This window comes from Amblyomma maculatum, chromosome 10, assembly GCF_055883805.1.
Source record: "Amblyomma maculatum isolate TAMU_Amacu chromosome 10, ASM5588380v1, whole genome shotgun sequence".
In the NCBI taxonomy this organism is placed as follows: domain Eukaryota; kingdom Metazoa; phylum Arthropoda; class Arachnida; order Ixodida; family Ixodidae; genus Amblyomma; species Amblyomma maculatum.
This window is the reverse complement of record NC_139353.1, coordinates 172,952,781-173,241,138: the sequence shown is the minus strand read 5'-3', so window position 1 is coordinate 173,241,138 and position 288,358 is coordinate 172,952,781. Positions and strand designations below refer to the sequence as shown.

At 46.3% G+C, this 288,358-nt stretch overlaps 1 protein-coding gene across 3 annotated transcripts; it reads left to right on the top strand.

Moving 5' to 3' along the window:
- Window positions 1-80,878: 80,878 nt before the first annotated feature.
- LOC146177953 (uncharacterized) lies at window positions 80,879-284,785 on the top strand. Of its 3 annotated transcripts, none has more exons than XM_084580676.1 (10): window positions 80,879-80,995; window positions 83,686-83,794; window positions 106,435-106,612; window positions 188,733-188,884; window positions 221,886-222,141; window positions 226,785-226,948; window positions 234,535-234,626; window positions 248,790-248,948; window positions 259,644-259,713; window positions 284,520-284,785. In XM_084580676.1, exons 2-10 carry the CDS (start codon window positions 83,728-83,730, stop codon window positions 284,642-284,644), a joined length of 1,263 nt encoding a protein of 420 aa, XP_084436802.1. In that variant the 5' UTR covers window positions 80,879-80,995; window positions 83,686-83,727; the 3' UTR covers window positions 284,645-284,785. The 3 variants fall into 3 exon arrangements, with proteins under 3 accessions (XP_084436802.1, XP_084436800.1, XP_084436801.1); XM_084580674.1 differs by having other exon boundaries at window positions 248,790-249,019; XM_084580675.1 differs by having other exon boundaries at window positions 80,915-80,990; window positions 248,790-249,019.
- Window positions 284,786-288,358: the final 3,573 nt, after the last annotated feature.

Here is a 288,358-nt window from a genome sequence, read left to right as displayed (position 1 = left end):
CGCAGAACAAGTGGCTCTATTGAAAGCGCAAAATGAGGAGCTAAGAAGTGAGTCTGCGGTTGAAGCTTTTTTTTTTTTTTCTTTTTATTCCCGCGCGTGACCTAGACAATTGTGACCGTACAACAACCGCTCGGCTGCTGAAACCGTGAAGCCGAAACTGGTGAAGAAAGTAAAATTAATTATAAAAAACTTAGCGGTGGTAAGCGAGAAACCACGTGGAGAATTATACAGGAATATCTAGCGCATCATTAGCAAGTGAAAAAGAAATACCACCAAAAATTGGTATCAGACTACTTTAAAATTATTGCGGTGTCATATGTGCGGCCTTTCTCCAAGACCTTTAGCGGTGCATTTCTATATTTTTACGTGTTTATTGTTGCTGCGCCTTTTTGCTCAAATGTTACTATAAATTGTAGACTTTGTAAAAAAAAGAATCAATGATACAATCACCACTTTTGTTTCTTGCCTTTCCTTCTGTTACAAAAGAAAGCACACAACATAATGCTTTATGTATGAAGCAACAATTAAGTGACTTCTTAATAAAACAAATGAATAAAGAGTAAGAACAAAAACTGAAGTCAGATTCAGGCTGCTTGTGTTTATTGTCGCATGCGATCTTTGAATTAACATGCGCGCGTGCCATATATGTTACGAAAAAGCAAGATATGTGACGCTATAAAACGTCACTAACCTGATATATATCACCTTAGCAATAAGCATGACTGAATTGCAGAAACGTCGACGTAACCTATCCGAGAGCATGAGGCCCGTATAATTGACGTTCGTAGCACTTGACTGCGGCATCGCGATATACCATGGACCATAAGAATTCAAGACCGAAGAGTAAATAAAATTCAAATTTGGATTAATGAACAGTGTAAAATATTAAGGGTATTTTCTGATACCTGTGTCACACGGACAATAACAGTCGTCGTCGATCCGTTCCGGGTTAGATCGCGATTGAGAATATATAGTTCCCATAATTCGGGACAACCACCTGGGCTGACTGAGCGCTCACTCAGTAGGAAGATGCATACGATACCCTAGATCCGCAATCGCGATGCGTGGATCGCAATCGAGTGGCTCTAGATCAAATAAAATCGTCATCGAAATATTTCATAGCAATATATTGAATCCGGCCCGGACTCGATCGTTTAATCAAAGATTAACAAACTATTGCAACCAACGTGCACTTTTAGGTGGTGGTTTCAAATTTCTTCTCTCGCTGGATATCAGGAAGTCAATATGTGTTCTGCTTAAGACCTTATCCGGTTCAGCTGAATAAATAAAACAGATATATAGCAGACATGGACCAGACGTAAGTATTTGCTAAACGCTTCCTCGAGCGCTATTTGAGCGTATGATTTTCTCCGCACAGTACTAGGACGGTACGATTGTCTTCCACCAAGACTGCTTTTAGACAAAAAATGCGCTCAAACCGTCAAGAGACAGGTTTCGCAGTGAAAAGCGCAGCGCGCTATCCGGACCTATATGCCGCCTATGCCGCCAAGGCCGCGAACGCGGAGCGATAGCACGATGGATGGATGGAATATAGGAGCGTCCCCTTTGAAACGGGGTGGTAGCAGTAGCTATCATGCTCATTTTTCTCCCTATATCTTAATTATTGATTTAGAATGGTTAACTAAACCACCATTCTATTTATTAAATTTTGTTCCTACATTACTAACATTATGTCACTTCTCTGCTTTTAAGCCACCAATCTTCCAGTCGTTTTTTGCTAGTTTCCACCGCCGGTTTATTCACCCGGCCACGGTTATCTCTAAAGCCCAGAGCTTCAGGAACACTGATTGCGCCTGCACCAACTTCCGGATAGATACCATTACATTCGAGTATAATATGGTCAATTGTTTCACTGGAGTTTCCACATACAGCACATGTGTCATTTTCATTGTTAAATTTCTTTTTGTAGCTGCGTGTTCTAAGGCACCCTGATCTAGCTTCAAAAAGTAGGGCACTGCCTCTTGAGTTATCAAAGAAATCTTCCTTCCTGATCTGCATTTTCCACTTTCGGTATAATTCCACACTCTGTATCTTTTCCATCGAATTTATCCAATTTTCAGCTTCTGTGTTTTTCACCTGTTGCTTAATGCTCTTTATTTCTCCGTCCTTGTTACTAGCATACTTACTAGTTAGTTTCTTATCTTAGCTATTGGTAAGGTAAGAAATTGGTTACTTACCTTAGCTATTGGTAGCGCCGCCCCGCGGAGGCGGCGGGAAGGCATCACCGCGGCGGCCACGCCTGTGCGCGCCCTCGGCACACTAGCCAGTATATTCTAGGCACTATAGGTCCCACCTGAACTTGCAGAGAGCCGGCTCCATGAACTGCGCATGCGCGACCAGGACCAAAGTGAAAAGGAGGACATAGTGTTCTAGAGAGAGAGAGAGAGAGAGAGAGAGAAAACATTTATTGCTGTAAAAATTTCTGGTTTTAGCGGCGGGCCGATGTCTTCACATCTTCGGCCTCTTCACAAGGTCGGCGCCCCTATTCCAGGGCACCGCTGAGTCTTGCTGCTTCGCAGGCGTGCCGCACCAGTGCCCTTTGGGCCGTGAGCTCGCTGCTGGTCAGCAGATCCTCCCATTGTTCCGCACTTGGGTTATTTAGTTTGTGGAAGGCTCTGTTTCGTTCGCATTCCCATGTGATGTGGTATAGTGTGGGGGTTGCCCCGCACCACGGACATGTGTTCCTGTATTGTGTAGGGAACATCTTGTGTAGTATGTATAGATTGTGGAAAGTCCCTGCTTGCTGTCTCCGCCAGCAGACCGCCTCGTGCTGTGTTATGATGTGTGGGGTGGTGGGTATTTGAATCTCTGCCCTCTGTGGCAGTTTAGTATTTCTGTATACGTTGGTTCCACCGTTATGGGGTCCTCCAGGGCTTCTGACTGCCCTGCTCGGTTCGTGATCTCGCGAACTAGGCTGTCTACCCTCGAGTTACCCTCTATCCCGATGTGTGCCGGTATCCAGAAAATCCTGTGTCTTATGGTCTTATTTGGAAGCCCTGCTTCGAGGACGATGCTCAGCGCTTCCTTGCTTATTTTGCCCCGTGTGTAGTTCCTGCATGCTGCTTTGGAGTCTGTTAGGATTATCAGACTTGTTCCTACGGTAACCTTCGGCCGCCGCTAGAGCTACGGCAGCCTCCTCCCCCTCCGTTACCGTACAGTTTCTTAACGTCGCACTGCTGATTGGTACCCCCATGTGGTCTACCACTGCTGCCGCGACTCTGAACTTTCTGGTCCTGCGGTCCCATGGGTATAGGGCCGCGTCTGTGTATACTGTATTTTCCATTGTGGCTAGGCTCCGCTGCACATAGTCTGCCCTGGCCTGTCTTCTAGCGGCGTGGAGGTTGGGATCCATGTTTCTCGGCAGGGAGCTGACATCCATGTGTTTGACGGACCTCGTCTGGAATGGTGGCTGTTCTATCTACGATCGCTTCTACGTCGTGTCCTAATCTCTCCTGGAGCTTGCGGCCGGTGACTTGTTGGAGCCTGACTATTTACGCACTTAGCTGGGCGTCCGTTAGTTCTTCGAATGTGTTGTTTAGGCCCATTTGTAGCAGCTTTTCATTTGATGTGTTTTTTGGTAGGTGGAGTGCCGTCTTGTATGCTATTCTTAGCAGCGCCTCCATCTGTTCTTTGTCTTTCTTGGTCATGCGGTGGTATGGCAACGAGTACGTGCCTCTGCTGACTATCAAGCTTTTGACGAGCTTGATCGTGTCGCTTTCCTTAATCCCGCTTCTGTTCTGCGATACCCTCTTTATCATGCGGCTTACTTGTTCTGTTGACGTCTTGAGTAGACTGATTGTGTGGGTACATCTTCTGCTTCCTTGGATCCACATGCCTAGGATGCGTATCGTGTCCCTTTCCGGTATATTTTGGCCTTCTAACCTTACTGTCAGGTCCACCTTGGTAGGGTTGGACCCTACCCTAAGAAGTTCCGACTTCTCCGTGGAACAGGTTAGGCCTCTTTCTCTCACGTACGCTTCTACACATGTTGCTGCTTCCTGCAGTCTTTCTTGCTTTTGTCCTAGCGAGCCTCGATTCGTCCAGACCGTAATGTCGTCGGCGTACATTGCGTGCTGGATGCCATCGATCTTGCTGAGTTTTCTGGCCAGTCCGATCATCGCAATGTTGAAGAGCACTGGTGAGATTACGGATCCTTTCGGCGTGCCCTTTCGTGGGGTGGTGAAGGTGTCGCTTCGCAGGTCTCCCAACCCCACTGTCGCTGTGCGTTCTGATAGGAAGGATCTTACGTAGTCGTGGGTCCTCCTTCCGCAATTGGCGTTGTTTAGGCCTTCCATGATGGCTTCGTGGCTAACACTGTCGAAGGCCCCGTCCAGGGCCATGATAATGTTTTCGCCAGTTCTGGGTGCCGTGTCTATGATTTCTTCCTTGATCTGCAGTAGGACGTATTGCGTTGACAGGTTCGCCCGGAAGCCGAACATGCTGTGCGGGTACTGCTCCTCGTCCTCTAGATATTGTTGGATTCGCCTGGTGACGATTCTCTCGTACAATACTATACTATACTAAATGCCCTCATGGACCCAACCAAGACAAAAACAGAAAGTGGCAAGGCAATTCAGAAATTGGTCCACCAGTACGACGGAACAGACGAAGAACTGCATCAAGTGCTACGGAAAGGACAACCCCCAGGGCTAGTACCAAGGGGCGGACAATCCTGCAATGGACAGGCCGATCACGAGCGAGGAAGTCCAGGCGGCGATAAGAGCGACAACACGAAATACAGCAGCCAGCGCAAGCAAGATCAAGAACGCCTTGATTCGCAACCTCAGCGACGAGGCAATCGACCAGCTCACGGTGTACCTCAACGTGCTGTGGGCAGAGGGGATGGTCCCGAAGGAGTTGTTGTTGTTGTTGTTGTGGCTGTAGGAAGAAGGAAAAGAAAATGCACGGGCCTGCTACTGGATCTGTAGCTGAGCCACCTCCGCTGCCTCGTGCAGATAGAAGAGAATATAGAGAAGAAAGAAAAGCAAGAGAGAAAGAAAGACGCACGCCGCAATAACAGCCGTCGTCCACCACCAGCCGTGGCGTGTGCAATGACGGCCTACAACAGATAAAAATTCGGTGCCAGGCCAGCCCCCGCCGCAAGCAGCGGTGACCCACCTGCACCAGCCCCATCAGGGCAGAGCACATACCCAAACCCGGAAAGAAGCTTCAGATAGAGAACCTGAGTGCTCTAGAAGATTTGGCAGTGTGTCGACCGCGCCGCGAAATACATTGGAGCGAGGGGCCGCTTTTGCGATGACGGTGGCGCCGCAGCGCCGAGGGCGCCACCAGCAACTGGTGTGTCAGCCGTCCGGGCGCCCGCGTATGAGCGCTGTGCGGCGGGGCGGATACCGCGCGGACTGTACGTTCTTGTTTGCTTGTGCGTCGTCTCGAGCTGTTCGCGACAAGATTTTACAAATATGCCGGTTAACGGTGCTCAGTACTGTTAGCAACCACCTAATTTATTTTCCATTTTGGCCATCGGTAACACCTCGGGGAAGTAATATGACAGGAGTTGGCTCCGAAGAAAACAGCTTGGAGAGGGCCGGCGTACGACTCGCACAGCACGCTTCATTCGCCGTACAGCTTGCTTTAGCATTTCTAAAGCACCTAATTCACGTCCAGAAATGTAGTCGTTTTGAAAAGAGGGCTGTGTGGAGGCAGGATGTATGAAGAAGTGAAACATACAACACGTGCGTTCGAGCGCTGACTAAAACTGGTCACAGTAACCCCATTATCAAAACAGTCCAAAATGGTATATTCCGTTGTTTTTCACGCCAACTATACCGACTACAACGTCACTGAAGCCACAAAAGAAGTCGGCATTCAGTTGGAAGGAATTAAATGTGGACTACCCCGCATGGAGGTAGAGATATAGTGAAGTAAGGACATGAAAAACGAACGATACCACGCCAACTGGCCACTGAATAACGGAACACAGTGGGTCAGGAAGGTTGAAGAAGTGGGAGGTAAAGGTTTCACAGGAAAATAAAAAGAAACGTGTCGCCTACCAGGGAGGGAGAAAGGGGTTGGTGGAAGGCACGCAGCGCCGTGAAAAGAGCGACCGCGAATGTGAATAAAGGTTCAGAATTTTCGTGCGGCACGGCAAACGCATGACGAAGAAAGCAGGCAGCTAAAGACGAAGAAAAATGGAGATATATTAAAAACAATAAAAAAAAGAGGAAACAACCGAGCATAAGAACCAAATAAAGGCCCGGGAAGAGGAAAGCAGTGCACAAACAGGCTGCAATCGAACGCGTATAAAGATATAAGCGTCGAAATTTAAGAGACAACAATTTGTGAAACTGTACACTAATCTAAGAACACACCATTTTCTTTTCTCTCCATAAGCTGAAACATTGTTGTAAAGGGTAGCTTTATAAATACCCAGAGATGTGCGCTATACTTAAAACATTTAATCTCAATGCGTTATAGTTTAACAATGAGCTAATTGTTTCAGAAAATGTTTCCATTCTAGGGTGCGCAAGCCACCGGTAATATGCAAGTCATTGCCTCCAGAAGATCGCTCTAGTCCTGTTTTATGTACATACAAAATAAAAAAAAATTGAATAGCTTTGAAAAAGAAATAACGACGGAAAATAGAGGAAGCAGAGGCTATAGGGTACGCTTAATTCGCTTCCGCTAGATCATCCTTCTGCGAAAGAGAGGTTGTGAGGCCGGCACGGTTTCCCACCACGAACAAAAATAGCGCCATACGTTCGAAGCTAGATCGCAATTTACTCAAAAATTTGGCTCAGATGCGCGGTCCTTTTCGACTGCTTTGCACTTCAGATTTTGCAAACTTCCTGTAAAATGTGAAGATTCAAAAAGTTTACCTACTTGGAGCACCAGAAAAGCTCCCTCTTGAACCAATGAAATTTAATGTGTTTTTGCGGCTTCGCTCTTTGCGAAGTAAGCGAATCACGACAAGAGTTCCCAAAGGGAAAATAATTAAATTCCCTTGAAAGTATTTCACGTGTAATATCAACCTTGTTAACAATTATAGTCTGGTTAGTACTGCAAAGAGCACCCGCGGCAGGTAGCCCGATTATATATAGTTCGGTAAGCAGTAGTTGCAAGTATATCCAGTCGATTACTCATATTTCATACCACACACTCAAATAATAAACACGCATTATGTCCGCATTTGATTTCGGCATTATATTAATTGCTTGCGTATTAGGTGCTCGTCATCTTTTTCGCATTTTTCCGCTTTCTCTCGGTGCGCGCCAAGAACTGCATTTATACCTGCCAATTCGACGCGCAATTATCAGTGCTTTTATTTTTGTTTTTTGCTTGTTTGCTCTGTACCATTTGATGCCAGTAAAGCGTCCGCACTCAAGTGCCCACTATGAACGTATTACGTATGTGACGGGTTTAATTTTTCATATTTTATTTGAAGTAATGCCCTAGCTGTACTTGACATTTTTTTTTTGGTTCACCCTTTGGTTAGTGGCACGCAAAGAAATGTCCGCGATATACGTAATTGTTAATCACGAACAAAGAATAAATGCTTGAGTCGTGTATACCTTGTCTATTTTTTTTTCCGGTAAATACCACAGTGCTTTAAATTAGTACGGTAGTGAATAAATCTGTTTTGCTCGCACACTGTATAATTAATTTCTATAAGCGGTGATTAGGGCACATAAAGAACACCGATTAAAGAGATATATTACAGACTACTGACGATTAAGGATAAACGTTGTTATATATTAATAAGCGCCAGCTGCAAAATGTAAGCAGGTGTTCGTAAATAAGGTTTGTAAAAAATAGGTGTTCCTAAAGAGGTCTTACAAAGCACAAGCTTTGATTCGCATGTACACTGTTTTTGTCCGCGTGTTAATAGCGCTCCTAGGCAGAAGCCTTTATTCCCTTACGGGAAGAACGAATGCGAAACACCAGGCTTCATTGCAAACGTTAAGTACAAATTGCTCGTCTGGAACATCGCGCGCTGCTCCGAAGGACTATCCAAGCGTGCACGATGTCTCCCGATAGACGTAAAAGAATGGCAGGGATCAGTTTAAGCACCTGGAATAAGTAGCCTCTTTATTAAATATCACACTAATTGCGTAGCGTTGAAAATCGCTCGAAAGAGAACTGCAACCTTCCTCTGTACCCCTGCTATCCCGCGGCCGCTACGCGCCGAGCGGCGAACGTGGCACCCCTGTTGCACGTCGCGCCCTCTCGCGGGAGTCTGTTCTTGTCATCGCAAAAGCGGCCCGCTCTCCGCCGCCGGTCGTCACACCATCTATGCTCACACTGCCCAATAAATCTAGAGCACTATAAGGAGGATATGTTGCTCTTCTGGACGGATGTGACGTCAAATAGCTTTTAGTGCTTGTTTTTTTTCTAGAAGTAATACCTCTGTCACACGAGCAGATTTAATGCCATTCGATGCATCGAATGTCATTCGCAAATAGCAGCAATTACGATCAGCTACAAAAAATGCTGCACTTAAGGAGCATCAGTGCGCATAAAAGGCGTTTGAAATCACTGTGTAACGTTTTAAAGCTGATCAAAACATTTCTGTACGATAATTCAAGCGAAAAACATTACTTTTGGCTGTGCTGTAACACTTTAGCCATAAAAATCCAAGCCAAGTATCGAGTCACCCAGAAATCCGAAATATGTAAACAAACAATATGGCTGAACACAGCGGAGCGCGGATACACAGTGCGGAGACGCACGGAGACACGTAGAGCATGCAATTGGCGTCCAAACTGTCAGGCGCTCAGTCAAAACTTTAAATAGTTCCGAGATAAACATACGGGGAGATGCGGTTACCAAGGAACACAGAGCCCAAAATGATCGTGAGCCGCTGCCATTACTGGACCACTGCTGTGACCGAGAAAAATGCCGTTCCGCGAGAGCCTGCAGTGCTAATAATTTTATACCTAAATTAACAGGTTTTAAAACAGAACTTTAGAAATATAATTTTTAAATTTCAATGTACGCAGAATATGTTGTTGCGTTACTTGTTTCTGCTGCGTATCTGGCGTCAAGAGTACACATTCGGTTCGCGATCGAATGCGAATGAGCATGGAGGAAGAAAAAACTAGGAGGGGGCGCCGCGGCGGAAAAGTGAAGCCTAGTCATAAAAAATATAATGGAAAGAATCATGGGAAATTAGCCGTCACGTGATACGGCAAGCGGTCGCAGTAGCTGGTTTCGGCTGCGGTTTCGCACGCTTTCTCCGAAGGAATGCCTTCGCGTGGCCCTCGCTACGCGACGCCTGCACTAGAAACCTGATGCGCGCGCTGCGAGCAGGCGATGCATGGAACTTCGGACTTTTAGACGGGCTGATCCCGTGGGGGCTGCCGCCGCTGCGCAGTGCACCCGTGTGTTTCGCGAAGTATGGATGGGTCCCATCTGCAGCTGCGCCATATGAAATGCTTGCGGGGCTCGACGCACAAAGACGAATTTTGAACTCAGGTTCCTGATGGCCCTTCATAGGTCTTGCCACAATCAAGTTTAGTTCTAGGATATTCCATACATGTGATATATGCTGAAGTAAAAGTAAAGTAAACATTGCACATTAGGAAAAGGATATCAATAAAACAAATGAATGATTTTCCAGATATATCCACACATCACCTCGTCAAATGAAGCATAAATAACCCATGTGAATAAGTGAAAGTGAATGCAGATTGGCCATACAAACTAATGTACACAACCTTCCTTGCATATACGTAGAGTGTGCTTTCTTGGACACCTGACAATCAATTGCAAGAAATGATTTGCGGCTACTTTAAAAGCTGTTTCATAAAACAGATGTCAAGAGGAGCTTTATCAGCTGTACAAGCAAGCCAACGCATTCATTAGTTTTTCATGTTTGATGACACACTATTAAAGGAGATGGCTTTCTCGACAGCAACTAGTATTTGTACTTAATTCTACAACTTCTTGAATGTTTTTCTGCATATGCAGTGCACAAGAGTATTGCAAGTGTGCATAAGCACTCACCAGAATGAGGGGAAGATGTATACACGTAGTATCAAAGAAAACCAAACAAGGGTTGAGCACGAGCCTGTTTACAAGCAAACATTTCAACAAGATGATCGGTCTTCACCTGGACGAAGAGAAGTCCTCTTGTTGAAATGTTTGCTTGCTAACTGAGGCTTCCCCTCAAATCTTGTTTTTCTTTGATACTAGATGTCCAACGCTTCCATTTGTCACTTTTATAATGCTCTATTTTCGTACTGCTAAATACAAGGTTAAAGGCACAAGCAGTAATTGCCGTGTGCCTCCAGCACCTGATATCAGATTGCTTGTTCTCTCTACAGCAAAGCATTTTCAACATTTACACCCAGCCGCACATTCCGCTGCAATATCCCGCTAAGCGCTAAATAAGCCACAGTCTCGACAACAAGTTAGCTCTGAAAGGTGTCACAAACTGCTTTCAGTAAACTAGCACACTTGTTTTAACAAAGCATTATTGCATCAATGTCTAAATAGTAGCAACATACTGTACATGACTGTCTGCGCTCGACATAGTTCTCTTGAAACGTATTGCTTTCTGCACCATTCTCACTTTTCCAGTTTACATCTTTTGAAGCTATGTAGGCAACAGCAGCAAGCGTGGCATTTTTTGAGTTGTGTGAAACTATAAATGAGCATCAGGTAAAGAAAGAACATGAGATATGGCAGCTATGTACCATAAATCAGAAGTACACATTATTAGTTGCTCTACCGTGCAGCTTATATGAAAGGCAAAACTACTTACCGCATATAGACAACATAATCAGCACAGCCCTTGGCTGGAACATGGTGTTTCCACTGTCACTGAAGCCACACTTCATGCTTTCACTTGGGGTTGACACATGAGTATTATCTATCAATGTTTAATTTTTAGAGCAGTATTTTCCTGCTACAACTCCATCATTGCTGCGATCAGCTTGCAGTGAGCAGGAACTATGTTGTTTTCTCATGAGAACGCACACTCAAGACATTATACATGAAATATTTTCATTACAAACCAGGGAATGATAAACTAGTTTTCTCCATGACAGTTGCACTGTTCTTCTGTGTCCTGATCTTTGAACAGCTATGACAAACACATTAAGTGGCCCTGTCCTCACTTTTAGCAAGGAGCACAGTGCCATTCAGTGCCAAAGACATCTTCAACAAACACCAGAATACATATCAGTCGTGTAGTTCGACACGGAAGACCAGGAGGCATGCTTGAAGATGATGGTAGCAGAGCATATATTTAGAGCATAATATATATTCAGAGTAAGACTGGAAGGACCAAAAATGAATTAACAAAAACAACTACTTTTTGCAACTTAAGTGGTTAGGGCCTAAGCACCTAAATGGTTACAACCTAACCATGTTGCATGACTAAGCATGGAGTCCAAGCTCAGAATGGAGTGAACTACCCTTCCTTCAATCACTTGGTTAACAAAGAAATAAGGGCAGTAATTTCCAGTGGCCAGGCCTCCAAGTCAATTCATATTGCTAGTCTGGCCCTACCCAGGGCCACACTATATTAACTACATCAAAAACAAATACGGTAGCACTTTCTACGGTAAGCTATAGAACCCCTATCGTGAGGCTGTCTTCCCACTTGCCTCCTGCACCCTGTCACCCCATAGACACACGTGTTGCTATTCAAATTCAATTCCAATTTTATTTCCCAGAGTGTTTTATTTATTATTTTGTTTATTTATTTTATTTACAGATACTGCTAATCCCATTCGGGATTGTTGCAGGTGGGCATATGTTAGTACAGAGAAGTGTATATAGAGCATTAAGGAACACACAATGACATGATCATATGTACAAAGCAAATCAAGAATGTAAAATGCATAGGGTACAAAAATGGTGAAACATATTATACAAACAAAAACAAACATGAGGCAGATATGAACCGGAATTATACATGTATTACGACACTACACTAAGAGAAGAAAAAAAAGATAAACGTACTGTTTTCACATGTATACGCGTAAATGACAAGGAACAGAACAAGAACAGAATCGAACGGGCGGCATACCGAAAATATGAGCATAAAAGAACTTTTTGCTAATATGTTAAATATCCTTCCACTGCGGTTTCAAACTTAGTAAACGAAGATAAATTTGTAATAGATGAACTCAAGCTGTTCCATTCTCTTGTGGCTAAAGGGAAGAATGAGTATTTGAAGCAGTTAGTGTGGAAGTGATATTCAGTTAACGTATTTGAATGCTTATTACGTGTCGGTCTAGTTCCAGAGAAAGCGATGTATTTAGCAGGATCAACTTTTAAGTGTCGATGAAGTAGTTGGTACAGGAGTTTGAGGCATCCAATTTTAGCTCGGGTTTGAAGTGTTTTTATTCCCTGTCTTTTTATTATTTCAGTTGGTGAGTCAGTTATTCTGTATTTATTGAATATGAACCTTACTGCCTTCCTTTGTACTGCTTCAATTTTATTTATGTCTTGATTGGTAAAAGGAAACCATACGACATTTGCATATTCGAGGACAGAGCGAATCAGTGTATTGTAGGCTAGTAATTTAGTTTTATAGGGAGCTATTTTGAGGCGCCGCCTGATAAAGAATAGTCGTTTTAGTGCAGTTGAGGTTATATAATTGATATGGGCGTTCCATCTGAGGTCACAGGTTAATAATAGGCCTAAGTATTTATGTTCATTAACTGCAGCGATAGGGGTGCCACTTATAGTGTACTGACATCTTGATGTATGCTTCTTTCTAGTTATTGACATGACAGCAGATTTTGTTGCATTAAGTGTCATCTGCCAGTCAGTGCACCAGTTGCTAATAGTTTCTAGTGCGCTGTTCAGAGCTCTGTGGTCATCGAATGAGTTGATTTCTCGATATATAATGCAATCATCGGCGAAAAGCCGTATGTCAACGTTAAGATTAGTCACTATATCATTGATGAAGATTAAGAATAATACAGATGCCAAGACGCAGCCTTGGGGTACGCCTGATGCAACGGGAACTATATTAGACGTTTGATCATTGATTTGTACAAACTGTGTCCTGTCGGTTAAGTAGTTGCTAATCCAGTTAACTATAGTGCCTTGGCCTAGCGTCGATTGTAATTTGTTAACAAGCTTAGTGTGCGACACCCGATCAAACGCCTTTGAAAAGTCTAATAGTATTATAAGCTGTGCACTAATTCTAATAGCTGAGTTACGGTTGAAAACCCCTGACGGAAGCCATGTTGGAATGAAGACAATATGTTTTTAGTTTCGAGAAAAACATTTATGTGCTTAAGGATTAAATGCTCGAGGAGTTTAGACGCGGTGCAGGTGATGGAGATGGGCCTGTAATTAGTAACATCTGATCTGTTTCCTGATTTGTGTACCGGTATTATTTTGGCTATTTTCCATTCATTTGGCAGAGCACAAGTTGAAAGGGATTTAATAAATATTACATGTAAGTATTTGGATACCCACTCGGCATACCTATGGTCGGCTGCCTGGGCTAAAAGCTGTGAGTAAACAGCTTGACGAGACCCACGCAGCCGTTATAAGGCAGGCCAGCATACAGTAAAATAATATACATATCAAGAAGCGAATACATTTTTTTAATGTTTTAAACGCAGCTAACCGGATCACTAATGTAAGTAATGCAATGGAAACATAGGTATATCACAACAGCATCTAAATATCAGTTCTGCAAGCAAAACAAACTAGCAGGATATATTCACAGAATCACTGAAAAAAAAATGACCGCAGATAGTGCATACTTTAACAACATTTTAAGTGCGAAATTATAACAGAGGCCATGAATTAAAATAAGAGAGAACTTTATAACTGTGGAAGATACCATCGGGTTACATAACTACAAGACACTGATGCAGTGCGGCTTTAGTAGACTGATTTATGTCTTTTAATTTATTTAAAATTGAGGGAAGAGTATATTCTAATGTCTGCAGCCTATAGTCCGTGCAAAAAAAATGGTACCAGCCACTTGTCTGTGTTGCGTGGTTCACTAGATGTCTATTTACTTTCAGCAGGAAGGCATCTTTAATCATAGTTATGAAGCTGGAAGGAAAATAATATAACAACAGACCTCGAAATTCATACATATTTTGAATCCTTACTACATTATATGTCTAGAGAGCTTGTCGAGTATGGGCTGAGTAACCAAGATTTGCTATATGACGAATGGTTTTCTTTTGAAGGAGATAAATTTTCTCCATGTTTGTTTTAGTAGTTGTGAGCCAAACTACAGAACAGTAATTCATACACGAAACGAATAATGCATTATATATCTGAAGTTTTATTTTAGAAGGAAGAAAAGTATGGCAACGAGAAATTGCACTTGTCACTCATCATCATCAGCCTGACTATACCCACTGCAGGGCAAAGGCCTCTCCCTTATTTCTCCAATTAACCCGGTTCTATGTTAGCTGCATCCACTTGACCCCTGCGAACTGATGAGAGCTTATTAACTCCTGAACATACGAATCCCAGGTCCACTGATTCTTTCCACTGATGTGCTTCCACGTGCCATTTATGATTGTATTCTGCCAAGAACAACATAAAAAGGGCTGCAAAGCCTCTATGCCCAATGCGATTGAGGGCTCGGAGCAGGAGAGGATGGGAGATTCTAGTTCCCATGCTTTGTACTATGCCAGAGTGATGTTTCAACTGCTTCCTCAGGCACTCTGTCGCCCCATCAGAGAAGGTAAGGAGAATGTGCATTTCCCATGGCACTCGGTTGTATCGTTACAAAGTGCTGTTACATATCCCTGAATGGCTAGTTCATGCAGCAGCATGGGTGGCTGAACGCCTTCCCAAAATTGGGGGGGGGGGGGGGGGGGGCGTTGCCCATAGTAGAGGAAGTTGCCTAGGCGGGTAATGGAGGCATGCATTTGTATGTGAGTGCAGACCTGCAGAATTACTACTGCACAACAATAACATATTAACTGGCAATGTATTATTGCACTCACCAAAGTAATGTTTTACAAATGAACACCAATCTTCATCAGCAGTAGCCATGGAATAGGTTTGTGGGGTTTAACGTCCCAAAGTGACTAAGGCTATGAGAGACACCGTAGTAGAGGACTCTGGAAATTTCGACCACCTGGGGTTCTTTAACATGCACCGACATCGCACAGCACACGGACGCCACTCCATTTTGCGTAGCCGTGCGGCACTCGTGAAAATCCAAGCACAAATAAATGTCAAGATGACGAACTACAGTGTAAGAACTTCAATCAAGCGAACCCTTGCTCAGCTTATCAAAGCCAACAACAGAAGGTTTGAAGGAATTGAGCTAATTATATGAACGACACATGAAATGCAGAAGAGGTTGGCAATAAACTGATGGGCTTGTATAAAGACGCATGAAGCCTGCTCGTCTTCATAAATCATTTTTAAGTTAAGAAACCATGCTTAAGACCATAAGCTACAATGTGTGGGGTACGTGAGGTACCAGAAAATGTTTAATTGAAAATTTGTCACTGTATGTCCTACAGATTTAAACTTTATGTGGAGTGGGGCTTTAATTTACAAAGTTGTGAAGTATTTGCAATCATAGATAAGCACAATACGGAGCTCCAGGGAGACTAGTTTGGCAGTCTAACAGTTTGTGAACTACCTTACTGAAGATCCGGTGCCCAAATAAATATTTTCACCTCCTCCCAGCGTCGACTAGGGATGCCCGACAGCCTTTGTGAAGGAACTGTGATGAATTTTGCTCAGTACTCTTTTACAAACAAGTCTTTACCCAGTTGTCGCGACGCCGGACGCACAGGACCGGAGCCGAGGGTAGCGTTGACCGGCGAGGCGCCGAGGAACCGCGGAGACGTGGAGCTTTCATTAGAGCTGAGTACAAGTAGTTTATTTACATGTTTACACTTTGGAGATTTCAGAAGGAAGCCCTCTCCAGATGTCGGACACCAGGTTTTTTTCTCTTGGGTCTCCCTAGATCCGTAGGCAGGGAATTAGTTCATGCTCGGCACGAGCCAATTGCAAAGCGCGAGGTGACAGTTTGCGCATCACTAGCCCTGCCCCGCACATTCTTGCACGTGTGCCACTACACTTTAACAAACACGTCGCCAGTTCACAAGCGACCCCCCATCGTTCTATTCTCACGGCTTGCCTCTGTTTTTGTCCGTTCGGTCCGGCGCCTTGTGGGTCTCCCCCTCAGCGGCAAACACTTCAGCCAGCAGGCCAGAGCTCGCGCGAAGCCGACGATGGCTTCTCCCTCCGCTTTTGTCCAATGTCGAGTACCGTAACCCGACACCGCGCGGCTCCGGCGACGGTCGCTTGCTCCGCCGCCTCCCCTGTGTAGGTCATTAACAGGCCAGGCTCTTCTTGGGAAGTCAGGCCGTTTCTTCACAAAGCGACCAAATCGGTGCTTCGAAATGGCCATGGGTGAGGACAGCGGCTGTTGAGGCGTGTGTGCAGACCGAGTGGACATCTGCAGACGAAGCTTGCTGAGATGCCCGTTGAGCGAACGCAGACACACCGACGCCTTCTGAGCAATAAATTAACTCGGACACAACAGCTCCTCCGCCGACGGGAAGATCTCGGACGGCGAGGAGTTTCCGCTGCTTGACGTTAGAGATCAGCTTCTTCGTACAGTGGTTGGGTCACTCCTAAATCGCAGAGTGGCGCCACAAACCAAGCAAGCGCCAGCAAAAGCTCTCAAGCTCCCAGGCTATTGAATGACAAACAAAAATCTCTGCCCAGTATCATATTTGCGGACCCTGTCACACTACTGCCATTCTGTTTTCTGTCTCACTCCCTCTCTTCGGTTCACAAAAAGCTAAATTCACTCACTTAGGAAAACTGCTAAGAAACATTCAGTGCAACAATACCTAACTTAAACACATTTGTATCTTCCTCGTTCACTGAAGCGGTAAAAAAAGTATTATGCACGGCTCAAGCGATCGACTTTAGCATTTGTCTTTCCCTTTTTGTACCGCTCACTGAAGCTCAAATCTTGGAGCGCAAGGCTCCCTCTCAATAGTCGAAAATTTTTCCCCGACATCTGCGAGAGCCATGTTAGTGGGCAGTGGTCCGTCACAATTAAAGACGAACGGTGTTCCTTAGAGGTAGCATGCCAATTTTTGGGATGCCCAAACCAGGCAACCACTTCTTTTTCGCATGCGCTATAGGACTCCTCTCTTCTTTAGAGCTGCCCAGCTGAGTAATCTCGGTGGTTAATTCCTCACGGACGTTAAAAGCCATGCTGACTGCCTGAAACTCGCCCTCATATCGTTTCAAGAGGTGGTGGTGATAGATCGTGACATCTAGGCGCCTTCGCTTCCGCTCGATTTTGTAGTTCGTCTCTGAAAGGTTTTTCACCACTCGGAACGGCCCTTCCCATTGATCTGTGAGCTTATTCGCTCGCGATGGGCGCAGGACAAGGACTTGATCGTCTTCTTGATACGACTGCAACTTTGCATTTCGTTCGTAGTATCTTTGCTCCCTAGTCTGTGCCTCCTCCATGTTGGCTGCGTCCCACACATCTTTTAGACTTTCGGCATCTTGCTGCTCCTTAATGAGCGTTTCTCTGTTCACCTTTCCGAGTCCTCGATCGAGCGACACTATCGACGGAAGCGTAGACAACCCCTTACAATCGCTTCCCTCACTTTCCGATTGTCCTGTATTGTCTGAATTGTCCCGTTTCTCTCTCATCGAAGTGTGATGGGGCCTGCTTGTTTTTCATTTCATTGAACTGCCTGTTTGGCACCCCCTCACTCGCTCCTCTCGCTCCTCTGCGATGTCGGAGACTGTGCACCCGCGACATCGCTCTCCTCCTGCCCTGAGTCAGCCTCATTCCTCTCTAGCTTGGCAGCAAGGGAACGCGCCTCAGCTCTTGTGAGCGCCTGAACGACTCCCTCTGTCAAGCTTTTCCCTTCAGCTCTCAGAAGCTGGTCCATTCGGTTAGAAAACAAGTAGGGGTACTGCGGTGGCAGCTTGTTTGAAACTGCAGCCTCACTACGAACTTCATCGAAATGTCCAGTGATTGCGACTTCCGCTACCGGAAGGCAAACTCTAGATTCCTCCAGAATCGGCTTTATCCACGCACATTTCCCGCTGAACTGCTCTTCTTCCACGTAATCAGGATGTACAAGGTCAATTGTTGCCCCACTGTCCCTGAGCACACGGCATTTGTTTCCGTTGACAGTCAAATCAAACAAATAAGGATTGAGTAGTTCCCCATCCGTCACCTAATCGCAAGTGTATGCGAACGTAACTTTCGGTTTTCGACATCCCGCTGCAATGTGCCGAGATTCTTGGCAGTTATAGCAGACAGGCGGTTTGCGCGCTTCAAAAATCTTCCTCTGTAACCGATCGTGCGCCCCCTTTTTTTCAGGCTCACTTTCTGACTTTTCAACACTAAGCGTTTTCGTAGTGTCCGTTGTCACATTTCCCAGCTTAGATCTTGAACTCCACTGGCGCTTTTTCAGTCCTGACCCTGTCACGCTATTTCCCTTATCAGTCGGCATAGCGGAAGAAAGCTCCTCTCGCACCCCTCGGCGGGAGACGTATTCGTCCGCAAGTACTGCCGCTGCCTGCACCGAGCTGACAGTCGTCTTGTCCTGAATCCAAATTCTCATCGCCTCAGGAAGTTTAGAAAGAAATTGCTCGATAGCAATGATTTCTAAGGCCTTGAGCGTACTCATTATTGGCTTTGGAGCCTGCCATCCATTCCGTTAGGTTTGCCTTCAACTCATAGGCAAACTCTCCACAGCTAGCACCTTGCCTTTTTGTAATGCTCCGAAATCTCTGTCTGAAAGCCTCTGACGACAGACGAAATCTCTTGAGAAGGCTCTCCTTAACTTTATCGTAGTCGTCAGAGTCCTTTGCAGAGAGTCGAGAAATTACATCCGCTGCCTCGCAAGGCAACAAACTTAACAAACGCCGCTGCCAAGAGCTGCGACCAAACTGTGCCTTTTCGCACGTTCTCTCGAAGTTCACAAGATAGAGCCCTATGTCCTGCCCAACCTTGAATGGTTGCAGTAACTTTGATAGATCATAAAGATCTTGTCGGACCGCTACCTCTACTCCTTGAACAACGCTCGTCTTTCTGAGTTCAACTTGCAGGCGGAGTTTCTCTACTTCAAGCTCTAATTGCTTTTTCTCTTCCGCCTGGGCTCTGAATATCCAACCATGTCTCTTCTACTTGCTCACTCTCGGCATCCGAACTTCGTATTGCCACCATGACCTCATTCTTTGTCATTTCAGGGCCATCCTTGATGCCTAGCTCCTCCCCCAGACTCACGAGTTGAGACTTGAGCAGTTTTTTCAAATCCATGACAGCAGTGTGACAATGCCCTGGCCTCCACCCAGAAGTACTTTAATTTACGCTTCTGCGGCTGGCCTCCCCAGAAATAAGATTACACCTCTATTTCATTAGCCTGGGAACTCAAAAGCAATGCCAACCCTCACCAGTCCGCAACTGCCAGTCTCCGTGATCTCGGTGTGCTCTTCTCCATCAGTCAGCCAGGTTCGATCCCACCACGCTGGTGCTGCCTAGAATGCAGCACCATCATAGCATAGATTCACAATATACAGTAATCATCACTGGAAAAGACTAAGTCGACTATTTTAGATGGCGTTCAGGCAAATTGTGTCACCCACCTACCATTCAAGTGCTCCATAATTGAATTTAATTTACCAGCTTCATGGGCACAAAGAGCCCAGTGATAGGAAACTGGAGTGACGTGATGCCTATCTTGTGTATCACAACTCAGACAACTCAGTGCGTACCTACTACAAAATGTTCTTTTGGCATTCAAGCAATCGTTGCTAGAGTACAGACAGGTTTACTTTTAAGATTCGAGTAAGCAATGGATAAATGTCTGATGAGAATTTTGCATGAAATGTGTTTGCACAGACTGCAGATGCATAGTTTGTAAATATTGACAAAGCATCAAATTTTATTTCTTAGTCATGCAATACAGCACCATGCTACCTCCAATCTCAAAACTTCTACAAGGTAAAGAGCACCCTTTTCCTCAAATTATAAGGTGTTCTAGTCTTTGGAGGTGTTATTTGGCATACACTAAGTGGCTGAGAAGCAAGCCTTGTTGAAGATGGTATGTGCGATACAATCCTTTTGATATCTGAGTCACTCAAGAGAATGTTCAGTGCCATTGACTCGACTTTTCTTGTCGCCCTCTGCGCCGCATGTTCCACACACACGCATCCGCCGGTCCTCTTCAACGCAATAGATTGATGTGGACGGCAGGCCTTTTCAGCTGCATTGTTAAAAAACGCAATTAGAACAATGAAAATTACTAGCAGTAAATGAAACGAGCACTATGGTTCATAGAAAACGTATAAACATAAAGAATATGGTGAAGAAAGCCTCTGCAAACTGAGTACAAATAAAATAACTTCACAAAGGAGTCGGCAACTAAAACTGGAGAAAACATTGTTCAATTCCTTTGCCAAAGATATGTAGCATCTTAAGAAACATGTTTAAAACAACAGATTAAAATAACAATCATATGCTGTTTCACAGTCTAGTAAAAATGTCTACCTTATTAAAAGAAGGACAAGTCGCTCTTCTTATACCATGCTCGTGTTATTAGCACCGAAAATGCGTAGAAGCGTATTCTTCCTCAAGCAGAACCTAATTTTTCTCTCCTGAAATATCTTCCTAGTAGTACTTGCAGCCTATAGAGAACCGGTTATTTATCATGTAACCAGAAAAGTTCCAAACTCCGAAGCTGGTGTTATATATATATATTGTCACGTAGTGGTGACGAGGTCGACGACACGAATGAAGGGGTCGAGGATTGCACTAAAGAAACTCTTTATTTGGGCTGACTTGCGCCCGAAAAAGAACTAAGCAACTCGGCGGCGGCGATAGAAACAAACGTGCCCGTCGATCGTCGAACAGTGGGCACGGCGGAGGCGTTGGAACCATACGCTTAAAAATCCGTTCCTGTTTTTTGTCCAGGCCGTGTTTTTCGTGAACGTGGAACCCGCATCAAAGGGGGCGTACCACGACAGCACTGGAAATTGGACCGACCATCGTTTTTCCGGCGTGATTTCTTCATCGGAATGCATCGCGAAGACCAAACTGATAGGACTGCGCAACTGGACACCACTACTGCATGCGCATCGCACGCCACCATCGACTACGTCACCAGTCACAGCACATAAAAGAGAAGCTTCTGCCCGGTTCGCGACCAGTGGGCACGGCGGAGGCGTTGGAACCATGCGGCTAACAAATCCGTTCCTGTTTTTTGTCCAGGCCGTGTTTTTCGTGAACGTGGAACCCGCATCACAGGGGGCGTACCACGACAGCACTGGAAATTGGACCGACCATCGTGTTTCCGGCGTGATTTCTTCATCGGAATGCATCGCGAAGACCAAACTGATAGGACTGCGCAACTGGACACCACTACTGCATGCGCATCGCACGCCACCATCGACTACGTCACCAGTCACAGCACATAAAAGAGAAGCTTCTGCCCGGTTCGCGACCAGTGGGCACGGCGGAGGCGTTGGAACCATGCGGCTAACAAATCCGTTCCTGTTTTTTGTCCAGGTAAGAGACAAACAGCCTGTTTACTCTTACCGCAGTGACAATGTGTGCCTACTGCTTCTGCCGTGCCACGGCCGTTAGTTACGCTCCTTACAGCAATGTATCATTGTTTTGTTGACGTGCTTGCTATGTGTGGTGACGTTGAACCAAACCCAGGTCCTTCGACACAGGAAATGCTGCAAATAATAATGGAAGATCTTAAACAGCTGAAACAAAATACAAGCTCTACTAACACGAGACTGTCTGCTATCGAAAAAAAGCTAGACGATATTTCCTCAACGGTTACTGACTACACCTCTAAAGTCGAATCACTGGAAAAAACTGTCGGCAGTCTACTTATGAAAGTAGACGACCTGGAGAATAGAAGCAGGCGGAACAACCTAATTGTGTTTGGCGTTAAGGAAACCGAGGACGAAACGCCCCAAGACCTTGAGAACACTGTCTGCAAGGATGTTCTTCTGGACCGGTTGAATATTTCGGACGTGGCTATTGAGCGTATCCACAGAATAGGGAACCCAGCAGAGGACAAATGCAGACCAGTTATCTTTAAGCTAGTTGACGGGAGGGTCAAAGAGAGAATTCTCAAAAGCTGTAGAAATCTGAAAAACTCAGGCTATAGTATGTCCGCGGACTTCTCCCCTCGCGTTCAGTCAATACGAAAGAAGCTTTGGGAAAGTGCGAAAGAGCAAAGGCTGAAAGAAGAGAAGGTCATGCTCAAGTTTTACAAAATTAAAATAAACGGCAAACTGTATCGATGGGACGACGCCCGCAATGAAAGAGTTCCCTGCGCTCCAAAGTGACGGTCTGTTTCCAAACTCGTGTCCGCACAAAGTAACACACAGAGCTCAGGAGCACTAAGAACACAGCCATCCTTGAATTCCTTTTCCGTGCTTAATATTAATGCTAGAAGCATAGTAAATAAATTCGACGAACTTGAAAGCCTCCTCTTCACACACGATCCTGACGCTGCTGTTCTGACAGAAACATGGCTTCATGATGCAATTCCGAATGATGCAGTTATCACATCCGATCAATACGAAATCGTTCGTCGCGACCGCACTTCAAGAGGGGGCGGTGTCGCTATTCTGATAAAGAAAGGCATTGACTATATACGCTGATACCGCATCACACCAACACTGAAATGGTTTGGGTTGTTCTCCGTCTTCTTCAGCTTAGTCTTTTAATAGGTGTTATTTATCGACCACCGAATGCTGATACTTCTGTACTGGACAACTTGCACGACTTTTTAAATGAATATACAAAGCGCTATAGCCATGTTGTCGTTTGCGGCGATTTTAACTTGCCAAACATCAACTGGGATTCTCTGTGCGATCAAAATTTGTGTGCTAACTCGGATGCTTTGCTCACCATTGCTTTCAACTATAACTTACACCAGGTTGTTCAGAAACCTACGCGCATTACAGAAAATACCAGTTCTCTTCTTGACCTAGTATTTATATCGGACCCTGTTAGTCAATTGGGCTTTTCGACAGATGTCTTTCCCGTAATATCAGACCATGAAGCGGTGCTCTTTAAAAGCGAATTGCTGCGACCAGTAATTGTTCATCAGGCAGGAAAAGTGTTTCGCGACTTTAACAATGCTCAGGATGAAAGCGTTCTAGACCAGCTTGAACTTACTTATGAATCCTTTGCAAAAAAATACACTGATGGGCGTACAAGTACGTGAACGACTTGTGGTTAGAATTCAAAAGTACGGTTCATCGATGTATCAACAAGTACGTGCCGCTTAAACATAAGAAGCTGAAAATGGCATGTCCCTGGATAACACGCGAGATCATGCAGTTAAAACGTCGCGTGAAGCGCTTATCAAGGTCAAGCAATAAAGTTGGTGGTGCTTTGCCGGCTCTTCGGGCTGAACTGCGTTCAAAAATAAAATCTTCACGGTACCACTTTTTTAATGTCAAGATGCACAATTTTCTAAAAACTGACCCCCAAAAGTTCTGGAGGCATCTGTCACAGAAAAAAGACCCGGTTAACAAACTTCTCCTTAACAACACAGTTGTTACCGACTCCCTCTGCTTAGCGACTGCCTTCAATGAGCACTTTTCTTCTGTATTCCTGAGTAACAGCAACTCAGTCTCCGAATCTCGAACTAGCCATTTCAATCTGCCAGACCTAATTATTAACGAGGAGGGTATTGTTTCGGTTCTATTGGAGTTGAACACAAAAAAATCCTCTGGACCAGACGATATCCCTAACGCTTTTCTGTACAGATATGCTGAGTGGTGCGCTAAATACCTTTTCATTATTTTTACTGAAAGTCTCAGGACAGGAGAAATTCCAAACGATTGGAAAACAGCAAAGGTGATACCCATTCACAAATCAGCAGACAAGCTTTGCGTGAAGAATTACAGGCCAATTTCTTTGTTATGTACGTCCAGTAAGGTATTAGAACATTTTATTTTCAAGCACATAAGTTCATTCCTAGAGGGAAGCGGTTTTTTTATTGAAAGCCAGCACGGGTTTCGGCAAGGCTTGTCGACAGTGACGCAGCTTATTCATATTACAAATGAAATTATGATGTCACTAGACAATAATGGACAGGTAGATTTAATTTTCATTGACTTCGAAAAAGCGTTTGACCGGGTTTCGCATGGCAATCTTTTGTTAAAAATAAGGTGGTGGTTAAATAATCGGCAAGTAGTACAATGGTTAGATTCCTACCTTACACAGCGGCATCAGTTTGTTCAGATATCCGAATCTCATTCCACAAAAGCGCCAGTACTTTCAGGAGTTCCCCAGGGCTCAGTCCTTGGGCCGCTTCTCTTCCTTATTTATTTGAACGACCTGTCCTTCAACTCACGCAAACGCTGTCGGTTCTTCGCCGACGACTGTGTTATATACCATAGTGTCACATCAGTCGAAGACCAGGCACTCCTCGCTGACTACTTAACAGCAGTTTCTAGGTGGTGTTGTACTTGGCAAATGGGTATAAACAGTTCAAAATGCGGGAAAATGACAGTAACACGAAAGAAACAACCGCTCCAATGCACATACAAAATCATTGGCCTTCCGATCAACTCAGTGACTCAGGTGAAATATCTTGGGGTAACCATAACATCCAACCTGAACTGGAGCGCACACATCCAGTCCATTGTCTCAGCAGCGTCCAAAAAACTTCAGTTTTAAAGCACCGCCTAAAGCATTGCACGAGCAAAACTAAACTGACAGCATACACATCACTTGTGCGTCCAGTGCTCGAATACGCCGACGCTGTATGGGATCCGCACACAAAAACGGATATAAAAATTCTTGAAGGCGTCCAGAGGAAAGCACTCCGGTTTATTTACCACGCTTATGGTCGGCAGGTCTCGGTATCTGATTTGCTCAACAGATCTGGGCTTCCCACGCTTGAATCCCGTCGAAAGCAGCACCGACTAAAAATGTTGTTCAATATCATACATAATAAAACAAAACTGAATTTTCAGAGTTACATGCAATACAACACAACACGCCCCACCCGTAACAAACACGAACGGACTATCTTGATGCCACGATGCCGAACAAAAGCATATTCTTGTTCCTTCTTTCCACGCACCATTTCCGAATGGAACCGACTGCCAAGCGATATCACCAACCTGGTATCTTCAGAATCTTTCTTGTCTGCTGTTTCGGCTCATGTATCGCAGTAGCGCGTCTAGTACACAGTGTATTTCGATTTCCTTGTTTTTATTCTGTTCACTTAGTCTCTTTGACGTCGGATGATTTGCCTGTACTTTTTTGCTTCCCGTTGGTCTTATTGAATTTTGTTCTCGTACTGTAATCGCCCTGTGTTGCTGTTATTTGGTTGTTACTACTTTGTAATTTTTTTTTTCTTTGTGCACTCCTGCCTTGACCGCCAAAGGGCAGTCGGCAGTATTTATGAAATAAAATAAAATAAATAAATAAATAAAGAATGCCCGTCACACTCGTCAACGCTCAATTTAAAGGCTGCACAGAACAATCTAGATAACGTCGCAAACAGCTACCAGCACGGACTGGAACATTGCCGAAAGACACCCGAGTGGCCGGAACCTTCGAGACAGATCTCGGTGCATCTTGCGCTACAACAAAACTGATAAAGGTGTGAATCGCGACATCGAGCATTAACAAACAAAGATTACGGAACTGATACGCGGTCCAGAATCAGAGTGATAAGCCTGTATGCCGGCGGCGGTTAAAAAACAACAGTGTTTTGAAGGTTTCGCCATGGCTTCGCGGCATTACTCCCCCCTTAAAAAAACATCGCCCCGATGTTCCAAAACAAAGAAACTTAAACATAAACACTGCAAAGTTTAAACACCACAGATTCTTTAATGCGCGTAATATGGCTTTAGTCGTACAACATGTACAATTTCTGGGCGTGCGCATCGCCGTTGTGAGGCTGACGTTCCGTCGGGAATGACTTCATAGTCCAGTGGTCCGACGCGGCGAAGGATTTTGTATGGCCCAAAGTATCGACGCAACAACTTTTCACCTAATCCGCGACGGCAAATTGGTGTCCAAACCCACAGTTGGTCTCCTGGATTGTACTCTGCGTGGCGTCGTCGTAAATTGTACGAAGTGTCTAAAGGTACATCCGACGTATCCATTCGATTCTCGTAAAGATACGGCGGACGTCGATATACAGGCTCATGGCTATATGCACGTCGAACGCGGCCACATTCCGCTTGCTACGCGTGGATGAATCTTATCCTCTATGATATCAGCTAGCCGCTACTCTCGATGAGGTGCTACGAAGAGTGCATCCGTTCTAACATAGATCACGGTCTTCACTTAGGGTTGTATACGGCAAGCATCGCTGTCACGCACATAGCTGCAGGCGATGCTACGTACTGCACCAGCTCCACCAGCTGGCATCGAGATACGCACATTCACGAGCAGCTTTCGCTTCGCACTAAACTATCACCTCGATCTGCCCGTAATGTGAGCGAGCTATTCCTAGCATTTACGCTGTCCTAGGTCCTGCATCGACCTCCGAAGATCTAGCGCCGGCACAACACACACACACACACACCCCGCCGTGCAGAACATTCGGCAGTCCAAAGTACGTATGTGAAATGGCATTATGCTCGTTCCTTAAATGCAGACCGAGGAAACAGGATGTTTCTAGCTAAATTCTTCGTTTAAATTCTACCTCAGAGCCGTGGCAAAAGACATGCCGAATCTACTAGAGGCCTGCACATCGACTCGTCGAGGCGGAGACCTACTGCACCGCACCGCAAGAGTATAGGGGGCATTCACGTGACGTCACAGCTGACGTCAGTATGCAGTCGACGCCATATTTGCGTCCTGTTGTGACTAGTACTAGTACGTGGCGGCGGTTAGCTTAGCTGTTCGCGCGCGTCCGTTTGCTCTGCCACTCTGCCTCATGCCAGCACCGTTAGTCGGTATTATGAGTGACAGTTTGATTTATCGGCAAAGTGTGCGCGATGCGGACAGAGACCTGTACGAAACAAAACTTTGGTATCAACCCGTGTGCAGTCGATATGCGCCACTGCACGGTAAGCGTCGGCCTGTGCCCACGCATAGATACATTCATGAATTCCTTGTCCTACGGACGAGCTTCGTCAAAAGAAACCAATCGCAATCGACCACTCGAAAAATGCAACTACGTTACAAGCGGCTCGGTTGAAGCAGACGAACTCGCTCTTTGTGCAATTACGTTCGTGCCGTTTATACCAACTAAACCGCTGAGTGTTTGTAGCTGATATTCTGCATAGAAATGGCGTTTGGTAGTCAGCATCTTTTATAAAAAATTTGTTTCGTGTACTTGCCTCAATCGATCAGAAGAAGTCGGATGTTTGCATCGTCTGTGGCGGTAAGGAAGCAAAAGAAACCGCTGCCACAGGCCACAGCGATGACACCGGTGGCGCCACCTTGTTGCCTTGCGGGCTCGAAATAACTTTTTGCAACAAAACTCTTGAAATACAGCGCAGTTTTGGCCAAGCTAAACTTGATTTGTTATTAGAGATAAATAAGTTTGTAAAGTTCTTCAAATCTTCTGCAAAACAACTCTGCCCGCCTACGTTCCTTCGCCGAATCTGCATGCGGTCTGCTTTGATTAGCAGCCGACACAGACGATGCGAACATCCGAATTCTTCTGATCGAACGAGGCAAGTACGACAAACACAAAGTTTAGCGAGCCCTCTATGAAGGATTTTATTGCAGCAAAGCACGACGAGGAGGTGTTGGCGGCACGCTGCATGCATGCGCATAACTTGAAGCGATACCGCGCTGCTTTTTTACCGGGAATGTGTCTTCCGAATGCGTGAAGGACAGTCGTGCACGGATAGTGACAGGAGCTGGCTGCTAAGGCACATCCGGAAGATTCCAGTCCAGCCCATTTTGACATACATTTCTCATATTCCATGATACTTGTGCGGTTGAGCCGTGCCAGCCATACGTGACGTCGCGTCTCGGTGAGCTAGGTATCTCGTTCGAGTGTAGTTGTTCGTGTGTGCTTCCGGAACCTTAAAATGCCGAGGTCGTTCGCGCAGCTCTTCAGCTTCCGTTGTTTACACTGTGCACGCGTCTATTACAGTCTACGATAACTCAGTGAACAACATATAGCTGCGGATGCCGCTGCTTGTAGAACCGCACGACAGCACTTGATACGTACGTTCGCCCTGTTCGTTCCGTGGACACGAAAATGGCCGACTGTGCCTCAATTACCCACAATGCAGCGCGTCAGTGAATGCCCCCTATAGTACCTAGAAATATATTTCTAGGCGCTTTAGCAAGAGTGCACTACCGGAAAGCCGGAAGCGCGAATGATCCGAATTCCCCGTGAACAGCAATGTTCTTTGGTATTTAGGGAAAGACTAGACTAAAGTGCTTAGCCTTCATCTTTTTCTCGTCGTTGAATTTTGCGTACATGTAGTTCAAACCCCTGCATGCTCGAGGTTAGCGTGACCCGACTGAACGGCCGCGCAGCTTTGAAACGATCGGGATCGATATGCATGCATCGCCGGACTTAGGTACGCGGTAGAAAATGTGCGCTGCACATTTCGTTGCAGAAGCTGACTCTTGGAATTTTGCAGAGTGTGCCATGCAAGTGATCGTTGCTACAACCACGCATCCATGTTCCCACGGCTGGCCTACCCCGAGCTCGCGCATAAATGTTCAACCGTGGACGTATCAATGATCGAAGAGAGGACAGATTTTCACAATATTGGACGCGAAATCGATAACTACCAGTGCTCAGTGTTAGAGAAATTCTGCCTTGATCATGCGCAATTCAGTGTTTCAGGTGTGGTCAGTAGCTATAAGTTTGAACAGTTCGCCTGTCAAGTCAGCGGCGCCAGCGATGGACCGGCGGAGCGATTTTCCACGCTACACTGCTGTCTTGCTAGAAAGCCTACCTAGGCGGCGTTTGACATTCAGCTGCTTTTTGTGGGCCCCGTAATTGAAAGCAACGCCTTCAGAAACGCGTTAAATGTTCAAAAATGTATTGTCTTCAACAGTTTCACTCCAGGCTGTCAAAGCAGGCGGACGTTGATAAAACAGTCTAGCACTCCAGTCTTTAGAAATCTGTAGAATCGCCTTCAGTTTGTAAAATTATTGGAATAGGTCACTTTCCGATCGCTGGGACATAGACCCTCATGAGAGCGCTGTCACGTGAATAAGGACCACACCAGACCGAAAGCTTGTCTTATATAACATAGCTAACCAAGGTATACCTTGCAGCATTCTGTTGATTTTTATGGTGCATAAGCGACTAATGCTGCCATGCACCAAGCACAAGGTTTAACGTATTTATTTTGTGTGTAATGACTAAAATGTTCTTTAGGATGTAGCTTGTTTAGGAAAATTTTAGGAAACCAAAAATGCAGGAAATTTGCATGTCTCTCCTAGGATCATGCTGGGATGGAAAGGGGATCTGTTGCAAAATTGTACAAAACGTTTCCTCTTATTTTCTCGACTCTTGCGCACGTGTAAGATATGGTTTATTGTTAGTTCATCTCCACACTCCTTGCATATTGGTTTGTCCTCTTTCATAAGTATGAAGCTGTGTGTGAGGTGTGGGTATGTGTTTTGTGAAGATGACCTAAAATGTCCTCCATGTTGTGTTTTTGATTACTGCATGATTTCCATTCCTTAATGACAGGTTTGACAAGTATAGTTTGTAGTTTATTTCAATATTTCAAAAATCCTGCCATTTCACTCTCACTTTTCTTTGTAAAAGCTTCTTGGTATCTTCATGCAGTACATTCACCCTCTGTAATTTAGCATTGCATCAAGGTAACCTGGTTATTTCTTTTCATCACCTTTCAAGACAACTGTCCCGATTTAATAAAGTGTAGGGTTTCTGACGACAGGAACTCCTTGGAAGTCATAGAAATAAATGAGATCCACAATCATGAGCTATCTAGGGTATGCGTATACATGTCCATCGTTCAGTGGAATGGTGTCAGTACACTGTTAGAACAGGTCTTGTGGTAGCAACAACCATTGTCTGAGGTGGTCCTTTAATGGGCATTGAAATGCTATGTAACTGATAGAACTCTTGATCGTGCTATGTGATGATGCGATCCTTGCATGCATATAGGCATACATTTCAGAATCTGCAGTGCACCACTTGACCATTTGCCACCAAATCGTGTGAAAATGTATTTGTCATGCATGTTAACCAGTATTTAACAGATGACCCCTGTGCACAAGCCAAAAGTGCCACGAGCCAAATGTCACGAGGCCACACGACATGGCAGGAGCTGTTAAGTCAAGCTTACTAAGTTATATTTGAAATATGTTCTGGGACGTTTCAGCTCCAATTAAGAAAGGTTGAGGCTTACAGAGGTCTATGCCAGGTTGTCTATCACCTAACAGGGCAGCCTACGACCGTATGCTAATGAGTATATCTGAGATAAGAGACATGAATTAAGGAATTAGTAATTATGTTTGTAGCGAAGGCCATGTAAATAAACGGAAATCCACAGTGGGATCTGCAGACAAGAACCATTAATGCTGGCACACCATACCCTTACAGGTGGAGATAAGGAGTCTCCCTAATTTTTTGTCTGCTCAAAGCTTGTCATTTCCTTCGTTCTTCCAGATGAGGAAGATGTGAAAATGATAGCATCGAAAATGCCAGAGACCATCGTTAACAAGGATGCTTATCCCAAAAGCGTAAAAAGGACTTTCAGAAAAGATGGGTGACTAGTAATGCTGTCAACAGTTGAAGCTAAGTGGAAAGGCATGAAATTGAAATGCAACATATGCAGATATATGTTGCGAGATGACCAGTCTGTAGTGTGCGACATCTGTCTTCGTTAGTTTCATCAAGTGATTGGCAAAGCAGATGGGGATTGTGGTTTTGTGATAAGTGCAGTGTAGTAGCATAGATGCAACCTTGCCCATTAATAATTGGAGTGGAGTAAGTGCATTGTTTTGTTTTTGTAAGATGTTCATGGTTTCCATGCAAACATTTTGAGAAATTTTTTCCTAGAGAATGTTTGCTGAAATGTGAATATAATGTGCAATAAAACAAGTGTTTTCTTGCTATTTACTTTTCCTTGTATACATTAGCTTTGTGAAGAAAACCACTGGCTAGAAGGAAATGTAATGGCATGCATTTTGATAGTTGGCCCCGTTGTGCTGGCTCAGTAGTTAGAGTGCTTGGCTGCTGAACCCAAAGATGCAGATTTGGTTCCAGCCACAGCAGGGGCATTTCAATAGAGGCGAAACAATAGGCCGTCATGCACCGTGCGGTGTCAGTGCATGTAAAAGAACCCCAGGTGGTCGAAATTATACCGGAGCCCTCAACTATTGTGTTCCTCATAGCCGTAGTTATTTTGGGATGCTAAACCAGATATATTCATGGTCAGTTAATCATACACTAAATGATCAATTCTTTTCTGCGTGGTACAGCAGCTGTTGTACAATTTGACTTTAGCCTTCATGAAGAATATCACATTGGCTCCACATGGCCTTCTGTTGACCCTTGATATGCGTCACAATCACACACCCGAGTATGTATTTGTCTAAGGGCACCTATGCATGCAAGGAGGGGACCGTTACTTTCCATTTGTCAGAACAGAAATGCATGATCCACATCATTTCTGTAATTCAACTGCCTGCTATTTGAACTGTCCAGTATTGATGCAAGTTTCAAAGAACTGCAATTAGCAAATTAATCCAAGCAGGAAACCATGCCAAGAACTGCTTCGGTTTCATCTTTAACAACTGTTTGAGAACTAAAATTAGCCAAATGTTGAAAAACATAGATGAGAGGTTACAAAATCCAAAAAGCAATGCAGCCTACCTGCGGCATGTAGGGTTTCATATCCTAAAGTGACATATGTAGCTATAAAGAATACTGTAGTGGAGAGCTCCATACTAATTTGACTTCCCGGGCTTTGTACTTTGCGTTGACATCTTGCAGGAAACAGAAGCATTTGCCTTTCACCTGCACCAAAGTGCGACTGCCATCACTGGCATTAAACATCACGACCTTGGGGCAAATACGTTGTTGGGCTAGTCGGTCATACATACTTAAAAAAGGGAATTGCGCTAAAAAAGACACGGACGAGAAGAGGACATGTCCTCTTCTCGTCCGTGTCTTTTTTAGCGCAATTCCCTTTTTAAAGTATGTTTGGGGCAAGTAGCCGAACGTACCACTAAGATGTAGCAGCGTGTACGTACATGCTATACACGTGAACCTTTCTAGCATTAAAGCTGTCACATGCATGGCAGATATTCATGTTCATCTTTGGACTGACAAGTTTAAAAGTGTACTACTTGTGTTTGTCTAGCATGAAAAACAAAGGAAACTAAGGAAAAACGAAAAAAAATGAACATATGTTGAAAAAGCACTAGTCATTAACACATAAAGCATATTCGTTCCTTTATTAATGATAAAGTGGTCTTCAACAATAGTACAAAGCCTGAACATTTAGGAAGGTGCTGTGCCAAGCAGCTATTTTACAGAAACCTGAACCATTTCACCTGTAGTAATGCGCATCCCGGCGGTGTGGGCTGGGCACATATTTTTCGGTCCACTCCAACATGCGAAAACTGCATCATGTGCATTCCATTTTTCGAGCTTTGAGCTCTGTAGTGCAGGCTAACAAATTGTCGATGACTTATTTTCGTCTGATTGTTGCACAGCGCGTGTATTACCGCTGCACCTAATAAACACTGTCATGCACGTGCAACATCGCTGATCATAAACGGACACATGATGTCCATCCGGACATCGGCGCACTCATCACAGCACTCTTCGTAGTCTCACACAGCACTCTAGTAGGACGTAATTCGTACATCACAGTATCTCACGGTAAGCACAAACCACACCTCCAACAAACACGAATGACGCGATGCTTGGGCTAGAGACACGCCGGCGGTACCCAGCTTTTTCAGCGCCGCTTGTATATGCACTACGTAGAAATTGCAGCACCAAACCTCAATGCGAGCAGAAAGCGATGCGTTACGTGACGCATCTCAACCTCATCACAGATGGAAGTGAGGAAACTTTGAAGAATCAAAATTACATAACTACATAACTACATAACGACCGTCGTAGACGTTAATCCACATGATAACGAAGACCAAATGAGAGGGCGTGCGGGCCGTGGGCTGGCCGTCAACACCGCGATTACATGCGCTTGCGCTCTGGTCGTGCTTGCCACCCTGCCGCGGTCCAACTCACGTAAACCTATCATCTGCCATCACGTAGTATATCACCCATTCTAGGCACTATTCTTGCCACAGTACTATTCTTTGTAATTTCACATTACACGCATGCAGTATGTAGTATATACTTCTTGCACCTCGCACGTACACCTCATACCAACTTCGATTTGGCTACATATGGCTACCATGTTGTTGCTACAACCACATCTGGGGGTCTCGGATCCGTCCGGCTTTCCAGACGGATCCCAAGGCCCATATCGGAGAAAAATGCGTTGGGTCCGTCGGAAGAACCGTACCGATCGGGTCCGTCCGCCGTACCTCTGAAAAATATTTCCCGGATCCGTCCGACGTATCCCGAAGAAAAACGCACCGGGTCCGTCGGACGTACCTTTAAGACCATTGATCGGGTCCGTCCGACGTACCTTTAGCGCTGTCGGTGCGCTGTTGGTCTTTAATACGCAGCCGTGTGAGTCGTCGGGCTTCCTCTGCACGCTGCAGGTAGGCGGCGACGTCAAGGTTGTCTTCGCTGGTTACGTGCGGCAGCATTGCGTCGAGCGTCGTCGTGGGCTCCCTGCCGTACACAAGCTTAAACGGGGTCGCTCTGGTCGTCTCCTGGACTGCCGTGTTATATGCGAAGATCACGTACGGCAAGATGGCGTCCCTGGTCTTGTGTTCAGCGTCGACGTACATAGCGATCATGTCCGCGATCGTTTTGTTCAGGCGCTCCGTAAGGCCATTGGTCTGGGGATGGTACGCAGTTGTTCGTCGATGGCTTGTGTGACTGTACTCCAGGATGGCTTGCGTCAACTCTGCCGTAAACGCCGTTCCCCTGTCCGTGATGAGCTCTTCTGGGGCGCCGTGTCGCAAGAGAATTTGTTCGACAAAAAATTTGGCGGCTTCTGCCGCGGTACCATTTGGTAGTGCTCTTGCTTCGGCGTAACGGGTAAGGTAGTCAGTGGCCACGATGATCCACTTGTTACCCATAGACGAAGATGGAAAGGGGCCGAGGAGATCCATCCCAATTTGTTGAAAGGGCAGGATTGGGGGCGGAATCGGGTTTAGTAGTCCTGCTGGTCTGATCGGCGGCGTCTTGCGTCATTAGCACTCACGACACGTCTTCACGTAGTGGGCAACTTCGGCAGGCAGTCGCGGCCAGTAATACTTCTCCTGGATTCGACGCAACGTGCGCTCAAATCCGAGGTGGCCTGCTGTGGGCTCACGTGCAACGCCTGCAGAATTTCTTGCCGAAGGGTTTTAGGCACTACGAGAAGCTGCGCGGTCTTGTTGGTTGCGAAGTTCTTCTTCACGAGGAGGCCATTGCTTAACGTGAAGGATGATAAATGTCGCCTGAACACACGAGGAGGGGAAGCGGTCTTTCTTTCCAAGTAATCGGCTAGCGCTTTCAGCTCAGGGTCTGATCGCTATTGTTCTGCGAAACAGCTGGCGCTTACCGGTCCCCAAAAGGCGTCGTCGTCGTCGTCCTTCGGGCGAGCATCGACGGGAGCGCGGGATAAGCAGTCTGCGTCGGAATGCTTCCGGCCCGACTTATAGACTACAGTCACGTCAAATTCTTAAAGTCGTAGGCTCCATCTGGCAAGGCGGCCGGAAGGATCTTTCAAATTAGCCAGCCAGCAGAGCGCGTGATGGTCGCTTACCACCTTGAATGGTCGGCCGTACAGGTATGGACGAAACTTAGAAGTGGCCCAGATGATTGCAAGGCACTCCTTCTCGGTCGTCGAGTAATTGACTTCGGCTTTTGTGAGGGACCTGCTAGCGTAGGCGATTACTTTCTCCGGTCCGGCACTCTTCTGGACGAGAACGGCTCCTAGGCCCACACTGCTCGCGTCGGTGTGAATTTCGGACTCGGCGTTTTCATCAAAGTGGCCAAGTACAGGAGGGCATTGCAGGCGGCGCTTGAGTTCGTCGAAGGCTTCTCCTTGCGGCGCTTCCCATTTAAAATGTACGTCAGCCTTTGTAAGCTGCGTCAACGGTACGGCGATCCGCGAAAAGTTTCTGACAAATTGTCGATAATAAGCGCACAGCCCAAGGAATCAGCGCACAGCTTTCTTGTCGGCTGGCGGTGGGAATTGTGCGATTGCAGATGTTTTCTCCGGGTCCGGGCGAATACCGTCCTTGCTAACGATGTGACCTAGGAACCGGAGTTCTTCGTAGGCAAAGTGACACTTCTCTGCTTTTAGCGTTAGTCCCGATGACTTGATGGCTTCCAGCACTGTCTGTAGTCGTTTTAGGTGGTCTTCAAAGTTTGACGAGAAGACAACAACGTCGTCCAAATATACCAAACAAATTTGCCGCTTCAAGCCTGCCAGGACTGTGCCCATGACTCGTTGAAACGTGGCTTGTGCGGAGCAGAGGCCAAATGGCATCACCTTGAACTCATAAAGGCCGTCCGATGTGATGAATGCGGTCTTCTCGCGATCTCTTTCGTCAACCTCAATTTGCCAATATCCGCTCTTCAGGTCCATCGATGAGAAGTACGTTGCATTGCAGAGCCGGTCGAGAGTGTCGTCGATGGGGGTAGACATTCTTCTTCGTTATGCTATTCAAGCGGCGGTAATCAACGCAGAAGCGAAGTGTGCTGTCTTTCTTCTTGACCAAAACTACTGGTGCCGCCCAGGGGCTGTTCGATGGCTAGATTACGTCATCACGCAGCATTTCCTCAACTTGATCGCGAATTGCCTGCCGTTCTCGCGGCGATACACGATAAGGGCTTTGGCGCACAGGTCGGTCGTGTTCGTCCGTTATAATGCGGTGCTTGGCCAGTGGTGTTTGTCGTACCTTCGATGATGACGAGAAGCACTCCCTGTAGTTTCGAAGATGACTGCGAATCTGGTTTTTCCTGCTCTGGGTCAATACAGGGTTGATGTCAAATGTGGGCTGACGGAATTGGTCCGGTGCGTCTTCCAGTGGTTGGTCGTGGAGGGCGAATACGTCTTTGAGGTCCGCTAATTCGTCGAGAAAAGCGATGGTCGTGCCCTAGTTGAGATGCCGGTATTCTTCAGTGAAGTGTGTTACCAGCACCTGAGCTTGTCCTCTCCGGATTTTCGCGATGCCTCTTGCGATGCCGATACCTCGTTCCAAGAGCAATTGGATATTTCCTTCGACGATGCCTTCAGCGGTTTCGATGTCTGTGCTACCTACGCTGACGGCGATGCCTGATCGGGGCGGCACGATCAATTCTCCGTCGAGGACGTTTAGAGCGACGTGTTGCGTCGAAGTCGTCGTAGCAGGTATGGCTTTGTCTGCAGAGAGCTTGATGAGCTTGGATCGGAGGTCGATGATAGCCCTATTTTCATTTAGGAAGTCCATGCCTAAAATCACGCCGCGGGAACACGGCTGCAAGACCACAAAGCTGGTGGGGTAAGTACGCCCATTTACGGTTATTCTTGCAGTACATCGTCCCGATGGAGTAATCAGGTTGCCACCTGCGGTGCGAATCATCGGGCCATCCCAAGCGGTTGTAACTTTCCTGAGATGGGAGGCTAACGGTCCACTGATGACTGAATAGTGAGCTCCGGTGTCTACAAGGGCAGTGACTCTGCGACCGTCGATATCAACTTCAAGGTCACTTGTTCGCGTCCTCGCATTGCACGTGGGCCTTAGTGTCCGATCTCGGCTCCGTCGTTTCTTCAGGTCATGGCCGGAGCATACCGTTGTTACTTCGCTGGGCGGCGGTGTCTGCTTGCACTCTGGTCGTGTTGTCGTCGATGACGTCGTGTGGAGCGGCGGTGAAATGGCTGCGTCGTCGTTAGTGGTCGTCTGCGGCGGAGGATGTTCGTCTTTTCGCCGTTGAGCAACCTCACCTCCAAAGGTTGCTCTATTTAGTTTCCCATGCGCGGGCTTGGAGACCTTCCGCGCACACTTTCATCGTAGTTACGGCCTGGCGACGCAAAGCGGGCTCTGTACGGCGATGGAGATCTGAACCGACGGCTTGGCGGCGCAGTCTCACGGAGTTGTCAATTTCCTGTGGTCGTTCACCTGGGCGTGGTCGTGGAGCGTCGACTGCAAATCCGCGGAGACCGATTCGTCGGTACGGGCAGTGGCGCAGAATGTGGCCGGCCTCACCGCAGTGGAAGCATAATGGCCGGTTGTTTGCAGTCCTCCTGGCGTCGCACTTCCTGGGGTTTGGGGGTCGTTGGTAGGCTTGGCGGGCGTGGGCCAAGGGGCGGTTTTCAGGAAAAGGATGGTAGCGGCGAGGGCTCGGAAAGTCATCACGTCGGGGCGGAGGGCGACGTAATGCACCAGCGTAGTTCATCGCTGTTGCCTCTTGTGCTGGAACAGTCGCAGCCGTCGCTTGAGGAATGCCCAGCGCCTGCTGGACTTCCGAGATCGAATGGGGTCAGGCAGCAGACCGTGTTCGGGTTGTAGGCCTTGAAGTCGGTGACTGGCTCGGTGACCTGTAGGCTGGTCGTCCAGGGCGACAGGAACACGGCTTGGGCCTTCGCTTGAAGGATCAAAGGCAGCACCTCCCCCAGATGTCACGTAGTGGTGACGAGGTCGACGACACAAATGAAGGGGTCGATGATTGCACTAAAGAAACTCTTTATTTGGGCTGACTTGCGCCCGCAAAATAACTACGCAACTCGGCGGCGGCGATAGAAACAAACGTGCCCGTCGATCGTCGAACAAAGAATGCCCGTCACACTCGTCAACGCTCAATTTAAAGGCTGCACAGAACCATCTAGATAACGTCGCAAACAGCTACCAGCACGGGCTGGAACACTGTGGAAAGACACCCGAGTGGCCGGAACCTTCGAGACAGATCTCGGTGCATCTTGCGCTACAACAAAACTGATAAAGGTGTGACTCGCGACATCGAGCATTAACAAAGATTACGGAACTGATACGCGTTCCAGAATCATAGTGATAAGCCTGTATGCCGGCGGCTGTTAAAAAACAACAAATAGTTATGGTCCGAATGATTTAGGCACACCGCTTTAGGCACCCGAATGAGAAAGGCACACACATCCAGGGCGTGTGCCTTGCAACAACTGGTAACTACTATGTAGAGTGCACAGTAGGGGAGCCAAAGTTGCCATAATAATTTCACTTTCACTTCAGTTGTTCAATCACTTTACTGGTTCAAGCATCAAAGGAGCAAGACGAAATTGAGGGTGACAAACCATGCAGGCACAGAAAGCATAGTTTTATGGTTTACTTTCCTGTCTGCCCTTATAACAACTTTCTTAGCAACTTTCTTTTTTTTTTTTGCCCTGTAACTGGGTTGGAAGTACATTATCGACAGGTAGACACAAGCCAGGCGGGCCGAGCAGCGTGTGGATACGTCACAATACGGAATTTATACTAACAAGCTTCTCGATCACAGATTGCCTGAGGGAGCGAAAATTTCCGAGGGCCTCGCTAGAGAACGAGTTTATAATATCCGGCAGCCTAGATGTAAATACTCACGCGAAAGAGGCGATGCAGCACGCACGCACGCACGCACGCTTTTCGAAGGCATCACTTATCACGCTCGCCCTCTCGAAGAACGCAAATGCACACGTGCACGTCACACAGACAGTCGGCGTAGCGACATAACACGCAAACGCAAGACACCTGCGTCCTCAAATTGACACCTAGCAATGCAAGCGGCACCATCAATCACGAAAGAATTGTTGCACTAGTTCAGTGAAATGCGCTGTTAATTTAAACTGCACTATCGTGCAAAAGCTAAATCTCATCAAAAACAAAATTCGTTTAAAATCATGATGACCCTTCTCGTCACTAATAGCTTCATATATTATTCTTGGAAACGAAAACATACCGCTGACTGGGAAAAAACCCAGCGGCAACAAGCTCGACGACCGGAGGCTCGTAAGATGAGCGTGGCGCCTTTCTATTCATGCTGAATAATTGCGAAATCGTTGAGGTCCTTACCTGTAGTAATATGTAAACACAGTGAAGTGCGCATCGGCGATGCAGTAACACGTCGCTTTTTCTCCGCGGCAGATTTCATAAACACGTTCGTCAGCTGATCACTATTTCCTGAGGATCTCCAGCGACGCCGGCGCCTGAACTTTGGTCTGATAGTCCCTGGGGCACTTGGGGCATCTCAGAATTAAGCGTGAACCGTCACAAACGCGACCACTCTTCTCAAAACACCACAAATTTCGTCAAAAGCTAGGAACAGCAATACATTTTAAAGGGACGAGTTGCGCGCAGACCTCGACACAGCCGCCATCTTGCCCAGTGTGGCCAGACTTCGCAGCGCCCCTTGTCGTTCATTAGAGTTGCGAATGGCCCAAAAAAGGAAGGTTGGCGCGCTTTTCAGACAACGAGCATTTGCGCTTTGCGAGCCCTAGGCACCCTGGTTGTCTTTCATTCGTCGGTCTGCTGCAGTTTGCGGGCCATCATCCCGGTAAATGCAAACTCGGTGATATGCGAATTCAGTTCGTGAATTATAGCCTTAAATTCAAGGGCGCAGCCTTCGGTGCAGTCCTATTTGCAGCCTTCTGACTGCGGTGAGTCGTACATACATGCCCGCGAACTCTAAGTAAAGTATTTGTCGTCTTTCTGCCATCGCCTTCCTTGCAGCTTCTTTAACGAGTTTTTGCACGGCAGCTCAAGCATGCGTTAGCCTCAATTATTGACGCGGCGTAATCGCGCGACAGTCTCCGGGCGAAGGCGTGAGGAGACTGCGTAATGGCGTCCACGATCTCGTTTCATTGCGCTTGGAACAACTTCCATACCTGCTGCTGTGCACCGATCGGTCGCCGGTTGCTGTTGTCTTCCGGATGCACTGGAGTATTGGGACATATGAGGCGACTAAAAGATAACGTAAAACTATTTCTGAGTTCGCTTATATTTGTTTGGGCAGTATAAGGCATTTTTGCATGCACCAGCGTGAACGCGCTGGTTTACAATCAGGAGGTTTTATTGCCTTCCTCGCAGCTTCAACCGATGGAGCGGCTCGGCCCATAGAAAATGTCGGGCTTCTTTCGGAAAACTGTTGGAAGGTAAGTGGCACTCATCTGTACAGACCATACGTGGTAGTGCTGCAATACATGAGTAATATCTGCGGACTGCTAAAAGGGGGGTTGCTGGCCAGCTGAGAGATGGTTTAAACGTAAGTTGGCCCTGTGTGGAATGAGCCTCGAAGTACAACAAGCCTACTGCACAGCATGAAATCGCTACAAAAGTTTGGTTATATACATGACCGAATTCATGTGCTTATTTGCTCAGACCTTCCACTGTCAAGTACTCACTTATTTCGGTGTATGCAGCAATGAGGGTGACTTCATTACTCCTCAGCTAGCATAGGTTCATGCCTGTGACAATATCTGTCCTTTTACTGCCGAAATAACTGCATTGGTGGAACTCAGTGAGCTTGTTTATATAGATTTAACACTTTGGATGCATGTTGCTACCGCAGAGTTCCCTAATATATATATCTTTTGCCTGCTCCAACATAAATAGTTGGCAGTGCTTGGCTTCAAGCTGCTGCCAAGGCCATTGACAGCTTATTTGAAAATAGAGCAATAATTAATCTGAGCTGGCATGTTTTGTGGGAGAGTGAGGCACCATTGCTAGTACCTCATAATCCTGTCATAAAGCTTGGCAGTTGCTGCTATAAGCACTCTCCATTGCAGTTCCATGCAAGCCGCAGCATATTGGGCACTTACTGCACAAGTGATTTAACTTAGATTCTCTTTGTTGCTATTTCAGTGTTTTGTAAATGTGCTAAATATTTGTATTTGTGCTAGCATTGACAGCCAGTCTCGTTGCTATCTTTTTCCTTCTGCAGCAGGCACTCTCACTTGCTTTACTCAAACCAAATTCTACTGTGAGTGAGTTTGCTGAATTTATGCAAACTAAATGTAATTGCAACATTCCTCTCATTTATTTACATTTGCAGAGGCAACGAATTTTTGGTGCCGACGAACGAGTTCCCTCCGCCAGTTCGATTACACCGCCACCTCGGTAGTGCAGTGAGCTGCGACTGGTGTGACCAAATGGACACTCTCACGGCTTCCACAGGTTTAGAGCGTGTTCCCAGTTAAGTTTAAAACACCTTGCTTGCAATGTATTTAATCTTGTTGTATATTGTCACCCTTGCATTTGCTGATATGCTATTATTTGAAAATCATTCTGGGTGGTTTGAAACACATGATTTGCAGTGGGGGGAGGTGGGAAGCACAAATGTGTGACTGCAATGTTTTGCCAGTCTAGCTTCTAGCGTTGCGAATTAAAGTAACAGATTAATACCTGTACAGGCCTGACATTTATTGGAGAGTTTGTCATATAGAAGAAAACTTGATCCCTTGTGGAGGTAACACAGCTGTGGTTCTCCGAGAAGAAGTTATCCGTGTGTGACAGTGTCTAAAACATGGCATTGTCTTAGGTAACATAACAGATTCCACGATCATCTACACAGATGCATCACGAACTAACGTCGGAGCGGCTGCTTACTCAATTCAGAGCTGTAGCGATGTAGTGACGCATACCCTCGGTCTTTACATAGATCCTCCTTCTACAGCGACTTTCGAGACCCTACCAATAGTTACCAGTATTCAAGACCTCGCAAAAGCACCCCTAACCCTTCAGGATATACCATATACACTGATTCAATACAAGCTATACGCGCCATTCACACGGGTCGCATTCCTGAAGAACTACACGATGATCTACACAGAGCTCTTACCAAACTACGTCCCCACACTGTAACACTGAGGTGGATTCCTGGTCACGCTGGAATCCCAGGCAATGAGGTAGTGCAAGATCAAAAAACAGCGCGGCTACTTGGGACAAACAGAGAGGAGAATAACGGACAAGCGCTGACTAACAACTGAAGTTTATTCGAAAAAAGCACAGGTAATATACACTTTTTTTCTCAAGAACCAGGACGCATGCGCTCCCAAACAAGCCTCAGTCTAATCATGGGAATCTAAATATACAATCTCAGTGTCATGCAGAAGAACCGATGGCGTGCTCACGCAACTATCCCCTTTTCTATGGATGTGATAGGCTTCCGATAACTCCCTGGTTAGTTGATCCTTATGCCTGTAGATTACATTAGTGTTGTTAAAAAGAGGTGTGCATAGTTTTTTATCAGGATATCTCGGATCATTATTTAAAGGGCAGTCCCTGTAGTGCAGGGCAAGGTTCGAAGATGGGGCATTTTTCAAAGATGCCTTATGTTGGCGTAGACGGGTGTTGATACATTTACCTGTTTGGCCTATATACCTCTTTCCGCAAGAAAATTCAATGTCATACACCACGCCTTCAGCACATGGTACGAACTTAACCTGGTGATTTATTTTACACGACCTCCTCTCGCTTATTTTTTGTTGATCCTTCATTCTTCTGTCCACTATGGCACATATCTTGGCAAGTTTTTTTGGGGCTGAAAATACTACATCAACACCACATCTTGATCCTATGTTCCTTAACCTATGTGGTAGTGCATCGCCTCGCTCGCGAACTTCAACACCGGGCGCCTGGGATTCCCTGGCCTTATCCACCAACGTGGGACACTACTCTTCACTACAAAAAAGAAATCAACGTTCACTACGACAACATTAGAGAAACTCTCCGTACACTTCCTCTTCCTGATAAATCTCTCACTACCACGCAAATCCGCATTCTTAGACGCATACAACTAAATACACTGCTTACTCCTGCCCGATCTTTTCTATACAGAATCATACATTCTCCTGCATGCCCAAATTGCCCAGAACACTATGCAAACTTGGAGCATTGCATTTTTTCATGCCCTGTCGCCCTCCAATCTCCTCACTTTCCACACCCTCCTCCCCCAACGTGGCGGGCTTGGTTAGCCTCTGACCAGCTGCAAGATCAGTCGGCCTTGGTGACCCTGGCCCAGGACATTCTTAACGCTTAATGTAATGCGTTAAATAAAGTTGTTTCCTCCTCTCTCCTGACATGGAATCGGCCACTTCTTGTACTCTCTTGACAGCATCTATTGTACTATGTGCTAGGTGACATGCCTTCAGGGATAAGGGTAGATGGAGAATACCTCAGTAATCTGCAATTTGCTGATGACATTGCCCTGAAGCAGTCACAGCAGCAGCTGAAGCAGTCAGGATGACGGGCAGTAATGTGAGCAGGTTGTACGTCATGCTGGTCATGGAGGAAGTAAAAAAGCCTTAGAAGCAATGCAAAGGGGGAAATCGGCTGGTATGGATAGGCAACTGCAGATCTTTGAAGAGTGGTAGGGAGATTGTGCTAGAAAAACTGCTTGCTTTGTGTGTGTAGTGCCTCACGACCTCAAGCGTATTGAAATCTTGGAAGGATCCTAACAGTACCATAATCTATAAGAAAGGGGCTGTCAAGCACATGCAAACTTAAACTGATCGGGTTACTGTCCATTGCCTACAAGATAATAGAACTGGGAAAATCTTGGACTTTCTATCAGCTGAAGGAGCAGCTGGCTTTCGTAAGGGCTGCCATGTTTTTTAATGTGTCTGCCCTGCCGCTGTTGTGTGCTGGATTGTAGCCTACATCCACATCGGATAGGAGGCTGTGCAAACAAACTGCTCTTTACAGAAGGGACATAATTTGAACTGCCCATATCATACAATGCAGCAGCAGTAGTGAAAAGTGCTCCACAAGAACTGACTTATTGTTGAATGGTTGCTTTATTGCGGTAGCGTAAAAGGCGTCCCCCTTGAGAAAAATCACAACCATATGCCTTTGGCAGGTGACATTGTTGTCTGGTTCTGCGATGTCATGAGGCCACATGATATGGCCGAACTGGCTGGAGCTCATATTGTGGAAAAGCGCAAAAGAGACAAAGGATCGAGAAAAGAGAGGACGACGCTATCTGGAGCTGCTAACTCAGGCAGCTCCTTTGAGGTGAGAGGGTGAGGTGGAATAGAACCCTCCGAGGCCCTTGAATCTAGTATCAGACATGCTACTCCACATTCATATAGCTTGGTTAAAAAAGAGCTTTATACCCATGTTGGGTGGTCTTGGGCACAATGTGGTAGATTATGGTTGTATGCTGATGATTATGTGGGAGATAATACGGGCACAAATTAAGGGATTAGGGCTTATACCTTTCAGGACTGCTTTAAGCCAATCGTTCATATATGAATGATGGTTCTCACACACTGGCAGACGTAAATATTCGTGTTTGGAACATGTAGCCCCATTTAGGCAGATAGTATGACAAAAGTAATTATAGTAACTAGTTCACAGGAATGGAAAGGCACAGAATGTGTCACTTGTTCTTGTGGGCACCTGAACTGTGCCGTAAGGGAAGGGAGGAGAGAGTCAAAGTGGAAAGACAGAAATGGGTGCCGTAGTGGAGGTCTATGGAGTAATTTTGACCACCTAGGGATCTTTAACGCGCGCTGACATCACACAGCACATGGGTGCCACTTCGTTTGCATCGAAAGCAGCCGCCAGCGATCGGGTTCGGACATGGGTACTCCGGCACAGTAATCTAGCATCTTAACCACTGCACTACCGCAGTGGGGCTATTGTGACAACCATAGTTTCTGTTTGTGTGCAGCTTGTTTATTTTTTTATTATTTTTTGTTCTTTCTGGCACAGTGCGACATTTAAAAAAAATATTCGAAATAAAGAGGCCTTTGGCGCCATTCACACGATTCTGCTGCTTCTACTATAGTTTTCTTTTTATGAGAGCAGTAGCGAAGTCTCTTGAAGACAATTTTACTAGCTCTCAGTTCAGCTCAGATGATGAATCAGTCAAATGTCAGGCTCGAACTTCAGCTAGTGGCCAAGAAAAGCTTAGTTTCGATTTCTTATCACTCTTGGTCAGTTACACATGCTCATTTTGTGTTCCCACTGTTCTGTTTCCATTCGCTGGGTTTCAGCAGCAATGAAAGCTTGGTACTACTTGATATGGCTTCTCCAGAACTTCAAGTGTGGAACTTCTTCAAGCAAATCGAGTGGAGCTTGAACACCGAGCTCCTATTGCAGATTTTCAAATTTGATGGCAAACTCTCCCACCTTCTGGAAAACATGTCACCAAATAGTCCAGTCATAAATCCTGAAAGGTTTGGAAATGCAAATGCTATAAACTGTAAAATGAGTAAAAGCCGAGCTTAAAAATGGGTGTTTTCAGCAACTTAGCTATATTTCTGAGAGAACAGCACACCTTCAAAATGAACTTCAGAACGTAAAATATTACTTCCTTGGCAGTTGGGCTTCGCTGCATTTTGTTAGTGTGATTTGGAGAATAGGTACATGAGACTCAACAACTGCTGCAGGAAGTCAAGAATGACCACTGCTTCCGAACAGCACTACGAAAAAAAGAAATCTGCCGATAGGTGCACTATATCTTTACTAGTAATAAAAGAGGCAGTGTAGCATATTTTTAGAATTCTGAATTATTTTTCTTGCTGTCTTATTTTGATATTCATGCCCCCTTTTCTTTCACTCTTTGGACTTTTTCTGCACATTTCGGAGAAATCTTTTTTTTATGTTATGTATAAAGCCAAGACAAAAACATGGGCATTTATTTATTTGAGCATCTAAATACCTGCTTGCATTTTAGTATTGTCACGGAGAACAGGGCTAGAGAGTATTATCTAATAGCAAGATTGTGTAAATATTTCGTTTAATAAACAAATTACATGGTGGAGAAGGAGTTGAGGCAAAAAAAAAAACTTCATTTGCAAGCTGTAGTTTAAGAAATGGGCATTTTTCTGCCTTTTGTATATCCTCAAGATTTTATTACAATTTCTTGTTTTTATACTCATGTTTGACATTACTTTGTGAATATTTTACCCAGTGCTGAGAATTTATCTTATGTATTATGCTTATATTCATAATATTCACGTGTTTAGAGGGCATTTAAATAGCTGTATTTTAATTGGCTCATGTGCATCATGTACAGAAAGTGTGATCAGAAATTGTCATCAAGAAACGTCCTTCATACTGGAACTTGCGTATGAAGAGCTCTGGCAGGTGCGTGCTCTGTTGCCGCGTTGCAGAGAGGAGGAGAGGAGGCATCCTGGCTGTGCAAACCGCCGCGGAGAGGTGACAAAGAGGGTAATGGCAACCCCATGCATACTCGGGCCACTTATGCGCTTATTCACAGGACCTCGGAGTATGGGCGTGTGGTATTCGATCTGCCATTTGACGCGCGTAACATTAAGGCTGCATTCCCAGCACCGTACCTATTAGTCACATATTCTAATTCTGGTGCCGGGTGGTGTTCGCCTTAGCGATCTTAGAGCTCTTAAGCACTTCCTACATTTTTTTTGTAGGTTGCAGCAAAGTTCTTTAAACACTTCATTTATAAAATAGCAAGGTACATGTATGCGATCAACGATTCACAAGGGAAGCTGCAGATGAGAGCTGTTGACGCTGCCATGCTATACTCTTAAAGACAGATCTCAAGTGTCTCCTAAATTTTTATAACAAAACGAACATCCGCACAGTGTTTGCTGGAGATGCTTACAACCCTGCTGTCCTGTCCGAAGACAGGGGTACATGCATTACTGCCCGCCATATGCAAGGCCAGCCACAATTAAACATTCGTTACCAGAGTAGCATGATTGCCTGGCTTTTTTGTGTGTTCACTTCCTTAGCATACTGTAGCATAATCATAGTAGTGTGCACCTTTCCAATAAGTGGTCACGGGGTGTCACCATATTACCTGCTGGACAGCTTTGTGCATTTGGCGCTAGCCCAGTGGAAGCAGAGCCGGTTTGCAGCAGTCCAGAGAGGAAGAGCGAACAATATGGTGGCACCGAGTAACACTTATTGAAAAGGTGTATATAGACTGCTTGTTCCTGCAAGATGCGAGTTAAACCGCTCTCATACGAACAGTTTCGATCCTCATTGAACTGGATCTACATTCAACTCATTGTAGATCGAGGTTGTCACACGGCAACTGTCAAGTGCAGTCGAGCTCGAGCCTGCTTGGCTCAAGGTTGCTTCCTCAATCGCTCTCGAGATTTCAAGCACACTCAAAAGCGGTCATTGACACCCTCGTCATCAACGAGCTCTAAAACTTGAAAACGAATGAATGCAATGGAACTGCACATAATAACACATACATGCATTAAAAGGCATGATAGAACATTGGTAGAACGGCTAATTTTATAATATTGACACCGTAGTCCACCGCCAGTGGAAGCTAAGGTGGCGTTCTCTTCGACTGCGTCAGCGTGGAAACTGTGGAGCGGAAGAGAAACTGCACTGTAGCACTTTACCGCTGGGACGATAGGTTAGGTGACCTGAGGCGCCAAAAGCGGAATGCTGCTGTGTACACTGAAATCGTGCAATTATTACCCCAATCCTAAATTTCCTTTTGAGACTCATTGCGACTGACAGCAGACGACGGACCACGCAGAAAATTTCTCAATGCTCACTGAAAACGCCCGTGTAGCACCGGATGCTTCAACCCTTCTTGAAAGCCTGAATGCAGATTGAGTTCAATGAGGATCGGAAGTGTTTGTGTGACAGAGGGATTAGTGTAGCACAGCTAAAGCTTTGTGTTAGCTGGTGTGCACAAGTTGGGTGGCCAAGCTGTGTTAAATGGTCTTACAATGCATATTTAGAAAACAAAACAGGACACCCCAAACGGTTTATTCAACTTCTCATGTTATTTGGCATCACACACATTGTCTTGAAAGCAGTCCACAATATGACCAGCACAACTTATGTCCTTGCTTATTTCAGATTGTTCATTTAAGACAGCTAACATATTCAAGGGCTACTGGCCAGGCTGACATTTTAACCAAGCCCGATAAGGTGTTGGACATGATCTCTGCGAAATACTGCAGCGGTGCACACACTGGAAATCAACAAAACGCAAACCAAAGCTCTCATGGTCCTTTTCAGACAGCCAAACCTCCTCATCCTTCGCGCTGGCCATCGAACTTTGTCGATGAGGTACCAACAGATACTGCATCCATTGGTGTCTCTCTGACTGATGGGCGAGGGGTGTCACTTGGTCTGCTGATGTCACGCACTTTTTTGTCTTGCATTTCGTTTTCACTCATGCATACACTCACACAAGAAAGAAGGCTTTTAGTTTCTTGCCCTTGTCTATGCATGCTTCAGAGTGTTCTGTGCACTGTGCTATTCATACAACGGCTGGACTCAAGTGGCAGCAGCGCGCGCTTTCATACAGCCTGTGCATTCGCCGCAGATATAATGGCAGCTCTTCTAGGCAAGCAGTGCTCTCTTCCCCGTGAAGGGTGTGCAGGATTTACCCAACCCTGGTCACTCGCTTCTGTGGCGGCGCCCGGAGCGCACCTGCGTTCGCGCCTTCAAGCAATCAAGTGTTAAGTTTAGAGAGTGAGCGAAATACTTAGAGAAATTATGTAGTCTCAATTTTGTGTGTGCAAAAGCGGTGGAGTGTAGGCTCAGGCAACAGTATTATTTAGCACCTTTTGATCGTAGTAATACTTACTTTGTCATATTTCTTACAGTGCGCAACATGTGCTAATTACCATCTGAATACAACAGTAATTTGGATTATCAGTCTGCAGTAAGGCAAGTAGTAGCATACTATTGTTAGGTCAGTCCCATTATGCTGCACAAAAGCTGATTTTTTTCTTCCTGCTGTAGCTGTTTCCTTCATGATATGAGGGGAACTGTCAAAAATGCATTGACATGGCTACAGAAGCACAGAATTTATCACATGCGCATTTTTGGCCTCTAGGACCTGTTCTGCCAGGTCTGTGGTCGAGCAAGGAGGAGTACCTGTTTTGCCTACATGCATTATTTCAAATGATATGCCAGTGTGACGGCATCTTTTCGCTTTTGGGCGCATTTCTGTCTGCTTCTGCACATGTACCGAAATTTCGAGCGCCTTCACGTGTCTGCAAGTCAGGCTGGTCGTTGACCTGTTTTAAGTTGTTAGTGCAAATTAAAAAAAAGGTAACCTGCTCTTATTGCACTTTTTGTGCACTTTGAACAGCGCATTCACTGTAACTGCTTTTCCTGTTCTGAGGCGTGCGCAACATCGCCTCGAAATAACAGGAGACATTCATCACCATCCTCATATAAAGATAGTAGGAAAGCCTTCCGGCCCTTGTCTTTGCCTGCCACCTATGTTGCTAAACTCTGCGGCTAGTTTGTAACGAAGATAACTTCATGAGAATAGTTGAGCTTCTCGGCCGCAGTGTGTTTTTGGTATTTCCTTCGGTCCGGACCCATACGTATAATTTCTGCCACACATTTGAACTTTATTTCCTCTGAATGACGTGCACACGCCTGCAAGTTTGAAAAACTTGCGGAGAGCTCAGCCTCTCCCCCACCTCCTCCTTATTGGCATTGTAGCTGGATGAGCCAAAGCTCACTTCTCAACCTTCAAACAAAGGTTAGCTTGTTTAGCAGAAAGCAAGAAAAAAAAAAAGCTGCGGCGGTAGCGTTTTGATGGAAGGCAAAAAGCAAGGCACCCGTGTTTGTGCAATGTCAGTGCACCTTAAAGAAAGAACTCCAGGTGGTCGGAATTGTCGGGGCCCTTCACTTTGTCATCTTTCATACCTGAGTCGCTTTTGGACGTCAAACCCCACAAACCAACCAGCAAGAAAAAAAAGAATACCTGTAAAAGTCGGGGCCATAATGGCTGCATTTGATGCGTTCTTGTAGTTATTTTTACCCAGCACAGGGCAGCGTTTTCATTTTGTTGACCGAACCAACATGGCGGGCATAGTTTCTCAAAGCACTAAGAGATGGCGCTTTGCATTTCCCGTATTTAAAGCAAATCAGGGAAGCTATTGAACAACGACGGGCTGCTTCAAGGGAACACCGAATGGCAAAGAAAGCACAGGCTTCTCAGGAGGAAATCGACCAAAAATGGGAATCATATAGACAAAAGAAACTTCAAGTGCAAACCCTCGTCCAAAGTAAAATAAGACAGTCCACCGATCGCTGGATGGCTGATATACACGATGCCTCCAGAGGCGGAGCAAGAAAATTCTGGAACCATATAAGCTTGCTAGGGAAGAAGAATCAAAGAAAGCAAGATCGGATTCAAGATAACGAGGGAAATTGCTTAAAGGGAGACAACGCAGTCAACTACATTACATCAGTTATAGCCGAGTCATTTAAGAACGACGATAGGGTAATCTCCGCAAATCAGGAAGCAACACAAGGTAGCAGAATACAAAGCACCTTAGAACTGACCAATCTAAACTGGAAAAAGGCAGAAAAAAATATTCCTAAAAACACATCTACAGGAATAGATGGAATTCCGATCAAGCTGATTAATGAACTCGGTCCAAAAAGTAAGGAAACGTTGTTAAAAGCTTTGGAAACAGTCATAACGAATAAGCAAATTCCGGACAGCTGGCGGCAGAGTAAAATGAATTTGATTTATAAAGGGAAAGGAGAAAGGATGCACATAAAATCCTACAGGCCGATTACCATAACATCTGTAATGCACAGGTTAGCCATGCAGGCAGTGAAATTAAAGGTGCAAGCATGGGTTGAAAGTAACAAGATACTCGGAGAACTTCAGAACGGCTTTAGAAATGGTAGGCGCTTAGATGATAGCCTGGTCGTGCTTACCCAATGCATCGAAATATCTAGAGTGGAAAATAGACCTTTGTATTTGGCCTTCCTGGACATAAACGGGGCGTACGACAACGTAAGGAGGGAACTCCTGTGGAACATATTAAAAGAAGAAGGTATCGGTTATGAGATAATAGAGTTCCTACAGGAAATATACCGGGATAACAAAGTAGAAATTACGTGGGAAGGGATTAGAAGTACAGAGGATGTCAAAGTATGCAAAGGATTAAGACAAGGCTGTCCTCTGTCACCGGTGCTGTTCATGCTTTATATGATAAACCTGGAACGGAGGGTACAAGACAGTAACCTATGTTTTAACCTGTCATATAGATTAGGTGTAAAGGCGGTAGAGCAGCGCCTCCCCGGTTTGATGTATGCAGACGATATTGTGCTGCTAGCTGAGAGTCTGGAAGAATTGTAAACTCTGGTTAAGTATTGCGGAGACGAAGGGGACGCTCTAGGCTTCATTTCAGCGCAGTTAGGTCGGGTCTGATGATTTTCAACGGTTCAACTGATCAGGGTCTTAAAATACAAGGCCTTGAAATACCTAGAGTAGCAGAATATAAATATCTGGGGGTATGGGTAAACGAAGGATTGGCATACATTGGAGAGCATGAGCAATCACTTAAGGCCAAAGGGCGAAGGAAAGCCGGGATAATGAAGCATAAGGCATTGTGGGGATACAATAGGTATGAGGTATTGAGGGGTATTTGGAAAGGAATTATGGTGCCCGGACTTACTTTCGGAAATGCGGTTTTGTGCCTAAAATCAGAGGTACAGTCGACATTAGAAACAAATCAGAGATCCGTTGGACGATTAGCACTAGGTGCCCACGGCAAAACTACATATGAGGCGGTACAGGGAGATATGGGCTGGGCATCTTTCGAAGTACGGGAAGCTCAGAGTAAAATATTATATGAGGAACGCCTGAGGAAATTGGACAGTAACAGATGGGCAGCTAAGGTATTTAAATACCTGTACCTAAAAAGCGTTGACTCACAATGGAGGAAAAGAACTAGGAAACTAACTAGTAAGTATGCTAGTAACAAGGACGGAGAAATAAAGAGCATTAAGCAACAAGTGAAAAACACAGAAGGTAAAAATTGGATAAATTCGATGGAAAAAAAAACAGAGTGTGTCATTATACCGAAAGTGGAAAATGCAGATCAGGAAGGAAGATTTCTATAGTAACTCAAGAGGCAGTGGCCTACGTTTTGAAGCTAGATCAGGGTGCCTTAGAACACGAAGCTACAAAAAAAAGTATAACAATGGAGATGACGCATGTGCTGTATGTGGAAACTCCAGTGAAACAATTGACCATATTATACTCGAATGCAATGGTATCCATCCGGAAGTTGATGCAGGCGCGATCACTGTTCCTGAAGCTCTGGGGTTTAGAGATAACAGTGGCCGGGTGAATAAACCGGCGGTGGAAACTAGCAAAAAACGGCTGGAAGATTGGTGGCTTAAAAGCAGAGAAGTGACATAATGTTAGTAATGTAGGAGCAAAATTTAATAAATAGAATGATGGTTTAGTTAACCATTCTAAATCAATAATTAAGATATATGGAGAAACATGAGCATGATAGCTACTGCTACCACCCCGTTTCAAAGGGGACGCTCCTATATTCCATCCATCCATCCATTTAAATCCCCTCTATCTGGAAAGTAGCGAAACTCTCCTTCCTTCGGCTGCTTTCCTCCTCAATTCTTCTCTGATTTCACTCTCCCACCGGCGGGAGCACTGCGCACGGCACGCTGAACCTGCCTGCGCTCGAGGGGCGCCGCGGAAGGGTCAATGGTAGTGAATGGCGGGGGCTTGTTGTGCTGCCTTTTCAAGCATTCTTTTAAATCTGCTTTGCACAGGTATATAATAAATATATAATTGATTTTAAAATGTTATGTTTGGTTTTAGCGGCACATATTGCTCGCAACAACAAAGAAGGAAGGAGAAGACACGCTCAAAACGGCAAGAAATGTTTGCACTCAGCATCGCGCTCGGCTACTCTGAAGCATCAAGAACGGAAAATAAACGGAGCAGGCAATTACGATGTCATCTGTGTTGGGTGACAGATAGATGACCCTGAATGAGGGTCAATGGCCCCTTCAGAAATCTTCTGCATCTTTGCGCGTGAGCGGCAAACCGGCGACTTCTGACATCGATCGCTTCTGGCTAATCTATAAGCAAAAGCGTCGATTGTTGTATGCTTTCATTTTCAAATCGCATCTGTAAGAAAACTATGAAGCATGTTCCTACGGCTGCTAATCAGAAGCAGTGTAGGTGCAAAAAGTGCCTTTTATTTCTTCGCAATATCAATTGATCAGCAATGTGACTCAGGCAAAATAGCATCTTATTTAATTGGCACAATACTGGTTTGCTTTAAAGGTCGCAAGATGTGGCGCATACAAAATGCACAGTTCCAAATACAGAAGAAATGTTGCGATAAACACTGTTGCACATTGGAACCAAGTAGCATCTTTGATTTTACTGACACAGCACTGGTCGCTTTGAAAAGGATCGCAAGACTGGAGCAGGCACATTAATTCAAAGCAGACATTTTCAAATAAAAATAAATGCACAGAAAAACACTGTTAGACAATTGGAGGATGCTGAGAACTCTTAACGAAATGAAAAGATATGAAAACGAAGCACAAGCAAATAATTTTCGTACAAACATTTTTCACACATGCTGCAATCCAATTTTAATTTCGATGATAATATGCTTCAGATATGCACGAGAATATCTTCAAAAGATGCAAGCAGTTACCAGAAATTTTGAAGTATTTACAGATTCATTCAGGCGACAGGCAAAATAATAATTGTATACTGATTTTCAAACCACAACTTTCACAAATGTTTCAAATTAATAAAACATGAAATTACCAATGCATACTGTCCCCGAATCTGAGCTGCAGCGACCCGCATGCCTACGCTTTTGCTACCGCATTTACTGCTAGTCACTGGAGATATTTTGAAGGCTTCATCTCGGACAAGGATCTGGATCCGAACTTTCGCGAAAACACTCACAATCTCTTTTACAACATCGTGGCAGGCTGGGAAGCAAGATACCAATGAAATGCTATCTTTTATCCGGGCCTGCAGTTGTGCAGTGCTGATTGAATTTTTGAGGAGAGCGTCTCTGTTACTGCGGAAAAAGTTCTCAGCAATTTTTACAGTTTCGATGACGGCTGGTGATGGGTTCAGCAGTGACATGTGAGACTGTGATAAGTTCTTCAACTCAATTAACCTTGCCGGTGCCGTGTTGGTTATCAGCGAAGCGCGGCAGTCGTTCTGTTCTACTTGAACACTGAAACGCGCAGCAGCACGACATCGCGCGCACGAAACTGCACGCGCGCAAGTCACAGGAACGGCAGGACGAGGCGTTTAATGGCGGCAGTGAGAAAATAAAAAAACAAGCCAAACAAAATTTTGCGTGCACTGATGACGTATGGTGACGTGCTGGCCACGTGAGGGGGCCCGGCAGCCAACGACAAACCAGAAAAACTGCCCTCACTCTCTCTTTGGAGAGTGGAGCGTAGAAGAGCGAGGAAGAAAGCGCCGGGAGAGGGAAACGGCGACAAAGATCTTACAATTTCGCTACTTTCCAAGATAGAGGGGGTTTACCCGTATTTAGGGAGCCTACATGTACCAGCCCTATGCGTATTGTCTCTTGTGGAGGCTAGTCAACCAGGGAGGAGGGAGAGACTCTTTGGTGACGGAAGGGAAGGAGAGAAACATACCGGTTTTGATGGCTGTAGCTCTGTTATTAACGAGTCTGCTGCAAAAGTATTTTTGGCCATCGCGCATTCTGAAGGCGCTGCCTCATAAGGAAAACGTTTGGGCTGGTTGGTTCATCGTCAACACAGCGAAGCGCTCAAAATCACAAAGGACGAGGAGGGGACAGGACATAGACAGCAGGTTTGAACACATTTTCGAATGTAGGGTGGTTCATAAACAAGTTCAGTTTATGGAATCGCACCTGAAAACGAAAGGAATGATTGAAGCAGGAGAAATGATAGCACCTTAAAATAGAAACAAAAGGTGGATGGGTTTTAAGATGCTTTGCAGCTGTTTTCCACTTGCCCAAAGGCAGTGCAGAGTTTTGGCCGGTGTGCAATGAGCAGTTGGGCGCATGGTTTTGCTGATGGCATGGCAGGTGCGTGCTGGTTGGTGACATTTTATACACAAGGTCTTGTAGACTTTGTGTCTAGTTGGAAAAAAAAGAGGATTGTAGCAAATGAGCATTTATGCTGAAATAATTTTGTGAGTAGCTTCAAAGAGCAGCCTTTTTTGAAAAATGGCTGCTTTCCATGAAAACGTGGCATTAGATTTTTGCTTTTCTAGATGGGGTTTTAAATTTTGTTTTGATGGTTTCTTGCAATCTTTTGCTTGTTCTTCACGACAGATGTATTTACTTCATAGCTTGCAATAAAATGCTTGCATTGCGAATAAGCATTCCTGGTGTGTCGTGCTCTTTGGTCTCATTATTTTGAGCTGTAGTAGCCATGACAATCGGAAAACATTTTGGAGAACAGCATTGCATCATGTCTACATTATATTCCTGTAGAAAAAGAGAACGGGCATTGCAGTTGATGTCGATGAGACTGAAATCGACATTTGTTTCAGCTAAACTGTTTCCTCGATTTCGAATCTGGTTTGGGCTATTGCATGTCTAAGGCCCCAGCCAAATATTGCCCACTGCCTCAATAACAGCACATGCTCAAGGACCTAAAGAAACTACTAGATGAAAGTTTATTTTTCAACCCTTTGTGATGAGAGCAACTTTACAACAGGTAGAGGTATTGACATGGCACACAGGGATCGGGAATGCCAAAACCTAATGCGGTCTATGAAAGACAGCAAGCATGGGAAAGAGCTAATTAATTTTGACTGCTTGGTGTCTATTAATATGCACTGACATTGTATAGCCCACAGGTGTCTTTACATCTTCCCTCTGCCAAAATGTAATTTAACCTTAAAACCTTAGGAGTAGCAGTCGAATGCATAGCCACGAAGTCAGTGCTGCACATAGGTAGGAAGGTTTCGGACGTAGGAAGGGAGTAATGTTTTTAAGCCAGGTAGTCACTCTGAACCTGAACCATGAGAAACATTTCCCCAAGAGCAAGAAGAGGTGAAAGTAAATTTGGAAGGTGCTGTACATATAATGAAATAAAAGGCAGCTTGCTATCATGTAATCATTTGAAAGGCTGAAAAGTGGATATTAAAGCATAGGTTTAAAATACCTAAGCAAAGGACAGTGCAGCAGGTTATAGAAAGTAAACTAATTTGGAAAACCTTCACAAACACAGACGTGGATTAAAGTACAGTTTAAAGGTAATAACAAGGAAGTAGTAATAAGCTATTATTGAAATGAGCAGGCCCTATTTGCCCTAGGCAGGTGGCGTCCTTTGTCCAAAAAGGTGAGGGCATAAGCAGGTCCTCATCTTATGGTTTGTGTGGGTGGTACTTCTATGCTGTCCCAACACCATACCATATGACACAGAGTGCTGGGCATCTTGCAGTAGAGTACCTGCAGTTGAGATTGCAGCACATGGTGCACATCTTTGAGTATGAAGATGCAGAAAACTGAAAAGAAGCATTAGAGTGGGACATGTAATCCAGGAAATAGGGCATTTCAGCTAATCGATTGGATTTCGAGGGAGTGAAACAAGCAAGGGATACCAGACACTGGGATGAAGAGATAATGTCGGCAAATGAGCCAAGGTTGGCGGCTGCAGCTAACGCATGAAGCAGCGATGATTGCAGACCATTAATTCCCTTCAGCATACCTAGTGCAGGCAGTGATGATGATGAATCAAAACTCTGTTGCCAATTTGTGAAATAACTATAGATATGTAACTGCACTGTGGGAAGCGCACTTAGCCACTTCATTTTTCTGCCAAGTTTTTGTTATGAATGGACAGAGTGAAAATGCGCAAAGGAAATAAATGCCAGACTAGGAATAAGTGTAGTCCTTCATTGAATGGCTCTAGTGTCGCATTGCTTAACTGTGGTTTAAACGTTATTTGTGGCGAGATAAATGAGTCATATAGCCTCTGGGTGGCTTGCAGAGAGAGCTGCACCAGGAAGAGAACTCGAGAGAACTGCGGAGACTTGTGCGAGCACCTTACAACCAGCCGGTTCAAATGGCGCGCCGTTGCAACGGTTTAGTGACAGCGCTGCAGGTGGCGAAAACGTCCAATACCAACAAAAATTAATTCAGTAAAAGGAAACCTTTAGATAATTAAAATTCGCACTTGTATTTTATGCGTCACCACCTCCTTTGTTTAACTGAAACTGTATAGTTTCATTTGCAACAATTTTAGATACGATGGTGCGTGCGTGCGCCATTATCATCATCATCGCCCCCTCCGCTAAATTATTTTGAGTTGCCGAGGGTTTGCGGCGCGTTACATGAAACGTTTTAAAAAAATGTTTGTCGCGTTATTGACTCTGGTTATTCTCCTTCCAGTGCTTTGCGGAGCCTGTGTTGCGCTTTATCTATTTGTTGCTAATGCTAACGAACCATAAAATGGCTGTGGTCTGTGTTTATACAGCACAGGCGACGCACTTTTCGACGCACGACGCGCTTCTGTCCTTTTATGTCTCTCTTCCTGTGGTATTTCTTCAGAGCTATAAAAATCAAGATCATGTGCCAACTAACCCGTCAAAAAGTCCTACTTCGCACGGTGAGCATCACTTTGGTAAGTCGAATAGAAAGCCAGCTGATTGCTTTTTGGAAGGAAATGTGCTAATTTATTGATTTGTGGAACATTAACGTACTCGAGTGCCATGTTGGTAAGCACGGTGCCTGCGCTAGAACCGCGATTTTTCCGCGAATCGCTGTGTGAAATTAGCTGGGAACGATTTGTTTCGGGACGTTTAACTGTGTATAACTTGCCCAACATTGCAGCAAGGTTACTTTCTTGCTGCACTTCAGGTTGTCTGAGCGAAGTTCTGAGCTTGCCTGCGCAGAATTAAATAAAGCGCTCCGTTGAAAGTGTTTAGGCATTGTGACTACAGAGACATCGAAGGCTTACGTTTGTGTCATAAGTGCTTTGAATTAATTTTTAGTGTGAATGTGAGGCATGTAGCTTTCCCCTAGCAGTCGTAAGATCATCGAAGCCAACGTCAGTTTTGCACTTGCATCGGATGCGCCTTTTCAGCACATGCTGCATGTATGCGCCTGTTGTTGCTTTTATGCATGAAGACTGTGGTAATAGTTTGCAGACTGCAAACTATAACTGAATATGTGTTGACCGCTTCCTAATAGTGTGTAATGTTGGTTTACTGGAAATTAAGCTTCGCATTTTTTTGGCAAATGACAAGGGCCTGACACGATGCCCGTCAGTCCCGAGACGAGTGGTGCGCTGTCCAGCAAAGTAAATGTACTTCATTACCGAACGGGGTCACCTACTCGTTAGCTAGGATTTTTATTTTTATAACTGTAGTGCACAACGTAGATGTAATGTGGGATCGCTTGGTTCTTTCCTAGTGTATTCTTGTAAAAAAAATTAACTGGTCAGAACAGCATAGAGATGTGGCTTTAGGGAATGCATCGAAACAGGCTGCCAAATGGCTTGCCTCTGTTCTCATTCTTGCTCAGATTCAAAGGCAGTACATTTCATTTATCAACTTAATTTTTTTTTTGTAAATTCAGTGTTTGACTTTACAGTAGTTGTCTGCATGTAAGGTAATCTGCCCAAGTATAGATGACTTGCAGCACTGTCACATTGTTGGTGGACCAGAGCCATGGACGAACCCTGTTTGCCTGCCTAGCCTGTTACTAGCTACCTGCCCCATGGAAGATACCTATACCTGATTTACTATCAAGGTGACAGCCACTTGATAGCTCGCAGCTGCAGCCATGTTGTTTTTATGGAATTGCATAGTGTTGATGCGCAGGAAAATAAGAGCGAGGTGGCAAGGTGCTTGGGAAATGAAGAAAACAACACCTTTTTTATTCAAAGGGTAAACCAGCAAAAACACGAGAGAGAACTTCACAGGGCTGGACTAACTGAATTGTTATGGAAGAAACCTATCGCCGAGCAATTTCCACAAATGCGCCAAGCCAAGACGCTCTTGTGATTGCGTCTTTTTTTGTGTGTGGCTGGTGTACCCTTTAAATATGAATTACCAACAGGCCCACCATTCAGCCTTGCTTCAGTACCTTCTATCACGGCCGGTCTCGGGGGAGAGCGCGCGCTCTTTCTTACGGCCTTCTCAATTGCCGCGGGAACAATGGGAACGTTTCTCCTTGAGTTACGCTCTCCGCCGCCGCAAGGGGCGCGACCTGCTCACTGTTCGCTCCGTGTCTGCTTCAGTGGCGGCGGGTGGCTTTTGCTTGGTGAGTGCAGCCCGAAATGAAAGAACACAGAAGGTAGATGCTGCAGCGGCATGTCGTCAACGTAGTACGCACGTGAACGGATATAAAAAGCACTGTCGTTCAGCAAACGTTCGACAAGCATGACATACATTGCAGCATGGTAGCTACTTTTGTCCATTATAACACGAATTTTTCCCAAGCCTGTACAAGAAAGGAACAAAAAAAAAACTGAATGAGCAGTGATCCCATCGAAGCTTCTTCAAGGCTAACATGACAGCAACTCGTCTGCAATAGCAAACTCGTCTTTCAGCGCTAGATGCGAAACCATTCATGTACCACCGAAGATGAAAATAATTTCGTAAAAATGTAACGTGAATTGCAAAATGCTTGCATGATATAAAGTATTAGTATAACAGTCAAAGTAAACGTTGTAGGGTTGAGTTATAAATGCTATTACAATTCATATATGAGCCAATGTATTGTATTATAAGAATTATTTTAATTTTGCAAATAAACGTTGTTTTGCTGAAATGTTTACATGATTTTAAGCTTATTATGAAAACAATCAAAAAATGGTTTGATATTGATGATGCCACTTGTGCTGGAAGTGGTAAAAAGAGACCAATAAATGATGAAGGTGATTGCAGTGACTTAAAATGAGTTCACCTGCTATATCGAAAGTATGCAAGAAACTTCTAATGCGTTAAAGAAGGACACTCTCACTGAAGACATATGTAAAGCCCTATATATCGACCCACTGAGGCTCTCTTCGGGAAAGTAAGGCTAATGTGCGGAAGGAAACGACATCCTAGATGCGAGGGCTACAACAGCTAGCGGCACTTGACTACATCGTCAAGACGGACGTTTCATCTGAGAGCAAAATCAAGGCACCTTGCGTCGATGCCAAAAAAAAAGTATCATTTCTGCTGCGCCGCAATCAGTAACAGAGGAATTGAAGGAAGTGATGGCATCTTCTGACATCCCATTTCCCACTGTCACATATTCCGGTTTATCTTACGTCGATGGATATATCGTTAAGTTAATCAACTTCGGGTGTGACGCTTGCGCTATTCTTCTTGAATCTAGCGAAAGAAGTAGCCCCATGTAAGTGCACTCTTCTACGAGGACAATACTCTAGTGGATTGCATTATTTGAATCCAGAGCTTGTTGCCCTATTGGATAAGCGTTTTTTCCCTTTTTTCTTGAAAAAACTGCCGTGCACCTACTACACACAAATGTTCTCGAATCTGCCTAACTGCTTATGCCCATTTCCTTGATTAAAAGTAGTCGTGAGACTACATATACAGCTTCCGTATTTCAACATTTGTTTTCAACGAAGCTAGAATAGCCCACTCCACTAGACAAGTGAAAGTTTAACTATATGACTGAATATTTGTTCTTTACTCTGAATCTGAGACGCGCCATGAATTTTCGCCGTTGCCTCTTTTGATCCAAACGAAAACGGTAGCGGTTGACAGAATCTCCACCCAACAATTCACCACGCACTGACGTCAAGTCGCGCTATATCTGCTTACAGCTTTCAAATGCACATTGCATAGCCTAGTAAATTTATTTTCCTACAAAACTTAGGGGAAAAAATGTTGAAGTGTACCCGAAGCGTCATTCGACCGTGCACGGCCGCACTAACGAAGGCGCGCGCGCGTGAGCGGATTGTTGACTGTATATTATTCCTTGTACCCGATAAATGTTCGTACTGATTACGGCCTTTGTATAAACCATACGGGGCGAAATGTCAGGACCTACCGTTTGAAACTGACGCTGGCGGAGCTAAGAGCGAGCGCGCGTTTCCCTTGCGCGTGAACGGCTGTAGCGGAGGAGCAGCAGTGGGGCGGTGGCGACCCCACCGAGGCGCGGCGGGCGGTGGAAACAGACCCCATTGGAGAGGCCGTAAGAGAAGAGAAGCGCGCTCTCCCTCGAGACCGGCCGTGCTTCTATAGAGCCCTTTTTAGGGGTATCGAAATAGTGCCGACATCTAGAACGTTTTATCGAAGTTATTTTATGTCGTCTACGCATAGGACACACACACATCTCATATAATTTCCTCTTGACAAAAAAAAAAGACAAACCCGTTTATGAAATGTGTGATGATGAGCTCACAATCACATTTTAGTCTCATGCCCGCAACTTGAGGATCTTTGCAAAATATATTTTACAGTATTTTATAATGAACACATTCCATTTCACTCTGCATTGCTTTTAGGCGAACAAGCATTCCTCGATTTTTCTCTTGTTTGTACATTTGTTAAGAATTCCAAGGTTTTAAATCAAATATGAGTAACACGTAACAACTCATCTAACCTTGTGTTTGGCGCATCATAGCCACAGCCCTATATAACTAAGTAAACTACGTTTTCATCAGAAATGTGAGGAACTAAACATACTGGATTCACTTGAATATACTGCTCAAAGACCAAGCATTCTGCCGCTATGGTACCATTTTTCTTCTGTGTGCGACATCATATTGGCACATTTTCGCAAGAAACAAACATCACACAAGCGCAGTAGATGAAAATGATAAAGATTATACAGATGGTTCTAAAACAGCGCTTCACGTTAGAAGTGTTGTAATACAAGAGAAACCGGAGATTGTAGTCCGAATGCATGCCATTTTCACAGGTGAGTGTCATGCCATTTCTGTCAAAAACATTACAGAGAATTATTGAAACCGCATCATTTATACCGATTACACAAGCATGATCACAGCACTAGGTCACAGAAATTCTACGGAATTTATTTATTTATTGGAAGTACCTACAGCGCCCATGAGGCATTATTGTAGGGGGGATACAACTACATACAATAACACATGCAAAGAAGGTATCGGGAAAATTGTTAGCAAGGTAACACAACGCACTGATACAACACTAAATGAATTCACAAGTAGTATACGTGATAACATAAAATACATAAACACAGCGCTGGCAAACGCACGAGATCTGGAAGAAATATATCACAACAGCATTTCAACAGCACTTTGGAAGTCAGGTGCACAAACTAGATCATTCGGAAGCTCATTCCAGTCCAGAACTGTGTTAGGGAGAAACGAATACTTAAATACATTAATGCGGCATTGATAACTCTTAATCTTTTTCGTGTTGTCTAGTCTCTCCGAAATGTAATATGGCTGCTTTAGATAAGTGTTTTTATTAATACCGGTACAATCATTGTAAATGCTGTACAAGAACTTCAGCCTGCACATTTTTCTTCGAGTTGCTAAAGTCTACCACCCAATACGGTCGCGAAGTTCAGAGCTCTTGATTCGAAAATTATAATTGCCAGTCACAAACCTTGCAGCGCCTTTCTGTACCCTTTCTAACTTGTTCAATATTCAATTAAAGACCTCACACATGACTAGATATCTGCGGAAGCACAGAAACGTACAATTAAGTTCTGGATATAAAGCCGCGTTGAAATCGCAGGCAATGAGATAACTGATACATGTGCCGCAGCAACCCGTAATGCTAGTTAACATACCACATAAAGTTATAAAATTCGTTAACAAAAAACTGATAGTCAAATCGCAGGCTTTATGGAACAACAAAATAAGCGACAAATTAAACACTGGGGACTCGATCTAGAAGCACGCCGTCCACGTACAAGCAGGTTCAGCGCACGGAATCTTCACATTTGCACATCTCCATCTTTACAAGGGCCCCCGGGGAGAAGAGGAGCCACCCTGGCGACGTACGGCATAATGGCAGGGTCGTATAGTATCGCGGCCGCGTAGGCGAAGATCAGGTGAGGGCGTCAGGGGTTCCATAATGTAATCTACAGGAGAGATGCGCTCCAGTACATGACAGGGACAGGTTTCGTGACCCTGGCTGCGTGTTCAAGGCCCGGGTGGTTCATCGGGACAGGAGCAAAGACGAGGAATCCGGACTTTGAAGTGAGATGAGAAAACTTGTATGTACAAAATTTACTTGGCAGCGTTTTAGTAGGAGACTGATTGGAGCAACAGTCTCAGTTTTACCGATCCCCGAAACACACTTGTCGTCCGTTTTATAGGGCTGTGTCCCCCAGATGGAAAGGCAGGACAGTTTGTGAGGGAGGGTCTCTGTCACCTCTCACACACACGCACAATCACTGTTCGCCCCCGTTGACACGTCCCTCTGTCTGGCTTTGGCTTCAGGGTGAGGAGGTGGCCGTCTAGATGGCGTCAGCCGCTTGGTTGCATCTGGGGTGTCTCATCGGTGTCGCTGGGCTGCATTCAGCTAGACCAATCAGCCGAAAGCTATTCCTGTGGCGAGCCACAGGAAGAAGGAAAAAAATGCGCGCTCGCTCTCTGTGGCGAGGCTCAGCAATTGAACGGACGGGAATTTGGTCGCTTCCACTCCATTGCGCGATCGTCGACTTGTTGGCGGGACGCCTAATTGCCGCCGCGTGACGAACTTTTACCGCCGGCCGACCGAGCGTCTCACCGGCGCCGAGGTTGTCGCCAGACGATTTCCCGCTCTGGCTTGGGAGGGCAGCTCGCACGATCACAATAGAGTGGCGCCTGCTTCCCGTCTCGATCTTTTGTCGCCGCTCGTCCGATCACAACAGCTCGTCCGCCGCCAGGTAGAGGCCTCGAAAGGGGCTACACCTGATCGGTGTCCTCTGAAGAGGCCGAATCAGCTGGGCTGGTCTCCGGTTTCCTCTTTTTTTTTTCAGAAGTGAGATGCCTGCAGGCCAAAGGTCTCAAGTAGGGCATTAGTGGTGATGTCTGCACAACATCCCGGCAAGGCAAGAGCACCGCCATCTCCTGAGTCGTGCCAGGCAACCAAAGAACGAGCCTTAAACAAGGCTGTAAGAGTTCCCCCTCTTTCTGGTCACTCTACGGGCGTCCGGAGGAGAGAGCTGCTGACCAACCCTACGCGGCGATTTATTCACGCCACTCTTTGGAATTTTGAATCAAATTGTGGTAATAAATGAAGGCCGCAGCTGCCGTCGCGATCTCCGGACAACGGCTGAAAACATGAACATCGAGAGGTAAACCTACATCATAAACCACACTGGGCATATACTAACATCAAACGATCAAGTGCTGTTGAAGAAACACAATTATGAAAGTGATATGGCCGAGAAAATTCGACCTCTTTGAGCATAAAAGGGTACACTCAGAGGAGCGCCTGGAAGGTATCACTTGGCATAGCGGGAAAAACCTCGGCTGAGGCCGTCAGCATTCCCTTGTCCTTTCCCTTACGGTAGCGCACTTCAAAATTATGCTCATGTAGGACAAGACTCCAGTGTAGCAAACGGTCGTTTTTCGGGGATATATTTCGGAGCCATGTCAGTGGACAGAGCTCCGTCTTAATTATGAATCGGAAGCGGGCCAAATAGCACTGAAGCTTTTGCGTAGCCTACACTAAACAAGCGCACTCCTTCTCCGAGGCACTGTATGCTTCTCGCGCCGTGAGCTTCCGGCTTACGAACAATACAGGGCGTTCCCCATTTTCGTCGTACTGGCACAGAACAGCCACCATGCCCCTTTCACTCGAACAATGAAGCCGCGGTCATAGGAAGGAGCCCTCAGCACGGGGCGGCTGTTTAGCGCTTTCGTTAAGGTGAGGAAAGCTTGTTCCTTGCTGGCATTAGAGTTCACCTTAACAGGTTCGCCCTTCCTCAAACTGTCCACTCGGCATCTCCAAACATCCCGTTATATAGCGCTGATAGTATCAAGCCAACCCGAGAAAGGCGCTTATGTCGGTCTTTGTTGCGGGCCTAGGATAATCGCGTGTGGCAGCGATCTTTGCGTCCAGCGGTAGCCCCTCCCGGTGACCAAGGTACTCAACCTCGGCCTTTCGAAGCTGACACTTCTCTGAACGGCAGCCGGTTTAAAATATCCAGCAATGTCGTCGAGGTAGAGTAGCGCGTATGCTTCCTGACAACACTCGATCCATCAGCCGCGAGAAGCAAAACGGCGCGTTTTTGAGCCCGAAGAGGTCGAAAAGTGCCGAGGGGTGAGATAAAGGCCGCATACCGACTTGCCCTTTCCGTTAAGGGAACCTGCCAGTAGCCACGGGTCAAGCCGAGAGTCGATATACATACTGGACCCCGCTGACCGTTTCCACCCGCCAGGTTAGGAATAGGGTAAAGCTGGTCTCGCGTGACGGCATTTAACCTTCGGTAGTCAACGCAGGGCCGTAGCTCTTTTCCGGGCACTTCTACTAGCATGATGAAGGAGGTGTATTCGCTTTCCGCCGGTACAATAATGTCTCTATTATCTCGTTATCAAGAATCTCTTTCTGCCTCGGCGAGACGCGATATGGTCTGGAGGCTCGTCGGAAGTAAGCTGAATGTCATGCTCTACTAAGGGTGTTTTTCCAGGCGTAAATGTCCTCCAAGTCTGAAAGTAGCCGCTGGAGGTCCTCCTTTTGTGGCTTGCTGAGATCTGAATCACCACGTATTCTTTCGAGAACTCCCGTGAAAGAGGTTTTTGTACTCCTACCGGGAAATACAAACACAAAAATACCTCTTCGGGTGCATTCAGGGCTAGCTGGATGACCACCCCCTTTTGTCGAAAGGGCTTCATGAGGTTGCTGCAGTGGTACATTTTACCATATTTCGTCTACCAGGCAATTTTACCGCAGAGTTGGTTTCCGAAATTTTATCCACAACCCTCCAACTGCACATCAAGTTTGTTTGCTTTGGAGGCGGCCCTCTTCTACTGAAAACGATCGCTGACGCGCGCCTCGGTCGTAGTAGAGTTTCTGCCGATCTCATGTTAGCTTCGACAAGCTCTCTGCATGACTGAAGCAGTTCTAGCAGCTGAAGCACATATTCGAGAACGGTGAGGTCGTCGCTCTGGCCCTCCCAGGATTCGCGCAGCATGCGAATGGGTAACCTGAGCGACCGGCCATATACAAGGCGGGGACATATGTGCGAAAAACGAGTGCGATCACCTCCGGCACGCCGCGTCCGGACGAGTCCGATCCGGCAAACCGGCGCTCGCCGCTTGCGTCCAGCCGGGCAGATGTCACCGGGGGCCCGATCCTTGATATTCGCCTTCCCCTGGCGGCGCCATATTGTCTTTCTGATTGGCTCTGAAAAGAGTCACCTGCTTCAAACTTGTGGCGCGAAACCATCAGTTGAGGCAAGCACTTTTAGCGTTTACGTCAAAATGACGTAGCCGTGAAAATTGATTTCAACCGGAGCTATCCTTGTTGCCTGGATGACAAATACGAATGATTTTGGAGTGGAAGCAAAGTTACTGATGGTGGTTTGGAGAACACTTACGCTCGATTAACCAATGTGATGAAAATAATGGCATACTGGGAAGGAGCCGATGCTCAAATTTGATTGGCTGGAGCTATGTCACGTGAAGCACGTGATACGCAAGCATATTTCGATTACGTCAAATTGACGCGTCATGACGTAACTTATGTGCCGCCATTACCGAAAATGCTGACGTTTGGCCGCCATAATTTCGCCGAGTGGCGAGGTGCCCGAATTATGCTAATGAGACTGTGGCGACAGGCAAGCTGATTTATGCAGCCGTTAGCCTACCGTAGTTTCTTAGCTTGTTGTTAAAAGTAAAAGGATAACTTTATATACACCTTGCATGGCTTTTTAAACGCAATAGAAAGGCAAATTATGAGCGCGTATGAAATAAAGGACGCTTGAGACAATCTCTAATGGGGGCAGAAGCGTGCGGCCGCGTGACGGCGCTAACTGCTTTCTTATTTCAAACCCTTTCTTCCATGGTAAGAAATCATTGGTCTGCGCGGTTATGATAACCCTGCAATGGCGGCGGCCATGGAGGGAGGCATGAAGGGAGGTACGCTTACATTATAGTGAACTAGAATATATATTCTAGTTCACTATAGCTTACACGGAGGAAAGAAAGAACTTGTACGCTTATGGGTGGTCTTCGTGCCGTCCGTCGTCTGCAAGTAGTGATCGAGGATTTGCTGCAGCACAGCAATGCTGTCAAATTGTCTTGAAAGATAGCTCGTCAGTACAGTCAGATCAGTCATCTGATGAGGAGTGTAGTGTGGCGGCTTTGCAAGCTCCGAGGCGAGAATTGCCCTGCGCTCGGAATGTTGAACTGTTGAGCTACTGGTGTTTCGGGTGTGATCGCCAGTGGTGAACGCCTCTGATGTTGGATGGCACGAAATGTATTCGTTCGGCCGAGCGACAAGCTCCCGGAATGTGTCGGGCTTCTCGATGGATGTCGACCAGCATGGCAACGCAGTCAATCTGCTGGAAATGGTGCAGCACGTCGAGAATCAGAGAGGTAAGTGCAATAGGAAAACCTGTAAAGGTGACTGTTCATACAGCGTCATTCGCATTCAAGTTGTACGCAGGCGGGAAATGACTGAAGATTATAGGAATACTCACAGGACGCATGCGGCGAATCCGATATTTTTAATCAGCATTTTGCGTTGCTTTTAGCTGCATATTTCTACGACGCATTATAATTTTCTTGAACTTCTCTACACTGCAAGAACTTAAAAAAAACAAAAAAAACTGAGTGTGGTTGTAGTTGTCAAGATTTCTTGGTTAATGGTTTCGACGACCGAGAAAGGAAAAACAAGTGAAATCGCCTGATATAAGTCGTTCCAATTGCAAAAAAATAAAAAAAATAAAGAAAAAGTTAGCCGTCACAATACAATTTCCGCCACCAAGCCGTCTTTACCTGTTACGGAAATGGTTCACTTAGGTTTAGGTTTTGCACTGACCATTTCTTGCATTCATAGATTACACTTTACCGCAGCATAGCTTGCAGCTTTGATGATTTTGAATGTTCCTGTGCCATGCGTGTTTGATATTTTATTTGCATATAATTTAGGCACTAACATTTGCAGGTGATCGTGTGGACCTTGTGCAGCCGTTGCAGCACTTCCGATCTGAGTCATCATGTGGGCGAGAAGTCCTGGGGCCATATTCAACATCATTAACCTCTCTGCTAGGCTTGTATAATCTGGGAGGCCACGCCTTGTCCCTGGACAGGCCACATCAGATGTGAAGTGCTATGCAGATGGACAGCTCTTTTTGAAGATCGTTACAGCTTGTAGTGTGTGCAGATCACATGACATTGACGCCACCTGCAAATGGTAATCGCAGCAGGAACATCAACAAGTACAAGGGAGAGGACGTGCAACATTTATATTAACTCGGACAGGAACAACTTGATCACCTGCACTTGAGATTTTCACTCACTGTCATGATTTTGATATATGCCACAAGTGATCAATGTGCACATTCTTACTGCTTCATGTTCGATAGCATACTGCTGAAAAGCCGTCCAAGTCTTAATTTTTTCTGTGGTTTTGAGATATAACCATCTCTTTGGTGTACATTCCAAGTTCAGCTTTGGGGTGGCGCAGTGGTTACGGCGCTCGACTATTGTTCCCAAAGACGCGGGATCGAATCCCGGCCTCGGCGGCTGCTTTTCGATGGAGGCGAGAAGCAAGGCGCCCGTGTGCTGTGCGATATTAGTGTACGTTAAAGAACCCCAGGTGGTCGAAATTTCCGGAGCCCTCCACTACGGCGTCTCTCATAGCCTGAATCGCTTTGAGACGTTAAACCCCATAAACCAAACCAAACCTTTCCTTGGTGCTATAATGTTTTGTCTACCATCTGTAGACATACTGAGTGTATTCTACAAGTGCTGTGGCCCTTGCTGAGAGCTGTCATTCTTTGTTGTATACTTCGCTTTTTTTGTGTTCTGCTTAAACTCAGTGTGTATTTTATTAAGTGCTTCATGTCAATGAAACACAGGAAGGTACAAAAACGTTCTCCTTCTACCTCCAGAAGTGCCATTCTGAGTAGGACGTGCATGCACCAATAGTTCACAATTCACTTTGGTGTTTGTGGCAAGCAGGCAGTCTGCGATGTACTACTTCAGTGAGAATATTTGACATACGTGCACCCTGGTGGATGTGTCTGCAGTCGTTTACCATAGCAGAGTCCATTTCGTTACACCTATCTTGTGTGCTACTAGGGTGAAACGTGAGGTGGCCACTGTGTTTTTCCACAAACTGCAGAGTGAAGCGAGCTGTGCTTCTTTGTATTTGGTTGCCTTTATGCTTGTTTTCTATTGCTTCCTTCATATGCTGAATGTAGATGAACAGCAATCAACTAGTTTTCCCAAGGATAATTTGTGCATCTATTTGGTGGTCATTGTCTTTCATTGTTGTATGCACGGAAAATGAGGCCCCCGCCAACTTGTCAACCCATTTTGGCAATTTTAGATTCCACTTTTGCAAAATTTGCCAGTTTCATTTTGCACTGCAAGTAATCAAGGTCCCAGATAACCTGTTTAACCTCTGCATCATTTGTGTGGCTCGGCTATCAATGAACATTTTTGTATTCTTCAGTTTTTTCACAAAGGCAACTATTGACTTCTCTGTTTTGTAACTAGGTGATATTGATGTGCATGTGCACCCACTGGCAAAAGTTCTTGAAGGTGGCTTCACAGGGGAAAGAATGCATTCATTTGTGTACGAGATAAATTTCCTGACATTTCATATTTCACTATATAACCCATAGTCACAATAAGGATGCACAAGCGCAGGAATGAAATGAAAACGTTTTGATAAGATTGTCCTTCATAAATTTTTGACTGCAGCTCTACAAAATGCTTTGCTCTTTTTGTGCATTGCTACATATCTTGTTCCATAAAATATCTCCCTCCATGATAGCGTTGTGTGTAGACCTTCCATACCCCTATTATGAGGCTGCTATCTGGGCCAGTTGCTTCTTGACACATTCTTGCTGCTGCCACATGCCCTCCGGCACTCACATATGTTAAAAGAGGGTTGGTAAAGCTCACATACTTATGCTCTAAGCCACTGGAGCATGGCTTCATCACTCGAGATGTTTATCGAATGATTGCAGCTGTGTATAACTGCTTCATTATTTTTTTTTCTGTTAGTTGCTTTTGCAGCCTTATCTTCATTGTTCTTTGTGAGCTTTAAATTGAGAATTTTAAGGAAGGGGCATAAATTTTATGCCAATCACTTTCATTTCATTTATGTAGAAGCACTTTCAAGGAAACTTGTGTTTCATCATCACTTTTCAACATTTTGTACCATTGTGCTAGTACTGAGTTGTATAACTTTTTGCTCTCATAAGTGACAGCTGCACTAGTTTCACTTACACCTATCCTATTGTCACATGTGTTTTCTACGTTATCTAGTATCCCTATGCTTTCCTATTATATCAGCTTCAGCAATCCTCTCTGCATTTAAGCCTCAGAATGTCTTCCATATTTTGCACGTCTGCTATGTGTACAGCCTAAATTGAACACCACAATATATTCTTAAGATTGCATTCAAAAGGTAACTTCCTGAAGGTACAATCCTATTGAACACAGTAGACGTCATACTATCCATAAGTGAGCCATTCTTTTTCATGAAGTATTGAAGAATTTGTGAACAAAGCGATTTCATTTTATCTTGACCACATTCATCTGTTGTTTCTGTGGTACAGCCTCTGCCACAGCTGCATCTATAACTTAGCTGTTGGCACTGTGGTCAAATGTTTTGCGAGCCAGCAGAGCCTAATGTAGCGTAGATGTTCAGCTATTGGCTTCTTGCTTTTTTTTTGATGCAGCAACGTTAAAGCCTCTTTTCTGCACAAAACGCGACGTTGTGAGTGGAAAATCTTGGGAACATTTCAGGCAGGTGACATGGCCGAGTACTCAATGTGATGTCTCTGGCTTCACCTTTGAGATGAATGTGTGAGGTGATAAACCTTGCAGGATCTTTGGGTAATAAGACAGGCAACCCTTAGGCCATGGAACCGCATCCGTACAGCTTGGTTAGAGTGGGCTTTATAGGTATCTAGACAAGTGGTCTTTCACATAATTGAAAAACTTACAGGTATACGCTACTGATATGTATCATAGAATAAATACTAGGTGTTAGCAGTAGCAAAGTCGATTCACACGAATGAGAGTCTGCAGACAGGACCCATAAAAGCTGTTGTGTCATAGCGGTAAATGCTGAGCTTGCGTGTCCCCACAATTGTTTTTAGAGCATGAAGTTTTCAAGTGCTGTGCTGGTTTGCCTGATAGCCGTCACATTGAGTGACTTGCTGAAATAATGCTTAAGGCTTGTCTTCCTGAGACAAACATTTCTGCTTTTTGGTAGACTGCATAAAGGGAACATTCTAGGTGTGGCAGGCATTTATGCACAGATAAAATCATTGTTACACACACTATAACTACCTTTGCCCTGTCCATAACAGAATCAGGGAATACTTGCTCTGTCCCAGGTGCCGACTACCATTTAAATGACGTTGAGTTCCATAATCTTTAATACTGGTAATACTGCGGAACGCATGGCATCCCTTCACTGTAGTTGCAGCCTAGTGGTTTGAGCATTTGGGGACCAATCCTCAGTGGTGTTGGGTACTCATTGGTAAAACAGTGGGTACTTGCTTTGCTGGTGCTGGGGTTATCTTGGGCCAAACACTTGGAGAATGGGTTTTTGACCCTATCTTGTGTTCCCTTGCTTTGTATAACTAATTTCTCTTCTTTAGTCTCCTAGGCCGTGCCACCTTTCATATATGGCGATGAGCTGTACAAGTACAACAATACTCTAATTACTTGAATGTGTGACAGCCTTTCATTTTAGGCTGTGTATTGTAGAGTGTGCAGTGCTGTAAATAAATTTTGTATTGTTTTGTATATTGTAATTTTCAGTTTTCTTATAAGCAAGGCTTCATGTCAGGTGCATGTAAAAAAAAATGCCAAAAAGTACCAAAAGCAAATGATACACCAATTGTTAGTCAACGACGAGCTGTTTAAAGCTACAGGGAATCTGTTACGTGAGTAGCAGGTCTCTTAAAGTGTGCATGTTTTACCAAAATAAAGGACAGAAGCTATACTGCAACCTGTTGGAAAAACCATGCATACAAGACACACTAGCTGCAAATCATACGCTCATTTAAATCACGTTTAGTTTTCCAATGATATGCAATCAGAATGTCGAAAAAGTAAATTTCATGCTTTATTCCCATATTTATGCCCGTATTCAGGTGAGGTTCATTTGAGCATGTTTTTGAGTCAGAGTGTAGAGAATGGATGTTAGACAGTTGCATGTTGGACATTATGCATTGCTGGAAGAGCACACAGAGGATGGCAAAGCCAATACAAATCATACAGTATTATCACCTGGCATTAATGAACCTTTGCCAAGAAATCCAGAACACCACCCTAATGTGCTGCAGGCCACATCAGCCTTGCAATTCATGCCTCTTTTTGTCTAATATTGTCCCCGTGCATGCTTCTGTTTTTCTTTTTTGTTGCTGTTACTTTTTTACTTACGGTGTCCTTAAAGTCACGCTTGTTTTCCCCTTTGGCTCCCTTGCTTCACTCAGAGACAGGTTCGGGCTTTGTGTAGCATGCGCACTGGTTAATGTGTGCATGAATGCTACATTCAATGACAATTGCTTCAAGAAAATGGTTTCCATACTGCATCTAGCTCATTGTAATCAGGCATCATATATCATATTCACTCTTCATGTCTGTTCCTTCACTTCCTGATCGTCAAATAGTATATGTGAAGGCATTTCTCTAGCCGACCTCATCACCCTTCTCTCCTCTGAGGAATCTTGCTGCACTGAAAGAAAGTGCCGGATGCTATTGTAAGTGCAAAACTGGTAAACAGTAGCAAGGAACTAGGCTGTACCTGACAAATTTTGTTTCTCTTGTGACATTGTGGTGTGATGTGCACCTGCATCAGACGAGCAGTGTTGCTACTTTTATAAAATGTTTTTATGCAACATGCTCAGAAACCAAGCAGAATAATACCGACAGTTTTTTTTTTATTATTTTAACGAGGTAATTAATACATCTGCCACAACACAGTGACACTCTGCATGCGGTGAAATGTGCATACAGCGTGCTATGTCTAATTCAGGGCACATTAAATGCCTTCAGCATGAAAGCTAACCTGTTGCTGCCAGTGGGCATCTGGATACACTTTTTATTGCATTTTCATTGCTGCCAGAAAATCTTATCTGCTTATTTTTGCGGCTGCGTGAAAACGTCCCCGCCGCGATGGCTCAGTAATGATTATAGACGCTTGGCTCTCTGACCCGCAATATATGTGAGTAGCCCAGCTACGACGATCGCATTTCGATGGAATTAACACGCTAAAGGTGGTCCGATGTCAGCGCATGCTGAGATCGCCAGATATATGGCCTAATCGAGCTCTCCACTATGCGTGTTTTCACTACGCCGCTCCACCGGGCCGATATCCGCACGCGACGCCACTGAAGCCGACATACCCGGCCGTAGCAGACTTGCTAACATGATGGAAACGGTGGGCTGCCGCAGGCAGTTTCCAACGACAGTGATACCCTGAGAAGGCCAGCGTTGTCGTCGGACAGGTGCGTCTCTTCTCTAGAGGCAACTGCAGCCCGAAAATCTGTTGGGCGCTTCCAATTCTCAGTATTCGTAAACAAATTCCGATACTCGCCGATTTCTCTACGCGACTAAGTCCATAAATGAAACACGCACAGCTATAGCCACATGCAGGCATCTCAAGTGAGGCATCGCTCACACTTGACGACCGGCTGTTTGTGGGGTTTGCGTCGAGTACCGCCGTTCGTTCAGCCTAGCTGCTGCTGGACATCCGACAGCGTGTGTACTATGATGCACTGTGGTCGCAACTATCGTTACTATAATAGTACAGTACAGCCGCAACGTAGACGTAAGTATCTCACTATCTCCTCAGCCTTGCCCTGCCGCGCGACGCGTGTATGCAGCGTAAACACTGTTCGCACCGACCCTTCAGCTTCTTGGCATCGCAGCGTTGGCATTTTTATAATCGGCGCCAAGTAGCAGACGACGGCCTTTTTTTTTCTGTAACTTTTTTTCTTGTTTTTTAAAATTTCGTGATCAATTTCTGTTTATACGCGTTTTAGCGCCGCCTCAATTTTCACGTCACGGGTACGTCACAACATGGCCGAAAAGGCGAATGTCGAGGATCGGGCCCCGGCAGTTCGCATGCGAAGCCTGGCTACAGTGAACTAGAATATTTTCCAGTGAAGCGAGCGGAGGGGGCAGCGCCTTGCTACGCGCGTCATCGAGTGTCTCTCCTGAAGCGGCGGCGCTGTTGTCGACCACTCTTGAAGGCGGCCGGCGGCGACGGGTCAGAGCACGCCCGATGGCGCTTCAGTTGTGCGCTGGCTTTTCGTTCAGTGTGGTTACATTGCACGAGTGTTTTGATGTGAGTGTATTAAAAATGAGTGCAAAGCAACGGCTCAACCACTGCTATGCCCCAGGGTGCAGCACAGGATACGCAGAACAAAAAACGCGCGAAAGTTGTCGCTATTCAAGGTGCCTGCTGATGCTGAGCGCAGATCCACGTGGGAGAGGAACATACATCGAGGCGACAAGCCGCTAACCGCAGACTGCGCTGTATGTAAGCTACATTTTGAGCCACGCTTCATCGTTAGGGATTATGTGCACCGCATAAATGGCGAGGAAGTGCGAATTCCACGCGGGACACCTATGCTTACCGCAGATGCAGTCCCCACAATTTTACCCAATCTGCCAGCTTACTTGAGCAAGCTCCCCACTCCCAAGAGGAATGAGAGAAAGTGGAGTGGTGAGGACGATGTCACACCGCGAAAAAAGGCACGAAGGCAGGTTACAAAGGTGATGAAGATGAACCTGTTGAACCTGCGGCCAGCAACGAAGTATGCGCGGCCGCAACTGTCCCCGCGGTGAGGAGAATGGAAGTCCCAGGGAAGCGATGGACGCAGCATGAACTTCAAGACGCAGATGGAGTATGTTTTACATTATGTGCTTTCGACCCGCTGTCAGGTGAGGTGACCGTGGAAAAGGCCGTGTTCTTTATTGCAGACAGTGCTGGTACCTTGCATACAAAGACGTTCCTGGTGGGCAAGCAGGTAGCGGGAGCACCAGTGGCAACAATGCAAGATGCTGTAACCACAATGCAAGAAGCGCATGATTTTCATATCAGCAAAGGTGCAGCGTCAAGGGATGAAAACTCCCTGATGACCAGCCTAACAGCAAGCTTGCAAACTCAAATTGAGTACAAATCAAAAACAGCATATAGTATTCGCTGCCAAGGCAAGGCAACCAAAGATGGTGCTTCATGCGTCAGTTGCAAGTACTTAAGGAAAGCGCTCTTTAAGCGGCAGTCACGCCTGAAAAGGCGTCAAGGAACGAACAGCCAAAATACTGGTTCGCGATGTCGCGGTCCCGTTTCCAAGAAGCTGCAAGCGTGTTCCCGAAAAAACAAACGGCTGTTATCAAAGCTAGACAAGATCGCAGTGGATCTTCAGGAAATGAAAACTAAGTGCGCTACAACAGCTGAGGAAATACTTTCTCGGAAAATAAGCTCCTTATCACCAAAGCAGCTGCTGGCTATAGTGCTTCGAAGCATCCAAGAGAAAAAGCCCATGGGGCATGAAGTACGATAAGGAGTGGATGCTTGAATGCATATTGCTTAAAATGAGGAGCCCTAAACTGTGAGGCGGCAGAACATCTTGACACTCCCAAGTGAAACAACGCTGCGTAAATACACTGCCCAGTACAGGAGCGGCTACGGATTTAATGAAAAAATGCTGAATGTGTTAAAAAAGAAGGTTGCCCACCTCGATGTGTTCCACCGACACGGTGGGATAATTATAGATGAAATGAAGCTAGCAGAACACTTAACAGTGACAACAGGTGCGAAGATGGCCCATATACGCCCGAAAAAGAAAAAACATTGCCATGCAATCATGGTCTTGTTGTGATGTTTGTGCCACTCGTTGGCAGCTGGACTCAAGTTCTTGGTGTTTTCGGGAGTAACGAGAACGTGAAAGGTGACCTGCTGGCCAAAATTGTAATCGAATCCACAGCTCTTGCAGAAAAGGCTGACCTCTTAGTGGACTGCGTCACATGTGATGCAGCGGCCTGGAACCGGAAAATGTGACGCATGTTTAATATTCGAGCTTCCTTGAAAGAAGTGGTCTGCAAGAAACCGCATCCTGTTGACAGCAGCCGTTTCTTATATATATATATATATATATATATATATATATATATATATATATATATATATATATATATATATATATATATATATATATATTTTTTTTTTTTTTCAGATTTCCCACACCTTGTCAAAAATATTCGAAACAGGCTTGTTGTCACAACTTTTGACGCCCCCGATGGAACGGTATCAATGCAATTTGCTCGAAAAGCTTTCGAACTGAACAGAAATGCTGTAACAGTGAAAGCAATGCCTGGTATAACCAGCGTGCACATCAGCCCCAACAACTTGGAAAAAATGCGGGCGAGTTATGCATTCTAATTGTTCGGGCATGGTCCTTTGCGAGCTTTTTTTCTTTACCGCACTCAGCTAGAGCAGAGCTGCGGTAAACTTGAAGCTACAGAATTCATAAGAATGAAGTCCTTGATTGCTGTAATGACTGGCAGGTATACAGCTGAAGCCCTCAGGCCTGCTTCTGATGGCGTGAAGTTAATAAGGAAACCCTGGGTTTCCTAGACACCTGGGAGCGCCACGCTGATAAAAAAAAAGAAAAAAAAAACTTTCTGAGCGAATCTACCGCGGAAGGCCTAAGAGTCACGCTAACAAGTACTCCTTCAGTACTTGCACGATCAAGTTGGCTGCAGCTACCTGTTGACATGACGACTGAGCCAGGACAAAGTGGAGAACTTGTTTGGATTAGTCAGGCTTTCATTTGGCTGCAACTCCCACCCAACACCACAACAGTTTGTTATCACTGGCTTTCTTATTGGCACACAGCGCTGCAGGTGGAAATGCAGTTCTCTTCTTGACGCGGGGGACAAAGAGGAAACTCAGCACCGAAAAAGAGGTACCGTCGGCTTCATGTGGCAGTGCAGCTATGCAACATGACCATCCAAAGAAGTGACTATCACATCTCTGGGGCGAACTACCAAGGTGGTGCAATGATGTCGGCGTCCTTGGGATGGCATCGTCATAGGAAGTCAGAGGTGCAGTATCGACAACTGATGGACAACTGAGGCTATCCAGCAACCTGGATAGCCTGCCGCAATGCCAAATGGTGTGGCTGCTCCTTGAGCGCTGGGAAAGAGGAAAAGCTGACCTCTTCACGTATTCAATTTGCTGTAGCAACGATGGGTTGTCGGCTGCAGGTGTCAATCCGGCAAGCGATTCAACCTGTGCTTGAGGCTGGCGCGTCCCTCTGCTTGCGCAGCTCCTCGAAGCTCTGGCAGAGCGTCAACACTTCATTCACGGTACGCCAGTCACGCGCTGACATCTGGAAGGCGTCATTGTCAATACCCTTTAAGATGTGTTCGATCTTTGCAGACTCTGACATTTTGGTGTCCACAGGTCGACCACTTCTTCGACTTAGCTTGTAAAGCTTTCGCCGACCTGCTGCAACCGTTTACGCAAACGCTGCTTGGCGCGCAATTTCCTGACAGCCAGGCGACCAAAGGCTTCGGCGAGCATTGTTCTAAACGCAGCCCGCTTATGGATGTTGCTTTCGTGGTTGCGGTACCTACTCCGGTGAGATAAAATATTACGTTGTTCAATTTAGTTTCGTTGTCCCATTTACTCTTTCGTAACAAGTGAGCCAATCTTCGACATCGTGCGCATCGCTCCTGCTGAAGAAAGCCGGTTCTCGCTGGCGAAGGGAGGCGGCGCAAATAAATGGCAGTTGGACCCGTCAGCACGTCTTGATGTTGGACGTTGTCTGGCATTGCAGGTGTAGGAAGAATGCGGCTACGGAGCTTTCGGACTGACGTTTCAAACCCGCACCTCCACCAAATGTAGGATGGGGGTTTATTAGAGGTACTATAGGACTCGATCTAGAAGCACAGCTGGAACAGTCCGCGTACAAGCAGATGCAGCGCACACACTGATGCAATGTCACCGGACACCGTGCACGAAATTTTCTTTGTGACCTTTGCACGTACATCTTCATATTTAAAACTGTCAAACGAATTGTCGAGAAATGGAAATCTGGAAGTCTTCAAAAATGCTTTATTGAAGTCATTTTACGTCATCTTCGCATTGGACACTTGCATTTAACGCATGCCTTCATTCTTAAGAAACAAGAACTATACCTCGGTGTGAAAGGTGTAGAGGTAAATTAACGATAAATCACGTCTTACTGCTATGTACTAAACTAGAAAAATTAAGAAAAAATATATATTGTCACGTAGCCGTTCAGGCCCGTAACCAGAAGGTTGGTTTTAATAAGGGGTTGACCTAATAAGCACAGAAGAGCAGGTCCAGAGAGCACTGAGTGACAGCAGCAGACTTCAGCTTCTTCTCGAACGCCACCGGGCCACTTCTTCGAGTCCGCGCACGAGACTCTCGACGAGCAGCCGCCTAGCGGCTGCTGTTGCACACGCTACATTACCCCCCTCTCTAAAAAAAATAAATGTCAACTTGATGAATTCGAAAGCAGAGAAAAAAAAATAAAGCAAGAAACATGCGTTAGGCGGCGCGCTAATTTTCTCGCGAAAAGTACGGCTTCATGCGCACGATATGGACAGCCTCGGATTTCTGCTGGCGACGAGTAGAAGAAAAGCCGTCCGGAAGAACTTCGTACGTGACGTCGCTCAGCTGACGGAGCACTTTGTATGGCCCAAAGTACTGCTTCAAAAGTTTTTCAGATAGTCCCCGACGTCGAATCGGAGTCCAGAGCCACACTCTGTCGCCCGGTGCTAAAGTCACTACACGGTGGCGGTGATCGTAACGCTGGGCGTCTCGGCCTTGCTGGTTCCGGATGCGTGCCCTCGCCAGCTGTCGTGCTTCTTCTGCGCGTTGAGTGAACTCCTCGGCGCCAACTTCGAGGTCACGGCCGTCGTGGGGCAACATGGCTTCGAGCATTGTCGAAACTTCGCGGCCATACAATAAGGAGAACGGCGTCATGTGCGTTGTTTCCTGCTGCGCAGTGTTGTACGCAAACGTGACGTACGGGAGGACGTCATCCCAAGACCGGTGTTCAACATCCACGTACATGGACATCATGTCGGCGAGAGTTTTGTTCAGACGTTCTGTCAAGCCATTAGTTTGTGGATGGTAGGCGGTTGACCTGCGATGGGTAGTGCCGCTTAGCTGCATGACAGATTCCAGTAGCTTGGCAGTGAAAGCAGTGCCTCGGTCCGTTATTATAACTGTCGGGGGGCCTTGCCTCAGGACTATGCGTTCGATGAAAAATTTCGCTGCCTCGATTGCCGTACCGCGCTGGAGGGCCTTCGTTTCAGCGTAACGCGTGAGGTAATCTGTAGCGACAATTATCCACCTGTTGCCGGAATCAGAGATTGGAAAAGGACCCAACAGATCCTTGCCAACTTGTTCAAATGGGCATCTTGGCACTTGAACAGGATGCAGTAAACCGGCCGGTTTCACAGGCGGTGTTTTCCGTCGCTGGCAATCATGGCATGTTCTCACGTAATGTCGTACTGCGGCCGCAAGGTTTGGCCAGTAATAACTCTTCTTAATTCGGGCCAGAGTTCGAGCATACCCCAGGTGACCTGCGGTGGGCTCGTCATGACATGCCTGTAAGGTTTCTTCGGAAAGAGATTGTGGTACGACGAGGAGGTAATCTCTTCCCGTCTGAGCGAAGTTGATCTTGTATAAGACATTGTTTCGCATGCAGAACGATGAATGCGTTCTGGCGAAGAGACGGGGAACTTCTGTAGTGCGCGTTTCGAGAAAATCGATAAGTGGTGCGAGAGCCGGATCGTTACGTTGCTGCTGCGAAACAGTGAGCGCGTCGACGGCTGCGATAAGGGGAAAGTCTGGTTCTTCGTCTTCCCGCGCAGCCTCGACAGGTGAACGGGACAAGCAGTCAGCGTCGTTGTGCTGACGTCCAGACTTATACACGATGGTCATGTCGAACTCCTGTAGCCGTAAGCTCCATCGTGCAAGGCGTCCGGAGGGGTCTCGCAAGTTCGTTAACCAGCACAGAGAGTGGTGGTCACTCACAACCCGAAAGTGCCGGCCATAAAGATAGGGTCGAAATTTCATCACCGCCCATACAACAGCCAGACATTCTTTACCGGTGGTGGAATAGTTCGATTCGGCACGGGACAAAGTCCGGCTGGCGTATGCGATAACTCGCTCGGTACCGTCTTGCCACTGGACGAGTACAGCGCCTAGACCCACGTTGCTGGCATCTGTGTGGACCAGAGTCTCGGCATTCGAATCGAAATGGGCAACAGAAGGTTGGTTTTAATAGGGGGTTGACCTAATAAGCACAGAAGAGCAGGTGCAGAGAGCACTGAGTGACAGCAGCAGACTTCAGCTTCTTCTCGAACGCCACGGGGCCACTTCTTCGAGTCCGCGCACGAGACTCTCGATGAGCAGCCGCCTAGCGGCTGCTGTTGCACACGCTACAATGTTTTGCGCAGTTTTATAATGAACAGATATCTTTCCTACCTAGCCTGCTCTTCGGAGAGGACGCACTGGTCCCACATTTCTCACATTTCTGGTTGCCTAAAAGAAGCAGTGCTCTAAAAGGTGACTGAATTAAAAAATTGATAAGTCTGATCCAGAATTACACTCAAACCTTGTTCTTGGCTCATGATAGCCTTACTTGATTATGCGCTATGAATCCAACCCAACACACACGACACTTATATCTGGAGCCCCTATATTCTGGAACATCCGATAGCCTTCAATTAATAGGTCTCGTATACATATCTTTTTCAGTAGGGATGCTGATGAAATTAAACAACGAGAAGAGTTTACCGTATAATTGCAGAGATAGGCATTCATCAAAATGTTTATGGAGATATGAAATGTTTGGTAATTTGGCTGTATAGAGCATATGTTATCTTAGCGTTTAACTAAGCTTATATATTTTAAACAATCTTGATAGGAATAACAGATATTCGCGACAATGGCTGCTTGAAGCTTCCAGGCTAACATTTTTGCTACATCGAAATGGGCCCCAGAATTCCGTCCAGACGTTTCCTACATCAGCCTACCCGCAGGCGTCCGCTGTTGCCCAACAACGGAAACAGTGGCGGAGACGATGCGCACAGGTTGCGGAGCCTTCACACCGCGGCCTTTCCTCGTGAAGAGAAGCAGCTTCTTTTGCGGAATCTTCAGATCAAGCCGGTTACGTAAGCCTGAGCAGTTTTCATTCCCAGAGATTTCAGAGCCATTTCTTGTGTCTGCGGTTTGCCTTTTATTACTCTTTTTCCACGTTCATCAGATTATTGGAGAAAATGCTGATTGGTGTAACAACTTGCAGATGTCAAATAACAATAAGAAATATGCTGAAATTAGTAAATGTTTTGATTTTAAATTAAATAATGAAAGGAAGCAATAACATTTTTGTCGACTCCGATATCTGCTATATTTTCACGAACTATTACCGCCGCAATATCAATTACTGAACCATTTGAACTGGGGTGGTGTAAATAAAGGGATAGCAAGGGGACAAGGAGAAGAAAATAAATAGTGAAGGAGTGGGAGGAAGGACCGGGTAGGTTAAAATAAAACAAAATGTATAAGACAATGGCAGTGCGTTTATTCTGAACCTCGAAGAGGTAGAGCTACAACAGCACCAAGAGAGGGCGCCGGCGGCGAGGAAAGCAATCACGGTTTGCCAATTATACCAGGAAAAAGAGCACTCGTATTTTGTGTAGAAAACTGACGACACTCCACAGCCTTTCGATGACAAGTACAAATAGCTCGTCATCAACAGCCTGACTATACCCTCTGTCTCCACTTAACCCGGTTCTGTCCTCAGTTAACCCGGTGCGAAATGATATGAGATGGTTAGGTATAATAGGGCTTAACATAGCGACTTAGGCTATGCGAGACGCCTTTAATGTTTCTTTTTTTGGTTTGTGGGCGTTGAACGTGCAAAAGCGGCTACGCCTATAAGGGACGCTGTAGGGAAGGACATTTAGACCAACTGGGGTTCTAAACGTGAATGGCGTTTGCTCTTCGCCTCCTGCCGGAATGGTCCTTGGGTACAGCAGTTAGGCGCAGTAACCATTGAGACCACTGCGGCGACGTAGGCACACCAACTGCATTGCGTGTTTTGCTTTATGAAAACGTGCCTTCCCCAGCGCACATTAATTTGTAGCTTATAAAACTATTTTTGGACATCTAATAGAATATGCTCACACCGTTCAGTTGTTTTATTTCCAACTAATATTTCACAACTCGAAAGAAAACGTATTGCACTTAAGTACATTCGCCAGCCCATTTAGCTGTAAAAACTGGCTCAAGACGCCATCAACGAGGACTCCTAAAAGTACTGCCAACAAGGCCTCGACTGGAATATGCGTCCGCATCAGCGATACCTGATTGATAAATTAGAAACTATACGCAGCCAGATTTATATCAAGCCAGTACATGCAAGCATAACACACGGAACTCGAACCGAAGGTACTGCACTGACACAACAGGCATTGATAAGGAAAAGTACCTCAAGACTATATTTCTAACAGGACAGTTTTAAAATACGGGACATGGCGTGTAAAACGAACTACAAAAAGTGCTCCCTATTTCTGAATGGAACAAGTTGCCAGCTGATGTTGTAGATCGAGATGCATTTTTAAGGCTAATTTGTGATTTTACTGTTCCTTCAAACTATTACTGGTGACCGAATGCACTGTCGTGTTTTATTTTAAGTCATTACTCCTGTACCTACCCTCCCTTTTTTTTTTGTTCAATCACTCGTGCGCGTTTTTTTTTTGTTTACCTGCTCGCCACTTCAATGTTGTACCCACTCCTCTGCTATAATGCTTCGGCGCTGGAGGGTGTACTGAAAATAAAATAAATAAAATACTGAAAATAAAGGTGGTGCTATTAAAATTTCGCTATTAAAATTTTATCATCGACAAGTCAATGTAGGTTTCATTATCTCATAAGCGAGATTTAAGCAACAAGCGCGCATATACGCTAATCGAATATGCATATCGGAATGGTAGACACTCTTTTTTTCCCACCGATAACTAGCAAAGGAACTGCCTGCAATGGAGCTGCCTGCATGCGTCCATCACTAACACTAATTTTGTGTCGCCTACATCGCGCAGTTTAAAACAAATTGTTTGTGCTTACCTCTTTTCACTTCCAGTTTCGTGCAGTGCATGGTCTGTAGCGTTTTCCATTTTGAACTTGTACGCATTTTTATTTGTTATTTACTTGGGCCGATTGTTAACTCATTTCCAGTTTTCTGTGCTGCCTGGATCACCTTAATTGGTGTTGTTTTTCTGTAAAGTTCCTTTGAATATTATAATAGTTTGTTTAATATTTATTGATTCATTACTGGTACTTCAGTTGGCCCCTACATGAGGGATGGGCAGTGAAGAGTGATTCCATGATAGCGGTGTGGTGCACAGCGTCGGCAGGCAGGTTATTCCAGTCCCGTGCAGTCTGTACGGAAGTCTGTGCCAAGGCATGATGTGACCACGTAATTAATACGAAGAGCGTAATTGCCACCTGCTCCGAATGAGGGACTGGCAGTATTGATATAAAATAACTTTGGTATTGTCTAGTTGCGAGCACTGAGTGTATGCTCGTTTTACTTCACCTGAGATGCTCAGAAATGAAGCTCTGATATACGGTGCGATCGTAGGTCGAATATAATTTGTTCAGCACTGTGCCGCCAGCAACGCGGGGTCGCTGAATCGATACTTCATTGCTCATCGGAGTGTTCAGTGAGAGCTTAGTTGATAGAGAAGCGCGGTTGGCACCGGAGGGAATACTGGGTGCGATCTTTGTTCAGCGAGAGCGCTGCTCAGCTGTTCCGTTGTTGATGAATATGCCATCTTTACTTATATTTCACTCCATGCAGATCTGCGGAAAATTGCGCTGAGCGCTGCTGTTGTTGACTAACATGCTACTGTGGCAAGCCCTCAGTGGAGGTCTGACTGCACACCTGGCTGCATTCTGCCTACTTCTAAGTGAGTAACAGATTTCGCTCATTACGGCACATAGACCTGCATAATCTGGCATAATATTTTGTTTTATAAGCGCTCTAACCTGCGCAGAAGTCGTTTTCGGAAGACGTGTCCAACACTGGATCATATTTGCAAAATCGGTGCGTAGAGAAATGCGCACAATATTCAAACCCATGTAAGGCCTTTCCTGTGTAGCGCAATTACCTGAACATTACCTACACGTAACTTGCATAAGAACTTTCAAGCTGACGTTATCTTTCTTGACTTCGAAAAAGCGTTCAATATATTTCCTCATGGTCGATTAACGTACGAGTCCAAACTTTTTATCTTGACCGATTTGTCCTTGCATGGATTGAAAATTGCCTTAACGAAAGAAAACAGTTTGTATTTAAGACATTGCGGGTGGGCCTCAAGCAAACTACTGTATACTGTACCATAGTGTATATATTTCTTTTATTTCGACCTACCCTTTTCTTCTTCTTCTTCTTCTTCTTCTTCTTCTTCCTTGATATTTGGCACATACCCACGAAGGGGGATTGGCCAGGGTTCAGTGTGGACTGCCAAATGTCCTACACAAACTGAATTAGTGTAATAAAGTAATTGACAACTAAACAAAAACAAAAGGTTTAAGATCACAAAAGTTATTGAATGAAAAAATATGATGCAAAAATTTGTAGTTTTGTAAATTTGGAATGCAATTAGCAGGGGAATCTGTCCGTAGCTGTTATGTAGTTATGTAAGTACTGACAAATTTGAGGCAACGCAAATCCTTTCGCACTCGCACCGAAGGAGAGTAGAAGCGGGACCGATAACGTAAATCCCAAGCGTGCAATTGGAGTTTCTAAATGCACTCTCCTCTGATGTGAAAACCTTCGGCAAGCGAGAAGGAAGTGATCGATATTTTCAATTTCACCGCAAGCCTCACAAAGGTTTGTGGGGATGATCCCGCATCTACATAAATAAAGATTTAAGCGAGGAATCCTGCATCTCAGAAGAGTCATCGTAACCTCACACTGCCGTGATTTACATGCTCGAACTTTCCATGAGTATATGAGATGCTGGTATTCGGCTGTAGATAGCAAAGAATCATTGCATGTAGCGGCTAGGTATTGATATCGCTGGAAACGGGACATTCCAAAAATGGTGATATTAGGAATGGTACAAGAAACAGATGCATCAAGAGCTGATTTAGCCAGGAAATCTGCCGTTTCGTTATGAAAAATACCGCTGTGTCCGGGGACCCAGATGAAGCGTATTTCTTTCACCCACCCAGGTATGAAATAGTTTAGTGAGCGGCTCAACTGAGCATCCCGTGCTGACTCCAGTGACAACAAAACAGAAAGAGAGTCTGATAGAAAAATTATTTTTGATTGACTGCAGGGAACTTTTAGTAGCGCTAGCCCAATTGCCATAAACTCTGCTAGAAATATCGGTGTGTAATCCGGGACACGCACCGAAAAACTCCAGGAAAGAGACTCCGAAAAAATTCCAATCGCAGCTTTGTGCGCAATCACAGACGCATCAGTGGCAATTACAGCGTGATCAGGGAACCTTTCAAGGTGTTCACATAGGAGACTGGATATTAAATTTGAGGGCAAGTGCTTCACATTAGATGGAAATATAGAGTCATAATTTATATCCACAAAGGACGTTGAACAACCAATAGGACATATAGAAGCAAGGTCCACACCAATGTTTGTTAAAATGCTCTGCGTATAAACAACCTGGGGCTTGCAGACCCTTGGCCACTGGTGAGTGAGAAAGAGGGCGGGGTTTGACACAAAAATAGGTATAGCCACACCGGGAGTAGTCTCAAATGATCGCAAGAATGATCTGACAGTTAGAAGGTGGAAACGGGAGTTAAGGTCCGGAATGCGGGCCTCCAAGTACAGAACAGTGGTAGAGACTGACTGTGGAAGCCCTAGGCAGAGGCGCAGCGCCCGTCTTTCTAGAAGCAGCAAAGGATGCAGCTTATATTTTGGACACCCAGAAAAAAGAATGCAGCCGAATTCCAGAATCGGTCTCACATAGGCTTTGTACAAAAGTAGAAGAGTATCTCGACGCATACAAAATTTCCTGTTACTTATCCGTATCAGCCTACCAAGGGCACGTTCACCTTTCCGAACATTAGACTTGATGTGAAGCCTCCAATCCATAGTAGCATCATACGTAATGCCTAAATACCGCACAGATTCCACTTGAGGTATGACATCTGAGCGGTAGTTTAACGAAACATATAAGGGGGTTACGGTTTTAAAAACTAGCACACTACTTTTGGACACATTTAAAACCAATTTAATTTTGTCAAACCAGACCTCAAGTGCATTTAGGTAAGCCTGTAGTGAACGATATAGGTCATGAATATCTTTTGCCGAGGCGAAGAATGCTATGTCATCAGCATATACATATACAGTGACATCAGGATGAACCGGAATATCGCACATTAATATATTAAAAAGGAGTGGGGAGAGCACAGAACCCTGAGGCACCCCTCTTGTCTGTGCATAGGTGTCTGAGGTTAATGTGCCATCAGTGCAAAAAAATTCTCGTCCTTTCAAAAATTCCCTGATCCACGCATAAATGTAGAACTGAGGACGTAATAATGACAACTTGTTAAGTAGAATGGAATGTTCAATGCTGTCATAGGCCTTAGCAATATCGAGCGTCACTAACGCTGATACCTCCTTGTTGTACATTGCAAGGCGAATCCTACTTTCTAAATCTACATGTGCAGACCATATTGAGCATCCATTGCGGAAGCCAATCTGGGAAGAACTCAAAGCATTAACCTCTGAGATATGCTTTGAGAGGCGGCCATGCACAATTCTTTCTATTAATTTTACTAGATTCGAAGTCAAAGCTATCGGCCGAATGTTTTCAACATGAAATCCTTTACCAGGGTCTTTCAAGAGCAATATAATTTTCGCCACTTTCCAGACGTGAGGCAGCCATGCAGATTCTAATGATTCATTAACCAGATCCAGGAGATCCTGAGTGAAATCATTTGCTAAAATTTTGACCATACCTACCCTAACCCCGTCCCAACCTGGAGCCGAGTTTCTCATGGAAGAAATCACGGATAGTAGTTCTGACCTATCAACCTCAACATACTCTGAGCAGGAAATGGGAGCGTGCAAGGGAACTCTGCACTGCTCCTGGAAACGTAATGCTAGTCCTTGCGCAATTTGTTCTAACTCATCCTTTGCCTCCTGTGGGGACAACACTACTGAACTTAACGACTGTGAAAGGTGCGAGTTTCTATTTCGTTCCATGAAACGATACAAAGCCTTCCTGTGCTTAGGGTTTGACAAATAAGTATTTAAATTTTCGTTGTACTCGTCCTTTGCCTGCGCTATGGCTCTTTTGAATGACGCCGAACAAAATTTGTAGTTTATCCAGTTTACTGGGCTCTGGTTATAAGAGAGGCTTTTCCATGCTGCTTTTCTACGGCGGAAGGCTTTCTCACACGCGTCATTCCACCATGGGGATGGCGACTTATTGTTTACTGTAGACCGCACAGTGAACTGGGAATCTACAGTAGCATTCGCAATTGAGGAAAATACCTTTTGTGCTTTGTCGGTCCTACATGAACAAAGGTTTGATTTGAGGGAGGAGCGTAGCGAAGCTGCATATTTGGCGTTGTTTACTAGTTTACGGTCCAAAGTTCTATCTCGTGTTGTGCTCATCATGATGGTAAATGTTATTGGAAAGTGGTCGCTAGACGTACCACTATCTACTGTGCACCATCCTCCTATACCTATCCCACCTGCTGCCAGGGATAAATCGACGACAGATTGTGAATTTCCGCGCATGAAGGTTATAGCCCGAGAATTGCAGCAGCGCACAGCATTTGCCGACATCCACGTCCATAACAGCTGTCCACATGCGTCGGAGTAGTTATCCCAAAGAGTATGGTGCGAGTTAAAATCACCTGCAATAACTACCCTATTAGAATTTGTAAGTAATCTGTCAAAATAGTCTGTGCTACGTACACCTGTGGGGCAGTAGACGTTAGCGACTGTGACAGGGCCACAATGCGGCAATGTGATATCTACAGCCAAAATCTCACACTCAGGATTCATTACTGTTTTGCTTATTTTTGCCCGGTGACATAATTTTGACGATATCAAAGTTAATAAACCACCGCCCCTACCGTTTACACGATCGGCGCGGAAAACATGATATTTCTTTAAGGTAAATGACTTTGCGGGGGAGAGCCAAGTTTCTTGCAAAAGCACTATGTCTGGCTTATGTGTTGAAAGGAGAAGATATAAATCTGGAAGTGAAGATATAATAGAGCGGCAATTCCACTGCAGAACTTGTACACCTGCCATGATTACTTATCTAAAATTGAGGCCGCAATAGCCTCTTTTAACACATCGGTTTGCTGTGAAACTTTGGAAGGTCCTTTTTTAGTTTTGGTCTGAGAAATGGAGGACTTAGAGGGTGAGCTAGAAGCACGGCGCTTTTGAGTAGGGCATGCCATTTCAACATCATTAGAGCAAACACTTCTGCGAGAAATGCCTACAGGGACACTGTCGATTGGGTGCACTTGAGCCAGCACTAGAGGAGAATCTGCATTTGAACTTTCAGTACAGGTTTGAGATGAAATAGATGCTGGAGTCAGCACAGGTTGAGGTGGGCAAAGTGACTGGCTACCAACAATACTAGACAAAGCTTCAGTAAAGCTGGTAAGCATACGGTCAACCACGACAGAAAGGGCTTTTTCAACCGTTTTCACAATTGCGGTAGACAACGTGGTCTCAAAGTCTGGAGTAGAAGGGCGCACACAGTTGGCATAAGTGTGCCTTTTCCGATCAAGAAGGGCATAAGCATCTGCTCGAGAGCAACGATTCTCTTGTATTAATTCTAGTAACGCTTGCTCCTGAGATCGTTTCTCACAACTGGGGCCATCAGCCGAGTGCTCGTTACTGCACAGACAACAGCTAGGTCTTGCAGCGGCACAGCTATTAGAAGAGTGTCCTTCCCCACACACCCTGCATCTTGTCGCAGACTTACACGCTCGTCCACTGTGTCCAAATCGCCAACAGTTGGTACATTGAAGGGGGCGAGGACCTCCTCGCTATCCCTTTATTTCCGCCGCCCCAGTTCAGGTGCTTCAGATATAAGATAGCAGATACCGGGGCTGGCAAACATCTTTTCTTTCCTTTTGTACATACAATAAATAACCACTACAACAACAACATTAATAATACGGCGTCTAACCCTGAAAATGTTCTTTCCGACGTAGCCCAAGGATCGGTGCTCAGATCCCTCCTTTTTCTCATTTTGATCATGTTCAGCGCATAAGCAATAACATTCGCCTTTTCCAGATTCAGCGTACAACGCGACTTATTGGGCATATAAAATTTGTAGAAAAATTAGCTGCTGTCCTTCAATACTCCTTAATGCAAGAAGGTGCATTTTCATAGGTGCTCATAGCTACCTATGAAAATAGCTACACATAGCTCCAGCTAAAGGTTAGAAGATTTGGCTATCTTCAAAAACATACTGAAAGCTATCAGCGTACTCCAGTTTCCTGGACCTTGTTGTTCAAATATTGTTCTGTGGCACTTTGTGTTTAGTTTGTAGTTTTTCTTGTTGTTTCAAAGCGTCATCCAGGTTTCATCCTCATTCGGCCCGTGTTTATTTCATGTTATCAATTTTTGTATCTATTATAGCGCGTTGCATTTTGAAACCGAGAGCTCTTTACGCATGTCAAATTTCTATCTAGTATCATATATCTAGGCAGCTCGCAGAATATGCTCCTTTTTCTTTATTTTTTAAGTTTTGAACTCCTACCCCTCATGTAATTCCAATTACTGGGATCTCGAAGGTTACAGAAATAGATACCATCAAATAAAAAAGTAAATAAATAAATAAATTGTAGGGGTGTGTTTATTCAGTCGACGCAGATGGATCCAGCTGCTCGGGATGAACTCGTAGCGGGGCGTAAGGCGTAGCGAATCACAAAGACAACGAACAACTTCTTCGTTCTCGAGCGTGCCAGCACGCGACGCATGTCAGTGGCTATAACGATGAAGATTACCACACTACAGTTTCCCCCGGGTAGAAAAGGAGCCATCCTGGCGACTCATGGAGCCGAAAGGAAAGACGGATCGTAGTAGGGCTTGATTCGGTCCACATGAACTGCTTCGAGTCCACGGCGACGCAAGCCCGCAGATGGCGTAACGGGCTCAACTACTTAGTTGACAGATGTTTTTTGAAGGACCATGATACCGAGCAAGAAGCTTCTTTGAAAGGCCGGCGGTTGTGGCAGGGACCCAGAGCCACACCAGGGAGTCGGGTGCATATGAAGGAGCCTCGCCGGTGTCCCGGTGGTGTTTTTGTTGCCACTGGCTTTCCTTTGTAAGTCAACAAGCGAGCTGACGGCATTTTTCTGCGTACTGGGCGGCGTCTGAGTGGCGTCGATTCAGAAACATCAGGGCGGTAGGGAAGAAGCGTGTCCATTGTGCAGGTTGGCTCGCGCCCGTAAAGAAGAAAGAAGGGAGAGAATCCAGTGGTGGTCGGTGTCGCAGTGTCGTACGCGTAGGTTACGAAGGGAAGAACCTGGTCCCAGTTGGAATGAGCGTCGTTCACGTACATGGCCAGCATGTCACTCAGAGTACGGTTGAAGCGTTCTGTCAGGCCATTCGTCTGAGGGTGGTAAGAAGTAGTGGTGCGATGAATGATGCGGCGTTCTTTCAGGAGGGCGTCGGACAAGAAAACGCGTTAGCGGTTGTTGAGTGGTTCCTTAGGAGTTCCGTGGCGAAGAATTATGTTCTTGAGAAGAAACAAAGCGACGTCTCGTGCGGAGGCAGAGGGTAACGGTGATGTTTCAGTGTAGCGAGCAAGATGGTCTACTGCCACGATAATCCACCGGTTCCCAGCGAGAGGAATAGGAAGAGGGCCATAGAGATCTATGCCAACGCGGTCAAACGGATGAGCTGGACAGGGTAACGGTTGCAACGAAACAGGGGACTTCTGAAGAGGTTTTCGGCGTTGACAATATTCGCAAGCGCGCACGAAGTGTCGTAAAAAGCGGTGCATTCCACACCAGTAAAATCGCAGGCGGAGGTGCGTGTAGGTTTTCAATACGCTACCGTGGGCATACTGTGGGTCATTATGGAACGCAGCGCAATTGTCTGCGTGGAGAGGACGTGGGATGACTAGAAGCCATTTCCGTCCGTCAAGCAAATAATTACGGCGATAGAGCAGACCGTCGCGAATGGAAAAGTGGTGGGCTTGCCGGATGAATGCTCTGGATGAATGACCGGGAGCAGGATTTAAAAGAAAGTCTAAAAGTGCACTGATCCATGGGTCATTCCGCTGCTCGATGGCCATGTCAACAGTAGCAAAGGTCGAGAAATCGTAAGCACAGTCGTGGTCAGACGAGGAACCACTATGCAATGGAGAACGGGAAAGAGCGTCCGCGTCCGTATTCTTCAGGCCTGATCGATAAATGACATGAATGTCATACTCCTGGAGACGGAGAGCCCAGCGAGCAAGGCGGCCGGAGGGGTCTTCCAGAGAGGCCAGCCAGCACGAAGGGTGGTGATCGGTCACGACATAAAACGGTCAGCCATGGGCATAGGGATGAAATTTTCCGATGGCCCAAATAATGGCCAAGCATTCTCTTTCTGTTACAGAATAATTAGACTCTGATTTTGTCAATGTTCGACTGGCGTATGCCAGCACATATTCGCTGTAACCAGGCTTACGTTGTGTAAGGACGGCACCGAGCCCAATACCGCTGGCGTCAGTGTGAATCTCCGTAGGCGCAGTCGGATCAAAGTGGCGGAGAAAGGGAGGCGAAACCAATAGGCAACGTAAAGTGTCGAAGGCTTTATCGCAGGCTGGAGTCCAGGCTGGAAGGTCGGAGCTGCCGGCAAGGAGCTGGGTCAGAGGAGAGATGATAGAGGCGAAGTTCAAGATGACACGTCTAAAGTATAGAGCAGAGGCCGATAAAGCTCCGGAGCTGCTTCAGGGAGGTTGGTTGCGAAAACTCTGCAACTGCGCGAAGTTTGGTAGGGTCGGGAAAAATGCCGTCCTTAGAAACTGCGTGGCCTAAAATTGTGAGTTTTCGAGTGGCAAAGTGGCACTTAATTCTTTAAATTCAGCTGAAGCCCAGCGTCGGCGAGACACGTGAGAACATGCTTCAGGCGGAGAAGGTGAGAACAAAAAAGTCGGTGGAAAAACTACGATGTCATTCAGATAACAAAGACAGGTCTGCCACTTGAGTCCACGAAGAGCAGTGTCAATCAGGCGCTCGAAAGTAGCTGGAGCATTGCAAAGGCCAAAGGGCATAACGTTGAACTCGTATAAGCCGTCCGGTGTTATAAAGGCAGTTTTTAGGCGGTCATCTTCAGCCATCGGTACTTGCCAGTAGCCAGAACACAAATCCAAAGAGGAGAAATACTCGGCTCCCTGTAAACAGTCCAAGGCGTCGTCGATTCGTGACAGAGGATAGACGTCTTTACGCGCGATCTTGTTTAGCCTACGGTAATCGACGCAGAACCGATTAGAACCATCCTTCTTAGTGACCAAGACAACCGGAGAAGCCCATGGACTGTTAGATGACTGTATGACACCCTGGCGAAGCATATTGTAATGGATGAAATGGTTTTAATACAGCTGAACGTTGTATGAAGGACGGACGCACACGGCTCAGAAAACTCAGATCAGTCTGCGCGCGGCTCGCTTCCCCTGCTTCTTCTTTTCTTTCTGCTGCTTCTCATGCGCCGCTACGCGGCGTAACAATTCCCCCGGGCAAACGATTCTCGTCCTCGAGAAAATTAGGCAGATCGAAGATGGCAGCGCTTCAGGCGAGCCACGTGAACAACTTGTGTCTTGCGGGATCGGCGGTTATCCGTCGTGACTTTGGCGATAACGTAATTCACGTCATTCGTGCCATCGAACTTGCAGAGAAACTTCTCATATAGTCCTCGCTTGCGAATGGGCGTCCAAAGCCAGACGTAGTCTCCAGGGGAGTAAGTAACTGCACGATGATGCAGATCGTAGTATTCTTTCGAGCGGCTTTGAGAAGCCAGTGTGCGTAAACGGGCTATACGACGGGCTTCTTCGGCACGGCATAGTATCTGGGAAACAGACGCATCGTCGTTGGCAGAAAATGGGAAGATGGTGTCAAGAAAAACGTGGGGAGTTCTTGCATAGAGTAACCTCATGACTTGCAGTGTTATAAGCGTATCGTCACATACGGTAGCATTGCATCCCAGTTGCGATGGTCAAACGAGACGTACGTGGACAGCATGGTTGTCAAGGTGCGGTTGGTGCGCTAGGTGAGACCGTTGGTCTGCGGATGATAAGGTGTCGAGTGTCGGTAGTGTGAACCACAAAGTCGGAGCATTTCTCCCAACCGGAATCATATCTTAAAATCACCTTTTCTCCTTTGGCCTTGTACAGCCAACGGGTGTGTTCTCAGTTCAGCTCAGTCGTTCAGTCGTGTCCGACTCTTCGTGACCCTATGGACCATATTACGCCAAGCTTTCCGGTCTTTCACTGTCTTCCTAACATCACATAACTTCATCTGCAGCGCCTCGAGGATGCAATCTAGCCATCGCGTTCGCTGCCTACCCCTTCTCCGGTGACCCTCAACCTTTCCCAACATCAAATCTTTCTCCAGCGACTCCTATCTTCTCATCAGATGACCAAAGTAGCTGAGCTTCAACTTTAGAATTCGACCCTCCAATGAGCAGTCAGGGTTTGGGGTCGCCAATATCGACCGATTTGATTTTCTGACAGTCCAAGGAACTCTCAAGAGTCTCCGCCAGCACCATAATTCAAACGCGTCAATTCTTCGGCGTTCAGACTGCTCTACGCCCTCATAAACTCCGAGGTCAGGGAACCTACTGATCTATTGTTCCGGCAGTTAAAACGTGAACTTGAATCCCTCGAACGCCGTTTCAAACAAATTGATAACCAAGCTGGGGTTGATAGTACTGCGTAACTCACCGGGAAAACCCAGCAAAAAGTCACCAGCATAACGGAAACATGCGAATACTCCGAGGATTTCGAGCTGGTGCTTCAATGCCCTATTTCCATATACAGAATTGGCGCCAAACAGGAGCCGATGCTGATCCCAGTCAGCTGCTCGTAAAGGTTCAAATTCGGCAAACAAATCCCAAGTACATTGCTGGAAGATATACATAGTGGCTGCACAGCAACCATAGTTCTGCATAAAGAAAGTAACAAAATTCCAATAAAGAAAGGTGTTAGGCAAGGAGACACAATCTCCCCAGTACTATGCACAGCTTTCTTAGAGGAAGTATTCAGAGACATGGAATGAGAGCAGTTAGGGATAAGGGCAGATGGAGAATACCTCAGTAATCTGCGATTTGCTGATGACATTGCCTTTCTAAGCAACTCGGGGGATGAACTGCAAATAATGATTGATGACCTAGACAGGAAAAGTAGAAAGGTAGGCTTGAAAATCAATATGCAGAAGACTAAGGTAATGTTCAACAGCCTCGGGAAGGAACAGCAGTTTACATTAGGTAGCGAAATACTGGAAGTAGCAGGCGAATATGTCTACCTAGGACAGGTAGTAACCGCAGATCCGGACCGCGAAAAGGAAATAGCAAGAAGAATACGATTGGGATGGAGCGCATTTGGCAAGCACTCGCAGATTATGACTAGCAGCTTACCGGTATCGCTCAAGAGGAAAGTATACAACAGTTGCATCTTACCTGTACTCACCTATGGGGCTGAAACGTGGAGGCTAACCAAGAGAGTTCTACTTAAGTTGAGGACAACCCAGAGGGCTATGGAACGAAAAATGGTAGGGGTAACATTAAGCGATAGAAAGCGTGCAGAGTGGGTCAGGGAAATAACTCAAGTTACCGACATTCTAGTAGAAATTGAGAAGAAGAAATGGACATGGGCAGGACATGTAGTGCAAAGAGAGGATAACCGATAATCGCTGAGGGTAACAAACTGGATTCCAAGGGAAGGTGGGTGGAAGTTAGGTGGGCGGATGAGATTAAGAAGTTCGCAGGGGTCAAGTGGATGCAGCTAGCACATAACCGGGTTAAGTGGAGAAATATGGGAGAGGCCTTTGCCCTGCAGTGGGTATAATCAGGCTGATGATGATGACATTGAAGCAAGTCTAAAAAACACAAACACTAGTACCTTGTTGATTCTGAAAATTTGTCGGTCCAAACACTCGACAGCTCGCTCGACAACGGTCATGCATCAGGATTTGGGGTGGTGTAATACATGTCCACCTTGGTATTGTGAAGTCACCAGCGTATGGGGAGGGGGGATGTGCCATGGCTTGGGAGATGTGGCGAACTTGGATGTTTGAATTATCGCCCGGCAGATGGTTTTACTCCGGGGCTAAGCCTAGAAGGCGGCGGCTAGCGCGATGGGCAGGCGTTTCTATGTCCGGAATCCGCTGTGGACGGTTGGAAGAAGTCCTATGCATATTCGGCATGCTCCACGAGTGTCACGCCTCGACAGAACCACAAAGTTGGCCTAAAGATAAAACTGTTTAATGGTCAACCGGAAAGAGTCCTGCTTTGAAGCTTGCTGCTCTTCCAGCCTTGCGCTCGTAGTCCCAGCCGTCATCTTCGGCGTCTTATATGCGGCAATATTATGGATGTGTTGGATGTTGCGGCCGCTTCTGGTGAGCTGCACCATGAGCTCCCAACACAGAAAGAAAAAACTCCTAACCGCCGAATGGCAGTGCCTTCGTCGTAGGAGTCGCAGCAGTGTCATCCGCTATGCGTTCCGTGCTTCGTCGTCTGTTGTAGTGGCTGCTAGTGGCGTGGTCCGGTTGGCTTCTGGCGTCTTTGCTGGCTGACGTCTTGACAGTTTCAGAAAAGGTAGAGGCCATGGACAACAGCACATCTTTGAAACGTCCTGCAAATGAGGATGTGCGGTGATGAGCAACAGGTATCAGATGTGGTGGCTGCGGGGAGAATATATTCAAGAATGGCGCTATCTGGCCTACACGCCGTTGATTTGCAGGCTGTCTACCCCAGTCCACTAAAGGTGTTCAATAAGACAGATGCCGAAAATGTTGACCATCGCAGCATTTGCGATGTGCCTTATAAGTTTTATGTTGATGGATTCACTCCGGATGTGAAAAGGCCGAATTATGAATCGTCAATCATCACGATAATCGAAAGTCTTTGGTGCGGAGAGTGTATGCTGCCCTGGAGGAGTTGGCTACCTCGATGCTTGTGTGTGACTGGGTTATAACGGTCTTGCATTATGCAGCCCTGTTTTAGTTTGTCTTCCTTGCAAGTTTTATCATGTAATGAAGACAAAAAACAGCATGGAGCAATGGTTTGCCCGCTTGGCAAGGGAGCGGAGGGATAGTGGTGCGATTCCTGGCGGAGACAGCTCTGTTTTCTTTGTCCTCTGGCTCCTTGAAAGTCAAGCGTGAGGGCGCAGTGAAGCTTTTCTTTCAAAACAATAAGACAGCAAAGTACATATTACTGGGAATAAACCTCTTCTTCAGCAGCAATTTGAACAAAACAGTATCGCTAATTGTGGAGCGCAATGCAAGAATTATATTGCCAACAGCTGGAACACCATTGCTCAGGCCCTGTTAATAGAGATATATATAAGAGGGAAGACGTTTTGCATGCAGCGGACGGAGTTAGGCTGACGCGGTAACCTGCATGACGATGTGCTGCAAGGTGCTGAAGTTAACAGAACAAACGTTGCAAGGTTCCTCGTTTGTATTGAGAGCGTGAAGTGATGCGCAAGGAAGGTAGCGCCGAGTTTTGCGGGCCAGTCCGCTTACATTTAGCAGGCGGTGAAGACAAGAGGTAGCGATTTCCGTTTCCTACCACGTGTACGATTGCTAGAGTAACCAGGATGGAAGGCGTGTCTCGATTTCAAGGTCTTCAGGAAGCGCAGCAGACCCCGGTGTGCGTCAATACTTTATCAGCTCCAGGATGCAATGTGTCGTTCGCTCCAGCTGTATGCGTTATCGTGTAAAACAGTAGCTGTCCTTTTCTTGTTCAAATAAGCTTTGGAGATGGACGCTACTTTAACCTAGGCAAAATCGTACTACCAAAAAAAAAGGAACGAACATATTTTCAGGCATTAAAGTCGAAAAAAAAAGCAATCTCAGATTCCAAATTCCCACAAACATCCTTCAAAAGGAAGCAATCTCTGAACACGCTCAGAGTGCTCTCGAGTAAAACCTGGGGATCCAATAGAACTATATTTACCTGTATATCGCCACGTTGTACTACCCTATGTAAACTATGGAGGCATAATGTGCAGATAAGCTGGACTGTCGTGCCTGAAACCAGAGGTTTGCACATCGCTCATAAGTGCGCTCATATCGCCTTACTAACGCCTATGAGGGCGGGTGTGAGTGAGTAGTTGTGAGTGTGATCGGGTGAGTGATTGTGAGGGTGAGTGGGCATAATTGTTAGTGCGAATGAGTGGACGTGTGTGTGAGCGGGAAGGTGTGGGAGTGAGGGGATGTGAGCTTGAGCGGGCATGATTGTGAGTACGAGAGAGTGGTGGTGAATGTTACTGGTCTTCAGTGTGATTGCCGACCTCTGCCTCAAACGAGACCATGTAGATAATATAGGCCGGCGTCTTTAATGCGGCACATGCTGAACTTATCCAAAAGCGAGCCTTGACGTCGAGACAAGCGAGCCTACTCTAGATATAGGAAGAAGAGCACGCATCGCTCTTCTGACAGGCACGGCGAAATGGCGATATTATGGCCAATGTAGCTCTCGCTACGAAAAACCAGTAAAAAAAAAAAAAAGGGGAACACAGAGAAGAGACGAGGCACACAGAATGACTGGACTAACAACTGCGCTTAATGGAAGGAAACAGTCTCCAAGGGAACGTTTCTGACGGGAACAGTCTTCCGTTGAAATACCTAGAGTAGCAGAATATAAATATCTGGGGGTATGGGTAAACGAAGGATTGGCATACATTGGAAAGCATGAGCAATCACTTAAGACCAAAGGGCGAAGGAATGCCGGGATAATGAAGCATAAGGCATTGTGGGGATACAATAGGTATGAGGTTTTGAGGGGTATTTGGAAAGGAATTATGGTGCCCGGACTTACTTTCGGAAATGCGGTTTTGTGCCTAAAATCAGAGGTACAGTCGACATTAGAAATAAATCAGAGATCCGTTGGACGATTAGCACTAGGTGCCCACGGCAAAACTACAAATGAGGCGGTACAAGGAGACATGGGCTGGGCATCTTTCGAAGTGCGGGAAGCTCAGAGTAAAATATTATATGAGGAACGCCTGAGGAAATTGGACAGTAACAGATGGGCAGCTAAAGTATTTAAATACCTGCACCTAAAAAGCGTTGACTCACAATGGAGGAAAAGAACTAGGAAACTAACTAGTAAGTATGCTAGTAACAAGGACGGAGAAATAAAGAGCATTAAGCAACAGGTGAAAAACACAGAAGGTAAAAATTGGACAAATTCGGTGGCAAAGAAACAGTGTGGAATTATACCGAAAGTGGGAAATGCAGATCAGGAAGAAATATTTCTTTGATAACTCAAGAGGCAGTGCCCTACTTTTTGAAGCTAGATCAGGGTGCCTTAGAACACGCAGCTACAAAAAGAAATTTAACAATGGAGATGACGTATGTGCTGTATGTGGAAACTCCAGTGAAACAATATATCATATTATACTCGAATGTAATGGTATCTATCCGGAAGTTGGTGCAGGCGCAATCACTGTTCCTGAAGCTCTCGGGTTTAGAGATAACAGTGGCCGGGGGAATAAAGCGGCGGTGGAAACTAGCAAAAAACGACTGGAAGATTGGTGGCTTAAAAGCAGAGAAGTGACACAATGTTAGTAATGTAGGAACAAAATTTAATAAATAGAATGGTGGTTTAGTTAACCATTCTAAATCAATAATTAAGATATATGGAGAAGAATGAGCATGATAGCTACTGCTACCACCCCGTTTCAAAGAGGACGCTCCTATATTCCATCCATCCATCCATCCATCCATCCATCCATCCATCCATCCATCCATCCATCCATCCATCCATCCATCCATCCATCCATCCATCCATCCATCCATCCATCCATCCACCCTTCCATCCATCCATCCATCCATCCATCCATCCATCCATCCATCCATCCGTCCATCCATCCATCCGTCCATCCATCCATCCATCCATCCATCCATCCATCCATCCATCCATCCATCCATCCATCCATCCATCCATCCATCCATCCATCCATCCATCCATCCATCCATCCATCCATCCATCCATCCATCCATCCATCCATCAATCCATCCATCCATTGTGTTTAGTTTTTTTTTACTGTTTCTTTCACTCAAGAACATGTACCAAATGAACCGGATTTCAGCTGTTCAGGAAGTCATGCACACACAAGGAACGTTTTAAGTAAGTAATTTGACGTCGTCTTTGCATGCGACACACAGGCCTCAAACAAAGCTTCACACTTGTAAAACAATTCAAGCTTCCATCTGCAACATGCGGAGGCGAGCTAACAGTAAACGACATCTTATTTTCGATTAGTAAATATTGCCGCATGGAAGACGACGCAAAAGATGACTACTATGGAAACACAAGCGCGAGCTGAAAGAAGAAGGAGGAAGCTTGATCGCAAGACTCGTTCTAGGCGACTAATCAAAGCGTCTTATATTTCGGCCCTCCTTGGCGTTCTGTCGAGACGTGACACTGGTGGAGCGCGCTGGGGTATGCATAAGACTCCTTCCGGCAGTCCACAGCGGATCCCAGACATCGACACTCCTGACCATCGCACTAGCCGCCGCCTTCTAGGCCTAGCCCCAGAGTACAGCCATCTGCCGAACGACTCTTCAAACGCCCAAGTTCGTCAGGTCCCCCAAGTCATGGCACATACCAACCTTACGCCGCTGACTCTTCAGAACACCAAGGTACCAGAGTGCTTTCGTGGGGACGCGTTTGAAGATGTCGAGGACTGGCTTGACCAGTTTGAGCGAGTGGCCAAAATCAATCAATGGAGCGCAGACCAGAAGCTGTCCAATGTTTATTTTGCCCTTCAGGATAATGCTAGAACGTGGTTTGAAAACCACGAGACCAGCTTATCCACATGGAATGACTTCCGCCGCCAGCTGGTAGATACGTTTGCTAGAACGGATCGACGAGACAATGCGCTGCGCCTGCTTGAAGTGCGCATCCAGAAGCCCAATGAGAGCGTGGCTATGTTTGCGGAAGACATGGCTCGCCTTTTTCGCCGTGCCGACCCTGATATGAGTGAACCAAAGAAACTACGGCATCTCATGCATGGCGTCAAAGAACAGGTGTTTGCCGGCTTGGTACGCAACCCCCCTAAAACCGTGAGCGAGTTCGTTAAGGACGCTACGTCTATCGAACGAGCCCTCCAAGACCGGTGCCGCCAGTACAACCGACCGGTCAACTGTGCCCCGACGACTGCGGCGGCGCTGACTGCGACAGATACGACCACTCTTCGAGACATCATTAGAGGCATTGTCCTTGAGGAGCTGCAGCGAATTACGACTACGAAGGCTCAGTCGTCAGGGGCCCTCATGGAAACAGTGAGGAATGAAATTCGGTACGCCCTATCACCGTCTACACCATGCAACGAGTCTCATCCAGTCGACAACGCGGCACCCCTTTCCGAACCATACCACGCTCCAAAACCGATCAGCTGCACGGCCAACATTCCTGCACCTTACCTCGAGCCGCAGCCCGAGAGCTATGCTGCGGTCCTTCGTCGCCCACCTCCAGACTACGCCCCACCGAGCTCACCGAACCGTCAGGAGATTCGGTTCCTCCAGGGGCCTCAGTGGGCGCCTCCAAGGCGCTCTCAACTGCGCCGAACTGACAGGTGGCGCAGTTATGACAGCCGACCTCTTTGTTTCTACTGCGGACAACCTGGCCATGTGTATCGGTACTGCCGCCACCGCGAAGAGGGGCAGTCCTTTCCGCTTGCTTCTGCTCGCCGCCGCTTCGACACTGATTCTGCCCAAATCGACGACGACCCTCCGGTCAGCAGGGAAACCGAATCCCCGGGCTTCCGCCGCCGCTCCTCCCCATCGCCACAGCGTTATTCGCCGACGCGTCGCAACACTACTGACGTTAGCGGACGGCGGTCCCCTAGCCCTCATCGGGGAAACTAAGAGCTGCAACCTCGCGAGGGGAGGTTGCAACCAGTCTAAAAGTGTCGAAACCCTCACCACCGCCGCAATTGCCGACAACCCGTGCTTCTGACGCCGCCGCTAACATTGACATTCCCGCACTACCGCCGAAAATGCCGTACCAGATGATCAGCCATGACGACGAAGCTGACAGCACCGACCTTGCCGCGCTTCCGCCGCAAATGCCGAAAGGGACGATCAACCCAGATAACTTTGTTAGCGCTGACCTCGCCGTTTCCATTGATGGGCTCGCGGTACATGCTCTGGTGGATACCGGTGCAGATTTTTCAATTGTTAGCCAGAAACTGGCCGACATGCTGCGCAAAGTAAAAACTGAATGGACTGGGCCAGTAATAAGAAGTGCTGGGGGTCAGCTACTGGCACCGACAGGGAAATGCACTGCCCGGATAGGAATAGGAAACGCGGTGTTTGTTGGCAGCTTCGTTATTCTCCCTGACTGCTGCAAAGACCTGATCTTGGGCATGGACTTTCTGCGTCTTCATGGGGCTGTAATCAGCATCCGTGACAGTATCGTTGCCTTCACCAAAAACCATGATGACCTTGGTTATGCGCAAGTACCACTATTGCCCTTACGCGTCGCCAATGAGACGGTGACATTACCTCCGAGATCATGCTCTCTTGTTGAAGTGAAATGCGACGTGGCGCATACAGGCGATGGCGTCGCCGAACGGGCAGTTACCCTGGTACTCAGCCGAGGTGTTTCTATAGCTCGAGGGCTGGTCAACTTGACCAATGGGCATACCGAACTGCTGCTGACAAACTTCAGCGACGAGCGTCAGCAAATTCCGAAAGGCACAACTGTGGCCTTTTTCGACAGCCTCCCAAATGCGCAGCACTGCTGCTTACTGCAACAGAGAGGATCAGTGTGCAAGACACCCGTAACCATCGTTGATGTCAGCCCAAATTTGTCTTCTTCAGAGCGGGACCGCCTTTTGGATCTCATAGATCAATTTCGAGACTGTTTTGCTTCAGAATCGCGGATCGGCCAAACACCTTTGACAAAACATCGGATTATCACGGATGACTCGATTCGCCCGATTCGACAAAATCCTTACCGTGTAGCTCCGAAAGAACGTGAAGCCATTCAGCGCCAGGTGGCCGAAATGCTTAGAGACGACGTTATCCAGCCGTCACAGAGTCCCTGGGCTTCCCCCGTGGTACTTGTTAAAAAGAAAGACGGCAGCTTACGATTTTGCATAGACTATCGCAAGCTCAACCAAGTGACCAAAAAAGACGTGTACCCTCTCCCTCGCATCGACGACTCCTTGGATCGACTACGAAATGCACGTTACTTCTCGTCGATGGACTTGAAAAGTGGATATTGGCAAATCGAAGTGGATGAGAGGGATCGGGAGAAGACAGCATTCATCACTCCCGACGGATTGTATGAGTTTAAAGTCCTTCCGTTCGGTTTATGCTCGACGCCAGCAACATTTCAGAGACTGATGGACACTGTGCTTTCGGGACTTAAGTGGCAAACATGCTTGGTGTATCTTGACGACGTGATCGTGTTTTCGGCTACATTTGAAGAGCATCTACTCCGTTTGCTAGCTGTGTTTAAGGCCATACGATCTGCGGGCCTCACACTAAAACCCGAGAAGTGCCACTTCGGTTACGAGGAGCTGCAGTTCTTAGGCCACGTCGTCAGCCAAGACGGTGTTCGGCCGGATCCTCAAAAGCTCTCCGCAGTCGCCAAGTTCCCAACACCTACGGACAAAAAGACATTGCGGCGCTTCTTGGGTCTTTGCGCCTATTACCGTCGGTTTATTGCTGGCTTCTCACGAATAGCCTGGCCATTAACTTCACTGACGTGTGACAACGCTGTCTTTCGCTCGGGTGAAGAACAGCAACAAGCTTTCAATGAGCTGAGGAGGCGTCTACAGACACCACCTGTCCTGGCGCACTTTGATGACGACGCCCCTACACTGCTTCATACGGATGCCAACAACGTGGGCTTAGCTGCTGTGTTGGTGCAGCGCCAGGATGGTGTGGAAAAGGTAATTGCTTACGCCAGCAGGACCCTATCTAAAGCAGAAGCGAACTACTCGGCAACCGAAAAAGAATGCCTTGCAGTGGTATGGGCGGTTATGAAATTCCGCCCTTATTTGTACGCTCGCCCCTTTCAAGTAGTCAGCGACCATCACTCTCTCTGTTGGCTGACGAACTTAAAGGACCCTTCAGGGAGACTCGCGCGTTAGAGCCTTCGATTACAAGAATTTGACATGGCAGTTATTTACAAATCTGGAAAGAAACACACAGATGCAGATTGCCTTTCGCGAACGCCGGTCGAACCTTCCACTATGACCGATGAAGACACTGCGTTTTTAGGTGTCATAGATGACGCAACGCTTTCCCAACAGCAGCGAGAGGATCAGGAATTGCTCCCTCTTATTGATTTCTTGGAGAAGCGAACTACGGTTGTTCCGAAGATTTTCGCCCGAGTAATCCCTTCATTCTTTATTCGCAACAACGTACTCTACAAGAACTTCCGTCCTGGGGGAAACAGTCATCTACTCGTCGTCCCATCGGTTCTCCGCACTGAAGTTTTGCAAGCGTGCCACGACGAGCCAACCGCCGGTCACCTAGGCTACACCCGCACGTTGGCTAGAGTACAGCACGGATACTACTGGCCAAAACTGCCGGCGACAGTCAAACGCTATGTACGTACGTGCATAGACTGCCAGCGCCGTAAATCACCCCCTGTAAAACCAGCTGGCCTACTCCACCCTCTTCAAGTGCCAGCGACACCTTTTAAGCAAATTGGCATGGACCTCCTGGGTCCATTTCCGACGTCTACAGCCGGGAATAAATGGATAATTGTCGCCACTGATTATCTGACCCGCTACGCGGAGACCAAGGCTCTGCCAAGGGGTACCGCCGCCGAAGCAGCTAGGTTCTTCGTTGAGAACATTGTCCTGAGGCATGGCGCTCCGGCACTAATTATAACTGACCGAGGAACTACATTTACGGCCGAACTTTTGGAAATCGTTCTTCGCCTCAGTGGTACCAGTCACCGTAAAACTACTGCCTATCACCCTCAAACCAATGGGTTGACGGAACGCCTCAACAAGACCCTCGCAGACATGCTTTGCATGTACGTCGACGTGAACCACAAGAATTGGGACGAAATACTTCCCTACGTCACGTTCGCCTACAATACGGCCCGCCAAGACACCACTCGCATGACACCATTCAGCCTCCTTCACGGGCGACCAGTAACAACTATGCTGGATGCAATGTTGCTCCCGAATGCCGACACCGATGATCTCGATCAGGACGCCGAGGAATTCGCTCAGCGTGCAGAGGAAGCTCGCCAACTAGCGCTTGTGCGGATAAAAAAATCTGCAGGAGCATGATGCACGACGCTACAATCACAGACACCGACATGTAATGTACGAACCTGGCGACAAAGTGTGGGTCTGGACGCCTATTCGCCGCCGTGGACTCTCCGAAAAACTATTGCGGCGATACTTTGGACCCTATGTTGTTCAGCGACGTTTAACCGACGTCACTTATGAGGTGATGCCAGACGGGGTGTCGACATCAAAGCGACGCCAGCACCAAGCTGACGTCGTCCACGTCGTGCGTATGAAGCCATACCACTCAGTCTGACTTTAACCTCCTACTTCCTCTTGTTCTCATCGGGACGATGCTTCCTAAGGAGGGGGGCAAATGCCGCATGGAAGACGACGCAAAAGATGACTACTATGGAAACACAAGCGCGAGCTGAAAGAAGAAGGAGGAAGCTTGATCGCAAGACTCGTTCTAGGCGACTAATCAAAGCGTCTTATATTTCGGCCCTCCTTGGCGTTCTGTCGAGACGTGACACTATGATATCGTAAGAAACGTTTTTCTCTATTATATAATGGGCACATCATTTTATGTGAAGTTGATTTTCCCTCTGCATATAACAGAGGGAAATATGTAGATCATGATTGTTGCAGGATGCAGGATGCAGGATATATGTTGCTCAATCACGTTACTCGAGTACACTTCTAAAAAGGTAACTATTTAATGAAACTTAGTAAATTTGAAAAAAAAGGTACAAGTAAGGAGAAAACACTTTCATTTGACTGACTCTTAGTTTGACCTGACGAAACCAGCCCTTGGTCCCACCAGAACATGTTGTTTTAAGCTCTTAGTCCTCGCCCTCGGTGGGAAGAACTACCAATAGAGCAAATTCACAGACAGTGCAATAAATCATGAGGGAAAGGAAAACATAACCAATGAAGAATTGGGGAAAGGAAAACACTGTCAGGGAAAGATAGGGGAAAGAAGTTAAGTCATCTGAAATAACTCTGCACAAGCATATACACTTTACCCTATCGAGATATCACAGGATTCCTCTCTCCTCCCGGAAACTTGGCAAACACTATCGCTTTTCCATACGTAAATCTCTTCCCAGCTTTCAAGAATTATTCTGCAAACTGCAAACACAGGTTCAACGAAAGGAAACGTCCGGGGCCCATCTAATGAGGCTTCGTCACTCGCAAATAGAGTCCTTTGAAAAGCGCGGGGGACACGGGTTGCAATGCTTCATCGCATGCTTCTCCGTAAGGACGTGCGACACGCCAACTACCGGAGTTTGACGCCCCTCCTCTATTCTGGGGATCATGCGCTCTCAGGCTGCCCGGACGCCCGTCAGTAGCCACTGTGACTCAGCCCCATTCCCTTTGGAGGGCAAGTTTCATTTCTATACTTCTGGGAGCATGACATACAGGCACTTCACACCTGGAAATAATAATGTTCAATTTTTCAGTATTCAGTGAAGAAGCAAATGTACTGAACAAGGCTGACCTAAAAACTAAACTCTATTAAACACAAGTCATTAAATTCGGGTTTGGCGCATGCAACTCATAGCTCCTTATTTTACTTTAAATGTAATGAATGCAACGAAATAAGTTGCTTTTTTTCATTATGTGACGGGTGTTAGTTCACTCTACTCAGGGACGTTATGCATGTCGGAACACTTACAACGAAAGTTACAGTTACTGCACGTATGTTCATTTTTTTTTTCTGGAGTGGTCGCATTCCCGCACGTGTATAATCTTTCATGTCAGCTGCTCACTGAGAAAGCAATCGGTTTCACTGTGATTTCTTTCTAGGATCTCTATATGGGCTAATGAGCTCTCGTTTTGCAGCGAATGAGGCATTTAATGAATGTATGCCCTCCCACCGTCGCCCCTCTCTTTTCTGCGTCTTCCCGCTAACTCACCTCCCCTGCATGAGGAAAACAGTTTTTTCTTAGACAAATTTGCCACCATTCACCTGCTACCAACTTGTTTGTCTTCAGTTCTCTTCCCTTCTTCTTTAAAAGTGGAGATATTTTGATTTATCGATCTGCACGTTACTACCTGCTGACCGTGGCTGCTGCTTTCCAGATGCCTCAAAAAACACGGCCGACAGATCCGTCTTTCCCAGAAATGGGGACTATGATACATCAATTATTTCCCCCCCCCCGCACCTTCTTCGCTCTCAGTGACTTGCCATGGAATCAGCGGCGAACGGCTCAGGGATCAAGCAAGCACTGTTGTGGTTACTATAGACGACATCCAGCGCCTGGGTGAGGCGAACCTGGATGGGCCTACCAGGAGCTACATCGCAAACGGTGTTCAACAGCAGCGGACACTCAGGGAGAACAGAGAGGCCTTCACGCGGTGAGTACTGGGCTTTTCACTACTTTATCGAGCGCAGTATTTCGAGGAGGCTTCGTCGCTGTCGCGCCACACGTCACAACCGAAAGATCCCACTCTGGGCTGATGGCCGATGCGAACTTGGAGGACTGACCAGCATCCACGCCTTCAGGTACCAACTTGGGAACAGCTTGGTTCTGCATGGATGACCTTGAAATCGAAGCAAGGTCAAACTAAGACAGCCTCGGCCAGCGTGCTTGCTAGGGTAAGCTTGTGCATGAACACATGCCTGACTGACTTGAACTCTGGTCAAAGGATACTGATTATGTAGTCGATGGTTTGCCGGCATACCGTCTGGTCAGGAATCATGGTTGAAAATCTAATGGTCACTGACCAAGGTCAAAAAACGAAAGACGTTTCGGGAACGCTACGGCTCCCTTGTTCCCAATGGGGCAACCGGCGGATGGCTCCGTGTTTTTGTAGCACTCACAAGTGTTTTCAGTGATTTGGCATAGATAGGATGCAAAGTTCCATCGTTCCTGTTTAGTGTGTTAGACGTTGTCTGGATGATAAGTGACTCAAGGTTTTGGCGAGTTGATGCATTCTTTTCTGCTGTCAGTATCTTCGCGTCTTCCCAGTTAATCTCGTGACCACTTTTCTTCGCATGTTCGGCGATTGCATTCGTTGACACTTTTTCGCTTCGTACATCGTTCTGGTGCTCTCTCAGGCGTCTCCTGGAGTCTCTTGTTTCGCCTATATAAACTGAAGAGCAATCGGCGCAGTCAATTTCATATACAACGCCGGTAAAGTTTTTACGAGGGAGCTAATCCTTCACGTTTACAAGCTCATTGGGACATGCACGATGTTGACGCCGTGCTTGCGGAAAATACGCGCAAGTGCCTCGCTGATTCCGGCTACATACGGGATAGGCGCTGGTTTTGTTTTGGGGTTTTCCTTACTTCCGCTTTCTTCGGAAACACGTTGCTTTGGTGACAGTCTTCTTTCTGTGTTCCTGATGAAAGAAAGGGGGATAGCCGTTTCTTTGCAAGTCAGATTCTATTGTTTTCATTTCGTTCTTTAGGGCGACGTCATCACAGCAGACTTCTCTGGCACGGTTGATCAGGGATTCAACTACTGACCGTTTGTGATTGACACGGTGCACTGAATTAAATTGAAGGTACCTTCCAGAATGTGTAGGTTTCTGGTAGATGTCAAATGCAAGGCCAGTCGGAGCATGGGTAATCATGGTGTCGAGGAACGGAAGACAGCCATAAGTTTCTTCCTCAACTGTAAACTTGATTGAGGGTTCAATGCCGTTGACGTGGTCCAGAAAAAGGGTCGTGTGCTTCCGGTCTAGGACACAGGAGCAGTCGTCCACGTACCTCAGGAATATTTTCGGTCGCGGTTGGAAGGGGGTCAAAGCATTGCTCTCGATGGCTTCTATCGTGATGTTCGCCATTGTGACCGAGACGGCTGCTCCCATTGCTGTGCCGAAGGTCTGCTGATAAAAGTTGCCATCGTATGTAAAATACGTATTGACGAGGCAGAAACGCAAAAGTTGTCATAGCTCTGCTGCATCGAAAGGGGTCCGATCTAGCCACGAGTTGTCATCTTCGAGACATTGCTTGCATGCTTCGACTGCCAGATCAACCGGGACGCTTGTAAACAGTGAGAAGACATCGAGAGAAACGATCATATCGGTATCTTCAGGAACTATGGCTTTTACCTTGTTGATGAACTCGGACGAGCTCTTGATGTTTGTGCCTGTCTTTTTGACGAGCGGAGCCAGAACACCGTGAAGGTACTGCGACAGCGAGTGCAAAGGGGACCTCCTTGTTTGTGAACCTTCGCAAGGCCATATAAGGCGGGGCCGAGCAGTTCGTACACAACAGCTGGTAATACAGGCGTTTCATCGACGGTGGAAGGCCCTCGAAAATTTTCGCGAGAATATTTTGAAGACACGTCTGTACCTTAGATGTGGGGTCTTTGGGCAGCCGGCGATACGTAGTTTCTTCCTGCAGCAATTCCTCCATTTTTTGTGCGTAAGAAGAGCGATCATGAATTACCGTGACATTTCCCTTATCCGCAGGTAGGATTGCTATATCATGGTTGACCTGTAGGCTTAGGTTGCCTCGCTTTCGTCTTGAGGAAAAGAGTACTTTGGCGACGCCTTCTTCATACGAGACAACACACCTATCGCCTTCGTGCGAACTTCGTCCTGGACGTCTCGTTAGAGAAGATGCACTGCCCCTTCAACGGCACATGCAACTTTTCGTGGGTTCGGTGCTTTCCCTTGGTTGAAGTTCAAACCTTGGCTGAGTAACTTGGCTTCAGACAATGGTAATTTGTATGACGATAGATTCTTTGTCTCGAAGGTCGGTGTGGCCCTGGTGGCTGTTCCCTTTCCAGCCAGTAATGCCTGCATCTGATCTTCTGATCTTGAGGCTTTACGTGCTTTTCCTCTCTTCTGCGCATTTCTTGGTTTGCCACTAACTGAACGCGTGCAAGTATTTCCAGCGTTTATTGTAAGATGGGGGTTTATTGAGCACATCAGCAGGACTGGGCAGGTCAGCGGCGAACACAGCGACAGCGAACACAGTCAGGTGCAACACGCGCAGCCATCACGATGCCACTGCCTGGAATGTTTCTCGTGCACTACTTCCTCTTCACAATTATCAATAATGTCAGCGATCTTATGAAACGTGCGCGATGACGTCAGCTAACACGTGGCACTAACGATGAAATTGGCTTCAATATCGAAAATTTAACCCCTCAGATTCTAACTTCCTTGAGTTCATACATCAGTTCATACAATATCGTAGTGGTTGTACAGTGTGTTGTAACAGATATTTTTCAGGTTACGTCTGAAGTATTTCTTGATGGTCCTTTTTCTAGGGCAGGCATCCTGTGCAGACGTGATGTTTCATTACCTCTGTGTTATGCCTGTATATTTAAGCGCTGCTACATATATTTGTATTTGTTGTGCTTCTCCGCACTGTTACGTGCCTAGGGGGCGAGGCCCTTTCCATCTGCAGTGTAGAAGCTTTTACCTCAGCTTCCTCCATTATGTAAAATGCAAATCAATATAGTCAAGAAAGAAAACCAAGCAAAATAGAGCTATCGTTCGTCAAACGGGGTTTTACAGCATTTAACCACTGCTAATTTTCTGAGGACAACCCAGACGGCTATGGAACGAAAAATGGTAGGGGTAACATTAAGAGATAGGAAGCGTGCAGAGTGGGTGAGAGAAATAACTCAAGTTACCGACATTCTAGTGGAAATTAAGGAGAAGAAATGGACATGGGCAGGACATGTAGTGCGAAGAGAGGAGAACAGATGGTCGCTTAGGGTACCAAACTGGATTCCAAGGGAAGGAAAGCGTAGCAGGGGGCGGCAGAAAGTTAGGTGGGCGGATGAGATTAAGATGTTCGCAGGGGTCAAGTGGATGCAGCTAGCACAGAACCGGGTTAAGTGGAGAAATATGGGAGAGGCCTTCGCCCTGCAGTGGGTATAGTCAGGCTGATGATGATGATGATGCATTTTTTTAGTGCCATTCACGTCTGGTTGACCTGAGGATTCATGGCCGTCTTCTTTCCTCTCCCCCCCCGTATACTTTTCACCTAAAGCAAGGATGTATGGGATGTATCATCATCAACACCATCATCATCATTAGGCTGACTATACCCACTGAAGGGCGAAGGCCTCTCCCATATTTCTTTCTTTCTTTCTTTCTTTCTTTCTTTCTTTCTTTCTTTCTTTCTTTATTTGTTCCTTTCTATTACAGAAAGCCGGAGCGAAAGCTAAAGGCTACAGAGCCTGATAAAGGCTTCCGCTCCGGATGACGTTCTGCGTGCAGTTTGAAAAACGTATACAAAACATACAAAAGAGCACTTCGAATCATAATCACAACGCGCAAATACAGAAATTTGATTGCATGAAACTGAGTCACTCCAAATAACTATGGATAGTGTGAGCCCTCCACGGATCTTCTTTCATTTGTACATACCATGATCTTCTTCTTCCTCTTGTACATACCATCAACGTCGTTCCGCGGCGCTGGCTCCGGCACGCGCTTGGGTTCTGTCCATCGGAATAAAACGAGGTAGCGACCACTACGTGCTAGAGGTAGAACAAAGTAGGAAAGTGAGCGTTAAGCGCGCTGTGTGTCGGACGGAAACCCAAGTGGATTAGGATAAATTCAGACAGATCAGAGAACGGGAAGAAATTGGAGATATAGAGTGCATTCAAAATTGGGCCGCCCAATTAATTACCCATGTCAACGAGGCCACCGAAGAAATTAAAGGCGAAGCTCTGCCTGAGGCGATGGATAGCAGGCTATTCGGCATGTTCAAAAAGAAAGAAGAGCTAACGAAGAAGCTCAAAAAGCAAAAGTGGAACCGCAATCTCAGGAGAGAGATAGCCAGACACAATGTCGAAATAGAAAAATACGCCCGGAAACTCGAGTCGCAACATTGGGATAACAAATGCGACGAGATGGAGGGCACCATGAATGGGGCCGAGACGTGGCAACTGCTCAGGTTCCTGATAGACCCGACTAAGTCCAAAACGGTCGCCAATATAGAACAGGTCAAGGCGAGGTATAACTTTAAGGGTACGGACAAACAGCTCATTGACAAGCTCAAGTCCATGTACGTTCTCCCCCGCCACAGCGCATTACAGAGATTACAACGGACCGGCGAACAGCGAGCTTGACGCGTCCATAACAGTGGCAGAAGTCAGAGCGGAGCTGCACGGTTTAAAAAGACGCTCGGCCCCCGGGCCGGACCTCGTTAATAACAAGATGCTCGCAAATCTGGACGACGAATCGATCAATGCCCTAACCAAATATTTAAATCAGGTGTGGGAGAGTGGTCAAGTACCCAAAGAGTGGAAGAGGGCTAAGATCACCCTAATCCACAAGCAGGGAAAACCACCGGGCTTGGAGAATCTCCGCCCAATATCACTAACATCCTGCGTAGGCAAACTACTTGAGAAAGTTATTCAGAGGAGGCTAACCAAATACACCGAAGAGAATGATGCGTGGCCGGCTGAATCGGTCGGATTCAGGCCCGGCCTTTGTACGCAAGATACCATGCTCAGACTACATAACGATGTTGTCAGAGACTTCAGGAAAAAAAATACGAAAGCTATTCTAGGCTTAGACCTTAAGAAAGCTTTTGACAACGTCAGTCACGACGCCATTCTCGACGGGCTCGCTGAGCTTAGAGTAGGCGAAAGAACCTACAACTATATTAGATCATTCCTGCGAGACAGGACGGCGATCATCAGCTTTCAGGGCTTATGTTCGGAGGAGTTCCCGCTGGGTAACAGAGGCACTCCGCAGAGGGCTGTGCTCTCACCTTTCCTTTGAAGCTCCCCAGTAAGCTTGGCCATCTCGATGACTTAAAACTAAGCATCTACGCGGACGATGTGACCGTCTGGATGTGCGAAGGGAACGACTCGTACATCACATCCAGGCTCCAAGAGGCAGCAAATATAATCAGCTATCACGCAGAGGACGTAGGTCTATGCTGTTCGCCAGAAAAATCGGAGCTCCTGGTAATGACCAGCAGTAGTGGGAAGATAACTCCAGATATCAAAATTAAAGTCAACGGAAACGAAGTCCGGAAAGTAGATGACATTAGAATATTAGGTATGATTATCAACCGCAGGGGTAGTAACAAAAGCCTGATTAAGAAATTAAAAGATCAGGCGGAGCTCGTAGTCAGAGTATTTAAGAAGACGTCCAACAGAAGGAGTGGTCTCACGCAGGCTAGTAGACACAGACTCGTACAAGCTTTTGTCACGAGCAGAATGTGCTACGCGACTCCATTCTTAAATATCAACAAGACCGAAGAACACAAATTAAACACCATAATTAAGAGATGCACGAAGTGCGCTCTAGGACTCCCCATAACTACTTCTAACGACATTCTAGAGAAAATGGGGTTGCATAATGAGTGGAAAGAGCTGGCTGCGGCGGTCAGGCTGTCCCAGAGAGAGCGACTCGCAGGAACGGCGGCGGGTAGGCAAATCCTCGATTGGGTAAACCTACTAGCGCCCGGGGAAGGCGAAAGTGTCAGAGAAAGCATAGATCGAGAAATCAGAAAGCACCTATACGTCTCGCCCATACCGAAGAACATGGACCCCGTACACGACGAGGGGAGGAGAAAAAGCAGAGCTAAGCACCTCGCTAACAAATTGGACAAACTCCCCCCGGGACCGGTCGCCTACACCTATGCAGCGATCGGGAAAGAAGGCGACGTAACCTCGGTCGCCCTATTGGACACTGGGATCACCATAGGAATAGAAAGAAATCGAGATCTACCGCCGGTAGAGGCGGAGGAGATTGCAATAGCCATTGCCATTGCACGACCAGGCGTGAAACACGTCATCAGCGATAGCAAAGCGGCGGTTAGAAATTTTAGCAAGGAGTCAGCAATCGTGCTGCAAAACTTCTGAACGAGTCGTCTCTCGCCGAAAGCGTGACCATAATCTGGACCCCAGCACACACCGGTCTCGCCGGCAACGAGGCTGCCCACATGCTCGCCCGCTCCTCGCTACCTCGGGGTGCTGCGGACGCCTCCACAACATCTAAAACCAAAGAATGTATAGGTACCTTTAGGGATGTAACCGACAACTTGAAGAAAGACCGGAGGATATATCCGTCACCGGTTAGATCCCTGAGTAAAAAGGAATCGTACGACTGGAGAAGACTCCAAGCTCGAAATTTCTTTTCGCCCCTGTGGAGGAGTTGGACGGGTGCCAGAGGGCGGAAGAGGGACGGTGCAGAAACCGAAATTTGTAAATTTTGCGGCCACGTGGCAACATTAGATCATATAATATGGAGCTGCGTTCGTGCCCCAGGGCGCAACGCGATTAAAACTAGCGATGAATGGGAGACCATGCTAAGAAGCTCCGACGAAAAAACACAGCGATTCGCCGTCCGCCTGGCGGCCGAGGCTGAAGACCTCTTCTCCTAGACGAGGCCGGGTGTCCTCTGGCCGCGGTGTGACAGACTGCCTCCCCGGACGCCTGCGTGCGGACCCGTAGGTGGCTGCTGCACCATATTCGGCGGAAATAAATGTTCTTCCTCCTCCTCCTCCAGACACGGCATCTGTTGCCTTGCCGTCTCGACCTTGCCGTCTCGACCTAGCCTTCTTCCACAAGTGGTGGAGGTGAGACTTGATCCCCTTGCCGTTTTGTGCCCTGCCTCTCGCTGGAGCTGCGTTCCGGTCGCTGTTTACCGCCTGCCACCATCGTTATGTCTACCGAGAGTACCCACGAATCGGCAGGACCCTCTACCTCGGCTGCACCACCCCCTCCGACTGTGCCCACACGACAACGCGACCCGCCGCTGTTCGCTGGTCGTCGCGATGAAGACGTCGATGACTGGCTGGACACCTATGAACGATGCAGTAACTACAACCGGTGGGACGATGGTCTAAAATTTCTGAATGTTTCTTTTTACCTCATTGAGGTCGCCAGAACCTGGTTTATTAACCGCGAACCCAACACCACTAACTGGACCACATTCAAGCAGCAGTTAAGCCAATATTTCGCGGACCCAGCAGTTCGGACTGAGGTCGCGAAGAACAAGCTCGCCTCTCGCCTCCAAGGTCCCGATGAGTCGTACGCGTCTTACATAGAGGCCATACTTGCACTTTGCCGGCGTATTAGTCCCACCATGCCGGAACCTGAACGCGTACACCACATCTTGAAAGGAATTAATTCTGTGGCTTATAATACCCTGATTGCCCAGAATCCTTCTACTGTTGACGCCATCATTGCGACCTGCCAACGCATCGACCAGCTGCAGTCCTCCCGATTGCAGCCCGGCATTGCTACTGGCTCGACATCTGCTGACCTGGATCTGCGGGCACTGATTCTAGCCATCATCCGGGAGGAGCTCCAAGCCCTCAAGCCTGTCTGTCGACATGGGTGCGATCATTCTTCCGTACCTTCTAATTACGCCGGTCTCCGCAACATCATTAAAGATGAGCTGCAACCATCACCCGACCTATGGCGTCCGACCCTCCTGCACCCTGCCCATCATCCACTTACGCGCACGTCGCAGCATCACCCCCTCCTTTTGTTCCGCCGCCCCAACTGGTATCGCCCTACAACCACATCAACACCGTGACGACGGCTCAGCCTACGCCACCCTACTACGCACCTTGGCGCCCCTCTCGCCCAGTGTGCTACTACTGTGGAATACGAGGACATATATCCCGCTTCTGTCGTCGACGCATTCAGAACGAGCGGCGTGGTTACGACGCCTTCGAAAGTGACGTACCCTCATATTATCAGCGACGACCTAATCCCGGCCCACCTCATCGATCCTCTCCACCGCCGGTATCCTCGTCTGAACCAAGTGGTGCCCATGTATCCCGACGCCGGTCCCTTTCCCCATACCGCCGCTCTGTTTCTCCACTTCGACCAGCAACATCTGTTCCTATCCGTAACTCGGAAAACTAAGCGATGCAGTTTCCGGAGGTGAAACTGCACTCTGCGAACTTGCCAAAAGTCCTCCTCATCGCCCGTACAATATGATTTCCGTTTTAGCTGAAGGATTACCGGTCGAAGCTTTAATTGACACAGGGGCTGCAATTTCTGTTATTCGCGCAAATTTGTGCCACCGTTTGCGGAAGGTAACGACACCATACGATGGACCTCAACTTCGTGGAGCAAATGATGTCCCTCTACATCCTTCAGCAATGTGTACAGTTCGAATTGTTATAGACGGCGTCCGCCACCATGTGCATTTTGCTGTGCTTTCACCGTGTGCGCATCAGATGATTTTTGGATGGGATTTTTTGTCGACCGCTTCAGCGTTAATTTCTTGTGGCGACCGTGTCATTCATATGACAGACAGTGAGTTTTCATCTGACATTTCTGAAGGACGTCATTCCCTCATTGCCGCAGTTGATACTGTATTGCCTCCACAGTGCGAAAAGCTTGTTACCGTTGTGTCAGAACACATCACTGACGGGGATGTACTCATCGCACCATCTCATCGTCATCTTGCACGTGGAATTGCCTTCCCGTCAAGTCTTGTACGATTCCGCAGCGGCTCAGCGATAGTAGCTGCCACGAACACATCCCGTGAATCCCTCGTGCTGACTAAAGGAACTTCCCTGCCATGCATAGTGGATGCTAACCCTATGTCCATGATGGTGCTCACCGCCCCGCTACCTCAGCAACGTGATTCATCGCACGTCTCTCTTCTCGTGCTGTCGAAGACAATCAGTCCGGACCTCATGCCGCACCAACGCAAAGAATTGCTGGAGTTGCTTCAGCCCATCAAGCCATTTTTGATGCCACTTCCCCACCACTGGGACGGACTAGAGTTGCACACCACCGCATCATTACTGAAGGTAACTCGATCGTACGCCGACGCCCTTATTGGGTTTCTCTTTCGGAACGAAAAGTAATCGAAGAAAATGTGAATGACATGCTCCGTCGCGATATTATTCGTCCATCAACAAGCCCATGGTCCTCCCCAGTAGTATTAGTTAAAAAAAAGGACGGATCGGTACGATTTTGTGTTGACTATCGCGCACTCAAAATAATTACCCGTAAAGATGTCTACCCTATGCCGCGAATAGATGACGCCCTTGACTCTCTACAAGGCGCCGAATATTTCTCGACCTTGGATCTCCGCTCAGGTTATTGGCAAATACCTATGCATGAGAGCGACAAAGAAAAAACCGCTTTCGCTACTCCCGATGGTCTTTAAGAGTTTAATGTTATGCCCTTCGGCCTGTGTAACGCACCAGCGACATTTGAAAGAATGATTGATACGGTACTTCGTGGCCTAAAATGGAGAACCTGTTTATGTTACTTGGACGACATTGTTATCTTTTCGGCAACTTTTAACGACCATCTCACGCGCCTGAATGGAGTTCTTACGTGTCTTTCTTCAGCGGGCCTTCAGCTCAACACCAAGAAGTGCCACTTTGCACAGAAGGAAATTATATTGGGACATCTGGTTAGCCATGATGGCATTCGTCCAGACCCTGATAAAATCAGCGCGGTCTTGAACTTTCCTCGCCCACAACGGACTACAGATTTGCGCAGTTTCCTCTGCCTGGCGTCATATTTCCGGCGTTTCATAAGGCATTTCGCAACTATTGCGGCGCCACTTCATGAACTACTTAAAGCGCGAAGCTCTTTCGTGTGGACTGAACAGTGCAACACTGCTTTTACCGACCTAAAGCACGCCCTCACATCAGATCCCGTTCTTGGCCACTTCAGCGACAGCTCTCCTACCATCCTGCACACTGATGCCAGTGGTCACGGTCTTGGCGCTGTCCTTCTGCAGCGCGATGCAACTTCGCGTGAGAAAGTTATTGCCTTCGCCAGTCGGACCTTGACTCCAGCTGAGAAAAACTACACAATTACCGAGCAGGAATGCCTTGCCGTCGTCTGGGCTGTTCAAAAGTTTCGCCCCTACCTCTATGGTCGGCACTTTACAGTTGTGACCGATCACCATGCTCTTTGCTGGTTGTCTTCACTGAAAAATTTGACAGGCCGACTTGGCCGCTGGATTCTACGCCTGCAAGAATACAATTTCGACGTCGTTTATAAATCGGGTCGCCAACACCAAGACGCCGACGCTCTTTCTCGCTGTCCACTTACGGAATCAGCCTGCTGTTTTTCTTCGCAACGCATTTCTACCTCTGATCACAGCCGACCATCTCTTCCCCCGACGCATATCACAGCAGTTTCTTTTGACGATTCTGAGCACAAACACGCACTCCGCTCGAAGCAATTAGCTGATGCCTACTGTCGGCCCATCATCGACCGCCTTATCGGCGCTTCGAACCCGCCCAATGCTAGGCTTCGCCGACAACTTCGCAATTTCAAGCTCGATGATGGCATACTACGCCGCTACGTATATTGCCCTGATGGAACTCGTTGGCTTCCAGTCGTGCATCGAGCGCTTCTCCCACGTATACTGGCGGCTTTCCACAATGACGCCACTGCCGGTCACCTTGGTTTTAACAAAACATATGACCGCGTGAAAAGACGATTCTTTTGGCCTGGCCTATCTTCTACCATAGCTAAATACGTCGCTTCCTGCCATCTGTGCCAACGTCGCAAGCGGCCGACTTCTTCGCCCGCTGGCCTCTTACAGCCTCTTCCATGTCCCGCCACGCCATTCGACGTAGTCGGCATCGACTTATATGGTCCCCTACCTCTCTCCGACGGGGGTAACCATTGAATTATAACAGCTGTCGACCACCTTACACGCTATGCTGAGACGGCCCCTGTACCGACTGGTTCCGCTGAAGAAGTAGCTAATTTCTTTTTGCGGTCAATTGTATTGCGTCATGGCGCTCCTCGGGTGCTTCTAAGTGACCGCGGGACGGCCTTCTTATCGACAGTCGTATCCGAAGTTCTTCGTGCCTCATCCACCCTCCATAAGACAACCACAAGCTACCATCCCCAGACTAACGGACTGACTGAGCGATTTCATCGCACCCTATCGGATATGATATCCATGTACATCACACCGGATCATCGAAATTGGGATACAGTTCTACCATTCGTCACATTCGCTTATAATACTGCAGTACAGCGGACTACCGGTTACTCCCCCTTTTTTCTCGTTTTCGGCCGTCCTCCCACTACAATCCTCGACACTTCCTTCTTCTCTACGCCCGATTACTCCTCATAATTACCAGCCCAGTTCTTACCCCGTGTGACCCGATCCCGTCATCTTGCCCGCCTCAACACAAAAGCGTGCCAGCAAGACCGCAAGAGTCGCTACGATTCGAAGCATCGCGTGGTCTCTTTTCGTCCTGGTGACGAAGTACTTCTCTATACACCACTGCGCACCCCTGGCCTTAGTGATAAATTTCAGCGCCGCTATGTTGGTCCCTACAAGGTGATCAACCAAACGTCCCCAGTAAACTGCCAAGTCACACCTGTTCATCCCCCCGCCGACCGACGCCACCGTGGAACTGAAATTGTTCATGTATCTCGCTTGAAGCCGTTTGTGCGCCGCGGTACATCGGTTGATTAGGAGCGGCCAGGCTGGCCGCTTCCGACCCCCCGGGCAGATTGTGTGAGCCCTCCACGGATCTTCTTTCATTTGTACATACCATGATCTTCTTCTTCCTCTTGTACATACCATCATCGTCGTTCCGCGGCGCTGGCTCCGCACGCGCTTGGGTTCTGTCCATCGGAATAAAACGCCAGACACGGCATCCGTTGCCTTGCCGTCTCGACCTGGCCTTCTTCCACAATAGGAAAAAAGAAATACAAAAGATTGGCATTTTATTGCGGATTGCTATGTATTAAACCAACTGCAATTAATGAAACAGATGAAACATACCGCTGTAGACGATATCAATAAAACCGTTTGATGAACTTAGTGATACAGTATAGAACACTTACAAAATAATAAAGAAAAGCACATGTAACCTCTGATACAAAAAACACAAAACAAAAAATTAAACTATGCAATTGCGATGTCATGCTTGAGTAATAGGGCTTTCAGAAACTTTTTGGTGACAGGTTTGTTAAAGTTTAGGAGCGTATCTACACGATTCAACAGAAACGGTATCTGGTAGTCTGTATGTTGCCGGCCGTAGCTTGTTCTTGTGACAGGTGTCCTTCTGAGTACTCGGCGAAAAGAATACTGTGAACTTGGGTTTGAATCAGAAGCTTTATATAACTTATTATTGTTAATGTACTGTACGAGCTTGTAGTAGTAGACCTGGTTTGCTTTGATTATTAAATGTTGTGAAAAAAGCGGATGCGTTGGGAGAAGATGGGGCTTGCCATAAAAGTTTTCAAATATTCTCAGCATTTTCTTCAGCAATAAAATTAAATTCTTATAATTTTGGGCTGTCGTAGTTCCCCAGACGAGTGCGCAGTAAGACAGTCGAGAGTAGAAGAGGGTATAATACAACATTTTTTTCAGCCAAAGTGGAACGAGGTTCTTAATCTTATACAGACACCCAACAGCTCGACTTAAGTCCCCTGCTAGACGACTAACATGCGTATTCCAAGATAAGTTATACTGAAACCACACACCCAAAAATTTTGTGTCGATACCTGATCTAGCAGCTTATTACGGAAATTGATGGCGATTTTGCAACATAGAGGCTTATTTATTGGTGCAAAGATTATATATTTGGTTTTGTGTATGTTTAACCTTAATTTATTAACATCGAGCCAGAGGGATAGTGAGTTGAGGTAGTTATTCACTGTGTCCTGGAGCGAAATGAGCGATCTGCCTGCGAAGAAAAGATTAGTATCGTCTGAGTACATAATTAATTTTGGCGAACTTGGTATATTGCAGATGTCATTAATGTATAAATTGAACAATATCGGTCCTACAATTGATCCTTGCAGTACGCCGTACAGTACATTTATTAATGATGAATGCGCATTATTTATTGTAACATATTGGGAACGATTAGTCAAATAATTTCTTATTAGATCTAACGCGACACCTCGTATACCGTAGTCGTAAAGCTTCATTAATAATATTTCATGTTCCACCGAATCGAAAGCCTTCTGAAGATCCAGAAATATACCTACTATGTAGAGTCTTTGTTCAATATTGCGTATTATTTCGTTTTCAATGTTTAGTAAAGCCTGTTCAGTTGACTTATCCTTTTGGAATCCGTATTGTGTCTCATATATTATGTTATGTTTTCTTATGAAATCTTCCATTCTGACGTTTATAACACCCTCAAAAACTTTTGACAAAAGGGGGAGCACTGATATGGGACGGAAGTTGTTAACTGAGTAATCACTCCCGCCTTTATGAATTGGACTCACCCTTGCTATATTGAGTTGATCAGGAAATATTCCAGTCTCCAGCATACTATTAACAATATGGGTAAGAACAACAGAGATTAGATCGGAAATATATTTTATAGGAATTGCCTTAATACCATCAATGCCGGCCGCAGTGCTATTTTTAAGATTTTCTATCAGTCGCTCAATTTCAAGTGGTGTGGTTGGCGACATTACCAATGAGTTCAGAATAGCTGGTTTCGGTAAGACAAGCTCTTGTACAGGTGGGCAAGTGGAAGTGTATTTTCCGCTTTTTATGAAATGGTTGTTGAGGGTATCAGCAGCTGTTGTGTCACTAAGATTTCCGTGTGGCGAGGAAACCTGAATAGTTTCCTTATGAGGACTGCAGTGCGTAAGGTTTCTGACCTCTTGCCAAATTTTTCTAGGGTTATTGGAAACACGGGTAAACAACATTTCATAGTAATCTAACTTTGCTTGCTTAAGTTCTTTATTAAGTCGGTTGCGATATTTTTTGAATTCTACAAGCTTACTGACATCACGAGTTTTTATAAAGGAATGGTACAATTTGTGTTTGTGTTTAATCCTGTCTAAGAGTACTGCATCTATCCATGATTTCCTAATTGTGTTTGTATTTTATGCTCCTTGCACTCAACGAAAATGCTTTATTGTAGCAGTGTTTCAGTTTCTCGGCAAATAGAGCGTACGCAATGTTCGGGTTTAATTCATTGATAACAGATTCCCAATCAGTGTCTTCTATCAAACGGCGAAAATCCTTTAGTGCCTTGCTAGATATGTTACGACATGAAGGTGAATCGTTTTTAATTTTTTCTTTGTGTACGATCGGTATAAAACAGAAAATGGGCAGATGATCACTTATGGCAAGTGATAATACGCCAGACGAAGCGTGCAACGGGTCCACGTTTGTGATGCAGACGTCTAATAATGTAGCACTGTGCTCCGTAATGCGCGTGGCTAAGCAGACAAGATTAGAATATGCATAGGAATTCACTATATCGCTAAGAGTTCTTAACCCGGTTCTGTGCTAGCTGCATCCACCTGACCCCCACGAACTTCTTAACCTCATCCGCCCACCTAACTTTCTGCCGCCCCCTGCTACGCTTTCCTTCCATTGGAATCCAGTTTGTTACCCTAAGCGACCATCGGTTATCCTCTCTTCGCACTACATGTTTTGCCCATGAACATTTCGTCTTCTTGATTTCCACTAGAGTGTCAGTAACTTGAGTGATTTCTCTGACCCAATCTGCACGTTTCCTATCTCTTAATGTTCAGTTCAGTTCTGTCGTTCAGTCGTGTCCGACTCTTCGTGACCCTATTGACCATGTCACGCCACGCTTTCCGGTCTCTCACTATCTTCCTAACATCACATAACTTCATCTCCAGTGCCTCGATGATTCCATCTAACCATCCCGTTCGCTGCCTACCCCCTCTCCGGCGACCTTCAACCTTTCCCAACATCAAATCTTTCTCCAGCGACTCCTCTCTTCTCAGATGACCAAAGTAGCCGAGCTTTAACTTTAGAATTTGACCCTCCAATGAGCAGTCAGGGTTTATGGTGGACAATATCGACGGATTTGATCTTCTGGCAGTCCAAGGAACTCTCAAGAGTCTTCGCCAGCACCACAATTCAAACGCGTCAATTCTTCGGTGGTCAGCCTTTTTCAAACTCAAACTCTCGCATCCATACATCACAACTGGAAAGACCATAGCACAAGTTATACGGATCTTGGTTGGCAGACTAATGTCTCTTCTCTTTACCAGGCGGTCAAGGCTAACCATTGCTCTCTTTCCCAGAAGCAGGCGTCTCCTAATTTCATGGCTGCAGTCACCTTCCGAGGTAATCTTGGAGCCCAAGAAGAGAAAATCTGTCACAGCTTCCACTTCTTGTCCATTGATGCTCCAGGACGTGATAGGGCAAGACGCCATGATCTTTGTCTTTTTAATGTTCAGTTTAAGCCCAAACGTCTAACTCTCTTCTTGTACGCGCATCAGAAGTCTCTTGAGTTCCACTTCACTTTCTGCCATTAAAGTGGTATCATCCGCATATCTAAGGTTGTTGATACGTTTTCCAGCACTCTTCACTCCAGCTGAAGACTCGTCTAGACCAGCCTTCCTCATGATGCACTCTGCATATAGGTTAAATAGGCAGGGCGACAGTATGCAGCCTTGCCTCACTCCTTTCTCAATCGGAAACCAATCAGTAAGAAGTAAGACCATGCCCAGTTCTAACTGTGGCCTCTTGCCCTTCATACAGGTTCCTGAGGAGACAGATGAGGTGAATTGGAACTCCCATCTCTTGGAGAGCTTGCCACAATCTGTTGTGATCTACGCTGTCAAACGCTTTCGCATAATCAATAAAGCAGAAGTAGATGGGCTTCTGGAACTCTCTTGCTTTTTCCATGATCCAGCGAAGGTTGGCAATTTGGTCTCTAGTTCCTCTGCCCTTGCGAAACCCAGTTTGCACGTCCGGAAGCTCCCGATCCACATACTGCTGCAGCCTACCTTAGAAGATTTTCAACATCTCCTTGCTAGCATGCGAAATAAGCGCGATCGTGCGGTAGTTACGGTGCTCTTAATGTTACCCCTACCATTTTTCGTTCCATAGCCCTCTGGGTCGTCCTCAACTTAAGTAGAGCTCTCTTGGTTAGCCTCCACGTTTCAGCCCCTTAGGGGAGTACAAGATGCAACTATGGGCTATAAATTCACGCCCCGAACTTTTAGCCCTTCAGTTGGCATGGGATGGCAGCGGTGAGAATGGTCGCTCAAAACCACTTCTGTTTATTCGTCCAGGTCAGTGAAATTCCACCCCCTTTGTCTAAGCGTTCTGACAACATTTTTTGCTGCTATTCCCATGCCCAAGTATTTTGGTTTCTATTGCCGCCCGGTGTGTTCATGTTAAAAATGCTTCTTCTAAGCGGTGACGTGGAGCTTAATCCCGGCCCTAACAATGACTGGAACAAGAACCACAGTGAAGTGTTAACTGCTATTCAGAATCTAACCGTGCATCTTGACGAGCGACATGACAAACTGATAACTTGTATCGATGAAATAAAAGAAAATCAAAAACAGTTGGATAGCAAAGTATGTGCCCTAACTGAAAGACTTGTTACGCTAGAAAAAAAAGTGCAGTCATTTGAAAGTACATGCGATGAAACGCATTTGGAAAATTTGAATACAACTGCAACTAGGAACGAAAGTGTCGCCCTTCAATCACGGCTAGATGAATATGAAGACCGGTTCCGCCGGGACAACCTAGTGTTTTATGGGATTTCCGATTGTGTATCTGAGACTTGGGCTGCCTCTGAAGAAAAAGTTCGAGAAATAATTGCTAAGTTGTTTGATTTGCATTTAGCCGACGACGTTATTTCTCGTGCACATAGATTAGGTGCATTCGTCCAGGACAGGCACGGCCTGTCGTTGTTCGGTTTTTATCGTTTAAAATGAAAGACGCTATCTTGTCACAAAGGTCGAAACTGCGAGATACCGGCATTTCAATCAGCGTAGACTTCTGCAGAGCCACAAGAGCCACCCGTAAAAAGCTGATTGATTTTGCCAAATCTTCAGGGAAGAAATATCAGTTAAAATACAATAGAGTGGTTGTACACGGCAAGAGCTATGTGTACTGTCCTGTCACTGATGCGCCAAGCCGCGAGCACTATCCAGATCTATCCCGACCGTCATCTTCTAATACAGATGTCACAAGCGAGATCACATCTGCGCTTCAAGAACTTTCCTTTTTGCTTTGCAACATTCGAAGCGTCATAAACAAACGAGAAGCTTTTATAGACACATGCTCATCTGAATTTGTCGTTTTAACTGAAACGTGGCTGTCCACGAGCATTGACAACTGCGAAATCTTAGACTGCCAAAAGAAGTACAACATCTATCGATGCGACCGGGACAGTCGGCCTGGTGGCGGCGTTTTGGTTGCAGTCTCTGATACACTTGTCTCTTTTCACGTTCACTTGGTTTCTACACTTGAAATTGTTTGTGTCAGCATACGTTTCAATCACATGGATTTCCTTTTACGTGCCTGCTATCGTTCACCCAGTTCGCCCATGGGCTTCTCTATCGACTTTCATGATGCTTTGAATACCTTGCATCAGAAGTTTCCTCGGTCCCCTATTTTTGTCCTAGGTGACTTCACTTTTCCAAACATCAACTGGTCCCTATCCTATCCTGCACCTACCGTTAATTCTTCAGAGTGTAATTTTTTCATTAACGTATGTTCTGAGCTTGTTAAAAGTCCAACTCGCGTTACTCAGTCTAGTGCAACTATTTTGGATCTAGTGTTAAGCACACACCCAGACTTTGTTCATTCCCTTTCCGTTTTACCAGGTCTGAGTGATCACTCAGTCGTTATTTTTAATGTGTCTACCACATCACCTCGTAAGCAAAGCAGGTTGAAACTAATTAGGGATTACGCAAGAGCAGACTACTCATCAATTAATATCGAACTTCAGGTTTTCGTAAATGAATTCCTTGAGATGTTCTCCAAGCGATCGGTTGATGACAACTGGCTCATTTTTAAAACCAAAATTGCTGAACTGACTAACAAATATGTGCCCCTGCGTAGGATACGAAAGCTCGCCTTGGTTTACGCCGACGCTGAAACGGCTGTTGAACAAAAAGAAGCGCATTTTCAGGCGTGCAAGGCTTACATTGAGTGATGAAAGATGGGCCGCTTATCACCGCGTGGCTAATGAATACATAAATGCATTATCTGTCGCCAAACACGCTTTCTACAATAAAACACTTCCATCCTTGTTAAACAACAGCCCCCGCAGGTTTTGGAACATTATTAATGGGAACGAAAAAAAACTCATAGACCTTACATCTGCTGATGATCTGCCTATTCCAAGAAGTCATTGTTGTACTGTCTTAAACTCCATTTTTTCGTTGTCATTTTGTACCATTGTGCCATGTTCATTTCCTACTTTACCTGCTTGCAGTTTTTCAGTGATGGACCCGATTGTAGTTGACTGGGTTGGCATTAGCAAATTACTCGAGAATAAAAAGTTTTCTTCTCCCGGTGAAGATGAAATAAACCAGAAATTTTTAAGAAATACTTCCATATACTCTTCAGTGATACTAACAAATATTTTTTCGCAGTCTTTGGAATTATGTGTTCTCCCTGATGACTGGAAGGTGGGGAAGGTGGTTCCTTTGCACAAATCAGGTAACTATAATTGTCCACAAAATTACAGGGCCATATCATTAACTAGTGTACCATGCAAAATTTTTGAGCACATCATTTATTGCCACATTGTAACCTTCCTCGAGTCCAATTCATTTTTCAGTAACTATCAGCATGGCTTCAGAAAACACTATTCCTGTGAAACACAACTGCTCTGCTTTACTAATGACTTATTTTCTGCTATTGATCGTTCATCCACTATAGACTGCATATTCATTGACTTCGCTAAAGCTTTCAACACCGTATGCCACAGATTACTAATGCTCAAGCTAAGTGCACTGAACTTCGATCCTAACGTTCTTAAGTGGATAGAATGCTTTCTTTCTAACAGCACGCAGTTCGTAACAGCTAATGATTGCAATTAACCCGCATGCCCTGTAACTTCTGGCGTACCACACAAGGATCTGTCTTAGGACCTCTGCTGTTTTTAATATACATTAATGACTTACCTGACAACATATCTTCTTAAATAAGACTGTTTGCTTACGATTGTGTTATTTATCGCGAAATCCTTAACCCTGCCGATCATCTTGACCTTCAATCTGATCTAGATATTATTTCTTCTTGGTGTGACACTTGGTTATTGAAACTAAACCATACTAAATGCAAGACAATGCGAGTTTCACGTAATCTTACTAACTACTTTCCCTGCGATTACAAGCTTAATGGTGCCCATCTAACCAAAGTTGTATCTTATAAATATCTCGGCGTGCACATTTCTGATGACCTGTCATGGAAAACTCACATCGACTACGTAACGAAAAATGCCAGTCGCCCACTAGGTTACTTACGCCGGAATTTTTCTCTTGCTCCTACTAATATGAAGTTGATGCTTTATAAAACCCTGGTCCGACCGAAACTCCAGTATGCGTCATCAATCTGGTATGCGCACATCGATACACTCATTAACATTGTTGAAGCCTTCCAAAATCGTTCTGCACGTTTCATACTATCAAACTATCAGCGTACTGCCAGTGTCTCCATAATGAAGTCAAACCTTAATATACCTGATTTGTCTCTTCGCCGAAAAATATCACGCCTCTGCTTATTTCATAAGATTTTTCATTTCAATTCCACTCTTAGATCCTCTCTGTTTCAGCCACCATCATATATATCATCCCGCACCGACCACAAGTTCAAGGTTGCCATACCCAACTGCCGGACGAATCTACATTTTAATTCTTTCATACCAAAGACTTGTTCTGACTGGAACCACCTTCCCGCATCCCTCGCTGCCATTATTGACACCAGTCTCTTCAAAACAACCATTGCCAATACCATTTAATGTACCATTGTTTATATTGTATAATGTATTCAATTCCCTGTTCTTGTTTTTGTTCTTAATGTGTTTATTAACCCACTCCTCTCTTTAATGCTTTGGCCTTGAGAGTAAATAAATAAATAAACTGTTGTATACTTTCCTCTTGAGCGATACCGGTAAGCTGCTAGTCATAATCTGCGAGTGCTTGCCAAATGCGTTCCAGCCCAATCTTATTCTTCTTCTTATTTCCTTTTCATGGTCTGGATCTGCGGTTACTACCTGTCCTAAGTAGACATATTCGCCTACTACTTCCCGTACTTCGCCACCTAATGTAAACTGCTGTTCCTTCCCGAGGCTGTTGAACATTACCTTAGTCTTCTGCATATTGATTTTCAAGCCTACCTTTCTACTTTTCCTGTCTAGGTCATCAATCATTATTTGTAGATCATCCCCCGAGTTGCTTAGCAAGGCAATGCCATCAGCAAATCGCAGATTACTGAGGTATTCTCCATCTACCCTTATCCCTAACTGCTCCCATTCCAAGTCTTTGAATACTTCCTCTTAGCAAGCTGTGAATAGTACTGGGGAGATTATGTCTCCTTGCCTAACACCTTTCTTTATGAGAATTTTGCTACTTTCTTTATGCAGAATTATGGTTGCTGTGCAACAACTATATATACCTTCCAGCACGTTCATGTACGGCTCGTCTACCCCCTGATTTCACAATGCCTGCATCACCGCCGATGTTTAAACTGTGTGAAATGCTTTTTCGTAATCAATGAATGCTATGTATAAGGGCTGGTTATATTCCGAGCATTTTTCTATCACCTGATTGATTGTATGGATATGATCGATAGTAGAGTACCGTTTCCGAAAGCCTGCTTGATCCTTTGCTTGATTTCAGTCTAAGGTTGTTCTGATTTTATTAGCGATTGCCTTAGTAATTACCTTATACGTAACAGACAGTAAGCTGATTGGTGTGTAATTTTTAGGGTCCTTAGCATCCCCTTTCTTATGAATGAGGATAATGTTTGCATTCTTCCGTGGTTCCGGTACCATCGATGACACCAGGCACTGCGTAAACAGGGTGGCCAGTTTTTCTAGCACGATATCCGCCTCCCGTCTTAGCAAATCTGTAGTTATCTGATCCTCTCCTGCTGATTTTCCCCTTTTCATAGTTTCTAATGCTTTCTTGACCTCGTCCTTCATCACTGGTGGAACGTCTGACTGTTTTTCCCTGCCGCCAATCTCGTTACGGTCCTGACTACTTTGGCTGCAGCAGAGATCTGTATAGAACTCCTCGGCTGCTTTGACTATCTTGTCCATATTCGCGATGACGTTGCCCACCTTGTCCGTTATCGCATACATCTGGTTTTTGCCTATGCCCAATTTCTTCTCTACCGCTTTAAGTCTTCCCCCGTTCTTTACAGCATGCTCAATTTTCTCTATGTTATACTTCCTTATATCAGCCACCTATGGGAGAGTATAGAAAGCTCTCAAGACTTCCAAACGTATTGTCAATGTTTGAATATTGTTCAGTCTAGTCTTCCTTATCCCTGACGGGGTACCGCTCTCTCCTGCTCGTCTCCATTGGGTGCTCGGTGTTCACATAGAGCAAACCATTGATGTTAGTTGCAGGCTAAAAAAAAAACCACTTTAACTGGGGTCGATCGATATTAAACCTCGACGCAGATAGAAAGAGTAACACGAGGGGGTGGGGGACGGGAGCTGATATTCTTTGGGTCTACCAAGTTGAGCATATTCTGCGGCTCTCACCATGGGTAATAACCTTGTCCGATTTGACTGGAAGTCTTCGATTACTGTGATGTCTATACGAGACGGCGGAACAGGTTTTCCCAAAGCAAGAAGCTCCTCGCTATTCCTAAAAGGTACGAAAGAAATGTGCGTGGTCCTAAAGTCTGGCTACATCCTATCCGCAGAGAGTATTTAAATCTGACAGAGAAATGTCGCCTAGGTATGGTAACTATCGTGTTTAAACGCGAGTGTGCCTCCTCATTGCGTCAAGCGCGTCGATCGATACTTTTACAAAGCGCTTTAAACCACTGCCTACCTTTTTCTAGAGACAGTAAAAACGTGCGCTGTATGAAAGACTAAGGAGCTTGGGAGCACGAGGCTAGCGTTATTACATTTCTGCAGCTAGGAGGTGGCCAGCTACACTCTTTGAAGCTTTCTTTCACTGTGAATGTCTCGCCTTCAGAAAGGGGTTCGTGAGCCAAGTTCTTACCCGACGAGTGACAATTATTTCCAGTCTCTTTTAAAAACACCGGTTTATTCCCGGATAAACGCAAAAACATTCAATAAAATGGACATCAAACAAAAGAAACGCCACTGCGCTAGAGACATGCTGTCGACGCTCACGACAGTTCACTGACAAGGATAAAACCTGACGAGGGTCAGGGCTTCACCGCGACAAACACAACACACTGCGGCGCGAACAGGGTGGCGACAGGGCCAATGCACTATCTGCGGCACAACAGATATTGCTCCTCACGTGGCAGCCGCTCACGCGAATACGCCTAGGCCGTATCTGAAGGCACTCCTTCCATCTTCGTGTCGCCGGTCTTCTTTCCGTCGTCCGTGCACACCCCGTTGTGCCGTGACGCTCGCAGGCAGCCCCGCGCCGGCCTCCCCGGCGGGGCGAAAGGGCTCGCGGCTTGCTTCAGACGCGCTTATCTAGCATCGTCTCTCCACTGCTACCATCACGCCCCGATGATTAGCTGCTCGCTCATGCGCACTCGCGCTGCCCACGCAAACACAATACGAATAGGAAAACACCCGCGTGGTTTAAAACACTTCAAGGGGGTGTGAAGCTCCACAACTGGTACATTACTGTGCCGTGTTGCTCTCACCTTCGTACAGCGACACCCAATTGCAGTTTGAAGACGGCTGGGTGGACGCTGTTGCTAGCTCCAGGTAGGGTACACGCCAATGTGGAAATACAGGTGACGACGTCAGGCCCGTATTATCCGCACCGTAGAACGAGCAGAGCACGTGCGAGCACGATACAGGAAAGTGGCTTGGGATCGTTTTACTCTCTTGGTTACACTTGGCTTATGGGGTGAGCTCCACAGGGTACTGAAGTAGCTCAACGCAGTTTATTTGAAGTCTCTTGGAATCTTGATGCACTTTTCTTAACGGATTACATGACAATACTTCGTGCGTGGCCGGCACGTTCGTTGGACACCTGTGTGTGAGGGCACCCTTTCGAAACCTAGAGCCTCTGCTCTGCAGCTTACGCACCAAATCTAGGGACACAACATAATAGGGTACTCACGCTTTTACCTTTGAAAGGCGAAATTTGAATCCGTCACGACGGGTTCAACCGTAGAACACACGTGTCAAACGTTTAGAGCCCGGGGGTCTACTTTTGAGCCAGACTATGTGGCTCGTAATGTGGCACAGGTTTCCAAACTTCAAGGCAAAACAAATTTTCTTCCTGCCCTCTCCAATGGTAGGACTTTCGCGATTCCTAAAGAAGTCTTAATATATGTCTTAAAAGCAAACCCTGTTGGCTCTAAACTTTTTACAAAGGGTGTAAATAAAGGCGCCTGGATGGCAATGCCTCCGGCCGTTGTGAAGGACCCGATTTGAATACCCGAGGACCTGATTTGAGCGTCAGTGAAACTTACGGGCACACTTCTAAAATACTGAAGTACGAGCGAACGCGTTGCCGCAAAGGTGAGCAGATTTTAGGGCGCCTATAGGGAATAGTCAGCGCACAGTCTAGCGCACAATCTAGTCTGGAGCAGCCGGAGCTGCCATCTACAAGGCGGCCAATTTAAATTAGTATCTTTTGCGAAGCGCAAAAGGTTAATATATTTGGATAGCGCCTAATGAATACTACATTGTTCCTCGTCGCCTGATGAAGTTTATGGCTGTCCTCATGTGCTTTCTGTTCAAAATATCGAGACGTTCAATGATCCTACCGAGGGGAGAAGTAAAAGTAGTTGGTACATTGTGCAACTTACCAAAAGTCCTTTGTGGAGTCTGGGTATTGATGATGGGTGGGTTCTTCATTGCTTCCTTTCGATTTTACGGATCACGTTAAGATTAGCCGCGGCGAGGGTGAGACGGATGGCTTCACATTGCCCTTTTGCGTCCTGTTTGAGAAGTCGTGCCTTCCAGGACTCATCTGTTTTGTCATCATCATCCTCAGCCTGATTATACCCACTGCAGGGCGAAGGCCTCTCCCATATTCCTCCAATTAACCCGGTGCTCTGTGAGCTGCATTCACTTGACCCCGGCGAACTTCGTAACCTGATCCGCCCACCTAATTTTCTGCCGCCCCATGCCACGCTCTCCTTCCCTTGGAATCCAATTTGTTGCCCTAAGCGACCATCGGTTATCCTTTCTTCGTGGTACATGCCCTGCTCATGCCCATTTACTCTTGATTTCCACTAGAATGTCAGTGACTTGAGTTATTTTTCTGCACGTTTCCTATCTCTTAACATAATCCCTACCATGTTTCTTTCCATAGCCCTCTCTTAAGTAGAACCCTCTTTCCACGTTTCAACCCCATAGGTAATCACAAGTAAAATGCAACTGTCAAGTTCTCCAAATCTAGTCCATATCATGTGGATCGTGTCCGCTATGCTATCGCAACGTTTCCACCTGGGGCTAAAAGTTTCCACACGCTACTTGCTGTAAAGCTGGGGGTTCGGGTGGGACATGTAGTTCGAAGAGCGGATGGTCGCTTAGGGTAACAAACTGTATTCCAAGGGAAGGAGAGCGTAGCAGAGGCGGCAGAAAGTTAGGTGGGCGGATGAGGTTAAACCGTTCGGAGGGGTCAAGTGGATGCAGCTAGCACAGAACCGGGTTAATTGGAGAAATATGGGAGAGGCCTTCGCCCTGCAGTGGGTATAGTCAGGCTGATGATGACGATGGGGGTTCGGGAATACTCCAGAGTGTAGCTTACGCCACATAACCTCCTCGCTTTTGGTGAGTTGCTTACACCCTTTTGGAAATACTGATCTGGCTAATTTGTATCAATTAAGGATATCTTGGTAGGCATTAAGGTAATTATCGAATTGTAGCGGCTCCTCATCGCGTAAGGGGTACGGGGTTGCGCATAAGACGTCACTGGGATCCCGGAATGTGGCTAATCCTCAGGCCAGTACGTGCGTTTTCTCGTTTCCCCTCAACCCCTGGTGCGCTGGTGTCCAAATGAGCGCCACCTGCTCTACCGGTGGTGGACCACTGGCCAACACGCTTGCTGCTATGACCGAAATGCGGCCCGCGTCAATGTTTCTAATCGCTGATTTTGAGTCTGTAACTATACTTTTGACCTGTTGTTGGGTTAGAGCTAGCGCAATGGCCACCTTTTCCGCCTCAGTTGCGGTCGAGTGTAGGGTGTATAGTGAACTAGAATACTTTCTAGTGGCGCGAACGACGACGCTCGGGCACGCCGATTTTCATTGACGCCGCCAGACGGCGCCACTGCAACATCTACTAGTCGACTTTTCAATGCTTTCTTGCAATAGTGCGACATTGTACCGATGCTTTTGTGCGCCTATTCAGTAAAAGTGGTGATTTTGTCCCTATGCCCACGTGTTGTGGACCTCCACCCATGATAGAAGGCGTTTCATTCGACATTATTCGGGTTTTCGCCGTTGCACTAGGGTGAAAGCGCTCTTATTTCGCTGGCGTCTGCTACAGCTCATGCGGGACGAGTTATCGCGCACTGTAAATCGTTACGGCACATTCATTTGTACGGGACGGCTATTTTTCTGAGCCCTGCAGAGCCCGTTTTATTACAGAGCCAACTCAACTGTCAGCAGCAGACTGTTAGCAGAGCGGCCAGGCATCGTGCGCAGGCACGGGTTCTCGCATCTCTCCAACCACGCCGCAGTAACTTTCCTTTAGCCAATAGTGCTGATTATATTACACTGCGCTATTCGGTATCCACTGGTAACCAGGAATGCTCATTTTAGCTTCATATCTGCTTAGAGTTAGGAAATTTGCCAACTGGTAAAGTGAGGAGCAGCTTCAGGCTGTTATATATATATATTTTTTTTTTGACAAAGTGTTCATGAAAAAAAACAAATCCTACGCTTAGAAATGAATCATCCAGCGATGATCTGTAGTGTCCCCCCCCACCCCCCTACCATTATTCTCAGTTCACAGCAACAATATCTGTTATAAATAATCGCTGTAAGCCAGGTGCTAAAATCTTTTCATCATCTCATATGCATAACATATATGCCAAAAATACATACATGAGGAGGGCAGAGCAGTTTTGTTCAGGTACTTCACAAGGCTTCTCCACTGCTATTTTATTTTGTTTGAGTGCATGGGACAAAAGCCATCAACAATGAGTTGTTTTGTGAAATTATTGACTACACAAACAGTCCTAAGAGCATCCATCTGCTCATCTTCAGGTGCTTTGAATCTTGACATTGCGCTGGTTAATACATTTTGTGAAAAAGTGCATGCGGGTAGTTAAGCAGTGATTTCAGCTGCACGAATTTGACAGTGGTCAGAGCACCCAAGTTAGCAGGTTTGCTTGGCCAGTAGCATACTGAGTACAAACTGTCTGCTTGAATTTAGGCTGAAGCAGGTTGTAAATACATTCTCAAGGTCAGCCACAAACTGGTATCACTTGAAGGGTACAAAAGGCCTCTGTTGTCCTTAATATTAGTAAATTTAGCCAAGTTTAATACATGTGACTTATCTTTTTCTTTTCAAAAAAAAAAAAGTTTAAAGCTTTTATGACAGTTAGTTCGAGGTAGGATTTGAGGTAGGATAGAGAGACCATAATTGTATACAGCTGCCAGCCAACTGGCTCACCCCAGGGAATTTTTAATTTTGAAGTTAAGTAGTTAGTAATTATTTTTTCTAATTGACTAACTATCGCCTTTAGACAATAACTGGGTTTGCAGAATTTGAGAGCGCCTTCTAAAACCTCCATTCCATTTATTTCCGATAAAGAAAGCCTCATCGTTTTTCCAAGCTCTAAAGAAAGCCCGCGAAATACAAAAATTATCAGCCTGTATATCCAGTATAGCGCTGAGACTTGGCTGTTGAGTCACGGCCGCAGCTAATTTCTGTCACTCAAACCATGCACGGTTGGGAGCAAAACAATATCGTAGCGCATGAATGCGTCAGTCGCGTGATTTTTTTATTTTATTTCGCGGGCTTTCTATAGAGGTGGGAAAACCTATGCACGTGAGGTTTTCTTTATCGGGAATACATGAAGTTGGGGTTTCAGAAGGTCCTCCCCAACTTTGCAAATCACATTTATTTGAAAGCAATACTTAGTAAATTAGAATTGTAAAATGAAAAATTGCTTCACCGTTTTTTTATCGATATTTATTGTTATGGGACATCAGTAGGGTATGATATGAAGAATGAATAAATGATTAAATAAATGTGCCAGCTAGAGATCCAAGGACATACCATGACTACGCGGAATTGAATTTAATTTAATCTCAGCTGTCTGCTTTATTGAGCCAGTGGTAGAATTCAAGATCACGCAAACAGTCGAAGCTTTCTTCCCTAAAGTCTTCCTTTTGTTCCGACCTGGTGTGCCAGGTGGCTGTCAGCAAGTGGTTTCTCTGGCCTATCAAAATAGTTTATTTTTAACACTTGGCTGAAGTTAGCTTAGACACGCGGTACAAAATATGTCGGCTATCGTTTGGTGCCCCAGGCCTAATAGCAAGAATCTGCACTAAGCACAACTCTCTGCAACATCAATATTGCCCACATCTAACCTTGGCTACACGGGTTTGACGGTAATATATGCCGGATAACCTGGCAAGAGTGTATAGGCACCGCATCAGGTGCCAGTGATGGATTTCACGCGGTATATCCTCACTTCTGCCGTTGATCATATATGTGCGTAGTCACGCAGCAGGATGAGATGCGGCTCGAAATGATGCTCACACACTGCCAATGTTTCTGTGAGAGGCTTCTCCTGCCTTCACAAGCTTCGTTTCCACTTTGTGCGATGTTTGTTGTCCCTCGGAGCAGCAAACAAAGGTGACTGGAGCATCCGGATAGCCGCGCTTCGGCATCTCGGAGCAAAACAGTGCGAGTTGGTCTTTTTCCTGGCCATTTCGAACTGCGCATGGTGCTTTTGAAGAGCTGAGGTGTCTTAGTTGCTTTGATGAAAGGCAGAACTGAAAGTTCGAGGGCAAAATCGCAAGAATGTGCAGACTGCATGGTGCGCGAAGCCTTGACTTCCCTTTGCGGAGGGGCACGCGGTTCTAGTAAACGTAACTGCAGCGCCACCAGCGGCGGTCAGTGGCGTCCGGCGTGCGAAAGGCGCCCATTTTCCTTCCGCTCGCGCCAGTAGAAAGTATTCTAGTTCACTATAGTAGGGTGCTACAGCAAACTACCTAGCCCCCTTTCTCTAGTTGCTACTGAAACGCTTCCCTTATCATCCGCGCATTGTGCGGCAGCTATACATAAGACGTCCTGTCTGTCCCCAAAACGGGCTTGCAGCGCTGCTGCTCTATCACTGCTCCGGCTCTCATGGTAGACGGGGTGCATGTTTTTGGGGACCGAAGGTATTTTTAATTTGTCCCTATCCTGTCTAAGAACCTTGTCTGTATGTCTGGAGCATGCTTGCGGCTCATAGCCCAGTTTCTCCAAAATACTCCAACCAGTGCTACTGCGAAACAGTCTCTAGTATTGTGAGGTCGTTGCAGCCTCAATGGGCTCTTCGAGGCTATTGGAAACCCTTAGTCTGATGAGGTGGGGGCGGTGATGAGTATTCGGCGCCGTTCAGGATGGTTGCGGTGCTTTGATGTTTGGCCCAAGGCCGGCAGGTTGATCCCTGTCGTCAATGAGAGAAGTGAGGACAAACATGCACAGAACGCAGGCGAAAGCATCTAATGAATCATCGTTGTCGTCAGCAAAAGGGTCACGCTTGTGCGGTGGCTCGGACACTTAAAAAATAAATTAATAAACCTTGTCTCCCACCGGGGAACGGACCATTCATTGGATCCCCAGCGCTTCACCACTGCGCCACGCCCCGGCTTTTTTCCTCTTTATTGCCGGTCAACAAAGTACATACAGGCATAGTAATCACTAGCCTACCTTTTACTTAAGCGATGCATTAAATCTTTTTCATTGTGATCAATGCGTCAATCACATGCATCCACTGAGGCTGACTGTGCAAAACATCTCTGAGAAATGTAACACTTTAAATGAAGTTGTCAGTCAAGTTTTGAAACCGCTGTCCAAACTGTCACCCACCGTGCTCGTCCAGAGAGGCGACGGTCTGTTCAGCTGCTGGCCTTCCAAAGGGTCCTCCTCTCACCCGCCGTGCTCGGATGCACTGATCGGTGGTCTGTTGAGGTGTGCCTGTTGGACACCTTGGAGAACTACTCGGAGTCGAAATGTTTATTGCAACTCGTTTATTCCCCTCAAAATCACCCTTGGAACCTCACTAAACAGCCTCGTCAAACAAAGATCACAACGCTCAGCCAATAGGAGCGAAGTACACTACCTGGGCGGGGCCAACAGGCTCCAGCATGGTTCCTCCTCACACCCGTAGTCCTGTACGCACAACATCATGCGTGCACATTTCATAGTGTTCGAATCCGCGGCCGTCGTCACGTGCGAAGTTGAAATCCGCGCCAGCCAGGCATGGGAAACGAACGAAAAGGCACGCCCCGCGCACCGGCGCTCTCGACGAGCCAGTCCAGAAAGCGCCTTGATCGTACATTTTCTTCGCTTTTCCAAACGCTGTGGAGGCCCATAATCATGTCATATGGAACCTCATCACTTTGTACGAGTAAAGATTAATGGGGAGTTCTTGTTTGAAAGTTATTTGTAATATATCCCAGTGAACTCACAGCAGTGATGGTGTCTAGCGTTTTAGAGATTGCGCGGTTGAGGGTCCAAGGTACAAATATAACTTTATCAGTAAGCCACGTTTTTGTGGGAAGGGTATTAAGGGGACACTAAAGACAGCCAAAGATGGTATGAAAATCTAATAAACTACATTTGGTGACACTGTCGCCGCATATCCGGCAGCAAAAAATCGAATAATTGCTGAGATATTGCGATAAGAAGTTGAGGTTTTTTCTTGTTCCCGCCGGTCGAATTCAAACTGTGGCCTCCAACTACGTAGTTGGAGTTGAGTGACGCACACTATGACGTAAGCGGAGACTCCGTGATAGCTAGCGAGCCGGCGCGGCCCGCGGCGTCGCATCCCTCAAGGGCCAACTTGTCAACAGCGTACTCGCAATGACGGCCTCAGCCGAAATAAATAAAACGATGAAGAGAGTAATTTACCGAGCGATGGGCCCATAAAGGAAGAAAAAAAAAACATAGAGCGCTTGTAATGCACAATACTTTACATGTTTCTCAAGCTTTTGCGCTCCTTCTTGCACTGTGTATAAACAAACCGAGCCCTCGGTCATCGCAACGCTTCCTGACATGTTTACATACAAATAAGATTTAGTTACCAGCAAAATAGTGTCCTCGCTGCTGCGCTTGCCAGTTTTGAAGCTTCGTCGCACTTTTTTCCTTCAAGGTTTGTGCTACAGCTCCGTGTTCAGCTAAAATTACGTCCACGGTAGCAGAACATGACCGAAGTGCCGGCGCCACTACATTTGCCAGCGCTGTGAAATTCCACATGTTAAAACGGATCCAGTGCACAATATAGTGCGCATAGGCATCCAGAACATTAGTTGCAAGACGTGAGAGCAGGCAGCATGCGCCGATGATCAAGAAGTTGTAATTTTTAGACCGGCAGCAGAAACACTTTATTGTAAATGGGGCCATGACATAAAAGCTAGAAATATTTCCAAAGTTCTTGTGACGCGGCGTAGCCGAGCCAGTTCAACAGAGACATAAATTCGATCTAATCTGGCGTGGCTATCCCCGTAAGCTTCAGTGACCATTGCTTAGTAATTGGAACATTTGGCAGGAAACAGCGGAGGTCACGATTTAACTGGCACCTGTGGAAATTTAACGTGAAGCTTTTAGAGGACGACAGTTTTGTAAGAGAGACAACGAAAGAACTCGATAAATTACTTTCGACGCAGGCCGAAAGCTATATAGTTGAGTGGGAGGAGCTAAAGCAGAGAGTAAAGCTTTTAGCTATCAAAACTGCAAGCGCAATTCAATATGAGGAAAAAAGAAAAGAGAAAGAAATGCACGAGGAGCTTGAGTTTTTGCTTAGCATGGATAGCGTCCAGCCGGGAAGATATGCACAAGAAATAAAAGCCTTGAAACGACAACTTGAAAACATTGACACTGAAAAGTATAAGGCAGCAGTGATAAGAGCAAGGTCGGAAAAATTTTGGGCGGGGGAGACGCCAACTAAGCGAGCGCTGTCAGATGAGAAACGGCACGCGTATCAAAAGGAAATACGGCAAATTGACAACCGAGGTGCTGTAACTAGTGACCCTGCTACTATCAAAAATACCTTTATAGAACACTACAATGAATTGCTTGGCCGTAAACGCGAAGTCAAAAATGGCTTTCAGGCAGAATTTTTGCGCCAAATGCCAAAGCTCGATGAGGATGTTAAAACGCGTCTAGAACGACCCATAAGTTTGACAGAAATAGAAAGTGCGATAGACGACCTTCCAATGGGAAAGTCGCCAGGACCTGACGGGCTTGGCGCTGCTTTCTACAAAGCATTTAAAGATTACACAGCCCAGATTTTGCTTAAAGTGCTAGATGAGTCATACGAACGTAAGCAGGTCCCACCTTCGTTTTCTACCTCGCACATTGTTTTGATTCCGAAGTATGATGAGCCAGGAAAACGCCTGTTGGTGGGTTCTTATCGGCCGATAAGCCTCACCAACGTGGATTACAAAATATACATGAAAGTGCTGGCGAAAAGGCTTCAAAGTGTAATACCGAGTCTGGTTGGGCCACACCAGACGTGCGGCATTAAAGGTCGAAGCATCGCAACTAATGTGCACGTGGTACGAACTGTTTTGGAGTGTTGTGACGCGATTGGATCTCGAGTGGCAATGATACAGCTGGATCTCGCCAAAGCATTCGATCGCGTTTCGCACGATGCCTTGTTCGAAGTATTGACACACTCAAACATAGGGCGAGTGATTGAGGAAGGTGTTCGAATGGTGTATGCGAACTGCACGACACGCATAATTGTGAATGGAGAGCTCACTGACAGCATTCGTGTGCTGTCGTCAGTGAGGCAAGGCTGCCCCCTGTCACCCCTACTGTTTGCGGCCTACCTCGAGCCTCTCTGCCGGTCTATCATAAACAATGAACGTATAATTGGTTTTATGCTGCAGTCAGCACAGGTCAAAATGCTGGCATATGCAGATGACATCGCTGTATTCTGTTCAAGCAGAGAAAGCATTCAAGAAGTTACTGCCCTTGTTGAAAAATTCTGCCGACAGACAGGCTGTGAAGTAAATTGGGAAAAAAGTGCCGGTTTCTGGCATGGAGACTGGGATGTTACGCCTGAATACTTTTCTCGTTTGCAATGGTCAAAATTGCCGACCCAGTATTTAGGCGTACCGCTTGAATTGTACCGAGATCCCACCCCTTTCTGGGCTGGCCAAGCAGAGAGAGCGAGAGAGAAAGCTGATTCATGGCAGGGCAAGCCGTTGTCAATGTTCTCACGCGCTTATGTGTGCAATGTTTTCCTTGTGGCAAAGATATGGTACGTAATGAATGTGCTTTCGGCGACGCGTGTTAGCATTCAAAAAATTCATCGTGTCTTTGCCGTTTTCATGTGGGCATCAACATGGGAAAAGTGCAGCAGAACCAACCTCTTTCTTCCTGTTAAGGCGGGGGGCTTGGGCCGTGTGCATCTCTTTTTGCGACAGGTTGTCTCGCGTTTTTTTTTCCTTCGTGATCAAAACGACAAATTCTTGAGGACGGTCATGCAAGTACGACTGTGTAAAATGCTTCCAGAATACGTTGTCTGTTCTGGTGAGAATATGAGTGGCGCTTTAAAAGGGTACATGCGCGAAGTTGTCTTGTCTTTCAGAATGTTGCATGCGCGTTTTTCAATGGAATACTTGAGCAAAGTGTGTAAGAAGAAGCTGTACAAAGATCTTCTGGATGTGATGATACCGTTGCCGATTTACCGTGCACCACACCGTGGAGGCCCCGGACAGGATGTCTTAAAGCGTGTGAAAAAGATGCCAGTTAGGCCTTCAGTTAAAACGTTCTTCTTTAAGCTACATTCCAACACATTACCCGTTAAAACCTGGTTACATGAAAGAGGCTTATTCGTTCCCTGGACAACAGACTGTCTCCTTTGCAAAAAACCAGAGACAATCGAGCACGTCTTTCTGGATTGCTGGGACCCAGTCTTTCACTGGGATGTTCTCCAGAGAACACTAAAGAAAGACCTTCCGTTAGATCCTTATGGCATACGGTTCCTTCCAGTCGAGAGTGAGGGTATTCCTTTGGATTTAGTCATGGTCTTGGGCCTCCACAGCCTGTGGAAAACAAGGATGCAAGTGCAACATGCAGATGTCAATACGCGTTCTGTACGCGAGAACTTTATCGAGAGTGTGCTGCTCCTTAGAGAAACGTATCGGGTGCTTTCTGATCCACCTGACTGGATCAGTGTGCTCGATGAACTGGCTGTCCTCAAAAAATTTTAAACCTTTCGTGACAGCCGAAGTCTGGTTGTTCCGAGTTTTACCATTATTGTGGATCTTTTTTGAATTGATGTGAACTCAAAACAGGCAATAAAGAAAAAAAAAAAGCGGCGTAGCCGAGCGGTTAGCGCCGAACATTACGGAATAACCAGTAGCGAGTTCGAATCTTACCACCTCTGGCGGTTTTTTTTTTTTTAACAAATTGAATTTTTTTTTTAACCTTTTGTAATGTATTTCTGGTGCTTCGTTATTTTTAGTTTTTACTTTTTACCCGAGGCCCTTTTTTTTCCGGGCGACGAGCGCAATATATGGACGCTCTCCTTGGTATGAGCGGCAAGTATGCCCCTTTTGTTTACGACGCCTGCAAATAGCACGTTGAAGGTCTTGTTGACGCAGTATATGTTGGTCAGATGTGCCATGATTTAGTGAACAATTGAATGATAATGCGTTTTTCCTTCGGTACTTAGCATATGTATGCTTTTCGTGGCGTACGTAGCTGCAGTCAAGCGGTCAGGTCGCAGTCGAAGCGGCAACGGCGGCGATATCCTGGCGCAGAAGTGTGAACGAAGGAGTCTGTCGGCGGTAGCGGATTTCGCTCGCTCGTGCCTCCGAATGCTGAAATGGGAACCATCAAGGCGCATCTGCTGCTCCAAGCTCGTAATTCAGGCGCTGCAGGATCAAACAAACTATACGAGTGCGCACGAAATGCCTGAGCCGAAACATAACCAAAACTGAAATGGGCGCCTGTGGCGCCTCCAAGTATATTTTTGTATTTGCCTTGCAACGTTTACGTTGTCTTTTCGCCGTCGTTTACGTATGATAAAAGCGTGTTATCATGTTTGAGAAAAAACGTACTACCGCAATCAAACATGCAACGTAATTCGCATTTGTCAGCCTCCGGGATCCCTAGCGCGTCACGTGATTTGTAGTTGCAAGCCTCGGCCGTTTGGCTGTGGTGACGATACCTGTATTTCTGTTATTCTTCTTTACTACCTTATAACAGCTCTGTTTTCAGTAAGAGTGGTCTTTTTGTAATCAGGAACTGGCATTCTATCGATGCAAACCCACTTCCTTTCTCTCTTTAGTGTCCCTTTAAAGAAAAACGGTCGGTTTTACCGTCATCTACCTCTTTAGGACATCTTGTCCTCCACAATACATTGATCGGTGTAGAGGTACAAACAGGGTGAGCAAGTCCAATTTCTTCCTAGATACAGTACTAAGATACTGAACCGAAAAATGGTGCGCAAAATTTGTAAGGCAAAAATAACTTCTCTTAAAAATCCAGTGACAGCGCGATTTCTGGCCGGATAACCAGACACAACAAAGTCCGGTATCACGTTACCTAAGCACATCTGCATCATTGTGCGCAACAAAGGCTCTGTTTGAGCACGCAAAAAAAAAGAAATAGTTATACAACTTGTCTCAGAAACAAGTTCGAAAGACCCTTTGTCATGAGAAGAAAGAACTTAGTGTCGCTCCCAATTTGAGCTCTAAATAAAAACTGAGAATACTCTATGCACTTTCTGCACATTCAAGCGGGATATGTATAAAATTTGCAGCAAATACCAAATTTGGTAATCAAAAACAAATTACAGACACTTGCACGTGCAAAAACTGAGTGGTCACGCCCTTTCCACCCATCCGATTTTTGCTTAATCTTTTACGTTGTGTCGTCCCACAACTCTCTGCTGCTCTTATAATGCTCTAATGGTACATCCAAGTACCTCGCTGGAGCAGTCGTACACCGCACATTAGCAAAAACATCGTCCGTGTATTTTCCCGTTCACCATGCAAACAACCAATGCTCTTCTCCCAATTGATTTCACACCCTGTCCTTTTGCAGTAGTCACACGCAACTCGAACGACTTCTTTAACGCTTTCCCGATCTGCGCAAAAAACTGCGATATGGTCTGCGTAAGCCAGTACGTTTACCTTCGTAGACTGGAAAGTGAACCCGTAGACTGGTTCATTATGTATCAATAATAACAGAAACGGCTCAAGATAAATAGAAAAAAAGCAAAGGTGAGAGCGGACAACCTTGCTATAATGAAGAACACATTCTGCTTATTCACAATGGTACGTGTGACACAGCTTTCATACGCCATCTGCACACCTTGTGATATCACCGAGCCAAAATTTACATGTCCTAGTATTGCGAAAAGAATTTCGTGCGACATTCTATCGAAAGCCTTCGCAAGATCAAGCTGCCTCATAGCAACTCGTTCTACAAAGGCATCATAGCTTTCAAGAACAGTTCTTGCAATGTGCACATTAGTTCCGATGGTGCGGCCTTTAATACCGCACGTTCGATGTGGCCCTTCAAGATCTTTTATAATATTTTGCACTCTTCTGGCAAGTATCTTCATAAACACTTTATAATCAACATTTGTGAGGCTTATTGGACGATAAGCGTCAATCGACAGCAATTTAGCCTTGTCATCACTTTTGGGTATTAAAACCACATGGGCTCTTGTAAAGGACGGGGGCATTTTTTTGTGTCATATATTTACGTAAAGACGCAGTGAGAACCTCAGCGATTTCTGTTTTGAAACGCTTATAGAAGGCGGCACTTAAGCCGTCAGGGCCAGGAGATTCTCTAGCGTTGAACTGCTCGATAAATATTTTAATTTCTGTCATGCCGATTGCCTCTCCAGCTTTCTTTTAGTGTCGTCTTCAATAGTTTCGGCATGCGGGACGAGAAGGGATTTCTAAACTCCTCTTCTTGGATCTTTCCTCACCCAATCAAGTCCCGGTACTGTTCAACAAAAGCCAACTGATTTATATTAGTGTCATTCGTTACCTCGTTTTTGTACTTTATTTGTTTCATTCTGCGTCGCGTACTTCTTTTCATCACTCAGCGAACGCTTAGTGGGCACGTCGTCGAACCAGAGGCAGTCGGCACGCGCCCGTATCATGGCAGCTCTTTATCGATAATCTCAAGCTTATCTTTTGTTTCTCTTATTTCTTTCTTGTACATTCCAGGCTGAGGACTCTCTAGGCAGGTTTAGTTGGCATTGTAGGTCTATTTAATTCATCCATTTATCACGCCATATAATGCTTCCTCTTTCAATCGCATTTATTCTCACCTTCTGTTTGAAATCCTCCCACATAATTACCCGGTTCCCAGGCTTTGTTGACAGTAACGCTTCAGTATGCTCTTTTACTTTAATAACAAAATGCTCATCCTCAAGTAATTGTGAGTGAAACTTCCAAAGGTCCCATGAGAACCTCGATTTCTTTTCTTTTTCCCCCAAGCTCCGAATCGTGAAGCGCTCTTCATTTTTCCCCTTGTCTACACTGAGAACGATAGCGAGATTCCGCGAGTGACAGATACTGTGCCTTTCCGTTCCTGTAGACGAATTATAGAATACCGGTGAACTTTATTGCGTTCAATTAAATGCTGGTTGTGTTCCACAAAGGGTGCACGTTGTAACGTCACGACAGGTCATGACGTCACAAGGCGATTAATTTGGACCCCTGCACACGCGTCCGTTCCTGGCAACGAAGTGGCCCCCGAGTTAGCCAGAGCTCTTTATGCGCAAGCATATGCATGCATGCATATATGCTTTATATGCATGGATGAGTAATGAACGGCAGAACGCCATCCCAGTCCTTATGATGCGCAGCGATGTAAATAGCCATCATGGTGGTGAGCGTCCTATCAGTGCGTTCTATTACGCCATTCGTTTCGGGATGATATGGTGTGGAGTGGCGAAAACCGCAGGCGCTGAGGCGAAGTTCTTCGACAATGTCAGGGGTGAATTGGCGTCCACGGTCACTAATAATGACTGCAGGAGGGCCGTGCCGAAGAGTGACGAATCGAAGTACGAAATGAGATACTTCAGATGCAGTAGCTGATGGTATCGCGGCTGTCTCACAGTAGCGGGTTAAATAATCTACGCGCACAAGAATCCATCGGTTTCCATTAGAGGACCGTGGGACAGGTCCAAGAAGGTTAATTCCAATTTGCTCAAACGGCATTGCCCTTGTGTGCGTGTGTGTGCCTCCTGCGCTTCTTGTTGTTGTTACCTACTCTGCTGCCTTCTTCCAAGAGATGTGTGACCAACTAGCTCATCGTTCGACTCTATTATTGCTCAAACGGGGATGTTGGAGGTGTGACTGGCCGCAGTTTTTCGGGTAGACTTGAAGTCGATAGCTTAAAGCGCTGGCATTGCACACAGAGGGCTACATATCGTCGAGAGTTGAACGCATCTTCGGCCAGTAAAATCGCTGTTGTGTGTGGTGGAGTGTTCGGGCCACTCCCAAGTGCCCAGACGTGGCGTCATTATGCATCATTTCTATAACTGTGATGCGTAGGCTTTCCGGAACGACAAGAAGCATGCGTGATCCCCCAGAGGCGAAATTCTTCTTGTAAAGCAATCCTTCGCAAATGCAAAAAGTGTTCTTCATGGGATCTTTGGCGGAATCAAACAAAGAGGTCAATGCTTAGTCTTTGCGATGCTCAGTTCGGAAAACTCGAAGATCGGGGAAGGTTTGCGAAAGTGGAGCCAAATATTCATCGAAGTTGTCTGCGTCGTCATCAGTCGTTTGAAGCGACAAACGCGAAAGACAATCAGCATCTGAGTGTTTATGACCGCTTTTTATGCACCACAGTAAAATTAAACTCTTGCAGGCGTAAAGCCACATCGAGCGAGCCGTCCACAGTGGTCTCGAAGACTCCCGAGCCAGAAAAGGGAATGGCGGTGGTTCACAACGGTGAAAGCATTCCCGTACCTACGGCAGCGAAAGCGCTATACAGCGAAAACAACGGCGAGGCATTCTTGCTCCGTAACCGTGTAATATATTTCGCATTTACTCAACGAGCGGCTGGTCACGTGCTGATCACGTCCATGGCGTTGTATAAGTACAGCACCGACACCGATACCACTTGCATCAGTGTGTACTTCAATTGGTGCTGATGGGCAGAAGTGGCCTAGGATGGTTCCCGAGGTCAAACGAAATTTCAAATGACGGAAAGCTCAGTCATATTCGCTGATCCAATTGAATGCTGCATCTTTATGCAGTAGACACGTGAGTGGGTAAGCGATGTCTGCAAACCTTGATATTGCCACCGGGTGTCCTTGATGTTCTTAGGTGGCGCCTGGAAGAAAAGGACGCCGAAGTTGCCTCGCGTGCTGTACGCGGAACTTTGCCTGCTGGTTCAGCTCCCGTCATGTTAGTCACGTCTAGCCCTTTTGTCCGTGACATATTTTGGTGTCGGCGCTAGGTTTCGATCCCAGTACATGTCCCGTACACCCCCGTATGCCCAGGACTCAACTCCTGTGCCAGTCACTGCACCGTACTAGCCGAAGTAATCAAGGCCTGCCCCCTGAGCACGGGCCGTTGGAGTTCAACACCGCAGGCGCCCCTCGACCGGCTATGCAAGCTCCAAATTACTCATCATCATCATCATAATCAGCCTGATTATACCTACTGCAGCGCGAAGGCCTCTCATATTTCTCCACTTAACCCGGTTCTGTGCTAGCTGCATCCACTTGACCCCTGCGAACTTCTTAATCTCATCCGCCCACCTAACTTTCTACCGCCCCCTGCTACGCTGCTACCCTCAGCGACCATCGGTTATCCTCTCTTCGCACTACATGTCCTGCCCATGTCCATTTCTTCTTCTTAATTTCCACTAGAATTTCGGTAACTTGAGTTATTTCTGTGACCCACTCTGCACGCTTTCTATCTCTTAATGTTATCCCTACCATTTTTCGTTCCATAGCCCTCTGGGTTGCCCTCAACTTAAGTAGAACTCTCTTGTTTAGCCTCCACGTTTCAGCCCCATAGGTGAGTACAGGCAAGATGCAACTGTTGTATACTTTCCTCTTGAGCGATACCGGTAAGCTGCTAGTCATAATCTGCGAGTGCTTGCCAAATGCGCTCCATCCCAATCTTATTCTTCTTGTTATTTCCTTTTTATGGTCCGGATCTGCGGTTACTACCTGTCCAAAGTAGACATATTCGCCTACTACTTCCAGTACTTCTCTACCTAATGTAAACTTCTGTTCCTCCCCGAGGCTGTTGAACATTACAGTTAACTTTCTTATATATATATATATATATATATATATATATATATATATATATATATATATATATATATATATATATATATATATATATATATATATGATGTGGTTTTCCAGATGGTCCGTTGATCCGGGGACACGTTGCAGGAAACGGACGGGACAACTTTTCGAGCGCTACGGGCACTTTATTGAACGGGTCAAAAACACATTTTGCTTTCGCGAACACAGTTCGCGACTTCCTGCCACCAGTCGTAAGTCGGCAGTCAGTCTGTCTACCCGTCTCTCGTCTTCCTTTTTTTTCCCCAAACACCTGTCTTAAGTATACATTTTCAACATCCTGGTTACCAACTTCGTGGCCAATCGGAGGAAAAGAGCTTCTTCGAGCCAATCAGAATGACAAAGCCACATTTCAAATAGCGAATGCAACATCGGCACCTCCGAGATTGGTCCTTCGCGAGCCCCGCGTGCCTCCCACCAATCGTTCGCCCTTTCCCCCTGTGGAGACGACGCACAGATACTCTCTCAAAATCAGGGGCGAGACAAAACACATTAGCAAAGAGACATGAACACCCTTTCACTTTCACCAGCAATGCATACACGTGAGAGGGCACACAGGGCTTCTCCCTTTCCCCCTGTGGAGACGACGCACAGATACTCTCAAAATCAGGGGCGAGGCAAAACAAATTAGCAAAGACACGTGAACGCCACTTTCAGTTTCACCAGCCATGCATACACGTGCAAGGGCACACAGGGCAGCAAGAAATACGAGGGTAGTGTCCGGACCCCGCTGGCCGTAAGAAGAGCGGGAAAAAGAAGAGAATTTATTGCTACCACCTCATCAACACGGGCGCCGTGTGCTGCGGCGATGTTTCCGTCAACCTTAGAACCGACAGCACCGGATGTGCCCTCCTGTTCTCCCGCGTCTTGGCCGGCTGGGCGAGAGCGCCGCGGGGATATTTATGTTCGCGCGAGAGTTGACAGCTCGACGGCGCGGTGCGCGCCTTTCCGCTCGAATTCTACGAAGGCATCACATTAGAAACGGCATCCCCGGCTTGCGCAGCCAGAAACACGAGCCGCTTGTGTGTAAACGTCGCGCTCGCTTCTCGAGCGACCGTCCGTTTTCGTGTTTTGTTTTCACAGCTTACGGTTGCGTCGGTGCCGTCCCATCGGTAATGCGCTGAGCAGGGAAGTCATAAACCTTCGCCCGTTATTGGTCTGAGCTGAGAGGTTAAACGACGACGCGGTTCGCTCTCCGCAGTCTCCGCGTCGCCGGCACGCCTGACTTGCACGGATCTGTCTTTGAAACTGAAACAACGTGTGCTACCCGTAAAACGACCCTGGGTTTCCGACGCGGCTGCAACAGCAGCCAGCACACTCTTCCGGTCGCACAGGCCAAAGGTCACTGCAGCGTGCACATTTGCACGCCCCTTAAGTGGTACGAGCGGCAGATGCGGCGCAGGTTGTTTTCCCCGAGAGTCATAAATCTCGCGTCTGGCGCCGAGATGCCTATTCTGTCTCACGGTCCGACCAAAATCTCCCAAGGTCTCAGCCCCGAACTCCCGGTCAAATAACCTTTCCTCGCGTATCTCAAGTTCAACGGGCGCCCGGACGCGTACTCATAAAAAAAACCCTGACAACAAAGTTAACAATCAGAAATAAAAGACAAACAGAAGAAGTGAGCCGGCTGTCTTGGAGTGTTCCCCTCCTCCACAACAGCCCAGCAACTTAACAATTACCTTAGTCTTCTGCATATTGATTTTCAAGCCTATCCGTTATACTTTTCCTGTCTAGGTCATCAATCACTATTTGCAGTTCATCCCCCGAGTTGCTTAGCAAGGCAACGTCATCCGCAAATCGCAGATTACTGAGGTATTCTCCATCTGCCCTTATCCCTAACTGCTCCCATTCCAAGTCTCTGAATACTTCCTCTAAGCAAGCTGTGAATAGTACTGGAGAGATTGTGTCTCCTTGCCTAACACCTTTCTTTATGGGAATTTTGTTACTTTCTTTATGCAGAACTATGGTTGCTGTGCAGACACTATATATGTCTTCCAGCACTTTCACGTGCGCCTCGTCTACCCCCTGATTTCGCAATGCCTGCATCATCGCCGAGGTTTCAACTGAGTCAAATGCTTTTTCGTAATCAATGCATGTCATGTATAAGGGCTGGTTATATTCCGAGCATTTTTCTATCACCTGATTGATGGTGTGGATATGATCGATATTAGAGCACCGTCTCCGAAAACCTGCTTGAAATTTTGCTTGATTGCAGTCTAAGGTTGTCCTGATTCTATTAGCGATTACCTTAGCAAATACCTTATACCTAACAGACAGTAAGCTGATTGGTCTGTAATTTTTAAGGTCCTTAGAGTCTCCTTTTTTATGAATGAGGATAATTTTTGCATTTTTCGATGGTTCCGGTACCGTCGATGACATCAGGAACTGCGTATACAGGATGGCCAGCTTTTCTAGCACGATATCCATCTGTCCTTCAGCAACTGTAGTTATCTGATCCTCTCCATCTGATTTCTCCCTTTTCACAGTTTCTAAAGCTTCCTTGACCTCGTCCTTCGTCACTGGTGGAACGTCTGACTGTTTTTCCCTACCGCCAATCTCGTTACGGTCCTGACTACTTTGGCTACTGTAGAGATCTGTATAGAACGCCTCGGCTACTTTGACTATCTTGTCCATATTCGTGATGACGTTGCCCGCCTTGTCCCTTATCGCATACACCTGGGTTTTGCCTATGCCCAATTTCTTCTTTACCGCTTTAAGGCTTCCCCCGTTCTTTACAGCATGCTCAATTTTCTCCATGTTATACTTCCTTATATCGGCCACCTTGCGCTTATTGATTAGCTTTGATATCTCGGCCAATTCGATCTGGTCTGTCGGATTGGCAGCTTTCATATTCTGGCGTTTCTTAATCAAATCTTTCGTCTCCTTAGACAGCTTACCGGTCTCCTCTCTAACTATCCTACCGCCTACTACTACCGCACACTCAGTAAGGGTATCTCTGAAATTGTTGTTCATTGCTTCTAAGGTAATGTCGCCATCCTCAGTTAGAGCTGAATATCTATTCTGTAGCGTGATCCGGAACTCTTCTGCCCTTCCCCTCACCGCTAATTCATTGATGGGTTTCTTTCGTACACATCTGTCGCGTTCCTTCTTCACATTTAGGCTAATTCGGGACCTCACCATCCTGTGGTCACTGCATCGCACTTTCCCGATTACCTGTAGATCTTGCATAATGTCGGGGGTTGAACAGATTATGAAGTCAATTTCATTTTAAGTCTCCCCGTTAGGACTTTTACATGTCTATTTCCGGTTCTTCAGCTTGTTGAAGAAGGTATTCATGATTCTTAAGTTATTGCGCTCTGCAAACTCAACTAGTAACTCACCCCTGCTATTCCTAGAACCAGTGCCATAGTCACCTACTGCCTGGTCTCCTGCCTGTTTTTTCCCTACCTAGGCATTGAACTTGCCCATTAGTACAGTATACTGCCTCTTTACTTTTCGCATTGCCGATTCTACATCTTCGTAGAAGCTTTCAACTGCCTAGTCATCATAACTACATGTAGGTGCATAGGCCTGTACAACCTTCAGTTTATACCACTTATTAAGCCTAATTACGATGCCTGCCGCCCTTGCATTAATACTATAGAATTATTACCCGCTATATACTTATTGACAAGGAAATATACTCTATAGTTGTCGCCTCTCCGGTAAACCTCGATAAAACCTCGATAACACAGTACATGCGCATCCTTCAGTACAGTATATGCCTCATTCGGCCTACTAACTTCACTTAGCCCTGACATTCCATTTCATACCCTCTAGTTTCTAACAGCACTGCTAAACTAGCTTCACTAGCTAGGGTTCTAGCGTTAAACGCTGCCAGGGTCATTTTTCTATGGCGGCCTGTCCAGCGGAGTAAGGAATTCTTAGAACCCCCTGCGGCGTCACAGGTTTGACCGCCGCCGTGGTCAGTTGTTCCGCAGCCGCTGGTGAGTGAGGGCCGGGGTTTTATTAAGCTTATCATGAGAGGTTGTGGCCAATTACTGCACCAGGGTGCCCAACTCCTGTTCTGGTGAGGGAGTGCGCTGCCGGAGGTGTTTACCGGCATCAGGTCGCACCCGAAACCAGGTTATGCAATTCCATCGACACGCGATTTATTTTTTAAATCCGGTGGAGAATTGCGCGGCACCGGGATTGGAACCCCGGTCCTCTTGCATGCGAGGCGGATGTTCTACCGCTACATCACCGCTGCACACTTCACCACCGACACCACGGAATAACATTGCACGGTCACCACTGAAAATTACTTTCCGACCTAAACGGTTCTGAAAACTCACTAGTAACAGATACTGTAGCAGCAGTGTCGACAAGCGCCATTGTTTTCGCACCATCAATAAACACTTCCAATTTGTTCTTTACCATAAACACAGGTAGAGATATGGACGCAATCGACTCGCCAGCGGCCTCACCTCCATCAGCCGCACCTGCTAGTTTACCTGAGGCGAAGGGGAAGAACGACGTCGAGGGGAAGGTGACCTGCGGTGGCGCTGGGGTGGTGGCGTCACACTACGATCAGATGCAGGAGGTGAATTCCGTAAATATGTCGAATGGTATGCGTCCCAAGCGGACATAGTCGGGGATCGCTGCTGTTCAGTGTGCAGCGGCGTCCTTGAACGTTCGCAGGGGGTCGGTAGGTTTGGATAGTTGGAAAACGGCGGCGGCAATATCTAGCGATATGCTCCGCAATGCCACACCCGTAGCACACAGGTTGAGGGCGCCAGCAATCAGCATAAGAGCCCTCACTAACAAAGTCGCGACGTTGGTTGTAGCCAGGCTCTCGCTGCTGGCAAACCACGTTTCTTACGTGGATCTTACGTGGAATACGCATATCTCAAACATCATATCATCCGCTAACAGAACACTAGGATTTTTAAAGCGTCACCTACGCTCTGCACCTCAGCATGTCAAGCTCCTCGCATACAAATCACTAGTTAGATCAAAATTAGAATATGCATCTCCCATCTGGTCTCCGAAACAAGCATATCTGCGTAATTCAATTGAAGCCGTTCAAAACCGAGCAACTAGATTCATTCATTCATCGTATTCTTTTGATATCAGCATATCATCCTTAAAATCACAGTCCAACCTATCTACCCTTGCTCATCGTCGCTACATTGCTAGTTTATGTTTGTTTCACAAGTTTTTTTACTCCGAGCTACGGCAAGAACCTTACATCTGCGCACCCCCACCACGTATCTCCCTCCGCACCGGTCATCAGCAGCAAGTGTCCCGACATCGCGCCCGCACCACTACATTTTCTTCATCATTCTTCCCCCGGACTGCCAACGACTGGAACGGCCTTCCCCGAGAACTTGCTGCTATCACATGTCCATCTTTATTTCTTGAACAAATCACACGTGTACTTGAGCAGTGAAAATCTTGTATTTTTATAACTTACTTACTCATATATGTTACCAATTCTGTTTTTCATTTCTGTGCGCCCCACCCCTTATGTAATACCCTCTAATGAGGGTCTTTAAGGTATTAAAGTGATGTGATGTGATGTGATGCTCCTCTTTCAGTCTATGAACTCGCATTTTCATTTAAAATGCGGTGGCAGTCCGGTGCACAAACGCATGGTCGGTTAAGTTGAGCGATTCAGAATATCAAGAAAATGATGGCAGTTCAGTATACGGCCCCCTCCGAGCTGGCTAGACAGTGACTCCTCCTCTCCCGCGTTCCCCTCTTCCCTATCAAACAGTGGCGGCCCCTGCGTCGCGGGCTCGCATTTCATCTCTCCTCCTCGCTGCCACGCTCTATACCGCGTAGGCCGCGAGCTCTCCGTTTTGTGTGTGCTTGCTTCTTTCTTTTTTTAACAAAAGGACAAAGCGCTAACGACACATTCACAAGAAAGAGGACACAGACAAGCGCTCACTGACAACTGAAAGTGAGCGCTTGTCCGTGTCCTCTTTCTTGTGAATGTTAGCGCTTTGTCCTTTTGTTAAAAAATGCTGCACCAACTAGCCCAACAAAAAGTCCTTCTTGCTTCTTTCCCCTCCCCCTTTCAACTCCGTGCGCCTGAGCACTTGTCTCGTTCCTTTCGCGGTGGCAAATCGGCGTTCGGTGCGGCTGGCGGGCGTGCTGCATGTTGTGTATGCTGGTGTGTGTGTGTGCCAGCGCCTGTTCGCTATTACCTGTGTGCATGTAACAAAAATGCGACAGCAAACCTACAAGAGCTTCAGTCTGACTGTCGGCACAGAGAAAATTACTGTGTCCCACTGCGGGTGGAAGCTGCCTCCCCAGCCTTGGCAGCGAACCTGATGGTCGATTGAGCTTTTCGAGGCTTCTGCCCTGGGTGGCCCGGCCAAATCTTCACCATTGCGTCGAATCGCACCCTCATCGTGCCGCCTCATCTTCACGCCCGATCACCAAAACCGTGAGCGTGAGACTTCTTGTCGGGAACTAGCACCTGCCAGCCTGAGGATATTCGTCACTTTATTAATTTGATGGAAAAATTTTCCAATCAGTAAATTGGACGGTAATTGCCAGTATGTGATATTTTTCCGTACATTTCGTTGCTAATTTGTCTTTCGCTTCAGCAATTTTAACAAATTTCAGTGGGTGGATAGGGTCCTTCGTTGTTTATTATTATTATTATTATTTGCACTACCTAAGTAGTTAAGAGTCGGACACGACTGAACGCCTGAACTGAACTGAACTGAAGTAGCTTCATGCTTGATTTGGTTTAGGGGCAGAGCTGTTGCTGTCATGACAAATGCCATCGGACATGCTTTTTTCTTTGTTTTCTCTCTTAATTTCAAAAGCAACCACGAGTTAGGCGCGTTCGCTCATTTTGCACTGCAGTCTTTGCTTAAGGTAACACCAGTACTTCCTGACAGCCTATATGTACTTTGCTAAGGTTTAGGTATTATCAGCAGTCCCAGCAGTGTGTGTTTTATCGCCCTGCGGTTTAGCGGTACCTTTTCCAGGTATCGACAGAACTTTAAATTCCCTTTCAATAGTCTAGTTCAATTATTAGCCGTTTATTTTATTTAGCTTCGCAAGTAAACCATCTCTAACTAAAAGCATTTACTGGTTAAAGCTCTGTGTGTAAAAGAGTAGAATAAAAATGTAATATCTAATTTAATAGGTTAATGTCTTTCACTTTAGCTTCTCGCGTAGACATTATTCTGTTCAGATATCCCATTAGTTTGTTATAGTATCGTGCCTAAATGAGTAGAATCTCAATATTTACTAACGGATGAGCATGTCTTTGACCCTCGGTATACACATGTAATTCAGGCCCGTCTTTGAGCGATTCCATATAGGCAGAGAAAAAAGAAAACCTGTGGTTTCAAAGCTATTTTCCTGTAAGGTTTGAAATAAAAGGGGAAATTCAGGTTTCCCTTGGCAAACTTGATTGAGCGTGCATTTAGCTGGAATACAGAAATTGTCTCGTGTGTGTTGTAATAAAGTGTTATGTTGATATGTAGATATTAGATCTATAGTTCAAAACCAACATGCCATGCGGGCTAGATCTTTAAATCAGGAGTAAGGTTGAAAGTTGGGCGAGTTGAATCTGATTCATTTTGAAGGTAGCGCGAAAATGCGCTACCTTCGCATTTTTCGCGCTACCTTCAAAATGAATTTAAATCAGGAATTGGGTTGATAAGGCATATCTGACCAGATATGCCTTATCTGGTACTCGAAATCAGGGATTGGGCAGATCAGGCATATACAATCAGATATGCCTTATCTGGTACCTGAAATCAGGAATTGGGCAGATATGCCTTATCGGGCCTAGATCTGTCCTAATATGGCATATCTACCCAATTCCTGATATACCTGATCTGGATTTTTTTATAAGTCCAGATATGGCATTTCCGTAAGGGGAGGGCCGACTTTATCTTCTTCAAGCATAGAGGGATAGACCAGCTCGCATAACTTTAAGATGGCTTCGATGTATGCAGTAGAAGTTTCTCCGCGTACTTGTGTCTGGTGAAGCAATGTTTGTTCAGCGCACTTCTTTTTTGCAGGTTCGTCCCCAAACGTTTTCTTGATCTCGCTTGTGAAGATTGCCCATGTACTTAAAGAATCCTCATGATTATCACACCAGTCGAAGGCAGTGGCGGCAAGGAAGAACACTACGTTAGCCAGCTTAGTAGCTGCAATCCAGCGATTGTATTTACTCACTCTACCGTAGCGTTTCAGCCACTCGTCAACGTCTTCTTCAGGTTTTCCAGATAATGTCCGGGGCTCTCGATAATGGGGCCAGTTGTTCACCGTGGATGATCCTAGCTGCTCGGTAGTGCCGTCTTCAGTCATGTCCGGTGATATTGGTGGTAAGCCAGCGAGTCTACTGCTTCTTCAGTAGATGGAACGCTCCGTAGTCGCTACCCAAGCACCTGTAATCAAAGATGTTACGTGCTTAGTACTCACTGGGGGGGGGGGGGTATTTACTAGGATCGATCGAAACAAGACCGCGGCGACGTGTACAAACGCCCTTCTGCCCTTGCTCTTTTTCCTCCTTCACCGATGATGTTGATGTTCCTAATACGGCTTTACGAAACTGTTTGTTGGCTACATTCGACACAGTCTCTCAGCACTCTCTAATATGCATTTCCTGCTTGCGCACTTTATAGAGCGTGCAGGCACTGAAAATATGCCTTGGGCTACACCTCTAACAAAGACACAATTGAAGAGACACATGCTCGCCCAAAATCCATATACTTGTAACACGAACCACTTACAAGACACCGTTTTCACCCCCGAGCAAGATTCTGGACGAGCGGCGGACAGCAGGTTTACAAGTGTATTCCGCTGCCATCAGTCACAAGTACCAACAGGATATGCCCTCCCATATCGTCCCGCCTAACCACCATGGGTGATGGATAAACCTTTGGTGTACCTTCGCGTTCCTGAAATACTAAAGAAATCAATGGTGCCACTTAGTGGTTTGAAACAACTTACTCTCGCGCGCATCTAGTCAGAATATCCTAATTATATTCATTTATACAGCAACGGATCTGTGTCAGCAGAGGCATCCGCTGCAGCTGTGGTCATACCAGCTCAGAAAACGACTCTACATTACCTTTTGGGACATACTTCTACATCAACCGCTGCTGAACTTGTAGCTATTCGGGAATCTACTCGCTACGTATCACCTCAAAAGTGGTATATATTCACGGACTCAAAGACTGCATTGCAAATTTTGGAAAAATTCTTACGCCATACTGCCTACCAGTCCTTGGCACTAAACATTATGGAGCTCCTCACATCTGCCCAATTGCAAGGCCACAGGATAATGTTTCAATGGATCCCTGCCCACTGCGGGCTCCATGGAAAAGAACAGGCCGATGTTGAAGCGAAAAGCGCACTCAGCAGTCGCCTCCAAACAGATGTGCAGATGTGCCATTTTCAAAAGCGGATACGACATGCCTTCTTACGAACTGTATGGAGCCAGACGCCCGACACATTCCTCTAAAAAGGCTCGATGGAACATTGAAATTATATGTTCCGCGTGATATTCTGCATCATCATGCATGCTTGGTACATAAACTGCGTTTAAACGTGGCTTCCACGCGTATGTGCTGACATTTAATTCAACAGGCGGGCTCCCCGGAATTTTCAACTTGTGGCATCCCCGAGACTGTGGACCATATATTATTGGTGTGCTCAGTGTATGCGTATGAAAGAAACGTGCTAGCCGCTTCTTTGAAGCGTTTGTACAAGAGGCCTCTGTCGGAGGAACTGCTGCTGGGCGCTGGGCAGGACAAGGGAAGGGTGTCCCGGCAGTGCGGGCTATTTGCCTTTTTTTTGTGTGCCACCGGACTTGATTTGCACTTGTATTAATATGCCTTCTCCCACGTCGTGCCCCCATCATGATCTTCTTTCGTCTGCCCTTCCCCTTCCCCAGTGCGGAGTAGCAGGCCATATATGAATAATTCCGGCCGACCTTTCTGCCTTTCCTTTCAATAAATTTATCTATCTTGCTTCCGTTCCAACACAAGCGAGCGCTATAGCAACTTCGGCTGTCTCTATGTTGCGGCTACGAATAGTGGCTGCCGACTTGGGGGCTCCTTGTCCGTTGACTACCGAGGCAGCCACCGCGCCTGACTTCCCACTAGCCGCGTCCATGTAGACGACCTCTTCGGGATCCATTTTTACGAAGCGTTTTGTTAGCGCTTCGGCTCTCTTATTCCTCTTCTCGGTATTATGCTCCGGGTGCATATTCCTCGGGAGTAGGGATATCACTATTTTCTCCCTACATTTAGGGAGAATGTTAGTTTCACTATGCAGCCTTCGGTCAGTCTCCAAGCGTGCAATCTGCAAAATGGCTCTGCCCGTGGTGGTGCTGCTAAGTCTGTCCAGCGGAGACGTGCGAACTGCCTCTGCGTTTTCTTCCCACGTATTATGCACCCCATGGAGAGCAGGTTCTCCGTAGAGGTGCACATCGGCAGTCTTAGGGCTTTCTTGATACATCTTCGGATGAGAGAGTCTAATTTCCTCTTTTCATCCGTTCTAAGATTTAAGAAGGGTGTCGCGTAGCACACTCGGCTAAATATGTAAGCCGGTACTAATTTCAGTAGGGTGCTCTCTTTAAGGCCTCTACCCCAAGGGAGATTCTCTTAAAGATGCCCTGAACTTGCGACGCGTAGTCGTCTAGCCGTCATTGTATATCTGTTTCCTGGATAAGAGAGAGAGAGAGAAAGCACTTTATTTGCACCCGTCAGAGAGCATGGATGATCGCGTGAGACGCAGCTCCCCCTTTCACCGTCTATCTACCCCCTAGACATCGGTTGGAATCAATTGGCTTCCGGCGGCCGCCTGGGCCTGACGGATGACTTGCGTTTGAAGTTGTTCTTCCTGGCTGTGAAGGGAGGATTCCCATGACTCTTAATTTTCTTGTATCCCGTTTAGCACTGGGCAAGCCGAGAGCATGTGACGTAGAGTAGCTATGTCTCCACAGTTTTTACATTTGGAAGAGTGCACCTCAGGATGCTATTTGTGTAGGATATACGGGTTTGGGAAGGTGTCCGTCTGCAGGTTTCGCCAGATTACTTCTTTTTTTGTGAGATGTCTATGGGGGGGGGGGGGGGGGAGTGCGGGTTCTCCTGGTCATTCTGTAGTGATCTAGAATTTTTCTGTATGTGGTTAAGTCTCGCTTTTTTGACAGGGAGTAGTCTAATTTGCCCGCGCGGGGGCCTGGTGGGTGAGTCCTCGGGCGACCTCGTTGGCTATCTCGTTCCCGGTTAGTCCACCATGGGCGGGTGCCCATATTATTAGGTACATTCTCCTTGCTTGCTTGTAGAATTTTGCCAGCCTCTTTAGACACCGTACGTAGGCTTTGATTGCTGTTTTATAATCTGTGATGATTATTCTGCTGGATGGAATTGTGATTGCCAGGGCAATCGTCGCCATCTCTGCCTCCTCTGGTGAAGAGTGTCTTACGCTCGAGATTAACTCGGCTTTGTCGTCGACTACTACTGCAGCGTAGTGCCCTTCTGTGTATTCTGCCGCATCAGTGTACACTTCTTTAGGAACGGTTTTACTTTCCACTTCGAATTTTGAGTCTGTTTCTCCTATGTGATTTAGGATTGCAGACGAATAGTTCCGATTTTTGCGGTGAGCACGAGAGGCTCCTATTGGCGGCGTAGGCAACTACCGTGTCCGCTGCCTCCTGCAAGCGTTCTTATATGCTAGCGTCATTCCCCTGGTTAACCCAGAGGTTGACATCATCCGCGTATTTGATGAAATTTAGACCTTTATTTTCTTGAGGGCCGTGGCGGACCCTCTCATGGCCACGTTGAAGAGGAAAGGCGATAGGACAGAGCCTTGCCGCGTGCCCTTGCTCCCTAGCTCCACTGCGGGGAACTCGATGCCTTGGAACTTTACGCAAACGCTTCTGTCTGACAGAAAGTCTTTTACGGAATTGTAGATTTCTTTGCCTAAAAACCTATGTCGATTAAGCCCTCGTGCTTGACGTTGTCGAACGCCTTTGTCAAGTCTAGCCCCAAGATAACTTTAGAACCTTGTGACCTTGCGTCCAGACATCATATTTAAATCTGAGCATCACATCCTTTGTGCTCAATCCTGGTCGGCAGCCACCATTTCATGAGGCCACAAGTCATTTTGCTCCATGTAGTTTCTGAGCCTAGCCTGCACAACTAGCTCCATCAGTTCCCAACATATGAAGTTACGGAGACTGGCCTGAGATTTTCAAGTTTGGGGGGGGGGCTTGCCTGGCTTTGGGATTAGGACAAGGTTTGCCTGCCTGGTAGTTTCCCGTTGGTCTAAACTTCTTTTACTGTGTAAGAGCAATGATGGAGTCGTTCTCTAAATTCTTGAGGATCTTGTTTGTGATCCCATCGGGGCCCGGGGTCGGTTTAGTTTTTAGGCTTAAACTTTCTGCCCTCGCCCCTGCCTCCATAATGGGAGCATCAAGTACGTATCTCGTTCGCCGCTCCCATGTACACCGGGAGGGAGGTGGTGTCCCCAATGTACATTCTTTAATTTATCCATGAATTCGGCGTCTGTGCTCTCGTGTGCGTGTCTAACTATAGCCAATCTGATGCCCGGTTTGATTTTGGATTTTGTTGGATCTAGTAGGTGGAGTAGCAGGCCCCATGTCTTGGCAAGGATCATACCCCCGGTCATTTCATCGCATCGGTTGCACCAATTTTTTTTGCATAATTTAAACGCCAATACAACTAGGTGCCGACTAGGAGTAGGTTTCCTTGTCAATAAGTACATAGCGGGTAGATGATGAATTTAGTGAATTTGATGATAATATAGATGAATTTTATAGTATTAATGAGAGGGTGGCAGGCATCGTTTTAGACTTAAAAACGGTATAAATGAAGGTTGTACAGGCCTATGCACCTACATGTAATTATGATGACCAGGCAGCTGAAAGCTTCTACGAAGATGTAGAATTGGCAATGTGAAAAGTAAAGACGCAGTATACTGTACACCGTAATGGGCGACTTCAATGCCAAGGTAGGGAAAAAGAAGGCAGGAGACCAGACAGTAGGTTACTATGGCATTGGTTCTAGGAATCACTGGGGGGAGTCACTAGTTGAGTTTGCAGAGCGCAATAACTTAAGATGCATGAGTACCTTCTTCAGCAAACGCACGAACCGGAAATGGACATGGAAATGTCCTAACGGGGAGACTAAAATGAAATTGACTTCATACTGTGTTTAACCCCCGCCATTATGCAAGATGTAGGGGTAATCGGGATAGTGCGATGCAGTGACCACAGGATGGTGAGGTCCCGAATTAGCCTAAATATGAAGAAGGAATGGAACAAATAGTAAGAAAGAAACCCATAAACGAATTAGCGGTAAGGGGAAGGGGAGAAGAGTTCAGGATCTCGCTACAGAATAGTTATTCATATCTAACCGAGGACGGGGACATTACCCTACAAGCAATGGACAATAATATCACCCCGCCGGGGTGGCGCAGTGGTTATGGCGCTCGACTACTGTTCCCAAGGACGCGGGATCGAATCCCGGCCTCGGCGGCAGCTTTTCTGTGGAGGCGAAAGGCAAGGCGCCCGTGTGCTGTGCGTTGTCAGTCCACGTTAAAGAACCCCAGGTGGTCGAAATTTCCGGAGTCCTCCACTACGGCGTCTCTCATAGCCTGAGTTGCTTTGGGACGTTAAACCCTACAAACCAACCCAATGAACAATAATATCAGACATATCATTACTGAGTGCGCTGTAGAAGTAGGCGGTAGGATAGTTAGAGAGGATACCGCTAAGCTGTCTAAAGAGACGAAAGATTTGATTAGAAACCCGAGAGTATGAAAGCTTCCAATCCAACAGAGCAGATAGAATTGGCCGAGATATCAACGCTAATCAATAAGCGCAAGGTGGCCGATATAAGGAAGTGTAACATGGATACAATTGAGCATGCTGTAAAGAACGGGGGAAGCCTTAAAGCGGTAAAGAAGAAATTGGGCATATGCAAAAATCAGATGTATGCGATAAGCGACAAGGCGGGCAACGCCATCACGAATATGGAGAAGATAGTGAAAGTAGCCGAGGAGTTCTATACAGATCTCTAAGTAGCCAAAGTAGTCAGGACCTTAACGAGATTGGCGGTCGGGAAAAACAGTTAGACGTTCTACCAGTGACGAAGGACGAGGTCAAGAAAGCATTAGAAACTATGAAAAGGGGGAAATCAGCTGGAGAAGATCAGATAACTACAGATGTGTTGAACGAAAGGACGGGGGGGGGGGGGGGGGGATATCGTGCTAGAAAAACTGGCCACCCTGGTTTACGCAGTGCCTGGTGTCATCGACGGCAACGGAACCATGGAAGAATGCAGACATTATTCTCATTCACAAGAAAGGGGACTCTAAGGACCTTAAAAATTACAGACCAATCAGCTTACTGTCTGTTACGTATAAGGTATTTATTAAGGTAATCTCTAATAGAATAAGGAGAACCTTAGACTGCAATCAAGCAAAAGATCTAGCAGGTTCTCGGAAACGGTACTCTACTATCGATCATATTCATACCATCAATCAGGTGATAGAAAAATGCTCGGAATATAACCAGCCCTTACGCATAGCATTCGTTGATTACGAAAAAGCATTTGACTCAGTTGAAACCTCGGCGGTGATGCAGGCATTGCGAAATCAGGGAATAGACGAGCCGTACGTGAAAGTGCTGGAAGATATATATAGTGGCTGCACATCAACCATAGTTCTGTGTAAAGAAAGTAACAAAATTCTCTTAAAGAAAGGAGTTAGGCAAGGAGACACAATCTCTCCAGTACTATTCACAGCTTGCTTAGAGAAAGTATTCAGAGAGTTATAATGGGAGCAGTTAGGGATAATTGTAGATGGAGAATACCTCAGTAATCTGCGATTTGCTGATGACATTGCCTTGTTAAGCAACTCGGGGGATGAACTGCAAATAATGATGACCTAGACAAGAAAAGTAGAAAGGTAGGCTTGAAAATCAATATTGTCACGTGGTGGTGACAAGCTCGATGATACAAATGAAGAGTCGATGATTGCACTGAAGAAACTCTTTATTGGGCTGAATTGCGCCCGCAAAAGAACTAAACAACTCGGCGGCGGCGATAGCAACAAACGTGCTCGTCGATCGTCGAACAAAGAATGCCCGTCACACTCGGCAACGCTCAATTTAAATGCTGCTTAGAACAATCCAGATAACGTCGCAAACTGCTGCTAGTGCAACCTGGAACATTGTAGAAACATATGAAAGTGATCGGAATCTTCGATACAGATGTCGGCGCATCGTTCGCGACAAAGAAAATGATAACGCGTCGTATCACGGCAACAAGCATGAACAAACACGGGATACAAAACTGATACGCGATCCAGAATCAGAGTGACAAGGCCGCATGCCGGCGGCTGTCAAAAAACAACAAACACAGTTTCGAAGGTTTCGCGGCCTTACTCCCCCCTTAAAAAAGAACATTGCCTCGATGTTCCAAAACAAAGCAACTTAAATAAAAACACTACAAAGTTTAAACACCAGATTCCTTCACGCTCGTAATATGGCTTCAGTCGTACAACATGTACAATTTCCGGGCGTGCGTGTCGCCGTTGTGATGCTGACGTTTCATCGGGAATGACTTCATAGCCCAGTGGTCCGACGCGGCGAATTATTTTGTACGGTCCAAAGTTTCGACTCAAGAACTTTTCACTTATTCCGCGACGGCGAATTGGTAACCAAATCCGCACTTGGTCTCCTGGGTTGTATTCTGCGTGGCTTCGTCGTAAGTTGTACCGTCGGCTGTCGGTCCGCTGTTGGTCTTTAATACGCAGATGTGCGAGTCGTTGGGCTTCCTCTGCACGCTGCAGGTAGGCGGCGACGTCAAGGTTGTCCTCGTTGGTTACGTGCGGCAGCATTGCGTCGAGCGTCGTCGTGGGCTCCCTGCCGTACACAAGCTTGAACGGGGTCGCTCTGGTCGTTTCCTGGAAGATCACGTACGGCAAGATGGCGTCCCAGGTCTTGTGTTCAGCGTCGACGTACATACATGGCGATCATGTCCGCGATCGTTTTGTTCAGGCTCCGTAGGGCCATTGGTCTGGGCCTTACGCCCAGACGCCTTACGCCATCGACGAACGACGCAGTTGTTCGTCGATGGCTTGTATGACTGTATTCCAGGATGGCTTGAGTCAACTCTCCCGTAAACGCCGTTCCCCTGTCCGTGATGAGCACTTCTGACAGGACACGACTTCGTCCTGTCCTGGGTTATAGATGAGTCGTGCTGCACAGGACTTCGTCCTGTCCTGTCAGCTCGATTTCCGCAAGCCCGAAGGTTGGACACGATGGCATCGCAGGTGGGAACGCTACCGACTCATCTCCGGTCTGACAGGACAGGACGAGACGACGCAAATCACCACATTACTCTACGCCATGGGCGAAGAAGCGGAGGACGTGCTCGCTGCTTTGAAACTGACAGATGAACAGATGGCATCATACTCCGCCGTGGGGAGTGGTTTTGAAAAACATTTTCTACCTCGAAAGAATGTCATCTTTGAAAGAGCGCGATTTAACTCTCGGAAGCAAGAGCAGCATGAAAACGTCGACGCATTTGCGACTGAACTAAGATGGCCGAAAGATGCGATTACGGAGCTCTCAAAGACGAACTGATTCGGGACAAGCTCGTGGTTGGCGTGCGAGACGTAAAACTCAGCGAGAGCCTGCAGCTTGACGCAGAACTCACTCTCGAAAAAGCAATCACGGCTGCCCGCAATTCAGAGAGCGTGAAACGTCAACACAAGGAAATTCGCTCCATCGAACAGCCAGCTCTCGACAAATGTCAAAACCCGCCGGAACGAAGCGAAGGTGCATTTCAAGTCGCGCCCTCAACGTAAACACAAGACGGTAGACGAACGCTGCAAGTGGTGTGGTGGCGTGCGTGACCAGTGTGGGAAAAACGCCACTACGCCCGCGTCTGCATGTCTAAGCCGAAGGACGAGACCTCGAGTATCCGCGACGACCAAAAGATCTCGTAGACCTATATCTAGGCGAAATCAAAGTGGGAGTGAACACGCCGTGGAGGATTACTGCTACCGTGAACAACTTGCCTTTTACCTTCAAGGTAGACACCGGCGCAGATGTGACTGCAATCGCACACGATCAGTACGACAGAACTCTCATAGGTCCTATCAAGTCAACGCAACAGCTGTTGATAGGCCCAGACCAGACAGCGATAGCCACTGTTGGCTACATCGATGCAACAGTCACCTGGCGCAACACGGAAGTCCAAGATGCAGTCTTCATCATCAAATGATTAAAAGAACCGCTGCTCAGTCGACCAGCTATAGAATCACATGGGATTCTACAGCGCCCTCTCGAGCTAGACGAAACCCTCGCACAATCAACTGATGTCCCCAACTTCTTGGCGTCATACCCAAAGCTAACGTCTGGGCTTGGAGTCATGAAGACTGAGTACCGCATCAAAGTCAAAAAGGCGGCGGAGCTATATGCAGTCAGTTATCCTAGGCGCGTGCCTCTTCCACTGCTTCCACTTGTGAAGAAAGAACTAGAAAGGATGGAAGACTTGGGATTCATCCAGAAGATCGAGCGAGCATCCGAGTGGTGTTTTCCAATGGTTGTCGCACGAAAAAAAAAAGAATGAGCTGCGCATCTGCGCGGACTATGGTGAACTCAACCAACAAATAATACGCGAACGTGTGCTCATGCCTATGGTGGACGAGTGTCTAGTAAAATTAACAGGTGCAATAGTTTTCAACCGCCTAGATGCACGAGCACGGTACTGGCAGGTGCCACTGTCCAAGGACTCTCGCGAATACACAACCTTCATCACACCTGTTGACAGGTTCCAGCTCCTGAGGCTTCCCTTCGGAATCTCCACAGCGCCAGAGTTCTACCAACGAGAAATGCTCCGTGTGCTCGAAGGACTGGATGATGTGAGTTGTCTACAAGATGACATCATTGTCTCAGGGAAGACAACTGAGGAACACTACATCAACCTACTGCAGGTGCTGAGGAAGCTGGAAGATGCAGGTGTTACCCTCAACATGGACAAGTGCTCCTTTCGACAAACAGAAGTAACATTCTTAGGACACGTCGTAAACTCAACAGGAGTCAGCGCCGAACCGGAAAAGGTCAGGGCCATAGTCCAGCTCGACCCACCATGTGATGTGTCAGAAGTCAGGTCTTTGTTGGGCTCTGCAAACCACCTAGCGAAATTTCTTCCAGAGCTAGCAGACTTTACGAAGCCTCTCAGAGACTTGCTCCACCAAGACGCCGACTGGCACTGGGGCCCGGCTCAGCAGCAGAGTTTTGACAAACTCAAGCAAGCTTTAAGCAGGACTCCGATTCTCACTCACTACGATGCTCAGTCGCCTCACACAGCGTCTGTGGATGCTTCCTCATACGGTCTTGGGGCTGTACTTCTACAGCAGTCGCACGAAAAGCTCCTACTTGTGGTATATGCATCACGCTCCCTTACGGATACAGAACAAAGATATGCCCAAATCGAAAAGGAGGCACTGGCAATCACACGGGCTTGCGAACATTTCCGCAAATACCTGCTGGGATCAACCTTTCACGTGGAAACGAACCACAAGCCGTTAATACCGCTGCTTACGACTAAACGACTTGACGAGCTGAGTCCTCGCCTTCAACGTTTCAGGATGCGCCTTTTGGAGTACGACTACGCCATGTCCCACACCCCCGGCAAAAAGCTGTACACAACTGACCGGTCCCGGAAGCCATCTGGGAAACAAGCAGACAAAGAAAGAACTCTCGAGAGTGCAGTGCGCGAGTTTGAAGAATTTGCACTTGAACTACTCCTTGCTTCAAACCAAATGCTGGACAGAATCAGGGCAAACATCCAGCCAGACGAAACACTTTCCAGGGTGGCTACCTTCTGCACTACATCATGGCCAACTATGCATGGGCTGTCACCTGACCTGAAAAGGTACGTCGAGATGGCTAGTGAGATTTCGCTCGTTGATTGTCTGCTATTCAAAGGCTACAGAATAATCATCCCGCCAGACATCAGAGTAGAGGTTCCGGAAAACCTCCATGCAGGCCACTTGGGCACAACGAGGTGCCGAGCGAGGGCAAGAGAATGCATATGGTGGCCAGGCATTGGCAAGCACATTGAAGACTACGTGAAAAAGTGTCTAACTTGCAGAGAGCACAGAAAGCCAGAAACAGAACCCCTGCTTCAAACCCCATTGCCAGCACACCCTTGGGACACAGTCGGCATGGGTCGCTTCACGCTGGAGGGGAAAGAGTATGTTGTAGTAGTAGACTACTACTCCCGATTTTTCGAGCTAGAACAGCTGCCGAGGACAGCTACAAAAAACATAGCCCTAGTCTTGGAGCCAATGTTTGCACGGTACGGTGTTCCACGGACAATACGCACAAACAACGGGACGCAGTTCACGTCCACAGAGTTCAAAGAACTAGTGCATCAGTAGGGAGCCTCACACACAACCTCAAGCTCTTACTACCCGCAAAGCAACGGTATGGCTGAGAGGGCTGTGCAGAGAGCAAAGCAGCTTTTGAGGAAGTCTTCCAACATACACGAAGCGGTGCTTGCCTGCAGGGCCACACCCAGCGTGGAAGGGTTTTCACCCGGAGAACTCTTAATGGGTCGTCGTCTGAACACCACAGTACCAACCATTTCGAAGCTGCTAGCCCCGAAGTGGGACGACAGCGAATTCAGACAAAATAACGAAGCCTACAGAGCTCGTGGAAAACGATCATACGACACCCGCCACAAGGTACGGAGCCGAGAGCGCTTACCACCAGGCACAGCGGTGCGCGTCCTCGCTGGAGCTGCATCACACGGCGTGGTAACACAGCCAACATCAGAACCAAGGTCCTACGTTGTACAAACCGACAGAAGACAAGCAAGACGTACAGCAAGACACCTGCAACCATTGCAGGACACGAGCACCACAAGAAGTGGACGTGTTTGTAAGCGACCAGATGTCACGAAATCGGCGCACATTTTCATCAAGCCGGTACGGCGCGAGGCGCGCGCGGCGTCGCGTGCGAAAGCATGGAGAGAAAAGCCTCCTTCCCCACGCGGAGAGCTCGTAGCTTTGTACGCGTTGCCGTCACCCTTTTTCCCATTGCCCGGGGAGGACGGTGGTTCATCGGCCTGGAATGTGCCAGATCTTTCGAGAACTTTCTATGGGACCTAACCAATGACGACGCGTGGCTCGATGGGAGGAGAAGGGAGCGCTCTAACCAGCGAAGCTAGGGGTGTGTGCGCGCTAGCTTTGACGCGTGCTAACAAACAGACGAGGCGCGCCCTATTTAAAGAGACCGCGCCGCTTTTTGAGTCAGTCAGTCAGACAGTTCGTCAGTGTTTGCGACGTGTTCGCCTGTGCTTCGGCTGGACTCCCGGGCATCACCCGCTGCTGGCAAGCCCACGGACCTGCAAGGGAGTGGCGCTCGTCTCGTATGGCGGCCACATCGTGACTCTCGAGGCGTCGGACTGCAACAGTGCCCGGTGAACAATTTGGTGTTTGTTTATGTAACTCTCTCGTGTTAGATCTGTTGTAAAGCCTCTGTGTTATTGAATCATTCTGTAGTTGCATGCTTAGCATTTGTATTCTGTGAACCTCTCGTCTGTGCAATTTAGTGTTTGTGTATTCCTCTGTATCGTCTCTCGCGGTACATAAATTCTGTTTTGTTTGTTACTTCTGACTCCGATCCTTACTCTGGTTTGAACCGGCGACCGCTGGGCACCAAACGACCACCCCCTTCTGTCACTACTAGGTAGCTGAATTCCGGCTGAGCTTGCCACGCAGGTCGAGGGCATCTCCTTTGCGACCGGAACAGCTACCCCCACTCACTCTAAGGGTGTCTGGGAGTGTGCGCACCGTTAAGGGCGCATCGTTAATAATACCCCTTTATTATTAACGGGTGACACCAGAACGCCTGGACCTGTGAGATCAAACCTTTCAAGAAAGGTTGGTGTTGTGGGCGCCACTGACAACTACGCCCCAAGCGGCAAGCTAACCAGGCGGACCGCGGAGAGACCCGGCATGGGGGACCGCGCCAAGCAGAGCCAAAACGGGTGCCATTACCTACATTACAGTTTTGCTTGTTATACCGGCTACGTCTACCACACTGGCCGGTATGCGGAGCCTAGCCCGATGGCAGGGACTTCCAACCGCTATTGCGATACGCCTGCAGTGAAATCGCAGGTGTGGTCCGCCGAACGGGTCATTCTCAAGGAGATCCTGAGCTACTCGTCAAGCTACTTCCAGTTGCCTACGCTACCCCCTTATACCCGCTCGGGAAAGCCACGATAAGTGCCCATTTGCCTACCTCCGCCCAGAACCGCCGATGCGATAAGTTCGTTTTGCCCGTTGGCTTAAAACCGCGCTGCCTGTACGGCGGAGAATGCGGGTGAGAGCGCTGCCGAAGCGCGCCAAACACAGATTCAGTTCACCGGCTCAGGAGAGTCGAGAGCCAAGTTGACTGGAGCGGCGTCGCATGGATATGGGGTGAGGTCACTCGCATTCGGCAGGTCAGTTCACGAGCAGCCAAATGCCGTTCGGAAAGGGAGCGTGAATTATAGTCGCCTGTGCGATGTCACTAGGAGCCGTGGTACACCAAATTTGCGGAAGGAGGTCGCATCGGGGAGCACCCTGTTGCGGAAACCTCCAGCGCCCGTGCATCTCGTATCAGTGGGGACGCCCACTTGAGCTTGTGTTCAGCAGTTAAGAGCTGTCAGGGGTTAGTAGGAGGGCTCATTTATTTATTTTTTTGCCGTAAGAGGGTCGCAAGTCTTATTGAAGAGACAGAACCCCGCGACGATTCAAGCCAAATTGCGCTGTGAAGCCACTTGTACTGTGGTTGGCGTTAGTTAACTCTAGTGTAGCTGGTATTGCTACGAGTGGGTTGGAGACTTCCTGCTGGTCTATGATTAAGCTTTGCTACATATGTGCTAGGCAATGACGCCTCAAATGAGGGCAGAAAAGCCGTTATTCGCAAAGGAGCGAGCGCCGATATCGGAATATAGAGCCGCTCTAGGGTGAATATGCGCAACCGCATAACTACCGGAATGTGCACTAACACGCCATTTCCTTAGCTCTGCGCATGAACGCGAAGGTCGAGACCAATGTCGACGACTACGCAAAGTGATTGCGCGAGATTACGGCCAATGCCAATGGAAAGGCGAACCGCAGCCGCGGTAAGATCATTGCAAGTTCGATGGCTAGCTATGCTTACGCACTCAGCGACGTGACCGCGAGATCGCGACGAGTCGATCGCCCAGATGGGTGGGACTGTTAGAGGTTGCTGAGATTGTTTCGCGGCTGCAAGCTGAAAGGCCCGAGGTCGGGCGGAATCGGCGGACCCATGCCAGCAGTAGTTCCTTTGAAAGCGACTGTAGAAGCGGACCCTGCTTGCGCATAACAGCGCGTAGGCAAGCGATCCCGAGAGCGGTCTCTACGGGCCCTGCTGCAAAACCCGAATCCAGCGCAGCCGCTGCGATAATGGGAAAAATGCCGCGCAAGTGTAATCACTCAGTCAGCGGCTCTGTAGCACCAACAGCCAGCGAAATCGCTGAAGGATTGTCAAATGCTGCGCATGTGCGATCACGCGCACAGCTACTCCGTGGGCATCGCTACAACACCCTCAGTCAGCGCGATCGCTGAAAAAAGAGGGAGGGCTCCGAGCGTGAGGTCACGTATAAAATCCCTTGATAATTTGAAAGTAGCGACACTCTCCTCCGCGCCGCGCTTTCCTCCTCGATTCTCCTCACGCGGCGGCGGCGAGCGCTGCGCACGACACGCTTTTTCTCCTTGACGCCCGCCTGCCGGCCGCAACAGTGAGTGAAGCGCGAGCTTTTGGGCCAGGTCTGCGCTCCAGGAGTGCACAAAATTTTTGAAAAATTGCGAGAAAAGCATTGAGAATGCCGAAGGTAAAGTTCATAAATTGATTGGTTTCTTCTTAGAACTGTTTGAATGGGGAATACTGATAAACAAAGCTTTCAGGCGAGTTCTGTGCTACAGACACTTTTTATGTCACATGATAAGGTTTTACTTTGTGCACCTAATCTAGTACTGCCTCTGACTGTGTTTGTTTTTTTATAGCGTGAAATCTGTCACCGCGGTAAAACTTTGGAAAACGATCCAGGCTGGTGCTTTGAACTTCAAGATCAGAGAAGGTCAAAGCAGGACTTAGTCTATTTCGCTACTGTCAAGCTATCTCTCTAAGAATGGTATATGTCACGTGATCAACCATGAGATTGGAATATTGGTTAATTGTACATGTATTTTGACCAATTACTGGGACAAATTAATGGATATTTAGTAAATTGCGATTAAAATCTAAATTTTAGCTGCAACATCGAACCGTATACCGTTGGAAAGCTTTGGCCAAGTGTAATGGCACTGTGCTAGTTAGTGATCCGCGATAATCTGCGTTAATTAGTTAATTTCGTATAAAACCAAATTTTGAGCTGTTCCTTGATGCTTCGAGGCAAGGAACAGGTTAGCCACGGCAGTCTTGATATGATGCTGATGGAGGAATTAAATAATTTTATGAGTACGCGGCCACTCACTGACTCGCGTGTGGGTAAAAGACAGCAGGGTACACTGGGAGAAGTGGTGGGCCCTATTGCCGACACACTGAAGTTCTCGGGAAAGCATGCTGTGGCCTCATGCGCTATGTAAAAGAGCTTGATTTCATTGAATGCAACAATCAAATAAAACATTACAGGGTGCACATAGGTCTTCAACGTGCGGAAATGAGAAAGCATATAACTGCCAATTTATTAACTATCGCTATCCTATCTATCACTATATCTACTAATGCCACTATCCTATCACTAATGCCACTGTCACTATTCGCAACGAACACTATCACCTCACTATCCGGGCCTATTACTATAATTTACTATTATTATCCGTAACAGTCACCATCATTACCTATCACTATTCATAACCACCACTATTTAATATGATGCCGTCCCATGACCCATTGATATACTTCAATTTTCATTGCCTTACGTTGTCAGTAATATCTCTATTATCTCATAATATCTGACGAGACAACTATACATTGACTTTTAATTCTTATACTTTCTTGTTTTCTCATAAATGGAGGTGGGAAAAAAACAAGCCACAGAAATAACTGACTACTATCAGCGCGAGGTTCATGTGTCTGTCGAGGAGGCTTCCTTTACTTCAGGACAGGTCGGTGAGAGAAAATTGATGGAACTGCGTTGGCCTGTTTTTTTTTCGAGTTCGTGTAATATTGGCGGCTAAAACTGGCCTTCAGTGAAATGTAGCTAGAACATAGAGCGATGAGCTAATCACTCAGGCTAGGTGAAAAAAAAAGAAATCTTGCATACAATTTAAATGAGTAATATGTTACAAAGTTGTTGCTCGCAAAATGTTCCCCTAGTTTTACATCATAACTATAATCACCATTGATTGTTTAAGTTCCGTAAATACAGAAAATTGATGCAATGATTCCGGCTGATTTGACATCGATGGGAAAACTTTTCTCGCAATAAATGAATACGCGGAATCGCGGTTTTAGAGCTCCAGCTTTCAAAGCGAAGGTAACCTGCCAACGCCTAGTAGTCGTGGTCAAAGTGAAGCGTGTGCGATCATGTGAACACCTCCTGCACATTGGCCGTATCCCTGATAAAAAGAACGCATACTTTTTAACCCACGCGTGCGTTGAAGCATGGCAAGACACATTCAAGAATTGAAAAAAAAATGCCGTACGACCTAACTAGTGCAGATTACCCACAATACCTCGGGTTTACTTGCCAAAGAGTTTTTCAGGGCCAGCATTCATTGCCCCCGAGTAACCGACGCACACTACAAGTACAAGCTGGAAAGGCTAGCACCTCTACAAGCCCGAATTTTGATTTTTAGTGAAGGAGGCCAAGGATCCTAGCATAATCGCGACAAATGCAATCGAGAGACTGTAATTTTCCAGTTATCTCTGACAGCAAAAAGAACATTATAGCGCCCTATTTCTGACTGTACAGAAGTCGAAGCGTGTTAAATGATGGAGCCTTGGAGCCTCGCAGAATATTCAGCATGCTGCAGAGGACAACCTTATTTTTGTACAATGAACATGTTGCCGCCGCAAAAATATCGAGGAGCAAGCAAGAATAAAAAACGCAGCGTCAGGTGACGCGTTATTACGGGCAGTGAGAAAGGCACTTTACGTCGCAAAAAACTTTGTTCTTTCTAGGAATAAACGTCTTTCGACTAATCTTGTGAATCCATTGACTCGTGCGCAAGCCGTCACGCTTGCCTTGAGATATCATGAATACCGCATAACCATCTTCAGGCCGCTTGCTGCAGTTGTACGCGCAACAACACGGCATAGAGCTTGCACGCTGCAATAAAAGCACAGCGCGCAATATTCGCTCGCCGAGACTAGGAGAAAAATGGCGCGAATGAAAAAGAAAACACAAGGAAAACGCCGGACGCGCGTCGGTTTCCAAGGGCAACGGCAGGGAGACCAATCGTCGCTCAGGAAATCGGGCGGAGAGTCGGCTTTCAGCGAAGGGGCGCGCAAGGGGCGAGGAGGAGGCGAGGAGGTAGCGCGGCGGCGGCAAAGTTCAATCCTTGGCTTAACTTTAGTCACGTACGCAGAGCAGCGCCGGCGGCGTCGGCTGCCTGTGCAGCTTGAGCTGACGACGGACAAACGCCAGAAGCGCGAGTTCGCGCGCGATTGGATATAAGGGAAGGCAGTCCTTTCCGCGATGATACAGTGCGGAAGGTCAACCGCAAGGGCACGAGCGGTCTCGTGTGAAGTTATCCGGCACGTGTCGATACACAAGCCGGCAGTGTTTCTGTACGCGAAGCATGTGCTGAACATGCTCAGACCTAACCCGCCGACTGGCCTTATTTATGACACCGGCACTCAGGGCGCATGGGCCACGCTGTCTGCATTCAGGCGGCGGGGAGCGGCGAAGGTGATGTTTAGTCTACCAGCCCAATGGCTGCGCAGGCATACAGTGGTCCCCGAAAAAGCTCGAATTCGACTCGTTCATGGAGCAGCTCGCATTCGAGCTCGAATTGGAGAAGAACCCGACCCGTGTAAATACGCAGGCCGAAGTGGTCACTGCACACCGAGCTCTGCAAGACGCAGGTGCATGGAGGGACAGAGCCTGCTGCCCTGATTTACGACTTGCGGGGCGTCGGCGCGGTCGTAGGCGATCAGCGCACTTCGGAGGCCCACCACCGGATGGCGGGTCAGCGGATTTCGTCCCCTCTTCATCCCCGTGACGGCAGGGATTCGTGCGGAGCCAGCAGGCGGCGGCCGTCCTGCTTTGGCCGCCTGTCCTGCGGACCCTGCTGAGGTATCAGCCGTGCAGCTTCAAAGGGGAAAACGGCGCCCAGGTGGAGTTCACGATTAAGGGAGGAAGGGTGTGGGAATTCAACATTTCCCTCGCCCGCACGACGCTCTCGGGGAGTCTTTCCCCTCCAGGCTTCCTTCCCCCGGCGCTGTGGCGGAGAGAACGACCCCTCCTTCCCCCTCCCCTCTCATCTCAGCGGACAGCATCGAGAGACGCCGGAGCGCGCGGATGCAGTTACGACAGCGAGGAAGAACCATTGGGCGTTCCCAATAAACAACTTGGCCACGGCCGCTCAATGGAGGCGCACTTGGTACGGCCCGTCGCGTCGCGCCTCAATGGCTGGGGAAGCACGTATTGGGAGAACTTACAGTTTCCGCCGTCATTCTCCGCGGGGGCGCCACCACTCGCCGCCGGAAGACAAGGCTGTCCTCTATCACCGGTGCTGTTCATGCTTTATATGATAAACCTGGAACGGAGGATACAAGACAGTAACCTAGGTTTTAACCTGTCATACAGGTTAGGTGGAAAGGCGGTAGAGCAGCGCCTCCCCGGTTTGATGTATGCAGACGATATTGTGCTGCTAGCTGAGAGTCTGGAAGAATTGCAAACTCTAGTTAAGTATTCCGGAGACGAAGGGGACGCTCTAGGCTTCAGTTTCAGCGCAGTTAAGTCGGGTCTGATGATTTTCAACGGCTCAACTGATCAGGGTCTTAAAATTCAAGGCCTTGAAATACCTAGAGTAGCAGAATATAAATATTTGGGGGTATGGGTAAACGAAGGATTGACATACATTGGAAAGCATGAGCAATCACTTAAGGCCAAAGGGCGAAGGAATGCCGGGATAATGAAGCATAAGGCATTGTGGGGATACAATAGGTATGATGTATTGAGGGGTATTTGGAAAGGAATTATGGTGCCCGGACTTACTTTCGGAAATGCGGTTTTGTGCCTAAAATCAGAGGTACAGTCGACATTAGAAACAAATCAGAGATCCGTTGGACGATTAGCACTAGGTGCCCACGGCAAAACTACAAATGAGGCGGTACAGGGAGATATGGGCTGGGCATCTTTCGAAGTACGGGAAGCTCAGAGTAAAATATTATATGAGGAACGCCTGAGGAAATTAGACAGTAACAGATGGGCAGCTATGGTATTTAAATACCTGTACCTAAAAAGCGTTGACTCACAATGGAGGAAAAGAACTAGGAAACTAACTAGTAAGTATGCTAGTAACAAGGACGGAGAAATGAAGAGCATTAAGCAACAGGTGAAAAACACAGAAGGTAAAAATTGGATAAATTCGATGAAAAAAAAAACAGAGTGTGGAATTATACCGAAAGTGGAAAATGCAGATCAGGAAGGAAGATTTCTTTGATAACTCAAGAGGCAGTGCCTTACTTTTTGAAGCTAGATCAGGGTGCCTTAGAACACGCAGCTACAAAAAGAAGTTTAACAATGGAGATGACGCATGTGCTGTATGTGGAAACTCCAGTGAAACAATTGACCATAATATTGTTACGAAGGGGGTAAGACGTCGGAGCGCTGAACAACAAGACGATAGGGTCGGGAGCATAGCTGGTCAACGGCAGCGCGTCCGGCACGAGAGTCCTTTTTCAATATACTGGAATGCAATGGTATCCATCCGGAAGTTGATGCAGGCGCAATCACTGTTCCTGAAGCTCTGTGGTTTAGAGATAACAGTGGCCAGGTGAATAAACCGGCGGTGGAAACTAGCAAAAAATGGCTGGAAGATTGGTGGCTTAAAAGCAGAGAAGTGACATAATGTTAGTAATGTAGGAGCAAAATTTAATAAATAGAATGATGGTTTAGTTAACCATTCTAAATCAATAATTAAGATATATGGAGAAAAATGAGCATGATAGCTACTGCTACCACCCCGTTTCAAAGGGGACGCTCCTATATTCCATCCATCCATCCATCGGCACGGACGAGCAGACGACGCGGAAGGAGCGCGCTGGCTGGGTTGGCTCGTGTTATCGTTTTGACTACTCAACATAACCGCGTGGTTCTGATAGTTCTGCATGCATGTCATCGGTGCCTGTGTCAACAGCGTGCTAAGCGTATGCAGCACCATGCCAGGCAACTGCTGTGTGCCGCTGTGCACCACGAAAGCAAGAAAAGATCGGTTACCATGAGTTCCCGTGCGATTCACAACGTCGAGCAGCATGGCCGAAAAACATATCTCGGGAGGGCTAGGATGGAAAAGGAAGCCGGTGGGAGCCGAGTGACAAGTCACAGTTACTGCACCTCACAGATGACGATTGCAGGAAGAACATAAAACGGAAGATCCTGCTTCCTTCAGCTGTCCCCTCCGTGTTCCCGAACTGCCCACATTACAAGTTAAGTTACTCACGCGGGTTCATGTTGAGCCAAACAACCTCGTAAAAATTAATGTGCTCAGGTCAATAGCTTTATTTTCCCCACTTGTTATAGCTACACTTCATTTCCTCCTGGACAACCCCACGTGTCATCCTGAAGCATGTGTGAAGCAGTGTCAATAATTTTATTTTATTAGTCCCCATCCATTTATTAACTTTGTGCCTTGTGATTCCTGCAAAACCCTGGACTTATCAAAATTCTTGATGATGGACGCCTAAGGTATCTGAAAATCACCATGCACCTTTGTTAGCAAGGTGATGAAGTGCCCGCAGGTCATAAGAAGCAGCAAGTTATGCCACATGTTAGTTTCATTCCTTCTTCCCTATTTTGTGCAATTTCCGGAGTTGATTTAAGACACAGAAGACCGCAGTCACACTAAGGACCTAACCAAACTAATGCGACCACTGCTGACCAACTGGACCGGCAACATCAATCAGACAGTGGAAAAAACACGCTTGCACATAAACCTTTTTTGAGGAAAGTTCTTCGCTGTAAAATAAGCTTGCGTGTCTTCTGTGCATCACGCGGCTTCATAATCAAATGAGAAAAAAATTGCCTGAGCCAGCGGGCGTGTCGTTGAACTGGCTGTCTTGTGTTGTTTCTTTTGCAACAGTTTGTGTTAGCTAGTATGTTTTGGTGGTGGTACCCACTTGAATATTATTTCCAGTGAAAACGGAGGAACAGGTTGAACAATAATGTTGAACGCTACGTCCTGAATTTTAAGTTTCCAGAGAAGTGCACGCTGAATAAATGGCCCCAAACCGTGTCCCGATTTCAAGATTGTAATATCTAATACGTTATTACAGTGGTTGAAACGCAACTAAATGGGTGCGCTCTCAGCAAAGCACGCGACTGCCTCGTTCTCGTTGTAAACGGAGGACCACGAATGACTTGGAAAAGCCTAGTGATGATGACATGCCGCTATCACCTTATCAATAGCAAACTTGCACGTAGAATCACATAATGTGTGAAACGCCGCTCATAATCCTAAATTGAGCAAGCGCCGACCACGCGGAAGCGAAACGAAAGCACAGCCACGGCCGCTGCGCGCAGCTGTCCGCCCCAACTCATCCCGGAGCGGTGGCGATGAGAACTAGGCGCAATACGGCTCTTCTGAGCGACGCGACAGGCCGCACCCAAGTGCGCCTCCATTGAGCTGCCGTGACTTGGCCCTCTGGCTATGTTTGCCTCGGTGTGACGTTCTTCACGGCCACTGCTGTGGTCAGAGCTAGCGGTGTGGCTTCAGTTCTCACAGCGGAGCCGGAGCCCCGTGAGAATCCCCACAGTAATCCGTGAGAATCCCCAACGTAACAATATGTTTCGACCAAGATAGTCGGTGGTCAAAAATGACTCCCAAGAATCTGTACCAGGAGACGTACGGTATTACGACTCTTTGAAGAGTAACCGGGTAGCGGCTCACTCATTTTCCCGTAAATGTGATCGCTGCACAATTTCTGCCGCTAAAAGCAAACCTTGACGCCGTAAGCAGATCGATGGCGATGACACAGCTCGTTGCAATCTCGCACATAGTTGTGGCCGCGTCGAACCAGAAGCCCAGACGCAGATGTCGTCAGCATATGCACTGATATGGATGTTAGTTGGAAGTTCACCCACCAGGCCAATGCGCGCAATGTTAAATAAAGTTGGGCTGATCACTCCTCCCTGTGGAACTCCACCATTGACTTGATAGCGGGTGGTATCTCCATCAGGCCTAGTCATGTAAACAGAGTCGTCACTTTGCACGATCGCAGCGGAGCACCAGAGCAAGATCGTCTCATTCTGAACTGCCCGTGCTCCGAGCATGCGCTGTACGCCCGACTACTGTGCCGGAGAACCCGGGTTCGAACCCAACCTTGGCGGCTGCGTTTCGATGGAGGCGAAACGAAGAGGCGTCCGTGTGCTGTGCGATGTCAGCACACGTTAAAGATCCCCAGGTGTCGAAATTACTCCGCAGCGCTCCACTACGGCTGCTCTTTCTCTCTTTCCACTTTCACTCCCACCTTCCTCCCTTCCCTTACGACGTGGGTGAGGTGTCCACAGAAAATTAGTGAGACAGTTACCGCACCTTTTCCCTTCCTATAAGTCAATGATTGGTTGTTTGGGTTGGGTTTTTGGCACATAGGCAACTATGGCCATCATGCGCCAAACACTAGGTTGCTGAGCTTCTTTATGAGTGAAAATGAAAAGCTTAGAAAATTACAGCTGATTTAGAATCCCTAACTCTTTAAGAAAACTAAAAACAGATGAAATTTCAACAAGCCGGTTGTCTCCTAATAGTAAACAGGGGTGAAATGGGATGCGTTCATATAGAATGGAGTAAAATATTTTTTCCTTAACTGTTCAATTTCGGTGCACGAGATCAAAATGTGGTTCACGGTGAACTCACCTCCACATTCTTCGCATAATGGTTTTTGCTCTTTTCTCAGTAAGAAATTGTGTGTCAATTGTGTATGTCCGATTCGAAGACGGCACAAAATCACCTCACTGAAGCGTTTGTTCTATGTACATGATTTCCATTCTCCTACTGTGGGTTTTACTGTGTGTGGTTTATTTTGCTCTTCGTTATTCCATTTTTAGAGCGCAGCTCTTTGGCGTCCGTTCCTGGGTTTCGCGTCGGCGTCGTCGTAATCAGCTCCGCCCCCCTTTCATCCCTCCAGAGCTAGCAGCGACCGACTGATACCGCTAGATGCCGCTGACGCCGCTAGAGAGTCAAGATAACGTGACTGCATAGAACACCGTCGCCGCCATGCAGAAAGAGGAGGGGAGGTCCCCCCCCCCCCCCCCCCCCCTGTTCCTGTGTGGCGGATAGGGCGCCCTTCAGTTGCCGACGCGCCGGTTATTTCACGTAGGCCCCGGCACGTCGACGAATACGTGACCACCTTCCCACGGCTAGACCTGGTTCTTGGCGCTGCAGAAGCGAGGGTATCATATTGTTTGCGTCGGCATCGGCGGCGTTGTCCCTGAAACCAACTCCGCAGCTGGGGTTGACTCACTATCGGCGTCAGCAGCATCAGTCAGTCGCTGCTATCTCTTCCCTCCTCCCTTTATCGCGTTGTCCGCTTGCTGCGCGCGCTTCTGCCCCCATCGTTTGCCGCTGGGTGTACACGCCGCCCCCCTCCCCCCTCTTCCTGCGAGTCTCCGGTTGTCAAAGCGCCGGCTCGAACTTAATTCCTTTCTTCGCTCCTCCTCCAATGCAACCCCTGTGCGGTGACAACAGAGCGGCGGGAGTCGCTATCTACTTGCGCGCAGGTCTCTCTGCAATACCAGTCGAAATGTTTGGCACGTCACATGAAGTTGGCGAACTGTGCGCCGCAATGTTGCCCAACGGCTTGCTGGTAGTAGCTGCCTACTTCGCCCCTACGGCACTCACGAAAGACGTCGTGCACTTCCTGCAACTCGCATTTACCGTCCATCGATCCACACCGATGTTAGTAGTGGGGGACTTTAATGTTGACATAAAGACAAACAGGAATTTCTTCACACTTATGCGGGAGAACATCCCGTTCCTCTCGCTCGTAACGCATCCCACGGCTGTGACAACCTCGCGAGGCACTTGTATAGGTCTCGTCTTTGAGAATCAAGCATTGGTGTACCAAGTCTATTTCTCCGACCACAAAGCTTCCTTCATGACTGTCAAGAACTGCTAGTGGAGTCTTTGTTAAAGGAATACGTGTGAAAAATAAAAAAAAAAAATTATGTGATAGCGCATACATGTGTTGCTCGATTTCTTTGCCTCAATCTATCGAAAAGGTGAAACAGCTTATTTGCTGCGCTCAAATTTCGCATTAGGAAGTAACGTAATCGTCGGTAATTTTTTCTGCCATTTATCTATCAAGCTTCTTTTTACTAACTTAATACAATCCTTGCAGGCAATTGGTATTTTCTTTATTTCCTTAGTTCGACCTTGTGCAGCACATGAGTCGGCTACTTCGTTACCATCTATCCCAACATGGCTAGGAACCCAGCAAAAGATTATCGTTTGGCTTTGCGTTGTGATTTTTTCTATGCCGTGAATGATGTTCCCAACTATAGACTCAACTGCATTTTTTGAATGTAATGCCGTAAGCACACTTAAAGAATCGGTATAGATTATGCTCTTTTTCACAGTTCTGTTGCATAATTTTATTTACAGCTACATAGACAGCGTAACATTCTGCAGTAAATATTGAGGCACTGTTAGGTAGCCTTATAACTTTTTCTCTGTTGCCTTGCACGACAGCACATCCAACATAATTTGCTGTTTTTGATCCATCTGTGAAAAATTCGATGAAGTTCATATACTTCTCTCGTAGTGCTAGGTATTCCTGTAATATGTGTTCGTGTGCTGCTTGATTTTTTCGGAAGGCTGTCAGTGTGAGGTCACATGTAGAGGGAAGGTTGTACCAGGGCGGAAATGGATACTGTCTCTGGGCTACAGTTGGAAGTGCATCCAGTATTCCTAAATCTTGGCATATTTCTTCGAAGCGGAGTAGTAAAGGCCTGATAGAATGGGGTTTGTTTATGAACTGTGTTCTGGAAGGGCACTTTGTAACTAAGGGGAAACAGGGATGTTTTGGTAAAGATCTTATCCTGAGTATGTATTCACCTGTAAGCATGCTCCTCCTGTCGGCAAGGGGTGGTTCATTTGTTTCTACATAGATGCTTTTAAGGGGGGATGTTCTGTATGCACCACTAGAAAGACGTAAGCCGAGGTTATGTATTGGGTCTAATCGCTTTAGATATGATGACCTCGCAGAGTCATGCACAATACAACCGTAATCTAAACTGGAGCGTACAACAGAGCGGTAAATGTGAAAAAGGCATGTTCGATCGGATCCCCAGTGCTTCTTTGAGAGAACTTTGAGCATGTCGAGGGACTTGGAAGCTTTCTTTTTAAGGTTACTTTAAGGTTAAGGAATGTTAATTTTTTATCAAAAGTTATACCTAAAACTTTATGTTTATTTTTTACTGGCAGTTCAGCTTCATTTAGGTATAAAGTTGGATCTGTCTGTAGGCCTCTCTTAAGTGAAAAAAGAACAGCTACTGTTTTTTGAGGGGAGAATTTAAACCCATTCCTGTCTGCCCATGTAGCTAACTTATTCAATGTTATCTGTATTTGCCTCTCACAGGATGATATGTTGGATGATGTACAGGCAATTTGCAAGTCATCAACGTAAAGTGAATACATAACAGACTCTGGGATTGCTTTACTTATACTATTCATTTTTACAACAAACAATGTAGTACTTAAAGTACATCCCTGTGGTACGCCATTCTCTTGGATAAATCTTTTTGACATAGTTGTGCCTAGACGAACATTAAATGAGCGTTTAGAGAGGAAGTCACGCAAGATGTTTAGCATTTTCCCACGGATGCCCAAGAGTGCAAGGTCATGCAATATTCCGAACCTCAAAGTTGTATCGTATGCCTTTTCAAGATCGAAGAAGACCGCTAGACAGTGCTGTCTGTGTATGAATGCTTCTCTGACGGTATTTTCCAGACGGACAAGATGGTCAGTTGTACAACATGCCTTCTTAAAACCACACTGATGAATGTCAAGAAGCTATTGTGATTATAGGATAAACATTAATCTAATATTAAGAATACTCTCAAATGATTTTGCCAGACAACTAGTTAATGATATTGGCCTATAACTGCTGGCCGAAGTTGGTGGTTTGCTATGCTTCAAAAATGGTACAACAAGAGCTTTTTTCCACGCCTCCGGTATCTGTCCTGCTACCCATATCTTGTTGAAAAACCTTAGAAGGGCCTCTAGAGATGGCTCAGAGAGGTAGGACAACATTTCATAATGTATCTCGTCGGGGCCTGGGGCAGTCTTTTTGCCAGTAGATAGAACTCTATGAATTTCTTGCATTGTGATTAAACTGTTAATCAGTTCATTGCTGCCACCGCTAGTTGGGAGTTTCTGTTTTTCAGCTGTGATTTTATATCTTAAGAATGATTCTGTGTAGTGGTTAGAGCTAGACACTCTGCAGAAATGCTCACCGAGTATATCTGCTTGCTCCTGCAAGCTAGTTTGCACACCTGGAGGGGTTAGGAGAGGGACTGTGTAGGGGGAGTAGGTACCATCTAGTTTGCGAACTTGTTCCCATACCTTTTTGGATGTGATGGAACTGTTTATAGATGAAACATAGTTTTTCCAAGATGTTTTTTCTGCGCTGCGACGAATATATCTTGCTTTTGCTCTTGCTTTCTTAAAGTTCATTAGGTTCTCGTGCGTTGGGTACCTGCGAAAGACACCCCAGGCTTTATTTTGTTGTTTTTTTGCTTCCTTACATTCCTGTGTGCACCACAGTTTACGATTTGGTTGTATTTTGCCCGAGGACTGGGGGATAGCAAGGTGAGCAGCAGTAAGGATACGGGTCCTGAAAAGCTCATTAAATTTATCCACACTGAGGCTGTCTGAAAAAAATGTTGTCTAAATTGGCTTCTAATTTGAACAATGACCAGTCGGCTAGGTGGAGCTTTCAGCGACGTGGTTTAGAAGGGATGATTGATGGAGAAGATAAAAGCTCAATAACAACAGGTAGATGATCACTTCCATGATCACTTCACTTCCATCACGACCCATTTAAAATAATTAAAAATCGATGGTGAGCAGAGGGATAGATCTAAACAGCTCTTTTTTCCAGAGCTTGCTGAGCAGTATGTTTGCTTTCCGGTGTTCAGCAAACATATGTTGTTACATAATATAAAATCTTCTAATATGCGGCCTCTAGTATCCGTTAATTCACTGCCCCAAAAAGATGAATGGGCATTAAAATCACCAACTACCAGATAAGGCTCTGGTAGCTGGTCTAAAAGCTGCTCTAAGTCATGGAGGTTTACTGGTAAATGAGGTTGAAGATATATGCAGCATATCGTTATTGTTTTAAAAAGCAAAATGGTAACAGCTACGGCTTCGTATTTAGTTTTAAGCTTGATTTGTCTGGTTGCAACACCACTCTGGATAAAAATAGCGACACCTCTTGATAATCTACCAGACTTAGAATGTTTTTATGTTCAGGTCCTAGGTTTGTTTCCTGTAAACAGATGACGAGAGAACGTGTTTAAGAGATCTTTTACATCACTATAGTTGTTAATTAGACCTCGACAGTTCCAGTGAATGAGGAACGCCATATTGGGTGGGTTTTGTTGAGAGTTAAAAGTTTAGGTTTCGGGGCCCGTTATTCGGGGTTTCTCCCTTTTTTTCTTTTCAAGGGAGTTGTGCGAACTAAGACTAGTGTCCATCGCTTCCTCGGAGGCGCTGGACGTCCGCTGGTCAGCTGCGGGTGCTTGTGTTTCAGGCTTCTTCAGGAAGGAAGCCTGGCGGTTGAGAGACCGGTAGACCCTGTTTTGCAGATGGCAAGGAAGCTTTCGCTGTCCCTGCCTGGGGTGGTCCTGTCTGAGGCATTGCCTGGACAGGAGCCAGATTCAAGCGTGTCGCCACCTTGGAGTAGTCTGCCTTCGCTGTAAAAACAAATGGGTTTTTCTTTTTCCGCGAAGAGACAAAAGTTAGTCGCGGAGGCTCCAGCGCCTTTCACCAAGGGCCTACATTTACGGTGGATAATAAAAGTTGACGAAGCTGACCCCGCCGGGTGCGGCGCCTTTCATTTGGCGCTTCTTCGAACGCTGCACAAATTGAAGCAGGCATGAGTGGAATTTCACACTGATTTACAGGATAGTATCTGTCACAGTCTCCGCGGACCACGCCGTTAAAGGAAGATAGAGGTGCCGTTTTGGAGGGCTAGGCTTTCGCCTCATAGCACTGCCGCTTGCGGCAGGGGCTAGCCTGCCAACGAAGTTTATCTGTTGAAGGCCGTCATTGCACTCGCCACTGCTTCGGTGGTGGACGACGGCTGTTGTTGCGGCGCGCGTCTTTCTCTCCCTCTAATTTTCTTTCTTTACTTTCTCTCTCTTCTGTCTGCACCAGGCAGCAGAGGTGGCTCAGCTACAGAGCCAGTAGCAGGTCCGTGCATTTTCTTTTCCTTCTTCCTACAGCCATAACAACAACAATAACAACTGTAGTTGTCCAAATTGCCATCTAGAATTGTTTTATTTTCTTTTTGTTTTACCTTGTCCTCATTGATGTTGGGGAAAACGGAAATGAAAAGTGGTTGCTAATTAGCGCTTGTGTCTTGTGCAGTCACTTTTTAGTAAAATGGCAACATACCTCTAAGATGAATGTAGACCAACAAGCATAGTGTGAAGGTGTTTATACTCAAACAGCGCAAAAAAATTAAAGGGCACTGCAGAATCTGCATTGTAATAATGCGAAAGCACGGATGCTGCTGTTGGTTGCTTCTAGTTGGTTAACTCACTTCTTGTTTACTCATTTTAGTCTTTCGTAATTCAAATTGCGCGCCAATATCTTCCCATGCCCTTCTTCGCCTCCACTTCTGGTTGCGTGACGTCACACCCTCTACATCTCAGTAATTCAGTTCTTGTTTACCCATTTTGGTCTGGCACTTTCAAATTGCGCGACGATCCCTTCCTAGGCCCTTTTTCGGCTCTACTGCCGGTTGTGTGACGTCACATCCTTGACGTCACTTAATTCACTTCTTGTCTACCCATTTCAGTCTTCGGTACTTTCAAAATGTGCGCCAATCCCTTCCTTTGCCTTTTGCGGCTCTACTTTCGATTGCGTGACGTCACATCCCCGTTACCCTAATTGGCTGATTTAAATAATTGTTTTAGTATTTGATACATTCAAATGTGGCGCCAAGCCATAGACTAATGAGACCATTTTCGCCTTTACTTTTGCATTTTGCCTATAATTAATTACCTAATAACTTATTGGCCTAATTATTTTTTCGGACACAACAATACGTCACCCTCTATCGATTGACCCCACTCATTAACCTCTACCACTTCTCAATTACTCACAACCGCTGCGGAAACGAGTTTGCGAGAAGAATCGATTTCAAGAATTAGACCTAGAAGAGCGAGAGCCTGAAGAGTTGTGGGCTGATGTTCGTGATATAATACAAGAAGTTGCTACTAAGGTAGTTCCAAAGAAAAACAAATGCAAGAAAGCAAACTGGTTGTCTGAAGAGGCTTTGCAAATAGCTGAGGAAAGGAGGATGGCAAAAGTTATGGGTGAAATAGAAAGATACAAGACTCTCAATGCGGATTTTTAGAGAATAGCAAGGAGAGATAAGAATGCCTTCCTGAACACACAGTGCCAAGCAGTTGAGGACAACTGCCAATTGAGGAACACAAGAGCTCTGTATAAGACAATCAAAGATATCAAGGGAAGCTTCTGTGCTAAGCTGGGCCTGATAAAGGACAAAGGAGGCAGGGTCCTCATTGAAGCGTCAAAGATAAAGAAGAGGTGGCGAGAATACACAAAAGAACTGTACAAGAAGGACCCGGATGTGCAAACCCAAATTAAGATGGTTGTGATCACTGATCTCGAGCTGGGTATCCTGAAGAGTGAAGTTGAATGGGCCTTAGCCAGCCTTTCTAAGAAGAAATCTAGTGGAATTGATAGCATTCCAGCTGAGTTGCTTCAAAACCTTAAGGATGACGCTGTTAATGTTCTGTTTAACTTATGTCAGCAAATTTGGCCAACCCTGCAGTGGCCACAGGATTGCAGGAGGTTAGTTTACATTCAGTTCCCCATTCCAATGAAAGCCAATGCCAAAGATTATTCCAACTACCGCACGATCGCGCTTATTTCGCATGCTAGCAAGGTGATGCTGAAAATCGTCCAAGGTAGGCTGCGGCAATATGCGGATGGGGAGCTTCCGGACGTGCAAGGAGGGTTTCGCAAGGGAAGAGGAACTAGAGACCAGATTGCCAACCTTCGCTGGATCAAAGAAAAAGTAAGAAAGTTCCAGAAGCCCATCTACTTCTGCTTTATTGATTATGCGAAAGCGTTTGACGGCGTAGATCACAACAGATTGTGGCAAGCCGTCCAAGAGATGGTAGTTCCAATTCACCTCATCTGTCTCCTCAGGAACCTGTATGAAGGACAAGAGGCCTCAGTCAGAACTCAGCATGGTCTTACTGATTGGTTCCCGATTGAGGAAGGAGTGAGACAAGGCTGCATACTGTCGCGCTGCCTATTTAACCTATATGCTGAGTGCATCATGAGGAAGGCCGGTCTGGACGAGTCTTCAGCTGGAGTGAAGATTGCTGGAAAACGTATAAACAACCTTAGCTATACGGATGATACCACTTTAATGGCAGAAAGTGAAGTGGAACTCAAGAGACTTCTGATGCGCGTACAAGAAGAGAGTGAGACGTTTTGGCTTAAACTGAACATTAAAAAGACAAAGATCATGGCGTCTTGCCCTATCAAGTCCTGGTGCATCAAAGGACAAGAAGTGGAAGCCGTGATAGATTTTCTCTGCTTGGGCTCCAAGATTACCCCGAAAAGTGACTGCAGCCATGAAATTAGGACACGCCTGCTTTTGGGAAAGAGAGCCATGGCTAGCATTGAACGCCTAGGTAGGAGTAGAGACATCAGACTGCCAACAAAGATCCTTATAACTCGTACTATGGTGTTTCCAGTTGTGATGTATGGATGCGAGAGTTGGACTGTGAAAAAGGCTGACCGCCGAAGAATTGACGCGTTTGAATTGTGGTGCTGGCGGAGACTCTTGAGAGTTCCTTGGACTGCCGGAAGATCAAATCAGTCTTTATTGTTGACCATTAACACTGACTGCTCATTGGAGGGTGAAATTCTAAAGTTAAAGCTCAGCTACTTTGGTCATCTGATGAGAAGAGAGGAGTCGCTGGAGAAAGATTTGATGTTGGGAAAGGTTGAGGGTTACCGGAGAAGTGGTAGGCAGCGAACGCGATGGTTAGATGGCATCCTCGAGGCGCTGCAGATGAAGTTAGGTGATGTGAGGAAGATAGTGACAGACCGTAAAGTGTGGCGTGATATGGTCCATAGGGTTACGAAGAGTCCCACATGACTGAATGACTGAACTGAACTGAATTACCCAAACAAAGGGACACAACAACCCTCTATCGATTGAGACCGCTCATTAACCTCTACCACTTCTCAATTACAACTGCTGCAGACAACGTTTACTTATTTGACTGTAATTAATTAGATAAATAATTTATCGGTCTAATTACTTTTTCGGCAACACCAATATGTCACCCTCTATCGATTGACACCACTGATTAATCTCTACCGCTTCTCAATTACTCACAAACTGCTGCGGACACGTTTTTGTGGACGCGTTCTGCAGAAGCGGTGTGCGGAGAAAAATCTGTGAACATAGCGAAGTAATGCTCGCGCATTATTAAGACGGAGACGGAACAATCACCGCGATCTCCGGACTAGGATAAATGTTTTTTAGGTTTCAAGAAAGCTGTATGGCTCTCCTTTGGAGCCTATGAGCGCGTTTGAGTGGATGCCCATGAGTATAATTACTGCGTTATTACACATCCTTTTCACTTTTTGGGATTATTCTAAGCATTCGACCAACACCGCTGCCACGTCGAGTTGTCGATTCATTCGCTCTTGCCCCCCAATCTCATGTACTGACCGCTGTGGTGAGCTCAGTTAGTAAGTAGAGCGGTGGTCTAGGGTTCGATCCCCGGAGAAAGCTTTCCTTTGTAGGCGCATGGCTACGTTTGGGTGGTTGTAGATGAGTAATCACTCTCTTGCTCCAAATCTGTTCCAAATTGGGGGATTCGTCAAGATATTCGACACATCAGCGCAGTTATTTTCGCACTTTTTGAATATGGATAATAACCAACTCGCTCACCTTTCTGTTCTTCTAAATGTAAAGGTATTCAGAAGCTTGGATGGCTTGAATACTTATGACCCAGTCTGACTCTTCTTCAATCTTTCTTTCCACTCAATGTTTGTGTAGTGGAGCTGCTACGATTGACCTGATACTGTTTCGATTACTTGCCCATGCCATGACCTGCTTGAGTATCCCAGAGATATCAGAAGGGAAAATGTTTGGGCGTGTTGGTTCATCGTCAACACAGCGAAGCGCTCAAAATCACAAAGGACGAGGAGAGAACAGGACAATAGCGCACTTTCAACAAACGTTATTTAAGATCCCGCTTTCGTGTGGTAGACACTACATCGGCCAAACTGGAAGATGTCTGAACGTTCGGCTGCAAGAGCACTCTAAAAAGGTCTGCAATATTGCCATAGACGGACAGCTAGCTGCCCATTGCAAAAAGTGTGACAGCGAGACACCTTGCCAGCCTTTGTTCGACAAAATTATTGCTTTGTATCGCCACCGTACCAGCCTAACTAGGGAAATTGTGGAAGCATCGCAGATAGCACGATCAGGGGATCAATGCGTCAGCAAACCGTCGGTGGCTCTATCAAAAACTGAGCTGGATTTCTTAGCTTAGGCGGCACGTGCAGATGTTTTTCCTTCTTTCTTTGTGATTCTGAAGTGTATATATATATATGCTCCGCAACCGCAATAAACGTTTGTTGAAAGTGCGCTATTGTCCTGTTCCCTCCTCGTCCTTTGTGATTTTGAGCGCTTCGCTGTATTGACCAGAGATATCGGCTATTCAAAACAAGCTTACTCGCTCTTTGCTAAGGGCTGCACAAGGGCGTTTTCTTAGATATAAATATACGCTGCACGCAAAATACGTCGTCATGCTCGGTTTGAATTGTTTTGACGGCTGACTCCGCCGTCACGCATATGCAGTTCGTGGTCCATGGTGCAAGTGTCGTAGCTGCTTTTGGTGAGCGAAAGGCGTGAGGTATTTTAATCTCCACTCACATGACAGGCAGGTGAGAGATGTAGCTGCGAGAAGCTGGAATGCAAGCTTAAAAATATTCTTCAGTTATTGGCTCACTTTTGGAGTCTTCTAAGGGGAATGCACGCTAATAGCATTCGTTTTATCTAGTGCCGCCTTTGGAATGGTTTCATGCACCTTTCGAGGAATAAAATTTTAATTTCCACATTTGAGATTATAATACCCGCTTGTTATCCACACATCGGAATGAAGTCCGTGCGTGCTTGCGTTGTTTGGGGTTTCCGTCCACTAAAATCACTGATGCTCAAAGAATCCTTTAACTTAACGCGGTTTTGTTCCTTTTAGGTGTAATGTAACCTACCGGTAATAAATCCAAACTATTTAGACATTACTTTCTTATTACTTACTTTTACTTTATTTCTTTATTACTACTTACTTTCTCTATTACTAAGTACTAAACTAGCCATTTGCACACTGCGTCTGGTGACACGACGCACATGTCTGTCATCCTACGATTAAGAAATAAGTGTCACATTTATTGTGTACTGTGATGTTGCCTCCTCATCCTCTTTCATTGGCATGTTGCTCTTGGATTTAGACATCTGCAGCGCCTGAAGTATGTAATAAATAATTATTTAAATAAATAAATAAATAGATATAGTAGAAAATAAAGAGCAGATGTCTTTAAATAGTTATTCTAGTTTTTTTTTTATTCTGCCTTTTGTTTTTGTATTCCCTGCGCATCGCTCCTTTCTGCTTCCTCTCTCATCACATCTAATAAACTTTGCTTTCTAGTACACGTGTGTGCTTCGTTCTTCCGTTAGCGCATTGAGCCTCGTTGTGTCCAGTGATAGGTTTCCGTTTTCCCGCAGACTCCGCTTCCGACCTCAGGCGCTCGTGGACGTGTCTAAGGTGAACACTGCGACTACCATTCTAGGCAGGAGGATTTCGCTTCCAATCGGCTTCGCGCCATCAGCCGCCCACATGATGGCCCACCCGGACGGCGAATTTGGTACAGCGCAAGGTGAGAACTCATCTCCCATTGCTAATTTGCTTCATACTGTCTTGCGCCTAGCAACGTCTTTCCCATAATCGCTAAACTGGATTGTACCCTGCATTCTTTTATGTTTGTGGATAGAAACCACTGGGCACAAAATAAGTGCCACACCACCGAAGTGATATACAAGCTATGAGTAATCTTATTCACACAACGTCTCATCGTGAAGAGATGATTCTTAATCAGCTATGTGCCTCCACATATCGAACACAAAAAATATGCTCCAGAAAGGTATCCATTTGGCTTTCAGCTATTGCACATATATGAAACGTCTTGTCGGTAATTTGATGAAATACAGACCAAATTTTTGAATTGATGATGTATTGATAAATGAAGAAAAATGGGGGCGGGTTTTGAACCTAGTGATAAATCGAAAGCTGTGAGCGTTGTAGCGATAGCCTCTTTCATAAAGTATACTTCTTCATAAAATAACTCAACATTGCACTCCACCATCCTGCATTTCATTTCGCCGTGTTGCTTATTCTAACTCGTTTCTTCCCCGCACCTGTAACGACTGGAATAACCTGTCTGCACCCTTAACAACTGAAGAAGAAAAATTTAAGTCCGCGCTACAAACTTCCTGTGTTGCCTAGTATTAAAACTTATTGTATGGTTATTTGCTTTTCTTCATTGTATACTGTTTTGCTTATTATATTTTTATATTTTGTTATTTTTTACACCAATGTCGTCTTCCTAAATTACCCATGTACCTCGTTGTTCTTTTTTATGTGCTTTGTTTTTCAGATATTTGTACGCTTATTGTATTAACCTTCTGTTTTATATATATATATATATATATATATATATATATATATATATATATATATATATATATATATATATATATAGCATAAGTAAATAGACGTACTTGGTTGCTATATATATATATATATATATATATATATATATATATTGTCTGCCCCCTTCCCTCTTCAACGTACATCTGTACCCTGAGGGTATTTTAAATAAATAAATAAAAATCCGTTATTCCGCGGTTTTTCATATTAAACAAATTGTAAAGGGCACTTTGGACCACTAAAGTGCGATGAGGCGAGATCCATTAGAGCGCGGTGGATCGCAGCCCTCCACTACAGCACCTCTATCTCCGATTATTCTTTCAAGCCCATCTTTCTCCCTTCCTTTAGTGCATGGTGCACGTGTCCTGTAAATCAATTTCTAACGCTGCCTGATGTACTAACGCCTCATAGATGCTTCTGTTTGCTGTGTAGGGAGGGAGGTGGGGAAAGGGGGCTGTTTCCTTGCCCTACGGGGCTGGGACTGGTAGGTCAAAGCCGCTTGCGGTGGGGGCTAGCCTGGCACCGAAATTTTATCGGTGTGTGAGTAAAAAACTTTATTGAGTAGATTTAAGGGATCGGGATGTGTAGGTGGGGTCCCTAGTCCGGGACTCCAGCGGCTGCCGCTGCTATCCGCGCGCGTGTCACGAGGGCCCGTTGGGCCTCAAGTCCAGAGCTGGATAGGGCAGCCTCCCACCCCTCAATTGTTGGCACTGCATCCGAGTCATCTGGAGGATTGTGTGGACAGCTCCACCCCATGTGGTGCAGGCCTGCCTTCTCGCCGCAATAATTGCATTTGGGGTCGCAGATACCGGGGTGCATTGTGTTTAAACGGGCTGGTGTGTTATATGTACCTGTGTGTAGGCGTCGCCATCTAACTTCTTCCGCTTTGGAGAGCCCCTTGGCTGGGGTGGATAGTTTCTGCCAGAGAGTCTACAGTGCTGTAACCTCTCCGAATACGTCACCAGAGGGCAGGGATAGGGGGTGTGGAGGATGGAGGGGTCGAGTCCCGAGGCAGGAGAGTTCGGGCAGCAGCATGGGCGCATTCGTTCCCTTCCACGCCTTGATGCTCGGGTGTCCAGACGAGGCATTTGTCTTGTTCGGGGTGTCCGTAATTTTTCGATAATCTGGCAGCCTGGGGACATATTCGGCCTTTGATGTAGTTTCGGTAGGCAGCCATAGAGTCTGTTATTATATAGGCGCAGGTGGTATATGCGTGGCGGCTAAAGCAATGGCCACCTCCTCCGCCATTTCTATATTGTCATCGCAGACGGTGAGGGCATTAACTAGTTTTTGGCGAATCACAACCGCTACCGTGCACCCCGCTTCTGACTTTGCTGCGTCTACGTAGTAGGATTAAGTGTCCGTCCCGTACTTTTCCTGGATGTTTTTGGCCCGCGCCTTCCGGCGCCATTCGTGGAACAGAGGGTGGTCAGACTCGTTTATAGCCAATCCTCTACCCCGCAATATTTATCGGTTGTCGGCTCTCATTGCACCCGTCACCGCTTAGGTGGTGGACGACGGCTGTTGCGGCGCGAGACTTTCTCTCCCTTTTCTTTTTCTTTCTTCTCTACTTTCTTTCTTCTGTCCGCACGAGTCAGCGGAGGGTGCAGCCGGGGTGGTGCAGTTGTAAGTCGCCCGACTACTGTGCCGGAGTACCCGGGCTCGAACCCAACCTCGGCGGCTGTGTTTCGATGGAGGCGAAACGAACAGGCGTCCGTGTGCTGTGCGATGTCAGCTCACGTTAAAGATCCCCAGGTGGTCGAAATTACTCCTTAGCCCTCCAATACAGCTCCTCTTTCTCTCTTTCCACTTTCACTCTCACCTTCATCCCTTTCTTAAAGCGCGGTTAAGGTGTCCACAGAAAACATGTGAGACAGTTACCGCGCCTTTCCCTTCCTATAAATCAATCAGGCAGCGGAGCTGGCTCAGCTACAGAGCCAGTAGCAGGCTCGTGCATTTTCTTTTCCTTTTTCCTAGAGCCACAACAACAACAACATTGCTGTGTGGTGCGTTGTTGTTGTTGTTGTTGTGGCTCAAGGCCGACCCTCCTCAAGAGCCCGAGGGTTTGCATCACGTAACTTTTTTCAGGACCTCTTCGTTATGGCCGTGAGATTGGATGACTATCCCCAGAATCCTGATCTGATCTTCTTTTGGCACTGGTTTGCCCTCCACCTGAATATGAAACTCCCCGCTATTCTTGCAGCGGAGGTACTTTGGGTTATAATATTTCTAGATTTCAGCAAAGGTTTCGATAGAGTCCCACATGACAAACTAATATTAAAACTTCTTAGCATTGGCCTACATGAAATTTTTATCATATGAACAACAAACTATTTAACCAATCGGTACCAATTTTTAGAAGTCAATGAGGAACAATCAGGTTGCCTTCCGGTCGGCTCTGGGGTTCCCCAAGGAAGTGTGCTGGGGCCATTATTGTTTTTATTATATCTTAATGATCTTACAACTGACCTTACTCACAATGTGCATATCAGGCTGTTTGCCGATGATTGCGTGCTTTTTCAAGAAATAACTTCTATTAATGACCAAATCCATCTTAACTCCTCTCTGGCTAAGATTTATGAATGGTGTAAAGCGTGGGACATGGAAGTTAACACTAATAAGACCGTTCTTCTTCGCTTCGCTCGCAGAAACGCTCCGCTCTCTTTTATCTACAGACTAGGTTCTTCACCTTTGTTGGAAGAGGCTAAGTACAAGTATTTAGGTGTCACGCTTACTAGTACTTTGTCATGGAATTTACATATAGATAACCTCTGCTCTTCCGCTTTACGTAAACTATACTTTTTAGGACCTAAGCTTAAAACTTCTCCCTCGAGCGTAAATCTACTTGCTTACAATTAAATAATTAGACCGAAACTTGAATATGCTTGCGTTGTTTGGGACCCATTTATTAAACGCAATATCACCCGTTTAGAAAAGATACAAAGAAAAGCTGTGAGATTCATTTACTCTAAATTTTCTCCGTATGACTCACCCTCTGAATTAATGCAGCTTAATGTCTTGAACAACGAAGCAAAAATTTACGCTTGCAATTTTTTTCCGCGATTTGGAATCGAGACCTGGCTATTAACCCTTCAGCATATCTGTCGCTTTTATCATCGAGGCATATGCGTCACCATCATCCAAACTCGCTGACGCCATATTTCGCACGAACTGATTTATTCAAGTTTTCATTTTTTCCTCGCACAGTAACCGAGTGGAATAATTCATTATTGCCTTTCTCCACACTTTGATAGTTATTACCTTTGTTATTATTGTTTTGTTGCCATGTTAGCACCCTGCTTGGACCTGTACAAGGTTTGCAGTATGGAATAAAGAAAGAAAGAATTCAGATTTATGCGGGGAGCACGAAAGTCCCCTTTTAGCCGCGTAATCGAAAACGATGTCGGCCGCTGCCTGCAGGCGTTCCTCCGTACTCGCACCGCTCCCCATGGTTAATCCGGAGCTTGGTATCGTTTGCATACAATTGATTTGGTTAAGTTTACCCGGGAGGCCTCTTATCGCCACGTTGAATAGGAAAGGCACGGAGCCCGGCGGCGTGCCTTTGCTTCCTATCTCTACCGTAGGAGATTCTAAATTTTCAAATATCATGCAGGCTTTTCTGCCCGATAAGAAGTCTTTTATGTAATTGTACGTTCTCTCCCCTACTCCGAGCCCTTCGAGGATAGTCTCGTGCCTGACATTGTCGAAGGCCTTGGTGAGGTCTAGGCCCAGGATCACTTTGGCGTCTCCCGATCGCGAGTATGTGATATCATGCTTTATTCGGAGCATTACGTCCTGCGTCCACGAGTGTGGTCGGAAACCGACCATTTCGTGCGGCCACAAGTTGTTTTGCTCCATGAAACACGTTAATCTCGTCTGTATTACGTGCTCCAGCAACTTCCCTACGCATGAGGTTACAGAAATTGGTCTCAAAGTTTTCAGTTGCGGGGGTTTTCCCGGTTTGGGTATTACTATTATGTTTACCGCTTTCCATTGATATGGCAACTGGCTCGTTTTCCAAACTTTTCCAATGCATTCCGTTAGAAGACAGATATAGTCATCGTCCAGATTCCTTAGCATTTTGTTTGTGATCCCACCGGGGCCCGGGGCTTATTTAGTTTTTTGCCTTACAATTTCCGCCCTTACCTCTGCCTCCGTGATGGGGGCGTCGAGCGCCTCGTTGGACAAGAGGGCTTTGTCGGGCTGGTTGGTTCATGTTGAATGGAAGGAAGGAACAGCTCAAACGGACGGGCCGTGTAGGAAGGCGAGACAGGCACATGAGCTGACTAGCAACCAAATGGTTTATTGCGACACAAGTAGCAATATATAGCAGACAGCCAAAGCGCATGAAAATCAAATTACGACAAAATCATGGTCCTGATATCACATAGCAATTATCAAAACCGTCCGCGATTGAGATACGTGAGCTCTTGTGGGATTAGAGCAACGGACGGTTGGCTGACACACGTGTCACCAAGTTCGTGAATGTGAAAAGGCTCAGATATGAGGCGTGAGGACAAATCTTTATATTTGGCGATGATTGTGGTTTGGTTCAAAAACGCCTCACAGTCCTTGAAAGCGATGGAATGGATGAATATGTTGTTTCGGCATGACTGGTTTTCTATGTTATTGGCGTGTTCGCGCTGTCTATCATTAACACACCGCCCAGTTTTCCCGATGTAAAATCGGCCGCATGAGAGTGGAATCTTGTATACAACACCACAACAGCAGTTCACAAATTTCTTTCGGTGTTTCTTTTCACAAGCCTTCTTTCTACTTTCTTGGTTGACTTTCTTGCACAACCCTCCTAACTCATTCCTGGAGGAAAAAAGGAGCTTCACGCCGGCTTTGCTGACAATCTTTTTCAGGTTGTGCGAAACTTTATGCACATGCGGTATGCACGCCATGTTCTTATAATTTGATTCGCGTGAAACCTTCTGAATCCTGCTTTCTGATGGTATTGACTCGGCTACGCTTGAAAGGATCTTAGTCGGGTAGCCTGCAGTGGTGATCTGTGAGCTGGCCTGAGTTTTGTGCTTGCATTACTTATGCAAGGCTGCTTTCATGCAGGTTTTTACTATCCCGCGCTTAATATTCTTGGAGGGAGCCGATTGGAAGGGCAGAAGGCTCTTCTGGGAGCGTGGAGAGTACATCCAACACACATGATCGTCCGATAGCACAAGTTCCAGATCTAAAAACCTATGTTTGTGGTCAGTGGGAAATTCTGTGGTCAATTGTAAGTCATTAAGTTCAGTGCTGAACGCGTCAAAAATCTGAGCAACAGGTTGTTGGGCGTTATCTTTGCGATAAAAAACCAAAAAATCTTCAACGTAACGCATAACTTTAACAACAGTGTCATGATCAAGCTTGGCTTGAAGTCGTCTATCGCACGGGGCTAAAAACAGGTCCCTAAGAACGGGAGCGAGGCTGGATCTTATGCAAACCGCCTTTTTTTTTTGATGAAAAGCCTGCTATCCACACTAGCGAACGTGGACTGTAAATAAAAGCAAAGCATTTCTAGAAACACGGCAACATTCATACCACAGGAATTCTGGAACTTAGTGACACCGTGACGGTCAGTGCACTCACTAATTTCGGAGATAACTGCTCTTTGCGGTAGGGAATAGTACAAGTCCTCAACATCTACCGGAAAAGCGCTGACATGGGCTGGACACTCACGTTATAGGAACTCCGAAACTGATTCAGGCTTTCTGATGAGGAAAGATTCGCGGCGCATGCTTTTTCAATGGGCGCCATGTTGGACACGGAACTAGCTTGAGAGAGCCTATACTACTACTACTACTACTACTACTACTACTAGTACTACTATACTACTACTGCTGCTACTACTACTAATAATATTAGTAATATTAATATTAATAATGGTAATATGGCAAGGTCCTCGCTGGCGTTCCTAAATTCTCCTCGCACCCCCGACGATCAGGGTAAGAAGGCGTGTGGTTAGAAAAAAAATAAAAAACAGTAAAAAGGCAGGGATGGGGGCAGGGGTGGTGGTGGTAATATTATTATTTATTATTATTATTATTAAGAAGGGAAAGGCGCAGTATCTATCACATTTGTTTCTCTGGACACCTGAACCGCTTGCGCTGCCTCTGGGGGCGGTAGATGCTAGTCGTTACAGCCCGCTTTCTTCGTCTCTTCCATCATTTTGTCTCTTGCGGAGCCATCGTACGGAGCAAACCCAAATATGCTGCCCGGACCCAGCCAACATGAAATGTCGAGGCTGCGGTATGGAACGCCCACCAAAAAGTAACAAATGCGAGAACAAATGTCAACTATGCGGAGCATCCGTTAGGAGATAAAATATGCATACAAATCTACAGAGTCCCATACGAAGTGAAGAAGTTCTGGAAACGAAAATTCGAGAAACAAGAGCAGCTAGACTTTCATTCGCATCATACAGAGGGAGCAACCACCGGAGAGATCCGCCGAGATTATTTGGGCTCCTGCTCACCAGGGGCTGGCTGGAAACGAGGCTGCCGACGCCACCGCCCGCGCGCTCTCTCCCCGGGAAGTTCCCTCCTCCTCCCCCTCCGACCAGGACGCTGATCCTAATCCGGCTTATACATTAAAACATATCGCAAATTACTACCAATCTAGCCACAGCCTTTACCCCCGCCCGTGTAAAGGCCTTTCAAAGGCGGATGAGCGGCTCTTACTCCGCCTCTATACCAACACACTGCTGTGCCCGGCAGCTCTAAAACACTTCGACCCTGCTTTCTCTGGCAGCTGCCCGCACTGTGGGGTGGTGTCTTCGGACATCTACCACATGGTGTGGGCCTGCCCCTCACATCCGGCTATCCCCCCTCACCCCAACCCAACCCGGGAGGACTGGGAGGCGACCCTGCTCGGCTGCTCCGACCTGAAGGCCCAACGGACCTTAGTCGGGCGAGCCCGAGCGGCGGCAAACGCCTCTGTGGTCCCGAACTAGGGACCTCCACCTAGTGTTTGTGAGGGTTGGCCCCTTCAGGGTCAGCTCATGCATAACCTCCTGTATTTGTATCCTATATAAATGTTTTCCACCACCACCACCGCCTTGAGGAAAGGCGCGGGAACGAGTTCCGCGTCAGAGATGACTCATTCCCAAGGCTGGGAGACGAGGGGACGGCCGTGAGACGGGAGCGGCGCGGACGCTCGAGCTCCCGTACCAGGGGGCGTTCAGGCTCTAGGACAGGGGGACGCTCCAGCTCCAGGACCAGGGGGCGTTCCGACTCCAGAACCAGGGAGAGATCCTCATCCTGGGACCCGGCAAATCCGTGGACGAAGAAGCGAAACCCGAGCAGCGACCGTAAAGAAATAAGCTGTGACGGGAGGGGGGGGGGGGGGGAGGGAGGCTCCCAGGCAAAAGACGAGAAGGATAGAAAGAGAAGCGGGACCCGAGCAGCGACCGTAAAGTAAGCATTGACGGGGGGGGTGGGGGGGGGGTTCCCCCCCAAAAGACGAGAAGGATATGAAGATAGATAAGAGAAAGGAGTGAGGGGGTTTAAAGAACTGATTAGAAAGATTACCCACGAAAAACAGAAACCAAAAATGCAAACGCGGGCGGAGACCCACTCTCCCCCACAGTGCACCACCAAATGTTATCGCCAAAGCAAACCCTCCGGCTCGGATTATGGCAAACCCCAAACCGCCAGCGACCCCGGCGAACGAGAAAAGGATAGTGGAACCTGTTAGACCACCCCCAACAAAACGTAAGGGGAGGGAGACGTTGACCCAGTGGCGGCACTTAAAAAGGAGGTAGACGCCAATCACGCTGAGGTCAAGACGTTCATGGCACAAATTATGGGCGCAATTAATCTCAAAGAGAAGAGATGACTAAAAAATTTGACCAATTGCATCAGACAGGAACAGACGAACCAAAGGCTAGAGCAGGTACAGCAGAGGCAAGAACAAATGGCAGCTGAGCTGCAACTGCAAAGAACAGAACTTATTAACCCTGCAGAGTGGCAGCAAAACACCGAGGAAACAATTATACAGCTTCAAAATGGCCAAAAACGCAACTAACGATTCAATCATCTGGCAGTGGAACTGCCGTGGCTTTCAATGTAAGCGAGCGGTGCTGCAACCTTACCTAGCGCTAATAAGGGAAAAACCGCTAGCCATAGCCTTACAAGAGACGGGTAAAGCAGCCACGCTCTCGGGATATCAGGTCTTTCGTAGTGATAGGGGGGAGAAACCACGATTCGCCACGCTCGTTAAAACGAACATCGCAGCGATCGAACACGACGTCAATTCGAAAGACATAGAAGCTGTACTGCTAGAAATTTTAATGGGACGAAAGGAGGGACCAAGTTTATTCCTTTTAAAGCAAAAGAAGGTAAGGTTCAGGGCCCTCTTTCGCAAGGCGATCAAAGCGGCAGGAACCAACCCCTTGATAATAGTGGGAGACTTTGACGCTAGACACCAGGAATGGGACTACGCGATACACGACCCTAAAGGCAGGCAACTGTGGGAGGACGCACACGAACTCGGACTCACCCTGCACACAGACCCCGGGTGTCCGACTAGAGTGGGAAATAGCGTATGTGCAGATACCTCCCCAGACATAACCTTTACAAAAAAAAATTACCGACGATTACGTTACTTCCTAATGCGAATTTGAGCGCAGCAAATAAGCTGTTTCAACTTTTCGATAGATTGAGGCAAAGAAATCGAGCAACACATGTATGCGCTATCACACAATTTTTTCGTCTCGCTCATGGCTCAGAAAGAACTGGCAGATAATTTCGCAGTGGCGAACGGCAGCGGCAATTTCGGCTCGGGCGGTGCACATATACAGATCCGCCGCTACCGATCTGGCTCTCTGATTGCCACCGCACAGGGGTTGCATTGAAGAAGGAGCGAAGAAAGGAATTAAGTTCGAGCCGGCGCTTTGACAACCGGAGACTCGCAGGAAGAGGGGGGAGGGGGGCGGCGTGTACACCCAGCGGCAAACGATGGGGGCAGAAGCGCGCGCAGCAAGCGGACAACGCGATAAAGGGAGGAGGGAAGAGATAGCAGCGACTGACTGATGCTGCTGACGCCGATAGTGAGTCAACCCCAGCTGCGGAGTTGGTTTCAGGGACAACGCCGCCGATGCCGACGCAAACAATATGATACCCTCGCTTCCGCAGCGCCAAGAACCAGGTCTAGCCGTGGGAAGGTGGTCACGTATTCGTCGACGTGCCGGGGCCTACGTGAAATAACCGGCGCGTCGGCAACTGAAGAGCACCCTATCCGCCACACAGGAACAGGGGGGGGGGGACCCTCCCCTCCTCTCTCTGCATGGCGGCGACGGTGTTCTATGCAGTCACGTTATCTTGACTCTCTAGTGGCGTCAGCGGCATCCAGCGGTATCAGTCGGTCGCTGCTAGCGCTGGGGGGATGAAAGGGGGCGGAGCTGGTTACGAGGCCGACGACGACGCCGACGCGAAACCCAGGAACGGACGCCAAAGAGCTGCGCTCTAAAACGTGAATAACCTAAATTGGTATAGCTCGGAGCAAAATTTTGGCAGCGACCACTTTATCCTAGCCTCGGTCCTCAATAAGGGGTCAGGACACGTCGGGTGAGTCAACCGAAGGGGAGAAGTTCAGAGAGCTATGAGAAAGAGACTCCATAGAAAGAATCACGAACATAAAGGAATGGACAAAAACCCTCAAGCGACATGTTGAAGCAACGAAAAGAAACGAAGGGGAAGACGCTCCAGAAACAGCCGATAGCAAACTACTGCACATATGGGAGGCTAAACATAGCATGGAACGCAGGCTAAAAAAGCAAAGGTGGAATCGCAACCTCAGAAGGAGGCTTGCGAGACACAATAGGGATGTAAACAAAATTGGTGCAGCCGATGCGACGACATGGAAAAGGGCATGAGCCTCTCTATTGAGGCACCTGCTAGACCAAAATAATTCAAAAAACCCAATCAGGAATCAGATTATCGGAAACCAGACATGCTTTCGAGGGTACTGACAAGGAGTTCGTGGACAAAGTAGCAAGCACGTACATGGGGGGCACAATTAGGATCGCCCTCCCAGATTACAGGGGAGCCGCCAACGAGGAACTTGACGCCCCTATCACAAAAGCAGGGGTCACAGCAGAACGTTTATGACTTAAAGTCAAATCAGCCCCAGGACCCGACGGGGTCCCAAACAAAAGCCTAAGGAGCCTGAATAATGACTCCATAAGTGCCCGAACGGAGTACATGCAGGAAATCTAGACTAAAGAAGAGCTGTCCCCGCAATGGAAAGCGGTAAACGTAATCCTAATACCAAAACCGGCAAACCCCCAAAATTGGAAAACCTAAGACCCATTTCCTTAATCTCGTGTGTAGGGAAATTAATGGAGCACGTGATACAAACGTTTAGCCTCCACGTTTCAGCCCTATGGGGCTGGAACGTGGAGGCTAACTAAGAGAGTTCTACTTAAGTTCAAGACAACCCAGAGGGCTATGGAACGAAAAATGGTAGGGGTAACATTAACAGATAGAAAGCGTGCAGAGTGGGTCAGAGAAATAGCTCAAGTTACAGACATTCTAGTAGAAATTAAGAAGAAATGGACATGGGCAGGACATGTAGTGCGAAGAGAGGATAACCGATGGTCGCTGAGGGTAACAAACTGGATTCCAAGGGAAGGAAAGTGTAGCAGGGGGCTGCAGAAAGTTAGGTGGGCGGATGAGATTAAGAAGTTCGCAGGGGTCAAGTGGATGCAGCTAGCACAGAACCGGGTTAAGTGGAAAAATATGGGAGAGGCCTTCGCCCTGCAGTGGGTATAATCAGGCTGATGATGACGATGATGTGATACAAACGAGACTGACGCGTTTCATGGAGCAAAACAACCTGTGGCCGCACGAGATGGTTGGCTTCCGACCAGGCTTGAGCTCGCAGGATATGATGCTCCGACTGAAAAACGACATAGACTCACGATCTAGGGACGCCAAAATAATCTTGGGACTGGACTTAACGAAAGCCTTCGACAACGTCAGGCATGAGGTGATTCTCAGCGGTCTCCAGGAGATCGGAGTGGGATCCAGAACATATAACTACATAAGAGACTTCTTAACAGACAGCACTGCCTGTATTAAATTCCAAGACATTGAGTCTCCCAGATTGCAGCTGGGAAGCAGGGGCACACCGCAGGGATCGGTTCTCTCCCCGTTCCTCTTGAACGTGGCGATTAGGGGTCTCCCAAAAGCGCTGAGCAACATTGAGGGGCTCAAATTTAGCATGTACGCGGACGAAACCAATCTCTGGATAAACCAGGGGAGTGATGCGAGCATAGAGAGACGACTGCAGGCAGCGGCAGACACAGTAATGGACTACGCGGCTAGTAGGGGGCTTGCGTGCTCACCGCAAAAATCAGAACTACTAGTCTACAACCCAAAATCGTTGAGGGGCAAGCAAATCGGAGAATTTGATATCAGAGTGGAAGGAGTGCCCGTACCAAAGGTTGATCAAATACGAATCCTAGGACTATACATTCAAAAGAATGGATACAACGAAGGAATACTAAAGGAACTGGAAGGATACGCTACACAAGTCCTAGGCATATTCAGGAGAATAACATTGAAGGGTCGAGGCTTAAAGGAAAGGAGCTTGATTAGACTTATGCAGGCATATGTCATAAGCAGCATAGGCTACTCTACGCAGTATTTAAACCTTAGAGCAGAGGAAAAAAGAAAATTAGAAGCACTCACTAGACGATGCATAAAGAGGGCCCTGGACCTACCATTAAGTAAATCCTCAAGAGATGCTGCTCGCTATGGGGAAGGAATAGCAGGAACAGTCGGAGTGTCGCAACTCGAAAGGCTAAGCCAGACAAGAGCCATTTCAAATATGGTAGGCCTGCAGACAGACAGAGGGATGCAACAAAAGTCGAGCATCCCGCAGATATACCGCGATAAGATAACAATCTCCCCTCTTCCTCGACATATGCACCCCATATACAACAAGGAAAGGGTGCAAACGAGATCAGAAGCACTCAGCGCTTCGAGCCACTGGACAGCAAGATCCCCAGGTGGGGATCCCATAAAGATCCCCATGTGGTCGAAATTACTCCGCAGGCCTCCACTACGGCTCCTATTTCTCTCTTTACACTTTAACTCCCACCTTCCTCCCTTCCCTTACAATGCGGTTCAGGTGTCCACAGACACAAGTGTGACAGATACTGCGCCCTTCCCTTCCTGTGAACCAATTATTATTATTATTATTACTTTCTTCTGTCCGCACGATGCAGCAGTGGTGGCTCAGCTACAGAGCCAGTAGCAGGCCCGTGCAATTTCTTTTCTTTCTTCCTACAGCCACAACAATAGGCTTGGCAACTACGCGGGCGCTGGGCCTCGCGTTCCCTCGGTGTGGACCATGTGGTTTTCAAACTGAAGAAGAAATTGCACGAAGTGGAGGTTTCCGAACGTCTGAAGCTAGCGCTCTTCCACTTTTCTGGATTTTCTATCGCTGTGAGCTATTTGTGATCTCGTCATCATTCGGGACCATCGAACGTGCGGCGGCGTGTTCGACGGGTCACCTCAACGTCGCGGACGTGGAGCTTCCAGACTCGGCAGATGACTCCACTGTGACTGAGATGGACAGCAGCTACACGCCTTTACAGTCGCGCCACCTGAAAAGGAAGCTGCGCCGAATATCAGTAATGAGTGAGACACAAAAGAAGAATGCTAAAAAGCAAGGGATCTTTTCCGCGGCCTTTGTACCAACAACGGCAACGGCGAATCTCAATGTTATAAACAGACAGCACCTGACCCAGTTTTTCGAACGGCTGGTTCCCGGTGAAGTTGACGAATTCAGAATTAATCCCTGGAAGAATTTCCTCACCGTGGATGTCAAATCCCAGGCTACCGTGGACAAGCAAAAAGGAATTCGTGCGCTTGGCAACATGCCGGTCCGTACCTTTCTTGCACATGGGAAAAAAGACTACTGCAGGTGTAATCACTGACGTTGACCCCGAGATAAGTGAAAGCGATCTCTGCACGTTGATCAAATCTACTGCGCGCATTGTGGATGTTCATCGTTTCGGCCGATCAAAGTGCGTTAAATAGTCTTTGAAACTGATTCCCTCCCATCCCACGTTAAAGTGGGCTATGTGAGACACCCAGTTCGGATGTATGTTCTAAGACCTGTTCAGTGCCACAAATGCCACAAGATCGGACATGTGAATAAGAATAAGAATAATGTTTATTTAACGTCTTGAAGATGTTGGGTGCGCCGGCAAAAAGCCAGTAGAAAGGCTTGACTAGGCCGACGCACCCTACAGAGGCATTGCAGTGGTACATAGCATATCACTTTTAGAAACAAGAACAAACATAAAACAATCGATTTTTCATTATCTATACATTCGTTCAGACTGTTTATTTAATTGATACGGGAGAGTGTAGCTCAGCATTTGGTGACCATAATTTGTTCGGATCTTAGGTACAAGCCATTTGGGTGTCGTTCGTGTAGTGTATATTGACTCTTTGCGTTGCAATCCTGACCAGGCAGTTGTTATTGTGAACACCGATTTCATACCGCCGGAAGAGTAAAGTTTCGTATAATTGTGGCAAGCGGATAATTCGAAGTTCATTGAATGTTGGTTCAGTGTTTCCAAGTCGGGCAGCATTCATAACATTTCGAACGGCTTTCTTTTGAAGGAAGTATAAGCGGTTAATATTGCCGCGAAACCTTCAAAACAGTATTTGTTGTTTTTTAACAGCCGCCGGCATACAGGCTTATCACTCTGATTCTGGACCGCGTATCAGTTCCGTAATCTTTTTTTGTTAATGCTCGATATCACGAGTCACACCTTTATCAGTTTTGTTGTAGTGAAAGATGCACCGAGATCTGTCTCGAAGGTTCCGGCCACTCGGGTGTCTTTCCACAATGTTCCAGCCCGTGCTGGTAGCTGTTTGCGACGTTATCTAGATTGTTCTGTGCAGCCTTCAAATTGAGCTTTGACGAGTGTGACGAGCATTCTTTATTTCGACGACCGACGAGCGCGTTTGTTGCTATCGCCGCCGCCGAGTTGCTTAGTTCTTTTGCGGGCGCAAGTCAGCCCAATAAAGGGTTTCTTAAGTGCAATCATCGACCCTTCATTTGTGTCATCGACCTGGTGGAGGTGCTGTCCTTGATCCTTCAAGCGAAGACCTCAGCCTTATTCCTGTCGCACTGGAAGACCAGCCTACAGGTCACCGAGCCAGCCGCCGACTCCAAGGCCTACAACCCGAACACGGTCTGCTGCCTTACCCCATTCGATCTCGGAAGGCATCGACGCTGACAATTGCCCAGCCTACAGCACCGGTTGTTTTCGTCCAATCCCGTGAGCCCCCCCTGCTTCCATGGACGACCGGACGAAGATGCGGGAGACTGGATGGACCTTTTCGACCGTGTGGCAGAATTCAACGGTTGGAACGACGCTGTGAAACTCAGGCAGGTCTACTTTGTTCTTCAAGGACATGCCCGAGTTTGGTTTGAAAATCACGAGACTTCGTTCAAGGATTGGGAGATATTCAAAGCACAGTTCTTGATGGCCTTTACAAGTTCTGTCCGAAAAGAAAGAGCTCAGGCCCTCCTCCAATCAACAATTCAACTACCAAGCGAGCTCGTCCTAGCCTACGTAGAGGAGATGAAACGCCTGTTTCGCCGAGCCGACCTCAACATGAGCGAAGGTGAGAGAGTGAAATTCCTAATGCGAGGCGTTAAAAAGTCGCTTTTTGCGGGGCTTGTCCGGAACCCGCCGAGAACTGTGGATGAATTTGAAATTGAAGCATCGACCATCGAGAAGACGTTGGACACCCGGACGCGCCACTACTAGCGACCACTTCAACCAGACTACTCATGCCACTACCCCAGCGCATCTGCAAGCGGAGAGAACCTTCGGGACCTCATCCGGGAGATTTTGCGAGAGGAGCTCCGCCGAATGCTGGCATCATCGCAACAACCCCAGGTGGTGACGCTCACGGACTTCGTCCGTGAAGAAGTTCAGCAGGCGCTGGGCGTTCCTAAAGCGACGCCGCCGATGGCTCCAGTGCATGAATCAGCAGCGATGGACTATGCAGCTGCATTATGTCGTCCTGCACCCCGACGCGACCTCCCAAGCCCTCGTTGCTACCATCCTGCTTCCAAAAGCCTCCCCTTGGTCCCCGCCCGCCAAGCCTACCAACGACCCCCAAGCCCCAGAAAGTGCGACGCCTGGAGGACAGCAAACAACCGACCGCTCTGCTTCGATTGTGGTGAGGCAGGAAACATCCTCCGTCACTGCCCGTACAGGTGGAACGGCCTCCGTGGTTTCGCTGTCGACGCTCCGCGACCCCGTCCTGGCGAGCGACCACAGGAAATCAACGACTTCCTGCGCAGCGGAGAGCACTCGTCGCCAAAGCGTCTGTCACGCTCCCCATCACCGTACAATGCCCGATTTGCATCGCCGGGCCGCGGTTACGTGCAAGGACGGTCTCCTAGCCCCCGTAGGGGAAACTAAAGGCAGCAACCTTTGGAGGTGAGGTTGCTCAACGGCGAAAAGACGAAGATCCTCCGCCGCACACGACCACAAACGATGACGCAACCATTTCATCGCCGCTCCACATGACGACATCGACGACAACACGACCAGAGTTGCAGCAGACACCGCCGCCCAGCGAGGTAACAACGGTACGCCCCGGCCATGATCTGAAGAAACGGCGGAGCCGAGATCGGACACTAAGGCCCAAATGCAATGCGAGGACGCGAACAAGTGACCTTGAAGTATATATCGACGGTCGCAGAGTCACTGACCTTGTAGACACCGGAGCTCACTATTCAGTCATCAGTGGACCGTTAGCCTCCCATCTCAGGAAAGTTACAACCGCTTGGGATGGCCCACTGATTCGCACCGCAGGTGGCAACCTGATTACTCCATCGGGACGATGTACTGCTAGAATAACCGTAAGTGGGCGTACTTACCCCACCAGCTTTGTGGTCTTGCAGCCGTGTTCCCGCGACGTGATTTTAGGCATGGACTTCCTAAATGAAAATAGGGTTATCATCGACCTCCGATCCAAGCTCATCAAGCTCTCTGCAGACAAAGCCCTACCTGCTACGACGACTTCGACGCAACACGTCGCTCTAAACGTCCTCGACGCAGAATTGACCGTGCCGCCCCGATCAAGCGTCGCTGTCAGCGTAGGTAGCACAGACTTTGAATTGCTCTTGGAACGAGGTATCGGCATCGCAAGAGGCATCGCGAAATCCCGGAGAGGACAAGCTCAGGTGCTGGTAACAAACTTCACTGAAGAATACCGGCAACTCAATAAGGGCACGACCATCGCTTTTCTCGACGAATTAGCGGACCTCAAAGACGTATTCGCCCTCCACGACCAACCACTGGAAGACGCACCGGACCAATTCCGTCAGCCCACATTTGACATCAACCCAGTATTGACCCACAGCAGTAAAAACAAGATTCGCAGTCTTCTTCGAAACTACAGGGAGTGCTTCTCGTCATCATCGAAGGTACGACAAACACCACTGGCCAAGCACCGCATTATAACGGACGAACACGACCGACCTCTGCGCCAAAGCCCTTATCGTGTATCGCCGCGAGAACGGCAGGCCACTCGCGATCAAGTTGAGGAAATGCTGCGTGAAGACGTAATTCAGCAGTGATGTTAAGTTCGTGTTCGGCAGGTAGAGAAGCAGAAGACGATGATCTGATGATGGTCAGGAGGAGATATATATTTACAGAAGCAAAATAGTATACATAGGCAAAGTTACAGCGACAAGTCACGCAGACAACTGTAACTTAAAAGAAAATGAAGACTCTCACACAGAGAAGTCACTTTACAGGCCCTTACTTTCCTACCGAGCGTTTCGGTTAAAGCCTAGGGGGTGTAAATACGTGCTAAGCAAGGAGCCTCAATCTTGACTGCCGAACATGGTCCGACGACCGCTTTTTGATACCAGACATCAACAAAGACCCAAGGGCGGTCACCTTAGGTGATCCGCCCCAAAAATGAAGCAGCCAATCAAATTATTTAAAACATGCCACAACCCCAGTGGGTTGGAAATAATCTCGGACCCAGGTCCTTAATTAATTCAAATGAAAATACAACATTCAAACACACACTCTTTCCACTCGCTGGTCCCCGAACCCTCTCACACGGCGCCTGTCTTTGCCTCCCCTCCTCAGCGTGTTTGCGACGCGACCTTGCAGCTGGTGCCTCTGTGAAAGAAACGCCGCGGGGGCTCTGAGACTAGGCCATCCAGCCGTCCCGTTCGAGGAAAAAGGGGGGGGAGGCACTGTCCAAGAGCAGTGTACAGTCGCCGTTGCTCGCACCCGATGAGCCGCTGCGTGGGGGCTAAGGGCCGCGCCTATTGTCGCCTTCTACAGGGCGTTTAGTGAGCGCTTGGGGCAGGGCAAAACGGCTTCATTATCGGAGTCTCTCTGCCCCGATGTTTCGCGACACAGCGGGAGATCGCTGGGCTGATTGCCTACTTGGGAGGGCCGAGGGTCGCGCCTATTGTCGCCTTCTGCAGGACATTTAGTGAGCGCTTGTGGCAGTGCAAAAAGCTTCATTAACGGCGTCTCCCTGCACCCATGCTTGGCGCCACGGCGGGCGATCGCTGGACGAGCTGGCCGTAAAGTGGTTCGCAGAAGCGTGCCACTGTTGTTCCCGGCTGATAATTGGATGCGTCTGTCGTTCGCTTCTTGGCGACGCCTCGGGGCGAAAGGACGAAACAAACCAGGCCTCCCGCGCGCCCCGCGAGCCCGCGCTCAAGAAAAGGGGAGAAAAGGAGAAAAAAAACAACAGCGCTCGCTCCTTGGCCTCGGCGCCTGGGGGGTTCGACCACCAGCTTGACTCCACGCGCGAGTCGCTTTTCAATGCAGCCTTACACCAGCCATCGAACAGCCCCTGGGCGGCACCAGTCGTTTTGGTCAAGAAGAAAGACAGCACACTTCGCTTCTGCGTTGATTACCGCCGCTTGAATAGCATAACGAAGAAGGATGTCTACCCCCTTCCCCGCATCGACGACACTCTCGACCGGCTCTGTAATGCAAGGTACTTCTCATCGATGGACCTGAAGAGCGGATATTGGCAAATTGAGGTCGACGAAAGAGATCGCGAGAACACCGCATTCATCACACCGGACGGCCTTTATGTGTTCAAGGTGATGCCATTTGGCCTCTGCTCCGCACCAGCCACGTTTCAACGAGTAATGGACACAGTCCTGGCAGGCTTGAAGTGGCAAATTTGTTTGGTATATTTGGACGACGTTGTTGTCTTCTCGTCAAACTTTGAAGACCACCTAAAACGACTACAGACAGTGCTGGAAGCCATCAAGTCATCGGGACTAACGCTAAAAGCAGAGAAGTGTCACTTCGCCTACGAAGAACTCCGGTTCCTAGGTCACATCTTTTGCAAGGATGGTATTCGCCCAGACCCGGAGAAAACAGCTGCAATCGCACAATTCTCACCGCCTGCCGACAAGAAAGCTGTGCGCCGATTCCTTGGGCTGTGCGCTTATTATCGACGATTTGTCAGAAACTTTTCGCGGATCGCCGAACCGTTGACGCAGCTTACAAAGGCTGACATACCTTTTAAATGGGAAGCACCGCAAGGAGAAGCCTTCGACGAACTTAAGCGCCGCCTGCAATGCCCTCCTGTACTTGGCCACTTTGAAGAAAACGCCGAGACCGAAATTCACACCGACGCGAGCAGTGTGGGCCTAGGAGCCGTTCTCGTCCAGAAGAATGCCGGACAGGAGAAAGTAATCGCCTACACTAGCAGGTTCCTCACAAAATCCGAGGTCAGTTACTCGACGACCGAGAAGGAGTGCCTTGCAATCATCTGGGCCACTTCTATGTTTCGTCCATACCTATACGGCCGACCATTCAAGGTGGTAAGCGACCATCACGCGCTCTGCCGGCTGGCTAATTTGAAAGATCCTTCCGGCCGCCTTGCCAGATGGAGCCTACGACTTCAAGAATTTGACATGACTGTAGTCTATAAGTCGGGCCGGGAGCATTCCGACACAGACTGCTTATCCCGCGCTTCCGTCGATGCTCCCCCGAAGGACGATGACGACGACGCCTTTTTGGGACCGGTAAGCGCCAGCGCCAGTTTCGCAGAACAACAGCGATCAGACCCTGAGCTGAAAGCGCTAGCCGATTACTTGGAAGGAAAGACCGCTTCCCCTCCTGGTGTGTTCAGGCGACATTTATCATCCTTAACGTTAAGCAATGGCCTCCTCGTGAAGAACTTCGCACCCAACAAGACCGCGCAGCTTCTCGTAGTGCCTAAAACCCTTCGGCAAGAAATTCTGCAGGCGTTGCACGATGAGCCCACAGCAGGCCACCTCGGATTTGCGCGCACGTTGCGTCGAATCCATGAGAAGTATTACTGGCCGCGACTGCCTGCCGAAGTTGCCCACTACGTGAAGACGTGTCGTGAGTGCCAACGACGCAAGACGCCGCCGATCAGACCAGCAGGACTACTAAACCCGCATCCGCCCCCAATCCTGCCCTTTCAACAAATTGGGATGGATCTCCTTGGCCCCTTTCCATCTTCGTTTATGGGTAACAAGTGGATCATCGTGGCCACTGACTACCTTACCCGTTACGCCGAAGCATGAGCACTATAAAATGGTACCGTGGCAGAAGTCGCCAAATTTTTTGTCGAACAAATTCTCTTGCGACACGGCGCCCCAGAAGTGCTCATCACGGACAGGGGAATGACGTTTACGGCTGAGTTGACGCAAGCCTTCCTGGAATACAGTCACACAAGCCATCGACGAACAACTGCGTACCATTACGGAGCGCCTGAACAAAACGATCGTGGATGTACGTCGACGCTGAACACAAGACCTGGGACGCCATTTTGCCGTACGTGATCTTCGCGTATAACACGGCAGTCCAGGAGACGACCAGAGCGCCCCCGTTCAAGCTTGTGTACGGCAGGGAGCCCACGACGACGCTCGACGCAATGCTGCCGCACGTAACCAGCGAAGACAACCTTGACGTCGCCGCCTACCTGCAGCGTGCAGAGGAAGCCCGACGACTCGCACGGCTGCGTATTAGGCACCAACAGCGCACCGACAGCCGACGATACAATTTACGACGACGCCACGCAGAGTACAATCCAGGAGACCAAGTGTGGGTTTGGACACCAATTCGCCGTCGCGGATTAAGTGAAAAGTTTTTGCGTCGTTACTTTGGTACATACAAAATCCTTCGCCGTGTCGGACCACTGGACTATGAAGTCATTCCCGACGGAACGTCAGCATCACAACGGCGACGCGCACGCCCAGAAATTGTACATGTTGTACGACTGAAGCCATATTACGCGCGTTAAATACCCTGTGGTGTTTAAACTTTGCAGTGTTTATGTTTAAGTTTCTTTGTTTTGGAACATCGAGGCGATGTTTTTTTTAAGGGGGGAGTAATGCCGCGAAACCTTCAAAACAGTATTTGTTGTTTTTTAACAGCCGCCGGCATACAGGCTGATTCTGGGCCGCGTATCAGTTATGTAATCTTTGTTTGTTAATGCTCGATGTCGCGAGTCACACCTTTATCAGCTTTGTTGTAGCGAAAGATGCACCGAGATCTGTTTCGAAGGTTCCGGCCACTCGGGTGTCTTTCCACAATGTTCCAGCCCGTGCTGGTAGCTGTTTGCGACGTTATCTAGATCGTTCTGTGCAGCCTTTAAATTGAGCGTTGACGAGTGTAACGAGCATTCTTTATTTCGACGACCGACGAGCGCGTTTGTTGCTATCACCGCCACCGAGTTGTTGAGTTCTTTGGCCGGCGCAAGTCAGCCCAATAAAGGGTTTCTTCAGTGCAATCATCGACCCTTCATTTGTGTCATCGACCTGGTCACCACCACGTGACAATATTAGTAAACGTCGTAGAACCCCACACCAAAAAGCAATATTTAACAACAGAAGAAAACAAAGCATTATACAATATCTCCTTAATACGCTTTGGCATAAAATATTTCAATCAACACAAGATACCGACAACTTTTGACAGCTTGTTCACCACCATATCAACATGATCATTCCAACTCAATTTCTCGTTAAAAATAACGCCCAAGCTTTTTATCGCCGAGACCGTTTGGATGCATGACGCACCGATCTTTAAACAGAGTGGTGGCATATTTGTCAACTTGTTTAGAGGCCTGAACAGCACAGCTTTGGTTTTTTCAGTGTTTATGTTTAAAAGACTATTTTGAGACCATTCTTGAAGCGACTGTAGGCATTTTGAGGCTTGTTTCTCAAGATCTACCAATTAGGCAGCTTTGAAAAACAAACTGGTGTCGTCAGCATAAATCACAAAATTTGGTAGATTACTGATACGGACAACGTCATTGATGTAAAGAAGAAACAGCAACGGTCCCAAGATACTACCTTGCGGAACACCAGAAACCACGTGCTTGACATCTGATAAGTCATTGCTTATTTTTACTTGTGATCGAGAACTTAAATAGGACTGTAATATATGAAGAAACTGTCCGCGGAAACCGTAGTGTTCGAGTTTAGCCAACATTATTTTGTGATTGATGCTATCGAATGCTTTTGAAAAATCAATGATTATGCCAAGAGTTAGAAGTTTGTGCTCAAAAGACTCTAAAAGTAGCGCTTTTTGTGTTAGCAATGCGGTTTCTGTTGAAAAATTCTTTCTGAAACAATGCTGACTTGGCGTTATTATGTTTTATTTGTCACAAAAACTTAATATTTGTGTGAACAAGATTTTTTAAAACACTTTGAGAAAACAGGTAAAATAGATATGGGACGATAATTTGACAGATTATTCCGGTCTCCACCTTTGTGAATGACTGTGACTTTGGCAATCTGCATTCTCTTAGGGAATACTGCATGTTCAATACAGCAGTTAAAAATATATTCCAACACTGGACTGATTACATCAGCTACATGTTTGACTGGGCAAGTTTTGAGGTCGTCGATATCAGGCGACTTGCTGTTTCGTAAAGCCAGGATACAATTTTTGATTTCGTTAGCACTGGTTGGAGACAAGAATTCACTGGAAACAACCCGCGAGTCAATGCACTTCACGTTACTAGAACTGTTATTTCCGGAAACTGCCTGAGACACAAAGTAATTATTGAACTCATCGGCTAGTTGTTTCCCACTCACTCTTTCATTGTTCACCAACATTTCAAGTGCACTAGTAGCAGTTGTAACTCGATTTAAAACTCGATTTATGTTTTGCCACACGGGATCGCTCCTTTTTAAGAAATCTTGGTTGAATAGTTTTGTCGTGTATTCTGTTTTCGCCTGACGAAGAAAAGACGTAACTTTGTTCCGGTATGCTTTGAATTGTACAATATCATCCGATGACCTGGTTAGGATAAAGCGATTGTACAGGTCTGTTTTTGTTTTTATCATCTTGAGGCATTCAGCGGTTATCCATGGTTTGCGAGCTCTGCGGGGTTTTTTGGATGTTGCAAGAGGAAAACATTGTTCGTAAATAGATTTAAATATGGCAATAAAAGTATTGTAAGCCTCTTCTGGGTCCTCTTTGTTTCGCACAGTATTCCAGTTAACATTTAATAATACTGCCCTAAAATGATTCATTGTGTCATGATTAATTCGTCGAAAGGTAGTAAATGGGAACATACAATTTTTAGGACAGGAGACACTTTCAATAAGCATGTATATTGGAAGATGGTCACTTATGTGGCCATTTATTACTCCAGAAGTCAGACCATCAGCTGAGGAGTTAGTAAAAAACACATCGATTGCTGTCGCTGCTTGTAATCGCGTAGGGACATTTATGACGTTATTAAAGCCGTTGCACTGCCTCTACTTTATTAGCTGAATTTGAAAGAAAATCTATGTTTATATCGCCCCCCAAGAAAGCGTTAAGATTGTTCTCTGTGATCCATTGGAGGTATTCGTCAAGGAAGCAGGCAAAATTCAAGAAGTTGCTTCTTGGAGGGAGGCTCAATACAGAAAAGATGTTTTTACCACTTTGCAAAGAGAGTATTTCATAGTCATTATTAGTTGCAGTGAAATCGGTAAGAACGCTGCTTTGATATTTCTGTCTATCGCTTTCATAACGCCCCCCCCCCCCCTCCTCTATCAACGCGATTTTGCACATACGTGTTATAGTTTGGCAATTCTAAGGCTTCGTCACTGCTTTGATACCATGTTTCAGTCACCATCACGATGTTGAAACGAAAATTAAGTGCAGAAAGGAATGATTCAAACTCGTCACCTTTGTTATGCAATGATTGTGCATTAACGTGAAAGAAGGACATGCTTTTCTTTTTCTGAGCACACGCAGGGTTCAGAATAGGTGGCATGAAGAACTGAGGCTTTGTTTGGCTGAAAAGGGTTCATTTAGGGTGCGCAAAGTGCATTACTCCCCCTGGCCCCTAAGTAGTTCATCAAGTTTCCCTTTGAGATGACTATCGCTGACAAGCCGTAAGATTTCCTCACCAATATTTTGCCATTTCGGTGCCAGACATATTTGAAGTCATGTTGTTTTGCCCATTCCTTTGCGTGTTTCAGCAGTTCGCGGTTCCTTTTCGTCAGGTTTTCAAGCACGTGCACTGTACCATCTTCTATTTTTTCCTGTTTGCCAACCACAAATCCCGGGTTTTGTGCTTTGCGAATCGGCAGAGAATAGCAGGAATCGTATCTGCTTTTGAAGGCATACGATGTATGGCATCCACATCGTCACAGGAGAGTGGCGGGAGCTGAGTCTTAGCAGCAATGGCATTAATTTTTCCTAGAAGGTCCTCTTTTTTAGTTTGGGGAATCCCATGAAACTGCAGGTTTGCGCGCCTTTTTCGCCATTCCAAGCCATTAAGCTGAGTTAGGAGTGATTCAGTGCATTCACTTTCCTCTAGCCTTCTAATTTTTTTCCTGATTTCTGTTATTTCTTGCTCATTTTTTTCTACTCGTTCAAGCAAACCAGTCAATTTATCAGACATGAATTGCACAGCTTTTTCCACATCATCGACAGTTTGTTTCAGTGGGATTAACACTTCCAGTTTTTTGTTCATGGCTAGCAGCATATTCCACCTGCTCTGTAGGTTTGGTTTTGCATCTGCGCCCTCAAACGGTTGCGTATTGGCTTTCGGCCCTCTGCATTTAGGACACTTCCAAGTTTTTCGATAGTCTTTTTTTGACTTCAGTGTTGGTTCAGAAACGCCTGCACACTTTCCTACGTGGAACACAGTGAGGCATATGCTGCAGGAAACGCCATTTCGATCTTCCACCACTGACTGGCATTCCGGACATTCAGCATTATCAGACATTGAAACACGCTTGGCAGCAGCAGCGCTCAAAGAATTGACTAAAGTTAGGCATAAAAAAGGGGGGAGCACCAACCTGCGACAGTACATAGAATGTATCAGAAGTATGTCGTCGTGACCACTGCTGCCGCCAATGTGATCCCGGATGCCACGGTGGCCGCTTTTTATCCTCGCTCAGTCGATGGTACCGTCGCTAAACGGATCATCGATGCCTGGTTTCGATGGCGAGAAGTTTGGGCGTGGCACGAGGACAGGCTCTTTTTCTTCGTTTTCTTTTGCTGTTGAAGTTATCGCGTTTGTTGAAGTGCCGTTTGTCGAAAGGAGGTATCCTGCCGTCGATGCGGCGGTGCGCATCCTCATGACACATGCCAGACGGAGACTGCGAAGTGTGCGAACTGCTCGGGTGCCCATGAAGCGACGGCTAAGGACTGTCCTAAAATTAGGAACGCAAGACGTATACTAAAGAAGATGGTGCGAGATAACTCGACTCATCAAGAAACAGCTGCGCGTATTCGTCATCACAAGCACCGTTCCCGATGGGGACACAAAGAATCGGAAGGCAAGCCTAGCCTGGATAAGTAATCATCATCATCATCATCAGCCTGAATATACCCACTGCAGGGCGAAGGCCTCTCCCATATTTCTCCACTTAACACGGTTCTGTGCTAGCTGCATCCACTTGACCCCTGCGAACTTAACCTCATCCGCACACCTAACTTTCTGCCGCCCCCTGTTACGTTTTCCTTCCCTTGGAATCCAGTTTGTTACCCTAAGCGACCATCGGTTATCCTCTCTTCGCACTACATTTTCTGCCCATGCCCATTTCTTCTCTTTAATTTCCACTAGAATGTCGGTAACTTAAATTATTTCTCTGACCCACTCTGCACGCTTCCTATCTCTTAATGTAACCCCTACCATTTTTCTTTTCATAGCCCTCCGGGTCGACCTCAACTTAAGTAGAACTCACTTGGTTAGCCTCCACGTTTCAGCCCCATAGATGAGTACAGGTAAGATGCAACTGTTGTATAGTTTCCTCTTTAGCAATACCGGTAAGCTGCTAGTCATAATCTGTGAGTGCTTGCCAAATGCGCTCCATCCCAATCTTATTCGTCTTGTTATTTCTTTTTCATGGTCGGGAACTGCGGTTACTACCTCTCCTAAGTAGATATTCGCCTATTACTTCCAGTGCTTCGCTACCTAACCTAAACTGCTGTTCCTTCCCGAGGCTGTTGAACATTACCTTAGTCTTCTGCATATTGATTTTCAAGCCTACCTTTCTACTTTTCCTGTCTAGGTCACCAATCATTATTTGCAGTTCATCCCCCGAGTTGCTTAGCAAGGCAATGTCATCAGCAAATCGCAGATTACTGTGGTATTCTCCATCTACCCTTATCCCTAACTGTTCCAATTCCAAGTCTCTGAATACTTCCTCTAAGCAAGTTGTGAATAGTACTGGGGAGATTGTCTCCTTGCCTAGCACCTCTCTTTATGGGAATTTTGTTACCTTCTTTGTGGAGAACTATGGTTGCTGTGCAGCCACTATATATATTTTGCAGCACCTTCACGTACGGCTCGTCTACCCCATGATTTTACAATGCCTGCATCACCGCCGAGGTTACAACTGAGTCAAATGCTTTTTCGTAATCAATGAATGCTATGTATAAGGGCCGGTTATATTCCGAGCATTTTTCTATCACCTGATCGATGGTATGGATTTTGATCGATAGTAGAGTACCGTTTCCGAACACCTGCTTGATCCTTTGCTTGATTGCAGTATAAGGTTGTCCTAATTCTATTAGCGAGTACCTTAGTAAATACCTTATATGTAACAGACAGTAAGCTGATTGGTCTGTAATTTTTAGGGTCCTTAGAGTCCCTTCTCTTATGAGTCAGGATAATGTTTGCATTCTTCCACGGTTCCGGTACCGTCGATGACACCAGGCACTGCGTATACAGGGTGGCCAGTTTTTCTAACACGATATCCCCGCTGTCCTTCAGCAAATCTGAAGTTATCTGATCCTCTCCAGCTGAGTTCCCCCTTTTCATAGTTTCTAATGCTTTCTTGAACTCGTCCTTAGTGACTGGTGGAACGTCTGACTGTTTTTCTCTACCGCCAATCTCGTTACGGTCCTGACTTCTTTGGCTACTGTCGAGATCTGTTAGAACTGCTCTGCTACTTTGACTATTTTGTCCATATTCTTGATGACATTGCCCGCCTTGTCCCTTATCGCATACATCTTTTTTTTTGCCTATGCCCTATTTCTTCTTTACCGCTCTAAGGCTTCCCCCGTTCTTTACAGCATGCTCACTTTTCTCCATGTTATACTTCCTTATATCGGCCACCTTGCGGTTATTGATTAGCTTTGATATCTCGGCCAATTCAATCTGGTCTGTTGGATTGAAAGCTTTCATACTCTGGCGTTTCTAATCAAATCTTTCGTCTCCTTAGACAGCGTACCGGTATCCTTTCTTACTATCCTACCGCCTACTTCTACGGCATATTCAGTAATGATCTATCTCTGAAATTATTGTTCATTGCTTCTAAGGTAATGTCGCCATCCTCGTTTAGAGCTGAATATCTATTCTTTAGCGAGATCGTGAAGTCAACTTCAGAGTTAACGTCAGCTCAGGTGCCACAACAGATTGAGTCTAATCCCGTTAAGAATTCTCTTGCTGTAATGTCACAGGCAATGTCACAGGCCAAGGATCATACAGAAGCTGTCGTATTACCTGCCGCCTCTGATGTTGAGTGGCCTGCTCTACCATCAAAAGCCATCGTTAGGCCTCATCACAGTTTGGTTGCCACATGTGCTGAAAATTCCGACAGCCCCGACAGCCAGCAGGTGAAATAAATGCTGAAACAGCTGGTCCGTTCAATGCGGGTGTTGCTCTCCAGCATCAACACGTAAACAGCAAAGTTTGCTGTTCAGTTTTTGGACGCATTTGAGCCGCTCTTGGCGGCATTGGAATAATTCACAATGGCGCAACAAACTAACGCCACCTCTTTGACGATGCACCTGCGCCGCAGTGTAGTGATGTAATGGAATGTCTGAGGCCTGCGTGGTCGGCTGAGTGACTTCCGACAGCGGGTACAGAAGTATCGCTTTCCTGTGATTGTGATCTGTGAGCCCGACATGCCGGCTGCTTCCCGCCTTTCTGGATATGTTCTGCTATGGCCTCGAGAAGCTATGGTCTCGAAGTGCTGGTGTGTGTACGCCAAGACATAGCGCACGTCCGCCATGCTCTGCAGCCCCACAACACGAGCCACTACATTTGTTTGACATTCACCCTGAAAGGACGAGTATGTTCTGTAATTGGCGCTTATATTCCACTGAGGAATGGCGTGGACAAGTCATATGTATTTTCAACAATCCAGTGTTGTGCAGCTCCTCGAATTATTGTGGGGGACTTTAATGCTCACCACCCTCAGTGGGGTAGTGCCATAATGAGCAATCGAAGAAGAGACCTGGCAGAGTTTGTGCATACACAAGACCTCGTCAATATAAACGACGGCTCACCGACGTTTCTACGCGGAACAACCTACAGCAGCTGCTTGAATGTGGCGTTTGTTTCCAGAAGCCTCCATCCCTCCGTTTCTTGGTGTAGTGATGTGGAAACACATGGGAGTGATCACATACCAACGTACGTGTGCATCAAGTGGTTAGCACCTGGCATCGGTGAAGACTTCCAGCGTGGACATCCAGTCACTGTATCAAATAGAGGACCTCATTACTTCCACTATCAGTGGGAACACTCGCTATGTTTGTGTGCCAATGTCAGTGTCCAGCATCGACGTGGAATTCGAGCGGCTTCGCGCGTTCCGTCGGCGGGCTGAAAGGAAGTACAGAAGAACGAAATCCGCGCAAGATCTCGCACTTTCTCGCAAAACTAAACGACACGTTGAACGCCACCTGGAGAGATTAGGACGACAACGTTGGAGGCAGTTCTGCTCATCACTGGATCCCTGTCGCGTATCTGACGTGTTGCGAGAAGCTTGCGCACACCTCTGCGAGAAAGGCACCCTTTTCGTGCCCGGGCCCTTTATCAACGCCGCAATAAATGTGACGTAGCTGAAGATTTTTGTAAAATGATTCTGGGCACAAACCAGGCACAGTTACCAATTTCAGAGGTTTTTGCGCCACCTTCGCCGAATTATCGATACGACGTGTCCTTTGCAATAGCTGAATTAGACGCCGCTCTTGCTTCTTGTCGGCATTCATCTACACCTGGTCCTGACGGCATTACTTATTCAAACTTATCAAACCTAGGCAAGGATGGTAGAACTGCACTACTTAATTATTTCAATGATATATGGGCTTCTAGTACTGTTCCTGAAAACTGAAAGATTAGCCGCCTGGTTGCTCTTTTGAAGCCTGGAAAGCCTCCTCTCGCACTTACCTCATACCGGCCAGTTGCTCTAGCAAGCTGTGTTGGAAAAGTAGACTTGAGTGGTATCTAGAGAGTAATGATCTTTATCCGAATATGATGATTTGATTTCGCCACAGCATCATCGACCTTGTGGCGACAGTAGAACACGAAAAGCGTCACCGTCGGCTGCTGTCTTTTTATATATAAAGGGAGCCTACGACAACATCCTACATGATGCTATTCTTGATGCACTTGACGACGTGAGAGTTGGTGGCCGGCTGTAAGCTATCTCAGTGGCCGCTCTTATACATGACTACGCCTGAAGGATATACTACCCGCTTTCAGGTCGGTCATGGAGTTCCACAGGGAGGAGTCCTCAGCCTAACTTTATTTAACGTTGCGCTAATTGGCCTGGTAAGTGAACTGCCAACTAACATCCACATAAGTGCATATGCTGACGACATCTGCATCTGGGCCTCTGTTTCGACACGCCCACAACTACGTGCGAGATTGCAACGAGCTGTGTCATCGACATCGATGTACTTACGGCGTCAAGGTTTATTCTTAGTGGCAGAAAAGTGTGCAGTGATTGCGTTTACGGGGAAATGTGTCAGCCGCTACCCGATTACCCTTCATGGAGTCGTAATACCATACGTCTCCAGGCACAGATTCTTGGAGTAATTATTGCCCACCGACTATCTTGGTCGAAGCATGTTGCTATGGTGAAGAAAAGGCTAATTAATTTTTGCCATGTACTTCGTTACATAGCTGGCATCAAATGGGGTCCAACTGAGCGCTCCTTAATACGGCTTTACGAGACTGTTTGTTGGCTACATCCGGTACAGCCTTCCTGTACTCTCTAGTATGAGCATTTCATGCTTGCGGACTTTAGAGAGCGTACAATCGCAGGCACTGAAAATATGCCTTGGACTGCCTAGATGCACCTCTAACAAAGGTACAATTGAAGAGGCACATGCTCGCCCAATATCCATATACTTGTCACACGAACCACTTCGTGTATATTTACGAGCGCTTACAAGGCACAGTTTTCACCCACTCAGCAAGATTCTGAATGAGAGGCCGCACTGCAGTTTTACAAGTGCACTCCGCTGCCATCAGTCGCAAGTACCGACAAGATATGCCCTCCCATATCGTCCCGCCCAACCACCATGGACGAGGGATAAACCTTTGGTGCACCTTCGTGTTCCCGGAATACTAAAGAAATCAGTGGCGCCAATTAGTGGACTCAAACAATTTACTCTGGCGCACATCTGGTCAGAATATCCTAATTACATTCACGTATACACAGATGGATCTGTGTCAGCACAGACACCGACTGCAGCTGTGGCCATACCAACTCAGAAAACGACTCTGCATTTCCTTTCGGGACATACCTCTCCATCAACCGCTGCTGAACTTGTAGCCATTCGGGAATCTATTCGCTACATATGTGGGGAACCACCTCAAAAATGGTGTATATTCACGGACTCAAAGACTGCATTACAAATTTTGGAAAACTTCTTACGCCACACTGCCTATCAGTCCCTGGCACTAAACATTATGGAGCTCCTCACATCTTCCCAGCTGCAAGGCCACAGGATAATGTTTCAATGGATCCCTGCCCACTGCGGGCTCCATGGGAATGAACAGGCCGATGTTGAAGCGAAAAGCGCACTCATCAATGGCCTCCAAACAGCTGTGCCTTTTTCAAGAGTGGATACGACGCGCCTTCTTACGAGTTGTATGAATAATGCTACAGCAACTTACTGGGCCCAGCCAGACGCCCGACACGTTCGTCTAAGAAGGCTCGATCAAACATTAACATTTGATGTTCCGCGTGATATTCCGCGTCATCAGGCATGCTTACTACATAGCCTTCGTTTAAACGTGGCTTTCACGCACAAGTACTTACATGTAATTGGACTCGCCGGAATGTTCACCTTGGGGCATCCCAGAGACTGTGGACCATATATTAATTGTGTGCCCAGCGTATGCGCGCGAAAGAAGTGTGCTAGCCGCTTCCTTGAAGCGTTTAGACAAGAGGCCTCTGTCGGAGGAACTGCTGCTGGGCGCTTGGCAGGACAAGGGGAAGGGTGTTCAGGCAGTGTGTGCTCTTTGCCTTTTTTTGTGCGCCAGCGGACTTGATTCGCGCTTGTAAAACAAGCTACTGTGTATGTATATGTATTTTATATGCCTTCTCCCACTTTGTCACCCATCATGACCTTCTTTCTTCTCTCCTTCCCCTTCCTCAGTGCAGAGTAGCATGGCCAGATTTGAATTATTCTGGCCAACCTCTCTGCCTTTTCCTTTCAATAAATCCATCTATCTATCTAGCTTCTTTATGACCTCTCTATTGTACCCATTGGCCTGGATGATCCATCCTATTGTTCTAATTTGTTCCACCTTCGATACTTCTTTACCTGCCACCTCAATCGATGTTTCGCATCGGAGGTGTTTTGCATTATACATAAAGATTTCCGATTTTTGCGGCGAACACGCGAGCCCCCTCTCAGCTGCATACTCGACAATGATATCAGTAGCAGACTACAATAACGCCGGACGCATTAAGGACTTTATACAACCTTTCGACCCCGAAGGAACATGTCGCAAAAATATCTGCGCCATACCCTTCTTCTCTTTTTGGCGCCCATTCCTGCGTTTCGCATCGTCGCCGTTGTTCCCCGTACGCAGCTAAAAAAGAATGGTACCGTAAAATAGACTAAGGAAAGGTTTCCATGACTTTGTCGGTAAGAGGAACTATTAACTAGTAATATAATCGTCGCGGTTGTCCCTCGTAACCAGCTCTGCAGCCAAAAAAGAATGGCATCATCACAACGCAGCCACTTCAGGTGCAACGCTACGCGAGCATTTCAATGTGGCGCCCCCTGACGAGAGGAATAGTTTCCTGATCCAGATTTAGGTCGAGGGTTTGTAATATACAACTCGTTCACACTTGGGGAATAAAATTAGGGCGCTTTATACTGCTCACTACTCTAATGGAATGACTTCACGAACTCGGTCATGACCTCTTCAATAATGTACAGTGGTCGCTTATACTTGTCATGACAATTAATCGCCTGAATAAGAAGAGTTCGAAAGAATCTTATTTGTGCACTGCGCCGGCAACTCCCCAGTTGAAAGAAATATGAGAACAATGTCAAAAACGACTAGATATTATGTAGTTCTGTCGTAAGTTCAGACTTTTCTGTAGTACTGTTTTGTAGTTCTGTAGTTTTTCTGAGCCTACACTTGCGTAGCACGTTTCTGTTTTGATTGCGCTATGTTCTGATTTCGCTAGAGAAATGCTTCTTGTCACAACAGGTTCGCAGTCAAAAACCGCAGAGAAATTTATTTCTCCCGCAGAAATTTTTCTTTAGCTCATTTTCCACTTGATAATGAGAAAGCTGCAAAATCCCCTTGTAATGTAAGCTGTGCAGATGTCCATGTAGGCAATCAAATGCAGTATGACCCCGTACGTAAGGAAGCGGCGCGACCCTATGCAAGTCTCAACAGTTCCACAGGGTATCGCGGTTAGATATTTGCAACCCTTTGCCGTTGCAGCTGCACGTGACGCCGGTACAGTGATGATCTTGAGCGCCATGAGCACTGCGTCGCTCGAAGACATCCGAGCCAGGGTTCCTGACGGCTTCTTGTGGCAGCAGACCTACATCTTCCGCAACCGATCCCTTACTGAGTCGCTGGTAAGGAGGGCTGCAGCCCAGAACTTTGGTGCCATCGTCGTCACCGTGGATTCACCTGTGACGGGACAAGACATGGGCCTACAGAACACTATGTTCCGTCTGCCCGAGGGCCTCAGGTTGGTTCTGATGGTTCAGACTGTGTTATCTGTACTGCAATAAAGGAGAGTGGTACTGGATATGACAATGATTTGACATCTTCGCGGAAAGACAATATGCTGAGCACCTAATAGAGATATATAAGGAATGATATTCTGTAATCAGCAGTTATGGTCCTTTTATCGCCCAGTATTGCTAATTCAGACACATTATTGGGTGCGAGAACATACTGTGACACCACCTCTCGGAAGCGCCCGCATGACACACGTTGAACTGCTGCTGTAGGATGCTTTCCTAGGCATTTGAATTGCGCGTTAGAATTGCGTTTATTTATTTATTTAATATATAGCTTAATTGGAGGTATTAGACCCACTTGTTCGGGAAGAATGCACTTCACTGAATCAGAGTTATTGAAGTTGGCGAACTTTACAGTTACGACGACGTGCACCGGCTGCAGCATTTCTGCAGGTATTAAAAAAAACTGAAGCTAAAACACAATCCGTCAGGTGTAAGCAGTTAGTGCAGAGGTAATGGCATTCCTCTGCAAGAGCAGAGGACTGTCAGGAGCCTGACATATGCTGAGCGCCTTCAAACAGCGCTGGAGGAAGCGGCACCATTCGCTTGCTCACTTGAACGTAGTAGAGCAAACAAGTTTGTTTTTGGGGATGGCATGGAGTAATTTTTGAGCAAGTGAGATGACGTGTGTTCCACGCAGCGAATTCTTGCGTACTGACTAACGTCATTGGCACTCTTGCTTAGAGCGGATATTTGTTTTCCCCGCGCACAGTACTGTTTTTTACGCATGCATATGTCGATAAGCACATCACAACATGCATTCAATGCTCTATCTTTCGTTTATTGACAGAATCTGTCATTTGAAATAACTACAGCACTGGAGACGCAGCCTGAGACAACTCGCCATGCATATCGCTGCCCGAGGCGGCAGAATCTTCTAGTTGACTTCAGTGAAACATCCGTGTCAACGCATTCATTTAGAATAATTTGAGACTTTCTGGCCTTCGCACGATCCCTCCTTTCTTTGGGAGGGTACTGCTCCATGAAGAAGCCAGCATCTTTTCCATCCTTCGAGCAATAGTATCGTTAGATTTACAAGTGATAAGCGCAAATTAAAACGCGCGCGCCGTTTCTTCTGGCGCTCACCGAACATTTAGCCCCAGTTCTATGGACAAAATTTCGCTCGATGAAATTCTGCTGCGCACATAATAAGGATGATCACGCGCTGATTTGTCCACTCAAATTTTGATTAAGGAAGGTTTTGTGAGCTTATGTTTCGGATAGCAATGGGAGCTTGCGCCGGGTTTCTTTGCTTACGTCCGGTAACAAAACAGTAACGCACTGTACAACAGCAGCTTAAATAAATTTGAGAAGCCATAGTAACTATACAAGACCAAAAGGGCAAGGCTAGCACTCTATATCAACCCAAACTACAGAAATTAACGCGAATATTACCTTTTAAAACGATCAGATTCAATCGAGCGCCTGCTTCACTAGCAGTAAGAGGAGTCACGTGATCTTATTTGCTACCCTAGGCTGACACTAGCGCCGTTCGCTCCGGTGGTGGCGCTCGCGCCCAATATATTTAGAGAGCAAAAAAATAACAACACACAGAGCAACAACACTGATGATTGGGCCTGTTGCTACTGATCCATCTTTGAAGTGTTCGCAGCACGAAAAAAAAAACTACGACACGAAGAAACACACACGACAGCAAGAATGCTACACTTCCAACTATATTTTATATTACACGAAGAAACACACACGACAGGGCGAATGCTGCACTTTCAACTATATTTTATACTAAAAAATATAAAATATAGCTGGAAGTGCAGCATTCTTTCGGTCGGGTGTGTTTCTTCGTGTCGTAGTTTTTTTTCGTGCTGCGAAAACTTCGAAGACACGCACACAGAGTAACGACACACATCACAAGCACTCACCGTATGTCGTTACTCGGTGTGTGTGCGTGCGTGTGTTTTGCGCTAACGTTATAATGTACAATATGCATAAACTCGTCTAGAATGAAGCTTTATTCTACATTGTGTGTTTACGTATTCGCATGTCTTCAGTGCGAATTTATTACTGTGTACTCGCTGTAATCAGCAATTTGTAATTGTGAGGCTACGTTAGTTTTTTTGCTTAATGCACCAAATCATGTCAGTTATGCTGTAGTAGAGGGCTTCGTAGTGATCAGTAGTAGAAAGCTTTGATGGATGTCGGGGAAGAACAAAAACGGGCACGAATATATTTTTACAAGGAAGCTGCTGATGACTGTGTCTGATTCTGTGAAAGCTATGTCGTGCAACTTATGCCCGAATATGGTTTCAAAACATTATTCCGTCTACCTTCGCTTATGTGGATTGCTATCGTACTTACTACATATCTAAAGATTTTTTTCTGAATAATTCATAATTGCTTTTCTGGGTTGCCGCGAATGTCCAATAACCCGCATCAGCTCTCATTTGTGGCCTTTCATGACCATGCAGCAAATCTTCCTTAATGCAGAATTTGCGAGACTGAAAACGGTCCCACGTCCACGTATATGTATTTCTTGAATAAAATTACCCGTCTGACAGGTACCACGCCTATATTATTTCTCGGTAGGATTGCATGCTTGCTGACCCATGTTCTTTCTGTTGCCATAAACAAATTGCAGTTTTTAGGAAAATGAATTTTAATCAGACGTGTGTCCTGTTGCGAAAGACAGCGAGTAACAAAATGTGGTAACTGAAGACATGTAGTTCATGCTGGTTACATCGACGCGTTGTGCCATGATGTAATCAATGCAAGATGCACTTCTGGCGGTGCTTTGAAATGGGGTGTTAACAACTGTGCGCCCGAGTAGTTTGCACGTGAATACTAATTGCGCTACTTGAGCGTGTCATTAAAGTCGCCGCATTTCAGACAGCTGCTTCGGTTTGCCGACAACTCCATGAACGTAATCTCAGCCCTAAAAGGCAGTGCGAACTCCTCTCTCTATAATGAGAGTAAAGAACCAAGATTCTCATAAGCAGAACATTAATGAGGAATTGAAGGGCTCGTTATGATGCACGGAAAAAAGGATCCAACAGTCGGCAAGCCTACAGAAAGCGTAGATGGGTTCTTTTAGTTTGTACTGTGTTATAAACATCAATTAGTACTGTAATCAGGTTAGGCGAAAGATAAATGGAAATTACAAGAAAAAAAAACGCAGCAATGGTGAGTACCAGCACACAGCCTCCGGTGCTCTCACCAATTGAGCTACATCGACGGCTGTCTTACCTTCTACTTGTTTGGGTACTAACGTTGCCTCTTTTCGGACCTTCAGAGTGTTCACCCTCTTTCATAGCGGTGGACGTGGAACGTCCTGTCTGACCACGAGAGTCACGTGATCAAAAGAAAGTGGTGCGAGAACCTGGCTTCAGGACTGCCAGAACCGAGAGCCTCACAAGCTAATAAGCAAAAAATTAATGAGGAATTGAGAGGCTCGTTATGATGCACGAAAGAAAGAAGCCAGCAGTATGCGAGGCCAGAGAGCGTACGGCATGTGTTTAGTTTTTACTGTGTTATAGACCTTAATTATAACTTTAATCAGCTTAGGGTAAAATAAATGCAAAGTAGAAAGGAAAACAAAGCGCCGATGGCGGAAACAGAATTTTCTGCTCAATAGCTTGCGAGAGTCTCGCTTCTGGCAGTCTGAAACCATAGGTTCAGCGTTAGAGGGTTCTCGCACAGCTTCCGCCGTCCCTGGTTGATCACGTTCCACGTGACTCTCGCGGTAAGACACGACCTTCAACGTCCGCTGCTACGGAAGAGGGCGGCGATGGGGAACACTCGCAAGGTCCGGAAACAGGCAACATTAGTACCCAAACAGATAGAAGTTTCGATAGCCGGCGATGTAGCTTGGTTGGTGCGACATTCAGATGTCGTGGGTTTGGTTCCCCCCATTGGCGCGTCGTTGTTCCTTTACTTTCTATGTATCTTTTACCATAAGCTGAATACAATACTATTTTAGATCTATAATAGAGTAAAAGCTAAAAAGAACTCCTTTATCCTTGCTTTGGCCTCGCCGACAGTTGGCTTTTTTTATATTCTCGTAGGTACTCATCTTTCCGATAGAAATGAGAGCTTGCACCGAACTCTGCGGCAGCCTGAAAGAAGGAAGCATATAAAGCTCCGCTGTTAGCCCTACAGCACACAGCCACAATGTGCAACGCAGGAGCTCAGCAAGACGGCGACAAAAAATAAAGAGAATAGCGCGAGGTGTGTCCGTTAAAAGGAAGACATTTTTGCGGTACTCTCTGTTCGGTCAGCAGGACAAGTCTGACTATCCCTCTTGCGGGTCGACGCTAGCGCCGTTCGCCCCAATGGTCGGACTCGTGTCCGATGCTTCACGGAACGTACAGCTAGAAGCAAAATGAAAGGGAACACAGGAGCCCACCAACACAGGACGAGAATGGGCAGCACGACCAAGCCTACTCTGGATGCGTTTAGGCCATGCGCTCTCATGTTCCCTTTAATTTTGATTCTAGCCGTACATTGACTACTGTTCCTTCAAGCAAGAATACTATTGTCGGTACAAATGCTCAGATAGTAACATAGCTCTGTTTAGATTCAGAACAGCTGGTGCTGCAGAGCAACAGGAATGCTATCTTCATTTTCCCCCAAGGTTCGCCAATTTGGAAGCATCGTCGCCGGGTAGGTCGTTCACCTTTGACCCGACCAGTGCGGATTTTGTCGGCGGCCTTCTCTCCCCTGCCGCCACCTGGGAAGACATCCGCTGGTTGAGGCGCATTTCCGGGCTACCCATTGTCGTAAAAGGCGTGCTAACGGGTATGTATTATCTCAGTAATGGCTAGACTTTGTTACATAAGATCAGTTAATATCCTTAAAGGACTGAGCTTACTTCTTTCGCCTCCCGCAAATCGTAATGTTGAGTGCTTCTTAAACGATTAGGAATTGCTAATCACATCATCATCATCATCATCATCATCATCATCATCATCATCATCAGCCTGATTATACCCACTGCAGGGCGAACGCCTCTCCCATATTTCCCATATTTCACGACTTATACCCATTTTGACAAGCAGTGGCTGTCTTTAGCTTGGCGTTGCTGCCGTCATCGCGCGCCTATCACGTGATCTCTGACCATAATGAGAGCCAATAACATTTGAAGGTCAAAGTTTATTCATCATTATCATCAGCCTGACTATACCCACTGAAGGGTGAATGCCTCTCCCATATTTCCCCAATTAGCCCGGTTCTGTGCTAGCTCCATTCACTTGACCCCTGCGAACGTCCTGACCTCATCCGCCCCTAAATTTCTGCCGCTCCCAGCTACGCTTTCCTTCCCTTGGAATCCAGCTTGTTACCCGAAGCGACCATCGGTTATCCTCTCTTCGCACTACATGTCCTGCCCATGCCCATTTCTTCTTCTTAATTCCCACTAGAATGTCGGTAACTTGAGGTATTTCTCTGACCCACACTGCACGCTTCCTATCTCTTAATGTTACCCCTACCATTTTTCGTTCCATAGCCCTCTGCGTCGTCCTCAACTTAAGTAGAACCCTCTTGGTTAGCCTCCATGTTTAAGCCCCATAGGTGAGTACAGGTAAGATGCAACTGTTGTATACTTTCCTCTTGAGCGATATCAGTCATAATCTGCGAGTGCTTGCCAAATGCGCTCCATTCCAATCTTATTCTTCTTGTTATTTTCTTTTCATGGTCCGGATCTGCGGTTACTACCTATCCTAAGTAGATATACGCCTATTACTTCCAGTGCTTCGCTACCTATAGCCTAAACTGCTGTTCCTCTCCGAGGCTGTTGAACATTACCTTAGTCTTCTGCATATTGATTTTCAAGCCTACCTTTTTACTTTTCCTGTCTTGGTCATCAATCATTATTTGCAGTTCATCCCCCGAGTTGCTTAGCAAGGCAATGTCATCAGCAAATCGCAGATTACTGAGGTATTCTCCATCTACCCTTATCCCTAACTGCTCCCATTCCAATTCTCTGAATACTTCCTCTAAGCAAGCTGTGAATAGTAGTGGGGAGATTGTGTCTCCTTGCCTAACACCTTTCTTTATGGGAATTTTGCTACTTTCCTTATGCGGAACTATGGTTACTGTGCAGCCATTGTATACATTGTCACGTAGTGGTGACAAGGCCGTAGACACCAAATGAAGACACAGGCTTGGTGTTATTGAACTCTTTATTGGGCTGCCTTGAGCCCGTAAAATAACCAAGCAACTCGGCGATAGCAACAATCGTGCTCGTCGATCGCCGAACCAAGAATGCCCTTCCCACTTGTCAACGCTCAATTTAAAGGCTGCTCAGAAGAATCTAGATAACGGCGCAAACAGCTAATAGCACAACCTGGAACGTTGTAGAAACATACGCGGGTGATCGGAATCTTCGAGACAGATCTCGGCGCATCGTTTCCGACAAAGAAAATGATAACACGTCGTATCGCGACAACGAGCATGAAGAAACACGGGATACAGAATTAATAAGTGCGCCAGAATAACAATGATAAGGCCGCATGCAAGCGGCTGTCGAACAGGAACAAGTAAAGAGTTAAACATTTCGCGGCAATATCTTCCAGCACTTTCATGTACGGCTCGTCTACCCCCTGATTTCACAATACCTGCATCACCGCCGAGGTTTCTACTGAGTCAAATGCTTTTTCATAATCAATGAATGCTGTGTATAAGGGCTGGTTATATTCGGAGCATCTTTCTATCACCTTGTTGATGGTATGGATATTGTGACGTGGTGACATGACAAGCGATGGAAAACGGTGACACAACAAAAACAGAACGACGTGACGACATGAGTATGAAATATGCCTGGCCTGGCGCGAGCGCTCCACCCCGCGCCACTGCCCGCTTCGTCATCTTCGTAGCAATATGATCGATAGTAGAGTACATTTCCGAAAACCTGCTTGATCCTTTGCTTGATTGCAGTATAAGGTTGTCCTGATTCTACTAGCGATTACCTTAGTTAATACCTTATGCGTAACCGACAGAAAGCTGATTGGTCTGTAATTTTTAAGGTGCTTAGTGTACCCTTTCTTATGATAGAGGATAATGTTTGCATTCTTCCATGGTTCCGGTACCTTTGATGACACCAGACACTGCGTATACCAGGGTGGCCAGTTTTTCTAGCACGATATCCTCCCCCCCCCCCACCCCCGTTCTTTCCTTCAACACATATGTAGTTATCTGATCCTCTCCCGCTGATTTCTCCTTTCCATAGTTTCTAATGCTTTCTTGATCTCGTCCATCGTCACTGGTGGAACGTCCGACTGTTTTTCCCTACCGTCAATCTCATTACGGTCCTGACAACTTTGGCTATTGTAGAGATCTGTATAAAGCTCCTCGGCTACTTTGATTATCTTGTCCATATTCGTGATGATGTTGCCCGCCTTGTCTCTTAGAGCATACATCCGGTTTTCGCCTACGGCTTTAAGGCTTCCCCCGTTCTTTACAGCATGCTCAATTGTCTCCATGAATACTTCCTTATATCGGCCACCTTGCGCTTATTGACTAGCTTTGATATCTCAGCCAATTCTGTCTGGCCTGTTACATTGGAAGCTTTCATACTCTGTCGTTTCTTAATCAAATCTTTCGTCTCCTTAGACAGCTTACCGGTATCCTCTCTAGCTATCCTACCGCCTACTTCTACAGCGCACTCAGTAATGATATCTCTGAAATTATTGTTCATTGCTTCTAGGATAATGTCGCCATCCTGAGTTAGAGCTGAATATCTATTCTGTGGCGAGATCTTGAGCTCTGCTGCCCCCCCCCCCCCTCACCGCTAATTCACTGATGGGTTTCTTTCTACTAATCTGTTGCGTTCCTTCTTCAGATTTTGGCTAAATCGGGACCTCACCATCCTGTGGTCACTGAATGGCACTTTCCCGATTATCCCTACATCTTGCATAATCGCGGGGGTTGAACACAGTACGAAGTCAATTTTATTTTTAGTCTCCTCGTTAGGAATTTTCGATGCCTATTTCCGTCTTCCATTTGCTGAAGAAGGTATTCATGATTCTTAAGTTATTGCGCTCTGCAAATTCAACTAGTAACTCCCCCCTGCTATTGCTAGAACCAATGCCATAGTTCAGAAGAGCGTGTTGTCGGGCTAGTTGGTTCTGCATAGTATATAAGAGAAATGCGCAACAACTTCAACAGGACACAGGAAGAAACACACAAAACAGTTCACGAGCGCAACTACCAACTGTTTATTGGGTGAATCAACAGCAGCATATATACAGACAGGCGGAGCATGCGTAAAGGTAGAGCAGGCACAAACATCACAAACACCGCAAATTTTACAAAAACGAATCAAGATACGAAACTTCAGCATCATAGATCTGCAACGAAGCATCACTTACACAGCGATCAGAAAGTTTCTTGACGTGGAATGCCTCTAAGACAAGCCGGGCTTTCACATTGGTACTCCTGCCTAGAATCTTTGTCATCTCAAATCTTGCCCTACACGTGCTAATGCAGGAAGAAATGTGCCTTACAAGGTTTGAATTTTTATCATTATTGTCGACATTTTTTGCATGCTCCCGTAGCCGGTCATTAACGCAACGGCCAGTTTCGCCTACATAGGAAGAGCCACAAGAAAGGGGCAAGCTGTATACCACTCCTGTGGCGCACTTAACATAGGAGGTGCCATGCCTTTTTTTGCAGCCCCTTTCACAAACGCCAGAAATGCGGCAGCAAAGCTTTGATAGCTTGTTGGGGGCTGAGAACACCAAAGGTACATGGTGTCTACCGGCCACTTTCTTCAGGTTATGAGACACCTGGTGCACATAGGGAACCACAACCGGCTTTGAAGCCGAGTAGTCAGATCTTTTTTGTGCGCCTTTTTGTTTCTGCAGGAGGGTTTCAGCGACGGCAGATATGACCGGACCAGGGAAGCCTACCGCCAAGAGGCGGCAAACCTGATAATCGAGACTATCCTGCATGCTATGAGGGCACGACTTGTGAAGCGCCGACTCCAAACAGAGAGACGCAATGGCTCTTTTCACAACCTTGGAGTGTGAGGAGTCGTATCTCAGTAGCTCCTTGTTAGCACCGGGGGAATACATATGGCAAACGTGGCTACCACAGAACGTAAGCTTAAGGTCCAAAAAACGTAACTCATGATTAATTGGGAGTTCATGTGTAAAAACCAACCCTCGTCCCAATTGATTAAAAGTAGTTAAAATCTGTGAAACAACCTGGTCAAGGGATGTAAAGGTCCCAGACTTTAAAAGAATTAAAAAATCGTCAACATATCTAAAAACTTTTAAAACCGGGCCGTCACTTAAGGTTAGTTGCAATGAGTGGTCAATATAAGATAAAAAGATGTCGTGTAAAATGGGTGCTACACATGAACCAATGCAGATGCCTTTGCGCTGCAGATAAAACTGGTTGTCATAAAAGATAAAGGTAACATGCAGGTAAAACTCTAAAAGCTTTATGAAATTATCTGTCGAAATGCCGGCTATGTTCTGGAATGTCACTCGGGGGAAGCTCGGGGGCGGTGACATTCCAGAACATAGCCGGCATTTCGACAGATAATTTCATAAAGCTTTTAGAGTTTTACCTGCATGTTACCTTTATCTTTCATGACAACCAGTTTTATCTGCAGCGCAAAGGCATCTGCATTGGTTCATGTGTAGCACCCATTTTACGCGACATCTTTTTATCTTATATTGACCACTCATTGCAACTAACCTTAAGTGACGGCCCGGTTTTAAAAGTTTTTAGATATGTTGACGATTTTTTAATTCTTTTAAAGTCTGGGACCTTTACATCCCTTGACCAGGTTGTTTCACAGATTTTAACTACTTTTAATCAATTGGGACGAGGGTTGGTTTTTACACATGAACTCCCAATTAATCATGAGTTACGTTTTTTGGACCTTAAGCTTACGTTCTGTGGTAGCCACGTTTGCCATATGTATTCCCCCCGTGCTAACAAGGAGCTACTGAGATACGACTCCTCACACTCCAAGGTTGTGAAAAGAGCCATTGCGTCTCTCTGTTTGGAGTCGGCGCTTCACAAGTCGTGCCCTCATAGCATGCAGGATAGTCTCGATTATCAGGTTTCCCGCCTCTTGGCGGTAGGCTTCCCTGGTCCGGTCATATCTGCCGTCGCTGAAACCCTCCTGCAGAAACAAAAAGGCGCACAAAAAAGATCTGACTACTCGGCTTCAAAGCCGGTTGTGGTTCCCTATGTGCACCAGGTGTCTCATAACCTGAAGAAAGTGGCCGGTAGACACCATGTACCTTTGGTGTTCTCAGCCCCCAACAAGCTATCAAAGATTTGCTGCCGCATTTCTGGCGTTTGTGAAAGGGGCTGCAAAAAAAGGCATGGCACCTCCTATGTTAAGTGCGCCACAGGAGTGGTATACAGCTTGCCCCTTTCTTGTGGCTCTTCCTATGTAGGCGAAACTGGCCGTTGCGTTAATGACCGGCTACGGGAGCATGCAAAAAATGTCGACAATAATGATAAAAATTCAAACCTTGTAAGGCACATTTCTTCCTGCATTAGCACGTGTAGGGCAAGATTTGAGATGACAAAGATTCTAGGCAGGAGTACCAATGTGAAAGCCCGGCTTGTCTTAGAGGCATTCCACGTCAAGAAACTTTCTGATCGCTGTGTAAGTGATGCTTCGTTGCAGATCTATGATGCTGAAGTTTCGTATCTTGATTCGTTTTTGTAAAATTTGCGGTGTTTGTGATGTTTGTGCCTGCTCTACCTTTACGCATGCTCCGCCTGTCTGTATATATGCTGCTGTTGATTCACCCAATAAACAGTTGGTAGTTGCGCTCGTGAACTGTTTTGTGTGTTTCTTCCTGTGTCCTGTTGAAGTTGTTGCGCATTTCTCTTATATACTATGCCATAGTTACTTACATCCTGGTTTCCTGCCTGCTTTTTCCTTACCTTGGCATTGAAGTCGCCCATTAGGGCAGTATATTGCGTCTTTACTTTTCGCAGTGCCGATTCTACATCTTCGTAGAAACGTAGAACTGCCTGGTCATCATAACTACATGTAGGTGTACAGGCCTGTACAACCTTCAGTTTACACCGCTTATTAGGCCTAATTATGATGCCTGCCACCCTCTCATTAATACTATAGAATTCATCTATATTAACCGCTATAAAGGAAACCTACTCCGGTAAACCTCGATAACACAGTACATGCCCACCATGCAGGCATATACATGCACAGTATATGCCTCATTCGGCCTCCTAACCTCACTAAGCCGTAAGACATCCCATTTCATACCCTCTAGTTCCTCTAACAGCACTGCTAAACTAGCTTCACTAGCTAAGATTCTAGCGTTAAACGTTGCTAGGGTCAGTTTCCAATGGCGGCCTGTCCAGCGGAGCCAGGAATTCTTAGCACCCCCTGCTGCGTCACAGGGCTGACCGCCGCCTTGGTCAGTTGTTCCGCAGCCGCTGGTTTCTGAGGGCCGTTTTATGGAGCTTATCATGAGAGGGTGCGGCCAATTACTGCACCAGAGTGGCCAGCTCCTGTTCCGGTGAGGGATTGCGTTGCCGGAGGTGTTCACCGGCATCAGGTCGCACCCCAAACCGGTTTATGCAATTCCATCGACACGCGGATTTTGTTTTATCCGGTGGAGAATTACGCGACACAGGGATTTGAACCCCGGTCCTCTTGCATGAGATGCGGATGTTCTACCGCTACGCCACCGCTGAAAGTGCATTAGTCGTGGTCAAGTGGTCAGTCATATGGTCATGCACCAGCCTACATAGCAAAACGCTCTGAGTGAGACGTCTTTAAGTAGGCTAAGCCCCAGTTTGACCTTTGGTCCGGCTCAAGGCTACCCGTATGGTACCAAGTGGTCCCTGGGTCTGCACATCCTGAAGTAGAGCTGTGCATGAGTGCACAATTCAGTGTTTTGCTCCAATGATTGAATACGATATCGACAAAAAAGCCGGATTCGTGAATAGTCTTTCTCGCCTTGTCAGCCTGAATAGTGCCAATCGCCAATTAAAACTGATTGCTGGGCTAGTTGGTGCATAATCACATAAAGGAAAGGGTAATAGCACAACAAAAAGACACAAATAGGCACAAATAGACTCGGAACTTCTTTCACGGAACACCACATACTTTCTCGCTGTATAGTAGTGAAGGTAAATGTTGTTGGTTAGGGTAGGCTTAAAACGCTGTGATGAGTTTGTTGCAGTTTGTATGTGGTGTTCCGAGAAAGAAGGTGGAGTCAGCGCCTGTACTGTGTGTCTGAAAGGTTAACCTTTCAGTTATGTGACTCTCAATCGTGCAGAGAATATTTGAGGAAGATGCGTGACATTCTTGGTAGGTGGGCCCACGTTACCTGCAAAAGCTCGAGGTCTGATCCTAACGTATGAACCACTCACGGTTGCAGCGGAATCGGCGCTTAAAGCGTTGGAATACGGTGCGGCGGCCGTCCTCGTCTCGAACCACGGTGGTCGTCAACTGGACGGCGATCCGGCCACGGTATGTATGCATTATTTTCTCTTTTAAATGTACTATTTCATTGCACGAGTTTAAGAAATAATGAGTGATGTTAATTTTTTTCAGTCTAACAAATACTTCGGTGAAAAAAAAGGTGAATATTTTCAGCGCAAATCGATAAAACAAAACATTCTTTGAGCACTACAGAACTGCAAAAGCGTGATTATTGCTGCTGCACACTGTGCATCACGTTTGCTCTCAGTATCATTATCCACTGAATGCGCCGTCAATATCATCGCTACTGTCACCCTTGTCATCATCACTAATCGCAGCGTCATTGTCACCAGTAATATTATCCTTGCGGAAGAAAAGAGGATGTTCGTTTCACGACCCCAGGTGTGGCGCAGTTGGGTGAAGCGCTCGGCTGGAGATCCCGGAGGTTCGATTCCCGGTGGACTTTTATTTTTGCAATGACGTCATCAGAATGATTGGCAGTTAACTTCCCTCCTCATACATCCGTTATTAGCAAGTTACACATCAGTGCACAGATCCCACGCACAAATCTCCTTGCGCACGGAATTAAGTTCCATGCACTAGGACGACTTTCGCCTTAACAATACAGGACATATTAAGCAACGTTAAACATTTAGACTACATCAGTTACGCAGAGACATTTGCGTTGCTCATGGAAATGTATTTCGTATTTGTTAATAACCCATTGGAATGCATATTGTTGTCACGCAAAGAAACCGCATCACAGGTAAGAAGAGACAGGACAAGGGTAGAATGTTTCTTTCCAGCTAGCGGAAATATCTATGAAGCTTACTCTGTCTAACGAAAAGATTTTTAGCAAAGCAGCAACTGGCGTGTATCAGCAAGCCGTCTGTTGCATTAAAAGACGACGGCAATTGAACGTGCTAGGAATACGATTCGCCTTTTTGATTACAAGTCCTTACTTTTCATTTCCCGCAATGAAATGGTTGGTATACGCATGTGATTCAAGCTGTGGGGCAGATATGTCACAAGAATTCGTGTTTCTTTGAAATAAAAACTTAGTTGTATGTCAGCGCTCGTGTCTTATCCCTTTGTATCGCAATGTTTTGCTCAGTATAACGAACTTATCTAAGCTGCTGTCCTAGAAAAACACTAATGAGTGCTTCACCAAAGCATCCGTAACAGGGCCAGTAACACTTCACGTGAATTCATCGTGCTCCCGAGAGGAACTTCTCTCCCTTGCATGGTGTATGTTCAACCTTTGTCCCTGATGATGCTCACCGCCCCTCTGCCTGAGCAGCGTGTTTCGTCAGACGTCTCTCTTCCTGTTCTCACAAAGACTATTAATTCGAACCTCATGCCGAACCAACGCCAAGAACTGCTGACATTGTTTCGACACCACCAAGCCATTTTTGATGCCATTTCCCCACCACTGGTACGGACTAGTGTTGGACACCACCGCATCTTTTGCGGACGGCGTTATCGGGTTACTCCCTCTGAACGGAATGTAATTGAAGAAACTGTAAATGACATGCTCCGCCGCAATATTATTCGTTCCTCAACAAGGCCATGGTTCTCCCCAGTAGTGCTAGTTAAAAAAACCACGGCTCGGTACGCTCTTGTGTTGATTACCGCGCACTCAACAAACTTACCCGCAAAGATGTATACCCGATGCCGCGAATTGATGACGCCCTTGACTCTCTTCATGTTGGACTTTACGATTTTAATGTTATGGCCTTCGGCCTTTGTAACGCACCAGACAGATTTGAAAGAATGATCGACACCGTACTTCGCGGCCTAAAATGGAGAACCTGTTTGTGTTACCTGGGCGACATTATTATCTTTTCGTCAACTTTTAACGACCAGCTTACGCACCTGAATGACGGTTTCATGTGTCTTGCATCAGCTGGCCTTCAACTCAACACCAAGAAGTGACAATTTGCACAGAAGAAAATTAAAATTTTGCGACATCTAGTTAGCTATGACAGCATTCGTCCTGACTCTGAAAAAATCATTGCAGTCCTAAATTTGCTCCTCCTCAACGGACTGCAGATTTGCGCAGTTTCCTCGGCCTGGCATCCTATTTCCTGCATTTATTAAATATTTTGCAACTACTGCTGCTACACTTAAAGCGCGCAGCCCTTTTGTGTGGACTGCAGTGCGACACCGCATTTAACAACCTAAAACACGCCCTCACATCGGATCCTGTTCTTGGCCACTTCAGCGACACCGCTACAACCCTCCTGCAGACTGATGCTAGTGGTCGCGGTCTCAGCGCTGTACTTATGCAGCGCAACGCAACTTCCCGTGAGAAAGTAATAGCCTTCTCCAGCAGGAACATGACTCCAGCTCAGCAAAATTATACTATTATCGAGTAGGATAGCCTTGCCGTCGGCTGAGCGGTCCAAAAAGTTCGCCTATATGGTCGCCACTTCACAAATTGTGACCGATCACCATGCTCTTTGCTGTTTGTGTTCGCTGAAAAAGTTCACAGGCCGACATGGGCGTTAGATTCTACGCCTGCAAGAGTTCGTTTATAAATCGAGTAGCCGCCACCAAATTGCCGACGCGCTTTCTCGCTGCCTACTTTCTGCGCACTGCATTTCCTCCTCTGAGACGAGCCGACCCTCTCTCCCTCCGACGCTTATCACAGCAGTTTCTTTCGACGCCTCTGACAAACAAGCTCTCCGCTCGCAGCAACTAGCCGACGCTTACTGCCGTCCCATCATCGACCGCCTTCTCGGTGCTTCTAACCCACCCAATGCTAGACTCCGCCGACAGTTACGCAACTTCAAGCTCGAAGATGGCATCCTACTCCCCTAGGTATTTTGTTCTGCGGGAACCCGCTAGGTCCCAGTCGTTCCGCGTGTGCTTCGCCCACGTATCCTAGCGGCTCTACGTGATGACGGCTACTGCAGGTCACCAAGGATTTCACAAAACTTATACGACCGCGTGAACAGACGATTCTTTTGGCCTGGCCTGTCATGCAGTGGAGCTAAATACGTCGCTTCCTGCGCCCTGTGCCATCGTCGCAAAACGGCCGACTTCTCCACCTGCTGGCCTCCCACAATCTCTTCCCTGTCCCGCCACGCCATTTGAAGTAGCCGGCATCGACTTATATGGTCCCCTGCCTCTCTTCGATCGGGGCAACCATTGCATCATCACGGCTGTCGATCACCTTACGCGCTACGCGGAGACAGCACCCGTGCCCACTAGTTCGGCGCAAGAGGTTGCAAATTTCTTTTTGGTGTATGTTGTATTGCGGCATAGCGCTCCCCCGGTGCTCCTAAGTGACCGCGGGACGACCTTATTGACAGTCCTTGCCGAAGTTATCCACGCATCATCCACCTTCCATAAGACAACTTCAAGCTACCATCCTCAGACTAACGGTCGGACTGAACGATTTCATCGGACCTTATCGGATATGATCTGCATTTACATCACACCGGATTATCAACATTGGGACACTATTCTACCGTTCGTCACATTAGTCTATAATGCAGAAGTACAGCGGACTACCGGTTACTCTTTCCTCGTTTATGGCCGCCCTCTCACCACAATTATCGACAATTATCGACGTCCGACTGTTCTTCTACATCAGTACCTGCCCAGTTTGCTGCCCGTGTGGCCAGAAGCCGTCACCTTGTTCGCCTCAACCAGAAGCCTACCAGAAGCTTACCAGGAAGATCGCAAGAGTCGCTACGATTCTGCTCATCGTGTGATCCCTTTCCGTCCTGTTGACGAATTACTATTTTATTGCGAAAGCAATACTGCTCGCACTTTCAAGCCTTCGCGTCACCCGGCCGCAGTTACGTCTTACCCACGTGACGCTGTGACGTCACACCCCACGTGACACAAGGCTGGCAGTTGCTGCCAACTTGGGTCTGTCGTTTCACATGGGACGGTTATGTAATAATCAGCTTGCTAGGACCCTGGCATTCACATTACCCCTATAGGACACTAAGGCACGTTCATATGGGTTGGTTAAAGCGGGGCTTTATATGTGGGCTGAGGAAGAAGAAGAGGAGAAAAATAAAACCGCTCGGCCACCGGCAGCTAATGCTTTCGCTCAATATTTGGTTCAGCAGCGTTGCACCCTTGTAATATTTTCACACCACTCCGCACCCCTGGCCTTAGCGACAAATTTTACCACCGCTACCTTGGTCCCTGCAAGGTCATCAACCAAACTTCCCCAGTGAACTACAAAGTCACGCCTGTTGAGCTTCCAGCCGATCGATGTCACCGTGGCACTGAAATTGTTTATGTGTCGCGTTTAAAGCCATTTGTGCGCCGCGGTGCATCGATTGCTTAAGAGCGACCAGGCCGGCCGCTTGCGACCCCCTGGAAAAATTGTGTCAGCCTTCCGTTGATCTTCTTCTTTCACGTCACCATCCCGCGGCGCCGCCTGTGGCACGCGCCTCGGTTCGCCATCAAAATAAACGCCAGACACGGCATCCTTGCTTTGTCTCCTTGCCATCTCGACCTTGCAGTCGTGCCTTGGCCGTCTTCCAAAATATGTATATTTAATCCTGTATTTAGTCTCCTGCCTTGTGCGGCTTGTATTTATTGCCCTGATTGTGGCCTTGCTTTCTTTGCTGCTATTTATATTTATGTTATGCTATTTGTTATTTCTGATTCAGATAAATTCCGAGAATACAATCATGTTTGCACGTGCTTTTCCTGTTTTGCGGTTTGCGCCTTGTCGAGAGGTCTATGGGCCTCTGTCAAGCTGCAATCTGAGCAGGTTTTACTCGCGGCCTTTTCCATCAACTAAATGAAAATAACAACTATTGTTATTGTTACTGTAATTAAAACACCGAAGTGCTTAGGAAGATACTCTTGATATCAGACTTCGTCATGTTCGCTAAAACAAGTCGCCTGCCATACTCTTCTGCCCAGAGGCAAAGAGTATTGCTTCGTGACAAAGTTGGAAATTACTTCTAAGTATAAAGTTGATTTACTGGACTATATAACTGTTAACATAACAAGACGAAAACTGCATTGGTTCCTTTTGAGACAAAACACTATATCCATAAGTCAGTGATTTCTCGCGCTCAACGCGCATGGTAGGGATAGGGTTAATATGATGGATTTTCTACAGATCCAGAGGTGGAGGTGAGAGAGACTAACAAATAAGCACTGTGAGTACAGACGCAGGAATGCTATTGAAATGCAAATATCTCAATTTTTATTTTAGTAAGGTTACTGTGGGTAAGGGAATAAACATAGGTTAATGACATTCTAATAGCAATCAAGAAGAAGAAATTGTCATGAGCAGGTCTTGTAGTGCGAAGGGAGGATAACCGGTAGTCTCTATGGGTGACAGTATGGATTTCAAGTGAAGGAAAGCTTAGCTGGAGGTGGCAGAAAACTAGTTGGGCAGAGGAGAATAGGATGTTTTCGGGGATCAAATGGATGCAGCAGGTATATGACTGTATTAATTTGAGGGATACGAGAGAGGCATTCGCCTTGCAGTAGGTGTAGTCAGTCAGGTGATGATGATGAGGGTTACGGTTGTTTCTAGTCTAGTGAAGTGTTTGCAGATTTAATTTCTGTGAAAATGCGCATCGATCGAACCCGCGGAGAAATGTCTTCTGAAATACTGTAATTTGTAAGTTTTAAGTTGTTTTCACGCTTCTGCAAAATCCAGCTGTTCTACCTCCCATCTACAACCTTGAGCATAACGGGGCGCTGTTTCTCTGCTGCCGGCTTATCAATTCTATAAATCCGCTCGATGGCCACAGTCAACATGTTTTATAGGTCACCGGGAATGTTTTTAGGCGCAAATCCCTTTACATCCTACGTGCTCGCTTTTTTATTCTTTCACTCAATACACAATTATCTTGTTCCTTCTACTTCGGTTGTCGAAGTCGTCGGCTATTAGGACCAGAGCAACAACGGTATCGTGTATTTTCTCGACCCTCTTGAAATTTTCAGTACCTATTGAAGTGAGTCTGGACAATTTTCGTTCAGTTGAAACTACCTTGTCAATTGTATCGCCTGATTGTTTACTGAGGTTGCGGTTTTCTTAAGGTTACTTAGTTCATCGAATACATCTTTAAGTTTTGATACTGGAATCCGCTGGCGAATTCCGAAGAGCCCATACGCTAATGTCATTGCAGGCTTCCCAGAGATCACGAAGCCCTGCAACCTCAAGCAACCTCAAGCAACCACCGAGACAGTGTCACCCACCACATTGTTACGCGTGGTCCACCCGTCGCCGCCTCTTCGAGGAGCGTCTAGCGATTGCTAAACGAGAATTCGAGCACATGCTCCAACTGGGTAAAATTTGATCTTCGTCCAGCATTTGGGCCTCACCACTACATCTGGCGCCTACGAAGGAACCAGGAGACAGGTGACCGTACGGAGACTACGGGGCGCTCAATGCTCACACGGTCCACGACAGCTTTCCCCTTCCACACAATCAAGGTTTCACTGGACACTGAAGCATGCAAGATTTTCAACAAAGTGGACCTTGTCAAGGCTTACCACCAGATCACAGTTGAGTCTGACGATATATCAAAGATGAGATAACGCCTTTCGGCCTGTTGGAGTATGTGCCCTTTGGCCTTCGGAACGCAGCACAGACTTTTCAATGATTTATTGTCGACGTGACGGGTTGACTTTCGGCTGTATTTGGCGACATCGATGACATCTTCATCGCACGTCCCACATCGTAAGGTCCCGAGCGTTACCTTTGAGAATTATTTTAACACTTCAGCAATTTGGCCCAGTGGTAAATGCCCACAAATGTATCTTCGGTTCGTCCCAGCTCGAGTTCCTAAGGCACCACATCTCAGCGTTCGGAATTTTCCATTGCCTCAGTTCCACATCAAGGGTGTAAACAATTTCCTGCTCCCACTATCCTTCGCAAGCTGCGGGAGTTTCCGGGCCTAGTGAATTTCTCACGACGCTTTATTCCGCACTGCGTCTAGCTTCTGCAACCACTGACTCACCTTCTTCGCATAACAAAAAGCTCCCCCGGCGCTTCTGGTCACCGGAGACTCAATCTGTTTTCACAACTGTCAAGCAAGCCGTTGCAGATTTGGTCCTTCTCATTCAGCCTAGCAATGACACGCCCACGCGAATCATGGTTGAATGCTTCCAGTGGTGTGGCCATCGGCGCTGTTCTCGAGCAACAAATTGACCTCGAATGGCACTCATTGGAAGTGTTCTCTCGGAAGCACCTACCTACGAGTCCCGCGACAGTGTTTTTGGCAGCAAGTTGCTTGCCATCTACGCCGCCATACAACACTTCAGATATTTCCAGGAGGCCCAGCAAGTTTATGTTCGGCCATATATATCGGAGTTTACAACAGACATCCGCCGCATCAGATGCACCGACAACGATGCAACTGGCACTCTTTCACGCGTCACCTCTGGTGTCGCTTCTCTATCTGCAGTCGACTGGGAACATGTGGCACAGACACAGCTAGACGACCCTAAACTGTACGCCCTCTGGGATGTCCGCCGTTCCTTCCGCCTGCAGCCGGTGTCTCACCCGTTTATATCCAGATCGCTCTGGTGCGGCACCTCAGCGTCTCCGCCCATTCATTCCGGCTGCCTCTAGTCGAGCGTCTTTTCACTCGCTTCACGACCCCTGCCACTCCAGCCTCCGAGCCAAGCAGCGGTACGTCTGGCCGAGCATTAATACTGATGTTCGCAAGAGGGTCCCCGCGTGTCTTGCCTGCCAGACCGCCAAAGTGACCCGGCAAACTAAGGCTCCCAACCAGTCTTTTCTTCCACTTGGCAGTCTTTCCGACCACGTACATCTCCTCCCTTTCACGAGTTCGGGTACATTATTACAATGGTTGACCGCTTCCCCCCTCGGCCTGAAGTCGTGCTCATTCCACATATCACTGCAGAAACGGTTGTCAAAGCCTTTTTTCAAGTTAGGTTTCACGCCTCGGCTATCCCCGCATTGTTATGTCGGAACTAAGACGAGAAATAACCAGCTCCGACAGCGTTCGGTTTCGAACAGTTTTTTCTTTTTACCGCGATGTTATGTAGTCATCCTATTGGCGTGGCTTTATTTGCTCAAAATTAACAGAGTGCCTTGAAGATGTTCGCTGTAGCATGCGGGGAGAAATTGTTTCCGCTTACATCGACGATATAATTGGGCAAGGTGTTATATATCCATATTAAATATATATTAAAATATCGGTAGTGCTTTTAACCATTTTTTTGCAAGACGGGTTGATTATGAAAACGAGTTTAGTGGGAAACAAAGCGCTTCTTTCGTTCACTTATCTTTTCTTGGACTGCAGATAAATTGTGATTCAGCATGTACATTCCATATCCTAATAGCTCGGAATGATTGGGCGAAGTCGACTGCTAGTCTGGCTTTAATTTGGTACTATCCTCCAGACGTTGTCTCTGTCATATTCTTTATCATGGCGATAACTGGCTGAAGGTTATCAAGAACCACTTTAATGCGATCGTACTTGAGCGTCTTGTTCGAGCAGCACTCTAGGCCGCTAGCACGACTGCCATGTTTACGTTCCTCTTATTCATTCGCTTGAAAAGAAAAACATTGTCAAGCAGAAGGTTGAGAAATGGAAAAATATGCTTCTCCTAAGGAGCTCAGTCAGGTTCAGGCTGACGTAAATTGCCTTGAGAGGCAAAGCAGACGTCTGAATAGTACCGAAATTCACGGAGTACCTGGGGCTGGCTATGAAATCCTACGCGAAAGCACAGAAACTTGAAGATGAACCTCTGTCGGTGCAAGATGTTGTCGCTTTTCATAGGGTCTCTGTAAAACAAGGAAACACTAGCGGAATCATTGCCCGCCTTGCGCGACAAGGAGTCAACAATTCATGGATTGACAAGAAGCCTTTAGGGAGAGCCCTGACAACATCTACGTAAATGAAAACCTAACCTCTCGGCCAAGAAAGCTCCTTGCCACCGCTAAAAAATGGGCAAAGGAAGCGAGCTACAAGTTTGTGTGGCATTCAAACGGGAAAGGTCTAGTGCGCAGGGCAAAATGAGAGTCAGCAAACGTTGTGAAGGATGTCGTTCATGCTCTGTTAAATTTAATAACCTAATTTTCGTTGCTGTGATTTGGGTTACGTGAGCAAAGAGGATTGGTTCACTTCATCGCACAATCAAAATAAGAGAATGCTCTTCCTTCACGTCAATACTCACTCAGTTTCTAGTAAGCTAGTGGAACTGGATAGATTTTGTGATCATATAAACAGTGAAACTAATGTGATCATGCTAAGCGGAACGTGGTATTGCTCCGATGATATTTAGCCTGACAGGCAGAAAGTATTTTATAAAAACCAAACAACCCCTCTTGGCGGCGAAGTATCTCTTTTGGTGATAACGGAAAACTGTGAAATGTTGTGTATTCGAACAATGGCTGTACACTTCGCGGTATGCCCACCTGGTTGGAACCTTTCTTTAGTTTTTTGGAGCGTATGCTAGAAGTTGGATCTGACAGCAAATACAACCTGGTTTTAGGAGGAGACTTCAACATTGATATGAGTTACGATGGTGTAGGAAAACGACATTTGAATCATTGTGTGAAATGGATGCAGAAATGTAATTGAAACTTTCACCACATAACAGAAACTACACAAACTACTCTTGATCTTTTAATGGCTAACTATAATCCATTCTTAGTAACTAGTGGAGCCTAAATTCTCCTTTTAGTGATCGGATGCCAGTAGTCGTGTTCACAGCATAAGAGTAAACGAAAGAGACAAATAAGTGAGAGCGCTTTAGCTGCTTTCATTTTTCAACAAAATGAGACTGAGCCAGCGTATGACATATTTAAAAAAAAAATTACAGCTGTGCGCATGACAAACTTCATGCTTGCAAAGAAGCCATAAGTCTCATCGTAAGCCCTAGGTCAGAAATGATATTCTAAAAGAAAGTGAACAAACGAAATAAGCTTTATGCCAGGTTTGTAAAATCTCGAAACTGCGGCGATCTGAAACGCTTTGAAGCTTTTGCAAATATCCAAATAAGGAACCGCGGAATACAACAAATAGTTATTATTGTTATTTTCTGTTTATTCATTATGTCACCGTGCCAACTCGCCCAGATGTCTCTTCTATTACAACAGTACGAAAAGTCATCATGTGTACATTCGAAATCTCTTACGTACCTGCGGTTTTTCTCTCAAAAACATACAAATAATTTTTAACAAATATGGCTAGTTTACGTTAGAGTACTAAAAAATATATTACGTGGAGTCATAAAAATGGTTCATCCCTGTTTCGAGATCCAGTTAAGGCCATCAAATGATTGCAAACACCTCTCCTTAACTATCATCATCTTCATCATCATCATCAGCCTGACTATACCCATTGCAGGGCGAAGGCCTCTGGTTCACTTCATCTTCTCCAATTTCTTCAATTAACCCGGTTCTGTGCTAGCTGCATCCGCCCACCTAACTTTCTGCCGCCCCTGCTACGCTTTCCTTCCCTTGGAATCCAGTTACCCTAAGCGACCATCGGTTATCCTCTCTTCGCACTACATGTCCTGCCCATGCCCATGTATTCTTCTTAATTTCCATTAGAGTGTCGGTAACTTGAGTTATTTCTCTTACCCATTCTGCACGCTTCCTATTTCTTAATGAAACCCCTACCATTTTTCGTTCCATAGCCCTCTGGATTGTCCTCAACTTAAGTAGAACCCTCTTTGTTAACCTCCACGTTTCAGCCCCATAGGTGAGTACAGGTAAGATGCAACTGTTGTATACTTTCCTCTTGAGCGATACCGGTAAGCTGCTAGTCATAATCTGCGAGTGCTTGCCAAATGCGCTCCATCCCAATCTTATTCTTCTTGTGTTTTCCTTTTCGTGGTGCGGATCTGCGGTTACTACCTGTCCTAAGTAGACATATTCGCCTACTACTTCCAGTACTTCGCTACCTAATGTAAACTGCTGTCCCTTCCCGAGGCTGGTGAACATTACCTTAGTCTTCTGCATATTGATTTTCAAGCCTACCTTTCTACTTTTCCTGTCTAGGTCATCAATCCTTATTTGCAGTTCATCCCCCGAGTTGCTTAGCAAGGCAATGTCATCAGCAAATCGCAGATTACTGAGGTATTCTCCATCTACCCTTATGGCCCTAACTGCTCCCATTCCAAGTCTCTGAATACTTCCTCTAATGAATAGCACTGGGGAGATTGTGTCTCCTTGCCTAACACCTTTCTTTATGGGAATTTTGTTACTTTCTTTATGAAGAGCTATGGTTGCTGTGTAGCCACTATATATATCTTCCAGCAATTTCACGTACGGCTCGTCTACCCCCTGATTTCGCAATGCCAGCATCACCGCCGAGGTTTCAACTGAGTCAAATGCGTTTTCGTAATCAACTAATGCTATGTATAAGGACTTTTTATATTCCGAGCATTTTTCGATCACCTGAATTATTGTATGGATATGATCGATAGCAGAGTATTGTTTCTGAAAACCTGCTTGATCCTTTGCTTGGTTGCAGTGTATGGTTGTCCTGATTCTATTAGCGATTACCTTAGGGATTCTATTAGCGATTACCTTAGTAAATATCTTATATGTAACAGACAGTAAGCTTATTGGTCTGCAATTTTTAAGGTCCTTAGAGTCCCCTTTCTTAATATGAATGCGGATAATGTTTGCATTCTTCCATGATTCCGGTACCATCGATGACACCAGGCACTGCGCATACGGGGTTGCCAGTTTTTCTAGCACGATATCCCCCCCGTTCTTCAACAAATCTGTAGTTATCTGATCCTCTCCAGCTGATTTCCCTCTTTTCATAGCTTCTAACGCTTTCTTGACCTCGCCCTTCGTCACTGGGGGAATGTCTGACTGTTTTTCCCTATCGCCAATCTCATTACGGTCCTGACTACTTTGGCTACTGTAGAGATCTGTATAGAACTCCTCGGCTACTTTGACTATCTTGTCCATATTCGTGATGACGTTGCCCTCTTTGTCCCTTATCGCATACATCTGGTTTTTGCCTATGCCCAGTTTCTTCTTTACCGCTTTAAGGCTTCTCCGGTTCTTTTCAGCATGCTAAATTTTCTCCATGGTATACTTCCTTATATCGGCCACCTTGCGCTTATTGATTAGCTTTGATATCTCGGCCAGTTCTATCTGGTCTGTTGGATTGGAAGCTTGAAGCAACTATACTAAATTCCTACCTAGACATTCATACAATAACTAAATCGGAGCTCACGTGCCGCGTGAAACATATTGCCTAAATTATAATTTTACAGCTAAATATGTCGTTCTTTCTTATCTGATACGTTTCTCTGCCGTCTGTCCGCCAATCGTAAAGGAGGCCAAGGACCCCTCAAGCTGGGAACGAGCAGATTTTACGTTGGCTTCCTGCGTTTACTTTTAAATAGGCCCAAATAAATGAAATGTTTTCTGGACATGCTTTGAAACTACACTACGCTTTTATATCATGATGAACTGGTTGTTTTGAGACCTTTATAAACATAGGTTAGTCGATGCCTTCCTGAAAAGAGTGAGAGAAAAAACATTAGTAGTGGCTTAGCTAAACTAGGACAGGATATACGGAGGCATTCAGCGACATCGCTAAGAACTCGTAATCCTGGCGGTAACGGCTGGTATCGATGGCATGGTATCGGCAGCGACAAATCCTTCTGATGCCACAGTCTGTCACACACATCCAAATAATTATTTACAAAGTCAGCCTCGAAGGTCCTTGTTGCCAGAGGAGCACTGGCCGTCAGCCGAACGGTATAGTCAGTTCGACTTTTTTTTTTTTTTTGATCTACCGTTGGACGGCTTCTACTCCTCGTAGTTTGGCAGCGACTCGGCGTGCGTTCGCAGGCTTGGCTCTGCCTCTTAGCGAGGCTCTTTCCCCGCTCTTCAGGCGTCGACGAGCGTCGACGCTCGCTTAGCCTTTCTTGCTTCATACTCACGTTGTCGGGCGGCCCATGCGATGACTTCTGTGTGCGTCGACGCTACTTCGCATGTAGCCTCCGTTGAATCCGCTCACAGTACGTGCGCTCCCGGTCCGCCTTTTTGTCTTCTCCCTGCGCCTCGGCGCAGCCAATTGTCATCGTAACGGCGCATGCGCAATTGTGGCTCCGGCTGGGCACCGCGAAATGTGCTTTTGCTAGCCCAGTATAGCTATCGCAAAAATAAAAAAGAATACCTCACCATACTTTGTCCTGAGTATACAGCGGATCCTCTTTGTGGAGCTGATAGTTGTTGAGCAAAATAGATAATTTAGGTAATGGCAAATAGCTTCGTGCATAGCGCTGACTGGTTAAAGTGTGCATGATAGCTTCAGTCATGCGTTTCCGTCCTCTTACTATTTTCACCAGGGATTTGAATAAATCTCCGATTATGTACACCAGCGCTACGCAGAAGAGGACACAGTGAAGACAAGTGGACACATAAATACCCAACATCATAATGAAATTTATTGGCTGAACCTTTGTATACTTATATATAAGTTGTAGTTTCAGTGCTACTGGTACTACTACTGCAACTACTACCGCTACTACTACTACCACTACTACTACTACTTCTACTACTACTACTACTACCACTACTACTACTACTTCTACTTCTACTACTACTACCACTACTACTACTACTTTTTCTTCTACTACTACTACTACTACTACTAATACTACTACTACTACTACTACTAGTACTACTACTGGCACTACTACTACCACTACTACTACGTGTACTACCCCTACTACTATCACTACTATTACTATCACTACCACCACCAAGACCACTATAACTACTACTACTACTACTGCTACTACTACTCCTCGGACTAGGTAGTGCGGGACATTGTGGACGCTGCCGAGTTAGTTTGGCGGAATGATACCTGTGTTAGTGCTCTGTTGCTCTGACATAGCCCTTCCCCTGTGGGACTCGCGGTGAGGCCTGTAGGTTGGTTTGGTTGGTTTGTGGGGTTTAACGTCCCAAAGCGACTCAGGCTATGAGAGACGCCGTAGTGGAGGACTCCGGAAATTTCGACCACCTGGGGTTCTTTAACGTGCACTGACATCGCACAGCACACGGGCGCCTTGCTTTTCGCCTCCATCGAAAATCTGCCTATGCATAGCTTAATTGCTCTGACATAGGTAGAGGTGAGTGTTTTGACAAAATGCCTAACCAACATACTTTTCCCCGAATGAAGTCTATAAGCATACAAGTCTTGTCTTTCGCTGGTATGCATGAACGAACTCTTGCCCCACTGAAATCTGCTAATATTCTTTCAGATCGACGCCCTGCCCGAGGTGGTGGCCGCCGTGAGTGACCGCATGGAGGTGTACCTGGACAGCGGGGTTCGCTCCGGGGCTGACGCCGCCAAGGCACTGAGCCTGGGTGCCCGCGCAGTGTTCGTGGGCAGGCCAGCCATCTGGGGACTCGCCTACAACGTACGCTGCCTCGAGCACTCCCACTTTCGAGACTGTGGGCATATGTGGCGAGCACCTTTTAAAGAATATCAGTTCGTTCATTGCCATTCATGGTCGTTTTCTTGACGCTCACAGATTTCTCACGCACAGTCTTAGTCAAAGTCTCATAGGAAGCTTCGCAGCTCATCAGGGAACATCCGTTGGCTAGTAATCGGGTAGCGGTAAAATTGCCGAAGATAATTTAAACATAAATACCAGTCATTTCTAGCGTTCTTGGAAGCATGGGCAGCATATGTGGCATAACTAATTGGCATAATTGGCATAATTACGATACAATACAATACAATGATGGAAAAATGAAAATGCCAAGGTGCTACGGTGCTATCAACTGCCTAGTGGAGAAAAACAACTACAGAACCGTCTAAAAAATACGACGAAATATTCTTTAGCTCTGTCGAAATTGTGAACGTTTCTGCAATTCTTAAGTAGTACTTTTCTGTTGAACGACCAGAAATTTTGGTTGCAACAACATATTTACTGTGAAAACTCTCATAGAAATTCGGTTTAGAAACCACAACATTGTAGTTATTGTGACAGGATGCAGTCTACACTGAAAGAAAAGCAAGGTTACCAAGCTAACAGCCCTGCACTTGCGGGCCAATCAAGTACAAAATCAAACAGGACGAAGCACAACTCGAATAGTGCATCAGTCATAAGAAGCCACAGTACATATCCGTATATATCCATAGATTGCAGAGGCGTGCATATACAGGTTTATGGATAGTTTTTTAAATTGGTTCTTTTCATATTTAAGAATGAATCCACGAGTTCTCGGGAGACTTGATTCTTGTCCCTGTTAAAGTCCCGTTCGCAGTGCTTAATCTGCAGTCATTGCAAACCATAGACATGAGCCTGGCGCCTTATCTAGGGAATCCTGAAGCTCTTTCTGGCCTTTGTTTGGGCATCTTCTCGTCATGGTTTGGTTTAGTGCTCTTCCCCATTTTATTGTGCATAATTGCCCCATTTTATTAGGACTTGTAAGTAATACCTTTAGTTGATAGGTAGTGCATTTTTTTGTCCTTATTCTATAGCATTGTTGTCGGTGTTTCCAGTGCGACGCACCACGCCAAGTTTTCGATCTTTCCGAATGGCAAATATCTCGTGCTTTAGTTTTATGCACCTGATTATAACGCACAGCTCTCAAAATGGGTTTTGTGTTTCAATCTGATGCGCATGCACATCTCGTATTTAAGAGAGAAGGTGCGGGCTAGTCTTACAAAGGCTGGGTTCTTGAGTTGTTAAATACTATCAGTAAACGTTGAACAAGTAGGTGACATGCGTCCATAGAGGCAGCAAGTATAACTTTAAAGCACTAAGTAACAACGGAGGTAGCAAAACAATGGGGCAGCGTTCCCCTTGCGATGCATCCCCACTCATTGTTATGACTACACGATATGCGTGTTCAACGAGTGACGTGCATTGACTTCTCCTCTCCCAATATTATTTTAGAGGACCTAGTCATTATTTCTTTTCCACTTCCACTGATGACGCCAAACCTTTTCGGCCAGTCCGAATGTACTGGATTCTCCACTTAACCGACTGCTCTTGTCTCAAAAGTGGCTTTCAACTCTCTCGGGAAAATAAAAGAAAGCAATAATAACGTCATGGATCCATAGCCGTCTAATAAAGGACAGAAAACATGCCGGACATATATGCTAAATGTTGCAAAACAAACTTTGTGAATATTTTGAATAATACATGGAGTTAAAGTCAGTTTAATAGGTTCATGTGAAGGAGAGCCAGAATATTTCTTTTTTTGATTCAGCCCAAGGTTCTACAAACGGTGACCTAAAGATTCGGGAAATACATGAAACTATGTGGAAAAGAAAAGCACAACTCCCCATTTTGGTCAAGTCTGAAGCGCGAAAAGACAGTGACGTGTGTCTCTCTCACGTCACTGCGCGCTTCAGGCTTCACCAAAATGATAAAACTTCACCAACGAGCCCACTTCCCGCTCTCGAGTAGGAAGGTAGTGTTGTAAGCTATAATTATAAAATAGCTATGTGGTTTAATAACTTCTTTCACTGAGTATTTTTACCTTGTGGCAATCTTCCCTGGGGCCTGAAAATCTCCAGCCTCTTTGTATGGACAAAGTTTAAAGAGCAACTCCGGAGGTTTTTTGACATTCGAATATTCTAGTACAAATTTTATCATAAGTTCTCCTCTCTGTCCTGACGCATTCTACGAAATTTGGACACCGTATGATAATCCGTTCACGCGCAACACGGCTTTAAAATATGCCGTTTTAATGGCTTAAGTTGAGAGTATTACTGCGGGCAACACTGAGTTACAGACGTCACAAACAGTATACGGTCGTTACTGTCCACTTCTCGCGTGATTATGAAATTGTGAGGCTTATATTGAACTACCTCAGACATTTAATGCAGTGCGTCATGATTTCCATACTTTAATTTCACCATCCAGCGCACGTACGAGTGTTTTTCTAATACTGAGTGTGACGTCACCATTTCGTCAACTGGGACGTCGTTTCTGGTCGTGAAAGCAGTTTCGGTTTCGATTTGCTGTTTTTCTTTTTAAAAATACTTCTAATTAGAATTTCGGAAAACGGTTTTTTGTGTTGGAGTCAGGACATGCCGAGGAATGTAATTCAACTAAAAACACAAAATGATGAAATAACAACCGGAGTTGCCCTTTAACGGTATAGCAAGGCTGCTCTAAAATATTAAGAATTCAAAAGCTTCTGGTTCTCATTACATCTCACTGAGAGATTTGAGAAATTGTACTGCCCTTACCTATACGTAATATACGGGTCGCTTTCAGAGGTTAAGCTGCAGCACGAGTAGAAAACTCCAAAACGTTGTAGCAATTTTTAAATGTGCATTAAAATGTAGCGTTTCGAACTGCACGCAAATTTTGCTCACTTTGTTGTAAAATCTTGTAACATATGCTGTTTGCAGCAATAAAGAAACAAATTACCTGTATAGGTTCCTTAAATAATCAGCAACATGGGTTTATAAAGTGGTTCTCATTTACAACAAGGTTGATTGACTTGGTGGAAACGTTCGAGTTGATTGCATATTCCTGGACTTCAGAACGCATTTGACACTCTCTGTCATTCTATATTGCTACCTACAAAAAAAAAAAAAGAATTAGGCATATCCACTACAGTAGCCATCTCAGTACCTTGCGCGGATTGAGGACTATTTGAATCACGCAAAGAAAACGTGGTATCAACGGCATCAGCTTCGATCTGGTCTCGGTTACGTCGGGCGAGCGTTGTTTTTAATTTATGATAATAACATTTACTCGGGCATGCAGCTCAAAATTTGGTTTTGTATCGATGATTAACTTTTTGCACTCAACGGTGCCTGGGAAATCGTTCACACATGTTTATTCTATAATTTAAAGCGTGTTGAGCTATTAAAAGAATATGTGCTTGCATTCTCCAGGCGAAAGCAACATACGCTATGCTATCAATATTAATCTCACGGAGGGGAGTCTGGATATAAGTGCGTCATTTTTGTCTTTTTCGCAAGAGGGCTCATGGACAGCACAGACTAACAGCGTAATTAGAAGCGCTGAACCTTTTACAGCGCAATATAAAGAGAACGCAAAGAGACCGTAAAAAAGGCCACATATCTTGGCCATGTCAGTCAATTTTTATCAGTATGCCTACCCTGTGTGGGATCCGTTTCACATTGGTGCAGTTGGGAGAATTCAGCTTCTTGCTGCGAAATTTGTCCTAGGCAGGCTTTTGGAGCTGCATTGTGTTAAGAGAATAACTCAGCCGCTTTTCGAAACAAATCTACGGCTGAAACATTTTGTTCAATATACCCTATTCAGATGGGAATCAGTTCAATTTTCATCAACTAGCTGCATTATATGTTTTCCGAAACGACCACAGTCTGGCAGTTCGACCTTACGCCTCCACGACTAATAACTTCTCCCCCCCCCCCCCCCCATTTTTTTTGTTAGAACCGCTGAAGATTGCAATGGTTTACTTGCGGTTGTGGTGTGTCGCAACTGTGTGGGCCAGCTTTACAAAGCTGTTTGTATCCCGGAATAATATCCATGGCGCCGTGGTATTTTTTTTAGAATAAAGAATAAAGAAACGATGGAGTAGGCGGAGTGGTGTAATTTTTAGTTGCGAGAGGCTAGGTATAGACGAACAAAACACTTCTTGTCTATGTTACCCTGTTTTGATTGATCGGTGATCGGCAGATAAGCGAGTTCTGATACACTGGTAAAGATGCAAAGCGTGGTCTAGACCCCCACAGCAAAGGCTCCAGAGTATGGTCTACCGCACATCAGTACAAAGGACGCAATGCCAGGCAAGTGAGCTAAAGAAACGCGGTAGCATCCTAGGCGTGAGTTGAAGATGATTTGGGCCGTGCTGGCACGTTTCAGTAGATGCAAAACGCGAGGAATGCCAAGGCTGCTTCCCTGGATTATGCGTCGGAGACCGATTGAACGGCATTGACTTAATTTTTTTATCCTTTCCATCGGTGCTGACTGCAGTCAGCAGCACGGCCAATTCTATACAGCCAGATTGTCTTCCGCGCCGCATCTCGATTCGCGGATGGTGTCTTAAATAAATTCAGAGGGCACTTTGGCTCACTAAAGTGCTTCAACGCGGAACGCTGCTTAGGCATTGACTTGTGTTGTCTGATTTGATTCTTTCTATCACACCTGCGCCACTAACTGCGTTCATTTCTCTATGCTCTGTGGTGAGGAAGCGCCAAGTGAAAGGCGCCGCACGGACGCCTGCATCGAACGCCGGCGGGGTCAGCTTCGTATATGCGTGAATCTTCTGGCGACGTCACACCCAGTAATGACGTCATGACCGGATGTGACGTCATTACCATTTCCGGTTATTAGACGACATGCCACATTCGGTCATGACGTCACGACCGATGACGTCACCATTGCTGTTGGGCTAGTTGGTTCAAATCCATATTTGGGAACACAAGAAAACGAAGGTAGACAGGACGGAGCGCTGAACTGACAACTTTTATTTCAAAAGAAGGTCACCCGTATTTAAGCGGTGCCTATCATAACACGTGATCAATTCAGGGGGAAAAACACTGCTAAAAACCTTTCTTCAAGAAAGAATTGGCCAAAGACAACAAAAATGTTAAGAGGGATAAGCTCTGATAAATAATTTCTGCTACATGAAAGTTATCTACAGTGCTGATAACCAGAAAAAAGAGATTAACATTTAAAAGCAAAAACACGACAATGTTTCTACAAACAAGAATGTGAACATGGTACTAATCGCAATGAAAAGAGGTAAACAGGTGATTTTGAATGCTATAAATAAAAACATTGACAGGACTGTGAGCATGACGATAACAGGATAAAAGCCCAACAAGCACCAAATTTCCCACAACCTGAGAAAAATTGGAAAAAAAGTTGGTGTAGAAGTAGTTTTCAGTGCCTATGAGCGTTTAGCACGTCTCTGCAATCGTGTAAATAAACCTAAAAAAGTAAGGAACATTTGCACCACTCGCCACCAGCAGCCCTTTGTTCAGTGTTCTAAGTCGGTTATTTACTCCATTCCTCTGTCTTGCGGCAAAAAGTGCATTGGTCAGACGGGTCGTTGCCTAAACGAGAGATTGAAAGAACACAAATACAGTGTAACCGTTCAAAAGTCGCGCCATCTGGGCATTCAATGTAGGGACTGTGAACATGCGGAATCAAGCTGCTTACCAGAATTCGAAAAAACCTCAGTGATAGGGATACATGTCGATAAGCTAACGCGTGAGATTATGGAAGCTGCCAGCATTCAAAGGATGAATGATCAGTGTGTAAGCATGCCTTCAATTTTACTGTCAGAAAAAGAAGTAGCCTTTCTCTCAAGATAGTACAGATTTTAACAGAGTTGGAAAAACTTTCACCTCTTTTTGGTTGTGTCTTTAGTCGTTTATCATTGACAATCATTTTTGCCGTGTTTTGTTGGGCTTTTATCCTGTTATCGTCATGCTCACAGTCCTGTCAATGTTTTTATTTCTAGCATTCAAAATCACCTGTTTACCTCTTTTCATTGCGATTAGTACCATGTTCACATTCTTGTTTGTAGAAACATTGTCGTGTTTTTGCTTTTAAATGTTCATCTCTTTTTTCTGGTTATCAGCACCGGAGATAACTTTCATGTAGCAGAAATTATTTATCAGAGCTTATCCCTCTTAACATTTTTGTTGTCTTTGGCCAATTCTTTCTTCAAGAAAGGTTTTTAAGCAGTGTTTTTCCCCCTGAATTGATCACGTGTTATGATAGGCACCGCTTAAAACGGGTCACCTTCTTTCTTTTGAAATAAAAGTTGTCAGTTCAGCGCTCCGTCCTGTCTACCTTCGTTTTCTTGTGTTGCGTCCTGTTCCGCGCTGTGTTCCGAAATATGGTCATAGTCATCTGTCATTACTCATGACACGGCCGCTCGATGAAAGCGCACTGGGAAGCATGGAAGCGATGGAAGCCTGCTGCGTTGCGCCACCGTCAATGGGCAAGCGCGGCCTTGGGGAGTTTACAGTTGCGCCCGCTATTTCTGCTTAGGGCGTCACTGTTCGGGGACACGTCGCCGCCGGGGTCACCGGCTCTGAGCGCGCGGTTTGCTTCCTTTCTGGACGCGTTCGCCTCGCGTCTGCGTGGTAAACGCAAACTTTTTTGTGTGCAAGCAAGTTAACGATGAGACGGGATGCGTTTGTTTTTTAAGGCGAAAGCCGTTCTCATGGAGCGAAAATCTGTGCGTAGATGCTATGCCTGCAATCTGTGCGTCGCATCTGTGTCAGACGCAAAAGCGGACGTGCAAGGAGGGAGATCAAGAATGAAAATAGTTGATGGTGATAGGTAATCAATAAAGTTATAAATAGACATTGTTAGAGGGAATGACTAATGCTAATGACTAATAATGGTTAATAATGACTAAATGATTTATAATGACCAGTATATCAAACTATGACATTTAATGACCGCAATTGATTAGAAATGAGTAGAAGTGCTTGGCGATGTGTGGTAATGACTATAATAGCATGACTCACCATTACTGCTAATGACTACGAAATGACCAATATGTGAAATGACGACATGTAATGACCACTGCTGATTCTAAATGAGTAACCTGCTTTGTTATGAGTTGTAAGGGCTACAATGACTACGCAGGCAGACTCATCATGACTGGGAAACGACCAATATATCAAACGACGACTTGAAATGACGAACTGTGGCAAACGATGACAGGCAAATGATAGGAGAAGGGTAGGCTTCCGCCGTCCTCCGTTTAAGAGACATCTAAGAGACCTTCTAGTTTTATCTGCCGAGCACGCTTCAGGCAAAGGCAGCAGCGAGGAGTGGAAATGCACTAGCTTTCTCTGAAATGAAAGCGGCGCTGAGGTTAAAAAGTCCAGATGCTGAAGCATAATGCCCTATCAGCTGCCACTTAATTTGCTACAAGAAACAGCAGATTGTACTTGTTGGTGATTAATTATAGGTTAACAGTGGTAACAACGTGGCGGGAACACAGGAGAAGAAGACGACAACCGCGCTAGTTGTGTCGTCCTCTCTTCCTGTGATTCCGTCACGTTGTTTAACCTATTTAGTGATAAGGGAGCTGGCCAGTGAACTAGATTTTTTAACGATGTGTCGTGAAGCAGATGAACACGATGAGGTAGCACCAGAAGCTTTTCTCGCAGTTTATGTTGCGAGGACATATCAGAAAAAGGCACGGAGGATTTTTTTTATATAAGTATACAATTTGTTCTAAATTTTGCCGCGCTAGTCTGAGCGGCCTTGCAAGCAAAGGAGCCTGTGCATACATTTGTTTATACTCTTGAGACTGTTTGAGCCGATGCGATAAACTGAAGGGCCATGTTCCACAGAAAATCCGGCGCCCGCTCGGTCGGCGGAAAGTTGGAAAAATACCTCTCTGGTAAGAGGCACATTAGTTGATGATATGGCCAGACACCTTTGGCGCAATGAGAACACATGACATGTTTAATGTGGCAGGAGCTGCCAAACCAGAGAGAGTCAATAAGATGTAAGGGTGAAATGGGAATTATTGAAAGTGGGACCCTTAGATCTCAAGTCAGGCACACTATACTCTTATAGGGTACGTTCGTACGGCTTCGGTAAAGAGGGGCTTTATATAGCTATGTGTAGGGTGCTATTTCATACAATGCGGTGGCTTAAGGCTGCATTTTAATGACATGCGACAGAGGCAGCAATTACGGGTACGGGGAATAAGCAGGTAGCAAAGTGCGGGCACTCTAACGAGGCTCTGCAAGGAGACTTAGGAACCCCAAGTTTTGTTTATCAGTGCCAAGTTGTTGCTTAACTTTTGCGATATTTGGTAATGGTTTTGAGGCGACATGTCAGTCGTGCAAGAGCCTGTTGTAGGAAATATGAGTCAATTGGACCAGTTACAGGTTAATGAAAACCAAGGACAAAGGAGGCTTGATTTACCCCGCAAAGGAAGTAGTCAAGCTTTGTCAGTTTACGAGCACCTTCATTAACAGGATGATGAAGTCTGAAGAGGTCCGTCTGAAGCTATGTAAACTTTTGATTTCATCATTGTTTTCTCACTGTACACAGTACCTGCAGCTAATCTATGAAGACAATGATAGTGCCCATGCTGAGGTGCTATGCAAGATATCGTTAAGTTGCTGCACCTACTGATAGTGAGCTGTGCTGGAAATGTGAACTCAACAGTGGAGCGACGTTTATGGTTATGGCATAAACCTCTCTCAAGAAAGGTTTTCCGTCCTCGATTGGTATTTTTCTTCCTTTTTTGTGTGCCCATTTAATTAGCGCACTCGGCTGCTCGCTGAATCTCAGCTGCAGTTGCACTCTGAAGTGTGGACATTCTTGGGATCGCAGCTAAGAGTTTCACAGCAGGAACACTCGATTCGCGTTCTTCCATTGAAAATTGCCAACCAGCGAAATTGTATTGGTTTGCGAGCAGCCAATAAAAATAGTAATAAAAACTTGCGGCACATATACGTAGCACCTTGAGGCAGACCGGCTCTATGAAGCGCGCTTCGTTTGTCCGGTCATGCAAAATGCGGGAAGCCATGACGGATAGCGTTCCGGTGTACAAAGTTTAAGGTCTCCAACTGAGTCGAAGATCCCAGGCTATCATCTAGATTTAACCTAATAAACATCTTCATATTTCCAACGTAACATTTGTCAGAATGAGATAGAAAGGATGGTTAGATGTCGCATTTTCACAGAGGTTGCTCATAGTAGGACATTTTTTTGTTGGATAGCACTGGCAGCTTAGAGCAGGTTGACATCAATTTGTGTGTAAAGCTGTATGCAGGAATGAGTAAATGCTATGAAAATGACACACGGAATTAGCGACATAGGTATTTAAGTGGTTATGCCTTAGGCTATCATGGCAGCTGAACAGCTTCGAATTGTTCATAGGCGGGTGACATTTTCATGTGACAGACAACTTGATCTGAATGCAACATCACGGTAATGCGAGCTCTCCAATCGAGTGGCCTTGAACCACCGTCACATTATGTTTTTCGGGGTACACTCCAGTATATATCCTTGCCGAGCAAGCGCTAAGTGCTGACATGGTCACACTAGACATGACAGTATGTACTAATTCGTGTTGCCAAATTGTGTGAAGCGGAGCTCTTATATCCTTAAAATAAAAGGCTTCTACCCCGCCGACGCCTCCCTCAAAGCGCAGCCAGGTGCAGCTCTCCGCGCGCGGCTGTCCCCGAACGGTGGCGCCGCGGCGGTGGCGACGGGAAGTAGGCGCCTCCCGCCGGTTTCGGGCGACGTAGCAGGCCGCACCTAGTGCGCTTCCATCGAGCGGCCGTGCTCATGACTACTTAGTCATGACTAATGTCTAATTAGAAGTAGTTAATGACTAGTTAATTATTAGTACTGGTTAGCGACTAGTTAGCCATTAGTACAGGTTAGTGAATTATACTGATTGGGTAATTAAGTAAGTCAACCCGGGCTCACTTTGGGTACTACCACAGCGACCCTCTAATCGCAATTACTCGCCTAAGTACAATTGGCCTGTGACGTCACAATTCGATCGACCAACTGAAAAGCGGTGGGAAAAGCGGGACACTTTTGTCGACATATCTCTACTGACAAGGATGGCTTGCCGTCCTTTCCACGTGTGTTGCACTCAAAGCGCAGTTCCACACGGCAACGCGAACAGTATGTAAGAGGTGTGGAAGGTACGTAGCGAAAGGGAAGTTTGTAGAAGAACGGCTAATTGGGCGAATTGGTGAACCAGGACGGACAGTAATGTGGACAGTTTGTGTGCGTCGCTCGCGCTATTTGGCACCACAGGATAGAAGGTAGGGGCCCGACCAGCAAGAAAAAAAAAAACGCGCGAGAACACTTGACGGCGTTAGGCCAGTGGGTGAATCGAACGCCGTGGGAAGGCGCAGGGAAGGAGGCAGGCGAAAGTTGTCATAAAATCCTCTTAGCCTCCCGAGCTGTACCGCCAGCTGTTATTTGTACACTACTTTTGCTTAGGACAGTGCATGATGCGACCCGCGTTTAATGTAAATTCCGCCATAACGCGGTATTTTAGCCAGTTGCTTACTGGCTTTCTTATCGCAGGTTTTATGAAGCGTGCAGACCTTGTTTACTTTTGTTTGTTGGGAATTTACTTAAACTTCAGTCGTGACAATATGTATTGCTTTCTCCTGTCGCCTGGATCTTGAACAGGGCAAGAGAGGAGTTGACAGGGTGCTGGACATATTCAGAAGTGATCTCACCCGCACAATCCAACTTCTCGGTAAGTCACCCAACTTCAATGTTACCAAGGGTCGGCAACATATTCTGCTTTATTAGTTAGCGTATTAACGCTAAAGTGTTCAAGGTCCCTTTACCCAGAATATTCGGCGTTTCAAGCGAAATTTTTATTTATTCTATTTTATTTAGAGATACAGCTAGCCGCTTTGGGGCTGTGGCAGAATTGGGAGTATAATGCTGTGCACTCTAAGCATGATGAATAAACAGCGCAACAGGACAAAGATCAGGAAGCAAACAAGACGGGCACTCTAAGCAGAAACGGGGGCATTAATGTTTTCGTTGGAGAAATACATGTTCATTACGAAAAAAACAAACAAACAGCAAGAACTTTGCCAAAACCGAACAAGAGATGCACTGAGCAGTGCACAATAATCACAACACTTCTTGTAATCTTTCATGGGTATTTTAATACACAATATATGCTAAGATTACTGGTGAATCTTGTGATAGAAAGTTCACAAGGTCTTGGGGCACCGAGTTTGGTTTTCGAAAGAATTACAAAAGAAAGGAATAACGTAAGGTAGAGCCTGTATTCTTCCATATGTTTGTTGTTTTTATGCCTGGTAATTCTCGTTCTAAAAAGAGGCAGGTCAGTTTCTTGAGCTCTTGTCAGAGGCTGTTGTCAGTTTCGAGGCAATTATTCAACACCTGAGCAAAAAGATGCAAAACGTAGAAACGTTGTCCGTTGCTAATAGTGGGTAATCCAGCCACTTCCACGAGGGTGAAGCGTATTTGCTGGAAAAGATATGAGTGTTTTGCACTTAATTTGTCTTAGCGAATGGAAAGCAGGTCGGACTAGTGAGCTGTACGCAAGGAGTTGTATCAGGTGAAGCGGCCTTTAACATCCGTTTCAAGGAATAAAGGGAAGACTCCGCTTTACTGATAACACACGAGCCATGTTTCTCCTACTTCAGGTATTTATCGGATAAGTATGCCCCGACATTTAAACCGGTAACCTTCTTTACTTTGGAGTTACGAAGATCATTGTGGAACGAAAGGGACTGTTTTGGTTTATAGGCTGTTTTACTGGCATTGGTGACCACCTGCTATGTTTCGCACCAAGCGGATATCTGCAGAACCTCGATTAGTATACTTCGTGTGGGCCAATTGGTTGAGGCGTCATGGGCAGGTGCACAGCAAAGGAAACAAAGACAAGACACAGGACTAGCGCTCCTGTTTTCCTTGTGTATTGACGTCTTTCTTTCCCCTGGCTGCATCTCTCCATGTTCAGAGCCTCCCCAGAGCTGTTGATTGCCTTATATATGATGCAATCGTCTGCCAACAGACGGAGAGAAACATCGGCATGCTGTGCGAAATCATTAAAGTAAGAAGCAAACTGGGGCCAGAATTATACCTAGGGGGATACACCAATGTTGAGTCAGAGCACTGAACAAGGGTAGAGGGGGGTAAGCCTCAGTTCGCAGGTCCAGCCGACGTTTCGACAAGTGGACTTGTCTTCGTCTGGGCAGAGCGATCATCATTGGCAGGGGCTTTGCTTCCGAAGAAGAAAAGAAAAGAAACGCTGGCACGACCTACGAACTGAGGCTTCGCCATCCTCTACCCTTGTTCAGTGCTCTTTCATACCGTGTAAGCTATCTTCTTCCTCTCGTTCTACCAGTGTTGTCTTTAAGATGCCCGTATACGGATGCATATCAGTAACGACATGGCACATAATCCTTTAACCAGTTCGTGTTAAGATTAGCACTAAGAATTGTAACCGATTTATGCAGATGCTTAGAATATGGAATGTGATCTAATGCCTTAGATAAATTTAAAGGTATCACACCCACCTATCCCCGATAGTCATAAGTTGTGTTAAAGTGAATGTGCATTTTCTAAAACAGTGTAAGTAATTGGGATTTAAATTATTAGTTTTTACAAAAAAATGTTATATGTTTCACTATCTGGTCCAGAATTTCGCACATAGTGCATGTTAATGAGATACTTAGACAAAACGCCGATATCGCCATTTTCCACTCGCTTTCTACGGATCTCGCAAAAATGTGATGCAAGTGCTTCACATTTTACTCTGGATAGAAGCCATTCGGTTGAGGGAGGCCACTGGACGCTTTAGCGCCAACATTTAGAATAGAGGACCAATTCTTTTCGATGAATTGAAAAATACGGCAAGCGAGGTCCTCAAATTTTGGTAACAAGCCATTGTTCGACGTGAACACAGAGCTGGTGCAGTCATTAAATTCTTGATCCTTGATAGCGATAAAGGAGTTTTGTGGCACTGTTTACTTAATATATATCTCGAGAACTTATTTGGCACAGTTTTTATGAAGTTACTTTTTTATTGAGGTGTTTAAAGTTACATTCTCTGATTGTAGTCTTTAATATTAACTGTGTGCTCGCATGGTGTCACGGTAGTTGTTTAAAGAATATTTATTTTTGAGATTCCTTAGCCTGGCAATCTTAAGCTGCAAATGAATAATGTCTCGAGTTCATCATCATCATCATCATCATCAGCCTGATTATACCCACTGCAGGGCGAAGGCCTCTCCCATATTGCTCCACTTAACCCGGTTCTGTGCTAGCTGCATCCACTTGACCCCTGCGAACTTCTTAATCTCATCCGCCCACCTAACTTTCTGCCGCCCCCTGCTACGCTTTCCTTCCCTTGGAATCCAGTTTGTTACCCTCAGCGACCATCGGTTATCCTCTCTTCGCACTACATGTCCTGCCCATGTCCATTTCTTCTTCTTAATTTCTACTAGAATGTCGGTAACTTGAGTTATTTCTCTGACCCACTCTGCACGCTTTCTATCTCTTAATGTTACCCCTACCATTTTTCGTTCCATAGCCCTCTGGGTTGTCCTCAACTTAAGTAGAACTCTCTTGGTTAGCCTCCACGTTTCAGCCCCATAGGTGAGTACAGGCAAGATGCAACTGTTGTATACTTTCCTCTTGAGCGATACCGGTAAGCTGCTAGTCATAATCTGCGAGTGCTTGCCAAATGCGCTCCATCCCAATCGTATTCTTCTTGTTATTTCCTTTTCGTGGTCCGGGTCTGCGGTTACTACCTGTCCTAAGTAGACATATTCGCCTACTACTTCCAGTATTTCGCTACCTAATGTAAACTGCTGTTCCTTCCCGAGGCTGTTGAACATTACCTTAGTCTTCTGCATATTGATTTTCAAGCCTACCTTTCTACTTTTCCTGTCTAGGTCATCAATCATTATTTGCAGTTCATCCCCCGAGTTGCTTAGCAAGGCAATGTCATCAGCAAATCGCAGATTACTGAGGTATTCTCCATCTACCCTTATCCCTAACTGCTCCCATTCCAAGTCTCTGAATACTTCCTCTAAACAAGCTGTGAATAGTACTGGGGAGATTGTGTCTCCTTGCCTAACACCTCTCTTTATAGGAATTTTGTTACTTTCTTTATGCAGAACTATGGTTGCTGTGCAGCCGCTATATATATCTTCCAGCACTTTCACGTATGGCTCGTCTACCCCCTGATTTCGCAATGCCTGCATCACCGCCGAGGTTTCAACTGAGTCAAATGCTTTTTCGTAATCAATGAATGCTATGTATAAGGGCTGGTTATATTCCGAGCATTTTTCTATCACCTGATTGATGGTATGGATATGATCGATAGTAGAGTACCGTTTCCGAAACCCTGCTTGATCCTTTGCTTGATTGCAGTCTAAGGTTGTCCTGATTCTATTAGCGATTACCTTAGTAAATACCTTATACGTAACAGACAGTAAGCTGATTGGTCTGTAATTTTTAAGGTCCTTAGAGTCCCCTTTCTTGTGAATGAGGATAATGTTTGCATTCTTCCATGGTTCCGGTACCGTCGATGACACCAGGCACTGCGTATACAGGGTGGCCAGGTTTTCTAGCACGATATCCCCTCCGTCCTTCAGCAAATCTGTAGTTATCTGATCCTCTCCAGCTGATTTCCCCCTTTTCTTAGTTTCTAGTGCTTTCTTGACCTCGTCCTTCGTCACTGGTGGAACGTCTGACTGTTTTTCCCTACCGCCAATCTCATTACGGTTCTGACTTTTTTGGCTACTGTAGAGATCTGTATAGAACTCCTCGGCTACTTTGACTATCTTTTCCATATTAGTGATGACGTTGCCCGCCTTGTCCCTTATCGCATACATCTGGTTTTTGCCTATGCCCAATTTCTTCTTTACCGCTTTAAGGCTTCCCCCGTTCTTTACAGCATGCTCAATTTTCTCCATGTTATACTTCCTAATATCGGCCACCTTGCGCTTATTGATTAGCTTCGATATCTCGGCCAATTCGATCTGGTCTGTTGGATTGGAAGCTTTCATACTCTGGCGTTTCTTAATCAAATCTTTCGTCTCCTTAGACAGCTTACCGGTATCCTCTCTAACTATCCTACCGCCTACTTCTACCGCGCACTCAGTAATGATATCTCTGAAATTATTGTTCCTTGCCTCTAGGGTAATGTCGCCATCCTCAGTTAGAGCTGAAAACCTATTCTGTAGCGAGATCCTGAACTCTTCTGCCCTCCCCCTCACCGCTAATTCGTTGATGGGTTTCTTACATACTAATCTGTTGCGTTCCTTCTTCAGATTTAGGCTAATTCGGGACCTCACCATCCTGTGGTCACTCCATAGCACTTTCGCGATTACCTCTACATCTTGCATAATGGCGGGGGTTGAACACATTATGAAGTCGATTTCATTTTTAGTCTCTCCGTTAGGACTTTTCCATGTCCATTTCCGGTTCTTCCGTTTGCTGAAGAAGGTATTCATGATTCGTAAGTTATTGCGCTCTGCAAACTCAACTAGTAACTCCCCCCTGTTATTCCTAGAACCAATGCCATAGTCACCTACTACCTTGTCTCCTGCCTGTTTTTTCCCTACCTTGGCATTGAAATCGCCCATTAGTACAGTATACTGCGTCTTTACTTTTCGCATTGCCGATTCTACATCTTCGTAGAAGCTTTCAACTGCCTGGTCATCATAACTACATGTAGGTGCATAGGCCTGTACAACCTTCAGTTTATACCGCTTATTAAGCCGAATTACGATGCCTGCAACCCTCTCATTAATACTATAGAATTCATCTATATTACCCGCTATATACTTATTGACAAGGAAACCTACTCCTAGTTGTCGCCTCTCTGGTCAGCCTCGATAACACAGTACATGCCCATCTTTCAGTACAGTATATGCCTCATTCGGCCTCCTAACCTCACTAAGCCCTATGACATCCCATTTCATGCCCTCTAGTTCCTCTAACAGCACTGCTAAGCTAGCTTCACTAGCTAGGGTTCTAGCATTAAACGTTGCCAGGGTCAGTTTCCAATGGCGGCCTGTCCAGCGGAGCCAGACTTTCTTAGCACCCCCTGCTGCGTCACAGGTCTGACCGCCGCCGTGGTCAGTTGTTCCGCAGCCGCTGGTGACTGAGGGCCGGGGTTTTATGGAGCTTATCATAGGAGGTTGCGGCCAATTACTGCACCAGGGTGGCCAACTCCTGTTCTGGTGAGGGAGTGCGTTGCCGGAGGTGTTCACCGGCATCAGGTCACACCCCAAACCTGTTTATGCAATTCCATCAACACGCGGATTTTTTTTTTTCTTTCATCCGGTGGAGAATTGCGCGGCACCGGGATTTGAACCCCGGTCCTCTTGCATGCGAGGCGGATGTTCTACCGCTACGCCTCGAGTTATCCACGCACATACTTGTTTAGATTTCTTTCTTTTTGGGGGTATATACAATGATAGACTGCGCTCGAGCAAAGCTTTAAATGAACACCAGAGCTTACTTGTCATCCCTGGATCAGCAGCGGATCTTTTAAAATCCGAAAGTGAAAAACCAAGCGTGTCGAGAATAGCGCCTTCATCTGCTCTCGTCTAGTGATAAACACTTGATACGAAATTCTTTATTCTGTTCGGTACAGAGCACACTGCAGCATTATGAACAGATATATGAAACTACAATGTCACTGAGAAGGGTCAAGTCTAGTATGCTGCTACTGGTCTTGTCTAGTACTCGATGGTTAGTGCAATGTAAAGAGAATCATATGCTACTGTCGTGACGCTGGGGCTACGTCGACCCGGCCTTCACTTGGTAGCGTGCAGAGACTCGGGGTTGATGAAGGATTGAATCTTCGAAGTTGGTAAAATATATACAAGCAGGTTTAATGGCACTTTGAGAAACTTATTTATGTGCTGTTATCATCTGTTTTGGTTTGGCTTGGCTTGGCTGGCAGCTGCGACTGCGATAGTGGCGCTAGTGTATCTGTGGCGCAAGTGTGGCGCAAGTGTATAAAAGCGGAGTGCGAGAATAAACGGGGGTTCTTTTCGTCGCTTGGGAGCTCGGTGTCTGGGCTGCTTTCTCTGGCAGCGTTCCGGCGCGGGTGCAACGGCGCCCCCCCCCCCTGCCTGGGCTAACACGACATGGTGTCAGAAGTGGCCGTCTACGACATGATGTCAGATGGTCAAGAATCTTCGCACTGAGCCAGGCACCTTCCATCCACGATGTCGAAGACGCCTTCAATGCGGCTGCATGGCCTGCAGCAACCGCCACCGCTGGACTTTGACCGCACGTCAGAGTGGCCGGCGTGGATCGAACATTTCGACGACTTCCGATATGCAACGGGACTCAACGAATGCTCCGGGGAGGCTCAGGTATGAACGCTGTTGTACACAATGGGGAGGCAAGCTCGTGACATATTCAAGACGTTTTCACTATCTGACGAAGACGCCAAGAACTATGAAACCGTAAAGAAAAAGTTCGACGGGCACTTCGTAAAAGAGAGGAACATCGTGTACGAAAGCGCCTGTTTTCACAGACGCGTACAAATGCCAGGAGAGTCGGTAGACCAGTTCGTCACTGCGCTACACGGCTTGGCGGAACGTTGCGACTACGGTGAACTAAAAGAACGAATGATCCGAGACAGACTGGTTGTCGGGCTCCGCGACGCAAAGCTCTCGGAAGCTTTGCAAATGGATTCTCAGCTAACGCTGGCTTCGGCGCTGTCGAAGGCTCGCTTAAAGGAAAGCGTCCAACAGCAGCAAAGTACTCTACGAGGACAGCACAGCCATCAGTCATCGGAAATTCGTGACCAGGACCCCAATGTGGACGCGGTGGTTCAACAGAGGCACAAGGGACGTCTGCATGGGCAACGAACGCCGGAGGTGCGGCAGCATGGGCAACGAACGCCGGAGGTGCGGTGTCCTTTCTGCAGTGGCGACGCCCACCCCAGGACAATGTGCCCAGCCAGAGCTGCCAAGTGTCTTCACTGTGGCAAGAAGGGACATTTCGCAAAGGCCTGCTTGAAGAAAGCAACGGCTTCCGCTCAACGAAAGGTACGCGTCTCAGCGGTCAACCAGGAAACTGGAGAGCTACGCGTCTCAGCGGTCAACCAGGAAACTGGAGAGACTTTCGTGGGATCAATAGATGCACGCAGAAAAGCGCGATTTGTTCAGGTGCGCATTAATTCTGTGCCCATTTTTGCAAAGGTTGACTCAGGTGCTGAAGTGTCAGTATTACCAGCAACGTTTCCGGGATTACCGTCCCGACTGGTAAAAACCGATGAAATCTTGCTAGGTGCAGGAGGCAGTAAGCTTAACGTACTAGGCAAATTCGTAGCGGAGATCGCATGGAAAGAGAAAACTGTGTATCAAACATGCTACGTTGTCAGTCCGTTACGCGACGTCCTTCTAGGATTACCTGCACTTGAGGTCTTAGGTATCGTGAAATTTGCAGACGCGGTCGACTCGGGAAACCTGCAGTACGAGACGCGTTTTCCAGAAATGTTCCGCGGTCTAGGTACGATGCCAGGGCAGTACACCATCAGGCTACAAGCTGGCGCTATCCCGCATGCCATAAGCGCTCCACGCAGGGTACCAATTCCCCTGAGGGAGTCCCTGAAGCGCGAAATAGATAAAATGGAGCGTTTAGGCATAATCAGGAAAGTGGATGGGCCCACCGAATGGTGCGCCGGAATAGTTCCGGTAGTGAAGCCCTCAGGAGACCTGAGAGTTTGCGTAGACCTCACTAAATTGAACAAATGCGTAGTTCGAGAGCGATTTACGTTACCAACTGTGGATCAAGCTCTAGGGTCACTGTCGGGAGCGAAATGGTTTTCAAAGCTCGATGCCAACTCAGGCTTCCACCAGGTGCGACTCAGTAAAGACTCGGAAGAGCTAACCACGTTCTTAACACCCTTCGGTAGATACTGTTTCACGCGTCTACCCTTTGGAATTACCTCCGCTCCTGAATACTTCCAAAAGAGAATGTCTGAGATACTAGGTGGCCTTCCGGGGGTCGTTAATTTCATGGACGATGTCCTAGTGTTTGGCGAAAGCAAAGCTCAACACGATGAGCGTTTAAGTAACGTGATCACACGCCTAGCAAGGGCAAATGTGACATTAAACAAAGAGAAATGCTTATTCGGGGTTAGGCAAGTGCGTTTTTTGGGTCACATTTTGAATGAGGAAGGTATTCATCCTGATCCAGCGAAGGTCAGTGCTATAAAAGATTTGAGAGCACCCAGAAACGTTACTGAGCTTAGAAGCATTTTGGGCATGGCGAATCATTTGGGCCGCTTCCTGCCACATTTAGCCCAAGTGACTGCTCCCATGCGTGTTCTTTTGCACAAGGATAGGTACTGGGTCTGGGACAGCAATCAGGAAAAAGCGTTCCAAGAACTCAAAGAGCTCATTTGTTCAGCGCAATGCATGGCTTTGTACGACGCTTCGCTACAAACCACTCTTTCAGCTGACGCATCGTCTTTTGGTCTGGGAGCAGTTTTGTTTCAAAAGCAAAAGGACGGGCAACGTAGACCAGTTGCATTCGCTTCTCGTTCGCTCACCAAAACCGAGCAACGGTACTCCCAGATCGAAAAGGAGGCGCTGGCGTTGACGTGGGCAGCGGAAAGGTTTGATGAGTATATACGTGGTCTGGAAGTTGTTTTTGAAACTGACCACAAGCCCTTGGTGTCGCTGTTGGGTCACATGGCAATCGACGCTATGCCCCCAAGAATTCAACGTTTTCGTCTGCGCCTGATGCGATACAGTTTTTCTGTATTATATGTACCAGGCAAATCGCTAACCACTGCTGATACTCTTTCACGTTCGCCGTTAGCTCGTACGAAAGTGGACAGCTGTTTAACTGTCTCAGAGGTAACCGCTTACTCGAAAGCTTGTTTACTGGGTTTAGAAACAGGCGACGATTTCTTGAAAAGAGTAAAAGAAGGTCAAGCAAACGACGAAGTGTGTCGAAGCTTGCGCACAGTGTGCAAAAAAGGGTGGCCCAGGAAACAAAATGTTCCCTGTTATCTTCTGCCATACTGGCAGGAACGTGCATGCATTACTTTGGTGAACGGGTTTCTGCTCAAAGGTATGAGGCTTATCATTCCTCAGACCCTTCGCAAGGAAGCGCTAAGCAAACTGCATGACGGTCACCAAGGCATCTCGCGATGCCGCAGTGTGGCTAAAGGTTCTGTCTGGTGGCCGGGACTTAGCACTGAGATAGCGTCATTCGTGAAACAGTGCAGCGTTTGCGCGAGGCATGCGCCAGAACAGATCGAACCGATGATTGCATCGCCAACGCTCTCTTTTCCTTGGGAGAGAGTAGGGGTCGATCTGTTTCAAATTCAGGGACGGCAATATCTTGTCGTAGTAGACTATCTTTCGCGATACCCAGAGATTGCCATTCTTCCGTCAACAAAGTCTGCTACCGTGATAAGCCGAATGAAAAGCATTTTTGCGAGACATGGCATTCCCGAGTGTGTGGTGACCGACAATGGTCCCCAATTTGTCAGTGCCGAGTTCGAGAAATTTGCAAAACTGTATGGCTTCCGTCACGTCACCTCGAGTCCGAGGCACCCCCAGGGAAACGGGGAAGTCGAACGTATGGTAAAGACGGTTAAGAATCTCATTCTAAAATCGGACGACCCTTACTTAGCCTTGCTGGCTTATAGGGCCACACCTGGTGTTCTGAACTTCAGCCCAGCGGAGATACTGATGGGTAGAAGGCTTAGGACGAGAGTCCCAATGCTGCCTTCGCACCGCAATCCGGGACAATGCTGTCTGCAAGAAGCGGCAGCCAAGGACCGTAAAGTCAGAAAGGAGCAAAGCCGCCACTTCGACCGACGTCACCGGTCTAAAAATCTCCCAAAGCTGGAAGCAGGTGATGTGGTGTGGGTGACTGATCTCCGTACCAAAGGTACAGTGCTCGGAGCAGCACCACAGCCGCGTTCATACCGTGTTCAAACGGAAAACGGGGTTGAAGTCCGTCGAAACAGGAGAATGCTTAACCGTCTCCCAAAAGACCGGGTAGATAGCGGGAACTACGAATTTCCGGATAGTCAGGAACAGCCCAGCAGGGCCGGATTGGTAACTGGAGTAGACAACCAATTTGACGAAGCTCCGGAAGCTTTGGTGCCTCTAACTCAGACGGAGACTGACGGTGGCAATTCTCAAGCTAGAATTGTAACTACGACCAGATTTGGAAGAGTTGTTCGCAAACCCATAAGGCTGGGCGTGGACGACTGATGCTTGGAGTGACTGTGTTCTGTCGTGTTTTCTTGGGTCTGTTCCAATGTTATTTTGAAGTGTATGCATGTAAAGTTAATAGTGCTTGAAAAGGGGGATGTGCTGTTATCATCTGTTTTGGTTTGGCTTGGCTTGGCTGGCAGCTGCGACTGCGATAGTGGCGCTAGTGTATCTGTGGCGCAAGTGTGGCGCAAGTGTATAAAAGCGGAGTGCGAGAATAAACGGGGGTTCTTTTCGTCGCTTGGGAGCTCGGTGTCTGGGCTGCTTTCTCTGGCAGCGTTCCGGCGCGGGTGCAATGGCGCCCCCCCCCCCCCCCCCTGCCTGGGCTAACACGACAATTTACAAGATTATTTACACGAAAAAGAAGGGTACATCAGCAAAATGGCAAGCGTTAAGAGTTCATAGCGAGAAGCGACTGGATGAGCCGTTTACCCAGGGCTCACAGCGACATTTCGTGCTCTGCAGCGTCCTTAAAACCCCCTATGTCCAGCCCCTCTCTGAAGATGCTGACCAACCAAATCCAGGGCACGCCCCTCAGATATCGGCATCCAATCGAACACATCACTGCACTGATGGTCTGAAGCACTGACTGGCTCGGCATTGTTTCGTTGAGCCTGGTCACTTGTTGGCGGGAAAAGCTTGGGAACGGCGAGGAGGTACATTTCTATTCTTCAGCCAACAATCGATAGGCTGGTTCCGGCAAGTGGATTTACTTCTCAGAAACCCAAGTACACGTGCGCGCCGTATACGGCTCCCAGCATTGTCCCTTTTCGACAATTGCAAATCTTTCCTGCATTCCCGGGAAATCATTTAATGGCCGTATGCGTCATGCTCCTTTCTTGTCCGGCATTCCCAGGAAATCCTCTAATGGCCGTAATCACCTTGCTCGTTTCTTGTCCTGTACGTCAGCGGACGTGTCACTCTGTCGCCTCGTTTGGACAATAGGCATTCCTTACTTGACCATAGCGCTTCTCGACGGGAAGGGTGAACAATTGAACGAAAGCACTTCCGGCTATCTCCCGCAGGGGGACATTTCTTTGTGTTTTTCTAGACGTTCTCTTGACAGGGTCAATTTGGCATTTGCAGGGTGTCCACAAAGCAAAACAGGCTTACAAAACAGGATTCCTGGAAACAGGCTCACTTAGAGCCATTGTACCAACCCCACATATCCACAGCACTTATCCATGCCTTCAGGCGAACAATAGAGCGCTCAAGTGCGGATGATGCACGGTCGTAACAGCCTCCTCCCCCGCCAGAAGAGTCACGGAGGGCAGCAGTCGCAGCTGCTGCATGAAGAGACGACTTAATGGCCTGCACGTGAACGCTTGAAGCTCGCTGTTGCTTGTCGCGTTGTCTTGATTGTTGTAGGCCAAATTGCTTGAGCTATCTGAAACTCAACCACATGTCCAAGCAAGCACTCGGCTCCCGTCTGAAGAGACCAGGTTAAAAGAAAACTGCCATCGTTGTTCGAGAAAAGCCCACACTCAAGACGTTAGGACCCACGTATGCCTAGAAAACCAAACGTGCTGCTTTACATAGTCACACATGTACAAGCGCACGAAAAAAAAAAACCTGATTATCAATTTGGATACATGGTGAGGAACACCTCGGACTGCTTAGAAACAGCGGCTAAGCGCGTCCGCATTCCCATTTAACTTCCCCTTTTTGTATCTTATTTCAAAATTGTACTGCTGTAAAATCAAGCTCCACCTAAGAAGGCGACTGTTCTTCGATGTCGCAGTTTGCAGCCAAGCCAGGGGACAATGGTCCGTCTCTACGTTGAATTTGGCCCCTCCAAGATAGCACTGCAATTTTTGAATGGCCCATACAATGCAAGCGCACTCTTTCTCTGACGCGCAATAAGCCCTCTCTCTAGAACTCAGTTTTCTGCTCAGGTAGAGCACTGGGTGCTCATTACCGTCGTCATCTCTCTGGCAGAGAACAGCACCTAACCCTCGATCACTGGCATTACACTGGACCGTGAATTCTCGGCCATAGTCTGGAGCTCGCAATACCGGACGGTTAATCAGCACAGCCTTCAGGTTTACGAAGGAGGCTTCCTTTTGTTCGTCCCAGACTACATTTGTCGGTTCTGTCTTGCGGAGAGCGTCGGTCAGAGGGCTAGCCAAAAATGAATAGTGAAGGATGTAGTGGTTGTAGTATCCCGTCAGCCCTAAGAATGCCCGAATTTCCGTCTTCGTGCTCGGCCGCGGGTAGTCTGCTACCGCAGAAATCTTAATCTCGCTGGGTTTCCTGAAACCTTGACCTACATTGTGACCCAAGTAGTCCACGGTCGCCCTTGCCAGGCAACATTTCTCGGCCTTTACGGTTAGTCCAGCTTGACGCAAAAGGCTCAGTACAGCTCTTAGATGTACCATATGGTCCGCCCATGAGTCGGAAAAAACCGCAATGTCATCTAAATAAGGCACCGCGAATGTTTCACACCCCTTTAGAACCCTATCCATGAGTCGGGAAAAACAAAATGGAGCATTTTTGAGCCCCGAAACTCATCATTGTTGGCTGGTAGCTGCCCGTCGGAGTGACGAAAGCCGCGTATCTGCTGGCGCGTTCAGTGAGCGGTACTTGCCAGTATCCTCGAGTAAGGTCCAGCGTAGTCACATATGCCGCACTACTGACCTGTTCTACTCTCTCCTCAATATTCGGAATAGGATACACTTGATCCCTGGTGAGAGAATTTAGCTTTCGGTAGTCTACCACAGGCCTAGGGTCTTTACCTGGAGCTTCTACTAAGATCATAGGCGAAGCATAATCGCTTTCCGAGGGTTTTATTACTCCTAATTCCAGCATGCGAGTTACTTCCCTATCCAGAATTTCTCTTTGCCTTGGAGAAAATCGGTAGCACCTTGATCGCACTGGCACGTCTGAAGTCAGCTCAATATCGTGCTCAGTCAAATCAGTCCTGCCTGGCCTGTCCACGAAGCAGGCCTCAAACTCTGTTATTATTTCGCCCAGATCGGACAGCTGGGATTTCTTTAGTTCTCCTCTCTGCTCCGTCTTTTTCAGAAGCTCCTGAGCGTTGCTTCCCTTTCCGCTGAGGCAAATCAAGTTGTCCCCCATCTCCTCGGGAAGGTTTAACGTTAGATTTACCACGGCTTCCCTCTGCACATAAGGTTTCATAAGATTGCAATGATAAATGCGCACTTCTTTACGTCTACCGGGGATTTTCACTGCGTAGTTAGTGTTAGAAAGCTTTGCAACGACTTCAGCCGGTCCTTCCCACTGTACTTCGAGCTTATTCTGCCTTGAACTTCTCAGCAACATCACCTGGTCCCCGATACAAAACGTCCTTTGACGGGCTGACTTATCATAGTACACTTTGGAACGAGCCTGGGCTGACTTCATGCTGGCCTCAACGAGTTCCTTAGTGTTATGTAAGCGATTCAAGAGGTTCAGAATGAATTCTACTACTGTTGGGTCTTCTCCGCGCCCCTCCCAGGCTTCGCGCACCATTCGCAAAGGTGAGCGCAGTGACCTTCCGTACACCAACTCGGCTGGGCTAAATCCAGTGGATTCGTGCGGCACTGACCGCAAAGCGAAAAGCGCTGCAGGCAGGCAGGTATCCCATTCGCGCTTGTTTTCATAGCACAGTCCCCTCAGGACTCGTTTGAGAACAGAGTGCCATCTTTCTACGCTGTTGCTCTGCGGATGATGGATCGAGCTATGCACTACCTTAATGCCGCATCGCTCGAGAAATGAGGTGGTGAGGACACTCGTGAAAACGCTACCCTGATCACTTTGGACCTCGGAAGGGAATCCAACTCGTGCAAACACTGACAGCAGCGAATCCACTACACTCTCGGACGTCACCTCGCGCAGCGGAACAGCCTCTGGAAACTTTGTGGCTGGGCATAACATAGTGAGGATATAACGGTACCCTGACTCTGTCACAGGAAGTGGCCCAACTACATCTATTACTAACCGGTGAAACGGCTCGGTAATGATTGGTACTAACACCATCGGAGCTTTCCACTTATCTTGCGCCTTTCCAACCCGCTGGCACGTGTCGCATGACCGTACAAAATTTTCCGTGTCTTTAAAACATCCAGGCCAATAGTATTCTTGCAACAGCCTCTGCTTTGTTTTCTTTATTCCAAGGTGACATGACCACGAGCTGCCATGGGAAAGTCGCAGTAAGTCTCCGCGGTACTTTTGGGGAACGACTAATTGGTCCCGCTCTACTACGCGCTTATCCTTGAATAAGCGATACAGCACTCCCTTTCTCATCTCAAAAGAAATATTCTTTGCTGTCTTAGTGGCGCGGTGGCGCTCCCTTATCTCCTGTATCTTGGGATCATTGGCTTGCTCCATAGCTAAGTCCTCTCGGGTTCCACTTAGAAGTCTCGTGAGATTACTAGACACCGGCGGCAAGAGGTTACTCTCTAGAACGTCCTCATTCCGCGTCTCATCAAGCTCACTTTCAAGTTGACTTATCTGAGATGCCTCGCTCTCAAAGTTTTCTGACCTGCTATCTTCCGCATCTACCACTATTTTAACTGCCATTTCCTCCGCTGTGGATTCTTCTGGAATGAGCAGTGTAGCTAGTTCTCGCGCCTTTGAACGTGTTAAGGCTTGCACAACTCTGTCTCCGAAAAGGATGCCCCTCTTTCGCAGTAGCATGTCCGATTTGTTGGAGAACAAATACGGATAGCACTTAGGAAGCTTTCCTGAAACGGCAGCCTCGGTTGTTAACTTGCCGAAAGGGCCCTCGATGACCACGTTCGCGATTGGCAAGCACACACTCTGTTCCTCCACTACCTGGCGGATCCATGCACACTGTCCTGTATAGTCGGAAGGCGACACATACGCCGGATGGACAACATCCATCGTTGCGGCCGAATCGCGCAGTACCTTGCAAGGCTTCCCGTTGATTACTAGGTCATGCATGTAAGGTTCCAAAAGGTGTATATTTTCATCGCAGTCACTGACGTACGAGAAAGCAATCTTTTCTTTCCGGCAGTTGACGGCAATGTGACCCTGCTCATTACACCTAAAGCATGTGAGCGGCTTCCTAGCCTCAAGCTTATTCTTTGTGTTCTGCGCGTTGGTCACTTCCCCACTTTTCTCACTGCCGTCCTTTCTAGGGAATTTGCCTGAAGAAACCTTCATTTCTTCGTTTCCAACTCTAGCAAAGTGCCTTTCCTGACGGTTATTCACTCTCAACTTGGGATTGCGGGGCCTATCCACTGCTGGGTTGCTGAATTGTCGGCGCGAAGCATACTCCTCAATAAGTTCGGCAGCTTCAGTTGCCGACTTAATTTCGCCTCGGTCCTGTAACCAATTTCTTTCTTTTTCTGGGAGGCAGTTATAAAACTGCTCCAAAAGAATTCGCTCGACTACAGCGTCCCTATCACTGTAGGAATCAGTGCTCTTTAGCCACTCGCCCAAATTAACTCTTAAATTGTACAGGAATTCAGGGTAACTCTCGTCCCTGGACTTAGTAGCGTTCCGAAAACGTTGTCTGAACGCCTCGGCGCTAAGCCTATACTTTCTCAGAAGGCAAGCTTTGACCTTCTCGTAGTTGTCCGCGTCCTCCTTGCTTAGCCGCGCGACAACCTCCGCTGCCTCGCAGGGCAGAACCGTCAATAATCTCTGAGACCAAGTGTCTCGCTGGAAGGACAGTTTTTCGCAGGTTCGCTCAAAGTTAGCCAGATACAGACCGATATCCCCTGATATCACATATGGCTGCATGTACTTTGACATCTTGAAATCTGCCTCCTTGTTGAGAAGAGGTACCGCTAGCTGGGGACAATTGCCCGGCCTCTTGCTCAACTCTAAGTCTAATTTCCGGAGCTCAATTTCTTGGTCCAGCTTTTTTGCTTCTCTTTCAATTTCACGCTTCTTTTCCTCTTTTTCCCGCTCCTTTTCCTCTTTTTCCCGCTCTTTCTGCTGTCTGAGCTGCTCCTTTTTTTGACCGATGAGGTTCCATGCTTCACTGAGCTCCTCATCATCGGTTCCCAGATCAGTGATTGCCTTTATAATCAAGGGTTTTCGTGCCAAACCACTTGTATCAATTCCCAATTCCTCACACAATAGCAACAGGTCCGGTTTCTGCAGCTTTTGTAGGTCCATGATCGCTCCGAGTGTCGGCTACTTCCAAAACAACAGTGCAAACTACCAAACCTAAAGGCGTTTCAACACTTTTTACCAGTTCTAAAATCTAACCCTGTTCTAGAACCTGGTCCGCATCAGAAGAAAAGCCAAGCACTCACCCACACATGCGATCGATGTTCCGAGCTGCTTTCTTGTTGGCCGATTGTTGCTCCTGCTTGTTGCTTGAGATGCCACCTCCGATCACAAGATGTTGTGGGTTGTAGATTCTGATCCACCTCGAATCACCAGATGTTGTAGCTTGTAGATTCAGGTCCCTACGCTGGTCACCAGTTGTCGTGACGCTGGGGCTACGTCGACCCGGCCTTCACTTGGTAGCGTGCAGAGACTCGGGGTTGATGAAGGATTGAATCTTCGAAGTTGGTAAAATATATACAAGCAGGTTTAATGGCACTTTGAGTAACTTATTTACAAGATTATTTACACGAAAAAGAAGGGTACATCAGCAAAATGGCAAGCGTTAAGAGTTCATAGCGAGAAGCGACTGGATGAGCCGTTTACCCAGGGCTCAGAGCGACATTTCGTGCTCTGCAGCGTCCTTAAAACCCCCTATGTCCAGCCCCTCTCTGAAGATGCTGACCAACCAAATCCAGGGCACGCCCCTCAGATATCGGCATCCAATCGAACACATCACTGCACTGATGGTCTGAAGCACTGACTGGCTCGGCATTGTTTCGTTGAGCCTGGTCACTTGTTGGCGGGAAAAGCTTGGGAACGGCGAGGAGGTACATTTCTATTCTTCAGCCAAGAATCGATAGGCTGGTTCCGGCAAGTGGATTTACTTCTCAGAAACCCAAGTACACGTGCGCGCCGTATACGGCTCCCAGCATTGTCCCTTTTCGACAATTGCAAATCTTTCCTGCATTCCCGGGAAATCATTTAATGGCCGTATGCGTCATGCTCCTTTCTTGTCCGGCATTCCCAGGAAATCCTCTAATGGCCGTAATCACCTTGCTCGTTTCTTGTCCTGTACGTCAGCGGACGTGTCACTCTGTCGCCTCGTTTGGACAATAGGCATTCCTTACTTGACCATAGCGCTTCTCGACGGGAAGGGTGAACAATTGAACGAAAGCACTTCCGGCTATCTCCCGCAGGGGGACATTTCTTTGTGTTTTTCTAGACGTTCTCTTGACAGGGTCAATTTGGCATTTGCAGGGTGTCCACAAAGCAAAACAGGCTTACAAAACAGGATTCCTGGAAACAGGCTCACTTAGAGCCATTGTACCAACCCCACATATCCACAGCACTTATCCATGCCTACAGGCGAACAATAGAGCGCGCAAGTGCGGATGATGCACGGTCGTAACACTACCAACTCATGTGAAGCGGGAATGCCGAGTCACGCACGCTCATGATTAAAGCGTGATTTTATGTGTCAGGCCTACGCTATCGCGTCATAGGATCCCCCATGCATTCTCGCCTATGTTTGTGACCCGTTTTCCTAGGATCTGCTGGCGTTTGAGCATTCATCTAGGTAGCATTGCAATCTGAAGCGGTGATTCTGAAGAAGAAATATTGTTTTGTGAGAAACGTTTTCCTGTTCTTTTTTTCCCTAGACATGTATAGTATAAAATCTAAACTCTGCAGTAAATAATCGTTAATTAAAAGTTTTCTGCACATGCCTCTAGTTCAGTAGACTCTCGGCAGAAAGTCTACTGAACTGCTAAGGTATCTCCTTAGCACCGGTAGCTGCGCCCCAAAAAGGTGAAATGCGCCAGAATTGGGTTTTATATTGGCACGAAGAGCCTTGTTATAGAACTCTGGAAATGCATGCTGCCACAGTTTTTTCTATAACCACCAGCCGGGTATAAACGTCCATTAGCATTACTTTTTTTCTCTGCCTTGCTCCCTGGGCCTTCTTAGCGACCGGTCTTGTAGCACTCGTAAAGTAGCTATATAGTCTACCGCCGGTCAGCTTCGCATAACCATTCTGTTGTGCACCGTCCTGCAGAAACTCGGAACGACCTCAAAAACTCTGCTCGAGCCATGTTGTTCGATGTTGTCCGTTCTGATGTCTCGAGCAGTGAGCTGAGAAACACTTTACACACTGCAGGGAGCTCCTTTTCGTGGAGCTGTTTCAACTAGCTACGAGTCCCCACCGCATGCTTTGCCCGCGCAGCTTTCGGCAGCCGCTGACGAGAGGTCAATGTTAGTGAGCCATGGTCGCTAAAATTTCTCTTCTCCAAGCACAGCTTCGACGCAGACGCGCGTTGGCGGAGATTCGGCGTCACTGACGATCGACCGTGTAAGCGACGCTTTTAAAGCCACTTCATCATCGGATGAGCGCTAAATGTCCAGCTTCTAAGCAAAGCATCGGTTTCCATCAAAAACACGCCTAAGCACGAGGAAATTACCGTGCATCGTAAATAATGCGGCCGCTTCTGCGGATTTGTTTGGCTAAATAAAATATGTTAATTAGCTTTCCACTTTTGTCAGATGAGTGACAGCCATTCTGCTTAACGCGACAAAACTAGCTTTTTATTTGTGACGTAGCGCTTGTGTCTTGTCCCTTTGCTACACGCTCTTTTGTCACTTGCCCAATCTGCTGTCCTGGCTAATTTCATTGTTTGTTTAATTTGAAAGAGGGACATATTCCGATGAGGTGTCAGAGGGGGCCTGGCTGGTTGCCGCTTATGTTCGAACAATGTTGATTACGGGGTGAATGTTTTGCGTTCACGTAAATGAAGCATGCACTGGGCCATGTTATGGATAGATACCGATTTATTACACAAATTACAAAAAAACCCAAATTTATTATTTTTCCTATATTTTTCCGCGTTGTTTCCTCAAAGGCGGAAGTGAAGAGTCACCCGTAATTTTTATTCTATGCTTTAGGGCCACAAGCGTCACAAAGGCGCACACATGGCAAGAAACAGCTGTTGCTTTAGTGTGAAGAAAACTCCTAAATATGCTATTTTTATTTCCGGAACAACTGATAGCTGTTACTCTACTTGTTTCTGCCAGATAATTTGCTCAGATGAGAACTCAGATGAATGTTTACTAGCTTGAAACAGGAGCGTGGATCGACATTCGAGGGGTGGCCGCTAATCCATGTTACCTTGGGAAACTTGAAAGCGTTGTGGGTATTAGGGCAAGTGGGCTGAAATGGTAGCAGTAGCATGGCAAACATGATTAAACATGTGTGAGGAAGGAGGCAGATTCATTTTCTGTTTTTGTCTGAGCGTGTAAACATGAAGACATGGTAATATTAGCAACTTCTAGAAGTACGTATTTCCCCCACCGCAGTAGTTACGGTGCTCGACTACTGTGCCCAAGGATGCGGGATCGAATCCCGGCCTCGGCGGCCACTTTTCGATGGAGGCAAAAAGCTAAGCGTCCGTGTACTGTGCGATGTCAGTGCACGTTAAAGAACCGCAGGTGGTCGAATTTTGAGAGTCCTCCACTACGGCGTCTCTCATAGCCTAAGTCGCTTTGGCTTTGGGACATTAAACCCCGCAAACCAAACCAAACCAGAAGTACGTCTTCGGATCGTAGTGTGTCACAATCGCAACGAAAGAATAAAAGCGATAAAAAGGTATAAAGCATGCAAAAAGAGCCATGTTGGTGCTAGCAAGGCGCTTTTAGTGATGCTGATAGCTGGTGATAGAAAGTTATACTTGTTCACAACACCGTTGATATTATAATGTAAAATAGAACCGGGACAGAAGCTGTGGAAGCCTGGCCTCTACCTCTGCTGCGTGATTACGATGTGCTAGGGAAGGCAGCGGGGGAGGTAGAGCTGATTGATGGTAAGCTGCGTGCATCAGTGTTTGATTTCTTTAATTACATCCTAAACTCGACTCCAGTTCCCGTGAGAACTACACAAGTAGGTTCTGATGCGAGTAATATTTAACTTTCTTTTGTCAAATGCGCAAATTAAAACACCGCTATAAATGACACTGTTTATTCCAAACCATTATGTCAATAATCGAGAATCGGTCGATCAACGACAACTGGGTATTGCTTCGTGATAAACTTCTTGAATCTCAGAACGCATGTGTACTTGTGTTAGAAATAGCCCCTTGTCATCGTAACCCATGGTTCACGACAACAATTAGGCGCAGTATACGCAAAAAGAAACGCCTATACAGGCATGCAGCTGTCTCGGACTCGGAGCAGCGTTGGGAGGCTTATCATGCGCAGTCTCTTCTCGTGAAAAAACAGGTAAAAGAAGCTAAAGATGCTTTCCTTAATACTGAAATTGGTAACATGATGCGGAATGATCCGAAGAAATTTTGGATGGTTGTAAAACCCAATTCTTCTAACGCTCTCCCGAGTTTAGATATAGATGGCATGCCAATCGACGAAACACTTTTGGCGAATCAATTCAATGTGTATTTTAGTACTGTTTTTACTGACGAAGAGTCTTTTTCGACACGGGCATTCTGGAATCTGTTGGTCACTCCATGAATGATATCACTGTTTCCTGTCATGGGGTAGAGTGTGCCATTGACCGTTTGCCTTCTAACTCTAGTCCCGGACCCGATGGAATTTCCACAAAACTGTTAAAACTAACCAAACACATCTCCGGACCACTGCTGTGCAGGCTGTTCCAGTACTCCCTTGACACAGGCAAATTGCCTAAGGATTGGAAAATTGCTCATGTCATTTCTGTCTTTAAGTCTGGGGACAAAAATTCACTTCACAATTACAGGCCTATTTCGCTCACTTGCGCTTCATGTAAACTCTTTGAGCACATTATAGCATCTCAAATCATGCAGTACCTTGTAAATTCTAAGCTCATCTTTTCTAATCAGCACGGGTTTCAACGTGAACGTTCCTGCGAATCGCAGCTGTTTGAGTTGGTCACTGATCTTCACCATTCTGTTCATTCGACTCATCCCATTGATGCCATCTTTATTGATTTCGCTAAAGCCTTCGATCGTGTTCCTCACTTCCGCCTAGTCCATAAACTTAATGCAATGAATTTATCCCTTGGGGTCATTGACTGGATCAAAGTTTTTTTAACTGATCGCTCTCAATCTGTCATCATTAACAAAAATGCCTCTGCTCCTGTCTCAGTGAAATCGGGTGTACCTCAGGGTTCCGTCTTAGGATCGATTCTTTTTCTCATGTACATAAATGACCTACGTTATAACATTTCCTCTAGTATTCGTTTGTTTGCAGACGATTGTGTCATTTACCGTCCCATTAAAAAACCTCGTGACCACATTATCTTACAGGATGACTTAAACGTTATTTCTCTCTGGTGTAAAACGTGGCTAATGCAAGTAAATACTGACAAAACTAAAGCTCAAACGTTTACTAACAGGCGACGCTTTGTCCTTCATACCTATTTCATTGGAAACGATGCCATTGAATATGTATCATCCATTAAATACCTAGGAGTACATTTATCTTCTGACCTTACTTGGAATACTCACATTGAACACACTATCAACAAGGCCACAAGAACATTAGGCTTTCTAAAACGCACTCTCTATCACGCTAATGAAAAAACGAAACTCCTAGCCTATACAACACTTGTCAGGTCTCAGCTTGAATATGCATCCATCATATGGCACCCTCATCAAGCTTACTTAGCAAACTCCATTGAATCTCTACAGAGTAAAGCAGCCAGGTTTATTGCCCACGATTATTCCTACCCAACTAGCGTAAACAGTATCAAGCAACGATTTAATTTATTGCCCCTTGAGACTAGGCGACGAAATGCCCGCCTATCTTTCATGCACAAACTATATCATGGTTCATCAGACCTTCGAAAAACGTTCCTCCGCCCTACCCCCCACACATCTGCTCGCGTAGACCATCCATTTAAAATCAACCCCATACATCATCATCATCATCATCATCATCATCATCATCATCATCATCATCATCATCATCATCAGCCTGATTATACCCACTGCAGGGCGAAGGCCTCTCCCATATTTCTCCATTTAACCCGGTTCTGTGCTAGCTGCATCCACTTGACCCCTGCGAACTTCCTAATGTCATCCGCCCACCTAACTTTCTGCCGCCCCCTGCTACGCTTTCCTTCCCTTGGAATCCAGTTTGTTACCGTTAGCGACCATCGGTTATCCTCTCTTCGCACTACATGTCCTGCCCATGTCCATTTCATCTTCTTAATTTCCACTAGAATGTCGGTAACTTGAGTTATTTCTCTGACCCACTCTGCACGCTTCCTATCTCTTAATGTTACCCCTACCATTTTTCGTTCCATAGCCCTCTGGGTTGTCCTCAACTTAAGTAGAACTCTTTTGGTTAGCCTCCACGTTTCAGCCCCATAGGTGAGTACAGGCAAGATGCATACTTTCATAAGATGCATAAGTTGTATACTTTCCTCTTAAGCGATACCGGTAAGCTGCTAGTCATAATCTGCGAGTGCTTGCCAAATGCGCTCCATCCCAATCTTATTCTTCTTATTTCCTTTTCATGGTCCGGATCTGCGGTTCCTACCTGTCCTAAGTAGACATATTCGCCTACTACTTCCAGTATTTCGCTACCTAATGTAAACTGCTGTTCCTTCCCGAGGCTGTTGAACATTACCTTAGTCTTCTGCATATTGATTTTCAAGCCTACCTTTCTACTTTTTCTGTCTAGGTCATCAATCATTATTTGCAGTTCATCCCCAGAGTTGCTCAGAAAGGCAATGCCATACATGCGCGCCCAAATATGTTTAAATATTCACCACTGCTACTTGCTATTTCACAATGGAACAGTTTGCCAGCAGATGTCGCTACCATACCTGACCATAGTTCATTCCTCAAGGCTTTGGAGAGAATTGAATGTTAAACTGACTTAACTTTCTTAATAATATTTTGCAATGCTCATTACTTTTTTTCCTTGATGTGTAGTGCTGTGTTATTTCTTGTTCATTTCAGCCTACTGCTTGGTATTAAGCGCGCGCATACCTCGTTTCTTCAGAGCATGTAAAATTGCTTAGGTCATATAACTACTGTATAAAAAAAAGGAAAAATAGCGACCTGAATGACTTTTTTTTTTCTTTCCCTTTCTTTTCCTCCTCTCTGATCCTTAAGTGCAATTGTTACTTATGTGCCTGTTATAACCAACTTTGTTCATGTGACTCCTCCCTCCCTATGTAATGCCTGGAAGGCCTTTAGGGTATATAAATAAATAAATAAATAAATAAATAAATAAATAAATAAATAAATAAATAAATAAATAAATAAATAAATAAATAAATAAATAAATAAATAAATAAATAAATAAATAAATAAATAAAAAATAAATAAATAAATAAAAAGCCAAAGAGATGACTTGTATATGTCTCAAAGGCGCTCGAAATCCACCTATACGGCTGTGTGCTATACTGAGTTTGTAATGGAGCAAGGTCTCTTAAAGTACAGTGAAGGATTTCCTCTACAGATGAGACGTCTTTCTCCCAGTCAGAAGGATTTAGGCGCTTGAATTAGGCAGAGGGCGTAGACAAGATGCTAATGGAGTCATTCTGCTGTTGTAATAAATATTTGAAAAACAAAAACAAAAGTAAATTGGTTTCGTTGTAGTGACTTCTTTCAGTGGAAAATCGAAGTAGGCTATCCCACAACTGATATAAATTGCTGTAACCTCGTTATTGTAAGTACGTCGTTCCCCCCCCCCCCCTTTTTTTTTTTTGCCTTGAAGCGATATGTTCTAAAGCAAGGAGCAGGGTTCTCGCATCATCCGGATAGTTTTACTGAACAAAACGACAAACGAGAATGACTACAAGGTTTGTGAACTGTTTAGATGTATGTATGTAGAGGAAACGCACAAAAAAGTGTTTCCTTGCAACCTGTGGAGAAATGAGGCAATTCAGTTAGTTTTCCCTCACGTTTCTATGTGGGTCAGCAGGCTCTAGTTTTGAACAGTGCGTGCTTCAACTATTTTTTAAAACCCAAAAAATGCCACGTCTAACTCGCAGTTGTCTTGGAACACGTGTTCTCCGAAAGAAATTTTTTTGTTCAAGGCTACATTTTCCGTCAGAAAGTAGAGTACGATAGGAGTACCCTCTCCACTTCAACGTTTGTATGTCAGTGTATAACGCATGTAAAAGTTTTTTCGAAGCAACCAAAACAAAACTGAAGATAACCCTCAACTGTAATCTCTAGCTGAAAGCGGTCGTAAGTTGCTACTCAACGGTGATTCATAAATTTTTCTTTTTGTTTTTTTTTTTTGTTGTCTTAAGTGAACGTTCTAATTTATCCAACAGGTTGCCCTGATTCGAATGACTTGGGCTCAAGCTACGTCGTACGCGAGGGATACTATTCACAGCAACTGGGCAACGCTTGGAAACCAAGGGATCCGTTGGTGGAATGGATCCAAACACAAGCGTAAGACGGAGGAAACGAACAGTAAAGACGGAACTTTTTTCGGCACGACTTTTGTTTTAAAAAAAAAGAACAAGAGCTACAATTTTCGATTTTTTACTCTTTTTGGTGTTGCTTGCTTATAGCAATAAATGCCTGTGAACTATTACGTTTCGGTTGTCTGTAGTAAGCTGCGCAAACTATTCACATAATGCTGGTGGTCTTACAAAGTGACCCTTATAAATATTCTTCCAGTTCTGCTCCCTTCCTCGTTTCCACTTGGGCTCTTCAAGAAACGTCAGCAACACTATTTGTTTCGACATTGCGAGACAGTGCTGCTCTACACGGCTGCATTGAAATCGCATTTCAGTGGAATGGACTGAACGGGCATTAGGGTGCTTAAAACGAATTCGAAAGCTTCCGCATTCTCTCTAAGTATTGCAGCGGCACTGGCGCTTCTGACATCGAATTTGGCTTTTGTACTTTGGTTTGCTTTCGACGATGGCGTTCAGCGTGGTCACTATACACATTCACAAACAGTTGCATACCACTGTAGTAAGATATGATTTTCAGGCGAAGGACATCGAGACAGTTGCCACGCATGTACAGAAGGATGGCCGAGCGAAACCTTCACGCCGAATGAGGAAATATCTACCTCACGCGCAGCATAAGAAACTTGAGTTGCTCTGTTTTACGTGCGCACATTTTGCCAACCATAAACACTTCCCAAATTCTTAAATTTCATTCGACAACAACGTCTTTCCGCGAAAGCTGGCCTGGATCGTGTGTTCAGCCTGGAAAACTGTGCAGAGCGAATTCACATGTTTTAGAGAATGCAAGTGGTGGCCGAGTTCAGTTTAGAAAACTGGACTATTACTTACTCGCTACGCGTAGTAAATGCCAGGTCAAGAATACCGCCCAAGTATGCTGTATGCATTGCCCTTAATATGTGATATTTCTCTTTGGATTTGAGCTTGAACAGAAATTATTTGATCCTTACTGTTTTCATACATTTTGTCCCTTATGCCATAGTATTCACTATAAATATCCCTAACATAATTTGCGACAGATGCATATTATGTGTAATAAGTGAAGTAATGTAATAAGTTTCGACAAACGAAAATACGATGCGCGAAGGAAACGCAGATTTAAGTACACTGTCTTTTGTATCTGCTCTTGCTCTTTTGATTTCAGTTTGAACAGGAATTATTTGATCCTTACTGTTTTCATACATTTTGTCCCTTATGCCATAGTATTAACTATAAATATCCCTAAGATAATTTGCGACAGATGCATATTATGTGTAATAAGTGAAGTAATGTAATAAGTTTCGACAAACGAAAATACGATGCGCGAAGGAAACGCAGATTTAAGTACACTGTCTTTTGTATCTGCTCTTGCTCTTTTGATTTCAGTTTGAACAGGAATTATTTAATCCTTACTGTTTTCATACATTTTGTCCCTTATGCCATAGTATTCACTACAAATATCCCTAAGATAATTTGCGACAGATGCATATTATGTGTAATAAGTGAAGTAATGTAATAAGTTTCGACAAACGAAAACACAATGCGCGAAGGAAACGCAGATTTAAGTACATTGTCTTTTGTATCTGCTCTTGCTCTTTTGATTTCAGTTTGAACAGGAATTATTTGATCCTTACTGTTTTCATACATTTTGTCCCTTATGCCATAGTATTCACTATAAATATCCCTAAGATAATTTGCGACAGATGCATATTATGTGTAATAAGTGAAGTAATGTAATAAGTTTCGACAAACGAAAATACGATGCGCGAAGGAAACGCAGATTTAAGTACACTGTCTTTTGTATCTGCTCTTGCTCTTTTGATTTCAGTTTGAACAGGAATTATTTGATCCTTACTGTTTTCATACATTTTGTCCCTTATGCCATAGTATTCTCTATAAATATCCCTAAGATAATTTGCGACAGATGCATATTATGTGTAATAAGTGAAGTAATGTAATAAGTTTCGACAAACGAAAATACGATGCGCGAAGGAAACGCAGATTTAAGTACACTGTCTTTTGTATCTGCTCTTGCTCTTTTGATTTCAGTTTGAACAGGAATTATTTGATCCTTACTGTTTTCATACATTTTGTCCCTTATGCCATAGTATTCTCTATAAATATCCCTAAGATAATTTGCGACAGATGCATATTATGTGTAATAAGTGAAGTAATGTAATAAGTTTCGACAAACGAAAATACGATGCGCGAAGGAAACGCAGATTTAAGTACACTGTCTTTTGTATCTGCTCTTGCTCTTTTGATTTCAGTTTGGACAGGAATTATTTGATCCTTACTGTTTTCATACATTTTGTCCCTTATGCCATAGTATTCACTATAAATATCCCTAAGATAATTTGCGACAGATGCATATTATGTGCAATAAGTGAAGTAATGTAATAAGTTTCGACAAACGAAAATACGATGCGCGAAGGAAACGCAGATTTAAGTACACTGTCTTTTGTATCTGCTCTTGCTCTTTTGATTTCAGTTTGAACAGGAATTATTTGATCCTTACTGTTTTCATACATTTTGTCCCTTATGCCATAGTATTCTCTATAAATATCCCTAAGATAATTTACGACAGATGCATATTATGTGTAATAAGTGAAGTAATGTAATAAGTTTCGACAAACGAAAATACGATGCGCGAAGGAAACGCAGATTTAAGTACACTGTCTTTTGTATCTGCTCTTGCTCTTTTGATTTCAGTTTGGACAGGAATTATTTGATCCTTACTGTTTTCATACATTTTGTCCCTTATGCCATAGTATTCACTATAAATATCCCTAAGATAATTTGCGACAGATGCATATTATGTGCAATAAGTGAAGTAATGTAATAAGTTTCGACAAACGAAAATACGATGCGCGAAGGAAACGCAGATTTAAGTACACTGTCTTTTGTATCTGCTCTTGCTCTTTTGATTTCAGTTTGAACAGGAATTATTTGATCCTTACTGTTTTCATACATTTTGTCCCTTATGCCATAGTATTCACTATAAATATCCCTAAGATAATTTGCGACAGATGCATATTATGTGCAATAAGTGAAGAAATGTAATAAGTTTCGACAAACGAAAATACGATGCGCGAAGGAAACGCAGATTTAAGTACACTGTCTTTTGTATCTGCTCTTGCTCTTTTGATTTCAGTTTGAACAGGAATTATTTGATCCTTACTGTTTTCATACATTTTGTCCCTTATGCCATAGTATTCTCTATAAATATCCCTAAGATAATTTACGACAGATGCATATTATGTGTAATAAGTGAAGTAATGTAATAAGTTTCGACAAACGAAAATACGATGCGCGAAGGAAACGCAGATTTAAGTACACTGTCTTTTGTATCTGCTCTTGCTCTTTTGATTTCAGTTTGGACAGGAATTATTTGATCCTTACTGTTTTCATACATTTTGTCCCTTATGCCATAGTATTCACTATAAATATCCCTAAGATAATTTGCGACAGATGCATATTATGTGCAATAAGTGAAGTAATGTAATAAGTTTCGACAAACGAAAATACGATGCGCGAAGGAAACGCAGATTTAAGTACACTGTCTTTTGTATCTGCTCTTGCTCTTTTGATTTCAGTTTGAACAGGAATTATTTGATCCTTACTGTTTTCATACATTTTGTCCCTTATGCCATAGTATTCTCTATAAATATCCCTAAGATAATTTACGACAGATGCATATTATGTGTAATAAG

Bases quoted from the DNA above. Each gene is read 5' to 3' on its own strand.
- LOC146177953 (XM_084580674.1), top strand. From the start codon at position 83,728: ATGCTACTGTGGCAAGCCCTCAGTGGAGGTCTGACTGCACACCTGGCT. The intron at 188,885-221,885 runs GTGAGAACTCAT...TTGCCGTTGCAG, and splicing joins CGAATTTGGTACAGCGCAAG to CTGCACGTGACGCCGGTACA. The intron at 259,714-284,519 runs GTAAGTCACCCA...TTTATCCAACAG, and splicing joins CCGCACAATCCAACTTCTCG to GTTGCCCTGATTCGAATGAC.